Source organism: Lipophrys pholis (genome assembly GCF_963383615.2).
Source record: "Lipophrys pholis genome assembly, chromosome: 2".
NCBI lineage: Eukaryota > Metazoa > Chordata > Actinopteri > Blenniiformes > Blenniidae > Lipophrys > Lipophrys pholis.
The window spans coordinates 11,191,814-11,450,433 of record NC_137636.1 but is presented as its reverse complement, the minus strand read 5'-3'; the positions used below and the strand labels follow the sequence as shown (position 1 = coordinate 11,450,433).

Sequence of the window (258,620 nt, the reverse complement as noted above, 5' to 3'; positions counted from 1 at the left end):
GGAGGACCCCACTGACACCAGTATTTCTGCATCCGGCATACTGATGAGGCCCTGTTTACACAACGTTTGAAGTGACAACACCTAATCCCGCAAAAAAAAAAATTGTGTGTTTACACTGCAGCAGCGAACAGAGACAACGATGTAGTTAGTATGCCGGGCCACTGGAGGGCGCTGTTGCTTAATTTTGTAATGAAAGTACACAGACGTGTGTGCAGCGAACAATACACGATAAACATGAAGAAAATGGAGAGCAACTGACATCCGCATGGACTGATGACGCATCGGATGCTATCAGGGGTGAGTCTCAACTATTAAACTACTGATATGGACGATAAAACTAGAATATGGACCGCGAGTCATACCATTACGGGTCGCCATGTTTGTTTACAACTGGATGAACAGTAGGGAGGGGGAGAGATGCACATGCGCAGTAACAGGCTCTGTAGCCTCCGGCAGTCTTTGCTGGAGAGAATAGCGACCATGAAAGAATCTTTCCACCTTGGGAGCCGGATTAAAAACTTTGCGGATACAGTGCATCCGCAAACTGGTGCCGTGTAAACGGACCCCCCCCCAAAAGTGAAGAAAGTTTTGCGGATACACTCAAATTTGTTGTTGTGTAAACGGGGCCTGAGTCTCATCATCATTATACCAGAAATTTGCATTACCTCAAGCTGTCTGCCTCAGTTGAGAATGCAGCCTAAACAGCGTTGAATGACTTACTGATTATCTGAGTGGTGCCACGTGATGTACACCAACACTGTACACTGCTTTAGTACAGTGCCAACATCCATGTACAAAGTGTTTGTGAAACAGGTAATAGCTACATGAGACTTCTCAGAAACTAATCCTTATATCAAATACCTTTATTTAAAATGTCTGGTCACATAGGAGCCACACTGCTGCAAGAGTGAAAAAGCAACAATAATGGCCAAATAAATCAAAATATGCAGTTGACAAGTTTCTGCAGCAAGTGGATTTATCTTTATCTCTTTGTTGTTTGTTGCTTGTTGCTCTCTGTCTCTGTCCTATCCTTTTCTCCTTTTTCTATCCCCTCACACCAACAGGAACAGCAGAAAGCCACCACCTCTGAGCCTGGTTTTGTAAAGATTTCTTTCTGTTAAAAGGGAGTGCTCGTATGCTTGCTCATGTGGAATTGTTAGGTTTTTCTCTTTGTTTCCTGAAATGACTGTGTTGTATTTTGTGCGTTAGGAATAAAATTGAATTGAATTGAATTTCCTGTACAACAAATGCAAATGTGAACACATTATTTATAGACCTAGTAAAGGAGGATAAAGATGTTTTTACAAAAAGATAAAAATAACAACATGTAAATTTAAAAGCTTTAACCTCCTTATTTAACACATATGAAGCCAGCATGTGTAACTCCAAAACAGCTTCATCGTTCATGTGAAGTCATTATCATTATCTTTTTTGGGGCTTTTTATTTCAGGTAAATACAGTATCTTCTTCTAAGAAAAGGCTTTCGGGCAGCAGCCCGCAGCAAAAACAACCTTGTAGTTAAAGTAATGACTGTTTTTTCCATAAAGCCAAAAGAAGCTTCAGTTACACTTGACAAGGCTTGGAGGGTTCATTACTAAGAATAAGCCCTTTTATATTATTACACTCCTGTTTCCATTGCCTTTCAAAACATTGCACGAGGGATTACACAACTGCAGTTTTCAATGTTGAAAGACTCTTGGTCCACGAATGATTACTTAGATATTGTCTCACAGTGGTTTCAGTTGTTTCATCCCGTTTGTGACTCTGCAGATGTCACACAAATGTATTGTGGTGATCATTTATTCAAAAGAATCCTACTTGCACATAAAGAAATTGAATGAGATATGACGATTGTTATTCTTGACCATTATGTTTGGTGAAATTGGATTATAGGAGAAATGTTCTATTTGTGTTTCTTTTATGTGTTCGACGCTTGATGACTTCTGTGTCGGTGCACTTACAATGAAGCAAGGCCAAGATTGATAAGAGATTTTTTGTCCTAACATTATGAAAGAGTATCCTGAATTTCTCGAGATGAATGGGAAAGAAGAGTAAGACCCTTTGACGTCAGTAGTTGACTTCTTTTCCACTCTTTATAAATGTGTGACATTTTCCTTGACTCCTATTACATAAAGCGGGGCCAGAAAATAAACCATAAAGTAAATCACTAAATTTGACACAATTTTAGACTTAAGTGCCTACAGACAATTTAGCCTTGAATGCATATTTTGTTTTAGTTTGAGGAAATAGAAGGATTCCCCCCCAAAAAACTGCACACCCACATAGGGAGAACATGCCCAACCTGGATTTGAACAGGAGAGGGCTAATCCACTGCGTGGATCCTAAGCAGTTCCATTACATTTAATTTGACTTACGTTCCGACCTGGTGGTAGGGCAAAAAGAAATTTTATTTTGGACGATAAACCTCATTAAGGGGCTTTTTGCCGTTACCTTAAGTGAAGATGACAGGCAGAAGTCTTCCTTGTGGCAAGACCTCAGGCGAAGTGAGACAAGCAGCTGAGAGCAAAGACAGTACACACACACACGTACACACACACACACACACACACACACACACACACACACACACACACACACACACACACACACACACACACACACACACACACACACACACACACACACACACACGCACATTCACACACACACACACACACACACACACACACACACACACACACACACACACACACACACAGACACACACACACACACACACACACACACACACACACGCACATTCACACACACACACACACACACACACACACACACACACACACACACACACACACACACACACACACACACACACACACACACAGACACGCACATTCACACGCACACACACAGCTGTGGGTGAGCTATGTGAGCAACTTCACAGCCAGTTGCCTACAAGCGGAGGAATCTACCTGTGGTTTGAGTGAAGAGGAGAATGTATTTGAACACAGTGCACCATGCTCTACACCTATAATTCTGTTTACATGGTCACTTTTTGTCAGTCTGACTCTGTTAATGTGAATCAGATTGTCCCGTTTATGAACACTGAATAAAAAGATCAGACTGGCTTATGGGTTTAAATCCACCTGGACTATGATCTGATTTAGTCAGCGATCCGATCCCATGAGCCTTTGCACTGTGACTTTGGTCTTTTACGACATGCACAGATGATCTCGCCTACAGCTTCACAAAGAAGTTGAACAGGAAAAGACAATTATATGTTTGAGAGCAACATCATCTTCCAAACTGATGGGTTGTGCTTTGCTGGCATCATTCTCAAAGCAATGTGTGGGAAGTGCCATCTGGTTACATAACAGACCTCTGCAGTAAGGATAATTTAACCCCAACATGGAGTCAACAAGAATGTACATGCACTCAGTTTGGAATAAGGATGGGCATACCCTGCCCTTCTTTTATGTAATGCAATTTCTTTACAAATATACCATATCAGATTGTCATCTGATGTGGAGTATAGTAAGTTGACCACCAATATCTGACACCACAGTGCAATATAAACATGAAAGAGGGGCACACTCAGTCATATTGCTTCTTCAAATAATTAATTTAGGCTACTGGGAAAACAACTCCAGCAATTACTGAAAATCTTTTTCACAGATTATTAAAAGGAAAAAGTGGTCAGTTTGTCCTCCAACATATGAGGGCTGCCAGAGAAGGATTTATTGTTTTATACTGTAGATCTGCATGAAAGAATTGTAGGTTTCTGTACTTTGAATTTCCTTTTGCAGTAAAGTATTAGTTTTTTTTATCCAAATAATAAGTTAGAAGTATGTGCTTGTGTTGGGTAATCAGCTGAAGAACTCAAATATTTACTCCTTGGAAAACAATGCTTTGCTCTCCTCTGCTTCAGAGATTCTTGTGATTGTGAAAACAAGCAGTGTTTAAGTGCTGAGGAGTTGTCTCTGGACAACTTGTGTGATAAGTAAAAAAAAAGACAATGCAATTTAAGCAACGTTTTCCTAACACATTGTGAATCTGTGTGTCTTAAAACAAACGAGTTGAAGTGCTCAGATAAAGTTAAACATAGCTGTTGTATTTAAGGGTTGATTGTATGGGCGCATCAATGAAGCATCAGTGGTCGAAGAAACACAAATCTGTGCATTAATCAGAAATCAGTGAGTGTTTCGTCATTGGCTTGTCCCGTAAACCTTGCAGGCTATAAGGACATTAAGAGCTTATATTAAACACATGTTAAGTAACCATTTTTGATAACATGTATGCAGATATTCAGATTTTAATGCAGCTTGCAGTTGTTGGCTCTCTGAGCACTGCTGGAGCAGCTGCATTTAGTTTGTTCATGCATGCAGTGAATTTCCTTTGACAAGGGTTTGTCCCTGAGTGACAGATTCAGGCATATGTAGGAGGACTGTGGGGGCTTGGCCAGGGCTTTCAGGCCAGGTCACCCGATACACAGAGGGGTCATGTGCAGTAATAACCAACAGGCAGGCTGGGAGCTGCCTGAGGGCCGACTGCCACAGCACATAAGCAGAAAGACAACTTTCTCTTTGCATCTTGGCCTGTCATCCTGTCCGTGTTTGTTTTCATTGTGTTTGTCAGAGAGGCGCACAAACAACACATTCATACACACATGAGAGTAAAGCACAAGTTATTCTTGTTTTGTGCCTCTTAGTTTGTTTTTTGTTTTTTTGTTTGTTAACTGCTCGTTCATTTTTCTTTGTCTGTTTTCTCTGGCAGCATATGTTTCAGCCCCTCAAAAAACCTTCAATTGGAACTATTTATTATTGTTAGAATTATTATTTCAATATATATAAAAACCTAAAAGAGCAAAAATATTAAATATTTTAAAAAGCTGTCAAGAAATTGAGGGGAGATTTTACTTTACCATAAAGCCTAAACCTATTGTAAAATATATTTATGCGTATAATACACAACTATATTCATATGTACACCTTATTCCTCATAAATATTTAATGTGTCTTAACATGATCTCATTGTACTCTTTTAAAATTTCCATCCATGCATCTCTGTCCAAAACAACTTCCTCCATTTCTTCTTGGGGGACCCCGTGTCGCTCTCAGACCAAGCCAGAGCTATATAATCTCCAGCAAGTCCTCGATCAACCTCGAGGTCTCCTCTGAGTTGGATGTGCCTGGTAAACCTCTGAGGAGGTAACCAGGTGCCTGATCCACCAGACCACCTCTATTAAAAGTTTATGTGCGGTTTATAAAAATATCAGATCGTGCCTTGCTTTTAATTAATGTTATTATTGTTGTTTGTATTGATAATTATTATAAAAATTGAAGAACCTGTCACAGTGCACATTTCTGTCTCGTCTGTTTCCTGTTTTATTTTGAAGTATCACACGGTTTTTCGTTTCAGGCTCCTTGACTTCCCCTCCTCATGTCTGATTGCTGAGCCCTGCCATAATGTGCTTTACCTGTGCTTGAGTGTGTGAGTGCCTTCACCTGGTGACTGCACTTTAAATTCAGTTCTCTCTTATTGGCAGTTCGTCGATGTTGTTTCACCAGTCGTTTCAGCTTTCTTCCTGTTCCAAGTATCATGGAGTTTAAAAAAAAAAAAAAATTTCTACCCAATCAAGATTCCAGTCCAGCTGTCCTCTGACTATCAAAATATTTTGATTCTTGCCTGCTCGACCTCGGCTCAGCTTCAGCGTTTTCCACCTTCCTATTTCCCCTTAACATCCAATGAGGAGACACTTATCTTGCGACCTGCCGTGTCCAGCCTTTGAATCCATGCTTCACCTGTGACAGAAACAGTCCAATTTGTGTTCAAACTACCCTATGTCACATAACTGTTCACTATATTTTCATACATTTTCACCTTTTTACCATTCCCAATAATTGTGATTTAAAATATTGGCTGTTGCTGATATGTCGGATGTGTTAGATCATCTTAGAGAAACTTCATCCATCAGATTCAACGTCTCATAAGATGTTTTCGCAGTTTTGCAAGATCACATGGTTGACAGTCTAAAGTTTGTGCAACTAACGGATGTCACATCCACCTCACTTTACTCAGCAGTTAATGACGAGCTAGAACAAAAATGGATGGATGAAACCTTTTTTTTTAATAATTATAACAATCTTTGAATGCATCACAAATCTTTCTCCAAACTCAAATTTTTCATCTTTCTTTTAAAGAGACACCTAAAATAAAAATTAAAAAAAAAGCCATTGAAAGCCTTCAACTAAGACAACCACTTCGAACAACAGTTGCAACAAATTGTATTAAAATTCATCAGGAGAGACACAACCATGTTGACGTGAATTCACATGAATTCAGGTTTGTTCGTTAGCATTAGAGGACACATGACAAAACATCCACCAGTCCATTTTGTTGTCCGAGAGTTCCTCAGAAAAACACATTTATGAGAAAGCATGGCCATTATTTGTCACCTGATTTTGATATTTTAATGGCCAAATTAGCAAAGTTTCTTCAACACATCTGAAATACTCACAAGCCTCGTTTCCTCAACATGCACAGCACTTCAGTTTTTCGATGACACATTTTGTAGATGAGGAAAATTCAAAAGCATTAACAGTTATATCTTAATTTGTTTTTACAATGCAAATTGAATCGACATAGCTGAATACAGATCAGTTTTCATTTAACATTTGAACTGAAGTTTGGAATTTATCTAAGTCAAACAAGCAAATGCAAACACAATCCCCTTTTATATTACCACTAAATCAACTCAAAGCAATCTTACCGACATCGTCACTGTTATGGACCACAGAGCACTTGTGGAGAGCAACAAAGCTGGTAGCAGGAGCTCAGTCCAGTATTGAAACGCTGACTTAGTGGAAGTAAAATCCCGCTAAAAACCTTCCAGCGCAGCCGAAAGTGGAGCAGTGGTCCTCATCATTCATTCTCCTGAGAAACACACATTAAGTACAAAGCCTCTGACACACTCTCCTGTTCCATCTCCCTGTGATTCAGCCTCTCCCTTCACTTCATCTCGCTGTGTTGAGCTCGAAACCACCCAACTCCCCTCGTAACTTCCTCCCCCTCTCTGCTCCCCCTGCCCATGTCTGGCAGTCCTTATCACATGCACATGTTCTTTCCCTGGAGCTTCAAGGTAAAGTCCTCCTCTCTCTCTCTCTCTCTCTCTCTCTCTCTCTCTCTCTCTCTCTCTCTCTTTCCACATTCAGCCTGACTCTCCTCCCTCCCATCTTTGACCCTCCTAACATCAGTCTTGATTTGAGTCTTCAGCACCACTAAATTCTTACACGTTTCTTCAAATTAGTTCGATTTTCTTTGACCTTCATTATAGTAAGCGAGCTCTGCACCTTCACTATTCACACCAACATATCCAGAGTGCTGAGAATGCTCTTAACGTTGACTTATATGCTGCAAATAAGACATTGGTGCTTAGTGAAACAAAGATGGAAATCACACTAAAGAAACTGTAGTGAGGTTTTGAAAAGCATTCCCCCGTTTAAGTACATCCTATAATATCTGGCATGATACCCGTTCTCTTTGTGGCAGCCTCCGGTGAACAAAGACTGCAGCGTTCAAATCCAGATATGACTGCAAACACCAGATAACAGCACCAAGGTCTAAAGATTTATGTCCTTGCCTTGCCACAATCTCTAAGAGAAAATACCCATGAGACAGCAAAGTGTGAAAATTGAAATTGAAAATCGTATTTTCATGCAACAACACCGAGGAAATGTTAATGAGACCCAAGCAGAGGAATAAACAGCAGGGTTGAGCAGTGTTATGTAATTTAATCCTCAAGGGCTTTGTAAATCTGCCACATAAATAATTATTGGACAGACTTATAGTAAAGGTCGCGTGGTATATCTGAGTCTGCGTTAAAGTGTGATGTAAACTGGCTTCTGGTTGATTAGATATTGGGCCTCTGTGGCCTGACTGACTAGTATTGTAATGGTACAGCACAGTTGGACACTCATAGCTACCCTCTTCTGCCAAACAGTATATAGGTATAAGACGTAGTGGATGTCATCTCATGTATACCGCTCCACAGAACAAGCTAAGCTGCTCTGTATGGTTTCTCTTTCGATGACAGTGATAGTTGGGCTTTCATTTTGCATGGAGGGTGTTCAGGTGATCCAGGTTTATATATTATATGTAATAATATATCAACACTGTAATTATATGCCTTTCAAGTAAATGCTCAGAAAATAGCTTGAGGTTATGGTGTGACTAAAGCACCAATGTGCCACCAAGACGGTACAACTGCTTGTGTAATGGAGGCGCGACACAGGAATGTTATGGTGCACACTCTCTCTGTATTCCTCATAGAGAGTCTTAACCCCTGTAATACATGTCAGAGGAACAGACAGGTGTATGTTACAAAATCGTTCACTATTAGTGCTTGAAACTAAGATTTTTGAACCAAACTAAAAATTTGAAATCATTTGGGATTTAAGTAGATTGGTCAGAGTCCATCATTTTGTGTGTAGATTGAAGGGCAGTGAGGTGCTGCCCACCCTGTCAGTTAGAAAAGAAATCCAGTATTTATCTTGCCTTTACACAATACTACCGTCTCACACACACACACACACACACACACACACACACACACACACACACACACACACACACACACACACACACACACACACACACACACACACACACACACACACACACACACACGTTCTAATGTAATGACAAGGTGCTATTTTTTTTTCTTCAGCAAAAGCGCTAAAGCCAGTAATTTCCTCACTTCTTCTCCTCCATTCTAGTCCCAGAGTCCTAATGTTCCATTTTTCTTTTAACAGGCTTGTTGTTTCTTTAGCTGGATGTCAATGTTTCTCATGTACATTGTTTCTGTTTAAAATAGAAAATAGATGTTATGACAAGTTGGAGTTTTATGCCTGCTGAAAATTGTATAACTTTTTTTGAGAGTGTGTACAGCAAAACAATTTCAGGTGAAAATAGCAGACTTTATACAGACGATTTAAAAGAAAATTAATTTCAGAATTTTGTCCTTGACATTTGATTTAGCCTGTACTTTTGTCTGCTGTGGTGCCTGACAACTATTGTGTGATTGGTTCAAAACTCTAAATGGCAGTAGTTAATATGAAAAAACTCTGCATTCATGATTTTGTTCCATGACTCAGTTGGTAGGGCGGTCATCTCCCAATCGGAATGTTGGAGATTCGATTCCCGTCTCCACCTGTCCACATGCCGGGGTGTTCTTGAGCAAGACACTGAACCCCAAATTGCTCCCATGGGAGTGACAGCGCCTTGCATGGCAGCAGTTTCCATTGGTGTGTGAATGGATGAATGTGATTAACGATGTAAAGCGCTTTGGGGCTGCCCACACAGTTGAAAAGCGCTGTATACATGAAGGCCATTTACCATTTACCATGACCTCCCAGGAGCTCTGCGTTTGTCTTTCCTGTGACAAATGTCCTCTTCTTGCTACCTTGAGAAAGAGAGCATATTTCCTTATTCCTGCAGAGTATCCATCCAACTAATTGTTGTTACATTAGACTGATCCGCACAGTGCTCACAGCTCATCTGATGTGTCACATCAATATTGCAAATAAGTTAGACAATTAGAAGTATTAACTAGTTTGTTTTGTTTCGGTCTTAGCTGCTCCTCAGTAGTTTTGTGGCACATTACCTGAACCTTTAGCAGTCTTTAGGAAAAGACTGATACGCTCATAATGTCACTGTGTGCACTGTGAGATTTGTGAAATAATGGCAACGAGAAGAAGAAAGTGATACTCTGATATAAACAGTCAACATATAAACTGCAACAAAGGTAAACTAATGTTTATTTAAGGTACTGTGGATACCTCGCTCACCCCATATCATGTATCATATTTGATACGTGAGGTTTTGATGCCACTGATCATCAGTGTCACATTTTATTTGTGAAAAACCTGGATGGAAGTGTTTCCATTCCCCTGCATTGGATCTGTGACGGGCACAGAGATGAGCACTCTCGCCTCACAGCGGGAAAGTTGTGGGTTCAACTACAGGCAGTTCTACAGTAATGTTCTAATACAATCCCATGTGTCATTTGCGATAACAGTTGCTAATCACTCTCTTTTTGTTTAGGGATGTGGTGATTTAAAATTGTTCATATATTAGCAGATTTTTTTTTTAAAAAAACCTCAATCGGGTGACATTTAGACTACCTAGCATTAAGACGAGTTTTTCCATTTTCATGAGACGTTTAGCACAGAAGTGTTGTGCTTTTTTAAATCATTTCCAAATTCAAAAATATTCTACAAGAGCATCACCAATTTCTATAAGTTGCAGAACTACTTATTCTTGTATTTTAGAAAAGCATCCATATTCTTTTGGGGAAAAAATAGTACTACATTGTCAAACATGCATTAAGAATAGCAAATTTTCAAATGAAATACTGTGCTGTAATCCTGAACCTCTGTAACTTCACTGTGACCTTATTTAAACAAATACCTGGCAGCAATGCTGGACTTTCCTCTGTGCAGCACATCGCTGACTCACTGCGACCGCCAGGGATTCAATAGAAACATTTTGTGTTCTTTTTCTGGGGCAATACACCTTATGTTTATTTTTTTACAAAGATAAAACAAATGGCACGCAGCGTATCAAAACAATAACGCCTCATCCAAATGTTCAATCAGTCGCATCGATGTTGAAATCAGTCAGCGTTGTTTACTTTTGAGGGACGATGATGCAAACGGTGCAAACTGTTCTGTCGTGGTTTCCAAAGTTGCAAAACAGAGATTTACAAAATTGTTTTACATTGCATAACCTGCAGTCTCGTTAGAGCCTCCAGGGGATCCACGGCTGAGCTAAATAACAATATTATTCTGTCGAAATAAGAAAAGTACTTTTTATACTAATCAAAATGTTGTCCTTTGTATTTTAAAGGATGTAAACACAAACACACACACACACACACACACACACACTCACACGACATTTTCTGTCGTCCCATAACTTAATTCAGGTTTCACATTTCTTCAAATGGATATATTTCAGTCATCCTGACTCAAGCCTTTGGCAAACCTTCCAACAGATAAAAGTGAAATTTCACAACAGTTTATTTTAGATTCCTGGAATCAACATTTCATTGCACCAAGTTTCCAGAGTGCAGCCTTCGTCGCTGTATAAAAACCCTCAGCAGCAAAATGCGCAAAACGCTCAAGAGGTGAGATAAACTGAAAGAGCCACTGCTGCAGGAGATAAAACAAAAAACGACTAACAACATGAAGTAAGTAGAAACTACTTCAGTTCACGCTAGTAACAATTTTAATTTGTCTCTGAATATCTAAAAATAGTTATCTAACAAATACATTTTCTGGTATATAGCTACAATCTTGTTTGCAAAATTTCTCTCTACTTTATCGCTTGGATTGATTTTATCAAGGTCAAATGTATCTTCCGCTTTTTAATCATTACACAGAGGTGCTCAGTTCATAAACAACAGTAGTATGACAGGTTATTGAGTAGAAGGTAAGCATTATAAGAGTATTCGTAGTTGAGTTACAAACCTTTGGTGGTATTTGCACCTCTGGTTTTAAACTTCTGGATTTACTTTGGATGATTTTCCCAGTGACCATCAAGTCATATTGCTTGAGCTTTTGTAAATTGAATACTCAAACATATAAATCATTGCTATGTGCATGAGTCATTCTGATATCAAGCCATTTCGATGTGTGATTAAGAATCCTGTTTGTTGGTTGTTTGCCTCGTGTTTTCGTGTGAAGGTTTTCTGTGTCCGTGCTTCTTCTGGCTGTTTGGGCTTGTCTGGCACATGTGGCTCATGTTGGGGCGAACATGAAAAGCTTTGCATCAGGTAACACAAAATCACAAGTATTTCATTGTTTGTTTGTTTATTTATGCCACTGTCATGATAAAGGAAGGTTCTGGAAGATATAGTATTCAAGCTGAAATATTAGAGGAATAAATGAGTCAAGTAAAAACCATTTGACCAGCCCAGATGTCGGAGCACCATTTCTAATAGGTACTGTGATTTGAGGACGACAAAAGAGAGCTGATTAAATTAATTGTTTTCTTTCATTTAACAATCAATTTGAATTAATTTCACATAATTCAACTTTAAATCAATTTAAAAACTGTAACAAAAGACTTTGAGATTTTCAATATTACTTCCTCAAAACCAGAAGAAACACAGGTAACTAAGTTAAGGAACAAATACTCCACTCACTGAATTTAGTGCACGTACTTCAGTGACGCTTCAGAAGATTACCAAACATGGTAAACAAGCCTGAGTGCACAGCCCGCACTGACGAAGCCTTGTTCTGTGTCTACATGAAGGTTTTATACGCCAATGAGCTGAGTGTCTTCAGCTCTGGTCTCACATTAAAGAAGTAGGAGGTGCAGCCGGTGAACAAGGAAGAGAAACAACATACTGCTCTGTCTGTACTGATGCACTGCTTCGGATTAAATGAAGAGAGTTGGCGTGTATAGTGCACAGTATTTGTTTCTTGTGTTTAAAATCCTGCTCTATGAGTCTCAACTGCAGTAGGTTTTTCAAACGAGAACCATTTGAAAATTTGACAATCTATACTTTTTCAGAATAAACCGACAATCCCACGTGAGCACGCATAGTTGGAAATGGAGATTTAAAAAAAAAAACTTTCTCTGCAGAGTCAAAGTACTAGGGGCTCACTGCTGCACCTGTTGGGGGTTTGGGGATAGTAAGAGAGAAAGGGCTTGGACAGAGTCAAGAAGGAACAAACAAAGCTGACATAAGCTATTGAAAACACTGCAGACTCAACGGGGCAGCAATCAGGTCATGAAGTTTCACTTCCCACCATCAGAGATCCTGCAGGAAGGTCCAGAGAGAGGAACCATATAAACCTTTTATAACAGCTTCTCTAGAAAATGCTCCAGGGTGAGCTGAGCCACCGCTAACTGTAAACTTTTCTAAACAGGAAGGTTGATAAATACGATTTGCGATAGACTCAATTCTACTTATTCCACATGAGAGGAGCTTCTGCGACCCATTCTACCTTCAGAAACTCTAGAAACATCCAATAAGAAGCATTATGGGAACCAAGAATTCTGATGGGATCATATGGAACTAAGGGCTCTTTTTAACTGAATTTGTTTATTCTTATTGTTATTCTTATTACCAAATGATATCATAATCGAGCTAAAAACAAAACATCATTACAACAAAATTGTCTTGTGTAATAAATGTGTACAACAAATCTGACTGCAATACATTCAACGGTTATTCAACTGAATCTGAAATAGTGAAGCAGTCGTCACTTGCATTGCGAGGCGTCCACCATGTGATTTTTAAGAAAATCTTTATTTCTTTGAGGGTAAACAGGTTATTGAAGAAATTACAGAAACACGCCCACACAAACAGGATTAGACAGAATTAAGCCGGAAACTAATTTACTGTCAACCCTGTCTTCGTACACAAGGACCATTCCTGCGATCCAGCTGCCCACAGGATCTCATCCTCTGAAGCTACAGTTTCCACCAGTAGCTTCTCGACAGCTGCTGTCCACATAGATAACTCCTGCATGAAATGGCACAAGCTTTCCCCTGGGATCTGAGGGCCAGGCTATTACTGCTCCTTTCAGATATTGTTCTTATTTGGCTCCAAGGCTCTGGAGTCTGAAATGGGAATTGTGCACTTCCAGCTTATGCTCAAAGAGCCCATGAAAAACGACAATAAGCCTAACAGTCCGAGTACAGTGAAAGATGCATTTATAAACTCACTCAAGGCAACGATGCATTCCACTGTGTTCAAAGTAGAAACAATGCTGTCTTCAGTAGAAAGTTAAAGCATAATGTAAATTAACCGTGACATGTAGGAGAACTATTGAATATTCCCTCTTTATGAAACATCAATTAAACAAGTCAATGGAGATCAAACTGTGAATAAAATCTGCTATATTGTAGTTTTACAACAAGATTTATGACTAGGAAGAGCTCATCCTTACTGTGCAGAATGCAGCCTGCTGTGTTTTTGAGACATTGCTGCCCCTTAGAAGAGAGTCTCACTTCATAGAGTTTTTATTATAATCTGAGTCACACAAAGACAAGTGGCTGATGAATTTCTTTGTTTTCTATATGATGAATAAATTATAGAACACTGTTTCTGCAGGATCATCATCAAAGTGTTGCTTTCTGATGGCTCTGTTGAACTGCAAATCATGGCAAGAAATCATGTTCGTTATTGACACACAACAATGATTACATGGTCAAAATGTTTAACATGATGTTATATTTGTAAAGAAAAAATTAAGATGAATGCAAGTGCATTCAACAAAGCCTAACCAATTAAATCATTGGCATGTCTGAAACATCTGCACTCAATACAGAGAATGGAAGGGAATTATGTTGATATCTTCTGGAAGTCATGCAACAATCCTGCAAATAGATTTTATTGCACCAGGTGAGATGATATTATCCAGAACAGATTTCGAAGCTCCAGACGAAACAATAACAAATGACATAAAATAAGATGTGACTGAATCTTTAAAGTGCCAAACAAATTCAAAATGTCTATTATTGAATATCAAATAAATGCATCTTTCTTTCTTTGTGCAGGCGCCAAGGTATCTTCGCTTCGCTCCAGGCGTATGGTTGGTGGGACGCTCGCCCCCAACGTTCCCTGGCAGGCCATGGTCTACCTCAGTGACAACATTCTGGACGGAGGCTTTGCGGGAGGCACCCTCATCTCCGACCGCTGGGTGCTGACAGCCGGAAGAAATCTTTTTGTGAGGAAGAGTCGACAGGACATCCAGGGAAAAGCTCCTCTTGTCCCCAAAGTTTACCTGGGAATCGAACACAAGTCACAAGCCAACGCCTCCAATGAGTATGCTGTAGAAAGGGTGAGTGAAAGAAATACCTGCTGACTTTTTACTTTGTTAACGTTGATGTCATGTGCCATTTTAAAACTTTGTATGATGACTTACGATACAAATCAAAATGCCTGTAGTCCTTTGATGAATGAGGAAATCAGTATTCATTTAATATCATTATAAATTACAGATTAAGCTTTTGACAAGGGGTTGCATACAGATAGAAATTTCAACTCAAGAGTGTAAATAAATACATTTGTGAAGCATTACTTTGAAACTTGAGGAAACATTTGATATTATTACTTTTTGGGATCTTTTTCGAAAGAAACTGTACTTAATCCAGCTCTCAACCATTGTGTGGTACAAAGTAATATTATACAACTGGTCATTGCCACAATATGGGATTTTATCAACAACAATAACAACAACAACAACATATATGCACTTGCTTGCTAACCTTGCTGGATGATCTGCAGCACAATATGGAAATGTCAGGGAGTTACATTATTCTTTACATGCTGTTATTTTCCCAAATGTCAGTGAATGTCCCAGAATACCTCAGTATTATTTCAAAACAATACTTTTCATATTACCTCATACTATATTACCTTAACAGTCGAACATTTGCATTCATATCCTGCAGGTCGTTCTTCATCCACGCTTCCAGAACCAGTCCGATTGGGACAATGACCTGGCTTTGATCCAGCTGAAGGAGCAGGTGGTAATAAGCAGCAGAGTGACCCCGATCCCCCTCCCAGAGCGAGGCCAGGACCTCGCGGACGCCATCAAAGGGTCAGGGGCGATCGCAGGCTGGGGCTTTGGGGCCCTCCTCGCCCCGGCTCCGTCGCTCAAACACCTCGTTCTCTCCATCGCTGATCACTCTGGATGCAAGGCAGAGTATGAAAACAAGCCGCACACACCGAGTGTGGATCACAATATGTTCTGCACCGGACCCTCCGAGTTTCAAGAAAACGTTTGTTTTGGCGATGCTGGAGGTGCTCTGGCAGTCACCGATGCTGAAAGCGGGGCCGTGTACGCTGCAGGCATTCTCTCCTATGACAAATCCTGCAGCAACCACAGACACGCAGTGTATATGAAGCTTTCTTCATATGTGTCGTGGATCCACAGTGTCACCAGAGGAGACACGGAGCAATCGGCCGCTGTGCGCACTGATGCAATGTCTAAGATGTATTCCTGGCAGTCGTAGAGATTTATTCTCTGTTCTCTCGACTTTTTAGAGAAATCAATTTCTTGTTGACTCAGAGAATTTGAATAAATGCTTGTTTAACTCCTGTCATCTCATGTTGTCTCTTTAGTATTTTAATGAAAACAAACAAATAATTAGATATCATAGCTCCACTGATCTATTGTTGTGCCATGACAGTTTGAAATTTCAAAGTGGTTTTTTTTTTTTAAATCTTATTCTAGGTACAAGTTACTAGTTACTTATAACCCTCAAACAGATGATTGACCATGTTTGATAACTTTCATATTTCTTATTTTATTCAACCAAATTATCTCTCGTAAGCTCACGACACCCACAGAATACATATTAAAAGACTTGTGTAAAACATCCAGACGTGGGGAATTAGTCTAAAAACAAGCACACTAATTATTATTACATTGATCTTTACATAAAAGAGTATAAAGGAACACTATGTGTACTTGTTTATTTTGTCTCAATTTAGTTAATCACAAAATAAAGAAGTGTGACGTATCAACCGGTGGTTGGAAACTTCACCAGAACTTCACTTTAATAGTTACAGATCAAAAAACCAGTTTGATGTTCTGCTTCATGTTTGAAAAGTAGCGACAGGCAATGTTATCGTGTCAGTCAAAAGCAAATGTGTCCTTCTGGAGGACATTTCTAAATTACACCGCTGAGGTCCCAAGTGATGGTTCACTGGGAAACGTTTGTCTTTGAATAGAAGATCTGAGCGCTTCCTGTGTTGAGACAACATTTTGTCATCAGCTTGAAACATGAAATAACCAAAAAGCAACAGTGAATGACGGAATAGAAGGATTTAAAGTGTTGCCAGTAGAGGTTTTCCAATTAGTCTCAGATCATTAACTGTGTCAAGAACAAACGCTTTGCAAATATATACAGAGAGACACATACACACACACACACACACTGTGGCAGAAACCCTTTCTTCTGCATCCAAGATTATTTTGTGTTTTCACTTTATTTTTAGGTTATAATAAAAATGTAGTCATTGGAGGAAGTAAAAAGTACTTTTTAGCAGATCTGCAGCAAGGAACAGGAGGTTCTCCTCCACAGCTTCTGAAATATTAATATCCCTGTCAAACACCATTACTCTCTACCAGTCTCAGAGTGTACTCTCTCTGGCTCCATCACTCCTCAAGAGCATCGACGGAGGTCACAACACCAGCTCTTACTGAATGCAGTTCACACCAAAATGGGTTTGCATGTTGCTTGTCATACATTTCTGTGTATCATATGTAAGAATATTGCTCTTTTTCCCCTAAATGCAAGTTTTAGAGTACTTTTCCCCCTTGTACTACATACACAGAAGATCTTGACTGGTTTTTTATTTGATTTTTCTTCATCCTTTTGGTAATACTGATCAAGCATTTTGTTATTTGTCAAATATTACATTTATTTAAACTTGTCAGACAAGTTTGATTTAGAACATCTGGATCAGTCATTTCTAACCTTCTTTCCTTGTCGTTACCAACCCCTTTGTAAGTGAACCTATTGAGTTGTGGGGCTGACAACACCGTGACTACCTCTGGTACAGCGTGAGTGTGTTGTGTACCTTCACACTTTCTCATTACTTGCTGAGACATTGGAACTGAAATTAGGGAATATGTTGGTGTGACATAAAAGAAAAAGGAACATGTGTGTCAAAAAACAAAATTAAATTGTGATAATCTGAGGTTACTTTGGTATATGGTGTACTTCTTACAAGAGTGTAAATTTGGATTCTGTTTTAATGCTGTTTGATGAATCTTCCAAATTCCAATTGTTGGAGCAAGTCAGTTTATTCATTCAATTCTATCTTTTTTTATTTCATGTTTCGTTGAATTTTGGGTGAAACCAATGCGTTCTTTTGGGCTTCTTTTCTTAAGCATTGTTTTGTAAGTTTTCATCTCTAAAGCGGACTGAAGTAATAAGGCCTTACAGTGTGACATGCCATTCTAAGACATTATGAGACATACAAAGACGTACAAGGGACATGCTGGAGATTAACCTTGATATAACGTTACACTCTATCATGTCAAACAAGTTAAGTTATACCTTTGTGGATTTGTGCATCAGATACAAGAATGGATCTCTGAGGTGGATTAATGTTTGTCTTTGCTGGTCTGCTGCTGTTTACCCAGTTGCCCGGATATGTACTCTGTCCTCTTGAGTTGCAGGGAAACTGGAGCTTTTCAGGCTTCATCACCTACTAGTTACTCTGCCTAACACACACACACACACACACACACACACACACACACACACACACACACACACACACACACACACACACACACACACACACACACACACACACACACACACACACACACACACACACACACACACACACACACACACACACACACACACAAAGTGGAGTGCTACACTGTACCATGTGATTCTTTTATTACTTTTATTCATACTAACACTCGTACCCACTACATGCACTATGATAAACCACTTTAATCAGAAATAATTGGTTTGAGATTATAAATAAATAGATTAAACACTGAAATGTAGTTATCTGGACTTTGCCCAATCATATTTTATTTTTACAAGATTTAAAAAGAAAAAAAGTGCTTGAAACTGCTGTTTATTGTGTTAAATGCTTCTCAGACAAAAGTAACTTTCCTTTGAGAGACGGTAAGCAGTCACTGACAGTACAGTACTAATGTTAGGACAAAGTTCATCTGCCGTCCTCACAAGACAAATGCACACACTCAGCTTTCTCTGTTTAAGTATCCAGAGGAGGTCAGATTTAATGAGCCATGTGTCCATACTTAGTGGGAGTCTATACAAACACAGACATGCTACAGACTGAAGGTCTGAATGAATAAATGTGAGCCATTAAATCCATTTTATACAAAATATAACTTAACCTTTTATCAGGCAAGTGAGCATATATGGTACGCACTACATTTAGTTTCTGTTTCTTGCTAATTCATGATGGAAAATTGATGTAAAACAGAATTTATAATTACATTAGTTTGCCAAATAATTCATCATGTTGCTTGTGGGATGTTTCTGGAATTAATAGTAATATGATCATTCATGGCACACTGCAACATCGGCTTTTCATTTTCAGACTCATCCATTTTGGCGAATCGACACATTTTATTATAGAGAAGATTAGTGCTTTTTTTTAATGTATCAGCAAAACTTTACTGACAATATTGTGGGGAAATCCTTCCACTTTTAGAGGATGTGTGAAGTATATCTTGTGAAATATGTACAATTTTGAGTCATTTTATTCTGTTTACGTAGACTGACTTCCGTGACATCTTCAAAATATTCTTCAACACTACCATGTGGACATTTTTTAATTAAATGGGATTCAAATGAGTTCCCTGTGCTACATTACCAACTCACTGTTGGTGATTCAATACTGTACATGTAGCAAACCTGTGAGCCGGGTTTGGACTTCAAATATGTGTTCTGTGGCTATGTATGAGGATGTCACTACTGACACTGTGATATTGAAAAAATAAAACAATGCAAATAAAAGAAGAGTCAAGCATCATCTTTTGGATTTCCCCACCCGTGCTCCACCATGTTTTGTCGTATATCAAAAGCCTTCTATGGGGGGGAGACAAAAATTACAATTTGTGTTTTGGTTTTTTTTAACATCGATTGTTACACCTACACTGTTGGATGGCAATGAATAGTGAAGTGTGAAGAAACATTTCACTGTCACTGATCAGTTGATCAGAGCACCAGTCCGCTTTATCTCTCCTCACGTCTGTGGTTTTCTGCAGCTCCGTCTCATCTGCTGAAGAGGTGCACCTTTAATGCCCATGCATGTGAACTCCTGTGAGATTTACCCTGTCCTCTGCAGCTGTTTGGAGCTGCTCAGGGTTTGACACTTTGGGGATAGATGACGAAGCTGACGGGCATTAAAGGCCATTCAAATGCCACCACTGTCACACCTTCTGTTATCCAGAGCGCCTCCGCCTGCCTCGGCTCCCTTATCAGGAAACAATGTTGGTTGGAAATGGTCACAATTGTTCACCACGTGTCAAGTTTGCATGTTTGCACAAAAATATTAGATTTTTGTCCTCAGAAATTATTTAGATTTAAAGAAAAAACACAGGTTTCATACATTAAAGTCTTTGGCTTTGCTCACGAAGAGGATCTGTACACATTTTTAAAGTATATTTTATTTTGTCACATTATTTTCAACAGGAAATCTTGTAGAATCACTCACTCCTGCGCAAAGACTACAGGAGTGACAGTTTTGCATATTTTTCAGAAGTACCTCCTGATGGGTTTTCACGTTTTTCCCCAGCAGCTGGACATAAAAGGTCAACCTGCCTTTACTCGTAACTCTGTGAAAATAAAGTATTCCTGCAATGAGTGGCTGCAACCACAGGGCTGCTGCACTGCATGTTATTTCACCTCAGACAGAAATGCAGTTTCAATTTGAACTAGTATGAAATTTGAAAAAGAAAAGAAAATCCATAAATTAAAAATTTCCCAAAAGCGCTTTACAGTGTTAGTCACATTCACACACACACACACACACACACACACACACACACACACACACACACACACACACACACACACACACACACACACACACTGAAACACCAGTAGTAATGGCTGCCATACACGGCGCTCACTCCATCTATTGGCGGCAGTTTGTGGTTCAGTGTCTTGTGGCAGGAGGAATCAAACCTGCAACCTTCCGATTCAGAACTGAGCCACGGCTGCCCAAACTATGCGACTTAATGATGAAGGCAACACATTTTTAAGAAGTCAGCAAACTTCAAAATGTATCAACTTAATTACAAACTAAAGATTTAATTCCTCCTCAAAATAGAACGAGAAAGGGCAAAAACCATTATTTAAACCAAATTGTCGTTTCCAGCGAACTGAACTTACTCTGGTTTTGTTTGAACCCTCAAGATCTGAGGCAATTAACAGTGACACCAGCTTTACCCTTCAACCTCCTTCCCCTCAGCATCAGAGTCTGAAAGGAAGTGTGAAGTGGCTTCTCACACGACTGAAATGTGTGAGCGGGCACAGCAAACAGCGACAGTCCCGGCTGCGTGGTGTTTTATTAGAAGCACATCGGAGGCCTTGTCACCCTGATTACTCTGGACACTTTGAACAAAAATCAAACAAATCAGTGACTGAAGGTGAAAGAGGAGCGAAAGACCAACCACTTTTAGAAAATGGAGTGAACTAAATATCCCCCGAGGGATAATCGTATCATGATTTTTAACTTGTTGTTCTTAAAATGTGTTTATCTTACATTTTGAGTCCTGCCAGTTATTCAAGGTCTACTGGACTTTGATGAATCTCTGAGACTCTGAACAAACCCACAGGCAAAAATAATATTTCTTTCTTGAGGCAGTTTTTCGCTCCGTCATTTCAAAAGGCAAGAGACAAAACACTTCAAGGTTTGCATGACCCTGAGTGTGAAAGTTTGTTCTTTTCAAATCAGACCAGATGACATGGGACAAATACACAATCTGTCACTTAAATTCTTGTCCCCAAACTTCAAATACGCACAGAAACACAGACGTCAAATCCAAAAATAAGCTGAATAAGAGGTCATGGGAAGTATGTTGATTAATGAAAAGTTACTATTTGCACATGAATTAAACTCACATTTTACACGCGGACTGTAAAATATATTAACCATTTACATATTTGAATATTTAAGTTGTATGCATTCGATTCTCATGGTCAGAGATGTCTTTCCTTTTGCTCCATTTAATATGAGCCTGTCATCAAATGTCCACTTCTACACCCTCTGATTATTACAATAACACTTCTTCTTCCTCCTTCACACAGCGAGGGTAAACCTAACTGAAGCTATCGTATGACGATAACGACCATAGTGCCACCTGCTGGAAACAGGAAGTGGAGTGTAAAAATCCAGAACATGCTCCAATCGGCCCAAAACTTCCCACATTTCATGTGACTCTGGCCCTGATGACACACGAATGATTGACAGTCTCAGTCACAGTCCCGCAGATGGCAAAGACCCGACCAGTGCTACTTGCAGCTTGTCTTCCTGATTGGTTTTCTCTGGGTTTGTTTGCACCTCTGTGTTCCTCTGTGACGGTCTGCAGATCTGTCCTCAGTGTGCCTCTGTCTATACCCAGCTGGGATCGGATCCCCAAGTTGGATAGAGCTGTACAGAAATGGGATGGATGGGCTGTTTGGAATGATGTTTGCTAAAAGGCATAACAGTGGATTGAGTAATAATTTTGAGCGACGTGAGCCATGTTGATTTAGAAATTAGTTGAAAAAGGTCAGAGTTGATTTGAAGACAAATAGAAAGCCTATTTCATATCGATGTGCTTCATCTCCAACCCTTCAGGTCGCATATCCCGGAGCCCTCGCTACTACAAAGTATTGACTAATCTGGATTAAAACAAAATGCCTTTCCTACATATGGTTTTCATGTTACACAAAGTTATACATTTTGAATTAGGAAAAATACATACTTTTCTTTTATAATGGATTTAAAATTAATTGCAAGACAAAGTAAACATCGAGCAAATATAAATCTATGGATTTGTTTTCATGATTTTTTACAGAATATAAATGAGGGTTTTTTTTCTTAAAAGATGGATTTATCTAATGCACGTAGGCACACTGGAACACACTGTTTTCACAGTGGGATTGAAGGTCATAAACCACTTCTCCTCGATCAGGTGTCCCCGTCTGAGCCTCTGAGGATTGATGTTCACATGAACCGTTACTAGACCAGAGTCTGTCTGCCACCCATCAGAGTTTAAACTCACTGTCACAGAACATATTGTGTTCTTTAGATGACCGCATGTTCACTTACTGTATGTAAAATCTCACGGACACACACAGATATAGTATTATGCCTGGGATCCAACACTTTTCTTTGGGTGTGTGAAATGACATAGGACAGACAAGACCTCAGGACCAGGAGCTCTATATTGAAACCTCTGCCCTGTCCTTCCCCCTCAATGTTTCCATGTGGCCTTTACATAACTGTCATTTTCTCTGCTTGTTTTCAAGGAAGCAGAAGTGTCACCTGTTCAGGTACAAAAATCAAATGATGGATTCAACTGATCTGAGAGTTATCATCTTCGCCAACAGAAGTTGGGGCTAAGGTTATGTTTATGTCCGCGTGTATTTGTATATATGTATGTATGTATGTATGTATCTGTGGTGGCTGGCCAAAAGAGGGCGCCAGAGCGCTGAAAATCTTCAGGTCAGGTTCAGCTTTATCAATTATAGTTATTTTTAAATGCACACAAACATAAATGCGTTTCGAATTTTGCAAATTTTTACTTGTTTGGTAATGTTTATACATGTTTAGATATGCTCATATTTATTAATGAAGGAAAGTCTAAGAGCTTAAAAAAACAATTTTTTCACCCAGACAACCTTAACATATCTAATTTGGCATCGTATCGCGATGGTAATTCCTCTTTGTAGTTGTATGCCATTTTCTATACGCAATGAAAAGTACATGAAGTAAAAGTGCACTCAGAACATTACACACACACACACACACACACACATATATATATATATATATATATATATATATATATATATATATATATATATATATATATAATATTTATTCCCACCAAACCAATATGGCGCCGTCCAGTCACATCATCTGTGATGTATACCCGACTTACCGAATACACTAAATACAACCACTGTCACATGTGACGTGATTTCATTTTCTCTGCTCTATGTTGTTCTGTGGAAGTTTTTCTTTCACGCGTGACTCTTCTTCATTTGGTGTCTCTCCCAAACAAACTCCGGAGAGCACTGCCGCATCTTGGAGCTGAACACTTTGAGAATGAATCATCTTTGTGCAGGGGAGCATGTGTTGCCCCATAACTTAAAAAGGTTTGTCACAGTTCAATGACTCTGCCATGAATAAGTTAGGTTGTAAACCACGGAGCCCCCACACTTTATTATACTTTATTATTCCCCTTGTGGAAATTTCTTCAAATTGACCCATTGGTAGGCATCCGCAAAGCTCAGGAGGGGAGCTGGTTGGGGTGGAGCGTCGAGCTCTTTTGGAGGAAACCAGAGAACCCAGAGAAAAGCCACGCACACACGAGGTGAACTTGCAAAATCCACACAGAAAGGACACGGATGGTAATTGAACCGGGACCTTCTCACTGTGAGGGAATTCAGTGCTAACCACTTCGCCACATCTGTGCAGAAATGTGCACTGTTATTGTTATTTCAATATAGAGCTCCTTGTCCTGAGGTCTGAATTATTATTATTCTCCTCTGCATTTGTTTTGATTTGTTTGGGAATCAGTTTTATAGGAGAGACGCTGCCAAATTAAAGAATAAGCTGGTATCTTATAGGCATAATGTTTATGCATTTTTTTATAGTTATTGACCTCTTCCTCCACCAGAGGGCACTGTAGGAACAAGCTCAGTTTCTTTATGGTGCCATGTTGGTCCTGGTAGCAAGGCAACAAAAAGCAACTCAAAGTCCATGATTAAACGAACTGATCGATAATGTTACAAGTCTGCATCAATACACAGACTATTATGTATGAGCAGCTTCCTTAAAGTGTAAATATCACCTCAGTTGTGAGAATTAAAGAAGTGACTACGGTCAACATTTCCACACAATGAATTTCCATCCTTTGTCACAAACATACAATTGAGGAACAACATAAACAAGTACTCCATAAGACACGGTTTACTTTAGAAATTGCTTTAGTGCAACCAGCGATAAACAATATTTCCACTTTACCAACGAAAACACCTCATAGGTGTCGTGACAAACAACAAACAAACCCACAAATGAATGTATTCACATCCACAGTCTTTGCAATAAAATCGAATTGAATAAATATGGTCAGTAACAGTAATACCCACGTGTGCGCTCCAGGAATCCATCTAAAAATTCTTGAAATGTGAAATATTTTGCTTTATTATTTTGCCGTTCTTGAGGTCTTCAGTCGGGATCACACTGCTCTAAGAAGAAAAGAAGATGCAACACAACATTTAGATGTGAGAAGTGTACCCAGACATCAGGGATGCAGCATTCATCCCTGTTTGTCAACTATAATTGACACAAGTCACAGTGAATTGAGAGATTAAGAATGTGTTTCTTCACGATGCATTATCTCACACGGAACAAAAATCTCAAACTGGGGCAGACCAGCGCCGTGCAGCTTGTAAAAAGATGGGTGACACCTGTCTAACCGAGAACAGACAGTACTTATCTTAACCTCTATCTGGAAGAAGTGGAACTCCTTTAGACTGATTATGCTGAGATAAGCTGCCCAATACCAACTTCACATAAACAGTGAGTATTTAAGTAAGAACGCCTTGCTCGTGTATTTTTATTGTTTCATGGTTCCAGCGACAATATCACTGGGTAGCTGAAACAATTGAGTAATCTGACCTTGGAGTCCTGGACGGCGGTGCGCAGCAGGTGATAAGGCAGGTGTGTGGTGATGACGCGAGGTGCGGTGGACAAGGCCTCCAGCACTGCAGCACGGTAGAAATGCTCCAGCCAAGGAGCTCGGGTCCAAGTCGGGACAGTCTGACTTAAGTGAGGGTCTAATCTGCTGCAGACGAGAGTCACATTTTCCTGCGCCCATGTGGTGCCTGATGAGGAAAATACAAAACATCTCGGTCCGACTTTCCTCAAATCCACTCCAATTCAAAAATGAACCTCAGGTAAATAGCAGATAACAAACACACGGTGTATTATCTTATCTGACTTTGGATAAGAAACAATGACAATGTCTGTGTCCTGTGTGTGTGTGTGTGTGTGTGTGTGTGTGTGTGTGTGTGTGTGTGTGTGTGTGTGTGTGCAGGTGACCATTAAAAGAAATGCCATGAATCTCTGTGACATCCAACCTGGACATATCGAACTCCAAAGTTTGCTCGTCTCCGTCACTCTTTTTTTTTTTTTAACCACCTTATGAAACCTCTACTTTTCTTTCGGTTTGTTTTTAATGTAGCTTTGTCTCCACCTCGCTCTCCCTCTCTGGTCTTTCTCAGCTGCTTCTGTCTCCGTGAGCAGGATGATGTAAAGACTCCATGCAACATGAACCAGAAAGAGGAAATATCCTCTCAGCGATGTGCATATCTCTTCCCCTCTAGTCAGACAGTGGGTGTAACCTGCAACACAAAGAGATGGATGTCTGTTATGGAAAGAACAGATAATGTTTCAATGGAGATGCGCAAGGTTGTCTCCATCATGAAATAAAAAGCCAAACTGGCTGGAAAGTACAGGGGGGAAATGTAATAGGCACCTTGTCTAAACGGCTGCTCTTTAATTACAGCCAGTGTCAATATATGTATGATCAGAGAAAGGATTTGAGGTTATTGGGGGTCAACAATCCAGAGGAGTGGAAAGAGGTGTGAAAGAGAGGTGAAGAGTGGCGTGCAGGCAGGATGGGCTGGAGAGAGCAAAGTGTCCGGAGTAATTAAAGGGTCCCAGCCTGGTTTAAGAAGGTCTACACCACAGCATGATGCCAAAGTGTGGGCTCCAGCCCACTGATGGGCCCCAAAGCTACTGAAGGTAAATTACAATGACTGTTCAAAATTCTATTTTGAGATTGAGTTTGGAATTAATAAGAATTCAGTTTAAAAAAAAATCTTGATGTTGGCTTCCCCTGTGTATGGCCACTCACATTAAAATGATGAACTGTAAAAACACAAATATGAAAGATATGCAAGTCGTTCATGTTCATTTTCTAATGGTGTCAGTCTCTCTGTCCCCGGGCCTACAGGCATGAGCTTTGCTTTAGAGTCCAGTACAGTATCTCCACCATAGAAGTTGTTCCTGCACCATTTAAATGAATGGTTCACTCATTTAAATAAATGGGACATCACTGAGCTTTGGAAATTTTTGACAGAGACAAGGTTGTTCGTTTCATGAATACGATTACAGTGGTCTAACCTAACCGCTTGTGTCCTGCCTTATAAGTTAGGAGTTAGGATGAGTGTTCAAGGTCCCCAAGATATGTCTTTAAAGATCATTTCTAAAGAAACACATTCATTTGTAATGTAAAAATAAAGTCTGTGTAAGAAATACATAGGCTAAATAGAACTAATTCATTATTATGGCATCAGACATGGTACAATGTCTTGCGTTGGTCAAGTCTCTAATGTTACTGAAAGCTGTAACTATATCAAGACATTGTAATTATGCGTGCATTTTTAATGTGGATAACTGTTATTGTCAGATCAAAGAAAAGAAGTACAACAATTGGAAAGTTCATATCAGTGTTCATATGTAGTAGGAAAGGGAAAAAGTCTGCAAAACAACCCTACAAATAGTACTAATTCATTACTTCCCATCAGGCTTGAACTACCTTGTGATTAATAGTGAAACCTGAATTAAAATGAGCTCCTCTCCACAATCCCTGATATGCAGAGCTGCTAACTTTAATGAACTGCAATTCACATTTGATTTGTCAAATATAAACTCTGAACAATGATTTTGATTTCTTTTTACAGAACATGGTAGGTAAACAGTCAATAACGTCTGACGTAAATTTAATGAGCATCTAAAGCATTCACAGACATGGTCCTTTTCTTGCACTTATCATTTTTAATCGTACATTTTATAACTTTTCAACATTTTATAGGCAAGGCAAGCGTATTTGTCTAGTACCATTCAGTCACAAGACATTGCACAGTGCGTTACAAGGCATGCAATTGAAGTATAAAAAAAGGAAAACATCAAAACAAAATGAATAAGAAATGCATAGAAGGAAGAATAAATTTAACTCTAAATGATCTTGTTTATTGAAAAGCCAGAGAAAATAATAATAATGTTTAAGGTCTGATTTAAAAGAAGTGAGTGCGTCCGCAGTTCTCAGGTGTTCAGGGAGTTTATTCCTCATTAAAAGCTGCTGCAGACTCTGAGTAAACCTCTTCCTAAGGACCTGGGGGCTCCGCATGATTTGTATTCTATTTAATAACTAACCGAGCTAAACTGACCAAAACATATAATAGAATTTTTTTTAAACCAGAATTTCTTCTTAAACGGACTATGAACAAAGCAAACAGATGCTTCCTTCTGTTGTCCAATCAACTCTCTCAGAAACCGAAAATGTCCTCATTGGTTGCATCGACTGACGCAGTGACTTTCTCTGTAAACTAAATTCACTTTCCTTAAATAACGGTAGAGCAGCACTTTGGACTCAGAAGGGATTTCAAGTGGCTTCTGATGTAGAAATATGTGAGGGATTGGCCTCGAACGGGCGAGTATGTGATGGTTGTGTTTGTTTGCACGGAGAGGAATGAAGGTTTTGTTTTTGTTTTTGTTTTTTTGTTCAGTGCTGAAGGTGTTGACTTCCAAAGCAGGATAATAAGACCAAACCACAGCATGTGCAGGGTAGGGCTGTTTTGGCATTTCACACCTACAAAATAAAAGAAAAACAGGTTTTAATAGACTTTGATCCAAATGTCACAGCCTTGATTCATCAACACCAATTATCTTTGAACCAATAAAGGGGGATTTAGTTGCTCCACTCTGTGACAGGAATGGACCCTCGCAGATAGAGGAGGTGAGTTAAAGGGATAATAAATAGCTTCTGTAATGAGTAAGAAATGACAACACAGGATGTTATCTGTGGTTCTGTATAGTATCATCAAAACAAATCAGTCATACTGTGTTTATCCTTATGTAAAGTCTTTAGCTCAGAGTTGCTGTCGAGTCATAAAGATTGATGGACTTTGTCAGATCAGGCTTTGATCTGATTACAAGCTCTTTCCTCATTTCAGTCGAAAACACCCCGAGCTTACTAAATGATAACCTCATTCCTCACACTTGCTTATATTTGTTTAAATATAAACTCAAACTGCATTTAAAATGAATGAATTGTTGATACTATATGAATAATAGATTGCATAATTATTCCACAACTCCTTCAGATAATAAATCTTTAGTCATTTAAAGAAAACGTTGGCGGTAGGACGGTGGAGTAGGCTGAGCTGAGTGTGTATTTGACTGAATGCAGTTTGCTAGGATGGGGACAGGTTCTTTACAGCTCTGGAAGTGGAAAGGAGGGTTTTGGAATGGATCCTCTGAGAGATGGGGAGCCAGTGGAGTTTGTGAAAGACAGTGATATGGTCACGCCATGGTTCTAAGAGTATGTGGGAAGTCTAGCGCCAGAGGCCTGGATGTACTGGAGCTTATTGAGAGTTATGGTTGGCGATCACTAAAGGGGAATATTGCAGTAATCAAGATTTGAGGCGATACAGATGTAGCTCTGCAGCTGTGGAGCAAATAGTGTGGGTGGGGGCAAGCAATGAAGATGGTGTCAGGGTGTGTGAGAAGGACGGAGTGGTTGATGGTGACAGGACAGTCTGAATAGCTCCTTCCAGGATTAATTCTTACATTATATTTTTGTGGTTGACACTTTGGTAGATTCGATATAACCTAGTATTACTTTCATAGTTGTCTGAGCAACACAATATTCTCCCATAGAATCAGTTCAAAGTTCTAATGTAATCTCGTGCTACATAACTATTCATGATTATTCATGATAATTACAATTTTATATCTTTTGATATATCTTTGGTGATGTTCATATTTTGAATGTCGAGTACTTACATCAACACAAAGCATGGCAAGAATAGGCTGGCTTTCCACACCTTTGTTTCTAAGTCCAATAATGTTTACATTGACTAAACAAATATTCTGTTCAAGGCGCCAAGAAATAAAATATTCCACTATCAGAATGTTCCTCTCTGGGATCGACTCCCAGGATTATCCGGGAGTTGGATAAAGTGGCTGACTGCTGTGTTACTTCCAACCAAATACAGAGTTTCTCAAGGTCACATAACAGCACATGATCAACATAAGTCTGACCAGAAAAACACGAGATAACATGATCCTGAGTTTAAGTAGTGAACTTTGAGAAAGAAAAAAAAAAAGAACAGTTTGACGGCTCATTATACATTAACTAGGATGAATAGCATAACAACTTTGGAGATAATAAAAACTAATAAGCCACTGTGATGCATTTACTGCGACTGAGGCTGTAATGAGAAACAGACTGAAGGCAGAGGAGGAGCAACCAGTCGAGCAGATATATCGAGGCAGACGCAGGCAGAAAGGTGGCGTGAGAACTGGTGTTGGATTAAAAATAAATAGCATAGTAGTGGATTATATTGTATATAAAAGTTCAAGAAATGTCACCTAAAGTTGTGTTATCTTTGGGTCTGGTGTTGTGGATGAGTAATCATGCAGTCACTTTGACTGAGGACCTAATGGATAGAGCTCTGAGGCTGATGTCTGAGACGCCACTCATTGATGGGTAAGTGAAAAGTTGTCTTTCCTGTTTACTGCTGTTTGCTATGGAGGCCATGTTCTGCTTAATGTGACTCCAAGTATGTTTACTTACAGAAAATGATTGTGTTGACCAAGTTTTTGTGTTATCCACTTTGTTCATTTGTTGACCACATAATAACCCTTTAAAAAATGAGTGAGTTGACCTGTCATCAGGTCAAACCCTTTTTATTAGAATTAATGTATCTTGAATAGTTTTTTATCCAAATCTTCTCAAATTTACCAACAACATCAATGACCACATGGTGAACACATATGAACTCATGGTAAAGCAAAGCTATGAGATAGTAAGTCATAATAGTTTTTTTTATTGATTTTTGAATTTTTTTTATTTTTTATTTTGAACATAAAAAAACAATGAGAAAAACATGTTCAATAAAACAAAAAACCCACTCCAGGATAGCAAGAAATATATATATACCGGGTATATGTGTGTGTGTGTGTGTGTGTGTGTGTGTGTGTGTGTGTGTGTGTGTGTGTGTGTGTGTGTGTGTGTGTGTGTGTGTGTGTGTGTGTGTGTGTGTGTGTGTGTGTGTGTGTGTGTGTTATCTCATAATTTCAATTTATTATCTCATAAATAGGACTTATCATGTTTTGTTTTTTATTAGTCAAGTTTTCGTTTTTCCTAAGAGGAGGAAATGGGCTTGCAAAGTTTTCCCACATGTGCAACAGCAGCTGTTAAAATCTGGTTTGTCTGAAAGCTCATGCATGGAAGCAATTTCTGGTGTAAATTCAACAAAGCCAGTAGTTTTGCTACAGACGGTCAATTCACAGCTGATGACGTCAGTTTGAGGAAATAAGCTCTTTGTAGATGTGACCTTTGATTTATTTTTTCCTCCCTCAGTCATAATGATCTACCATGGCAGTTTCGGAAGCAATTTAATAACGAGCTCAACCAAGTGGATCTTAACATGCTGAACACAACACACACCAACATCCCCAAGATCAAGCAGGGACGGCTCGGGGCTCAGGTACAGACAGAACTGACCACAAGGACATTCAAGAAATATCTCCTTGGACAACATGTTCTTCACTTGTCAGATCTCACATCTATCAAAACAGATTCCCAGAAGCTGGAGAACAACAAGAAATCATTAATTGTCCTCTTTTTCTCGCCCAGTTCTGGTCAGCCTATGTCCCCTGTGACACGCAGTACAAAGATGCCGTTAGACAGACCCTGGAGCAGATCGATGTGGTTCACAGGATGTGCAGGAAATACCCAGAAACTTTCAGGTTTGCCAGAACTGCTGAAGGTGAGAGTCGAAGCTGCACCACTGGCTGTGACCTCCTGTTACCTGCCTCTGTCCCACATCCGCTGTCGTGTCTGCAGAGATCCTGGAAGCGTTCCGCAGCAACAGGACCGCCAGTCTGATCGGGGTGGAGGGGGGTCATTCTCTCGACAGCAGTCTGGGCACTCTGCGCACAATGTATGATCTCGGGGTCCGCTACCTCACCCTCACACACTCCTGCAACACACCCTGGTGAGAAACGGCAACACGACGTTGGCATTAATTAAAGTCGCATGCACCGTGCATTCCAGTGAATTAGTCTCTGTTTTTTTTTTTGTTTTTTTTTATGTGTTTGGGAACGATTCCCCCCTCGTAGAGCTCAATCCACATTGTGCTGCTTGTCCTCATCGCTCTCATGCTACACATGCTTTGTCTTGCTGCAAGCCTAATTCTTCATTGAACGCTGGGCTTTCTCATGTTTTTCACATTATGAGATGTTATTGTTAACAGCTGCCAGGATCTATTGGTAATAAAACATTCTCATGCTACATAGATGCTTTTGATTTTTAAGCCTTTCTGTGTAGTATAAAAGTACAAACATGTACTCAACCATTATTTCACTTTCAATAAATCAGTTGTTTTCATGAAACATATATTAGGTTTTACCCTCCACTATATATATATATATATATATATAGCGAGAAAAAGTCTGTGAACCCTTTGGGATTACTTGGATTCCTGCATAAATTGGTCAAAAAATGGGTTCTGACCTTCATCGAAGTCACAATAGACAAACACAGTATGCTTAAACTAAAAAAGCACAAAACATTATAGGTTTTCATCTTTTTACACAACATGTAAACATTCACAGTGCAGGGTGAAAAAAGTATGTGAACCTTTGGATTAAATAGCTGATTGACCCTCCTTTGGCAGCAATAACCTCAACCAAACCTTTCCCAAACGGTCAGGGGGAATTTTCGACCATTCCTCTTTACAAGACTGCTTCAGTGCAGCAATATTCTTGGGATGTCTGGTGTGAATCGCTCTCTTGAGGTCATGCCACAGCATCTCAATCAGGTTGAGGTCAGGACTCGGACTGGGCCACTCCAGAAGGCGTTTTTTCTTCTGTTGTTGATTTACTTCTATTCTTGGGGTCGTTGTCCTGTTGCAATGCCCATCCTCTGTTGAGCTTCAGTTGGTGGGCAGATGGGTCTTCAGTTTTCCTGCAAAATGATAAACTTGGGAATTTATTTTTCCATCGATGACTGCGATCCGTCCAGGCCCTGTGGCAGCAAAGCAGCCCCAAACCAAGCTGCCACCTCCACCATATTTCACAGTTGGGATGATGTCGGTGTGCCACACATAGCGTTCTGTGTTCCTACCAAACAACCCAATTTTGGTTTCATCTGTCCACAGAATATGTTGCCAGTAGTGTTGTGGAACATCCGGGTGCTCTTTTGCAAACGTCAAATGTGCAGCAATGTTTTTTTTGGGACAGCAGTGGCGTCCTCCGTGGTGTCCTCCCATGTACTCCATTCTTGTTTAGTGTTTTACATATGGTAGATTTGTCAGCAGCAATGTCAGCGTGTGCCAGAGGTTTCTGTAAGTCTTTAGCGGACACTCTAGGATTCTTCTTCACCTCACTGAGCATTCTGCGCTGTGCTCTCACAGTCATCTTCACACAGGGAAACCCTTGAAAACTGATGTTTCTGTATGTGAATGTATATCCACTACTGGCTATATGACCAACAGTGTACACATATTGTGTATTTGAAAGATCAATTTTCAAAGTTGAGTGAAAAAACCTTTCAACCATTTGCTTCATGCTGCAGTGTTTAGGTTTAAAACACAATCCTTAGAAACTCAAAGACGTCCCTTTGACTTTTCCCATTCCAACTTTATCCTATCAGGGCCGACAACTGGCTTGTTGACACAGGATCGGAGCCTTCTGAGCACAATGGTCTCTCTCCATTCGGCAAGGTCAGTGCAGTGGTGTGAGCTGTGACTGATTGTGCGTTTGCCGTGCTGTGTTACAGATTATTGTTTCAACAATCAATCCTCTTTGTCCTCGAGTGGAGTTCACTGAGCTTTACATTGCCACGGCACATCACCTCACCTTACTTTCATGTTTAAAGTCAGTTCACATTAAAAAAAAAAGATATAGAAACATGTCATGTGGGGTTTACCATCTGGCGAGTAATAAAAGAGCCCACATCAAAGGTCCTATTGATGTTTTTAAGTGCAAATTTTGTTCTTCAATGGAAGTACCTCAGCATTATAACACAGTGACGCAGCCTCGAAATCAAGGTGAAAGTCCTGCTTCAGAGTGGGAACAGCCCAGACACACAGCTCTTCAAAGATGTGTTATGTTCAACTTAAAACCTTTAGGAATTTGCTCTTTAGTCAGTAATATGCAAATGTGGCCATTCTCAAAAGTTAATCATTGCACAAAACATATGACCCTTCACTAGGTGTGAAATGCGACTTTCTTTCTATTTAGTATCTGTATAGGAGCACATAGAGTCTATTCTTTTGAATACAAACATTGAAATACACAATCTTTTACTTGCTGCACAGAAAAAAAAAATAATAATAATTATATATATATATATATATATATATATATATATATATAATCCATAAGCAGCAGCCACACAGCAGCACCCAGAGAGAGAGAGAGTTACATTTAAGGACCTTGACAGTAGTGACATGCCTGACATTAAGTACAAACCACAGACCCACTTATTCTTCAAATATCTATTTCAACACTACAATAAGCAAACTTTTTTACACACTTTGTTCGTCTTACAAGAACTAGTTTAAGATTAGTTTAAGAGTCGGCAGCAATAATCAAACCTGCTGCGTCAGTGACCTTCATAATGAAATAATGGCTTAACTTTCATTGTACTTTCACCTTTATTAAGTGATATACTTTTTTATATTTGGAGGTGGGAGGGGTTTTTTTGTTTTTAGTTTTTCAGTCATTTTCATAAATACAGTTTTGCCTTGTTTTCGTCATTTAAATAGTTTCTCTTGTTTAGTTCTTCTCAGGGAATTTTCTCGGTCCTTGTCCTTCCTTGATATGTTGGATTATTCCTCAATTAATCCTCCTCTTAAACATTTTGAACCATTTCATCCTGCAAAAAGATGCACGTTCAGGCTAAAACAAAAAAAAAAACCACTATTATCACACGTAAACTGAGTAAAATGATCAACTTTGTTTTGTCTTTTGTCGATTCCACGATTTACCACAATTTAAATAACTGAGCTCATCATCAATATTTTCTCCGACGACAGCAACTGATTGTGGAAATGAACCGCCTGGGAATGCTGATCGACTTGGCTCATGTGACCGTCGCAGTGATGAACCAGGTGTTGGACATGTCCCAAGCTGCGGTCATCTTCAGCCACTCTTCCGCGTACAGTGTGTGTCCCCACAAGAGGAACGTCCCCGACGCTGTCCTCAAGAGAGTGGTGAGTGTGCAGAGGCAGACGAGCGAGGGAAACCTCCACAATGGCGGCCTGTGTTCAGACAGCACACAATTCATGCAACATGTCGTGCTGTGGATGCAAATCAATTTCATCTCAGTGAAAGTCACAAGTGGATAGCAGATGTACAATACAAGACGCAGAAAAGGAACTGTGGCGTGTCCTTTAAAGGCAGAAGCAGAGAAGAAGCAGAACATTAAAAAATATATATCAAATTACAAGCTGCTATCTTTTGTCCTCACAGCAGTGGAAGCAACAACAACAACAACAAAGAAAGATATTAAGAAAAATATTTTAAAAAGGAGTGAATTCCAATATTGGACAAATTCCAAGCAAAATGGTATTTCAGTAAAAGCACGCAATTTATAAAAATGGCAGAAATAAAAAATCCAGGGACAAAAGTCCTCCCAAATCGTTTTATTTTGTTATTTGAGCTGCATTTGTCATTTGTATCGCGATGAGGCTTAGCGTTTAATATTTTTATATACAGTCAGTGTGTCTTTAGGGTCTCAAACCCTAAACAAAATTAGTCTCATGGCAAACCTTAAACGTTTTTTTTTTATTTGTTGAAAGGTTGGCTCAGATTAGTTTCATTCAAATGAATGAAGTGTGTCTGACAGTGGTGTAGTGGAGTTTGCATGTTTTCCCTTTGTGTGTTTTCTCCAGGAAAATTAAGTCAGTGTTACTTACAATATCAGTAAGTTTTCACACCGGTAATGACAGAAGTGATATGATTATGTAAAAACAGGAAGTGTGAGTTTACAGCCTCTTTCTGGTAAAAAGATTAGCTGCCTGCTGTGAAGCGCTTTTAAAACAACATCCCAGGTTTCATGGCGTCTACATTAGATAAAAAAAACCCATAAACACCCATTAATCACACGGGGCAGCACATTCAAGCAGTCCCAATGAGGCAATCATAATAGTAAATGTCAATAAAGTGAAGCGAGAGTTCTTGTGTTGAACTGTAAAATAATAAACAGATCAAATATACAGAACAGGACGATGTGCGCTCTGTTACGTAGAAGTGGACACAGAGGTCGATACGCCAGTGTGGATTAATGGGAGCTTCGATGCATCACTTTGTTTCCACTGCACTTTCAGTCGGTGCTGAGTCTCCGGTGCAACAAAGCACAAAGGACTCATTTCCTCCCATCCTATAGATCAGACTTTCTAGGTCGCTTAAGTGTTTCACTGTCATGTACCATTTCTGTCTACAGAAGGAAAAAAGAGGAATCGTGATGGTGAACTTCTACAACGACTACGTGACCTGCAGCAAGACCGCTAAACTCTCAGATGTCGCTGGTAAAAGACTCTTGTGACCATGACTATGGGTGTAAACCCGGTTAAATATTACCATTTATCATCCTCTCTAAAACTTTCCAATCCTGAAGTTTATCGCTTTGGTTGTAGATCACTTCGACCATATAAGGAAAGTGGCTGGAGCCGACATCATCGGGTTCGGTGGAGATTACGATGGCGTTACGAGGCGAGTGGAATGTAATCACTGTAAACCCACAAAATAAATTAAATAACTATTTGAACAATGGATTATGAGATCCCATATAAAACACAACATTTGTGACTCTCACACACCTGCTATGCAATGCGCTTACTCACCGGGCTTCACAGCGTTGCACTCGATTGCTGAAAGAAAGGGACACAAACCAATGAGTGAAGACAAAACAACGAAATGGTTGTGAGAAAAAAACAAGTTTTGGTTTTTTGTTCTTGTTTTGATTGTGACAAAAATACACACACACACAAAAAACATACACAAAATATATATTATGATAAAATCAGCCAACAGAAGTCATGGGGAGCCAGCAGAGTAAATGCTTCTCACCACAAAGACAGCGGCGCCTCTGAGCTGTTTTTGTTTTTAACATGTAAAAAACAGACACAATGAAAAACATCTCAAACATTTTTATTAAGTAATAAATCCCACTGGTTAATGATACTCCTCTGAGTATTTGCACGATTTTAGAAGACATACTGATTGTTCATTTTTATGAAGTAAAACGTGCTGAATGGACAGCGCGTATTATTTTAGTTTATTAGCTTCTGCATGTGTGTACGCAATATCACGCTTCAGCTATTCATATTCATGGAAGCATCATGCACATTAAAATAGATTTTAAAGTGGTAAAATTATGAATAAACTTGTGAATATTGTCATCAAAGATAAATAAAAGATGGAAACATGTCTGATGGGTATATTTACTGTTCATATGTGTATCAGGTGAAAACACTCCAAAGCAGAAGGGGCACATTTAAAATTCGATTGACATTTTCAGCATTTATGAAGGTTCTACTGAGAAGTGAGAGCATCTTTCCTGTGTGTGGACTTTCAGACTACCTGAAGGTCTGGAGGACGTGTCCAAGGTGCCCAACCTGGTGGCTGAACTGCTGAAGAGAGGATGGACCGATCAGGAAGTCAAGTTAGCTCTCGGAGAGAACCTGCTCCGGGTCATGAGAGATGTGGAGAGGGTGAGGAGGGAAAAAAAAAAAAAAAACAAGCATTGTGCATTCCTGCAGACTCTGTGTCCTTGAGCTTTGTGAAGCTGGAACACAAACCAGATGAGTCTGTTAATAGAGTGTTACATCACTGACGTAATGTAGTGACAACATTGGTCAGTCAGACTGAACAGAATTAACTAAGGGAGGACAAATGTGTTTGGCCTGTGAGAGTTCATTACTTCATCAGACACAGTCTGTAACATTGAAGCACTTTGTGACAAACAAATTGATTAATGTTGCTTTGAATCTGCAAGCTGTGCGCCGCACGCTGCTGCAGGGGCGGTGAGCTGGGAGCGGCTTCAGCCCCCCGAGGCCTTCAGTATAACAAAGTGGTGTAGAAGATGGACAGATACGTCGATCTGAGTTAAAGACAAACTAGTAATTGTGACTCTGATATGTTCTATATTATATATATGATACAAAGACGTGTTCTGAAATTGCTCTATGAGAAATGTAACAGTCACCATGTTATGAGCTTTCAATGATGTTTGCAACACGGATATTGAATCCTGTCCATCCATTTTTTTTATTCTGCTTTATCCTGTTCAGGGCAGCAGGGCAAACTGCAGACTGTTGTCTGATGCAAATTCAAAGAGGTCTTATTTATATAATTCAAACATTGTAAATGATACTTTTATCCACATGCACTTTGTAATGTAAACATATGTTCTGAAGCACCAGGGGGTATATTTGCTTGTCAATTTGTGACTGAAATTTGTCTCAGCCGGACAAAACAGATGAAGATCATCCATAGATGGTCATTCTGGCTGGTTTGGTGACTCATATTTGCAATAACTGTGTCAACAGACTCTTCTTGCACTTTGCAGGCAGCATTGTGAAATCAAGACAAGTTCACAATGAAAGAAGATCGACTGAACACTGAGCTTTTCTGTCTCCTGCCTCTTTTTGTGCGTCAGGTCCGTAACACTATGAACGCTAAAGACCCTGATGACGTCCCAATCCCATATGAGGAGGTTCAGAACGGCTGCAGGACGAGCCACGGGTACAAGCTGAATAACGCTGGAGCTGTGCATCCACTCAGCACACTGGCTCTTCTGCTCACACTGGCTCTCCAGACTTTCACTACAATCACAGTCTGATGTGTCACTGATGGATGCACACGTATGTGGCTTTGGGTAATCACTGAACATAAATCTAGAAGATTTAGTTTTTTTTCCCGAAAGTGTTTGTATAAAATTGGTGCATTGTGATCTGGGTGACAGTGCTCAGACTGTCACCCCCGCGACCCGGAAAAGGATAAGCGGAAGAAAATGAATGAATGAATGAATGTTTGTATAGAAATTAATCTGTGCTCAGAGAAAATACGTCTAACAGTTTGATTGATTTAGAGAGCAAATAGTTTGGATGTTAACTTTAGAAATCTTTTTTAAAGAGACATCAATTAAATTTATTGTTTGGGATATAATAAAGACAGTTGAATATTAGAGATGACTGGGCTTTTCTGCTTTCTATACTAATCAATGATCTTTTGTCAGAGTTCAGTTTAGTTTATTTAAACCAGAGTCAAACATTTACCTCCTCTGGTTGTTTAATTTCACCAAAACATCTGGACCTGAGCAGATCGATGTGAAAGACAGATTGGTTAAATGAAAAGTACATTTATGTGCAGGAACACAGGAACGTCAGAGACATGGTGACTTCAAGTAGTCCAGATTTGTAAGAGAAGCGCTCCCTCTAGTGTTTAGAGAAGGTAACGCATCTGAGCGGCACAAACTGAAATGCAGTTTAACGACAAACATTTGTCACCGAGTTTGATTCTGTGCAGTAACAGCAGTTAGATTAAGCGGTCGGTGCATATCTAGTAGCCTGCTCACTTTTTATATCGGTCACCACAGTCAGCCATTGCAACTTGCACCTTATACTTGGGTTAGTTTTTACACAGAACCCGGGATTCAAACCCCACACTCGAGATTAAGACTTTACCCAAAAGGCACGCTTCAGATAAAGAGCAAAAAACACAAAAGACTTCTGATATAAAAATGTATTTCCTTTGATGAGCTGTTGTACAAATGCACCTTTGTTCAAAAACAGTGAAGTAACACACAGTGACTTCTATTAAAGGCTGAGAGCAGGTTTGCTCATAAATTTACAAACACCGAACTCGTCCCAGTGGTAGATTTTCTCTCAGTGAGGCCGGAAGAAACATCGAGTCGAGGATGCGACATGCATATGATGTGATTTGATCACATGACGTGACTGTTTTAGACACCAGAGGTACACCTGAACTCACGTCACATCCAGCTGCGAAGAGGGAAACACAAAACTGTCAAAGCCAAAGATGCATGCGGCGACACATTCGAGATGTAGAGAGACCACAACATGGATCTCACTCTCACGGCTTGAAAATAAATATGAAAGTCTCTCATGGCTTTCAGTACAGTCAGTGCCATGAAGCTGTGAAATCACAGCGCGGTCGTTTCAGTAGGTAAACACAAACAAAAAGTGGCTCAATGTTTTCTGTTGAGAAGCCTGTAAATGTTGCAGCTTTCTTCAGCGCTCATTAAAAAGAAAATGTTCGTATCCTCTAGTTGGTATCTGATCTGATCTTCACTCAGTTCACATGGTAACATTCACCTAACACTAGTATGAGACACATTTGCATCATTAGGGCTGGTTAGTGGGAAGAAGAAATATTAAAAGTGCCGTTTAAGAGCCTCTTTTTTTTTCTCCGTCATCATATTCAGTGATGGGTGCATCATTAAGAGGCCTCCTCTAGGAGCTTTATAAGAAGACCTGAATCCAGTCCTGTTGGTCCTGTGATCTCCAGGCTCCTCTCAGCTCACGGCAGACGAATCCGACGGGGTGACGTCATGAAAAGTACGTGTATCACTCATAAATGGACAGAAGGCTGCAGCTCACATGATCGACAACACCAACGTCCATCCCAACAATTTGGTTTGAATGAGCCGCGTGACCTGGGCTGTGCAGGGTGATCGTGTTTAATTGAATGTACCAGACAAACACTAAAACACGAGATTTAACAGTTTTGAGTGAACTTAGTCTGGAGGATGAAAAAAAAAAAAAAAAAAAAAAAACCTGAGCAAGAGAAGGACACTTTTTAAAAAACAATGCATTACCTGAATTCCTGTGAGAACATTTCAACAGCGAGAGACGATATAACGGGGAGTCGAGTGAGGATCAGCTGGAGATTTTACAATGCAGGCTGATGGTAAACTGTCCGATGCAAATGCAGAAGTCTGTATGGAGGAAGGCAGAGGAGGAGGAGGAAGAGCAGGATGAAGGTGTTTGTCCAGTTAGGAGACAACCTCCTTCTTTGTGCCACACTGTTGCTCTAGTGTGTCGCTGTCCGACAGCAGAGGGGAATGAGTCGGCACGGCAATCCTGTAAGGCAAAGTATCTTTCGTCAGCATCTTCCTGGTGGCAGAGACCAGGCGGGAGTAGTTGTCGGGGTTGTACTCCGGCACAGGAGTCCGCGTACGCAGCAGCGGCAGGTTGTCTCTGCCGGGCTGGGACAGGAAGAGAGGTGGCCGTCGCTGGCTCTCGCCCTCTTTTACGGAGTCCGGGAGCGGTTTGCGTTTGCTCTCTGGCAGGAGCATTATGCAGAGGACGGAGAGGACAGCGAAGGAGGCGAAGATGACATGGTGGAGGAAGTAGCCGCCGTTGTTTTGAAGCTCCATGAGGGAGGAGGCAGCCATGCCGACACTGCCCGAGGCCAACACCAGGCCCAGGCAGCCACCTCTGACGGAGGGAGAGAGGAGGCGGAGGAGAAAAACTGATTAAAACCGGGAGGCATCGGGATGGAAAAACCTACACAATGCTAAAAGCACATGTTCGTAATGACCGGTGTCAGAGCAGAAATGCCTTTAGAAAGAAAACAGGATGCCGTTAACAAGAAGTGAGCAAATATCCAATAGGAGATTTTGACCTGCTCTTTATAAAAGTAGATCTCTAGCCATATTAGTCTGAGATAACGACGGTCATTTTTCAATCATTTCACCGATACAGGAGGAAAATGTGCATTAGGGTTTGAATCCAGTGTCAGGAAGTTTCTTGAGGACGGGATTCGTCTCTGCATTAGTTTGGAAATGGTGAAAAATAGAAAATAGATATTAAACTTTCTGCATAAGTTACCAGCAAACACTCACCGAACCACAGTTGGCATCACCTCACTGGCGAAGAAAGCACTGAGCATGGCGAGAGCCTGAGAGAAGAGCAGCCCCACCACCGAGAGCACCAACACCAAGCCGCCCTGCAGGTCTGAACACAGAAACAACAGTCTGAACCAGACCTGCAGCAGGGGTAGGGGGGTTGAGGCTGAACACAGCGTGGATCATAAACCAGTCAAATGAATAAACTCAGATCAGACGGCGAGCATGAGAGTATTTTTTCCGAGCTTTAAAATAAAGTTAGCGTCCAACTGCTTTTGTCCGCATTTATCTGAAAGTGTGATTTAAAATCTATGAAAAATCTTTCTGTCTTGAGTTTTTCTCTAAAAACTAAATAGGTTGATAAATGTATTGTACCGTAATTGTAGGAAAACATTGGTATGTATAATTCTAGTATTGTTAAAGGCGCGATAAATGTTCCAAAAAGTACTGACACACAGTTTCATGGTGAAATACAAGGTCAGGAGCATAATGAACTCCTTCAAATAGACACTGATGCCTCCATCGACTCCTAATACATGTTCAGTTTTTTTGTAGAATGCAACATACCATGTCGTATACTACACCTACATCCCTGCGAATGCTACATTTGACCTTAAAGTTAAGGCAAATGATATTAACCTGAGATGAATCAAAATACTGTATACATGAACAGTTACTACAGAAATAAAAACAACAACACAGGGTTTTAAATGTAAGCTGTAACATACACTGTGTGAGGGCCAGCAGCAGCAGCGAGGACAGGCCCGTGACGATGGCGGAGAGCAGAAGCATACCACGCCGCCCAAAGTGATTCACCGACAGGCAGATGAAGATGCACGCCAGCGCTCCGGTTATCACTCGCAGGGAGTAGCTGAAGTAGAAGTTGGTGGAGTAGTGATGGAGGTTTCTGGTGAAACAGTACTGGATGCCTGTTCCAATAAACCTGCAGGGAAGCAAGAGACCCGGATAATTACGTCACAACAGTAAATTAATACATGATTCATGTGTAGATGCACAACATGAGACAGTGCAGACATTAACACGTTTTTTTTTTTTTTTTATTAGTCTGTGACTACAATGGAAAAAATCATTGAGATTTATTTAATCTAATGGAGGATTTGAAGTTACTATGAGATTTAGTGACATCTAGTGGCGAAGCTGGGAATAACACCCCTCTTTCTTAGCTTCATGCAGAGCTGACAGAAGTACTCGGGATCAGTACTTAAATAGAAATACAGATTAAAAAAAAGACTTTTACTTAATTAAATAAGGTGAATCAGTACTTTAAATGTCAGACTGTTAAATGTACTCAAGTTTTCCTCATACACTGCGCTTTCTTGAAGGAAGGGGGCTTGTGCACATGTGCTGACAGCCATTGTCACTATTATGTTAATACTGGACACACATCAGGATTTTACTTCATTATAGCATTTTTATTCCTAAATAAACAGAATAATGTGGTTGGACTGCACATAAAACAGTAAGTGTCTTCATGCAACCACGAGAGATGTAACTGGATCAATGGATGACTGAATTCATCAACACCTTCAAAAAAGCAGTCAGGATAAAGACACTCAGGTAAAATGCAGGTATGTGGGAAAATTCACTTAACTAGCGGTTTAGTGTCTACAAATACAGAGAGGAACTCACAGAGTGAAGCTGAGTATGAGACAGTTCTTCCAGATGACACGAGTCTGACGAAGCACCAGAGCTGAGTAGAACCTCGGTCGACAATCGTCTCCATACACCGATTCAATTTCTAGTTAAGGAAGAGAAACAGGACTGAACTCAACATTTTATATGAAAGAAGAAACGCAGAAAAAGAAAAGTATCAATCAAGTTTGGAAACATAGTAAGAAAAAAAAGACAGAAAACCCACGGGGTCTTGAGGCTGTCAAAATGAGATTTGTACACATAGAGAAACATAAAAAGATAACATCTATGATCTAGAGCAGCCCTGGAAACCTGCTCATTTCTTTTATTATGGCGGGATTGTCACTGCAATCTTTTGAGAAAGTAAGAGATCAGCAATGGGGTTCACAACCTTTCTGAGGGCGGCTCCAGGGAGAACTTCAGCGTTTTTATCTTATTTGTCACATTTAGGACTTCAAATGGACCAATGGCAGGAGTTACACAACTCTCATAAAGATGGACAAGCAGACTATCAACAGACTAATGAGCAGGACATGTGGTCAGCCACAAAATGATTTATATTTAGCGGGTAGACTGAGGGCAGCAGAAAAACTGCAGCAAATATATCACGATAATTACAGTACAAACTAATTGGTCAATAGACTTTGGATTGAGCAGCAGCTTAAAAAATGAGCATGGAAATCGACTTTAATGGTTCTTTTGTTGAATCTCCATTCATCCTAATTATGATGCAACTTTCTGGTAACAGTGCACTGAATAAAACTGATCAAAGACAAAATTGTGTGGGACGCCAACGCTTTCAAAGACTTCACAAATAATCGGTGGCTTCTGTCAATGTCACTGTGGGAAAACTTTAACTCTCTTGAAAAAACAAGGAAAATTAAAGAAAATGTCCATTCATGATCTGTACATTTCATAGCTTCACGTCAAAGGTGTGTGTGTGTGTGTGTGTGTGTGTGTGTGTGTGTGTGTGTGTGTGTGTGTGTGTGTGTGTGTGTGTGTGTGTGTGTGTGTGTGTGTGTGTGTGTGTGTGTGTGTGTGTGTGTACCTGACAGCAGGATTTCTCCGGGGAAGAGTTCGTCCTGCAGACAGACGCCATTTCTTTTAGAGAACTCCTGGAGGCTCCTCCTCACCTGAGGAATCTGACGTGTGGCCAGCAGCCAGCGAGGAGACTCGGGAAACACCGAGGCACAGCTGCGCAAAACAACAACGCCGTCACCACGTGGAAAGATTTTAAAAACTCAACCCTTCACTCTTACATTTACAGGGAGACAGAAACAGTGGAATGTACACACAAAGTCAGCATGCACATAGGATTTAAAAATGGCTATAATACACGACTGTATCATTCATTTTAGGTTTGTTCCCATTTAAATTCTATTGCTACAAATATGTACAAGTACATTCTAAATTTATTTACATTTAATACACATGAAGTCCTTGTAGACATAAACAAACCTGTGTGCACAGTAAATCCATAATGACAGCTGTATACTTTTTGTTATACACATACAAATATAAGTAGACAAAAACAAATCCCATTTCAGACACACACAAGTCATTTTGCTGCAATAATAAGCACGTCTCGATGTCCAAAACGTAGCTCACTTTCACTGCAGCATCTTGCATCAATCGTCTTTTCAATTTTAGGTTTCAGGAGTTTATGCTGATCCAGAGTCTAAGCGTTTGAAATATGAACTTTGATGGTAATATCTTAGGTTTGTCATTTTGCAGTGACATCTTCTGGTTGTGGCCTGTGGGCTGTATATTCCGGCTCTAGACAATACGAGCTCCAGGCAAAATGAGCCAAAACTTCTCGGAAGCCACGACAATTTACACTGATAACACAAGATTCTTATGGCGATTGTCATTTTAGTTGTTCAAACATGAACAACTCTCATTTCACTTTCTTGGTCTCATAGAAACTATCAAACAGCCAATAATGAATCAAACTCAATGAAGATCAAAACTAAACTATGCACGTCACGTATAGATTAATACAACTAACATGTGTGTCACATTACTCAACAAAGCTCTGGACAAACATCGCCGTGAACGTGGACGCCTGACTCACCACCAATAGGAGAGCAGCAGCAGCAGAGGCAAAGTGGCCACGGCCTGGAGAACGGGCCAATCACGACACAGCACAGCGATGCCTGGCAACAGCAGCTCGGCGAACACGGCGAAGAAGCCACTGATCATGGCAACCATGAGGCGGTGGGGAGGGTCGCACAGCTCCAGCCCTGCGACAGCGAGGAAGCCCAGATAACATCAGAACGTGACGGAAGAACAAAAAATCCATTTAGGAATTTCGTGTCCGGGACACAAACGTCTCTGAACGTGAAACGAACGGCTGGAGCGTCGGGTCGTTAAAAGGTCAAGTCATCACATCGCACCAGTGTTCGTTTCATGTCTGCAGTGTTCAGTGTGCTTCAGAGTTTCTCTCCTACTCAGCTGCTTTACAATGTTCCTCCTTCGTCTTTCTGATTCTTCGGAGAAAAGCCAGAGGAGTCAAAGAATCTTAACATTTGAAAAATAAGATCACCTCAATTCCACAACCAGAAACTTCTCAAGTCTTATACCTTATTACAAACTCGTGATTCAATACATATATGAACTGAACTAGAATTTAACTTCTTCTGCATGATCAGTATTATAACATGCCTCGACTTTGCATACTTTGAAAGATATTATACATAATAAATAAATACATAAAAAAAGCAAGTTGGCTGAAGTGTTGTGTGTGTTACATTAAATAAATCACTTCTGTGCTGGATTTAGTGGTTATCTGGTTTGGTGGTCAATAACTACCAGAGCAACTACAAAATAAATACTATGGAAGTGAACTTGAACTATAAAATAAACATACAATTAAAAGAAAATCAGGGCAAATAAACCTAATCCTTTAAGGATAAATTACTGACAAACACAAGGATTCATGACCTTTCGTACAAAGATATACATACACACAGTAGATAACTATATATATATATATATATACACTCGCTGTGTTAAATATTTACAATGTTATTCAGGAATAAATTGAAGATGTCAGTAGAAAGTAAATAGACCAGTTCCTCTCGTTTCCCCAACATCGTATATTATAAAACTAAAATATTTCAAGCATTTTAATTTTTAATTATCCAGAATATTAGGTGCAAATATAAAAAAAACACATCCCGAACTATTAGAATATGTCATAAGGTTGGATGTTTTTCCTATTTTTCTAATCTGAGGTCATAATCACTGCAACGAACACCTAAACGCTGTGAAACTTTCTATTTTTCATGTTATGAGAGTAAAACAATCAACTTTTCCGTTTAATTCTATTTTTAGATGCACACGTTTTGAAAACATTAATAGTGACAAAAACACTCTTTCACATAAAGTGTGATTGTTGTCTCGTCACTCTGACCTGCACATGCTACAGTCTTCTCACAAGTCCCCCCGCCCCCCCAAAAGAAAAGCCACCAGCGTTTTCCGCTGCATAATTGTCTGACGTCAAAAGAGCTATCAAATCTTTCAATAGTCAGTCAATTTGAGATTAAACCAGAAGGGGAGATACGTACACCTCGAAGAGGGGATGGTCGCCTTCTGACCTTCCCAGCAAACTGCACCCTGCATATATTCACTATGAACATACCAAAAATAATTTGATGACAAAAGCCATCAACACTCTGAACTCACAGATCCACTGAAGTGAATCTTCCAGCATTATGAAATTCCTCCTCACTCAGCGGCCGTCGCCATATAATGAGCTGCTGTCAAATATTCATGTGTTTATGTATCTCATAAGGACAGTGTATTCTTACTTATACTGTATATACACTATCAGAAGAGCAACTCTCTTATCTCCCTGCACGTTGTATTGTTCAATGACAATAAAGGCATTCGGTTTAATCGAATGTGATTCAGTCCAGCAGCTCTGCAATGTGCACAGTGTTGCTCTGTTCTGCGTTATGTTGAAGGATCTTTGGCAGAATCAGCTCTGAATGTAAAGCAGCTGAATATATGACACATGGTCAGGTTATGAGCTCAATAATGAATTAATATTAATTAATTTAAAAAAATAATGAAACGGTTCAATTAAAACCAGTCTTGTGCTAAACCGAAGCGTGTCAGCTTAGTGTGAGGACGCTTTAAGAGAACGTTACATAATGAAGACATCTCTCACTGGAACTCTGGCACATGTCAGCCATAACTCCAAGACTTTTTCACAAACCCTGAGCTAGGGCATCTGAAAACACTTCAATATGAGGTTCGCCAGGCCAGATAAGTCGGCGTCGGAGTCATATGCTGACGTAGATCAGTTTGGGAGAGAACCCGGCTGCATGTTTGTGGTGACCTTTGACCTGGCTCTCCCACCGAGGCGCCGCCCTGCCTAGGTGGGGTGGTCGCACTGTAACGAGAGGCTCACTTCCTGCTCGCTTCGTTGTCTTCAGTCGGGTCCTGTTATTGTTTTCTCCTCTCAGTGGAGGAGGAGCAGCTCCAGCAGTACACTGGGAACCCCCCCCCACCCCCCCACACATCCCACCCTGGAAATCTGACAATCTGGACTCGATCTGGGCCTGACCAGCAGGAATGTGGGAGGTTTTTCTTTACAGACATGAAAAACAGAAAAAGGTGGGTGTGGACTGGAGATAAAACTACTTGGATCACCTCGTCCAGCACAGGAATGTGTATCATCGCTGAAGTGATTACGTTCTCACGCCACCTCACTCCTGTCAGACCACTGAGTATACCAGCTCCTCTCACAGCTTGTATGGAGACAGAAACGAATGAAGTGACCATAAAAAGGACGCCGAGCATTCAGCTCAAAGAGCGCATGCGTCTCAGCTGTCCCCATAAACAAGGACAACTAAGAAGCACGTGGAAAGAAAACCCCGGACCATCTGCCAGCTGTCAGTCAGCGCTCAGGACGCTGCACAGATCCCCAAACAGCTCCTCTGTTTACTATCGGAAACAACCTGCGTACGGGTGTCTCACGGTGGCAGAAGTTCAGTCAAGCGGCCGATTCATGATCGTCCAACGGACAAAAGACTGTAAAGAAAAGCTCAGGAACTCAAGTTTCACTTTTAAAAATTACTGATACCTAATGTCCTCTTTCTTCCTCCAAACACTTCTCAATATATTCATTTGGATTGATGGTGGCAGAGTCCAACACTCACATCTCCTTCTCATGCTCCATCAGTCCTCTGAAAGCAAAGCTTCATGTTCTCTACCCTTTCAGTTTATTCGTGGGAAAATCCTGGAGCCCAGACCAGTGGAAATTATTATGGAGCAATTAAATGAAATTATTAACATATAATTCTAAACATTTAAGCTGGTTTAACTGTCTTCCATCTTATAAAGTACAAAACCCATCAATTGGTCCAGCAGGGTAAAGAGTTAATCTCCACTTTGTAATAATCAATGTATGTAGATATCTATCCAGATTTAAGTAGATTATTTAGTATTATTGCTACGAAGAGATCTAATGTCCCCTTTACCCCGCAGATACGTTCAACATGTTAAATTGAATTGTTGGAATTGAACAGTTCTTAGTAGAAGACTGGCTCAACAACTTTATTGTTTTGTCACAAACCTCAAGTATGATAGAATTTCTTTCTGAGAGATTTTTAATGAGGTTTTATAACAGTTGTTCCTAATGATTAAAAGATATGGTCATTTTTAAGGTCTGGCTTTCTCTGCTGGGATTATCCTTAATCCCACTTGTTTTTAAAGGAGTGTACCAGGAGGGTCAGAGGGTCACAGGTTTGAGTCCGGCTGTGGTTGGGGGGGGGGGTCTCCAGTTTGTGTAACCTGATCGAATCAGCTGTGCTTCAGTAAGATGCAGCTTAAACTTAAGACGACTGGTTGTGAGCGCCAGCTGCAGCTCATTCCTGGTGAACATGTCAGAGTCAAATTTATCTTTTCCTGGGCTCCATCAATACTTCACTGGAGTGCTGCTGCTCCTCGGACATTCCCCAGTGTGAAACACAGAAAAAGATCCTGTTGAACTACTACAGCACTGCACAACTATACAGCGGAGAACAAGACGGACCTGCAGCAGGTGGTAAACAAACCAGAATATAATCCACTTTCTCTTTACTTCTGAAACTATGCAAACTATTTATTTTCTGATTCCATTTCTAATCATGATTTTGGTGTATAAAGTGTCATGAAGTACTTTAAAAAATTAAAACTGAGCAGAGAATATACACATATTTGTAGCACTGCCATGGGAAAAACACATTATTGGCTTATTGCCGTATGAAATCTAATGTTTACAAAGGAAACACGGACGTAAACGCCTGACACATAGAGGTGGCAGATTTCATGAGTCTTGCCTGAATCTGACTTGTAAAAAGAACAGAGACGCCGTTGTGACCCATTAAACTTTTCATCCATACCGTTTTTATCAAACTCAGGATTGGTGAGAGGCGTTTTTAAACCCTGAAGAAAACACAAATACACGCAGAGAACACGTTTCCTCCTCCAGCTGCTAAAGACAACACACATCTGTAGGTCCAATGGCTTTAGCACATGTCATAAAAACATAATTAATATCACTCTTTTCTCAATTAATAATAATAATAAATTTTATTGATAGGCGCCTCACAAAAGTTAAAAACAACATAAAAACCGATACAAGAGACAAGTGAGATTTCTTGAACCAGATTAAAATCAGCTGTTTGCTTTTCCTGAAAATAAGATAAGATTATCGACACTGAGATAAGACGGCTTTTCTCACTTGCTTCTGCGGCTTCTCGGCGGGATTTTCTGATAAGGAGGACGGGCGGGTTTTGGTTGGTTTGTTTAGTAATTACTGCTCAGTCTGAGGGATTCCCGGCCGCCCAGCGGCGAACACAGCACAGTGACAATATTGAGGTTTGATTCCAAGATTGGCGCCTTTTTGTGGAGTTTGCATATTCTCACCTACACTTGGGTTTTTAGGAGAACCGCAGCTTCTTCTCACAATCCGGGATCATGATTTTGGGGGACTCTACCTGTGTGATTGTCTGTCTCTTTAACTTGCCGCTTGTTCAGTGTCACTTGATGGCTTCCAGCTCTCTGAGCCTCACTTGCAGAAGCAGAAGACGACTAGACAGATTCTCAGCCTGGCTGAGTTCTGGTGCTTTCCCCAGAGGAAAACTCAATTTAAAGAGCCTTTGATCGAGTGTTGCACATCACAAGGATGCAATTTGTAACATTAACCTTACATAAGCAACATGAACATTATGCAACCTTCGCAGAACATTGGATTTTCTGGAAGAGGGAGCGTATGTGTCAGAAACGCACCACAGCGAAAGCAGAAAGGGAGAAGTACGTAACAATCAAAGTTATTATATACCCTCACGCTTCTCATTTCAGTTAGTTTTTTTTACTGCAAACTAGCTTTTTCACTTTTCTACTTTATTTTTTCATTTTTGTTCCACTACATTAGGATGCGTTAGGAAACTCTCTTCTGTAACGTAAACCTAACGAGTCTCCTCATGAAGAGGCTGCTGATGTTGGTCTTCTTCCCCTCTGTAGAAACTATACCCGACAGGGCTGCAGGGATCCGCGTGTGGAGGATACTTAAACTTACTGGCAATATAGGAGGACACAAACACCCCGGCGAGCATGGCGCCCTGAGCGAGACGCAGCAGCAGGAAGACCACCACGCTGCTGGACAAGCACACGGCCACCCCCAGCAGACTGGACAGGCTGAGAGAGAGGAGGAAACCTCGCCGGCGACCCAACCTGGAAAACACACACACACACACACACACACACATGCTCAGTTGCATCAGTTCTCAAAAACAATAACTTCATGTACTGTTACTGTTGCTTACCAGTCGCACAGCGTCCCAAGAACGATATATCCCAGAATCCACCCCGTCATGAAGCAGATATGCTGCACTGGGATTTTCCAGTAGTCGTCACAGACCAGGTCCCACTGTGAAGGAAGACGGAGAAGTTCACCGTGACACTTCCTGCAGAGCAAACCGAAGCTCGATTCACTGGACTAGATCTTTTAGTACATTGTGATATATAGTACATTGATATCATCCATCCACCTAACTATCTTCTAGAACAATTTATCCAACTCGTAGTTGAGGAGCCAGAACCAACCGACTAAAGTAGTTTGCACCCTGGACAGTCCATCACAGGAAACATTCAGACTCACTAATGAGGAATAGGAAAACTCTACGCAGACGCCACAACACATCTGAGATCTCAGCCTCAGATGTGTGTTTGTCTTGTGAATTTAAATCTCTGACAAACAATAAAAAGGCTGACATCGACATTTCCTGTATCTGGAACTCAAAATCAAAGTTAGCTCTAGTTTTCCATTTCTTTAATGTGTTGGCATTGTTTGGACGGCATGACGCACTTTAACCAATTTTTAAATCCCAACAGAAGTCTTTATAAAAGCTGAAAGCCAAGAACTAACTAACCCACAAAGTTCTATGTTTGGACAGAATGAAACACACGACCAAAACCTCATTGAGTAACACACAACAATCATAAAGATGCGAGTAACTTTCCTACTTTTTAAAATGAGATCTCGGTCATCAAAAGGTCTTGAAAAAGGCGCGAGAACAAATTGTCTCCAAGGAGCCGAATTAATCGTAATGGGACTGTGCAACATGCGGAGAAGAGCAGGCGTCCAGCGCCGTCACAAACAGAGAGATTTCTGTGAGGAAGCAGGAATGAAGACCACGCTGAACCTAACTGAATTAAGATGCCTGCTGACAGGGTTATTACATTACAAGAAAGTAGTTGCCAGCAGCTCTACATCTGGTTAGTACTGTTTGCTGTCTACACTTTCTCCTTCACTCTACTGAGTTTAGTTTGAACGAGCCAGAATATCAAAACAAAATGAGCGAGAGAGTACAGGTCAACCGATCTGATCAGAGTCGAACACGAGCTGCAAAAGCAGCAGTTACAAGGTGAAAACCTGAAAAACTCTCTGATAGACCACCATGCCAAAACGTAGAGAAATGTGTTTGCGGTGTCCAGACTTGGGTAAAATAACAGACTGTCACATTGAAAAAAAGAGACATTAACTGATTATCATGACAATTGAAGTTTGATGCACAATAAAACAAATAAAGTTTATTTCCCACAAAGGAAACAAGACTAAGTGGAAGCCTGCTCATCAGTGCCGTTTCCAATTCTCTTTACAGGACAGTCATAGTCACATTTAGAAGGGTTTTTTTTTGTTTGTTTTTTTTAAATGACTTTTTCACAGCATGTGATTGGATTCTGATTAGTGTGGTAGAAAACTACTGAAATGTTCCCTAACTTTGTAATGTGACAACATCAAATGAAAGAAGATATATTTAAAAAAAAAAAAAAAAAGTATTTTTTATGAAAGAGGAATAGTTATGAGCGGTGCTGGTTTGATAAATCATGCGACGCTTCAATATACTTGTGCTATTCCAGTTATAAATGAAAACATTTGTGTTGTTTGAGGTCTTCAATTATGTGTCATTTGGTTGCAATGCAGCAATAAATTCCCCTGTCCTCAGATCAGTTTTAGGGATGGGGAAAGCACCAGACCTTCTTCACAATATTTCACTGTGACATGCTGGATACAGTAAAACATTAGGATATAAAAGCAGTTTATCAAACCAGCTTCTCTGGGTATAAGTGTATGAACTGAAGGTTTCAACAGTTTCTTTGTTTTGACCCACTTCCTAATCCGAGCCGGACCTCTGCAGCCCCGTCTCAGGAGAGCTTCAGCAACAACGCCTCACAAATTAGAAGAGCCACCAGTTCTATTGCATCAACAAAACGTTGAGCTTTCACTTTTATCGTCCGTCGATCTTCAGTCTACGCCACTTTACAACACATTTCTGTTCAAATAGATAAAAAAGTATCAGTAAAGTGCAAATCATGCAAGATGATGAGTTGTGTTGTTGAGACATTATTCAGTCTGGAGTTTTGTCGCCTTTTTTGGCTTATATATCTGAAAGAAAAAAAAAACAAACTTGTGTAAGTCAGCGTGTACGGATATTTGAGCCGATGTTGCACCAGGTGATGAACATTAAGACCATGTAATGCAACATGTAGTGTCACCAGTGATGTAGACTCTAAAGTTGTCTTGTTAGTGAGTGTGAGTCACGGTTTCTCTCGGGTGACTTGTTCAGGATTCACTCTGCCGTCGCCCACAGTCCGCTGTGATCTGCTGTTGATCTAGAATATCGGCTACAACTGTCATCAAGCCCACAGAGAGGAAAAGTAAAACACATTTCTCTTGGGCTCATGTTGCGTTGACAGGTTTGACCAACACAGCAACTGTGCTCCGGGACTCTGTTATGTTACCCAACGTCTGCATTATGACTTTTGTATCCGACTCAGTTTTTCCTCTATTCTCAACTTTGCCATTGTCCCTGGGAATGACGTCACGGCCGGAGGAAGCTGCTGTTGTTGGAGGAAGCTTTAGGGTCTCAGGAAGGAACATGGGAGCTTCAGGCTTCCTAACAGCACAGTGTGTCACTGAGGGGAGGAAAAGGCCTCACTGCCCCTATCTTTTTCCTTGAAGTCATGAAAAGCAAACAATAACTGAGGGGAGTAATTACTCATAATGACCCCGTCTTCTTGTCAGGCCACTGCCGTCCCCTTTCATATTTAATATTACATAGAAATGTACCGTGGAAGTAAGAACTATCTCTGTGTTTCATATTGGTAAAACTCCTGTTGAACAAGAAGGATGAAAACAACACTGATGGAGAAAATTGGGTTCCTCAAATACAAGTTATGCAACAAGATCCAATCAGACTGTCAGTAAACAGTCTGCTTCCAGGGAGGGCTTGTCCTGGACAAGAAAACATGCTCTTCAATTGAATGCAAACCACCACTTCTCCCCCATTTCTCTAATGTTGAATGAAGAATCAGTGGTTTGTGCACTACCTGGTGTGTTTCTGCTGCCTTTGACCCTGAGATATAAAAGAATGTAAGACAAGTGACAGAAAGACAGAGCTGCAGCAAAGTTCCTACTGTTGAAGCAGAGTCAATATTGACTGAGAGCTACTTGCAGCCTTCTTCATGGCAGACCAGCTTCCAGCGGAGACAAACTGGAGCCGATCCAGTTCAGCTACACCTTGGAGCGACGCCAGCATCTTTCATTGTGACAAAATTACGCAAACGAAAACAAAAATGCTGCAGATCTTCTGCGGTGAGACCAAAACTATACCCTTAACGAGTTTCTTCCCTAAAGTCAGGGTGGATCCCTCCAGTGTCTCCTACCTCAGTGACGAAGTTGCTCTGCAGCCCCGCAGCAGTGATGTACTCCCACCCCCGGGTGCAGGCCACCTTCTCCCGGGGCGCGCTCTCCGAGAAGTCCGAGCTGTTGTGCGGGTACTTGAAGAGTTGACAGTGGCTGAGCCCGGAGCCCTCCACCCGGGGGATGGTGAGGTTGAGGTAGCCCTGTCCGGAGAAGTTGCTGAGGAGGAAGGAGGCAGGCAGGAGCTCGGGATCCGGCTTGCAGTGGTACGACTCCGGGATCAGCGTGTAGAACACGTCGCTGAGGAGATTCAGCATGACGGCGAAGTTTGGAAACCAGCTGAACACGACCACGATCCGGTTGTAGCGCCCGTAGCCGCCGGTGTGAGGGAAAACCTTGGTCTCATAATCCATGTGGAAGCGAGAGCTGCTGGAAACAGATGGTCTTGGTGCCATTTTACGCAGCGAGTGCGCACAACACAGCCGACCGAGGTGCAACGCAGCCTGCAGGTGGTGGTGAGGAGGAGGAGGAGGAGGAGGAGGAGGAGGAGGGGCGGGGACTAACGATTCCTGGGGATCCACCTCTGACTCACCTGACCCCCTCCGCTGACTCTTTTCAATCTGACTCCAGCACCATGTCCAACTGGTGTGGTTCCACTGATTCCTGAAGGCCACAGTTAACAGTCATCGACCAGGACATTTCAGAGCACTTCATGCTTCCCTCTGCTGACAAGCTTTATGGAGATGCTGGTTTCATTTCCCTGCAGAACTTGGCTCCTGCCCACACTGCCACAAGGTACCAAACGCTAGATCAGTGACCATGGTGTAAGTGAGATTAACTGGCCAGAAAAGTCACCTGATCTGAACCCCAGAGAGAATCTATGGAGGATTGTCAAGAGGAAGGTGAGAGACACCAGACCCAACAATGCAGACGACCTGAAGGCTGCTATCAGAGCAACCTTGGCTTACAGCTGAGGAGTGCCACACCAGTAGTGCCACGGGCCGATCGCCTCCGTGCTACGACACCCTGATAACACTGGAAAATGTTATTTTCTCAAATTGACCTTATGTAAAATTCAAACTTTCTGAAACAGTGAATTTGGGGTTTACATTGTCTGTGAGCAACAATCGACCGAATTTCAAGCAATAGAGACTTGAACTATTAATTCTATGTTTAATAAAACTGTATAATATTTTGGTTTCGCCTCCTGAAATGAGGGTCAAAAAATATTGAATTCTTTCATGACATCCATGACATTCATGAGTGTGTAGGTACTGATCATACAACAGCAGTAAGATACAGAAAGACACGATCAGGTTAGATTTTGAGAGTGTGAGTTCGGGATGGTTGGGGTCAAGAGGAGATTAATTCCACCATTAATCACACAGACGTTGTTGCCTCAGCTTGTCCCAGATACAGATCTGGTTCAGTTTCAGCTCCTGGACTTTGGTATATGTACCTGGCCCCACTGAGCGCCATTCATTCCCCATCTGAACCAGCCTGTTTATTATGGGCTGCCATAAACCGTTTGGACATGAGTGCATAACGTGTTGATTTAAATTAAGTTCTCATATATACGTTTTTAAATGCCATCAGTTGGTTGGTTGATTTTGGTATATATTTTTTGCATTATTTTGTCTTCATGGTCATCTAAATGTTATTTCAATACACATAGGTACCCTATTGTGTGACGTTTTACATTTTATTGGTATGAAGGAGCAGCAAGTGATGTGCAGATTTGCAGCGCTGACAAATGAAAACTCAAATTGCTCTGAACGCCAACAGTCACATCCAGGAACTGCAAGATGAACATCTCACTCGCCTGTTTTGTTTACGTGAGAAATGACAGATCACTAAACTGACAACTTACTGCACAAATGGGCTTTTCGTCCTCGTAACAGAGAAATCCTGACATGTTTGGTATTTACTGTCTTTAATGTCACCGGACTCGGTATTCTCATACATTGTGGTGAAAGAGTGTGTGTCTTTACCAAAGATATGAGACTCGTCCTGGTCATGATGGTTAATTATGATAAGAAATCTGACTAAACCTTGGAACCATGTAACCAACCACTCGGTGCCTGGGCTCTTCCAAACTATTTGTTTACAACAAATTTGGCAGCAACGTGAGATCAGGAATGTCCAACATCTTCCCCTCGTGACAGCAAAGCGGATTTATCATGACGCTATCAATAGATACAACTCATTCAGCCCTGCACAATAACATCACTACGACTTAGTTGATGGTTGTATTGAGGAAAACGTTAATATTATGAAGCTGATTCATCGCGTAAGGAGACATGGGAACGTGCGGGCTATTGTCTGGGTGCATCGGCAAACTTTTGATTCAACAAAGTAGAGGAGAACATCTTGTAATATTTCAAAATTTTATTAACGAACATAATCTCTGAGGAACAACAGCAGTTCTCGCGCTCTCTGTACATGCAACTGTAGAAAATAACAATTTAGAATTTTTACTTTTCAGTTTTAGTCTTTTTTCCCCCTGTCCATACTCATTTTGTTTATGTTTTTTTTTTTTTTTTCTTTTGTGACTTTTTTTTGTTGCTTTTTCTTATTTTTTTTTTTTTGCAGGAAATCAACAACAGCTGGAGGTGAAAGTACTGGATTTCTGTTACAGCACTGACGATAGCATCAACAACCCCCCCCACCCCCCCCAAATAAACCACCAGCCCCAATCCCACCCCCCCCCCAATTAGCTGCTCCAACAATATGTACACAAATAAACTACATTGTACAAATAAAAAAAAAAAAATGTTACATTGTTACATCATAATCACCTGCAGCGAGCGCACACAGCCCGTTGCTGTTAGAACCCCACATTCTACGCAATTTTTCAGACTAGTACAAAGAGGAGGGTGCAAAACGTCCTGGGAGGTTTTATTTACAGAGCTATGTACAGTATGTCTCTTTCACGCATTACAAGGAGGAAAATTTACACAGCGGAGACCAACTTCAACTTAAAACATACCACAGGTGTCAGAAAATAAAAAGGTAATAAATAGGTTATTTCTCACCATTTAAAGAGTAGTTCTCCATGCTTTTTATTAGTCATTTTCCATTCTAAAAAAAAAAAAAAAAAAAAAAAAGGAACAAAGAAACAGCTACAGTCTGGGTTTTAATTAAAAAAAAAAAAAAAAAAGAGGAAAAAAAAAACCAAACAAAAGAAAACTAGAAAATAAAAAGGCTTGAAATCGTGACTTTAGATAATGAAAAAATAGCAATATGTATAATTATGTCCAGTAAGAAAGAAAACCCCAAACATAACAAATCTAAAATAAACATTGTGAATGAATGTGAGGAGAGTAGAGGTAATATGTTGCTGACTGAGGTGGCGTCAGGCTCACATCTGTATCACCGGCCAAGTGCTCTACTGTGCATCTGAGAACTGGGTGTGTGTGTGTGTGTGTGTGTGTGTGTGTGTGTGTGTGTGTGTGTGTGTGTGAGTGTGTGTGTGTGTGGGTTCTTTCAATTTATCACCGGTCAGTCCAATGGTCACACCGAGGGATCAGCGGGTGGGTTTAAGTCTATTGCTTTATGCAGCGGCGTACCGCAGACCGAGGTCAGCCGAGTCCGCATCACCATTTCAAGCCTTTGTGGTTCAAACAAATGACTGATTTCTGACATAAAAACAAAGGCAGGGCTTAAAACCGTCAAAAAACAAACAAACAACCAACCCAAAGCATAACGAGAAGGGTGACACGTGAAACGGAAACGCTCTTGATGTCTTGTAAACAATAGTGAGAGGGCGTCGGTCAGGGCATAGTAACGGTATACATTCTGCTCGATAAGCAATGTGATTGACATGCCACTGGTGTTTATGCTTTGTACAGGAACTAAAAACAAATTCCCCCTAAGATCAACACAACAACATTCAAAACTACACACACTGATAAAAACACACACAGATTCTGTGAACAAAACACACCTTTACCCCCTCTTCCCAAAAAACTGCAAGAAAAAAAAAAAAAAAAAAAGACAAACCGGGGTTTATTAAAAAAAAACAAAAAAACTTTCTGGCTATTGAATCTTGCTTTGTATCTGAATACGTATGTTTACCAACCAGTTTGTGTGTATCTCTTTAAAATATCCATGACTATACATCTAGCCTTGCCACCTTGTCTGCACAGTGTAATAGCAACAACCATTGCACTTTGACTAGACAAACCACACACAGCTATGCTGACTGACAGTGTGTAAAGAACCTAAAAGGATTCAGATTATATTGCCATCAGGATACATGAGCGGCCTCCTGTGTGGTCGGTCAGGAAAGTTTTTCAAAAAAATGTAAATTGTGATTCAACACGAATCATCAAAAATCAACATTTAAACTGTTTTTTTTGTTGTTGTTTTTAAACTGTTGGGAAAATGAAAAAGTCAAATGAAAAGAATCAGTCTGCTCAGCATGCGGCTGTGTCTTTCCCCTCCGCTGTATGTGTTGAAATCTGTTCACTATTTGGTTCATTCTGAGTAAGATTTAAGTCTCGTAACGTCCTGTCTGCTTGGGCCCAACACAAAAACGTAAATTAAAAAAAAAAAGAAAAAAGAAAAAAAAAAGGCAAATGCCACCACACAAGTGAGTAACACGAGGAAGTAAGCGAACATTTAAAATCCCTGACAACACGAGCCAAGCCCCCCTGGAGATTAAACAGTGATCGAATTTAGGACAATGAGGCTGTAGATTATTTGTTTGGAGGCGTTATGATGGAGTCTGATGAGAGAATTCACCTCCCTGGCGGGTTTATGAGGTTTTAAGTTAAAATCATCTGAAGTGGAGGGCTGCAGGTCTGATGCTGAGAAAATTAGGTTCATGAGTTTCTTTACTTTTTGACAGGCTGACGCCACCTGGTGGGTGAAGCTGGAACACCACCTTGGGGATGAGCGTCTCTGCGGCTCTGGATGAGGGGCAGCAGGACTCACCATGTTCAGAGTGGGGAGGGAATGAAAGCTTTTGGTGTGCTTGCTTTTCAATGTGAGGATGAGAGAACAGGACGAGAAGTGACGCGGTGAAAAACCTTTCAGATGACGATGTTTTGTTATGATCAGAAATGATATCCAATTGTTTTTGTGTGTGTCAATAAAAACATGTAAAAGAACTGATCATTTGAACTCATTCTACACAAATACAATGGTTTTGCTTGTGAATGACATCTCACAGTCACTTTCATCCCATCTATATATATATATATTTATATATATTTATGCGACGCTGCCCAACAATGAGTACATTTTTTATTTTTTTTTTCACTGAAAAAGGCATTTTCTTGGTTCGAAATTTTTCAGATATATTTGTGTAGTAAAGCAGTGAATAATAATCCTCTGACTATGTTTTAAATAAATCCTCAACAACTATTCTGCTACATCTGAGGGACTTTATGGTGGTCGGTCGGCCTGGCGAGGCTTTTGAATGCAGACTGTCAGCTATTCGTGTTGAGGCGACTCGTGTCCAGGAGAGTTTTCTTTACTGAACTCCGGACTGAATCTTACAGATGGGATCATGTGACTGTGCACTGGAGTCTTTCAAATACTGACAGAACCGAGTACACATTTTGGCCCATGGATATGAGAGGGGGGGGGGGAAGTGCTGCCCAAAAGTGAACTGTACATAAAAAGATAATTTTTATTTCTTTTACCTTTTTTCTTTACACTTAACTGAGTGATATTACAGTACATAGGTTATTTACAACTGTGCAGTAATGTGTGGCAAAATAAATTATCTAGAAGGCAGCAAGAATACATTGGTTAACGAATATAAAAACTGTACATCATTTACGGAATACAACTTTTTTTCAGTTTTCTTTTGTTTTGTTTTTTTTCCATTAAACTAATATTGGCTCTGTAGTGTTTCAAGTCACTTCCTCAGAAACAATGAAATGCCCAAGTAAAGAAATAGACAAAAACAATATTTCTCTCTTCCTGCCAGACCGCAGTTTCTCCTTAGTCTCTTTGAATCTCGACATTCGTTATGTTTGTTTCGTCTGGTCGTCCTGTGGTGTGTTTGCAGTCCGTAGCGGTCTGATGTGTTTGTGGTGGAGCAAGCAGGGTCGCTGAGGAACACTCCGGTCTGTTCTCAGCGATCCCTGCCCGTCCTGTTCCGTTTCACCAGGCTGAGAGGCTGCAGGGTCAGTCTCCTCCTCTCAGACACTGGGCCCTGACGTGCTCACACACCGTTAAAACCCTCTGCTGTGTCCCAACCTGCTCCAGGCTTTGTTTACGCGACTGTTTAGCGAAACCTGGTGTAGTTTGAATGGAGAGGGAGAGGGAGAGGGCGAGGGCATCCTCTGGGGAAACCATCAGGGGTTGGCTGTCGCTTCCTGGGTCCACTGAAGGTCTGCAAGACGCACCACGGCGCAGCTCGCCTCCTCTGGGTCAGCAATGGACTCAAGATCTCCTCCCCGCACACCAGGAGCCCTGCGTCAACAGAGGAGGCTCTCCTCAGTCCGACTTCCCAACAGGCGCCACGGGAGAGCTCTTCTCGGATGCATCCTCCCGATGGCGGTGGCGGCGGCGGCAGGTACTGAAGCGGGGGCCAAAAAACGAATGCAGAAAATATATCTCTGTCCCCCGTCATACAGTAGCTGAGCACTGAGGAGGCGTGTCCCCTGGCCAAAGCTACAAAGCAAAAACTGTTTCTGCTTCTCGAGCTTCGACCAAACAAAAGCGTAAAAACTTTGAGGATGAAAGTGCAAGTTGTGTTTTTTCTTTTCCCCCAGTAAAAACATGTTTCCTTCGACACGGAAGGGAATCGAGAGCAAGTTATTCACCTTTACTCTTGTTCTAAAGAATATAATTTTTTCTTGCCTGAAGTCCTCTCTCAAACTTGCTAGCCCTTTCCATTCGTTCTGTTCAACGAAGTCTCTTTGAGAAGAAGTGATTCAGTCGAAGTTCGCTCTCTATCTGTGACTCTGGGTGTGTCACGCAGGCAGCAGGACAAAGTCGTCGTTGACATCAACCATTGGCACGTAGAAGGACGGCACTTCGTTGACGCAGAGGGACTTGTGCCCCGCCGGGTCCAGCTCCTGGACCTTCAGCTGCCACTCCATCCTTTGCACGGCGTTGAGCGCTGCTGCCTCGTGCTGCTGTCGCATCAACAAACACGTCTGTGGGAAGGAGAGCCACACATTAAATCACTCGGTAAATACATGGACGAGTGGATCTCGCAATGGGAAAATCCAGATTTAATTTGTAAAGGGTGCCAGTGTTTACCTTCATGCGGTCATATTTATCATCCACATCCTGAATCCAGGAAATGAACTGACGAGCGTTGAAGCGATCTCTCACAGATTTGTTCTCATCACCCTGAGAACAAAGAACAATTACAACCATGGATTAATATTGGCAGCTGAATACACTTAACAATGATATAAGCTTGCTGCTGTCCACGTCACTTCTGTGCCCTGGACGGCATCAGGCTTATATCACTGTGGTGTCTAATCTGCTTTCATTCAGCTCTTGTCTTTTTAAAAAGACTTTACACTCGTAATACATCTCCCTGGACCGATGTGACTCTTTAGTCATCCCAGACCGACTCGCCATGATTCAATGAGGAATTATAAATCGAATGAAAATGAATAGATTTGAATTTCGACGGCAGAAGCTTCACGTTTATGTTTGCTGTTCCTTTGTCACCGTTTAAGCAAGCAGAGCCAACGATTGTTACCCACAGAAAATAAGCTACCTATAAAAACAACAGAAATCAATGACTGGCGGATAATGTGACATTTTTAACAAAACATGTAAATCCATCAACCTAATGATATAATTAAAGATAAAGATGTGTGCAGAACAAATCGCTGCATTCAATGATTTCTTTTTATCAGTATGATGAATACTTAGAGAAATACGAGTAATTGACTGATGCAGATTAGGAACAATAACTTTAAAACTACCTTTAATTAATCAATGTTAAGCAGAAGGAAAATCAATGTATGTTTTTTGTGGAGGCCTGAATGTTGTTTTGCTCTACAGATTGGAAAATTCACTTTATATAACATCATATAACAATATATGACTGCAGCTGATGTGAAAGCTCCATTTATCAGTTAAAAGAGGAGAGTTTCTCAGAGAACAGCCACCTTATGAAAACTGAAGTACAGGAGTTAATGTTTGAATTTATGGTGCAAATAAGATTGTTTTATGTACAAATAAATCAACGGACGATTGCATAAATGCCAGTTAGAATAGTATTTTATAATCTTGATGATCTTCATTTTCAACAAGCATAGCGAGTGTGGTTTAACTAGACTGATAACCATCATGTATCTTTCTATTGTTTCTCAGTGGCAAGTGCAGGTTATTGATTAAAAATCTTTTATATATGGAATGTAATAATAATCATTATCATCATCATCCAACACTCTGATATTGTGAATACTGGCACCTTATAATGACACAACTAACTCATAAGATTCTCACCTGGCTCTCTGATGGCATATTGTACACTTCAGAGTCCAGCAGCATGGTGCAGGCGCTGAATGGCACAGCCTGATTGGCTATTGTCCTGGCCGCTCTGCAGTGGACCCTTAAAACCTCCTGTTCGCATGACACAATCAGCTTCTCCTGTGAACAGCAAAGAAACCACACAAAGACAAATAATATGAGACGTTGAACATCGAGAGGAACATCTGTATGGCTGGCTTGTTTTAAAAAAAATATTTTTTGTTAGGTTAGCTGAAAACGAAGCCGCTCCACACATCACAAAAGATCGCTGCCACTTAATTAAAGGAAAGATGAAATAGATTTGTGTGCGCAATTCACTCTGACTCAGCCTCGGAAGTGGAGGCTATGCAGATTTCACTTGCATTTCTATTTTTAAAAGGAAGGCTTTGATCTCTCATCAAAGAAGTGCTCGTAGCATTCAGAGCACATGTGTGTCGCTGAATGCATGAAAGCAGGAATGGAGTGAGTGAAGACTGAAAGTAGGACATCGCACAAATTAAGTATGTGGAAAAAGAAAATGTCCATATGCAGAGTGTTTCTTTCTTACCCGCTCTATACTGTGCTGCAACCTGAGCTTTCCTCTCACGGCCTCCTGCTGCCTGAAGAGCTCTTTCAGAGGCTCTGACAGTGATGGAGGTGGGGCAATCTGAGGAGAAGAAAACAGGATCATGAACCATCTCATAGACAAGAACAATTAGATATATATAGAACAAAGTAAAGAAACAATCATTTACCACAGGGATGTGAAGTTTGCTGAGAGGCTTGCCATCCAGCAGGTAGGAGCCGGTGTAGGTCACATATTCAGCGTAACACTGTGGAGCTTGAGGGGTGATGTAGCACAAAATCTTCCTTTTCTCCTCAATCTTCTTCCTGATCTGCAGGTACTCAAAGTAAGGGTTGGAGCGGTCACTGTGGTAGGGCTCAATATCATCCAGCTTGATGGCATTGACAACTACAGCCAACGTCTGTTGAATCATTTCTCTGGTCTGCTGCATGGCTGTGTTGACCAGCTGGACCTGGACCTGCTGCCCTGCAGAACGAGGAAACTTCCTCTTACGTGGGTGTTGAGTCTGAGACTCCTCATCTTCCATGGGCAGAGGGCGACCTTTTGTTGTCCTACTGAGAACAACCGATGCAGAAGTTGTTATGGACGTCGGCACAGACACTGCTGGCATTGTGTTACACACCGCTGAGGAGACACTAATTCCAGAGTCTTTGTCTTTCTTTAGAGCTGAGAAGGAGGGAGCTGAAGTGGGTGTTGGGGTTCTCGTAGGAATTGGGTTGATGCTCACGGTTGGACTGGTAGTCACAGGGGTGGCAACAGCAGACGAGGTTACTATGCAGGAGGTAGGAGGGAGAGCGGCAGCAGCAGCAGCAGATGGATTGTTCTTGGCGCGGTTGCGGGTCACCCTTTGAGGGATCTCATCCACCTTCTTCGGGAGATCTACAGTGGTGGACACAGTGGTCAAGGTTACCGGTGTGAGCTTGGAAGTGGGCTCCTGAGTGTCTGCTGGTTCAACTGTAGTGGACAGGGCGAGTGTCACCGGGAGCTGAGGAAGAGGACTGCATGACATTGTCTCAGCAACAGCCTCGCTCATTTCCTCCTGCCTTGCCTCCGTCTTAACAGCAGAAACCGAATCCAGTGGCAACTGCAAAGTCTCGGTCAGGGAGTGGATTGGAAGTTGATGTTGCTGAGAGGCATCAGACTTTACAGGTGAATACAACATACTGGGATCAGACTCATCCAGTCCACCATAAGGTAGCTTTCTCTCCACAATGTTGCCAGGTTGTTGGGTCAGAGCCAGAGAGCTGTTGATGGGCACACTTTGAGGCTCGGGCTCCAGCTCTAACTGGAAGGCAGCATGTGGCGATGGTACAACATCATCTTGTTCATCAGATTCCTCTAAAGCAATATCTCCAGGAGGACAAGACGTCTTAGACAGGCTTGGTAAGTCTACCTCCATTAGGTCTGGGGCATCTGTTTCTGTAATTGTATGTCTGATGTGAACTGGGACAGTCTTGTTGTGGTCAGTTAATTCAGGTTCATGAGATTCAGGCTCTTCTGACTTGTCAGGTAGTGGTAGGTCTGGCAAGGAAAATGGTCCCAGATCATCGATTTCATCTGCATCAGCTGAAAACGGGTCTGCCCAGGGTACCACGGGCTCGGGCTCCACAGCTGGAGCCATGTGTCCCTCTGTGGTAGCACTGAAGTTGTGTCTGCTGTCTTCACAAGCCGACTCGGCATCGATCTGGTGAGTCTCCTCAATGCTTGGCTTGTTGCATTCCTGGAAGAAAGACTCCAATCGATTGGATGATGAGGACGTGTTTAAATAACTTGGTTCCTCATCCAAAGCTGTGTCAGGCCTCTCAGGAGAAGGGATATCGGCTACAGCCTCCTTCTGCTCATCGAAGTCCTCCGGGTCCTCTTTATGCCACCTGTTCCAGGTGGCATAAGGGGGAGTGATGGAGGGATGCCCAGACAAAGGTTCAGTGTCAGAGTGGGAGTAAGGGCTTGTTATTTTGGAGACAGCAGCTTCTATCTCCCCATATGTCCTGTGGGGAGACTTAAGGTCCATATCAGGATTCCATGCCATGCTGTGATCAAAGCAGTTATCTCCATGGTTTGGAGCAGCGTGTGTTGGTGACAGATGGTGAACCTCTGGTTCCTGCTGGTCTGGAGACTCTGCAGACCAGCTCTTCCTCAGTGGGTCCGCCACCTGAGGGGAGAAGGAACAAGGCTCTCTTGTTTCTTCTGGATCATCAACAGCACAATGGTCTTCATTGGGTCTTTCATCCATGTCACCATCTTCCTCATCCTCCTCCTCCTCCTCCTCTTCCTCTTCGTCTTCATCTTCCTGCTCTTGTTCCTCTGTTACAGAGGGAAGATCTGAGAGAACCAGGTTAGGCTCACTGTGGTGAGGCTCAGAGATGTCGTCAATATCCAGTGGCGGCAGAGCTGCGGGAGCTGGAGTTGGTGGGGCAGCAATGTCTAAGCATGGTTCCTGGGGATCTGGCCTGTGCACTGGTGTAGACGGTTTAGGCAGGAAGCTGTTGTATACACTGTCAGGTAGGTGTTCATTCCCCTCAGTACCTAAAAGACCTGGTACTGTCAGATCTGGTGTTGGGTGAGCTGGCTCCCGCCGAGGAGATAGGATTCTGATCGGGGAGAAATACGGCGACGACAGGCACTCCAGGCACTCCAGCCTATCCAGCGTATCCACAACGGCTGATTTGTCCTCGAGAGGTTGGCAGGATGAGGATGGATCAAAGTCCCCTGCCAGATCACCTTGCTGTCGAAGAAATTTGTCAGCCTCGGCCTTAAACTCTTCCTCAAGAGGCCTTCGGACTTCAGAGGATGCAGAACGGCTGACTAGTGGCAGCTGCAGGTTCTTGGCTGGAGTCGGACAAGTTCCCTCTTGAAAACTGTGCGAGTTTGAGTACCTGCTGGGTAGAGAGCAGAAAAACAATCCATCAGACAACACATCAGAGTCAACAGCGTACAAATCACAACAGCATATTGGCAACTTCAAATACCTTTCAAAAAAGGATGGAGAGCAGGCATTCATCGACATCGTCATGGCCGAGGAGTTGTCCAGACCATCCAGCATAATGTCAGGATAATCCTCTGCACTACAAGATGGGGTACGTGGAGTCTGCATCACTTCCTCGAAGCTGGGGCAGGAGATGACAGATGTTGGTGTGGGAACGCCTGTGGGCCTGTTTTGATCTGGCCGAGGAGAAGCAGGGAGATTCTCCTTCATTTGGTGGCCAGCCAGCCATTCCTTTGAGTTCTGACTGTCAGAAGGCTGAAACTTCCTCCCGGGCGACATCATCTGAGCAGGGAGTCCCACATCTTTAAGCTTCTTCTCTTTAAGTCCAGACTCCAGGCTGTTGGATTTCTTAGATGAGAGCTCAGTGCGGTTTTTACGCATTTCCTCGGTAGACTTGGTTTTGTCTTTGAGCTTAGGATCTCCCGTCTTGGATCTGAGTTTCTCCATCTGCTTCATTCTCTCTTTGTGTCTCTTGTGGCGCTCTTCAATCTCCTGGTCTTTTAGACTCAACATCTGACCAAAGCTTGTCATCTGATAATCACCGTCCACCAAAAGTTTCTCACGTGGACGATTATCTTTCCGTACTGTGTCTTTTGACTGAGTGAGCTTATCAATTTCATCCTTAACCTTAGATTTACTGTGGTCCATTCTGCTGTCTTTGTCCAATGTATCTCGATTTCTGTCTCTTTTCAATTCAAATTTAGGACTGTCTTCTTTCGACCTGTCCTTAAGAACAGTGACCTGTGGACTGTCTTTTAACCCAGATTTCACATCCTCCTTGGTGTGTTTGAAAGACCCAAAGCCATCAACATATTTATTCTTCTCATCCTTGATCTTTTCCTTGTGTTTCTCCTTTTTCTTTTTGTCCTTCATTCTGTCACTGATGATGCCACTCGCTTTGTCTTTGTCCTTCTTGGACATCTCTTTTTCAAATTCTAGCGTCTTATCAAAGTCGTCATCGCCGTCTCCCTTTCCTCCATATGGGAATGTGTAAGGATCTGCCTCCAGAGGCATAGGTTCCTTCTCAAAAGGTAGGCTTTCTCTGCGGCTGTAGGACTCTCTGATTTCCTCCGTTTTGTCACGTTTGTCTCCTTTGTCTTTCTTGACCTTTTCTTTATCTTTATCGTGACTTTTCTTGGACGAGGATGAGGAGGAATGCCGGTGCCTCTCTTTCTCTCTGAACTTGTCTTGGGGAGTCGATATGGAAATGGAGTCTCTCCTGTCCTCGGACATATCTGCGAGGCTGATGGAGTCATAGTAACTCGTAAGGATGGGCTCATGGCCCATATCAGTAAAGCTGCCGGAAGAGATTTCACTGTTCTTGTCAATGGAGTCATCCTTGTAGTCATTCATAGCCTCCTCTTCCAGTTTTTCCAAGAGGGACTTCTCATTGTCACCACTGCCTTTTGAGGGCTTCCTTTCCTTTGCGTGATCCTGCTTGTCTTTATATTTGCTCTTTGTTTTTTCCTCACTTGTGTCCCTTTTGTCCAAAAGCTTCTGCTTATTTTTCTTGTCCTGGTTCGACTCCATGGACATCCTATCTTTTCGTTCCTTATGCTTAGCGTCCACAGAATCTTTCTTGTCTTTGTTGTGTTTTTCGAGGGAGCCTTTCCTCTCTTTACCTGTGTCAAAAGTGGTCTTATCTTTCTTCTTTTCTTTGTCCTTTGCTTTTTCTGTGTTATGTTTAGCATCTGCAGATGCCTTTCTAATTTTTTCTACGGGGAAGTGAGAGAGCTCTTCTTGATCTGGTGTCGAGTCTTTTCTGATAGAGTCAGAAACAAGTACTCCGCCATTGTAACTGTCCTCTTCCTCGTCACTTTCATCAGTAAATATATCGGCTATCTTGTACCACGTCTTTTCCCGGATTTTTTCTGGTTTTCTGTCCTCTTTCTTGACCTCCAAGAAGTCTTTCTCTTTATCAGCATGCTTGTCTTGAGAGGCCTTTTCTTTCTTGTCTTTTGTCTGGTCTGAAGACATCTTTCTATCTTTGTCTTTGCCATGAGAGTCTCTGTGTTTGTCTTTGGCTCCCTCCTTCTTGTCTTTGGTGCCCCGGTCTGCATCCTTATCCTTGGCAGTTTTTTCCGTGGAGCTTTTCTCACTTTTGTCCTTGTCCAGATCAGCTCCTCTGTCTTTTGTCTTTTCTTTGTGCTTGTCAGCTTTTGTCTTTTCTCGTTTCTCAATTAACTCACCCTTCTTTTCTTTATCCTTTCCAGAATGGTTTCGCTCTCTGATATCACATGATTTGCTGAGAGTGTCAATGTCTTTGAAGAAGGTATCGTTGCCATACTCGTCTCTTATCGACTCTTGCTTGATTTTTATGTCCTTTCTTTCCTTAATGAACTCGTACGTGTCTTTTCGGTCTCGACTGATGTCCAGAGAATCTTTGTCTTTTTTGTCTTTTGCTGTGTCTGTGGACTCTTTTCGCTTCTTTTCTTTCTCAACTGAATAGCTTGAGTTTATTTTTTGCTTTTCTGACCAGTCCTTTTTCTTTTCATTTGCTTTTTCTGAAGAGTCTTTGTCTTTTTTCTTAGAAGTGACTTCTTTCTCTAATCTTTTCTCAGGGTGGTCTGATTTCTTGTCCTTGACTTTGTTTTCTTTTCTCCTGGTCTCCTCCTTAACAGTCTCAACAATTAGTTTAACAGCATTGTTGGCTTTGTATTCCTTGTACTCTTTGACAGGAGCATCCCAACTGTCATCACCATAAAGGGAGGAGTCAGAGGACATCTCAGATCCCCATCTGTCATGATGGTCATCTGAAGCACTGAGTTTTGTGTCCTCCAGATTGAGGAAATGGTTGTTGACGTCATAGCCTTCATACTCAGACTCTTCCTTCTGAGATTTGTCCTTTTTACATTTCTTCTCCTCTTCCTTGGTGTTTTTCTCCTTGTCTACTTTTAGATGTTTTTCCTCCTTCTGTTCACTTTTCCTGTCTGCTTTTAAAGACTTCTCCTTGGACTTTTTCTTTTTCTCCTCCTTGTGAGCCTTTTGTTTTTCCTCCTTGGGTTTCTCCTTCTCTTTGACATTTCTATCCTTGTCAGATTTTACAGGCTTCTCCCGCTCCTCCTTACTTGTCTTGTCCTTGGTGGAGTCCTTTGTTTTCTTGTTTTTCTCCTCTTTTGTTGTTCTATGCAGGTCTTTGCCAGATGACCAGTCTTTATCCTCAGACTTGGTTTTCGAAAGTCTGTCCTCCTTCTTTGAGTGGTCTTTTTCGTGTTTGGACAATTTGACCTTGGTCTCAGCTGGCGAATCTGACTCAACAATTAAAGACTTCTGTCTCGAATCATCGAAATCAAAGGAATAACTCTTGACAAATTTCTCATTCATATCTTGATTGAGCACTAGACTTGGCGCTTTATCTTTTTCCTTGCTTTTGTGCTTGTGCTTCACTTTATGCTTCTTTATCACTTTGCCGTCGACATCAGCTTTTGAGACACTCTCTGTGGAGTTCTTGTAGAGTTCAGAGTTTTTCTTGTCCACTGTGCTACTGTGCACATTGTTATTCTTCTTTTTGTTCTCTTGCGCTTTTCTCTTCACTTGTTTGACTGACTCAAAACTAGATTCAGCAGAGGAGTAATCAGACTCACTCGACAGTCTCGTTCTGACCGAATCTGAGAGAGAACTGACATCCGACCACGTAGGAGATGACACAGTCTTCCAACCATCTGTCCTCCACTGCTTTGGATGCTGTTCTGCTAAAGACGGTGCTTGTTTTTGAGAGTTTACATGGGATGAGGAGGATGCGTTAAAGCCAGGAGAGTCTTTCAGGTTTGTTGCAGAAGAGTCCTTTAAACTATTTGAGCCCTTATCATCCTCACTCTCCAAATCTCCGCAATCAGAGTCAGATGTACAGAATTTGTCATTGACTTTGCCAAACCTGACTTCTTTACTGACATTATTTTTACTCTCCTTCTTCCGCTTCTTTTTGACTTTATTCTTGTCTTTTTGTTGTTTCGAGCTCAGGCTGCCAGAGTCTCTTGTCTTGGTATTTGTTTGTTGAGTTTGTTGCCGCGGCGTAGGCGCTGGTGTGAAACACAACGTCCTGTCGTCCTCGTCTGAACTGTTACTGTCAGAGATGATCCGCCGGACAGTTTTCTTTGGTGTGAGCGAGTTGCTTTTGGAATAGGTTTTAACCTCCATCTTGGGTATCGAGATGAAGCTGTTGGTCTTGCTAACTGTGTCCTTGCGGAAGTCTTTTTTCAAGAGATGTTTATCGTCCACGGGAGGAACACGCTCCTCCTCATCATCCTCATCAAATTCATATTCGTCTTTGATGGGTGTGACGGCAGATTTAGGAGGGTCTGCGAGTTTCCCTTTTAACTTCAAGCCCTTCTCAAACTCTGAGTCTGTGTTATTGCCATCGACAGAGCTGGATGGGGCAAATGAGGGGGCATCTTCCTCCTCAGAAGATTCTGTGCAAATAAGAAATAAAAAGAATAAACAAACAATATGATTTAATCAATCACCCCATCAACAGTGATAACTTAAGAGAATTTATGTCAAAGATCAAGTCATTGATTCAATATGTGATACCTGATGAACTTTCTTCACTCGAGGTGTAAGTTCCTTTACCCAACAACAAATTGAGCATAGTCGGGGAGTTGGCGACCTTCAGTGGTGTTTCACCTTTCCTGTTACTTTGTCGTGGGTCCCCTCCATAACGTAGTAGTAGTTTCACCACCTGAAGAAGAAAAATGTTTTGTATTAATTGAAGTGAATATCAGATTAATGTGTGTTGTTACCAACACCTCTTGTGGTTCTAAGATTTAAGGATAATTAATACAAAGTTAATCCATTGGTAAGCCTATGGTTGCTATTATTATGTAGTCTCAGGAATGACCCACAAATTAAATTTGGCCTATTCTTACTTGCTCTTGTGATTTTTAAACAATTTCGTGCAGAATTATGAAAATTTTATTTACAGAAGAGAATTTCACATTTTCTTTTCATCGAGCAGCCTTATGCCCTGACATTTGGACATAAGAGTATTATAGCAGAGTATTCTGTTACCTTGAAATGTCCATTATTGGATGCATCATGCAGCGGGGTGTCATCATCCAGACCCTTGGTGTTGACCTCTGCACCGGCTGCCAGCAGCTGCTTGGCCACATCATAATACCCTCGGTTGCACGCCTCATGCAATGCAGTCCAGCCTGCGCACACAAACAAACGACTGTCAGATGTCTGAACCCCACATGGCTGACATTACAGTTATCAGCAATATTTGTAATTAATAAATGAAACAAACAATTGTTTACCTGCAAAGTCTTTTACATTCACATCAGCGCCTTCACTGATGAGCTCCTTGATGCGGCGTACCTCTCCACGGATCGCTGCTCTGTGCAGTCGAGTTTCTCCTCTCTCATTCCGTTTATTCACTTTGTCTTTGGTTTTAGATGCAGAGTTTGGTGTTCCCTTCTGACCCAGACTGGACTGTGACTGATGCTTTGGTGTTGTGTCTGTAAGTAAGAGAAACATGTATGAGACCGGAGCACCCTCTTGAATTTGCTTAGTCTCTGTTTTGTTTATTACTTCTACTATGAACATTAGGGTGTTTCACCTGCTATAACCAGAAGAGGGCAATCAGACTCCAACAATGAGCAGCAGGTTGGTTGGACCTACTTTACTTGAGCTTATTCCATCACATTTACAAGATTAAACCCAAGCCTTAATCACATCTACATTATTGAGTTTGTACAGCTATTGTCCCAAATGATATTTGCAACACACTCACTTAATCTATGTCCATGCCTTCAGGCATCCAACAAAGGAATTAACATATAAATAAAAGTGGCTCTGCACTGGTTTTCACAAACCTAATTTTATTTCAAATGCCAACTGTACAGAAAAAAGTACTGGGTTGCAGCAATAATGCTATTCATGGTGGCTAATGAATCGAGAGTCGAGTCATTCTGTCTGTCAAAAGGAAATGTCCAATTTGACCAGACATGAATAATCGTCTTACCACAGGGGGAATATTGGATATGTTGTATAATATATATGACTATATTATAGTCTTCAGGTTTTTACGTTGGGATATTTGTTGTCTTTTGGCTCAGACGCAGGAATTGCACTATAAGTTGCAGTCTAATGCGACAGAAGAGTTACTTGTGTTTCTGTCCATGCTGCATTTTAAAAGAAGTATCCCATCAGTGCACATGAACTAATTTAAAACTCTGAATACAAAATGACATGAAACACTACAGCAGAGTTTCAAAATGTAAATCCAGCAGGCCATTTGCTCAACATAAACAATAACAAACAATCAACACTATGCACCATTCCCGTGCCGTGCTTATTTCAAGCCCACCTAAACTGCTCTCCCCCTCCTCCTCTTTTCCTTATCCGCAGCCCGTCCACAAAGACGTGGCCTAAATGTTAAGCACGCACCTGGACTGTTGAAGGACTCCTCAGCTGTCATTTGCATGAGCAAGGCCACCTGCTGCCGTTCAGAGAGGGGGTACCCGGCCCGGATCCCTGGCATCCCCATTCCAAACGGCAAACCCGCCTTCCGGGTGTTGGTGGGCTCCTTTTTAATGCGCTTCCGCTCTGGACCTGGTTTCTCTGCAACAAGAGTGAGAGAAGCAAAGTTAATTTTATCGGACTGGATCCATGCACTCACACTCTAACATACAGAACTATATGAGAGAAAAGCAATTGAACTATTATTCCAAAAAAGTACTTATTATTGGGAATGTATTATTTCTCCTATTATTAATACTCATGCCACTTTCACATTTTCATAGCATGGCTCCATACGTTCATTTGTCACACCAGACCACAGAAAATATTTATCTTTTTATAACTGAATTGAGTTCTGATTACCACATGCATTGTGCCCTCTACTCTATTCAGAACTGAAGAACGTTGGCCTCTGACTCACACGTTGCACAATGTATATGAAGCCTAGTATGGCAGAGGTTTGTTATTCGCAGTGAGTGACTTTTGTGTTATTACCCAGCTGCCCCTGAGAAAAGGAGGGGTGATCAGGCGGCGTGTTTATGTCTGTCTGACTCCAGACCAATCAGCCAGGATCGTGAAGAGGGGAAAGAGGGTGTGACTTGGCAGAACCACGGTTATTACAAAATAGCTGGTGTATATTTCAATTCAACATGGCCTTGCCAAGGTCACCACATGCCTGCCTGCCTGCCAGGATTACTGGAGACACGGTGCTACTGGACAAAAGCAGCTGCTCCACAAAGACACACCCAGCAATTATTTTCAGTGGCAGCATACCATCTGATGACCCATGCAGAGGGTAAAGCTACACATGACCGTGATACTTCATCACTGAAGGGTAACAACTCCCACAGCCCACCGAAAACACTAGTAACAAGACCGACTCCGACCACAAAGAGAGGAAAAATAGAAATGGCATACTCAAACATGCATGTAGGGAAACACCAGCAGAGACGTGGATGTCTCTCAGCCTGATTTCTGTGGGTTTTCTCTCATTCCAAGACCGGCTGCATTGCTCAAGGCCACAAACACACAAGTAAATCAGGCAAGAAGGAAGCATGGCAGCTCAAGCTTCCGGTCTAGAAGCTTTCCAGGAAAATATTTTTCCAGTCACAAGCATTGGAGCTGACAAACTTTCACTAACATCTGTGAACACTTACAGCTAATGTGCCCTCCACCCCTCTTTGATACACTCTCACGTTCTCCAAAGCATTTGCCATTTAGACACATTCCTCCAGCAAAGACTTTAACAGTGGGGACCACAGAAGCAGTCCAAACATGTTTTTTTTTTTTAGCAGCAGAACAGAAAAAGTGCTAAGATAGCTTTTCCACACGATGTTTACAAGGCTGGGTGAGCAGGAAGCCAGTTATTACCCTGATGTACCCCGATAGACGACTGCTAATAAACACCACACAATACCAAAGCTTCTAATACAAGATGCATCATCAATGGCAGAAAACTGGCCTTCTTATCACAGATATAGATGAGACACAAAAGTAACTGGTGAGTTTGTTGTTCTGTAAACTAGCAACAATAAACTCGTTGGTGCAATTAGAACAGAAATAATCTCTAACAACTTTGACCAGCCAGTCCAGACATTGTTAATCCAGCTGCTCCTGTAGGAATACATGACAACCAACTTGAGAATATTGAAAGGAAATGAGACACAGCGACATAGAAACTTTGCTGCACATGTTATGAAGAATGGAATTTTGTCTTTCTATGAATTGTGTCAACTGAATTATCGTTTATGTCACCGTGTTAAACGTTTGCCCCCAAATAATTTTTCACATCATGAATCAAAAATATGTGGCACATGTGGGTTACCAAATGGCACAAATGAACAATTACACAGCACAATGTGCTTGCTCCCCGAGTATTGTCTGCCTGCTGGAGGTCTATTTAGGGAACATGGCTTGGCTTTATGTGTCTGAGGAAAATGATATTGCTCAGCTTATAGAGGGAGCTGAAACCTTACTCTCACGACTGCTTGAAACTTGACTAACAAGATAAGAGAAAAGGAGAATAAAAGCAAGCAGGCAAGCTAGGAACTGTCACCAGATGAATAGATGGCCTACCTGAGCCAGGGGGAGGGGACCACATCAAACATAATTGTTTGAATAAAAGAGAGCTAGATTCAGACATGGCAGGTAGACGATACTACAGTGTCAGTTAAGAACAACACAAAGAACCTGTCTGGCGGAATTATGGCCAACAGACACCACAACAAGAAGAACTTCTCTAACCAGCCTGACCAGGTATGTCTGACTGCAGCATGTTTGAGAGAAACAATGTTCTGTTTAGGGACCCGTAAAAATTGCATAAACAGGAAGTTAAGGAAGAAGAGGCAGGAAGTGGCCAACAGGATGTTTTCTCAATGCTTTGTGCTAAGCAACAGAGACTTGTAGACATTCAGCGTGAACATAGCGAGGTGCACAATGCTCCGTCTATCCTCTCCAGCCAACTGGCACATTAGATGTATCATGCTGTAATCAGTGGCATTCAGAGTCACAGAGATAGAAAAACAATCCTGTATGTTACAACTTATCAGCAGCAAAATAGTCAAATCAGCTCATCAACTTTTGGAATGAAAACCACACACAAAAAAAATCCAACCTTATAGGATATTATTAGTAGGGCTGTCACTTCTTCACGGAAAAAAAATCAACTTTGAATAACTTTTATCATACTCATGATTTTACTGGACAGCACTTTGGTCGCCTTGATTGTTGTAAGTTTTATAAATAAATGTTGATTGACTAATTAATTCAGATGAATTTGAACAACAACACTAAAACACATGCTACAATAAACACCACAAAACAACCTCAATAACTGTGATCTGTTAAAATTACAGCCTTATTTCTTCAACAGTTTTAACAACATTAACTGTTTTATGTCTCTCACTTCTAAGTTGCTCTCAATAAAACCAACTTAAAATAAGAAGTAGACACTTTCATTGTGAAAATTTGTCTCAAATTGGTGCAGTACTCAGAACAATAAACACTCAGTCGCTTTCCTGAATAGAAAACGTATAAATGAGGAACTCAGACAGCTTTGAAATAGAACTAGAGGACGGTAAAAGAAATGTAAATAGTCAAGGCGAGTAAATATTGTTAAAGAGTAAGACAGCTGCTTTATCCAAAGTTTCCTAACAACCTTATGCTCGTTTTTGACTTTGCCTTACGGTGATGAACCTATAATTCCTCCAAGATGCTGCTTCTCAGGTGTTTTGAGTCGTGATTGTCTGCTCAGGACAGCTATGTGCACTGTTGTTCTCCATTTTCATATGAAGTAATGCACTAATTTTAGCTTCATTCAGTGATCCCTTAGTAGGTGAGCAGTAAGTCAACATGATAGCGAACTCTTACTGCGTCCTGTGATGGATCACAAGCCAAATTACATTAAGCTTTCAACTTACGTCCACATAAATGTTTGAAACCCCAATGAACAGCCAAAAGTATTTGCTCAGCCAAATCATTGGATTCAGGTTTCCCAATCACTTTCTTGGCTACAGGTATATCAAATCAAGCACTTACACATGCACACTACTTCTACAAACAATTGTGAAAGAATATGTCGCTCTCAGGAGCTTCAGTGAATTCCAGCGTGGTACAGTGATAGGATCCCGCGTGTGTAATAAGTCCAGCCGGGAACTTCCTCACAATGAACTGTTAATAATAATGCATGGGTTTTATTTAACGCTTTTCAGGACACTCAGACACTTTACATTGCACTATCCATACTCGATAGTGGTAAACTACATATGTACATATGCAGAAGCGAGGCTGCCTCAGCAATCGGCCCCTCAGACCACCCTCAGACCACCATCAACCAATCACTCTCACAATACATTCATCCAGTTTGGGGTTTAGTGTCTTGCCCAAGGACACTTTGGCATGTAGGCAGGCAGAGATGGGATTCGAACATGCAACCTTCGGATTGGGAGACGACCTCTCTACCAACGGAACCTAACCCTGCATCAGTAAATGCTGAGGCACAAAGTATGCAGAGACGGACAACTTTTTGCAGAGTCAATAGCAACAGACCTTCAAACTTCCTGTGAGCTTGAGATCAACTCCAAAACAGTGCGTAGAGAGCTTCATGGGATAAGCTTCCATGGCCGAGCAGCTGCCTCTAAGCCTACATCACCCAGTGCAATGCAAAGCCTTTGGATGCAATGGTATAAAGCAGAAAGGGGCGATATATTGAGATTCTTGATATATTAATATTTTTGTCAAATTCAATATTAAAAAATACAATATCGTTTATATGTATATGATAATAGTTAAAATATAAATTGTAAGAGTCGCTATTTCTCTGTATTCCTTGTCTTCTGCCTCACATTCGCCCCTGTAGCCTCTATCATTGCAAGCAAGTTGCATTCACAGCTCCGCCCCTACCTGCACTCACAGCTGCCAAAGTCTCAAGTTTGCGGACAGACACAGCAAAGCAACGGACAAAGACGACATAAAAGTAGCAGGAAAAAAAGCACAAAGGCTCAATAAAAAATAAGATGGTTCGGATTTCACTCATCCGATGTTGAATAACGCAATAAAACATGTTTCAACCAAAACTTTGAGCACGACAATTTCCGACGGGAGGCAGCCTCAGAAAAACACCACTTTGAATGGTTGGGGAGACACATGAACCCAAATGGAGGAATTATATATAAATAAATAATTTTGTACATTTCCATGCATTAATATCTAATCTCACACTGGCTTCTCATTGATTTTTATTACACATAGTGCTGTCTCCAGTGAGTTTATATCATATATCACCATTTGGAGAAAAAAATACTGAGATATGTACTTTTGGCTATATCAGCCAGTCGTCCCACCACTGGACTGAACAGTGGAGTCCTGTTCTCTGGAGTGACGAATCACGCTTTTCCATCTAGTAATCTGATGGACGAGTCGAGTTTGGAGGTTGCCAAGAGAACCGTAATTGTCTGACTGCATTGTACCAAGTGTAAACTTTGTTGGGGTGTATCAGCGTACACAGGCAATTTTGGACACTTTCATGCTCCTAATTTTGTGGGAACAGTTTGACGATGGCTCCTTCCTGTTCCAACATGACTGCACACCAGAGCAAAAAGCAAGGTCCATAAAGACATGGCTGAGCGAGTTTGGTGTCAAAGAACTTGGCTGGAGTCCTGACCTCAACGATATAGAACACCTTTGGGATGAATTAGATCGGAGACTGTGAGCCAGGCTCTCTTGTCCCACATCAGTGTCTGACCTCACAAATGCCCTTCTGGAAGAATGGTGAAAAATTCCCGTACCACACTCCTGAACCTTGTGGAAAGCCTTCGTAGAAAAATGGAAGCTGCTATAGTTGCAAAAGGTGAATCGACATCATATTAAATCCTACAGTTTAAGAATAGCATGTCACGTATCAAGTTCATATGTGTGTGTAAAGGCAGGTGAGCAAATAGAAATGTTATTCTATTGTACACTATATCGCCAAATCTAAGTCAAAACCTAATAATGACTTTTACTTCAATAGACGAAGTTGCAGTAAGAATGCTTTAAATAAGGCATCATGTTGAAGAAACATTGACTTCTTTGTCTTAGTGCTGTTTTTCTAAAGGCAACTCATTGAATTTCTCTCAGCTCTCTCTACAAACATATAGTTTTAAGTTGATTTCTCATAGAAGATTCAGAAATAACTCATATTGAATGGGCCAAGCTTGTACTGACCCTAAACAGCCCCATGTCACATACCAGGGGACACCATGTCTAACTGTATTTGACGTTGAACCGTTTTCAAAAGTGTCCAAAAATACATATTTAACAATGATGGAAATCTAAGATGCTAACTTTGGTTAACTATCACAGTGTTTAGCAGGATACTGGGACTTGGTTTAACTCTAAAGCACAACACTCATTAATCAGCTTACACTCATCAATCTACTGCCAAACTGACCAAATACCTAAGGCATGACGGCTATAAGCAATATCCAAAAAGGCTGCCAACAGGACAAAATGGCCAAGTAAGCTGAAAATCCATCAGACACAATAAGAACCCTATCAACTGCAAACTGGCTACATTAGGTCAACTGAAATTATAGTCCTGTGTATATTTATTGTGTGTATTTTCATAGTCATGAACAGCGCTTTTCCATTGTGCTTATGAAAGTAAAAATGTGAATACAGCAGACCAGATGACCAACGTGAGGTAGCAGATCAAGTATACAAGAAAGGTTTAGCAGGGAGTCCTTATATGCCTTCTGTCAGCTCACTAATGCAATAATTAACTACTACTAATGCTAATAATATGTTGGGAATGATAAAGCTGTTTATTTGACAGCAGTCAAATATACGATAAATAATCACAGCGAGCATGGAGTGACAGAAATGAATTAATGAAGCTGTGCGTGTGTGTTTCACATGCCTTATAAGATGATAATTGTGTAACAACTAAAACAGGAGGGGCAAGGAGAAAGTATATATTTGTCTTCATATTGTAATGCAGCCTCAGTGAGAATAGGGCTTCTGAAAGTGCTGGTTATTTTAACACAGACAATATCTTCAGAATGATCCTTCCTAGAGCGGGCTTAGTTTTAATCGGATAAGCTGGTTCTGTCATCAATCTCCTAAGACCCTGTTTTAAGCGTTTTAAGTGAAAATGCATTGTTTTGCATTTTCGATGCAGAACAGATTCACGTTTACACAGCAACGTTTTAAAAGTGATATTCCTTTATACAGAAATGGCAGAAACAATGAAAACAATGTAGTTTTCACCTTGGGCTAACATGGGTATTGTTTTTTTTTGCAATTAAACCACCCATACAGACAAATATGCAAACAAACAACAAATGCCCTATAAACATTAACAATGATGAGTACATAAACATTCATACAGATGACGGGGTTGGATTGCTATTACCAGTGAGCTATCTATAAAACTACCAAGTTCCAGGAGAATATGGACTGGGAGTCATGCCACTCTGGAGGCAAAGACTGTTCTTACTGTCCATCTGCTTGCACATGTGGAGAACTATTTACTACGGCCATATGCAATAGTACAGTTTCCGCCATCTACACAGAGATGGAGCCTGTGCGTTTCCAGAAAGTTGCGCTTTCGTCCATCTACACCAGGGGTATTCAGGGGTATCAGACCCCTGGTCTAAACGATGATAAAGTCGGAACATTTTTGAAAGGTTCCACTTTGGGAGTGATTCTCAACGCACGGTTTCAGTGGGTCTGGGCACCATTGTTGCATAAAAGGACACCCAGAATCCAATGAAAGTTTTGCGTTTTCACTTGAAATCAATGTCGTGATAAAGGGCCCTAAATGCTGCTCCTGTGAATGGTCGCGATGAGGAGGATGAGGGTAAAAGAAGTATCATGACAATGACCTCAAGAACGATGAATACTGCAATCTAGTACTCATAAGAAAAGAAAGGTTTGGAGAATCAAGAACAGACGGACATGATGAGCACAGCGGTGAGGTCTTCATTAACTCCAATGTTAATGATTTACAGTTTACTGACGCCAAAGAGCAAATATATTCTGTTTGTCCTCAACCACATCTATATTCCTATGTAATATTTAAACCTAAAGCATATAAACCTGATCAGTGGCTGAGATACTGATGAGTCATAAAAAACCTTTCAACTTGTTTATATGGTGGATATGAACAGCTATAAGAAATGCACTATAATCTGATCCTCATGAGAAGATTGATTGTTGGAGGTGGTTTCTCACATTGAGCAATTGTGGCAATATCTCAGGCTTAAAATCTGTGGTCTTGTGTCATACAGTGAGAGGGGCTTGGGAACAACTGTTGTCATGGTTATGCAACAACAGACAGCCTGGGATAATCTTCTGACTTTAAATTTTAAGACAGCTGCCTCACCACAGAGCAGTGTGGCACAGCTAATGCAGAAGAAGATGACAGCGACGATCAAAGTGACAAAAACAGTCTGCAGAGTTCCAAGGACTACATAAACATTCCCCATTTACAAAACGCCACGAGAACAGCTTTGTTTATTCACTTCCTGAAGGCATCAGTGGTCTATCTAGATGGCCAATAGGATAACGCCATTCTTCCGCACTTAAGTACATCATAGCTGTTGTTACCTCTGATTCAACACTGTGCAGTCAAACTGTGGCAACAGGTCTTATTTGTATGTCCATCAAATGAGTGAACTAGGAAACCTCGAGGAGCTGCTTTCACTTCACTAACTAACCACAGTACTGTTCGAATAAAGCATAAAAGTGGCACAGACAAAGGATGTGTAAATGAACATGAACATAGGTGTGACAATCATATGATCTGCCAGGTCTAATGCACATATACCAACAAAGATATGCTGCACAGAGAAATTCAAGTCACTTTTGACCCTTTTAATCCTGGTAAAAACAACTGAGAGCTCTTGCTTGATGAGCACACAACAAAAACCCATTCAAATATCTAGCAGAGCGCAAACATTTTTTTTTTTAAGAAGTTGGAGGTGTTATAACAAATGATTTTGAATAGCCTCCAGTATATTGTTTCACTCTGTTCAATGATTAAAAGCAGCAGTGTAAAGGCAAAGCTAAAGAAACTATCAAATATCTCCACTTTAAACTGCTTTAGTCACACAGCAACACAGCAAATATGAACAAGCCTAAGGTAAACTTAAACACACATTTAAGGAGTAGAACTGAGACATCATAATACTAATGTCACAAGTTGCAGCACAAAACAGTGGATAAACTAAATCTCTGTTTACTTAGCTAGAGCCAAGGACAAAGCAAAACAATATCGCAGTACATGATAACATCCCCTGCAGTCATAAATATTCTGTAGCAGTGAAAGCCACAGAGGAATCGGAGCCTCGGCTGGGGGTGGGGCAGAGAGGGGCGGCGTGGGGGCTGTGACGTGTCCGAGGTGCAACATTTTGCAGAGGGGCTCGACCCAACAGGGTCAGAACCTGAAAGGTCAAACAACAAAGGCCGCCATCACACCTGGCACAAGCATTCGACTGGGTGATCCGATCACAATTGGATAGCTGTAAGTACGCCACGAGGATGCGTCTCGCCACGCATCTCAATGAAGCTTTTGTGATTATATCTCACGACCATGCTCCATATACATAAAAGTAGATAGTTTTTTTTTTTTAAAACTGGTGTTGTCCTTCAGACTGGATTCTACTGCATTTATGGAAACTAGACAGTTCGTTTGGTATGTGCTCTATCAGAATCAGTCTTAACAGATTTTGCAGCTTCTCATCATTGATCTGTACATATATATATAATGTATTTAGCAAACTAAGTGTGTGCAAGTGCAGAGACCATTAAGTGTCAAGGCTGTCTTTCAATGAGGCTTTATACACATTCACATACATTCCGCTTGAAGAATGTGACCCAAGAATGTGGTCTGAAAGAGGAATTAATATGATGCAAAACTGTGAAGAGTATCAAAGTTTGATATAAAAAGCTTTCGTCCACCAAAAATGTATGAATCCATACAAGCAGCATTTCACTGATCTGCTTTTAACCACCAAACTAAATGGTGCCAACAGAAAAATCCTTCATTCTTTAATGAATTACAACATAAACTTGTAGGATTGACATCTCAGTTGACAGCAACTTGCCAGGGAATTGATGCCATGAGCTAATAAACCTTCTCAGGGTCCTGCAGTGTGGAGACGGCAGATTAAACGTTCAAACTGGAACATGTTGGAGATGGGAAGCTCAGTCGTGGGTTAAGAGACAATGCAACCTATTTCCATAACGCTGTTAGCATACTAACAGGACTACGACTCTGCTATATTGTTCCTGTGAGAGACTGTTCCTCCACTCACAGAGAGTGTTTTGGTTGACCTCTTTATTGAGGAAACTCGCAGCATCAGAACTGGTAAATGTGCGCAAAATGAAGCAGGTGAACAAACCTGAACTGAAAGAGCACATGGGGATTAACTTTACCAATGATGCTCAATATGACAATCTTACAACATAAACATGGGAAAGACATGCATGGAGCATTATACACAATCACAACAGAGATTCAGATGATCAATTAAAGAGGCAATGAGGAAATACCTCTCAGATAAATATTGCAATTATTAATAGATGCAGTGAATCGCTGAAATTACATATGACACCACGTGTCAATAAAATGCATGCAGTCTTACCTACACTTAAAGCATAAACAATCTTCTGTTGCAACATTTTTCTCTTTGGTCTGCAGTGGAAAGTTTCTCGCAAGTGTAATCACTGAACAGGAACCAATGCCGCAGCTCAGCCCATGCTGAAGATGAAGGCTGGTTGCAAAGCCTCTGACTTGGACCATCATCAACAAGCTAAACCCTGAACCCTTAAAGTGCAAAGTCAAACAAGCATGAGCAGTAGTCCATCCCTCCCTAATTAAAGAGAACACAGAGCAGTGCCTTACCAACGCAAACCTGGTCAGACTTGCACGTCAGAAATCCCTTATCACTTGGATCAAGATTTTGTGTGGACGTCTTCTCCTTCAAGACTGTAGGTAAGACACAAACACAGCTAACCTAAAGGTGGAGCTGGGAGCACTTTCACTTCCTGTGCCCCAACCCCCGTTTTTACAGAGCACAGCTAACTACTTCTTGCCAGCCAGAAAGGATGTAATGCAGTAACTCCCATTCCCCTTTGATTCCCACTTCAAAGTCTCTTGGAGGTGGAGATGTCAAAACCAACGAGTAAATACTTTCCAACAATCCCTTACCTGAGTCAGAATCTTTCTGGTCTCCATTTGCTCCAGCAGTAAAGGGCAGCTTCCTTTTAGAGGCCTTCTCTTTCATCTCTTTGACCCCATCACTGCGATCCAATTTGGGAGTCTTGTTTGACAACACTTTATCCTGAGAAGGAGAAGAATGAAAACCATGATAAGCCAGAAGAATAGAGGGTAACAGACATTTTAAACACAGCTGAGCAGCAGTATAGTAATGTAAATGTAAGTAGTTTGGATAGAAATTGAGGGAAAAAAAAAAAGAAAGAAAGACATACACATGTAAGCTATCTGTCGAGCCTCCTCCTGCGTTTAAGAGTTATTCGCTGCCTTGATCCCCACAACCATAATGGGCTTGTCAAAGTGAAACTTTTCCATGCCGTTTCTTCCTAGATTCTTGACTCCCTGACCACAGCAAAAGAGCGAGCCACAGGCAGAGGAGTGGAAGCTGACGCCGGCTCGGCTGCGCGGTCTACAGCTGCTGGAAACAATCACAAGTCGAGCCTATCTGCTATCAACAGATGTAAATACTTACGAATCTGTCCGACTTGCTCATTTGTTGTACCCAGATACCATAGTGATATAAACTTGGTTATCAACACAGCCAAGTCTCGCAGGGAGAACTTTGGAAAAGAGAAAACAATAAAAACCAAGTATGGCAAGATGGTAATATTGTATGCTATTTCTTTTTTTTTTTTTTTTAACTCCCGTTAGTATATACTAATATATACAATATATCTACACACAGGTTAATTTTTTTGCCGCATGATTTAATTCAAATGGGGAAACTTAATTTTGGATTTATCACAGATAAACTGAAATATGTATTATACGTCATGAAACTAAGTATCATACAATATTTAACATGCTGTGTTTACGATCACTTTATTGGGACGTCATGATTCTCCCAATACACTGATTTGATAGATTTATAACTAAATCATTTAGTTTATATGGCAGAACCACCTGAAAAAAACAATCAAATTACTTTCAACAGTAATATTTTGAGATGCATCTGTGTACAAACAATACAGCAGTATATTATCAAAAGGCAGCTTTAAGGGAAATAAACCCTTAAATGTGTTGACAAATAATTCCAACATATGGGAATCAGCAGTTAGGTAAGGCTGCGGTCACATCGGTTGGTGCTGATCAGAGTGGATGAAATTATAAATGAGCCGCAGTAGTTTGGCACGGCTGCTTTTACACCAGCTATTCTCCCAAGACCAAATGCTGCACAAACAGGGTGGAGCGTCATGTATCCATGACTACTGAATATGACCACAAAGAAACAGCGTTGCGTTTGACGCGAGGCACAGTCCGCTGCAAATGGTTTCACACAGCATTCGACTGTGGCCGGTTCTACACCTCTTCTACAAGCCGCTCTCAGAGCGGCTGCTTTAGTGTAGCGCAGAGTTGAGGGGCTGTCCACACGAGAACGCCGGTTCACGTAAACGAGCCGTTTTTGGCCGATTATCCGCACAAGGCAGTGTTTTAGAAGCCCAAAAATGTTTTTGTTTTTTTTAACACGGGTCCCAGAGTGGAGAAATTCTAAAACCCCTTGGGAGAAAAAAGATTGTTTTGGCTCGTGTGGATGTGGCCTTAGTTTCACGTTCAAACCAAGAAAGTCAACTAAGGCCCCGTTTCAAGTGAAAATGGAAAACTTTTGTTGCTCGGAGCCACTGAAAATGCTCCTTTTTGCAAACAGCTCCCATGGTGGACTCGTCTCCATGTAAATAGAGGAAAACGCAACTTTTCTGAAACACTGCTACTGCACATGTGCATGACAGCCATAGATTGACAATGACCACAATGGTGACACCCCCAGGGTGGCATGACTCCCAGTACATATTCTCCTGGGACTTGGTAGTTTTATAATTGAGAGTCACTCATAATAACAAACTTGGTCATCTGTCCATACAAATGACCACGTACTTGCCATTGTTAATGTTTATAGCGTATTGTCCTGTGTGCATGTGGTTTCATTACAAAAACAACCAGTAGCGCCAACTCTAACTACATTGTTTTTAGCATTGCCGCAATTTATGTGTAAATGGACATCGCTCTCAAAACGTTGCCATGTGAACACAACACTTCTCTGAAACGAAAACGCAAAGCCGATGCGTTTTCACTTGAAGCGTTGTCATGTAAACAAAACCTGTAAGTCAACCAAAATATAAAGCACCCTAAATGACATAGGAGAAAGAATCTGAAAAATAAAAAATGCATACATAGCCATGTATTAAAAGAAAGACATGGCTACAGAAAACACTATGGGGAGCTATTATTGAAGAAATAGTCAATTTGATCAATATGAGACAAAAAAAATAAAGCTCCAAATATCAAATGTATTTTAGTTTTATTTTGTGTGATAAGAACTAGATAGTGTTTCTTAACAACACAAAAGCTGAATCATTTGGCAGAGACCAATGAATGAAGGACTCAGACTGAATCTGTGCAGAAAACAAACATCCACTCTACATTAACTGATCTCATGACAAGCCACAACTCACCAGGAACAAGCCAATTTCCACACTAGGGTAAAAACCAACAAGCCAGGCTATATCGTGCAAACCAAAGAAGCACTGGTGTCAGAATATCTTACAGTGATAAGACCAGTGACCCCAAGGCCTACATGTAACGGCTCATCATCGCTCTCTCGGCACCACTGGGATCAGATTATTCATCATTTTGATATTCCAACCTAAATGAAAATAAATTTGAGAAATTGGCAAATAACAACATGAGTTTTTTTTTTTTTTCCAATCTATTATGACTAAAAAAAAGTCCTGTTTTTTATAACTGCAATAACTTGTTAGTACATTCTGGCTTAATATCAAGCAAACTAAAGACCTGTATCTTCATAATGGTAGCCAATAATGAAATCTAAAAATTCTGTTGACACCATTAATGGTAAATTATGCAGGAAAAATACATTACAGAATCACATAATAAATAAAAAAGGGATTTAACATCGACGAAATCCCTTTATTGTGGAGATACGTTTTAAAATAGTGCATCTCTTAGTTTGGGATCCAAAGTACTTTTAGACAATACTCCCCAGGTACAATCAACCAAAAGCACCACAATTAAAGATGCAGGAGCAAACCAGATGTGATGCGCGCACACACACACACACACACACACACACACACACACACACACACACACACACACACACACACACACACACACACACACACACACACACACACACACACACACACACACACACACACACACACACACACACACACACACACACACACACACACACACACACACACACACACACACACACACACACACACACACACACACACACACACACACACACACACACACACACACACACACACACACCACTTAATTTCTGTGCTGTACCTTCTGTCCCCTTCTCATCTATCTCTATCCGCGAGGCAGGTTTTCTATTATGTGTCAACTCGCTGAACTCCTCCCCCTGCCCTGCCCCAGTCATAAGACTATGATGTCATGGTACAGTAGAGACAAACAGTGTCAGCTACATTGAGCAGATCTCCCTCTCTCTCTCGCTCTCTCTTTCTCTGTGTCTATGTAGCTCAGCTACATTATAGCTTGAGAAGTATCATTTATGTGATAGCATGATGCACAGCTCTGGGCAGGTGCAAAAGCTTCAGGGAAACCAAAGTTTATGTGGGGAAATGAAAGGAGTAGGTGCAGAGCAACATTGTCCTGGTCAACAAACCAGAATGTGTCTCCAAAGTTAAACTGTTTACAGAATTGAATGTATAGAAAGCTTTGACAACACAAAACTGTATCCAGATCCGCCTTCATAAGACGCCCTGTTTGGTGGTCTCCTAGCAATGCATGCTCTATCCGTCTCTCTGCGTTTTCCACCCACCCCGTGTGCTTCGTTCCCTCCCTCCCTCCATGCCAGAGTCTGATGCAATCCTTTGCAGAGAGCTGTAAATCCATGCCTGCATAAGCTTCACCTCTACTCTCTTCGCTGCTGCTTTTGGTTTAACAGTTGACATACACCGTGACATCATTAAGCTGCGCCAAATACTTTTTTCAGAACTACAAACAACATGACAGCACATGTGCTGGGCACTTTCAAGCAAAAGTTACTCAGTGGACAAATGTTACATCAGTGAAATGGTGCTTCTCACAAACGCAGCCTTCTTCGCCAGGACTTCAAGGACAAAAAAACCCCAACCTGTTATACAACAGTATATGTAAAATATGAAATAACCACAGCTGCGTCTGAATGTTTATAAGTTTCTGGAAAACACAATCCTTTCTACATCTTGCTACATCTACAAAATTTTTATTCTCAGGACAGGACATTTAATGATCAGTTTAAACAACATTTTCAAGAGAAAAAGTTAATCTTTCATTGCTTTTTGGCTGTGTGCATACACACATACGACACTGGCATAACGAGACTCACATTTTACCCAGTCAGTCTTTGCGTGGATGTTCATGTTATTGCATTCCAAAGAAAGAGACCACCAACTAGTGGACACAAGCTTCTGCAATGTTTCTCGCAATCCCATGTGCCTTCTGCAGATGTAACGTTTTGGTAACGAAACTACTAGAGAAACAATTCAGGAATGGTTTGAGAAACACGACAAAGAGTTGATCAGTAAACTCACAATATCTTAATGGGATCAGGCATTTAAGAGAATTGGTAAAAACAAACCCCCTTAAAAATATAAAAAGCATGGTAACATGGTAGGGACAGTAGTATATGTATATCGACTTGTTGTGTGACTCGGCAAAAAAATGGAAGGACTTCATCTTCTAATCACCTGACATCACATACCATGCACAAACAAAATTAACTACTGTGGTGTGACAGCAGTTTGTTTTGAGATTGGTTGTTCCAAACACCTTCCAGAACATTCCTCGCTTCCTTCCAAGATTTATGCCGTCTTAGTGTCTTCTGTTTTCTATGCAATTCAAGACAGACTCTTTAAGTTGTCTAAAAATAAGCCCCGTGGAAAAGTTTGAAGAAGGAAAAACTTTCATAAAGCAAGTCCAAGTTCAGCACAATTCATAGTTAGGCATTATAAACATTAAGACCCATTTGAAAATCTTCAACAGTCTTCAACAACCACATTGGAGTTGAAATCTTGCTAAAATATGAGGTACATTGAGCCACGCAGTATTCTGGATGTTAGCATTTTGTGTGAAGACATGGTAAAGTGAAGCTCAAGGCATTACAGTAACTTCCTAGTGCACGCCAAACTACCCTGAGTAGTAGCGAGAGTAGCCATCACTGCTAGCAGTAGCTGTTTTGCAGGTTAGTCTGAGTTGAAAGTAGTTGCGCATTGCTTCCGTGGAGTGCCCGTATGCGGTCTTTTTTTTCAGGAGAAATTGCACTGGTTTAGCAACACGACAACTCTTTGTTTCCCACAGCTCTGTTTTAAAACTGCTGCCAAGTCAGACTGCAGTCTGGTGGCGCTATAGCCCCAGCTAGTGGCGGGAGGGCACACACCAGTGAAGCAGGGCTTTGTGCATGAATAAAACACTAACTGAACAGTACTTGTGGTGCCGACTATTGAGGAGGCAGATGCATCGCTAATAAGTAAGGACAAATCCAACATCAGCTAGTGATACATCACTACAACATCAAAGACATCCATGAACTCCCAATGTTTTGGTTCTACACAGAAAGTTTCAGACCATGAACGACAGAACAACATCATTAAAACCAGCAGACGTTGCAGCAATCATGCCCAACTAACACTGGGCTGCATAAAAGTCATGACATGAATCTATTGAGATGAAGAAAACAGCAGAACACTAGCAAAGCAAAAACACCAAATAAGACCAATTTCCTCATTCATTTTTGCCAATGTTCCCATTCTGTCTGTAAAGTTTCATACTTATAAATGTGATCACAGGGCTTTCAGGGACACTTGAATATGCAGACTAGATTGAGATGGATGTAGACATGGCCTGTTTATTCAGATTTTTTTTCCCTCCCTGTCTTACCTTTTTCCCACCCTGCTTTTCCACCATGTCGGTGTTGAGTGGGAAGTGGTCCAGCTGGGGGGTTTTAGAACCCCCACCTTTGGGCATCGTTCAGCTCTCCCCACGCCAAGCTTCATTCACGCTGCCATTGCATCGTCATCAACCGTCTGGAACACAAAGAAACAGAAAAAGAAATGGAGGGGGAGGTTAGCACCTGGACAGCATGGTTTATTGAAAACACATTTACACCCTGCCAGACAATGCAGCCATTAGCGGTACATCAAGCACTCTATTTTCAACCATTACACTCCTGCTCTGGAGGAAGCACATTTAAGAGGAAGGAGAGCTGCAGCTGGGGCAGGCTAAAGGCTTATCTGTTCTCAAGACAAAACTCAAAGAGCAACCAAAATCTGCCCAAATGTTTAAAAATAGCTCAGGAGCAAACACTTTATGAAGTAATCTCAAGATTATTTTCTTAAATCTTCCATTAGTTGTCTTGTTTTTGTTTTTTTAAATGCTGAAAAATATTGAAGCGTTGTCCGTTTCAGAGTTTTTAAAAAAATAAAATAAAAGGGGATCACTTGAATTGCATGTCTTCACCACTTAAGCAGTTGCAGAACATTGTGCAGTGTTAACCCACGTTCACCCATTCAAGCACACACTCACACCGATGGTGATGGCTGCCATGCGAGGTGTTTGACGTTCACTGTGAGCAATTTACGTTTCAGTTTCTGGACCAGGACATTTCAACATATGGACAGGCGAAGTGGAAGATTGAACCACAACCTTGGAATTGGAGGACAACCCACTCAATAACTGAGCCACAACTAGCCAAGGGGCCTTGTTTGTCCCAAAGACAAGTACACAAGCAATATACATTCAGTTTATAAATAAACAACAAAAAAAAATGAGAAAACATGAAATCCCTTTTTTTCCTGGGCAAGAATGTGACATTTCACATCTACATTAAAAACAAAACCTATTATCAATTAGGATACACTTAATGTCGATGTAGTAGTTACTGTAATTTTAACAACATTATTTTAGGAAATCTCTATCTGCTGTATGGTTAATCAAAACAGGGACACAATATAAATATGTGTTCAAACAAGAAGCATTATAATATACTGCAGAGCAATATTCTTGAGGGAAAATAAGCACGCACAGAATAAGCTGAGGACTGCCTTCAGAAACATGACTGGCACGTCTCAACAGAATCCTAAACAGTTTCCGCCATAGTTAGCCAACAACAGTAATTGAGGGCTTTACCCGCTGCTAATTTATAGTTTCCCTACCATAGCTGCTAAAAAAGACTGAGTCTTCTTGCAACAACAGTGCTACTAAGTGTGAGTGATTGTTCTATAGGTTCATGATCCAACCGAGACTTACAGGCAGTTTAATGTGCTCGGTGTTCTCAGAGCCTGCTTTGTCCTCTCAGCAAGTAGACAACAACAATATGTGCATTACTATCCACTGCGTCCCTTCATGGCCTGCTGCTTCACAGAGCCATGAATTAATCATAAATTCCATCCCTCAATTCTTTCCTCCATAATGCACTCTCTCTTCTGAGAGCGTCCACGTATGATCATCCCTGTGACTGTATGAGTGAGCAGAGAGATGAGACCATGGCTGCATTATTATTATTATTTTTTCCCCCCCGCTACTGAGACATTGGCACTCCTATCTTCCCTGGCGCCACTTCCATCTCCCTTCCCGGCCTGTCCCCTCCCCCATCCTTCTTCCTTTCCCTCTGCAGTTATCCTATTCAAAGACTGCTATTTATATCCCTCCAGTCAAGTCAGTCAAGTCAAAACAGTCAGCCAGCCAGCCAGCCAACCAGATAGGCACACAGCTCCAGTGGACGCACTGCCCCCTGCTACTGCTGGGAAGAGAGACACAGTAAACCGCAGGCCTCTCCCTCTCTCTCTCTCTCGCCCTCTTAAGGTTCATTGTTACCTCCTCTTTGCTACTGGTAAGCACTCACTGCAACCTCCACTAAACTCCCACCTCTCACCACACCAAACAAAGTGACAGGAAGGTTGACTACTCTCAGAAATAAACAAACCTCGCTGCAACACAGACACTCAAACTAGGTCAGCTGAGCTTCTAGAACAATAATCTGCACTATTTTAGGATTACTATGATGGACGGCGAGAGCAGCGGAGCTTTTTCGCTGTTCAGCAAAATACAAGAAAATTATGTTTGCAAGATAGCAAGTCAAAAATGTATAGACGGAGGAGAAACCTTGTTCAAAACACAGGAATCGTTTCCTGCATGATTCCAGCCTAATCAAAACATACATAATGTCAGCCAACAGTGTGTTTGTTTGTCTTAGTTGTAGCCATTCATCGTTGATTTGTTCCACTTGTGTATCGTGTACATGAACGTAATGGCAAGTCTCACACAAACAATACCCAATAATAACAACAGAAAACACAACATACTATTTTCCCCAGTGCTGACTCTGCAAATGTGGTTGCTAAATTTCATCGATTGTGAAAACAATAGAAAGCCCACTACAATTAACATGTGCAACAAATTATACACGATGCAAACATCTATGAAAATCATTAAAAACAAACAAACAAAAAAACTGTTCCAAGAGAGAATGCTGTTAAGAGTAACGTAATTCACCAAAGTTCATCGTTGAGTGTGAATACAGTATGCATAATGAAACCTAGATTTTGTTGATTAGGTATGCACTGTAAAATGAAGCCCATTTATACATAGATGCAAAAAAAATGGTTTGCTTGTGTTTCTGGATGATTAACAAAAGAGGGGCCCTTCTGAGTTTTAATGATTTATTTATGACGTCAGGCAAGTTAGACAGAGCCGTAGATGATAACTGCAGAAAGGAGTGGTGAGAGGTGAGCCAGAGAAGCAATCTCTTTCATATGAAGGACAGGACCTGCCAGTACCACTTGCCATCCCTTCTCTTTCCCTTGAATGAACACACACACACACACACACACACACACACACACACACACACACACACACACACACACACACACACACACACACACACACACACACACACACACACACACACACACACACACACACACACACACACACACACACACACACACACACACACACACACACACACACACACACACACACACACACACACACACACACACACACACACACACACACACACACACACACACACACACACACACACACACACCTTTCTTTTTACGTCCCTTTCCCTCTTCATCTTCCTGTAGCATCCTCTTAATCCTGTGAGCCACTCCCTCTGCGGTCAGATAGAGGCCAACACTTCAGCATATTGCAGCATACTGTGTGCACACTCACAAATGCACTGAAACACACCACGGGCAAACATTTAGGACTGACACCAAAACTGACAATGAGTACTGACCTAAAAATCTACTAACTAAAAACTGAACCACATTTGAACCCTCTCTTCTTTGTGGATAAGAGCTCAATATCTGCGGAAATCGGAATGCAATAGCCACACAAACCATCAGACCAGTAACAGATATGTTACTAGTTCAGCAAATAGATAATAGTGGATTTCATTTCTTTTAAAGCAGAGCAAGATATCGATAAGTATTTAAAAACAATATAGGACAATGAAGAATTTTGGAATGTTTCTTTCAGCTAATCATGCATTTGTGCAAGTCCAAACCATTGGAAGGCAATACAAGACTAAACACGCTCATTTAGATTTTCATTCTGCAACAAAACTTCACATTACCAAGACTGTGGGCTATTTTCGACAATCTCAATTTTAGGCAAGACATTCTGGATCAACCAACTGAATTGGCTATTAATGACACATACAAATGAAAGCAATGCCTAGCTAAGCAACAATTAGACAAACATGCTTGGAATCACAGCTGAAAAGAAGTGAATTTACACGTGCAAGAGATGAAAGCAGTAGTTTGCTCCAACTCTCAGCCACTCCTAAGTCATGACTCTCATTGTGTTCACAAAAACACACCTCATTTTTTTCACACTGACAGCTGAACAACACAGCAGCTGCATGCAGGGATGGGCATGTTACTCTGGCTATCAGTGCTTGCGGTTGTGCAAGATGTGGTAGGGTTGGCACACATAATCACGTACAAATCAGCCGCACGCTACCTGGCAGTCCGTCAACACGTAGCTTCTTGTAGGTTAACAGATGCACAACCATCCACATATCACAAAAAAAGTATTACGTTATATGCTACACAGGGTAAATGCCTTGGTACAAGATATGTTGGAAGAAGTAGCAAACAACAAAATAGTGCCACATTGTGGAGGACTACGTTGTTGTTGTCATACGTGAAAGAATCACTTAATCTTTTCCACATTCAAGGCCAACATAAGACACTCACTTGTCACTCCTTGGCAACAGTTGAAAGACAAGAGGGTTGATTGTGACTAGGTTACTATGACACTGCACGAACGTGTATTCTCAGATTAAGAAAAAAGAAATAAAAGTTCCTACTTTAATTTGTAATTGCAATAAAAGCTTGTGGTTATGATAATAAAGCTTTACTATATCATCCATTCTGAGATTGTGCATGTGTTTACCCTGCAGTCTATTGACATGCCGTGCAGGAGAATGGAAGAAGACAGCAGCAGCTAGCTAACCAGTTTGGTGTGCAAATAAAGCCAGCCTGGCTCTGCTGCTGTATCCTGGCAACCAAAGCCCAGCTTGGCTGCTCAGTCCCTGACCTGGGCCTATTCACTTCATTATAAACCCGTGTAGAGAAGAAGAGACAGACACACGCACCTACACAAACATGTGCACATGCATACACAAGCACCAAGAGGAGAGATGCAATATACTAGGAGAGAAAATGTGTGTCTACAAAAGAAGCCAAGGTTAAAAAAAATAAAAGGATTTACTTTGTGAAATGTGCTGCATTAAATATCAGCGAACATCTGTACCTCCGTGGGTGTAGACCAAGCTAATACATGAGCTTTTGGTTTTGAATTTAGGATTGTAGCCCACACATGTGAAATATGTCAACAATTTTGCATTGAGCAAAAAAGGTTTCTGTTTAATACCATTAGATCTGAACCTAATATCTCTCTTCCTACATAAACGTTGTCATGATGAACTTTGATATATGCAGCAGGAGTTACACTGGGGCATCAGGAAATGACAAAATATATTTGAAATGTGGGCGAGTGGGAGTGGTCCTATTATCCATGAGGCTCTAGGACTAGAGAGAGCCAGAGAGCAAGAGAGGAGTGAGATGTGGGGAGGAATCCAATCACTTGGTCTGATTTTCTATTCTGAGCACGTTCACTCTCCCTTACACCTCTCTGTTCCATCCAATAACAGCTCAGGGCTTGCTGCCTGCCTGCCAGTCTGGTAAATCATGCTGTCTTTGGCAGTGACCTCACTAAGATAGTGGCCTGTGTGTGTATGCGCGCACACACACACACACACACACACACACACACACACACACACACACACACACACACACACACACACACACACACACACACACACACACACACACACACACACACACACACACACACACACACACACACACACACACACACACACACACACACACACACACACACACACACACACACACACACACACACACACACACACACACACACACACACACACACACACACACACACACACACACACACACACACACACACACACACACAGGCTCCTCCCTCTCCAGTGCCTCAGGTTCATCATTGCTCTGACTCATTCTCATTTCTTCCCTCTCGCCTCTCCAAGTACTTCTCTCTCATCTGCCTTTCTCTCTATTTTCAAAATCTTTCTCCTCTCTCTCACACGCAAAAGCCTGACATTGCCACAGCAACGTGTGAGCGCACACACATGCGCATGCACACACAAAAAGCCTGTTGCCTAGCAACTAAAGGATGAGACAGATGCAGGCCTATCAGAAAAGCTAGTGAAAGGGCTTGTGGAGGGAGCCTATTGATAGATGAGTGCCTTTGCATATCAACCTCAAGCAATTAGGATTCAATCACTTTTTGACCTTTAGATCACATCTGACCCAAGAGAATTGTTTACTTCATTCACAAACTCATATGTATTTGCAAACATCTCTCAAAATAGATGCAACATGGGGTGCACAGTTGTATATTTTCATTTGTGAAGAATGGTAGTGTATTTGAAAATAGGAGAGAGACACGTGGAAAATATACACTCCCAGAAACGGTAAAACTGGGCTGAAAATACAGATTGCATTATCATTTATATAAGCTTCCAGTGCTACCATCAAAATGACAAGCACAACAACAAAAATGGCACATCAAACACTTGCTGCATTAGCTACTCCAATCCCCTGGATAGCTTGGCCTTATTTCACAAGCCCAACCCCCACGAATGAGTGGTTGCAGTGGTGCAGGGTGGTGGAAAGAGCAGCAGTGTGATTGAAAACCCCACAAATGCATCCACAATCATATTCAAATATAGCCAAGCACAAATCCAACAAAATATTCCGTTTTCGAGGTGCCCTGGCTACCACATCACATTGTTTGAATAATGATTTCATGTAAACCCAGTAGGAATTCTTTGGCACAATTGTGTTTGTTACGGTTTTGTGTACAAGAGACTCAATAGTTGTCTTTGCTCGCCCTACACTTGAGCTACACCCATGCTGGGGCGTTCACCTATGCTGAGGCGTTCACCTATTACCTGAAGACCAAATTTGTATTATGCATGCCTTCAACAACCAACTTGAGTCATGTGTTTTAATCATGCAAGCTTGTCCAACTTAAACTGATGTCTGTGTGAAGCAATTACAGAACAGATAATCAGTTGATTTTCATTACTCATCAGACATGCACCAAATAGTGTGTTAACTAATGACAAGATGCCAAATCATGAAAACATAGTCCTTGTGATCATTCAGGAAGTGTCTGCAAAGCAGCGCTTATAAGCTGTATGATTCCTTTGTAAGATACTACCACGCCAACGATAAAGTGTTGCTCTTGTTTGTGTCGTAGTGACTTAAACACCAAATCCATATTTCCATAGTGGGCATAGTATCGAAAGTGAACTTTCACTTACAAACACACAATAGGCAAGATCCAAAGAAGTTGATGAGGACACTGATGTGAGCAGAGTTAAAACAATAACCAGCTCTGCAAATCAGCGATTAAAAAGGACATTAGGGTATGAGATGGCTCTTCATTTCCATTTCTCTATAAATCCAAACGATGTGCCCCTCCAATGATGGCCAACTTTATCTTTTGTTATATTGGTCAACAGAGAAAACCGTGCAATAAGCCAGATTTGTTCTTCAAACCTTAGATCGGAGGGAAAATCAGAAGTTGATGCCATCACTTGTCCACAGAATCATTCATCAATAAATGCACCCTTTTGTATTTGCTTCAAATAAACAGTGCAAAAGCTTGATGGTTACTGTATGCTTTTGCTTTGTTCACGTTAGAGAAATTAGATGCGACACACAGTATGCATGCCATAGTGTTTGTTCTGGTTTCCACACAGTATTGACAAAGAAAATCTACCTTATTCAGATTACCTTGACATAGGTTTTCAACGTATCAGCGCAGAGATTAGCTGACAATGTGATGTTTTTATTATTGTTCTTCTACTTCCCCTTTCGCAAAGCTCGTTTATAGCTGAAAAACAAATCGTAGTAATTGTCATCTGGACTAGTGTGTTGTGTGAACTGTCCGTTAAACACTTAAACGTTCAACCCCTTGCAAGATAACACCAGAACTGTTTGTTTGTGTATTATTCATGTTCGAGTCCTTGCCTAACTGTCATTCAGGTGCCTGATAGTAGTTGGAATGACAACGTAGCCAGACATAGTCAGACAGGACTTCCCTCCACAATGATAATCCTTGAATGTTTGAGTAGATTGTAATTGTAAAACAGTGCAGCAGGAAATGTTGAGGTCCTCTCTCAAAACCAGCACTGAGATTGGACCTCGAGAATGAAAACAAAGTACCATGAAGACTGCACAACCAAATCCTCTCCAAGCATTTGAATTTTGACTTTAACATGGATATTGCTGCCCACAGTGCTCAGAGCAATCTGACACTGTTTAGCCGGAGACAACATTGTGATGCATTTAAAATGCCAGCAAGACAATATTTTCCCGAAGAATGTTTTAAAGACTATAAGTTGTGCTAAAATTTGGTCATTTCTTTAGCAGTTTCTTTTCTTTTTTTAATTTTATTTTATAAGTCTGAATTTTAATAAAAAATTATTTGGGTGACAGGGATTTGTCATGAGGAATAGCCCTATTTTGAACTGCGCAGGAAACACTGTCATTCAAAGCTCAAAGGCTGTTCTGAAATATATGACCTGCTTTGGGATTATAAGGCCAGATGCTTACCTAATACATGTTGCTTACATGGTATACCATTAAGCATAAAGAGGACATTAAATTTGTGTATAATTGTAAAGTGTGCAGTATGTGTGTGTGTGTGTGCGTATTCCAGATAATTTTACTCCTTCAAGATAAGGTCAGTGTGTACTGTGTGCCTGCATGAGAGGACATGAATGAGTGTCTATGTGTACAGTAAGTGTGCGTGGTAGTAGAATGTGAGGCACGGTGACTGGATCTACATTAATTAAGGATTACGTGAGGAGGTAAAAATAAAATCTGAGCTAAGGGAGCAAGCCTGGATAGATAATGAACAGTGAGAGAAAGGCAAGGGAGGAGAGGCACAGAGGGTGAGTGTGACCTTTCTACAGATGAGCATCATTATGTCTTATACACACACCACACATGAACACACATGTAAAAACTGCGATTATCTTAAAAGAGTCCCAATTTTCAGGCACAGTCAATGTCCCAATTCAATTCTGGTGACCAGTTCTGTGTAAAAACCACACTGGTTTCAATTGAAGAGAGACCCCAAAAAAAAACAAGCTCACTTGCTGCTTTTTGTGTCCTGCAACTAAGCCAAGGATACTCTTGTGACGAGCTGAAGCAACTTCACAATTACCTTTAGATGAATAAAGCATAAAGTCAGGTTTGATAGCACTCCTAATTTAAGGAAAGTACAGTGCCAATTAGGAATTAATCAATTCTAACTGGAGCACAGTTGAATGTGATAATCCTGACGTCTTTCCGTTATCAACATTCATCAATGATATGACTATTATGACTCACTGAAATATTTCTAGGAATAGATATTGGCGCACTACTATAAACATATTAGCCTACCTGAAAGGGGTCATTCTGTAAAAACTGTATTAAGCAAATTAAAAACCAATTCTCTTATGCCTCCCAATTAAGAACAATTAACAGAAAGCCAGTACCGACCCAAAGATACCATCACCACTGGTGACAATGACATACATGAATTCCTCATCAGATTGTTTGGCCCACTAATCCCCTTTTAAGAATTGAATATTGGCTGACCCTGATACTTTCCTCATCTGATTCTACTTTCTTTGTACACTGACCTGCAAAGTAGTAAACTGGTGTACAAAATGAGAAATTCGTTCTTATACTGAAATTGTTGACCAAATCCTCGATAGTCTCTTTTACAGGCTCTGTTGTACAAGACCTTTGAAACCATGTATGCAACACAACTCTATTAAAAATAAAAGTGTCAGAACCAATCCAATGTCCTGTGAGCCTCAGCAGTGACATTGGGCAAATGTCTGAGCTCCAGATGTTGTAGTAAAAGTAACAATTGTCCCTTCTTGTGTTAGATATTCTTATATGTTGTGAAATACTTTGGTGGACAGCTCTGGACAGCTCCCCTCAAACTTGTCGCATACGCAAGACTTTTGGTCTGGAGGCTACTGCACGGCGCACACGGGCCACTCTGAGACCACCTTTTCAGGCCACTCTCAGAGCAGCTGTTTTACATTTAAAGCAGGATTTGGTTTAGCTTTCACTCCAGCGCAGCCACACTGCACTCATATCAAAACTTATGCTGCGTGTTTACTTTTCAGATGTATCAAACTAGTTGTATTGAACAAAGCTCTGACACTCCCACATCTTGAAATGCGGGTACATCAGATATTTCCAGGGTCTGTTGGACCGTTTTCACTTTTTACAATGAAATTCTTCAAAACACCTGTGACGGTTATGCTACAACTGTGAGGTCGTTGCATAGCCATTTACAACACGTTGCAAACTTTGCTCAGTTTATGGCAGCTGCGGTTTGAAATAATCAAAAAAATTAAACAAACATTGGTGGAGTTGATTGGTTCAACTTAAGGATCGCTGATCAAATAACAAATGCTAAAGTTGGAACATGATACAATCAGGACATCTCTAATACTTATTCTTGGAATTCTACAAGATACTGTCAACACTAGAAGAACTTGAATCAAAATAATTAATATAATGAGTTAAATCCTTAGTTTGTTTATATGCAAACTGGCAAGATAATAGCAACACAGTAATAGAAATATCCTGTACATATCCATCCATCCATCCATCCATGTGCTATATCGAACAGAGGATCAAATTAATGCTTAACTTATGTACAAGGCCCACCACTAGTTGGCGCAACAGAGCCATCAGCCACCAGTCTTTCTCCCGACAGCAGTGCTAGAGTAGACTACAATTTTAAAACAGTGCAGTTGGAAATAAAGAGATGGCAGCAGCTTCTGGTGGTGCAAGGTAGCCGGAATCAGGCCAGTTTAATACTGTTCACCATTGTGGTGTACTGTAGTAGCATGCCACAATAATGTAGTGGTCCGGTCTGATCTGGAAAGATAAGGAAACCCTTTAGGACGATGACCGTGCAAGACATACTTCAACTTAGCTTTGTCGAAGTCGAAGTCGAGGAAATTCATTGAGCCTGAATACAGTGCAAAATATTGACTGTCGAGTTTCTGTTTATAGACAATTAGTCTGAAACTAAAATGTTCCTTTGATCAAGAAAGAAGTTATTTGCCAGTAGGATCCCTACCCTGGATAGTTTATCACTGGGAAAATACAGAAAGACGGACAAGTCCTGCATAGTAACATCACAACAACTACTGTAATCAACAATGGCAAAATGAGCCAACAGCAGATATTACAGAAGGTATACAAACTGTTGAAAATGCAACCCCCCCGTAATTCACTCGGTAACAATAACACAACCAATTTAATTGTACAACACCACATGACTCTTTCCAGATAGCTAATATGCTAATTTGTTTCAATAATGCCCACTGCTCACATGTGCTGCTTAAGCAGTAAACGGTCAACTACTTTCTTAAGTCTTTTCTGTCCCTTGACAGCAAGAACATGACTTTTCTTTTATATCATGTTAACATAAAGGCCACACAAAAGCTGAAAATAGATATTACAAAGACACGTTTAGTAAAATTAGTCAAATAAAATGCCAACATGTCCATTAAAGGCAATATAAACAACAACGAGCAAGAATTTAGAGCAAGAAATTATACAACTGTTTAACATCTGATGCACTCCAAGTGAGACCGGTTCATCTGAAGTCCTGGTGATGTGTCATAAAACCTGTCTGAAATTCATAATTGATTGGGGCTATTTTAGCCTGGTGGGAATAAGTGTCAGATGTGATAAAGTAAGAGTAAAGTACAGGTGAAAACCCTCTTCGACAGAGAATGGCGTATATATCACAACTGTTCTCTTGAATATTCTGCTGCACTGCTTTCTAATATTACACAGCGTTGAAAAGGTGGAACCAGCAGCTGACTCGGCACACATGCAGGCAGTGGAAAAGAAAGAACTAACAGCAATAACCAGAAGCAGACAGACAGCCAGACAAGCAATCTGATCCCCACAATGACAGAGGGATGGAGGCAGAGCCAGAACCGAACAACAGCTACAATAATAGCCATTCCAAATGGAGCTTTGCCGCCGATGCCTGAGATTCATTCCTCAGACACACAACACACACGTGGGTGCAGTGTAGCTGGGGACCAAACAGAATGTTAATGCTGTCCTGGTGCAGAGGGGTGGAGGGAGGCAGGATCCCAGATGAATTATAAATCACTAGGCAGGGCCGGATGGAGGGATGGAAGGATGGAGGGATGAAAGGCCTGCTACTGCAGAGCGCAGCCAGCTGAGGGGTGGGGCGGTGCCTGCTTAAAGAGGGGGCAGGGAAGTGATGCCACACTAAGGCACTGGAGAGGGCAAGTGCATATAGGAGTGGGCTCATTCTCACAGTTTCCTTATCGTAACATGCACATCTATATTTTTCAATGTGGATTTGTGTATGCATAGAGTAGCATATCAATATGAATACTGAAAAGAGTAGGGCTGCAAACCTTGAGAAAGCGTATGAATTATTTTCCATGCACACGGGTGTCCTATTTGAAAACACATCCCAGCTACATTCTTGATGCCCTGCAGAAAAAAAAGGTTTCTAAATTTCAATTGCTGCAGATTAGATGTGCAAGTGAATGCTGTTATGTTTATGTTTTCATTGTGTGTTCAATGCATATGGGAATACACTACTGTCATAAAACAATTGTAATTTTCCCTTTTTCGCTTGTGTAAGCCAAATAACCCCATACTACAGCAGAGTGAATACTGATGCAGTATAAATACAGCCAACAGGTAAGAAGACAAACCACCAACTACGCAGGTTCTGTGGCCGGCCACAGTCACTCATAATGAGCAAATCAATAAACTGATCAGATTTGACAGACAGACTCCAATTAGTGGTTGGAGCTGTGCTGTTCAGGACACCTTGAATGCTCATGACTTGGACCACAGGACAGCTACAAGTCTACATTCATTCAACAGCATTATGCACTTCACACTAACCACTGCATTTTGTTTTGTTTTTTAAACGGAAAGCTCAGGAAATTCAAATTACTACTCATTCATACCCAAAACATGTATATTTTATGTAATCAGAATAGTTGGGATGGATGTTCGACCATTGCACAGCCAAAAGAGTGTTAAAACCTACTCTGAGAAGGGTCTTCAGTGTAATAAAAGCCAGGCCCACATGTTCAAGTAATTGTTAGTGCTCTCGGTCATAGCAAGAAGTTCTCAAATCTTTGGCCGGTTGGCGGCTTTTTGAACAGAGTTTGCATTTTCTTCTTTTGCGTATATAACTTTCTTCTGGATTCCTCTAAGAATCCTAAAACGTTAGCTGACCTAGATACTAAGTAATGCTTGGCTAGATTGTAAAGATACATTTTCAGATGTAAAATTTCATGAGAATAATCAAATCACTGGCAAACAATACACCACAATAATCAATTGTAATACTTTTGTCTTACACCTCTGGTAAGTACAATACTTTATCAGCAAATAATGCCTTGATCACTGCAGGTTAACAACACCATCATTAAGAGTCAACTTCAATCTGCCAATATTCTATGTTTGGAAATCACAGAGTTTGGTTTACTTCAGGTTATCGTTGTTAATTGTAAATTTATTCTACTTAAGTATACAATTCCAACAGATGCTGAATTATGTCTGAGGTGGGCAAAGGCTCCATGGAAATGGTAATATTACCATGCCTCTCGGTTGTAAGTTTACACAACAATGACACGTTCCAAATCTGTTTTTGGGGTGTAATATGATTGGTATTTAATGTATGAACAGATATTTTTTCTAAAACCTTGAGTACATGCACACACAGGTTACTGTCATTCTGTCTGCAAATGTGTGTGTAGATCAACACATTAAACAATGGCAGAGTCCAGACTGCTGCTTGTGCTGCTGACGCTATTGAATGTGTACATTTACTACACCATCATGAGGATCGGCAGAGATGCATCTCTTACATACTTCAAATACTGAATGGGCCTATATGATAGCTACAAGGCACCAACTACATCAAGTTGTGGGATGGCATGCAAACGACAACATTTATTATTTCTTGCATTCCCATGAGTACGGCTGTTATTGAAATGTTTCTGTTTGCATGTGCAAATTTTCTGAAATGAAAAGCAAAACCAAAAATGTTTTGAGCACATTGTTCTCAACATAACAGATCCAAAGTAAAGTAGTAGCTGTTCCCAACAACTTTGTTTCAGTTTTCTCCTTGTGTGGCCCTTTTTTTTTTATCATAACATACGCAACATATTCAGAGTCAACTGCAGGAAAAGAAAGCTAAAGAAAGGCACAGCGAACACATAATGATCACATGAACTAATCACCTTAAATAACTTCTTTAGATGCAAGGAGAAGCTGCTCGACTGGAGGGGAAGACATCTGTTGGTCATACTGAAGCTCAGTACCTTGCAAACATGCTGATGCTGCAATGTGCCCTTGTGGTAGTGTTTTGTTTGCTTCATTCTGTTAACATTCTTACTAACAATAAAAAAAAAAAAAAAAAATGTTATAGCAAACATTTAGAGAAGTGGTGAAGGTGAATCATAGATATAGGCAACAACTTGAACTGAACAAAAATGTTTGACAAGTTCTTTTGTAGTTCTTTTCCAAAGCAGGAGCTCCATTAACACAACAGAGCACTACTCCAGCTCTACTCTAGTTGAACTTTTCGAAGCAACATAACTTGTGAACACAAAGGAAAGCAATGCGAGTCAGCATACAGTTTTGAATCTGCCTCTGCTTACAGCGTAATAGAAGTGTCTAGGTTCGTGTCAAAGTGTGCATGCGTGCACGTACTAGATCACCATCTTTCTACAAAATGGAAACTGCAATAATTGAAAGAGGCAATACCCTCAGGGAAGTGTTTTTCCGGTGTTCATAAGGTATCACTTCTTTGCATCTGAGCCGGCACGCAGATGTGGACACACATGCACGCACGCACACAAGCCATCAACATGTGCAAGCTATTTAGCCAATTAAAACTTCATCCCATAACCCAGAAGAGCCCTACCGCAGAGGTAACACAAACTGTTGTCATGTGAGAAGACAGACAACAAGAGATAAAATGAACATCCTAAAAGAGAGGGGAAGAAGAGGGGACCTACATATTATTAGAGAGCTGCAGTGGTTTTCTCTTCTTGGCCCATTTCCCTTTTCAATTCCCCATTGCACATGGCCACTATCCAAAACATAACACTGATAGAAATTCAAGCACCAATGCTGTCTTTTAATGATAATGTCATACATGGTCAACATCAAATGGAAGCCTACGATACCCACTTCAATAAAATATATCGCACTCCTGCTGTGAAAGGAGTATATTTATGCATGAGATATTTATGCATTGCTTCTAACACAATGCAACTACGAAATATTTTGTATTACTATTCACACAATTACTACATTTTCTTCCAAGTATAGGGACACAACTTCATCAATACATGTACATTTAAGTAGCTAATCAATTTTATCTGCATCATAAAATAAGATCTTTCTATGGATCACATGCAGCTGCTTTTGGCTAGAACTTCTTTGTCTGATACTACATTTAAAGCCAAGGACTCAATGTATATTTGTTTACTGGTTTGAGACATTTGACAATTGAAATGAGAAGCGTTGGTAACGTTTTACCATGATATACTGAAACAAAATATCAATTATTAACAAGTGATTTTATAGTGTGTGTATAAGCATGAATGTGTATGAGGGAGATTGATTCTACTTTTGATTTGACTGATAACAGAGTGTTCTGGCTTCAGCGCAATGCCAGATTACCTTTCAGATCATACATAAGGATTAAAGAGCAATTCTTAACTTAAATAATTTGTTACATTTTAAAACGTTATCAATTGTTCACGAAGCTTTCCGATGATTTAGTAGGATGCTTAAAATCAACATCCAGAACATTACAAAACTGCCCAGGGGAATCACCCCGAGGGGATGAATAAAGTTATTAGACTTGAAACCTTGATTACTGATAATGTCTAGACCCGATATAAAACATGGAGTTAGAAGCCTTACAGCGGTCGTGAGCACAGAACACGTGTCCTCTTAACAACTATGATGAAGTTGAACAAAGTATGTGGACTTAAATGACACAAGCATATTCATTGGGAAAATAAGTATGGTGGATGGATAGCTTAAGGAAAAATGCAAACCTATGCCAAGGAGAGCAGAGTTTAAATAAACATTCTGGGGGGAAAAGCGGGTTAAAAAGAAAGCCGGTGCTTTCTGCTACTCTCGTACTGTATTTTTGTTTTATGTTTCCCTATTCAAGTGTCCAGAGGGAGTACCTCTGAAGACCAAACCAGTCAGAGACCTTTGGGTGCTCTCATAAAGCTGGCAAACAAACTCCTGATCTTCCTCACTTCGCTCTCAGCCATACCCTACCCCCACACTCCAAGGCTGGAATTTCCTGTTGATGGCCAAGTGCAAACGCCCACTCTCTGACGGAAAACTTACTTTGAAGATGAGCACAAGAGACAGAAGAAGGAGAAAACTACAGAATAAAAATGCATGTCATGATGGTGCCTTCTGGCAAAATCTGGAAAGTTTACACTGCTGGCACACTGTGCTGTTTATCCATGCCAGAGAGACAGAATCCTACTAAAATTAAACATGAACACTAGTGAAAAACACACAAATATAACTCGACCAGGCAATTTTAAAAAAAGGGGACCGATTATAATGATGGAATATATTTGACTGGAATGCATTTCACTGTGCTGCACGGGATTACACAGAATAAAGAGCCAGCAGTTTGTTCACTCTTGTCCTAGACTGATTCATGGACCGAGTTTACTGAAGTAGAGTAACTTGTCAAGGCTGGATTTCTGATCTTACTAATAGAAGAGTGGATAGAAGGGGGTCCACTGTGTCAGAGCACTTTATAAGACAAGGGGTGCATTGAGGTTGGGGGGGAAAGGGACAGATGATCCGTTCGTGTGAATGTACAGCCCCAAAACCCAGCCGACTCAGGTTTCCCCGACAAAGCTTCCATTTTGCCTTGGCACACCCAACCCCCTCCTCATCTTGCAAACAGATGCACATCCCTCCTCAGCTTCTTGCCCTATTGTGCTTTCCTGGCAATTTAAATATGGTCTCAGCATGCCCTTTTATGTTAAGGCATAATGTGACATGTAACAATTGAAGTACTCGATATTATCCTAACCGTCAGTCTTGCATGCGTGTGATGTAATGTTGTAATGTTTTCTGGAACACTGCAGGGGGGACGGGGTTGTAGGGCATTGTATTTCTTTCCCCTTCACCCCTCCTCCTGTTTCAGTTCGGTTCAGTGACTCATCAAAAAAGTCCGTGTGCAATCTATTCTCTCTGTCCAAGGTCTGGCCAATATGAAAGCAGCCCTGGAGATAGGAGGACAAAAGGACATACATGTGACACGCTGAGGCCTTTTGGGATCTGGGTCAGGAGTGTGAGCTGGTCCTCAAAGGCCGCTTTTCCCGTTTAAATGCCTTTGACAGACTGCAGCCTCTGGCAATTTCAACTCACACTCACAAGCTGAAGATGTTGATACAGGTAGCATGGGTTAGCCTGATTTGGCAACAGGTTTCGTATTTCCTCTCAAAGTTATCGTGACCTAAATTACCAAGGTTGTCATTTTATTGCTGGATGTTGAAATGTGCTGTAAATGTTTACAAAGTACTGGTGAATATACTCAGAGAAGGGTCTGCAAACTTTACCTGTAAAAGATCGTCCCCCGCCCCCAACATATTAAAATGTAACCTTCAAAATACTATAAACCTTTATATATAGCTATGCTGTTTACACTTAAAGTGTAATTTATGTTGCAAATATGATATATAAACAATTCTATTTGTTTGATTAGAAAACATTAAATTCTTATGGAGAGAAAAAATGTACAGGATGATATTGATAGATTAAAAAAATACATTGGAAGGTAAAGGCCTACTTTAAAATGAATGAACCGTACATGATTACAGACTTTTTGGAGACCTCAAAACAAATGAAATGGTTCGTCTGATTAGGATAAAGTGTTAGCATTTACTCTTGCGACACTTGTTTTTTGACAGTATTGTAGAATTTCTTTAACAGGGATTTTCTTGCAGCTCATTCTGCAAACAGGTACTCAAATACTGCACTTTCCGTAAATACTTTTCTCAAGACAAAACTAAAACCACATGTAGTACTGAGTCACCATCATAGACAAAAAGAAACCTCCAGAGAAAACTGGAGTTGCATAATACACCCGTACGCTAATTTTGGACGCAGATGGATATTAAATAAATTTTTCAAAGTACTGCAATGACCGTGCTGCCATTCAAAGCTTTGACGTCTCTCCTTTAGCAGTATGACTTGTAAACAGTTTCAAATGAATAACACACGGAAATGCAAACTAATGCAGACATGCTTGTGAACCCGCAATTAAGAAGACTTGTGCTCAACATAGTGGGTTCTTCTGTATCAGCTGAGAAGCAGAAGGCAGCAATCATATGCAGATAATCTGCCATGTGTGCAAAGAGCAGAGAAGAAAAGGCTTCCCTCTGTATCAGAACAGACCCACACAATCGCTCGCCAGAATGAGACACATGAGCTCACAAAAATAGTGAGCCGACCAGTCAACAGGTAGGTGGCTGGAGGACTAGCAAAAGCAAATATCACCAACAGATGTGCGGTGTGCACTGGCCTGGATTTGAACCTGCAGGGTTGTTAGCATGATCACGCAATGGGTGTGGGATTAAAAACGGAGAGCATATGCAATATTTATCGAGTATAAAAATCTCCAAGGTGCACACAGAAGTGAATAATTCTAGAAAAGTTCTCAAGAAGAGGTACCTAAAAAAGATCTATGAATGAAACACAAAACAAGACAATGCAAGCCTGTCATTCTGACGGTTAATTTTAATCTCAGGCAGAAATCTGGAAATGGGCCTAAGCATTATATTTCTGACGCAATACTAAGCCTGCTTGCTGCAGCTGATGGAAGCCGCATCTAGGTCAAACTGAATGCAGAGCGCTGACAAGAAAAGAAGCAAGTGGGGAGAAATGCAATAGAACTTTTTCTGCAAAACAACAGTGCAGGCAACAGCCGAGCTCACTACCAGATGAAGCTCCACAATTAACGGATGAAAACTAATATTCTGAGGTTAAAAACAGAAACAGAATGATTTCTCAAACATAAAGTGGTCATTTGTAGCTGCTGCTTTGTCTGCAAACACACTGTCAAACTCTCTTCTCTTACACAACGATGAACGTGAGAGGGCTCAAGATAGAGCAACCGAGCAGGGATCCGGCTTTTGAAGCATAAAGGCGTGAGTCATGATGACCTACATAGGCTGAGAGGAGAGAGTGCGAGAGAAAGAGAAGGGGTGGGGGTGGGAGAGATTCCTTCCGCATATCAAAGTGTTTACTTGGCTCTGCATGCGCCTTCTCTCTGGGAGGGAAGGGAAGGGAAAAAAGGAAAGCAAGAGGGGGGTAGATAATGCTAGGATGGAAAAGAAAATGAGAGGACAGGAAAGAGGGAGTTAAATAATACAATGGCTGTCACTGTTATTGCGTCCCTTGATCTCTGCACTTCATGATGGCAAGAAAGCCAAGTCAAAACATTTCTTAAAATTTACCATCCAATGAAAATGCTAAGAAACCCGTGGCAGAAAAATGACACAAATATTAAACCAGCACAGGTCATGTGCATGCGAAAATGCAAGCATCGTCTTCCAGGAAATGGAAAAACAAGGCCGTTTAATCGTACGTGGAGAAAGCAGTGTCTCCCAAACAATCTCAGCTAGGATTCACTATAATAGCAAGGAGACCAGCAACATTCCTGTCTGATCAATAAGCACTGCAGAAAGATCCAGTTCCTTTTGAAGCCGAGCCAGGGATCTGGTTTCCTAATCACCTCCACCACTGCACCCTGTTCCTCCTCCTCCTCCTCTTTTGTCCCTCCCACAGATTTTCCAATACAATGGAGTAGTTTTCACACTGCATGTGGGCCTGAGCTGGGTCAGCCGGTATGGGAGAGGAGAGGGGGAGCAGTCGCTACACTGTGAGGCACTGAGGTAAAGCAGAGGAGAACAAGGAAAAGCGGTAACACCGAGGTGAGAGAGCTATCATTCTGGAAACAGGACAATACAAGTGCCTGGCTTTACAAGTCTTTATCAATTGCAGAAGAAATAGCCTGGAGAATGGGGACTAGGAAATTTAGCAGTATTCACTCTCAAATGACATCATAATAAACGTTCCCAAATGAAAATACAAGAACCCAAAGGATTGAAAGCCACAATAATTCTCCAATGAAGAGAGGTTGGTCTCCTCGTGCCTAGTTTCCTTTCTTTCAGTGTTATGCTGCATCACTGCTAAATGCTGCCATGGGAGCTCTGCCAAAGAGCTGTAAGACTGCCATCTACAAGAGGATGGCTGCAACCAAAACAAGCAGCTACGTCATCTCTGAATACTTTTCTGTCCACTAATTTCCTCTCACACACAGACACACAAATTATTTTGGGATATGTTGATATTATAAATACCTGACTGAAACCCTGATAACATAAACTAAAGAAACATCTTCAGAGGACCATTATGGCCCGAGATACAAAAAGAAAAGTGCGGATAGTAGGTTAAAATATGAGGAGGAATGGAGTCGGTAGCTTTGGAGCGTGTACACTGTTGATTGCCAAAAGAGAGATGAGCTTAAGGTATGGAGGGAGGATAGAGGAGGCAGATGGGGGGATGGGATGTAAGTAGGAGGGTAGACGCACTAAAAGGACTGGTGAATTATTGATGAGAGCCCAGCCAGAAGGCTGGCCTTTGGTACTAATGTGCACATGTCCACACTGAAGGTGCACACAGGCATTTACACGGAGCGTGGATATTGTTACACATTACATCAGCTGCAAAGTCCTCGTCCAGCCACTACCAACAATGTTAGCTTCAATTTAGCCAGTTTGTCCTCTTGTCCCTCCACCTCAGCCTGTCTACTGTCCTCTGTCCTCCCATATCCATCAAAACCCTCCGGCTTCCCAAACACACTCCGTGGCTCAGTGCTAGGGACCATAACACACTCCTGTAATCACTTGCTTTTCTGTTATGGAGACTTAACATGACAAACGCCACACAGAATACTTTCTACGAATCCCAAAAAATTAAAAGAAACTTGTGTTGAGCGCTAGGCTTGTCAATTTGGAACAAGCCAACCACAAGATCAGAGTTCACACAGAGGCCAAGAGCCATGCAGAGTCCCTTTTCCAACAAAGTCTGTGTACTGGCCAAGCACACCACAATGTCGCTGGACAAATCCATTCCTCACAAACACAAAGGAGGGACGGAACCAGTCCCAGTGCAACCCCTACTCTCGGCTGTGAGCATATCTTGATGTGTGTATGCGTGAGAATAGAGCGCCTGTGTGTGTATGTGTGTCATGGGCCCTTTGGAAAATGTTTTGTCTGAGAATGAAGAACGAGGAAGAGCTTAAGACTAAGTGCAGACAAAGAGGTATGGAGAAATGACAAAAACGGAAAAAACAGAGTGAGAACAATAATTAGGATGTATTGTTTAGTCTGCTTTGCTTTATGCATGAAATGAAGGAAGGAATTTATTTCTTGAAAACATAATGTAGTTGGAAGATCACACTCAATCCCATAAGAGCCTTAGCAGTCAGCTCAGTCATTCAACAGCCTTCATTCCAGCCAGTGAGGTATGAAACAAGAACATTTTCCCATTTTAACTCTGTTTTGTGGGTAATGTTGTGATGAGCCACTCTCCCATCATCTTTGCATGAAATATGGAAGGAACGGCAAAATGAACAAGCCCATGCCCTGCTTACAGCTTCTGAGCACAATTGTGATTGTGCGAAAACATTACAAATAATCATGTACATGCAAAGATGAAGCCAGCGAGTTGAGAGAAAATAAAACAAACTATCAACACACAGGCAAGTTAAATATTTCTCATAAATACTGCTAATTGTAGAGATACAATTTTTTGGGGTAAATAACACTGTGACTTGTATTTGTGTTGCTTTCTAAGTGTATGTATCTCCACATTAGGATTAGCAATGACATTCAAATGGCTAGTGAGTTTGGAGGTTTCCACACACTGTAAACTGCTGCACACAACACTGGTGCATAAGCATGTATTTTGGGGTTTTGTATGTGAATATACAAGTGGAGCAGTGCTCACTGAAGTGAGGAGAGCAAAGCTGAGCTGCATACAGAGCTGCCGAGCTCTGCCTCAACGTTGTTGTTGCCTGTAAAGCTACAGTCTGCCCTTCCCCCATTCCCTTCTCCCTCTCTCTCTCTCTCCCCCCCTCTCTTTCCCTCTCCCACCCCTCCTCCCCTCCCCTTCCCCTGACTGCGGCAGGCAGGCAAGCAGGGCAGATGGTATCCTAGCAAGCAGAATGACCCTGGTGTTCCTGCCCCTTGTTTTGATCCTGCAGTCCTGATTGTCCAAGCTTAATCCTACACTAGCCAGAGCTGCTGGACCGCTGCCAGCCCTCTTATTAAACACACAAAGGCTTTTCATTCCAGCTAGGGCGCTAGCTAGCTCATCAGCCTACACACACTACCTCTTGTGCCGTCACTCAGCTCCTTTCCCTTCAACCTTTTTTTTTTTTTCATTTTTGCTCCGACTTGCCTCTTCCACTGCTCAGCACTGTGCTCTTTGCTGAGAAAATAGCTTCAGCAACAACCCTGTCTCCACGTTCTCTGCCTCCCTGTATTTATGTTTAGCCCACTTTCTGCTGGTCTGATTTTCTGCTTATCCAGATAACCATTCTGACAATGCCGTACACTGGATGTTATGAGGACTATTACAATCATAGTTAAAAACCAACTATAATGATTGATTTATTTAAACTCTGGGAAAGTTGATCTGAATAACATTAGACATTGAATGTGGTCTAGAACTAAACGCTTCCCATGTATGGAGTGTCAAGCGAAAACTGACAACCAGTGCAAACAAGGCAGAATAATACCATCGATAAAAACTGAGAACAGACATTTCGTGGAATTTCTCAGCTAATCGACATGTGTGACTGGGGCCGACTTGAAATGCGATACACGGCGAGATTGTTAGGGTTCTGCATGAGTGCACTTACTCTAAGCAGGGATTACTGTGGAATAAGTCATATTAGAACAATCAGCATGGTTTATCTATTCTGCTACATATAAAATTACTCCTTCTTCTGCAAATAATGACTTTTATCGTAGGTCCACTGTGACTAAACTCAGAAATAACTGAAAGTAGGTAGGCAAAATGGCTTTGAAATAATATGAGGTAAAGTTTGGTGAAGTTCATGTGACCAAAACAATAAGGATTAGGGCCTGTGCATAAGTAGGATATAAGGTTCATATTCCAGCCGACCTTTGCCATAAATTATGCTGAACATATGACACCCTGCAGAACCACCAACCTTTATATGCTATTCATATTTGCTTTTTATTAAACATTTTAATTAAACAAGAAGTAGTTTACAGATATGATTGCGATGTGGTTTTGACAACACCAAATATTGGTAGTAAATAGTACAGAAGAAGTGATGTTACAACGGTTTAGGCTAACCGGTGCAAGTTAAAGTTACTCTACCAGAATCCACACGGGAAAAATAAAAGATTTAGGACCACGTATTAGTTGTTGATATACATCTCTATAATATGTTGTCAATACCTTTCTGAAGGAAATACGTTATTACACTAATACAAACACGTATTTCCAGCATTTATATTTCGCAGAACATACGTGGGTTTGTTGACATCTTGCGATCACAGAAACTTCCAAAGATTCTTGAGGCATTGTGTCTCAAGATATGGTTTGCACACTCCATCTCACGAGCTCTTGATTCACACTGCAAAAAACGATTACCGATCATTTTCACAACATTTAAGTCTATTCTAGTGGCTTGAATACTCATTTGAGAGAGCCTAGCCTTTTTTCGGGTCAAATCGGTCAAATCAGCTTCCGCAGCGCCGTCTGTGATATCCCAGAAACCAATGTGCACAGGGTACCGAAGGTGACGTCACTTAGCGAAACATACGCAGAGTTTGATGGCTACAAATTCTGGTTTGTTTGTGAACATATCGACTTTAGTGTGATCAATTTAAGCAAGTAAGTAAGTTGGAAATTTGTGGAAATGGTCTTGTTTTTGTATATTGGTTTATTCTCTGTGCAGAAGTTAAACCTTTTATGGGAAGTATATCTTAAAGATTTTTTTCTGGTAGAGTAACTTTAAGCTATATAAATGGAGGTTATTTCAGCGTAGTGCACACTGCTGCAGTCACCCTGATATACGACTTGCTCACACCATATACTGACATCAAGCAAGCTCGAGACTGTCAGTAGAAAAGTGTTCGGACCATTTGTCTTTGGCATCATTTACGCGACAATATTTCAAGTGAAAAGGCATCGTTTTTGTTTCAGAAAAGTTTCACGGTTACACAGTCTATATTCTAAAAATGATGTCCGTTTACACAGCAGTGGCATAAACATTGCAAACGATGTTAGCGTGCCAGGCCGCAAACTGCCATTGTTTTTTGTCTTTAAATGAAAAAGCCTACAAGCAACCATGATTTAATTTTTTAGCTTAACATACTGTCTATTGACACTGGTGTAATGAGAGGACATCTCAGTCTTAAAGTTGTGGTCAATTCAAGCACTTTCACAGGTTGCTGTCTTGATGTAGCTCCAACTAATGGCAGGCGCTATAAAAGACTATCTGACAAATATTCCTTGTGTCGTTTAGCTGACGAGTAACACACATCTCTAATACAGACATATACTAGCTCACAAGTGACTATTACTATGTTTTTTAACGTTGTAGGTCAACCTGAAATGGCCCAATACTGGTAAGATAAAAGGTCATACTGACACTTATGGCGGTGGAAGTGACAACAAATTGGTTACACTCCCATGCATGTATATCCCACCAGGACAATAGTCCAATTAAAGGTCTTACTTGAGCTACAATGAGCTGTGCATTTAAAACGTATGGAGGGAACAATACACCCTGGCACAACCCGGTATGTTTCACTTTGCATGAACCTTTCTGAATACTCCAGTGTTGCAAAAGAGAGGGGTAAAGGCCACAACATGAGACTTAAAGCCGCCTTTTAATGAATAATCCCCCTCCTGATACCACAAAAGTAGAATGACTGGTTTTATTGCATTATATTCAAGTTGCTAAATTCAGCACCATTATGCCGTGTTGTACATTTCACATCCAATCTTGTGTATGAAAAACACACTTCCATAAATGGGATACAAAACTGTTTTCAGCAGAGAAATAAATGAAAGCATGGAAGATTATAAAAGCAACCATTAATTCAGTGCAACCTCCCAGTGACAGGACTGCAGCTTGTTAAGGGGCTGAATGTGTTTTTCGGAGCGCTTAGCTGTGCACTCTGAAACACTTTCTCATTCTTGCTTCCTCCTCCACTCGCTCCTCTCCGTCTCCCCGAGCCCAAATCAAAGATTATGACTGAGAATCCTACGGCATGTTGCCTAGCAACCTGCACAAGAAAGCCACACTACATTAGATCACATGAGGAACATGTGCATACCCATGCACACCCACATAAACATTAATATGGGGTTTAACGCTTCCCTTGATTCAACTCTAAAAATGACTGAAAATCAGATGCATTTCATACAAGGTAAATATCTCTATTTTTCAGAACACAGAAAAAATATATCAATCCAGTATATGTAGGTCAAACGCAAAAAAGATTGGAGCAAATGTGAGAATCTTTCAACCGTTTTTGTACCGTTAGGAGTGACCTCGAATGTTTTCAAGCTTAGCTGTTGCACGTTCTTAGGAGACGGTAATGTTATTTGGCTTCGTTAACTGTGGCACTAAAGCATGTTGCTAAGGTGAGGAGTAACACAGTTGTAAGAACAATAGAAAGAAAAGCACTCTGAGGTAGACACTCCTTAGCAGGAAGATGGGTCATAAAAGGGCAGTTTTACACATTTACAGCTGTGATGTTTACTCACAAAAGCCTCAGTGTGTAGTCCAGTTCAGACCCTCTTCGACCAGACGTCAATTACCTTGAGGTCTTTTCAGTCCTAACTGTACAGTTTGTTTAACCTCTTAGTTGCTGGAATGTTTGTCACTGGCTGTTGGTGGACTTACATTAGGGATTCTCTCAAAGCTTATCAGCATGAGCAGGTTGAGTCAATGTAGATGATGTCAGACAGCTCCATCCAGACTAGCCAACCTTCTGTACTTAAGAATCCATCAGGCTTAGTGATCAATAGGAATAGTCCCTGGCTTTGTGCTGCAGCTGCCGCATTGCAATAAAAGCCTCCCTGAGCCTGACCTGGCAAAAGCTACGACTGATAAAAAGGCTTTGCTGGATGACTAGCGAAACCTTACCCTTTACGCATTGTACTGTAACACACCATAACTTTAATTAACCCATAACTCACTACCTTAAACACATTTCTGTAGCCAGAATCCTTCAAAATGTTCTCCCATGACAAATTATTAAGAGACTTTTTCACATGCAACACAGACAGCCTCCAAGATAAAAGCAGCATATACTGGAGGTGGACAAAAACAAACATTTTACTAGTGTCTACGTATTAACTCACATGCCATGGCCTGCTGTGTAATCTAACTTTCACAAAGCATAGTCTTATTTTGGCAATACAGTCAAAAACCTCCCCAAACCATACAGCAGAATATTTACAACATTTCAACAGTGATGTTCGAGTGACCATTGGTGCTTGTACATAATAGTAGATAGACTTATAAATGACAACTAATACTGCAGTGCAACCATTGAAACCAGGAAGTGACCGCACTTTTTCTATCTAGTCTTATTAAATATCTGAAGTGAAAGACAAATCAAGTCTCAGATCATTGTACATTTTTATTTTTAGTCAATAGTGCAACCAAACCATGCAATTAACCCAAAAGAGAGATTACATTTTCTGTTGATTGAGTAATGTCTAAGCACAGCTTATTGCATGATGCTTTAGGTGAACCTTGTGAAAGCAAGGCCTTGAATATATGACTGCTGCTTCCAAGCCTTGCAGATTTTCATTTTCCTCCTGTTTGCCTCTCCTTGCATCCATGGACCAGTGACATCACCACCACTCCAAAGCACCGCTCTATATTTAGCCGCTCACACCCCTGCTGTGCCTCACTACTCTGTCAATGCCTTGGCCGAGCTCAATCTCGCTCCCCTCTATGCCTCAAATGGTTTATCTCTTCATGTTAGCTGAGGAGGTGGGGTTGTAGGGTGCTTTCTTCTTTCAAAAAAAAAAAAAAAAAAAAAAGCAATAAGGGGGAAGGAACGGAGCAAGAGAATGGATTGTCTAGAAAGGAATTGAAAGGAGATAAAAAGGAAGATGCTCATTGAGAAAGACAGCGAGGACGGCTCAGAGAATCAAGCAGGATGGTGCGAATAGCCATGCTGTAAAGCAGCGTCTCCATAAAGTCTCTGCGAGAAAAGCTCACGTGTTGCCTCGTTACGCCACACTGTCATAATGTGTGTCGGCACGCTCACACACTTAAAAAAACAAAACAAAACAAAAAAAAAAACACAGGAAAATAAGCCCCGCAGAGCCCTGCAATACCAGACTGCACTCTTATACTGCTGCTCAATGGTACATAGTAAAAGACTGTGTGTGTGTGGGAGAGGAATTGGGGGAGGGTGCAATGTGTCTGTGACTGGCATTTCAAACATCCTCCCTGCACAAAATAACATCCTGGGAAGATAATCTGCGAGCGTGTGACAATTTATTCAAGCTCACGTTTCTGCAGAGTGTGAAAGCCAGTGAGCGGTAGAGGGGAAGTGCAGGAGACCAATTGGTGCATTTGTTGCTTACTTCTGCCATGAGATGCCCAACCAACAGTTTAGGCAACCAGACAGAAAGACAACAATGCAAAGCTTTATCGCATTTGCTCCAAAACATTTAGCGACAAATACCATAATTTCAATACTTGTTAATTTTGCTCCATTAGTTTTTACTACATGCGCCGATGCTCAAGCAGTGCAATATAACTTTACCAGATCACCAAGAATCAATGACTGATCACATAATTTTGTTAATCACCATAAAAGCGTGCACTTTATTAGATTGTTGTTATTTATCTTTTACTACGTTTACTTTCTTTGGACATGTTGACAAAATTGCACAAATTATATAAATTAAAACATGTTCACAAAGGTTCTCTGGTAAAATAGTAAAAGGACTTCCCCGTCGAGCTATGCTGCCCTTTGTCCTAAATTATCTTTTATTTTTTTCTGTTGGGGCTATGTTTTACATTAGAAATGGTTTCGTTCAGAAACTTGCACATTAATCTAAAAAAATCAATGTTAAAAAAAAAAAAAAAAAAAGAAGAAAAGAATATTGATCTTGACTTTATTCCAAAATAAAGGAAAGAAAAAAAATCGAGATATGATATTTTTGCCATACTGCCCACCCTCGTCTCTTATTTACCAAACACAAAGACCATATAAATAGCCAAGAAAAGAATTCATAAACTATTCAATGATTGAAATCCAGGAGAGTTGTTAAAAAGCTGAAATAATTTTGGAATCACGTCTGCTCTGCAATATCCTTCATTAGGCTGGACTGTGACAAGCAGCCCAGCAAGAGAAGTCCCCTTAACCCAAAATACTGGTGTTCACACTGACATAAAGGAAAAGCAGCTGGTCAGCAGCCATATTCTTCCCTCAACAGCTGTCAGCCATCGTTACTGGGTACCATGACGATTCATTTATACAACTGCTGGGGGTGTTTAAAACCATGCCAACAGGCGTAAGACCTGCTGGCTGGTTTTCAGAGAATTTCTGTTGGGGAGTGAAAACAGTGGCCGGTTAATTGGCAGCAAGTGGGGTGTAGCTCAGAGGTTTAGCTAGTCTTGTTAATGTCAAGCTGAGCAAAGTACTGGAAAGTTCTTTAGCTATAAGACGACTGCACCTTGTTGTTCACGTCTCTAACGTGAGCTTCTAACCAAAGGAGCCCATTTACTGTATGCACAAATCTCCAAATGCGATCTATTCTCCCACGTCACTGTAAACATTGTACACCAACCAGACCTATTAACTGGCTTCCTACCTCAGTAATGTAGTAGTGATTGAAGTGGGAACTGGGGGCTGTACTAACAGGTGGGCACACATGCTGCTTGGAAAAATCATCAGATTATCCCACCAGCACTCAGGGCAGGCCTGCCTTGATGCACTGCGTGTGTGCGTGTGTGTTACTCCTCTTTACAGGACAGGTGAGGCGCAGATCTGCCTCATCTCATTCCTGATCACGTTCGGATCCAGCTCTATTAAGACACACCACCAAAAGCTTCCTCTATCCACCAAACAGCTCACTCAAACACACAAACAAGACCACACTTCCATCTTTGTGAGGTCATATCACTGAAACAGTTCCATCAGCAAACTATAACAGCTAATATCAACCCCAAACAAGCCGAGTCTTAAAACCAAGTCTTTAGACAAAACATCCCTCGGATGATGCATCAGTTTGAATAGTGCCTAAATGTGTTTATTTCATTTGACGCCCCCACTCTTCTAATACCAATGGATCCGACAAAAAAAACCCAACAACATATACATACACCATAAATGGTTCCAAAGCAAAGCTATCTGCATTGTTTCCCAGCAACAAGGAGGCATGCCACTGCTAAGTGCTCAGTGTCTGTATGAGAGACGGGAATTTGCCGACTTTATCCCGCACTTGATTATGACTTCCTTTCACCTACATTTAATTACATCTTATGATCTCATTATTTAATATTAACCACACAGTACTGTAAAATTATGCACCCATTTTCACCTTTTGCACAATTTAAATTGCGGATTGGATTTCACATTGATAGAACTGCTCCTTTTAGCCGATCAGTGTACTCTGGCTAACACACAGCGATCAAATGAAAAGATGTTTTTACAGATCTTTCGCCTGTAAGCACTTCAAAATGCTGCCATGTGGTCAGGTGGATTCTGTTTACTTCAGTCATTCTTGAGATGTCTGCAGGACCTGATTAGAGTCCACCTGCAGCAAAGTGAATTGACTAGACACTGTTTGCAAAGGTGCACACCCACACACGTTTGTGCATGATGACAAAAAACAAGTCCAACAAAGTCTTTGTCGAGCTCTGTAATAGAGCCGCTTTAAACAGACTTCACCTATTTTGTGTTTTTACGCACTTCAGCACACTGAACAAGCATTCGATTATCAGTCACATTCACCCATTTCCACACATAATCATTCACGCTGCCACGTAGTTTGTTGCACAACACAGAGAAACTTACAACTCCAAGTTTTGCCCAAGGACACCTTAACATATGGAAAGGGCAAGATTGGGAATCAAACCACAAATCTTGGATTAGGACAATGAACCACCCTACCCATTGAAGCACAGCTGTGGCGAGCATTATCCGAAAGCACAGTCGCCTCAATCCATGTTTGGAAGAGGTACAGAACCACAAAAAACTGTACTCTTTGTGTCTATGTAGAATTTTCGACTAAACAGAAGAAGAAGAAAGTCTTTGGTCAGGGAGATGGCCAACATTTCAACGTCTTCAACGAAGGACGTTATCATAGAAAAGATGAGACAAACCAAACAAATATCCATACCAAGTGAAGCATTACAAGCCACAGCTCCTAACATATGACTTTACTACTGACAACAAACCTTCTGCAATAGAACTAGTCTGCCAAGCAGTGGTGTACATCACATAAAACAAGGATGAACACACATTCCCTGAGCAAGCATGCCAATGAATAAATATAGGCCACTAATATGTAGAGTGGAGTGCAGGAAACAGAACAGTTGTAATCTCCTCCTTCACCAAGCCTTTTGGAGATGAACTTGGATGCTGAAATGAGTAAAATCACATCAAATATACTCAGACTACAATATTATCAGGGCTTTAGAGCCTGAATAGCTCGCAACACTGCCAGTCAAGAATGAGGAATGAACCATACTACAGTTCCAGTGTGTAGACCGGATAGTTGTGTCACAATAATAAAGAACCTGTGCAAGTTCTACAGGCTGACTTAGAGATGATATAGAGTTGGAAAGAGAAACATACATAGAAAGGACTGCTGGTATAGCATTGTCCTTTCTGTCCCCCTCAGGCCTCTGTGACAGGTGCTGTGCTTTTTATTCCCCACTGCTATGCAGGACCTCGATTCTCTGCTGCTTCAGCTCTGGCTGCGTGAGGCACAGCACTGGAGAGGTGGAGAATAGAATGCCAACTGTGGCACAGGTGAAGCGAGCATGAGGCAACAGACATTTCTGCGGGAAAATAAAATAAAATAAATGGTCCTCAATGATGAAACTGAAGCTTAAACTGGTCTGAAAGGAAAACAATGAGCTGGTGTAACAGGGTGATACCTGCTCCCCGGCTGAACTCAATGAACTAAATCGTGTGGGAGGAAAAACACAAACACAAGACCGAAGTAAGTGACAAGCTGCTGCTTTAATTCACAACAGCATGGAGGCAAGCACGTTGCTGATGCCAAATTTAGCCTTTAGCAGTCCACCCTGCTCTGAGCAAAACAAACTATGCAGTGGAAATTGCACTTGCCATTGTTTACTTCTTCTAATTCAGAGTCACTCGGAGTAACGGGGACAGTAAAGCGAAATACAATTTCCCAAAACAGTTCTTTTGTTAAAGAAGCTGCAAATGTAATGGTCAAAAAATAAATTCTGGTCTTCTCCTTTCTTGGATATGGAGCATAGTTCCATCCATTTCCATGTCTGTCACGTCTCTATATTTATGTGAGAGCATAAATTCTTTCCTCGACCTTTTACTGTGTGTGACAGGCATAAGCTGAGTAATTTACTGTTTCAATTCTGGCATTCAGCCACATCAGAGGACAGTTTGAAAAACATCTATCGCTACGGGTTTCCGACAAAATAAGAAGAGAAATCCTTACTGCAAGACATAATGTCCATAGAAAATTGGGATTGCAAGTCATTGCAAGCCGGAAATGTGAATCAGATGACTGAAAAAGAAACACAAAGATTTTCTCACCAAACTATAATGGATTTAAAACAAAACTAATGCAAACATTGACCTTATTATGAACGGGGAAAAAATATCTTTGGCACTTTGTTAGAAACACACACATTTTAAAACATCTTTAACACTTAAGCAGTCAATTTGTATAAAACAAAATGCAGTGCATACAATAGTGCTAAATGTCCCTGTATTAAAAAGCTATAATTTCAAGTTAACCTGTATCAACAAAATGATTGCAAAGGTTGCAGGCACGATTTTTACAGAGATCTAATAATCTCCTAAGACCCTCGATGATGTTTGCATGACTCTCCCTGTAGAGCCGAATGTGTGTGTGTGTTTCATCAGTCATCAAAGTCCAGTCAGTGCAACATTACAGATTAGAGATACTGCTGTGTTCTGTAAAACAACTGTCTACAAAGTTGTGCATATATAACACTGGATCACAGTGGCTCTTTCCAGCCGCAGCATTTGACAAAGCTTGAGATGTCATGTAAAAGACAACGCCACACCTCCGTGTGTAAAAGCTGCAAACTTTCTATCACACCCACACACACACACACAAACACAGTCTGTGTTATTCTGTTAAACTGTGACCCTCAACCGAGCTCATTAGCCCACTGTGTTGTGTGTTATTTGAAGCTTATCAGGTAGAATACAACAGTTTGAATCAGCACAGAATTTACTTAATGCATCACATATCACAATTGAACCGAATTGCTGATATTTTCAAGCTTTCCATAGTAAATCTAAAGTGCTATTTTCTCCAGAGGCTCTGCTTTGAGGAACGGACCACCTCAACTCATTTAACAATGCAAAACAGATGTACTTTTAGTTCAGATGTACAATAATTATCTGTGCCGATAAGTACTGGTTTGATTTAAGACAACAAAACAAAAAAAAAAAAGAAGGAAAAAAAATATAAACAGATCAGTCCAACAATAAAAAAACTAGGGCAGATAACTAGAGCCAAACATAATAAGCCAAGATTACTTTGAGTTAGTTTATTTTAAGAATATTTCATTATGGTTGGACTTTTCATTCTTTGGTTCGTTTATTGATATGAGCGATCTTGCTTGTGATTCTAAAAGATATTATTATTGGGTGAAATCAGAGGCAGAGCTGTCACATAGCTATACGTGGGGTGAATGAGCAATACAAAATTCCTCCCCAAGTTTGAGGAATTTATGATGAGTATTTATGTTAAAAAATATAGGTTCCCATCAGACAATTATTTGACCTCCCTTCACCTTTCTGCACACCAACAGTCCCTTCCCCGAATTGTACTAGCAAATATTTCTTCACCAAAATAACTGGTGCCGCTATTGGAAATCAAAATGACATGACTGTATATTCTAGATTAATAACAACAACTTAGAGCTTACTGCAAGAACTTTTTAGTGCTTTATCATTTATTTATTGCGCTATAATCTCGAGGAAATTTCAGGGTCTCATGTGAGAAATTAATGTCGGGGCAGAGTGGAGGTGAGTTGATGCCTGCTGGATCCGGTGGGGGCGGGGTTGTCCTAGCAAATACAGGGCACTCATTTCAACGGAGCATATGGCAGATGCTCACAACAGTCAGGTGAAATGTTACAGGCTTTGTCTAGACAGCCCAACAGCCACCAACAGCTTAGCAAGCGCATGTAACCCCATAAAAAGCTACAGAAATGATGGGACTTTTAATAATCTAGGTAAGCCCCTCGATACCTAGTAAATACCAGCTGCATCAAATAAACACATTTTTCTAAATTAATTTTGCAATGTGCAATTAAATGTGAATTGCGGAATAAATAAATCCCCAAATAAAGAGCTCCTGAAGCACACGTTTCAATTCAGGTAGAAAGAGATTCAAATGAGATGGGACTTGCAATGTTGGTGTTGCACATCGGCTTTAAATGTGGTCTTACATTAACTTTAACATTTTATCTCAACAATTAAGACAGATGAAAAGCAAAACAAGCACCAGAGATTTGAATAATCACCTCTCGATACATAACTGCACGTCATAAGCTTTGTGACGCAGACACTTGCGAGCAAACTGCCCATTCTGCATCGAAAGACAAACTGGTGAATAGGTAACAATATCTGTAGCGTCACATCGACATTTCAAATGTTAAAGAGGACACATAATACAGCTTTCAGTCATTTCTTCAAAACAAACCCTGCAGCATATTCAAATCAAGTCACAATCACCTACACTGCGTAAAGGGTGCTGATAACACATTCAAGCCATCTTGAGGCCTGTTAACAATTCAACACCACCTTCGCAATAACACAGATAAAACAAAAACTCTCAGAGTATTTCTTTGTTTACAGGTACGGCAAATCAGACCAATAGCTGCAATCTCAAGCACCACAGCTTCAGACCACAGTGCACCGATGATGCTATCACATCATCAAGTGTTTGTTCTTTGCGACATTTGCACATTTCCATCTTCATTTAAAATCAGACTGTTTTCGACAAATGCAGTGCAAGTGGTGCATGATAATTTAAAGGATACGAGCATAAAAAAAACACAAAACCAACTACGAGACCAACTAACTGAATAGTAGTTTGATCACCAAAACCACCAACACTGTTGTATTTTAGAAGCACAAATCAGGTTATTGTGCACATAAAAAACAAATCAAAGGGAAAAAAAAAAGAGATAATGTACAACCGAAAATGTTCTGTAGAGGATTCAATTTTGAGAGGCGGCGAGCAGCAGCAGCAGCAGATAGGGATGCAGGACACAAAATAGACTGTAACCACACCTCTGATGTCTTATCTGAACACATCACTGTCACACAAACAAGCCACTAGCTCCTCATAAGCACACAAACTCTCTGAATGTGAGGGCGGCTGAGAATGAGTCACTCTCGCTTCTGGCCATGAGAAAAAAAAAAAAGAAAAAAAAAAAAAAGCAATCTGCGACAGAGACTGGGCTGCTTTTACAAATTTCTTTTAAAACACCTAGTTTTTGAACGTTATCTACTGTATGTTTATGCCCACACTGATAGCCCAACAGATCAAGGCAGATTATAGCAAACCTGTAGGTATGACTAAAACGTAAACAGTAAGGTAAAGTATGACCATGATAAAAGTGCATCATGCGTAGTTAATAATAGGCAGTAGCAGATTCCAGGCAAAATATCCCATTGTGCAGGCTCTGAAAAGCTTGATACAGTCTGACCCAATGTCTCCATTTCACCGACTACTACGTGCAGAGGAAAGATAAAGCAGATGGAAGGTGAAGAGAAACAGACAGAGACAATCTGCTTGCTGAAATCTAATGGAACATCATTGTGAGAGGGGCTGATGTCCATACTACCAGCCGAAAGCTGTGTCCACACTAAGCCTGCTAGAATTTAAAGGGCATATTTTATGGTCTTCCACCTGCACAGAGATAATGCTTTCACAACCGGCCATAGTACCTTTTTTTGTTTTTTTTTAATAATTGAAAAGATGTCAAAATGCCAGTCAGTGTAGTGTGAAAGCTATAAAAAGTACTGTGCAACAATAATATCAGGAAACCAAGTTACTCATGTGTGGTCTTAGTGATGCTTCTTTTAAATTTGCTGAATTAAAAAAAAAAATACGGGGGGGGGGGGGGGGGGGTGCTCAAAGGTATGATTTACTAAAAGTGCAGCAGTGCGGATAATAAACATAAAATGCTAATAAGCATTGACAGATTAAACCTATTCTTACAATGTTTCTTATCCTCATACTTATCTTTCAAACATCACAAAAGACTAAGAATATCATAAGGCAGGCTTATACCACTTTCACACCAAAATCAACCAACCAAGCCGAAGTTGTGATCAAGTCTGAGACTATATAGAGATGGCATTTGGCATGGTTCACGCAGCAGTGGACCCAGGTCCATATCATAAATGAAAGATGACATTCTTTCCCCCTACTTCTGGTGCACAAGTTGTGACGTTTATCATGTTACATCCTAATAACGCTTCCGAGATCTCCAAAAGCCTCGCTTCTCTCGTTTGGCAGGCAATACTGCCTGGCAACATTATCGTCTCAAACTGCATCTCTGAAGGTCCCGCTAAGGCTTCGCTCACTCTGCAGGTCTTGATGCTCTATTCCAATTTTTTGGCTTGATCATTGAAATTACGTTTTTAAATGTGACCTCTATCTGACTGCCGTGTGAACGTGATCGGACCAGACGATTTCGGACCCCTAAGCGCATGCGGAGAAGATGCTGCCGACAGAAGTAAATGAGGATGGCACGCAGGTCAGCACCAGGGTTGCCAGATGTGACAGTTTTTGGCTCAAACAACGTAAAACCCACACACCTTAACAAAAACCAGCCCAAATCTCAGCCTGTGTAGGAATCATGCTAAAATCGTAAGTCTATTATGTGTGTAATACAGAACACGCCATAAACAAAGTTAAAAGGTAAGAGACTTTGTCTCCCCAATTGGGGGATACTCGCCATATCTGGAAACACTGGTCAGTGGATGTAGATCCATCACAAGTGGTTGCTAAATACGAGCCGACAACATCTAGACACCATGACGAGGGAAAGAAGAAAGAATGAAGAAAAAAAAAAAAGAGCACAGCTTTTAACATTTTGGTAGAGCCGCTTTCTTCGGCGCTTTTCCGTGACGTTAGTCACACTTCAATGACGAAAAAATATCGGAATTGGTATCACATACGAACGAGGCCTGGGTCTGGTGTGAAGAAAAATCGGAATTCGAGCTTTCACACAGCCATAAAACAGGTCAGATATGGGTCACTTGTGACACCCCCCCAAAAAAAATCTGAATTAGGTTGCATTTCCCTGCAGTGTGAACGAGGCCCAACTTGCACAGAAATCTCCGTCTTCCCACGAACCAGCAGAAGCTCCCTTGTCTCTGCATCTTGCCAGTTCAGAGCCATTTTTGCAGAACTGTCAACAATCTCCTCGCTCCTTGTGTCAATTGGCAAGAGTTGCAGGATCACTTCCCACATTCTTTGTTCGCTTTGCTGCCCAGCAGAGTTCGAACCACTAGAAACCCCTGGATTGTACCCAGGTTGACTAGCCTTTCTCCCAATGGTGAGTAAACATGTTCCTATTGACCCCACACCCACTAAGAGGAGGGATCAAGATTAGCGAGCTTCCAGGGCAGTGTGAAAACGGCTTTCTATTGTGCTCGGATCAATCCATAAAAACCATCAAAATTACCTTTTCAGTGGCTGCCTCAGTCAAGGAAAATAAACTCCCGTTTCAGCGAATATGTTTGAATGCTATGGGTGAAACGTGGACATATACAGAAACATACTGATGATATTATTCAACGAAAACAAGGGCAAATAAAGCTGTTTTGATGAATAATACATATGCCGCAAGAGATGTGTATGAAAATATGATGAGAAGAGGGAGAATGATAACAAGGGGAAACTGAGACACAAGATGAGAAAAAAGCAAATGCACCAATATAAATGGAGACGGGATCAGCATGCTTTAGAACAAGAGAAGATGTTTATCATGTTTTAGACGCTCTGAGCAGCATTTCATTTAAGCCAGAGGAACGATGCACCGGCAACCTTTGGTACACACTTGGCGCTTTTCCACTAGTACCTACTCAGCCCTACTCGACTCGACTTGCTTTGCCTCGCCTCTCCTGGACTCAGCCTCGGTCGTTTTCCATTACAATATAGTACCACCACAGCATGGGCGGAGTCATCTGAGCTTTTCTCCGTCGTGCACAAGTGATGAGGAGTGAACATGGATTGGATTTTAGCTCAAATAATAAAATAAATAGTATATATCTTTATATGTTTATTAATAATATTACAAAATGTGGATCGTTACGATCGTGCTTTGCTGTCCGGTGTTTCGAATTCACCGGTGCTCCTGTTAACTGATGACTTCCGCCACAAGCTGTTAGCAGCAGCTGATGGTAAAATAAGACAAACAAACGGTATGATACTTTAAATTCTAATGGAAATGCAGTTAAACGGCGTTCACCAGGATAGTTACGGATTGTACTCAGGTTTTTAACATCTGCTGTGACAAGGGGACGTTCGAGGAAGCCAGTCACCAGGTAACAGGGAAACCGGTGTTTCCAAAACACCACAGCTCAGAGACCTCCCGGTACTCGTAGCGGGTCGCTCCGTCGAGTCCCCCTCTGAATTCCCTTGTCGGTCACCAGACAAAGAACTGCCAGCACGCTTGGGGTTTATTTCTGTATCTGTTTGTGAGCGTTCTTCTTGTGATCGGGTTTAAAAAATGGTGGGGTGAATGAGGCGCCCTCCGACTCATCTGTGTCGTCACGCACCGGCCAATCAGCGGCCTGCCGTCTGCCGATGTCACGTTGTCTACTCGCCTCAGTTTATTTGGAACCTCGGCAAAGCAGGTACCATGAATGTACCTGGTACAAGGTAATAACAAGTAGTGGAAAAGCATCAAACTCGAGGTGGGTCAAATCGAGTAGGGCTGAGTACGACACTTTTTCTAACAATCATCACAACTGGAGCAAATGTTGAAAATGAATTGGAAAAGAAAGGCATTGGTGGAAAAATGACAACCAATTTAAACTAAAAATTCCATTAAGACCCTTGGCCAAACATCAAATATGCCTGTTTACCTGGACTCAGGTTTTATTTGTTCAACATTTCTGAAGCATGTCTATCATGTCTTGCAGAGAGGAAAACGGGAAAATGTCACAGGAAATTATTAATAATTTCAACCAGATGTCCTACAAATCCGTCATCTTTGCTTCCAACAGTACTGATACATAAACATGCAGTACATGAGTAAGTCAACTGGAAGGCACAGAGGGCTTTTTCTTACTTTTACAGTTCTTGGATTCCTATTTTACTGGGCCAAAGGAGAGAGGTGATATCTGAGCCGACAAATCCAGTCCAACGGACACAACATGAAACTGGCAAGCACAGTGGGAACAACATGCTTCAACTTCAAATCCTGCAGCACCACCAGACAAACACACCCCTCATAATCCCTTAGACTACTGGCCTCTGATGTGCAATGTGGGAAAACTTGTCTGATGACTAACGTGTGATCTGTTAATAGTTTCTTTGTCTATATGAAAGGAAATACTTCGCACTTGCAGTACTTTTTGACATAGAATGACATACTTCATAAAGATATCACTGAAATTATAATAAGACTCTTGGTAGAAAGAACAGGTGACCACATTTTCAAAGCTTTTTCATGCAAATTGAAAAAAATGACATACATGATGTTTTTTTGTTGTTGTTTCTTTTTGTTTGTTTATGTCTAGCACACTTCCAATAATGATTTTCTTGTCTATAAATACCAACAGGTGACCTAAGCCCCTGTTTGGACAGGAACAACTGACAGGAAATGGGAATGTTTTTGCAATAGCGTCTGAGAAAATTCTGTATTGAGATGGCCATGTTTGGAAAAAAATGAAAAAAAAAATAAAATCACTGGTCACTCACATAAAGTAAACATCCAAACTTGTTAAAACGGTCTCTTTTTCCTATATGTGCAAATATCTGGAGTTTGTAAAGAGAAAAAAAAAGGAAAAAAATTGTTTTTGCATGTGACACAGATGATGGTGTAGTAAATGTACACTTTATTGGAGGAGTGCTGTTAAATCCAAAAGAGTGAGTAACCCAACACTGTGGAATCTGCCATTGTTATTATTTCCCGTTTCTGCAGTGGGTTTGGAAAATGTTGCACTCGGGAAGCCGTTTTCAAACAGTGCCGGTTTCAGTGATTCCAATTGCCCCGATCGAACAGCCAAAACACAGGAATTTGCTTTTATCACTTGAAAATATCGGCTTGAAAGTTCTTGTATACATCTTAGCTCACTTTAAATCTAAGTACTAACATTGTATGAAAAAGCGATTGAATGTCTACTACTGCATGTATACACTGTGTAAAGCTATTTGTGCTTTATTGTAAAACTACCTTGTGAGGGAGACGACTAAAGCTGGAATTTTGTTCTGGAGGATAAATGCTATGCTATCAATTACATAATTTGACACAACCACAATGCGGTGACCCTACATTTTGGCCAAAGGTCACAAGAAAAGACCAACTGTGCAGTCAACTGAAAAAGAGAATTAAAAAAAAAAAAAAAAGTAGAATGGGTAAAGCTCAGTTCCCATGGCTATAACACAAAAACAGAATAGACCGATTAGAAAAACTAAAAGTAAAAGAGAAACCTGAAAACTTAACTTGAGTTGATGCACAAATGCCCTGACATTGATGCATTTCAGATTGGAGGTCAGCTGCTTGAAAACACTTTTCTCGCCCCTTCCCCCCCCATCCACTGCCCCATAAAACACCCGCACTACAGACTTGATACTTCTTCTAAACAAAAGCTGCCCCCTAATGCTCCTCCTCCTTTGCTCCTTTTCTCTCCTTGACTGTGGCGCTCCTGCTCTCCTTCTGTTATGGTTATCTCCATCCCAGAGAACAATAAGGTCGAGGCAGTGGAGCCCAGAGACACGGGAGAGGATCACAGATGTCCATCCTGCCACCCACCCCCATGCCATAGTCACCACTCACTTCCATTAGTAGACGACAAAGGGGTGCAGTGTGTTGGTATTGGTTGTGGTGATGGCAATGGAAGGGAACAGAGAGGGGAACGAAAGCTATTGTTATCAAATAGCAATAGATTATATAATTTCACTGACCCACATCTGCTCTCTGAATAAGAAAAGCTAGTATGTCACATAAGAAGAGCACAACGAAACAAAGCTAAAGTGTAGTATCTGGTCGGACCAAGTGAGAAACACGGGAGAGCTTTTAATTTTAAACAAGAAAAGGAAGTTGCGACATTAAGCCGATTTTTACACGACAAGAATTTCAGGTGAAAATGGCAAACCTCTGTTGTGGTTTGGCTGTTCAGTTCACACGACAGCGTTTTGAGTCTCGGAAAGTGATACAGTTTAAAAGCTGCTTCTCAAGTGTCATATTTTCAAAATGCCCTCATATTTGTCTGCTTAAGGAATACCCAAGCTTTACATACTAGTTTTTGTGCTCAAGCGCAAAGTAAACTCAACAATAACAATGGCTGACTGAACTGTGCTCTTTGTGCTGCTTTCTCTTTAGAATTAAACAAAGCTTTTTGAACAAAGTGCACATTTGGAACAGCAGCATTTGAATTAATGCTGTCTACACGCATGCGCAATGTTGTATTACAAAACACCCCATCGGCTTGTGGCCTGGCATTGAAACAACAGTGGCTTTAACACTCGCAATCCCATCTATACAGTGATCACGATCAAACCGTTGCTGTCTACAGGTGTTACTTTTCCTAAATGAAGACGGAATGAAAAAAATGCATGTTTTTGAGCAACTTTACAACCTGGTGACATACTTTGCTTCAAAGACCAATAAACAGAACCAGACAACTCTGTTTTCTCTAACATGCAACACCATATGAGCATTTAATTCCCAGGGCGAGCTCTCCGTTTCATAGAGAGAATGAGGGTGTATTCCCGAAAGCTGATTTAGACACAATTGGTTTGTGATCACATCAGAGCCCTGCCTTCGGCCACCAAATACCACAAACACATGCCATGTGTAAACAACGTATTTGCATGCATTTTAATATTAACAATATTGAGTAGTTAAATGAGACAAAGACTTGCATGCTAAAATAATATACAAACACATTGGAAAAGTGAAGACAGATGACCAATGCGAATTGTTAGACAAGCAGTGGTTCATGAATGCAAGATTTGGCTAATGAACACGGCTGGTTTCCCATTCCGTGTTCAGTTTGCCATGTTCAGTTTATTTCTCAGTAAATGTCGTGTGGTCATCAGAATAAAAGACCTAAATCAATGTCTTATTTGATTAGCCAGTCTTTACCTCTGAATTTCTCTATATTTCCCATCCTCCATAATACCCTTTATCAAGGTGATCATTAGGGCTGCACAATACATCACAATGTCATCGTTATAGCAATATCAACAAGTGCAGTATAAGTATCGTAAAAGACAGAGCCATGAATTATGTTTCCATGTACTGTGCGTTCACCTAGGGATGCCCATGTCCACATTTTCTCCCTTCCGATCCGATCCCGATACCTGAATTTGGATATCTGCCGATACCAATACTAATCTGAAAATTATGATTATCATTATTGTTAATTTTATATGAGGCTGTAATAAACTCCTCTCTACAGGCAAATATGAAATGTACGAATGTATGCATGTATTCTTTAGGCAACTTGAGGTTAGTATAAGGAGAGAGAAGAATGCAGTACAAAGTATTTTTGTTCCATTTGGACAATGTGGAGGTTTGCGTGACGTTGTCATCTCATAATAAACTTGTTATATCTTTAAAACCGCAGAATCACTTTTTTAATGCCTGGGGAAATTCTTTAGCTAATGCAGCACAAACAGCAGTTTTTCCAGCACTGACACAGCACAAATGATTAGGACTATTTTCACCGAATTTTGCGTGGAGTAGGGCGCAGCTTCATGGAGGTGTGAATCGCCTGCTAAAACGGTGATGCCTGGCTGCAGAGAGGCCTCCTCGCTTTGCAAACATTGCACGTTGCTGTGTTGCATTGTGGCGTTTTGAGCGTAAAATATGTCCAAACAGCGGACATGTCATAAAGATTTGGATAGCCACAGTGCTGCTATGGTTGCCTGCTCGCTGGCTGCAAACTGTGGAATGGATTCCCTGACTCATTACTCCGCGTCTCATTGAGACCCGCCTCCGTTCAGGAAACCCATTCCACAGTTTGCAGCCAGCGAGCAGAGCAGCCTGCAGGGAAACACTTGTGGAGCCATTTCAGCAGACAGTAATGCACAGACGTGCCTCATGGATCGGAACTCTCCGCAGGTTGCATCGCAAATTTCTGAGCTGTGAATTACGTTGGTATCGGAACCTGATACTGATACTGGATTGGATCGTCCCCATCCCTGCATTCACCCTCTGTAAATTTAAAGTGACAATTTTTCTGTCAAACACAAATCTGAATGGACAAAGTCATTACTATCATCTACTGAAAAGTCTGTTTGCTAAGCATATCTTTACAGCAATAGCCAACATTATTGTGTGTTGACCTAATACTGTGCACCCCTAGAGATAACAATGGGACTATACAATACTGGTGGAAAAACTTTTTCCTTTCCTTCTGCGTTTTGTCTCTTTTAATCATGCTACCCCAGAATAACTGAATTTGTATGCATTATAACCTACAACAATGAAATTAACTATTGTTTATGTTTGTGTAACAGCATATATTTAATATATAAATGTACACTTTTGCTCTTATTTTAAAATAGTCGGATATAACAATTTGTAAGGGAAAAAATATTTCTCTCTGATGCAAATCCTATATTGCACATGACCACAGAGTGGTGGTTTGATTGGGACCATGCTCTGTAACCAAGTGTATAGCCTGGTCAGCTTGAGTGCATGAACACTACTTCACATTAGTGTACTGTAAATACTGATAAATGCCTGTCTGTGGCACATTTGCATGCTTGGAGGAAAAATCCCCCCCATTGAAAGACAGCAATAAAGCAGGAGGCTGGTTGGCTAAAAAGAGTTGGCAGACAGCCAATGAATCTAACAAGTTGTGATGGTTCCAGATCCCAGAAAAGGCAAAACATTCCCAGGACAAACAAGCAAAGTGCTAGTTTGGCTGAGAGACCAGACAGCAGAGTGCACCAGAGGGGGAAAGAGCTGCAGCAAAACAGCAGAGGACCAACGCAGACCAGGAGTTCCAACATGGAGGCAAGAGTCATTTACTCGCACAGTTCAGGGCACAAAGGGTCTGCAGGCGAAATTCTGCTGAGGCAAGGTCTCTCACTCGCTCTGGTTTATGTCCAGCTTGCCAGTGTGTAGTACTAGCATAAAGGTACAGCCCATCCCCCAAACTACAGACACACGCACACATAATCACTCTGCAGAGAGGCGTGCAGGTTGGAAGAGGCACAGAGGATGAAGTGGCGTGGGAAGGGTTAACCCCAAACAGATCCATCTGCTCGCTCGTCTGTCCTCTTGGCTGGCTACTGGCCCTGACCCAGCTTTTACACAGCCTGCAGCCTGATGCAAAACATAAACACACAGACACAACTGGACTGTACACATCAAAACCTAAATGTTGACAGGTTTGAATATTTTTGCAAAATGTTTTTTTTTTTTTTTTTTTTTTTTATTAAAAAGAGTGTGAGGTTTTCCAGATGGCCTGCAACAAGTCCCTGACAGCCTGGTACGGAGAATTGGTCAATACCTTTAAGTGTACATCTGACAACGTTTTTACATTCATACAGCTCAAACAATGAACAAACCCGCATACTTGGTTTCCCTTTTTCAAAAACAATCTTAAGAGAAAATGGTAAATATTGAAGTATGACTTCAATGTGTAAGGATATCTCGAGACAGATAAGCCCAACGATTTGCTCAGCATACCCAAATGTCAGGAGTTTAGCCAATAACGTGGAGAATTTTCTTCGGTTACGTCATATCCAAAAAGAAATCCATTTAGAAAATCTGATGAGGGTATCAGATGTTGGTATACCACATCAATAACTGAAATCCCCATGAGTATGACAAAGAGGGATACTGACTTGGAGTCACACAGTATTTACATGATTTCCTTTGTAAATGGGGAAGACATTACCAACAAACATTAAGAGCCATATTGTGTTTTTCCATCTTTCAGAGAAAGCACATCTGGTAATATCTTATTTTCACTTCTTACAACTTACTGATCTAAATATTTGCTTACAACCTAGTATCGTGAAAGTTATGTTAACATAACACCCCTTGTCGGAGGCAGTCAGTAACCACAAGTTAGTTTCCGCTGTGTCGTTGCCGGCTCGGCTGTCAATAATGTACTCAAACTGGTCAATCCAGTCAGAAGCCTTGAAGCCAATCAAGCATTTGGAAAACAGCTCTAATGACAACAAGAAACCTTTCAATCACTCCAGAAAGCACAGCACAGTCAGGGAGGCCTGACAGAAATGGGCAGATGGAACCCAGGCCAGCATGTACATTTGAAAGATTGAGTAGTTGAGGTAACCTGATTGTGATACAGCTGAAAAAATAATGTGCATAACAGGAGCCTGATTGCAATGTTTACATGTCAGCTGCAAAAAAGTTTCTTCCATTTCTGTGATTCCTTGATTCTAACCACATTAAAACTACACGTAAACAAGGAATTGAAAAAACGTTTGTATTTACTTTTCTACTTCTTGCAACTTCATCATGATGAAAGCTTGACAATTACAACAATACTTTGTTTAAACTGAGCCCAACATTTTAGCTTTGGGTCTGCGATGAAATGGATAAACAAGTCTGGACCCATCCATGTTGCTTAGTACAACCGGACAGCTGCAGGACATGAAAGGCCCGGACTTAAAGGGAGGGGACAGCAGTGTACACTGTTGCACACACCCTCGTAAAAAGAGCATGTTGTCCCTGAGACGACAGGTTGCCTGATGAAGGAACACCTGGTTAGGGAGAGGCCCAAACCTGCTGAACACTCACTGCCTATCTGCCTTTGTATTGAAACAACACAACAAAGAGAGCTGCTCACACAACAACTGTACCACCTTTGCGATGGCAAAGTTAACACAGGAGAACTTGTTCAGGCAGCTGATGTTCGAGTGAGGGAGTGAATAAGAGTGGGATAGAGAGGGGCGTGCAGACTTACAGTGTGTCAGACAACAAGGTCAGCCCATCCCCGGAGAGGTGTTGGCTTTCTAGCAGAGTATAGCTACTTGAAACCAAGGTCACTGCTCTGTGGCTGCGAGAGGGGCAGGAGAGTGGGGCCAGACAGGGACAGCTTTGCTACATGTGTTGCGTGGGCTCAATCAGTGTGTGAGGGGGTATTTTGTATACGCTTCTGTCTGCGTGTTTGCCCTAAATTTGATGGATTTCTGATCACTGGCAAAAAATAAATAAATAAAAGAACAAATAACATACCCACACCCCTTCACCCTTCAGGGCTAAATTTCCCGAAACCAGACGCCTTTTGGACATAAACAAATCAGAACAGAGTCCATTACTGCAGCCATTATGCCTAGAAACTGTAGAGTGGGGATCTTTGACGCTCTCTTCTCTCATTCAACAATTAAGAGCCCTTTGCTTGATTTTGACTGCCTTCCTAGAAAAGGAGACCTACTGACATTCCACCGTGTCAGACAGTACAGAAATAGAAGACCTTCGTATAGGAACTCATTGCAGTCAAACATTCGCTTAAGTTTTACAATTTAAACTAACTGCTAATCCAGGATGAGCTGTAAAAGCCTGATCTGGAGGCAAAAATATCCGATATATGACTGTTATTTCGGTCTACTGTTTACATGAGCACATGTGAACATGTGTAAAAATTACAATTAAACTTGTATTTACCCAGAACTTGAGTGACATAAGCCATGATTTCCAGAAGTTGCTCTCTTAGTTTGGCCAACTGCAATTCTGCACAGTCACCTTTTGAAACTTTATATGTCTCATAACATCACAAATACCACTGCTTGAAATACCTGTCTATTCTTGTCAATTATGTTGACAGCTCTGTGAAAGTATGTAGCACTGCTTCTGCAAGTCTTCATGAGATCTGAAACTCTCCGAAGGCTGGAAAACATGAATAAGATTTGTATTTGTCAACAAAATAAGCAACGCCAAAACATTTCTATTGGTGCACAACATCCTCAGGGGATGAACAAGGGTTATTGGACGGACAAACAAAACCAAACCCTGTAAGAAGGGAGGGCTACTTCAATGTTATCCTATCCTCCCCCACCTTGGACAAGGGCCTAGCAGCTCTAAAATTAGCCAACACATCTAAACACAGTCTTTGGTGTAGCAGCTAGTCTTTGATGGGAACTTGGCTCATGGCTGATCCACTGAAAGCACACTCAAGCCCAACTCCAAATGCAGAGATGAAGCCACGATAGTATACAAATGAGAACTAGAGGCATGCAATCCTTGACTAGAGTTTGGAGAAAAGGCTCATTTTGGAGCAAATTCATTGCTATTCAAATATTTAAAAAAAAAAAAGATTAAAAGAACTGCAACAAAGTCACTGCATTTTATCAATAGTTAGACACAATCAAGTGAAAAACAATGCAACATACAATTGTTGTGATTATAAATGATTTACACAATAATCACTAAGGTACACTTACAAAATACAAAATTGATGTTTAACAATAATTAAATTTGAAGAGAGGGAAGCAGGTATGACTCAAGGAGACTATGACATGTCAGGATACTTTTTAAAATACAGGGTTGGAGCTGATTATAGAATAAGCAAAAGGGAGAATATGCAGCAATTCCAAGACCACCAACATTATAAAGCAGCAGCAAGGCTAAGTCAGTCTAACCATCAGGTACAGATCCTGTTTGTGCGTGCGTGCATTAACATGTACTTAAGCTTGTGGAAAACAGTGCCTGGGAAGCAACAGTGACCTCCCAGCAAGAGCAAAAAAAAAAAAGCACTGAAGCACAACAACAGCCTGTGCTCTTGGCTGAGCAGAGAGACTACTATATTTGTTCTAATATATGTCAGTAGTTAGAAAACAGGAAGGGCTTAAGTGGAAATTCAGGTAGATTTCACAAAGGCAAATAACCAACCAACATGGTTCAAACATTGAGGGCCGTTGCAGCAAATGGCACAAGTGGTGGCCTAGAGGTTAGAGAAGCGGACGTGGGATTGGGAGTTCGCAGGTTGGAATCCCACAGCTGACGGGTCTCCAATGTGGGTCCCGGAACAAGACCTTTGACCCGGTGCGCCATATTGTGGCTGCAACCAAGTGTGGAAAAAAGCAATATCCCCAAAGGGATTTAAGTATGACTAATTTTAGTTTGCATATATATATATATATATATATATATATATATGGGCAGTGGCATGAACTTGTATAAACAATGTTCAAAAAATGTTTGAATAGACCTGCACCAGTTAATTTCCTCACAAAACAGAAAGAGTCAATCTAACCCAATAATGATGAAGTTTATACCTTCCATCTCAATCTGTGACACACAAATACTATGAAAGCTTTCTGAGGCTGCTAGTGTGCATCTCAAATGGTACATGGGGTTTATTTATATGATGCATTTTCCATTCAAAGAAAATCAAGGGTACAGTGTCGAGCCTGAGGACACTTACGAGATCAAAACACCAAGCTTGAGAGTGGAAGATGGCTGATCATTTTAAATTAAATTATTAAAAAAGGAATGAAAAGCATATGGTGTGTAAAAGCTTTCATTCAAATGCAAATACAATATAAAGTACATCATTTGTTGCTGCACTGTAAACATGTAAAAGGGAATCCAAAGATAAAAGCTATTCAATTTGAACAGGCATGAATTTGGATTATAAACATGCTACTCAAGTTCCAAAAAGGCAAGGCTTGAGTTAGAATAAATGAAATTGTTCATATATTTAATGTTGAATTTAGTACAGGGGAACAACTGCTTGTATTTTTGACAACAAGTGACTTCTGGTTCCCAGTAGGGCTGGATCCGTATATCCAAATATTCAGTCAATGTGGTGTTATCCAGATCTTAATTTTGAGATTGAATTCTTAACATCCCTCCCCGCCACATGAGCTGAACCTTCAGATATTCGTCATTAATTGGGCCCAAATATCCGGAGCACAAAAATTGCTATTTGGACCAGCACTAATGCAAACACTTTCTTTCAGGCCTGATCCTTTCACCACTGATGTATTTTTTTTGTCACCCATCCCAACTCCAGAGAGGAGAAAAAAATGGAGTAATAAAGAGCAAGCCAAAAACTCAATTCGGCAAGATGTTGTACATAAATCTGCCACCATGCAATACCCTTTATCCTTTTCCTCACGCCTACGTTACTCACTTTTCCTCAGTCATAATGCTAACAGGTCTGAACCTCTGTTACACGAGCGCACTGGCCTCCCACTCTCACTCTACCGACAGTGGCATACTGCCAGGTGGGGAAGAGTGTGTTAGTGTGTGTGGGTGTCAAGACAGTGACACAAAAATACAGAATTAGGAAATATTTACAAGCTATCTCACAGCCGGTCAACCTTGAGAAACGTGAATCAGAAATACAACGCTCTACAGATGAACCCTCACCTTCAGCGTAATCACTGGCCATCCTGATGTGAAGCCCCTGTGCAGGCAGTAAAACGTAGCACTGGGACTCGTTACTTCTCATCTTCCTGAAAACTGAACGACCTACAGCAGACCTCAAATTCCTGTGCCTGAGATGTGAACTCGCTGCCATTCAGCTTGTTATTAGCGTATTTCTCCACACTCCATGCCACAGTGCCTTGCCTGTTCCCCACAAACAGACTCCTTCTATACAGCATCAGTATGCAGTCTGCCTAAGGGGGGAGGTGGAGGAGCGGCATAGGGGAGGAAAAGGGGAAGGTTGGGAAAACAAAGCTTCTATGGTCGTCTCTCTCTAGCCGGGCCAGGCCGAGCTGCAGAAGCGGGGGCGAGTTATGTAATGTGACTGGCAGGACCCACTTCCCTGTTCAGACCTGACGCTCACACTAATCCCCACTGAGGAACAAGCCCTGCTTTGGTGAAAAAGGAGGAGATAGTAGGGGAACTGTGTGAGAACCAGTGGAGGAGGCGTGATTACAAGAATTTTAGCCATTCTATTGCAGCAAATCAAACACACAGACACCTCCCTTATCAGTTGCACAGCTGAAAGATAGGATATCATCTCCTCTCGTGGCTGGCTACAGCATAGAGCCTTTTCACACCAAGTTCGTCGGTCACATGTGACGATGACGCACACGCACAACACTTTCGCCCCGGTTCAAACCAATATAGGTAGATAACTAGTGCTCTTGTTAAGCAACACATCCAATTTTACTTATTTATTTACTTAATCAATTGTCCTATTGTGGCTACCGTACCTTCAGTGTTGATATCACTGGATGAAGAAGCCAGGGCAACAGCTCTGGTCCAACATCATGGAATCATATCAAAATTTTGGGCATCCAAGAGATCCAAGTTAGATAAAGTGGTATAGAAGACGGGAGAAAGTCCATCCATCCAATAGAGAACAGAGAAATCTCAGCGCAGCAACATTGTACTATAGTTTCACTAAGCAGAAACAAACTTGCCTTATGTATTCACCTCTGAGAGACTCGTATATAACCCTCTGTAGACAATATGTCGATTTATTTCTCTCCAAGCACAATAATTCCTCTGGCTTCATGATTATTAGTGATGAAACAGTGTTGACAATTGGTCATAACACAGGCAGTAGATTAATCTCTAATGAAGTAATTTGATTATTATGCCAAAGATTTTGCCTCACATCCATGTTAAAACACAATGAGATGTCTAAGCCACTCACCAGGTGCCATACTGTGGCAGCCCACCGCCACTAGAAACAGGATGGGTTAAATGTGGAGAAATAATTTCCCTATGGGAAATCGCTAGAATAAAACCCCACCCTAATATACTCTCAAAACTAACCCACTCACACCAAAGCAAGTCACAAACAGACTACCCTTAAACTCAGTGAAGAAACATGTACAGTGACACGGCAGTAGCTTCCAATGCCATTGAGGAAGATGAACCAAGACGCAATGAAATCACAGAGAAAAGGATAAGTAATCACAAGGAACATCAATCAGTCAGTTCGGCTAACTGTAGAGTCCAGGTGGAGGATTTAAAGCAGTTAAAAATAAAAGTCTGATTCTGATTTACTGAGCTGCTTGCCTGGAAACCATGTGACTGGCATCACATGAGGTGAGGGAGGAGGAGAGTCTCTCTCTCTCTCTCTCATAATAAGCTTTGTGATCAGTTTCCTTGGTTTCCACTGACAGTAAGCACATATAGGCAGCTCGGAGAGGTAAACACAAGCAGCTCTTGCTGGTGCACAGCCACAGGCACGTACATTTAAGAGGTGCTGGTAGGAGAGAAAGATGGTAAAGAAACAAAGAGTGAGACGAGAGAGAGGAATTTGTGCAATAGAAAAGGGGGCTACACCGATGTTGCAGCTGTTGGTGTCAGGGCCAGCCGCAATCCAGACACTGATCAATCAGCAGCTAACCTTTTCAAAAACATGTGACGGCTTTATGATTCCTGACTAAAACAACCATCACTGTTTATCTTTAAAATGTTCTGTCTTGTGTGTGACTGACAAAAAAGATGATTGACATTTCCAATATCCCTCTATTGATTCAATTTATGTTCCTATTATTAGTCCCTCATATGACTGTCAATGTCCTTGTTGTCAATGCAAACCATGATTCACTGGATTTCATTTCAACATTGCAAAGTCATGTCTTTACTAGGGAGTGTTGCATGTGTAGCAGATGAACCTGATAGCAAGTCCCCCCAAACATGCTTATACGGTTATTAGTCTAAATTTGATACTTGATCAAGATGGTTTTAGCTGCGATCAGATTCACTGGAGTATGTTTTTGTGCATGTGAAGTGCATGTGCAAGCAGAACAGATGCAGGGTAATGGAAGGCTTTTGTTGGACACATGCTAGTTCTGCACTACAGAAGCTGTGACCTACTTTCTCACACACACACACACACACACACACACACACACACACACACACACACACACACACACACACACACACACACACACACACACACACACACACACACACACACACACACACACACACACACACACACACACACACACACACACACACACACACACACACACACACACACACACACACACACACACACACACACACACACACACACACACACACACACACACACACACACACACAAAAGGGCAGGAAAGCAGAGGTTATACATGCACTAAGCCCCATTCTTAATACATGCATTCCAGTGGATAGAGCTCAATGCTGCTGTGCTTTCAGACTGCCTGTTGCTACAAGCATCTCCAGCACACAGTCTCCTGCATGCCTAACATTAAAGAGAGCCTGATAGTTGTATTAGGTTAGCAAATGTGTACACACACACATACACACAAGATATGTACCAGCATCCAACAACAAACGACAGAGACAGTGCTCACAGTGGTACAAGGAACGTGGCCTTAAAAGGACTGAGAATCAAGCTGATGGTTATATTTTTTCCCGAAAAAGTGTTTGTCAACATACCGATTCCATGGCTGTGGGAGAATGTCAGTGGGCTAAAATCCAACTAGAAAAACACCTGCTGCTTCAGAATCCTGGAAAACAAGACACAAACAAAACCAAGCATTAATTACTGGGACAGCACAAGCAGGTTCACATTCTTTGCGATGGTTGCATATTGGGGTGGATGCAGAGGGTCATGTTTCTCCTCCCAGGATCAGTTCTCCCACAGTTCTCTGGGAAACAGAGAAGCCTGTGGAAACTAAACACTGAGTGCTCCAAACCTGGTGTTACTCCAACATATTTAAGCCCTACATCCACTTCATATACCCCCATGTGTTTTTGATGAGTCATAAACTCGCTTTTAGTCTTGTACTGGAGTACTGATACATTTTCAATGATTAAGATGAGACTTTATGCATCCTACTTGGGGAAATGCAGTCATCAAATAAGCTCCACAAAGCTCAGAGGCAAGAGAATAACAAATGGTCAAATATTGTGCACGCTAACGGAAATGGAGACAATAAGAGTATGCAATAGAAGACACACACCAGTATTTACAACAATAAACAAAGAATGGTCAACTCTTCAATATGTAAAATGTACATATTCACAGTATTTACAAAGGATAAATGAGGAAGGTGTCTGATTGTATTGGATCAACATTGTTTAACAGTTTATTGCAGCAGATTACACAATGGTGTCACTGCAGAAAAACACAGAAGCAAGAAGGGAAAAGCAATAATACCTGTTGTCTCCAATAATTTATTTAGCTGATGATTAGAGATAGCTGCAGTGTTGCAATGGTTATCACTCTTATAGCAAAGAAACAAGGTCTGATCCTTGAGTCCAGGTCGGGCTTGGCTGCCTTTCTATGTGGAGTTTGCGTCACATCTGAGTGTGCTTGACTTTTGTCTGGGGGCTCCCGTTTCTTCCCACATTTGAATCATATTCATTTAGACTTCTTAGTCATTTTGAATTGCACTTGGGTATGAATGTAAGTGTGTATGTCTATCGCTCTCTGTTTGCCCCTGTGATGGACTGGCGACCTATCCAAGCTGCACACTGCTGTGTACTCCGTCCACTGGAAAATCAAAGACGTAGCCACAAGCAAGCGGGCTAGTAGTTAAACCATGACTGTCGCAGCGGAGCTTCAATGGACACATTATTTGCAGCAGCTTGCATGGGAAGGATATTGGAAATAGCTGTACTACAGTGATGAAACATACTAGTAAAACCGTTTTTCCCCCTCAAGCATTGATGGCAGCATTGCCGAGAATGCATGTCAAATTGTTGAACTGTGCCACAACAGCCTCGGTATCAACCATGCAATGACTCTTGCTTTTCAATGTCAGTCTCTTTTCAAGCTTTTTCAAGCTTCTCAGCTAACCTGGTAAGTGAGAACGCCTAAATAAATGGGCCGTGCCTATAAAGTGGAGATGCATTTCACATAATTCAAGTGAGAAATCTTTTTCTACAATAAAGAAATGGGCTGCTGATAATCTGTTATGCTTTGTAATTATTCCCAGAGGTATATTTCCTGTCTGCTAGTGACCATCTGGCTATGATCTCAGTTGTGCCCTCAGCTCGAGCATTAAACAGTCTTGTACTTTGTCTCACGGAAATCCGTCTTCATTCATTCAACAATATACTGTACTTACTGTCCAGGTAAGAAATAGAAAATATTCCTAAACTTATTTACTTGTTTATGTTGGGTACGAAAACAGAAGTTTTAGTACTTCCATAGCATAGTAATAGCAAAGTACTTCCATGTGTGAAATCAAACAATTCAACAACATAAAAACATGTTAACAGTTGTGTTCTTGAAACAAACTGTACACAGTAAACAATTATTTGTGCCAATCATAGCACAAGTCAATGCATGATGGCACTTTTAAATCAAAATCTGATGAAATATCGTATAACATGAAAATTATTCAACATGAAAACTACCCCCAAACATCCAAAAATCTAAATGTTTTAGTGCAAATAAAAAGAATCCATGCAAGAAAATGTGATAACTTCAAAATAAGTACAATTTCATCATGCAAATTTTGAACAATATATCCTGGAGTAAATAACAGTGAAAAGTGGTTTTCAATGCTGTTGCAACTAAAAATGTACCACTGACTCGCCTATCTGCATTTGCAGAGCCATCTCACAGGCCCGACTGGACCCGCCGGCGTCCCAGTTTTAGCCCATGGACCATATGTGAGAAGCATTCAAGGAAGTGTAGCAGTCACAACAGTAATGCTTAAGTCAGTGAACCGATGATGGCCCTTCCCCCAGTCCTCTGCCAGCTATACAATGAGGACAAGGGTTTATCAGGATTTAGGCAGCAGGACACGGGGAGGTGTTTTACTGAGGCCCAGCGTTGGGGTAACATTCCAGTGATTATGGGACACAAGCACAAACCCCACCCTGAGCCCACATTTGTATCATAATTCGGCTTTTAAGGCATCACAAAGACACTGAAGGCCAGCAGCAAGTAGCACCTTGTCTTCAGCTTAAGCTCGGGCAGGGTGGCAGGTGGGAACGCAAGGCAGGATTAAGGCCAGACCTCCCCAGGATGGCCTGAGTGGTAAGGAGGATGATGGTTAGTTGCGCATTTGCATTTGTGCTGGAGTGGAACTTGTGGGGCATTCCCAGCGGGAAGCCCAGGATTTGACGGATTGCAATAATCCCACCAGAAAGAACAACACTACCCTCCCAGCAGAGTTTTGGATAGAGCCCACAAACAAACACCTTTTGTGTTCGCCTGAAAAACTGATGAGGTATGGCGGCACTAACCAGCAAAACACTGAAAGCAAATCCAAAAGCTACCTGGTGGCTAGTCTCGCCACACAAAGAAGACAATAATATGCACATTGTTTACAAAAGTGACATATTATGATTCACCATTTCAAAATATTAAGACGAAAGAAAAATATTGGAGGTGAGAGACAAACTAAAGGTCAGGTATGACTACAGTTTGAAAATGGCTGTAGAAAAAAGAAAGTAAGAGGGGCTAGTCGAGGAACAGCCATTGCCTCTGTCATGGACGACATCACAGGTAAATGTACAGTTTTTGAAGTTAACTCATTTTCTTAGTAAAGAAAAGGCTGGTTTTATCTCCCAAGCATAAACAGAAATGGGGCAATGCATGTTTTGGTTTTTTTCCTCCCCTCATTCAACAATCAAATATGACAACGCATTATGCTTCTTGAAATCATACTAAATGAATACAACAGTGACAATAACATTTGTGGGTATGACAGACAGCCTATGCATAATTTATACCACGATTTGCAACCAAATATGGAATCGAGTTAAAATGTCATTGCTGGAGTTACTCAAGTGTTGGATGGTGGTGGAGGGGAATGTGCACTTGCCTCACAACGAGAATATCACCGGTTTGAGGCCTTCCAGCGTGCAGTTTTCATGTTTTTCCCCACATCTCAATAATATCCATTTGAGTCTTAACTGCCTGTAGGTGTTAATGTAAGTGATAAAAACTTGAATTGTTCTAGCCCTCTTTACACTGAACCACAAGTTAGGAGAGAAGGGGAGAACGAGAATGACATATATGAGCAATGCACGCACAAAAAGTCTGCTGATTTGCCACATTTAGACAAGCTAAAAACAACCTTATCCAAAAAAAGCAACTATGAAGACAAATTCATTATTGCATATGTAGAAGCTTGTTGTCAATATAATCAACATATTGCTCTTTCAGAGAACTCGGGAAAGGCTGCAATGAAAACGTGACAGGTAAACATTGAAGTCTCCTTCCTGCCTATGGTTCCATTTCACCACAGCTCCTGTCAAAAGCACAGTATCTACAGCAGGGGTATTCTACTAAAATGTTCAGAGGTCCATTTTGACAAAATTTCTTGACACAAAGGTCCTGAAGATCAGAATGTCTAACCATTTAGTGTGATATATATATACATACATACACACACACTCTGGTTTCCTCCCATCGTCCAAAAACATGCATGTGAGGTTAATTGGTGACCGTAAATTGCCTCTAGGTGTGAATGCAAATGTGTGTGGTTGTCTGTGTCTGTGCGTTTGCTCTGTAAGAGACTGGAAACCTGTCCAGGGTGCATCTTGCCCTCGCACATTGTAAGCTGGCACCGATGGAGGGATGTACATATTTACATCCGCATGTATTTAAAAGCTGGTCGTCAAATCAACTGAATTCAGTGCAATTCAAAACTGTTTGGATAATATTAATCATCATGTAACTGACAATATATGTATGACTGCCGATATAAAATGATCTCACATTTTGATTCTGTTCATTGTGGAGAAAGCTGCCTGGCAGTTGTGTTTTATGTACAGAGCTACTTTCCTCAGACCTGGGAAAGTGTCTCAGGGACCTTTAGAGCCAGAAAGTGGAAGCATCAGTTCTAACAAACTGCTCTTTCAGGGCCACATCTGCTTGAAGATCAACCATTACCACCAATAGAGGCCCATCATTTACCCATTTAAAGTTCTGTGTGACTTCCTGTGAGAATCTCCTGACGTCTGTGATGAGAAATAAACCTGAGTGATGAGCTGCTGTACAAAGGTGAATCTGTCAAAATGACATTTGTTGAGTTTCTCTCAGTTAAAAGTACCTAGAAAGGACTGTGTTGTGTTTGGTGCGATATATATATAGAGTTCAACTGAATTGAATTGAAAACAGTTGCTGAAGTTTACAATCAGCTTATTAATAAAGTAAACAAAAGAAGATACACTCGGATGAATGTGTGTCTTAGGATCCTGGTGGACGGGTCATACTGGACTCTCAGAGAACTGATTTTCTGTGATTGTGCATCTGATTTCAGTGGGTTAGTCTGTTAAACTTTTATGTTTTGTCTCATAAATGCCATTTGACTTGACACCTAATAAGTGTAGTGTTTTCTGAGCAAATGACACTCATGGGTTTATTGCTGCCCGTGAGAAGAATGAACAGAAATTACTTTGTACTTTCACCGTCACTTTTTCTTTCTTTGGAGAGCGACACCTGGTCCTCAACTTTCTCCATCTTTTTCTCTCGCTTTTTTCGTCCCTCATCTTTTTCTCTACCTTCACCGTCTATCTTTTCTTCTTCCCATTCTTCTTATTTACATTAACTCTCATCTCACAGATTTGATCGGCTGTATGTTATTACATGTGACGGCTCAACTCAAATGCAATTGGTTTCTGTGTTTCCTAAAAGCTGAATTGGAGCAGCTCTTACAAAAGCTGCTCCCATTCAAAGAGCAGCCTTCAGGTTTACTATTACCGCAAACACTACAAAAGCTGCGCCTGTTCAAAAAGAAGCACCCTTTTGGTTTGGCTGGAAGTAGGTCCAAGTCTAGATGGGACAGTATCTGGGTCCGGAACCGGACCGACTGGTGGGTCAATTTTGGTTGGAATTTCCCCTCTGGAATACGGTGCTGTAAAATAAAAATGTAAAAAAAATATCCAAATCACCATGACAACATGTTCGCTTATTTAATTTTTCTGCGTTCAGTCTCCCTGTTATCCAACAGCTGACATATCAACGCTGTAGTAGAATACATAACTGTGCTCATCACAGCATAACACGCGTCGCAATATATTGGTGAGGAACAGAACAGTTTGTGAGCTGTGGAGCAGTGATGTGTAGTCGAGGCAGCTGCCCTGCCAGCTCTCCGAGACACTGCTGTAAGTGAGACAGCTAGTGAAAAAAACAAACCCTGGTTTTAAAAGTGACCTTCACTAAAAATTGGGAACCATCGTTGATGCTGTCAAACTACGGATGGAGATGAAGCTGAATCTTTTCACTGGAGCTTATTGTACTAGAGGGACTAAAACATTTGGTTGCAGCAAAGCGGAGCCTATTTCTCGATGACTTTACTTGCCTCACTGTTGCAACAGCTGTATCAACACAGTAAATGTCCTACTGTTTTAACTTAGCATGACTAGATCTCCTGTGTACCTCGGTGTCTCGCATGCAGGGCTAAGGTAACAGCCTTACGAGTTGAAGAGACCCCTAGGATGTTATTAAGCTTGTCGAATATAAATGGTGCAAAATGCTGCCTGGTGCCAGCCAACAGTTAACAAGATATCCTGGTGGGGGACAAAAAAGCAACAGAACCAGTGGTGACAATATAACCAGAAGACAGGACCCTCTTCAGAAAGGAAAGAGAATCTGCCAGTCAGCATTTAATTAAAAGATCTTCTGTCTTGAGCAACTTAAATCATTGATGCTTTTATATGTGAAGTCTGAACCACATAATGCAAACACATCAGAGGCCAGAAGGTCTTTAGTGCACCTCTCAAGTCAGACCTCTGTCTGACTGCCCTATCAGAGAACCAATCAGAGGCAGCTGAAAGGCAACCTGGAAAAACAGCACCAATGCTTATCTGATTTCATAAACCATGTCAGGGGCTTTCAAAACAACGTGCAAGGGCATTCACTTCAGGCAAAACATGGGAACTATCACTTCTGTATGAAGGGAATATTAAAACATGGGAGACATAAGAGGATTAGTTTCTTTGCGGTAGTGCTGGAGGTTCTGAGGATACCAAACAATGACGGCATCATGTCAAGAGGTGGTGATTACCAGGTGCAGCATTAAGTCTGCATGTTAGCGTGGGGAAAATGATTAATGTCCGGTTTTCAGTGACAAGTCAGAGAGAGCCAAAAAGTAGTGTTTTAGGATCAGTATGCAGAATTATGCCATGAGAAGGTTTCATAAACAATTCATGTAATAAGATAAGCATGTTCAAAAAGTCCATAGTCTGCTATTTGGCACCAAGATTGTTTGGGAATTTCACTTAGAGGTGGACTACAAGGCCTACAGATGCAATTCATACACTAGTAGAAAGAATTGGTTAGATGTTACAACCTAAGAAAGATGTAGATGCTGTAAATGGTCCAAACTAACAATACCAACATCAGTGCAGTGTTTGGTATCTTCATAAAACATTTAATTCCATGGACCTTCAGCTGCCCTGTGATGGACTGGTGAACTTTCTGGGGTGGACCCTGTATTCACTAAAAGTCAGCACCAAGTATGATGAGACGGCATGAAAGATGGATGGACTACATGGACGTATTACTCAAATCAAACGTCTTGACTCGGCTAATCAACGTAATCTATTAGGATTAAAAGAGGACAGTCAATGTGGCCAAACATGTTAACAAGATTAAGAGTTTATAGTAGTCACAATAAGTGATTTTCTTGATTTAATGTGAATTATTTTTCAATTTGAGAGTGATTCAAGTTACCAGGGAAAGCTGAAGCAATCAGACATTTATTAGTGACTTTATACTCTGCGATCACACCATAACAAACTCTCGTCAGTATCCAAACTAATTTGGAAATTGTATACCACTCAAAGTCGAGAGCAATACCAACGAAGTAGCATGTCAAACTGAAATACCACACGATCAACATCACACTAATATGAAAAGGATGCCATCACAATACTTTCACATAATGATTTGACAAATACGTTCACAATCAGCCGGTGTTTAACAGGGATGCAATCATTTTAGGTCGGCTTAACAATTCAACACTTCTCGTCAGCACATTAGTTAATTAAACAAATTAGTGTTTCATTTATGCACAACACTATTTAACCGTCATGCAGCCCTCCATCATTAGTCTGGGCTACAGAGCCAGCAGTTCTTCTCCCCATGGCATCATTTAGATGGATAGTAGATTTGAAACACTGCAGTATGAAATTGTAGAAATGTCCTCTCGCAAAAGTGGATTGGTAGTGTTGTCGAGAGAAATTAAATTTTTTTTAAAAAAATGATAGTAGCGTGTATGCCGTGTCACAAAAACAATACTAGTATAAGGTATAAGTATAGTACAAGCATATACTGCATATAGCATAAGGACTCCATTGGAGCAATGTGCAAAAACATTAAAACCAAGCACTAGATGTTTACCAGCACTAAAAGACATGTCCCTGCTGGCTTGACATGCTCAGGCCTAATTGACATCCTTTACATGAGGCCATCCAGCCCAGTCTGAGGAGATAATGCAGCTCATCGCGTGGTATAATGAATCTGCAAAGCTGTGATTCAACCCAACTTAGTCACTGGAAAGATCCCTAGTTTTACCAAATACAATCACAATGAGTTTGTTGATATTATGACTGAATTGATTAAAACCAGCTGAAGTGCTCTGGTACGAGACTCACTGCAATTTCACAACATTCATAATCGTAATCAAAATCAATATCTAGAGGGCCAATAATTGCAACACACAATATAAGAAATCTATGTTGTTAAATATAATATGTATTGGCTTGATGTAGAGGGGGGCAGGACCTACATGCAGTGTACAGAAAGCTGTCACTAGAGAGCTCAGTGAGGGTCAGTGCCGTGATGTCAATGATAAACCCACCTCTATATCAAGTCTGAGCACTAAACCAAATAAACAAAAGGAAGCAGCAGCAGCAGCAGCAGCAGCAGCAGCTCAATATAACAGCCTGGGTTCAGCCTGCAGTATGTCAAAGCATCAGGTAACAGACCTTATTGTAATATCTTCGCTAATTAGATTCAGTCATCTGCCTTTCTATGTGCAAACACTGGAGGGGAAACCTGACACTGGAGGGTGTGGGGGAGACAACTAGGGGGAAGGGGGATGGGCCAGGGGGAGGAGAGAGAAAAAGAGATACACACCACACCTCTCCACTTCAAAAACATCTACATTATTGATAAAGCCTAGTTTCCTCAGCAAGGGACTGGAGCACACCGATCCACCAAATCTCCAGCATGAGCAGGTAGCGCAGCTGGTACACAGGCAGCTCAGTCGGTGTAAGTATCTCTGAGCATCAAATATACCAGCCGAGATAAAGCAGGAGCATGGAAGATGGCGATGACAGAGGTGAAGTCGCAAGAAGAGGGTAAAGGGTGTTAAGGGAAAAAATAATGAATTGGTAAAAATTTTAATTAAAATTAACAAAAGAAAAATGACGAGTCTGTTGGATGGGTGGATACCAGCCCAACAACAAACCAGCTAAATAACAGCCTGATATCAAATGAAAGCAGGGAAGCGAGGGAGGAGGAAGAGGGAGGGGACGAGGGCTGCAATGAGAAGGCAGTAGCAGCACTCGTGACACAGTTAGCGACAGCGCTTGTTTGTTCGGCACAGCCATGCCGCGGCAAGCTCAGCTCACACGCTCCCGCTCGCCTCGCTACGGATCCTCTGCTGTTGTCAAGGTAACAAGCTCTCTGGACTGGGAAAAAGAAAATCTTCACATTCAAAAGATGTCTTTTCAAATTCTGGCCTCAGCCTGAAACGAGCATGTGTTCCTAATATACAACATTTGAAGGTCAGTGTTGAAAAAGGAACCACTTTCTATTTCCCCACAGAATATATACAGTTTCGCAACATGACAACAAGCATTTTCTCTAATGCTGTCGGAAACAAAATGAAGAGCGTCAGCAACAATGTGGTTGTAACAATCATTTTACAATTACATAATTCAACTTAATCATTGGAATAAACCAAAGGCCCAATGGAGACAAGACACAAGCAAAAGAGTCACTTCCATGCAAAGTACAAGCCTATGTGACTGTAGAGCATGAAAGGTACCGTAACTAATTAATCATCACAGAGATCAAAATGAAAGCCATAAACCACACATATATATATATATATATATGGGCTAGGAGAAAATAGTGTAATTCACCAAGACATTCTGCATGGTGATTTCCTTACAACTGGCCAAAGTGGGATTTAATGGAGCAAAATAACCACCATCCAACTGACGTTGGGCGTTTTCAAACCAGCCCCTCTTATGTCGACCTAGTTTAGTTTTGGGATCAGCTACGGTGTGAACATGGTAGATGGGAACCTGGTTTAAAAAGCAGCCAATAAAGTGACGTTAAAAATGCTCCTTGTTGTCTCATGAGCGACTGATTACAACTGCAGACAAACTCGAACCAAATTAAGATTCATAGCTTTGCTGATATTTCGTCCAATAACTTATAACTTATATCCATAAACACACAATGACTCAGAAGAACAGCAATGTTTAATAAGCCCCCAAAAGAAAGAGGCTTCACTCAGCACTACATGGAAACCTTCCAAAATTAGTGAGAGACATAAGAAAAAGCATTATGTACTGAAAACAGACAGCAATGGTACAGAAAATGTAAATATTTGCACAATTGCACCAAGAAGCTAGTGAAAGAAACTCCTTGTTGTAGCCATGTGAGAATTACATTTCCCATGCTGTAAAGATCAATAGGCATGAAAACAAAGCATCGTCAGCAGAAAAAGTGGGTGTGAACATGAATCAAACGAAAACCAATGCATTAGACTAAATTTTGATCTGGCTGAACAGGTGTGAAAGCAACCAGATACCGCACAAGCATTTATTTATTTTTTATTTTTTGCAGACCCATTCTCTTAAAACCACCAGTACTGATAATTTGATCATTTAATCTTTCACTGCTTTGGGAACACTTCCTATGATCTGAAACCAGTCTTCTGTTCAAAGTTATGGCTTATTCTCTGCTCTAGTTATAGTACGGATTACATATCTTATGCATATACAGTGAGAACCTGCAATATTGTCACAGAGCAGCTGCATAAGCAAAATGTGAGGCCAAGCAAGGGGCAACTCTGGGGGTGTTATGTAATTACTGTCCGCAACGTAACAGGCGGATGTTAAAAGAGGACAACAATCAGGTCTGTATTCAGAAAGAGACCATGGCTGCTTGTATATGATCAGCTTAACCGTCACAACTGCTAATACTTTGTATTGATCAGTGTTTAGTCGACAGCATGCACTAGACTGGGTGTCAATCAAATACAGCTGTACCTGTGCTGGTTCTGACATTTTGAGTCTGACAGCAGTTGAACCTGAACAATTCCCCAAACAGTACTTAAAACCTGTAAGGATTTTGGCAGACGATTCAGATGTAAAAATGGATTTCATAAACTTGGTATCTTGGTAATAAGTATGACTGTACACTGTAGCTCTTCACTGTGCGAGGAGACAACTACTACAACATACTTTAGTTCAGGAAATTATATGATGAAGTACATCATCTACCAACACCAGCAATGCCTTCACCAAACAAATGAGCAAACTAAGAATGAAGCGATTCTATTAGCACTCTGTCTTTTTGACTGTCAACTAGAGGATGCGAACGCTGTCCAGCATTTTACTGCCTCAATAACACTATTGTTGTTGTTGCAACGGTTGCTTCGGTTTACCGCTCGTGTCTCATTGATTGTGACATCATTCTCTGCTGCAACTCTGCCGTCAGTAGCTGTAGCTTATAGAAACCGTTCCACTGTGCTGTGTTTCTTATTTTTACGGTCAGAACATTTTCTCCAGCTTTGTGGTAACCGCAATGACAACATACGTGCACCGGTCACTATATGACCCAACACTCTGGATTTTAAGCCAGCTTTTGTCTGCGATGACCAAAATCGCAGTGTTTAACCATCACACAAACACATGCGCCATTATATTAGGATAAACTAGAGGTGTTGTTACGCCTCTGCAACATTATCAAACCAGTCACTAAAATGACCAAGTCTTTGTGCTTGTATAGCTTACATTTCTTCACCAAGCCTGAAGATAGTTACTTTTATCCCTCCACAGCAAAGGTTTTAATCAATAAAGAAATTTGGTTGGTACATTAAGTTTATTCCATCCACGTCGTAAAAACTCCATGATGTCAATTCAAAATGGAGATGACAATATAATCACGCCGCTTCAAAACTCAAATTTAGTGCAACAAAACCACTTAGCATATTGCTTAGCAATACTGTCTGACGCAATGGGTTTAAAGCGTTGCTCTCAGAACTTTGACGGTTACAAAGACACACATTTGAGAAGACACAATTGACTGATATTGCAGGCATAAAAACATAAAACCCCCAAGCTGCCATAAAGCACTGCTTTACAACATTGTCACAATGACACGTCCATTTCACACTGAACTTGCGACACTGCTGACATTAAACATATATTCAAAGACACTTGCCTTTAAAATGAATGTCAAAACAGCCTTTACAGTTATTTTCGACATTATCTTTGTGTCAACAAGGTGTGCGTGGGTGGGACTGAACTTGATGCTCTGGTACCGTCCTATTTTTCATCATAGCTGAGCTGCTGTTGATGCTCCAGAAAAGCAGCAATGCACGTCACACACTCTCTCTTCATCGGAACGGCCTAGCCACGCCATACTGATTCCTCCTATTGTAAGGCGACATGGAAAATAATAGACAGGAGGCAGGTGGAGAAGAGAGCTCTTATTTCCACACACACAAACCACACAAAATACCCATTGGCTGTCATAGCACCTCTCTTCTTTGCTTTTATCCAAGGCTATTTAATACATTCAGGTAAGCACACACGGTACCACCCAAGCTTCCAGTCTTTCTTGTATTAATGCATTATCTCTTTGAAATACAGCAAACAATATCATTTGTGTATTTCATACGCCCTCTTTCCTGAAATACAAAATGATTTTTTTATCATGTCTGAGGTTTACCAAGATCATGCAAGTCAAACATTTCTGCTCGCCTTTTTTATAGAGAATCACTGCAAACCAGCACATGTTGCCACCCATTGCTGAAACCTCCACCTCCAATCTCTTTAGAATAAATTAAACTGCATACTTCCTGCTCGGCACATGACATCGCACACTCCAGCTTCCAGTTCTGAATCGACAAACATGAGCAAGTAATTCAAAATCACAGAGGATACGGTTGATTATATACAAATAGCAATGTTTTGCCTAATCATCTTGCAGCTTAAAGGTCAGTCTTTCAAACAATAGAATTACACAGCAAGCGAAGGCCGATCAATCTTTTCACTGACACTGTAATTTGCCGCCCCCCCCCCCCAATTTTTCATGAAGAGAGCCTGTGCTGTCATTCAGCCTCACACACAACCTGAGCCTTTTCCATAGTTCTGCCATTTGTCATTTTCTGTTGCCATGGTTGCGGTAAAAGACAGAGCTCTATGAATATTGGAAATGGAGGAGTAGCAGCACATGGTACATAAACACCCGCACATGCTCCAACACCACAAAGCAAGCCGACTGTGTTGGTTCTGAGTGCCCGCAGCCTTCCGCTCACCCACACAATACTTAGTGCGTTAAAAAGTAGGCATTTAATAAATATCTCTCGCTGACACACATTGCAGCTGAATACACCGTGTTAGTTTCATTATATGTGTGGAAACAGAGAGAGCATGCCAGTTCCACTCAGATATGCAGGTTGATTTCTGACACAATCTGTGGACTTCAAAATCCAGAAGTTCCTCTCTACAATAAGCAGCAGACATGATTAGAGATTATTAGTGAGTATTGATTGAGCATCAGGGTGCGATGCAGTGTGACACGGGCTGATGCTGATGTCCTTCCCCCACTTTGCTCACAAGGAGACGTGAGCTTGATAATATCTCGGTAAGAGAAACAGCTTGGTACATCAAGCACAGCCTTCTGCGTGTGTGAGGATATCACACATGATGCCACTGTCACCTTCACAAGGGGCCATTTCAGACTTTTCTCATATTCTGCTGGGCTTGACTGTAATTGTCCCTCTGCTCCCTTTTGGCACGCTTCAGCAACACACAAGAACACAGTTCCTCTCAGAGATTTCTCATTTCGTTCTCACTGGAAAGCCGTCTATACACCAGAGGAGGGGGTACATGCGTTAAAGTAGTGTGAAACTACTGAAAAGCACACAGACAACGAGAAATAGCTGCACCAGAGTGTGACTCTGCATGTATATGTAAAGACAATACAATCTTGTGAAGACGTGTCACCGCAAACAAATGTGCAATAAGACAACACTATCTCAGTACACTGGGAATACGATTACAAAGTGATTGCTGATTAAATATATATTGAATGAAAACACACACATACACAAGTGTTGTGTAGGTTCATTATTTTTCTTTGACTCGAAAGAGGGGAGAAGAGAAATCACACCAGGACAGAGGAGTTTGATCCAACAGTCAACTATCTGGTGAAGACTTTCTTTACTCTAATCGAAATGCAGTCATGCGCAAACTACAGAGCCGGGATGCTGGCCATTTATTGCAAACGTCTACTATATCCAGTATATTTATCTAATACTGAAAAAATATAGCCAACATATATTGTTAAAACACAGTATGTAGCTTGTTACACAAAGACATCAGCACGGAATACAGAAAGGTTTTAGCTGCAGTTTTCTAACTTTAACCTGAAGGGACTCAGAAAGGTAATGGTTAAAGGAAAGGCACAAACCTTTTGTGATTGTCTACTGCAAAGAAGGATGCCGGTCAGTGCAGTACATCTCATATAATTAAAAAAAGATATGTTTTATTTACACACTCCATGTTGCTCTACAGCTCACGTTTAGACATGAAGATTTACTAGCAGTAAAGAGATGCTGGCATCTCTGCAATTGGTACAATAAAGAATCCCGGACAACATAAGTGAAAGCAGAAAGCTAAATTCCCTGACTAAAAACAGAAATGCACCAGTGCTGTCAGTGTGTCTGCATAATTTACTATGATTTTTGTCATAGGAGGAAACAAGGCAAACAGTTAGGTCCAACGCCCTTCGCTTCCTGCATGCAGTGCTTCCTGAGGAACCAGGGCTACTGCATAGAGGTAGAGACTGTCAGAGAGAGAGAGACAGAGAGAGAGACAGAGAGAGAGAGAGAGACAGAGAGAGAGACAGAGAGAGAGAGAGAGAGAGAGAGAGAGAGAGACAGAGAGAGAGAGAGACAGAGAGAGAGAGAGGAGATGAGCGTGTGAGGATGCAGCGTGCAAGCATATTTTTGGGCTTTCAAATGTGATGATGAGAAGGAAATGGTGGCAGAGTAAAGTAGAAGCAGAGGAGAAGAGCGAACAGAGGGCTGGGGTGTGGAAAGAAAGAGAATGAGAGAGGACAGGGAGAGAGTTGAGCCAAGTGTGTGAGAGAGCAGCATAACAGAACACTGCGGGGCTGACTTCAGTCGACAATATCATCTATCCAAGAATCTCAGAGGGTGGTATGATGGGAGTTTTACGGGTATGTTGCACATGAGTACATTGTGTATGTTTGTGAGGAAATAGCCATATGGAAGGCATGTTTATTACTACCACAGCCACACCTGCATAAATCCATACAGACATGAATAAAACCATGATGACCTGGCATGGCAAAAGATAAGGCCGCCTGACTATTTAACTGCTCTCTTTTTTGTGTTGGTGGGCCAAGAACCCAGTGGTTTGACCAACCGCTCCAAATTTAGTCTTCTTCAGCTAAATTATTAAACAGAAAAAACATTCATAATTGAACAGCTGTTTCTTTAAATAGACTTCTATTCCGTATCCCTCTGCAAAGGACGGCTCCTTCTAAAATGTTCAAGAAAGGAACATCTTGACCCAAAGATGCACATTAGTTAGAACAATTCTTTGATGTAGGGTTTGTAATCTCAGACATATATAGAATGAAATGTGGCGCTTCTTGTAAAATATGTACACAGTTGACGATTGTAGGATTGACGTCAGGTTTTTTGGGATATATTCCAAACATTTACATTTCACAGTAGAATTTCTGCGCTTTAGGGTCTCTAAATCAATAATTTAGGATCTTTATGTAAAAACAGATAAAGACACAGCCGCTAGTTTGCTGGAAACTGTACTTTGTTGAGGACATTGCTCTGATAACAACCACAACCGGACTGCAAGATATGTCGAAAACACTGTAGTTTCCATGCCAAGTCACGAGTTGGTGGTGTGCCGCATGCAAGAACCAACATGCAGGAAGACGCTACCAATGCTGTTTGTACCACTCACTCTTTTAAATTTCACAACGCTTCTCAAATGAACATTTACATTTAGCACACCATAGTTTGGATCCCATGCAGAGACAAAAGTTTTACCTACACCAGATGAGTGGCCAATACCACAAAAGACAGTGTAAAGGAGCTTACATGTTTACATGTTATCTACGCCCCTGCTTGGCTGGTTGTATTAAAAAAACAAAGCACCGCTGAGTTGCGTGAAAACTACAGCTTTTTCATGTGTTTAACAATGGTGTTCAAACACAACACTGTTCTGAGATTAAAATGCTAAAGTTTCCGTTGAGTGTTGTCGTGTAAATGAGGTCTGAGCAGCCTTGTCCAATCTGGAAATTGTCTTAAAGCAGTGACGTTTTCAGAGACTGACTCTAAATGTTGTTGTCCTGCAGATCAGAAGTTAGGAGTTGTTGCCTTAAAATCATCATTATGGGAACAGGGCTATATGTGAATGACATAGTAAAGCCATGTAGGATCTACAAGAGTTATGCCGAATAAATTTAATCTGACTCGAGTGAGACAGAAAAATGCAAATGAATTTTTAAATCAAACCGTGATCACAAGGCCTGTGCAATGAATGAAGTCTCCACTATACAATGTTGATATTATGGTATTACTGTAGATCAGCAAACTGTTGTGTGGGGAAAAAAACCCAAAACAGCCTAGAAGTACTGTTCTTGTTCACAACAAGGCCTCGGTCATACACACATTCTCATCCAAACCTCATCGTATACACAAAAATATACATCAATTTATCAGAGAATAGGGAGACCTAGCTGGGTCTTCATCTGGAAGCTAAAATGTGAATATGTGAGCAATGAATACAGTGGTTGATTGGTTTGGTTAAATTATGGTTTCAATGTCTAGTATATGTATGGAAAATGCATTTGACTGCATGTAAATAGTATCTAAACATAACTAACTTAATGAAGAACACCTTCATGGGTCTCAACAACTAGTTTTCTAAGCATCTTTGATCGATTATGTGGTCTTCTCCATTTCTCTCTTAGTTTCAAAAGGGTAAGGTGCCAAAGCAGGAATAACAAAGCCCCCCATTAAGTCGCAAGCAGTGCAACTTTCGGGTTTGAACATTTGGGATTAAGATCAGCACGGAACTCATAATGATGATGTAGCAGTTTTAATGTACCGTTGTGCAGCACTTATTGCTAAGACTTGGGACTATGTTTCAATCATGACTCCTCCCATTGTCGATGGCTCTTTCTGACAGCAATGTTTGCTACAAGTCGTCCAGGTGTAAATTTGAGATTTCATGCACTGTGAATGGAACTGTTTTTGGCAGCCAAGTCTCCAGCACAGAGCACAAGTTCACATCACTGTGAAAGGGTTTTAAGGAAACCTGAGATCCGAGTTGTGTGACCACAAAACCATTTTTAGGACAACATGCTAATTTTATGCTGTATAGAAAAGATAATAAACATAAAAAAAAAAGCTCTAAAAATGTATTCAAAATAGAAGACATTGTTCTGCCTCAAGCAGAGAAGTAGCAATAACGTACCCCACACACAAGTTTGTAGTAGGGAACATGTAACTAAGGCTTGAATGATGGAACGACTACCCACCTTTTCTAAGAAAACTGTACATTTGAAAACAGGCAGTGCAGTGATTGGGGGTGAGAACTGGCTTTGCATAAGTAATGAGAAGGAATAAAAGGCTGTCCTACATCCACGCCAGAGATTACACTGCTGGCTGCTGTTTCTATAAAAAGATTCATTGCAGAGAGCAAGAGTGACACAGGCACACACACACACACACATACATACACACATAATCTCACAACACGCAGATGGGTACAAAAACAAGGCAGTGTATTTATAGGGAAGAAGGTTCTACATCAAAAGGACTTTCAAAGATCTGGTTAGCTTTAGTCACCTAATCACAGATCTGCGACTATTCCAGGCCTTGGAAGACAAACACAGTGAATGTGGGAAAGATTAATCGTAGCTCCAGGCCAACTGCAAATGTCTTTTATATTTCCTGTTCTGCTACTTTCCACTTCTCAATTAGACCACTTCCTTTCTGGACAAAACAAACAGCCCAGTGAGGCATCTTCACAGCATGTGACACAGAAAAAACAATGTAGCTGTAGCAGCCTCAATGGCAGGGCAAAATGCACACTACCCTGTAGCTTTAAGAACTGCTCTCCACTGCCACATATTCAAGAGGGAAAGTCCCTATGCAGGCTGACTAAAGATGATGTGATTTTCCATTCCCTGCTGGCTGCTCTGGTTAAACACACTAGCCACCACACGCTCACTGCAATCCCCACACAAAAAAGAGCTAAGGGGTATCTTACTTTTCTCTCTAATTAGGAATGTTTTTACAAAAACTGTGCTATTACATCACTAAGCATATTACACATAAGTACGGTGTCTGTAATTTGGAAATATAATAGTCTTACCTAAAAAAAAAACGTTTTTTGTGCCGTTATTCATATGTCAAGCATATGTATGAAAAGCAAATCAAACTTTATCTGTAAAGAAAGAGCTGAAGTAAAATATGTCAAAGAAAAAAAAATATATATATATATATCCATTTTGCTGCCATTTACTTTTCCATGAGCGTAATTCACACACATCAACATCAATTCTTTGATTGCAGACAAAGTCAGTAAGAGAAATATATCAAAGTCAACTGTTAAAATTTACAGTCATAAACTACCAAGAAAACATTCCCGCTTGCATTTCAAGCCCTAGGCAAACATCCAAGTCTGGCAAATATAGAAGCTGGACGTAAAGATAGTGCAGCAAAGAAAAGAGCCGGGGTCACACTCGGCTCAAACCAGCGTGTCAGACAGCAGCTGCAGGCAAATAGAGAACAATTTTATTTTTTGGGGGGGTCCAATCACACAATGCACTTGTGACGATTGGCTGATGGAAAAGTGAATGCAAGCCGGCCCCTTTAAATTAAAGGAGTAGAGTTGCTTGTGCTGATTAACAGTGACGGCAGACTAAACAATCCACATTTGTGTCTTCCATCATCAATTTGAACACCAGCTGGCACGAGCCTCGATTCCATCAGCAGCATTCAAGTTTATCTAGAGTAAACAACGGCTCCAGAGAACATGTCGCTATCTGAAAAAGTAGCCACACATTACACTGACGTAATGTGGTTTTGAAGAAGTGATTTTAAATATGAAGGTAGGGTAGGCTAATTCCATCTCCAAAGCATATAGATAAATGTAGATAAAAAACAAAAAAACAACACCATCAACATTCAGCAATGTTGTGTTGATATTAAATGGCATCTAATAGTAATCTGCAGAATTTGTCAGATTATTAATTAAATATTAACTTTGTCGCTAGTCAGCTTGTTACATATAAGGCCATGTTTACACGTACCTGAGTTTTACAAAAATTTACACTTCCCTCTCTACGTTAAAAAAATAAATAAATCATAAATGAGACAGACCCACACATACACCTTGTTCAGAGTTACTATGAGCATGCCAAACCTGTAGGGGGCAGTGTAATGAAGCCATGATAGCCAATTAGAATCCTGGAAAAAAAACATGACGTCATGAATTGTGACATAAATATCTGCAAACCTCCCTTTAGATGCAACCGGAGACACAGAGTTTATCAAGATCTCCACTGTGGTCGGAGATTTCAAGAATGCGCTGCGTTTATGTGTAAATGCGACGCCCACACAAAGAGAAATATCACAGTTTCTTCAAATACCTGGGTACGTGTAAATGTGGTCTTCGACCAATTAAGCGTATAGTCAACTAAAAGAGTCTATGTAGTAATAATAGGGTTTACAGCACTCGCAGTGCCACAGTGCAGTATAGCCCGAAAAGATTTTGAAACTACGTGGTTGGAAGTTGAAGAGATGTCCAAATGTAAAATGATGCAGTTTCGAAGACATTGTTTACCCAGAGACGACGCGACCGTGCCTGGTCAGAGAAGACATGACAACTCATAACGGCAATGACCCCTCTAGATCTGCGTCCACTTAAACTTGGCTAAAGGTAGAGGCTATAAAAAGTTAATAGAACATGCTGAGCCCGAAACCATGGGTGTTGCAGATGCAAAGAACCTCATAGTTCAGCAACATTTAAATCCAATATGGTTGGCCAAGTTAGTTATTAAAGCTTCAAATGATCTCTAGACACACAATATGTTTGGGGAGAATGTATAAATTACCTGAATATAAATTGTTCGAAATTTAGATTGACTTACTCCAAAGTCAAGAATATTGTCACCAGAAACGTCACTCGTCTTGAGAGTTCCGGAAACAAATTGTACCACCCGCCTCCAAAAAAACCCTTCCTAATTCTTAATACTAAACTAAAAAAAAATCATTGGATTCTTAATCATAACTTAATCATCAGTGAAAATAAATGCCGCTATTCCCTGACGTAATGTGATCTTCTATTTCATCTGTTATCGCCAACAGCTTCAGAAAGCGAAAGTAAACCAGAATTCAAGTGTTACCAATTAGCCATTTCCAACAACAACAACACTATGCAAATGATTATTGTCATTGTATTTGAGACCGAAGGGCCTCAGGTAAGCAGAGCTTAACAAGCTGTCTTCACAGACCATTTCTGGAGTTTGCTTCTGTGCAGCACTACATTTTTAAATGTTAATTACACAGCATTAATGTGAGACAAGCATCTCTTTGTACAGGGTTTGATTGGATAACAGTCAACATGGCTGCAAACAATTTCATTCACCGAAACAGTGAAATGACTGTGCATACATATTAGGTAAACAAGTATTTCTTTTGCAATTTTCCAGGAATGTTGAACAGTAACACAGTCTCCTCTGTAGCTTACGGAGCTCTTGTGTGGAATACAGTAACAGGTTTGAGCTTGTAAAGGTTCAACTTGATCACGCATGGCTGTTCCTTGAAAAGTAACACACTAACAGGTGTTAGAGAAATAATAAAAACAAGATTAAAAGATGGTGTTCGTGATGGCAAAAGGAAAATCCTTTACACACTAGAAAGACAAGAAGGCAGGGACTAACCAACTCCAAAGTAACGTTAATGGTCAAAGCATGACCGACTGCTCTTCACAAGTTGACTTTCTCTCCCAATCATGCTAAAAACCTGTTTTACCTCAAATGCATGTTGTGCTTTAACAAATGAATGTCTGATTCACATCTCATCTGTGGCCTGATCATTTTACAGAGAAGTGGCCACATTTGTTTTGTAACTGGTCTCCCCTCAGACGTGCAAGCTTTGTGTACCGCCATGGTTATGTTTGTAATCTCTGGGTTATGAAAGCAAGTACACACCAAGAAACTACATAGTTACAGTGGGATAAGAATTTCTTCTCATTGAGGAGCATGTCGTGAAAAACATGATATTGGTACCGTACACATATCAACATTTGCAAGGCACCTCCTGGCTCCGTTATCACCGGTGTTATGTGTCAATACAGAGTTTAAGTGAACATGAACCCGTGGTTCGATTACATATCTAAAGACACCCTTCCATGTCACTGATATGTTGGTGCAGGCAGGGTAATTAATGAGAATTTTGGTTCATTTTACCAATTATCATAAATAAACATAAGACTGTCTACAACAACAGTCTCCCCCCCCCCCCCCTTTTCTTTTTCCTGCTGATTTTCGCTTGTTCATGATGAAAGCATACCTTACGGACATATTAACAATAATAAACCAAAGCGTCAGCAGCAGTCATGCGGTGAATGGAAGATTTTGTAATACTGAAAATCGCAGAAGGTGACAGTAGTTTTATTTATCCTCCTACCCTCACTTCTCAACTGGTCATCACACACACATTTGTTGTTTATCTCACACTATATAACTTAATAAATGATAATTGCCCCTATCATTTAAGATTCCAAAAGGGCAACAACCAATAACACAACACAATGCAGAACTCCTCCTCAGGCCAGCAACATATCCAGATGACTAATTGCCCCATTTAGTCATTGGGTGCAACATCCAAATTGTATTTGAATCATTATTAACCCTTGAGCTGCCAGTGGTGTTTGGGATATCCCTCGAACCTGACCACTCTTGGGGTGTCTTACTGGTTCTTGAATACTGCATGTTTTCACAGGTTGCCTTCCAGTGGGAGTATTTGAACAGTGTCAGGCCATCAAGCACAACAACAAAAGTTTTGCTGCATGTGAAACCGCAACCAAAACATCTTCTCTTTGTTGAGTTGCCTAAAGTTACCATGGTATTCAGATTATTCCAAAAACTTCCAGCCGATAGGTGGGGCTGGTATCGGAAGCTGAGGTGAAAAATCCACAGTATGGCGAAATATAACCTTTAACCTTTCCATTAGTAACAATGTAAGTACCATATGACAACCTGGATAAGACAGCTTTCCCATCTTTATGAAGATATTATTTTTCTTTTTTAAAATGAAGATAAAACCATCAGCTGATCTTGACCACAACTCTCTTGTAAAAGACATTTATTTAAATGTAAAAATAAAGTTTTAATAAAAACAATGCATTGAATCTAACCATTGTCACTTTCATGCCCCGCATCCTCCTGCTCCTTGTGAACCCACGTCTTGGCAGTTATCTAAACCATTTCAGATGCAGAATTTAAAATCCTTCTAACAGCTTGTTAGCAGCGTCAAGCACTTGTAGATGGATTGTTATCTTTTTGTTGTGATCACAAAGTAATTGGATGCAACAATAATTTGACGGGCTCATTCAGGTGTCTTCAGATCACATCACATATGTTCCCCTTCCTTCAGAATGCCCTGTGCTGCTGTCAAACAGAACTCAACAGGCCAAGAGCGCTTACCTTATTATTCCCACCGAGAGCAGTTCAACCCAGTACATTAGGAATGTATGCAAAACAGTAATAGCATCTACTATGCCATCAAGTTACATCTTTCAGTTGAATGTCAAAAACTTAAGTGTGAACATAAAGCAAACTCAGCAGAATTCCACTTGGTCTAAACCGGGGATGGGAAAACCTGGTCCTGGAAAGCTGCAGTCCTGCATTTTTTTTCAATGTTCCTCTGCTCCAAAGGACCAGAATTTGATGGAATGCGTCATGATGAAGCTCGGCAGAAGGTCTGACAATGAGCCAATCATTACGATCAGGTGTGTTGAAGTAAAGGCACATTTAGGAATGTGGCCCGTGAGGACCAGGATTCCCCAGCCCTGGTCTAAACCAAGGAAACAAAGTACCAATACAGCTCAGGTTCTCTCTCTTGTGAGATCAGTTTGATATTTGGATTTAGTTTGAGCTATATCCGATTTTGTTTTCAAAACAACTTTCACCATGAAAAATCGACTCCAGGCACAATTGTTTTCTGTTTTAAGCAGCTGACATATTCAGCAGTGTGTTTGTTTACTTTGTCAATCCTGTTGGCTTATCAGAAACCGTTGTCTTTGATGTGCTTTTTTGACAATCTCTCTGACGAAGTTTGCTACGAGGGTATTTTATACTGTCTGGACAATTGCAAAATGTGTAAAAAAAACTTTTTAAAGCATAAGCTTGAAATTTCAAGTGAATATTCACAAATTCGGCATGTATCCATGTTGAGAAATTGATATTCTTTCCAATTCATTAATTCCAAACTTACTTGTGAACTCATCTGATTTGACAATGCTGTAACCTGCATGATACTTCTTCATGAGCTTCAATAGTTCATTAAGATTTTAGCTTGTTCCCCCCCGACACAACGAGGTGTATGCGCACGGAAGTCTCATGGAAATGAGTGAGGAGAGTATTTGAAGGGATGTTAACGTCTGAACTTCGACACGTTCCCCAAAACGCCTTTCAATCACTGTCACATGTACACCTCCAAGGACACTTAATTTATCCTGGAAAGCCAGATGAACTCAGAAAAATGACACACTGGCCTCATTTGTCTGAAGTGCAGTTTGTGTCTGAAGCCCCTAATGAGTTACAGAACCGGTTTCTTCTACCAATAGCACTGTATGACCTCCATTACGCCAAGCCAGGAAAAAGAGCAAGGAACTCCACAGCCAAAATAGATCCCTAAAGAAACCTGAACAAAATAAGACACAAGAAAAGTGACCGTCTGAAGGGAATTGCCCCCAAAGTATCAAGAAAACAAAGTACAAAAAAACCCACTGACAATAGAGTGCTGCTACAACAGACAGTTGAATGAATCACAACCTCTTTACAGCCACCAGCCTGGCTGTAAAGACAGAAAATAGCTGAGTGGTGAAAATGCATGTACTGGTCAAAAAGGGTGCTTAGATCCTTTGTGTTAAGTATACAGCCCCACAGCATGCTGGGGGGGAAACAAAGTATGGCTGCATGTATTTGTGAGCAGGGGCATGGGCCCCGACAGGCAGACCTCCTCTCTTTGGTATTTAGGTATGCCTTTACTTCTCATTCACATCCCACTCGCACAAGCGCAGAGGCCCATCTCCTCACAGTTGTCCCCTCCCCCCTTCCTGTTGTTGCATTTCAATGTAAATGGGTGGATGAATGGCTGCAGCTGGCCCATCAAAAGGCAAGCCCTGCTGAAGGGCCGCGGTGATTGAGATTCAGTCAGGCCACACCACCTCTACCCTCCCCCGTGCAACATTTTGTCCTCGGACCCTTACCCCGTCTCAGTTTATGGCTTTTTCCCACCATGAAGAGAACAGCAGGGGGGCAAAAGTGACAGAAGCATTGATATAGCTGTGTACACCTGAGTATATCTATGGTCAGCATGAAGTAATTCACTACTAAATCCATAGAATATCTTCTTTCATCTCAGAATTCCAAAGCCTTGTTCTTGACAAAATCTTGTCAAGGCGCTGCAATACACAGACAAAACTACTATCACTTGCACTGTTTATCAAATTGACGACATCCCTCTGTCAGGACGTCATGTAGAAAAGGTTGCCTTTCACTGCAACGGTGAGTAATTTGATCGCACAACAACCACAAAGTTCACTCAGTTCTTTATCAGTAATGTGGACAACAGCGCTGAACATTATTGCAAAGATATATTGAAGGCCGGCCAAACACAGCTCCAGATCTCCAGCAACATTACCTCAGTATTGATGCAGTTTTGAAGTATACACCCTTTAGTACATGGCAGTACTTGGCACTGCAGGAGATTTTTGACCAACCTAAAATAAACAGCTGCAACTCAGCCTGTAACTAGTTCACTCTGCAAGACTGAGGAGATCAACATGTCTAGATGGGCTGCTTACGTCATAACAGTCCAACTTAATCGGTGATTCTCCCTTCAAGAATTTAAAAGGGTACTCTTAAAAAAGACAAAGCTTTAACTGCGAAAAGCAGGTCCAATAAATGTTGAGGTGGCACATTTGAAAAAATTACTTTGGAGCATAGCTTTCAGAGGATTCATAACTTCCTTTAGACATTTAACTCGAGAGAGTTAGAAGTTGGGTTTTTTTTTTATATAAAGCTGAAGCTGGGAAGGTAGTCCAGGCAAGCTGGCCTGTCATTTTCCTTGCATGTCTGCCACAGGATGAAGAGACCAGGACATTGGTGCCCAAAGGGACACATCAGACTCTATCCGACATCCAGAACCTGACCGACTAATCTCAGGACATGTCCAATACCACGATTATATGATAGATCAAAAGAATTGTCAAACAGTGTTACCTACTTGGGTTCATCGACCTTGGAAGCACAAATGAAGCCCTGCTTTATTTTTTTTTGTCCATTATGACTCCTCACCAAGATAAAACTTTGATCCAGCTTTGGAATTTCCAAAGTATATTGAAGACAGAGAGAAATATTAAAAAAAAACATTAAGCATTAAAAAGATTAACTTTCTGCATGTGCATTGCAGGATATCTTTGCATCAAATGTATTGAGATTCACTTCATTTGAAGTTGTCTGGAACAAAACCAAGAGTGGAACTGAACAGTGCCTTGGAGGCCTATCATGGTATCTCTCTGCCAGAAGGCAATTGCAGACCAGTCTGTGTTACATTGAATGCCAGAGTTGCGAAAACATGTCAAATCCCAAGATTAGACTGCAGCGTGATACACATTGGAGATATTTTCAGCATGCTTGAAAAAATAATTAAGCACATCAGTGAGTTTCCCCCAATGAAATAAGAGTGCAAATTGTTCCTTTTCTGAGCTTCGATCAGAGGGATCAAAAGCCAAGTCTGTAAAAAGCACATTTGTGGTGAAGCAGCAGCATGCCAGAGTGGAGAACCTTTGCCTTTGAAGTCTAAGAGACTCTGGGAAGAGAAAATATTATCAGGAGGGGTGCAGCGGAAGACTAGCAAGTAAGCAGAATGTAACATGAGTTAAAGGCACCATCAGCTACCAGGACCTCCCAAACCCTGAAATGAGGCTCTACAGTTCCTGAGGGAAACAGCAGGATTGGAGCCCGCCATTTTGTTCTATTTTGCTTCAAGGATAGAGGAGGGGGCAAAGGACTAGGCTGAATTTCAAAGGGCTTCAGATGCCATTCGAGTATCCGCCGAGATGGTGCTGGTAGAACGGCAGCTATAAAAGATTTACACAACTCGAACAGGGACGAAGACAGATACCTAGTCCCAGTGAAAAGGAAAGGCAGAGACAGACAGAAAAAGGCAAGAAATAGGAGTAGCCATGCTTGTTTACCTAACAGGACCACACTCTCAGTACAAGAGGGGGAGGGGAGAGCTTGCACACATAGAAGACAGGCAGAGAGTGGGTGTAGGAGTTACAGCTAAAAGCTTTTTTTCCCCCCCTCTTACAACTACCTGTTTTATTCCAGCATTTGAAACTCAAAAGATGATTCCACAGAAGCATTCAAGAAATAAACTGCAAATTGTACTGCATACTGTGCCAGCCAGCCACCTACACAATTATACTATTATATAATCCATCTTATAAGGGCAGAAAAGGTGCCACCAGTATTCAACGTAACAACCATCTATACATAGACACAAGTACAGGGTTTTGCTTTAGTGCAATATTATATTTTCTGCTCATCAACACACACACAAAAACTGAGGCTCCACAATAAAACACACATGTGCTATTATGAATAACATACACATGTTAGATGTTGCGCTGTGAAGGAAAGGAGACGTTAACAATTAACTATTTACGGTGATAATGTTATCTTTTCAAAGAGAACCATCCGCTAATCAACCACGCACTTGGATGGGAATGTTTACAATGTCAATAAACCTAAAGCATTTGTAGCTTAAACAGGCAAGATGGTGAGTGACGGAGCCGGGAGATGTAACAAATATCTACAGCCTGTGACAGGCGGTGTCTATCTGCAGTTGCTTCTATGGGAAATATATTTATTTTTTTATTCTAATATTGCTAATTCTGGTAGTTTGCCTGTTCAAAACTTCCACTTGGCAAACAATTAACTTGCTAAGCACCAATCAAAGCATGCATGTGCAAAGAGGAGAATGCTGAGATGGGCCACATTGTTGTTGCTATGTCATTCGCAAATGTTTACTCTATTGGGAAGCTACAATCTGTGGCATCCTTTATTTGTTGGAACCAGCCTCTCCCTTCAGTATTGTCTGACAGGTATCTGTGTTTACTGCTTACTGCTGAGAAAAAAATGCCAATGTGCTTTATTTTGACTTCTGAAGAGCATCCCTTAGACAGACTATTTCCTGAGAAAGCAGCCTTCTGAGCACATCAATCGCACACATCTTTCTAAATATATCGGCAGATTGTTGAGGTGATGCAATAGTTCCTCTAATTCCCAAAAGGTGATAAGATAATGAGATTATAAAGTGATAAAATCCCCTGAATTAATGATGAACTGTTGACACCACTTCTTAAATACGTAATTTTGAATAACAATTGGATTTCAACACTTTTTGCTGGTGCCATGAGCCAGGAACTACCCAAACAAGTCAATGTAGTCACATCCAAAGAGAAAGCCTTGCAGCCCTGCTTTACAGAAGTCCTAAACAACATTAATCCATCTTTTATACTGCAGTATCGAGTCTACGGTCACCATTCCATCAAATGGGAAATTACATTAGTAAAACATCCACACAAAACGACGGCAGTGTAGACAGTGCGTGAAAACGTATGCACTCACAACAAGAACATGAAAACTTCACTGAGAATGACCTGGCTCAGAGTAGATTTGAACCCACAACCTTCTGGCTATGGTGCAAGAGTGTAAAACAACTGGCCCTTTGCCAACATGAAAACCCAAACAATTAATCACAGCAACACAAAAAACTAAATATTTCACTTAAAGCCTACAGTACTACTCAGTACTTCTTCATACTTCACAGTCGAGAGACGAAACTCTATTGTGCTGCTGCTGCAGTGCATTCTGCTTTTTAAAATCGGGCCTCTCTGTTTTTATTTGGGTTCACCAGTCTCACATAGATGTCTGTCCAGAGAAAGTGATTCACTGATCCTGACAGATTGTCATTCAACACCACGGTCATAATAACAATCTTTATGTCCTCTGCAACAGCTACTGTCGAGCTACCCAAACACTGCAACCATGATGGTCTCATTATAGCGTTTTAAATTCAGTTGTGTTTTCGTCATGACGCACAGACCTGGCCTTGCTTCCATCTCAGACATGAGCATATTGAACAGTGCAATAGGACACCTGGCAATCAAACATCTTCAAAATAGGCATAAAAGTGTGAAGCAGAAGCCAAGACCTTGAAGAATATTTGCTATATCGCAACACAACACAACACCCTGACATTCTCAGTACCTCAGAACTTTCCCAAACCTGGGTAAAATAGCTATCAACTGAAACCAAAGAGTTCTGAGACTCAAGACCCACTGTTGAAAGAGAAAATAAAAAATGCTGCCTGCTTCTTTTTCCCGAGCTCATGACCTTTCTAACCCAGCCAAACTCCATTTCCTGTTGCAGACAGAAGACAGATCTTGATTTTCTGGTACCACTTATAGGAACAGGAGGCAAAACGCAGCCATCAATAATGGGAACCGGATGGGATATTTAGGTCACAAGAGTCAAGAAGCAAGATAATTACAAGCTCTTACCACCTGATATATTTAGACTTCGCTCAAATTTCAGCAATAAAAATGTGATTAGAACACATGATAGAGCATTTATGACAACATATCTTTATTCATGGGAGATTTTCACTCCTTATTTGGGTTATATCACAAAGTAAACACAGCATTGCACTTAAGATAAAATGTGTTTACATTTCTCCAAGTCCATAGAATACACCTGAAAAACTCTTGAAGTACAACAGAAGAGGACGTCTGAAACTATTTGATTTGAGGCAAACAAGACCTATGCATGCTCCAGGGAGACGGAGACATGCATCACTGCCTCTGCAGTGTAGTCAACACGAACGCCCCAACAAGCTGAAACACTCTCAGTATCTTGGTGGAAAACACCACCAGCGGCACTGCAGTGTTTTCCTCAGCACTGGTACTGCACCAAAGAGGCAAGGATTTCTCCTCCATATTCCAGTTCACCCACAGATTATCTCAAATCCCACCATGTTGTGCCCCTCCTTCGCATGTTATTAGTATAGAAAGCCACACACTCCACTGAGCCAGCTCAGCCGACTGGGACGGTTATCCATCTGTATGCCCCACTGTTGGGCTGCTAACTACCTACATACACTTACTGATGAGTCTGGGGAGAGCCTGTGGGCTAAATCACTCAACGTATGTATCGCCTTGAATTTGCTGCAATTAATTTAAGTCATTGCTGTCCTTAACAGGCACGTATCTGGCACATCCATTTTGCTTTAGTGCACCAGCAAATAGATACGACACAGTGTTGCATGCTACGAATTGGTGATGCTGTGCACACCTCAACAGGAAAAGCAGGTACACTGGCGATGCTTTGAATCAACTGCCACTGTGTCATTGATAAACAACACAACATGGAGACGTTAATGGTGCACGAGATCAATATCTTGACTACAACGAGGAATATACGAGTATCCCTAATTAACCAGATTAGTGTAGATGGGCAGTGTTGTTTTCACCGTCCACAACACATGCACAACAGTTTGTTCAATTGCAGACTTTAGGGGGTGTGACATCGATGCAACAACTGGTTAAATCATATAGTTCAACCCTAAAACATCAAACACTGTGGCAGTGCCAGCCCCCATATGTTGATTCCCATCACAATCACTTCCACGTTTTTGACCATTTAAGAAAAAAAGAAAACAGATAATATAAAATACAGATAAGGCTGTGTAGTATATATATATTTTTTTTTTTAAATCTGTAAACGTGCGAATTATGCAACTACGAGGCTGCATCGTGTATTTTATGTTTTCGGTGAACCCATAATAACAGTCGACGTTGCTTGCTGACCGTTGTCGCAGGACACAACAGAGCGAGGCAGCAACAGCCCGTTTGTTGTTATTGTTAGCTTCGCAGGATAAAGTGTAAAATCGGTCTTACCTGTTTGAGTTCCCACGGTTTTTCTATATACAACTGAATTATTAACGTTTTAGTCTACGCCGCGGTGGTTTCGGCCGATGCTGGATGGTCCCATTTGTTGCCGTTGGTTCAAAACAGACGGGTCCGGAGACATCCGCATAAACCCGCGACGACCATCGCAGCTCATAAGCAGCTCAGCGGAGTGGAGGCTAGCAGCGTTAGCTTGTGACAACCGTGCACACCAACAAACAGACGTCCAAAGAGAAAACAAATATCCAGGAGAATGTGTTCACAGCCGAGCTGCTTCACCTTCAGCGCGCACTACGAACCGTAAACAGTCCATTGTTGAAATGGCAGAGTCGCTTCCGTAAGCGTAAATCATCAAAAGAGTATTTTGTTGTTTCAGTTTAATCCTCTCTGCCAACCCATTCGAGCGGTTTTCGAGCGGCCTTTGACTTCGCTGTGTGGACGATCGGGACGGAAACGCATCCGGAATGAAACGGCCGTCCTCATTGGCCGCAGAGCTGTGGGCGGAGGCGCTTTCTGTGCAGGCTGAAACTGACGCCATTTTGGATCCACCCCACAGCCTACTTCCGCGTTAGAATCCGCGTTACCAAAGCGCCAACGTGGCGGCTCATATGTCCCAGTTTCACACGCAGGAGACCACACTCCATTATATAGTTGGAGGACCAAGAAAAGGAAATGGAGTACGGGGGATGGACGCGCTCGTTTAGTACGTTGTCGAAGATGTTCCACTTTGTTTATTTCAGCTAAAAGTTTATTGGTTAAGACGTTTCACAATTAATTTTAAAGGTGAATTACAGTGTACAACACGAATCTACACCAAATGTGCGTGAGCATTTCCGAAAGTTGTCAATTACGGAATCCGTGCTGAATAAATAATTCATCTTAGGAGTTGTTACATCTTCGTAAATGTGCGCGGATCGGTGGGCTTTCGTTTTGATCACATGCTTCGACGTTAGCCAACGGATACCGTTTGTGTTTTCAAAGTAGTGGTCAACGCTGATATTCAGGAAATGGCTCAGATTTCACTGCGCAGGGTGGTAAACGGAGCGTGCCGGTGTAGGAAACTGACGCACCCTTGGTCAAAATGAAACGCGAGTGGATGATACGGAGGATTCTATTGGCTGAAAGAAAACGTCTCTATTGCGATTGGCTCGTTTCGTGTGTCATTCATGTTGACCTGTACGCGTCGATTTTTACAATGGCGATCATTGACAACATCCGCGGTGATATGAAGACTGACAGTGTGTTTATTCTGATGAATAAAGGATCAGTCTGCAGATAAACTGCAGTCTGTTGGCCCATGTATGATAGTACCACGACTGTCGGCCTCAGACCAAATAACAACATGTGTGCTCAAGTGTATTATTTGTCAAAACGAAAACAGATCTACTGAGATGAACGCTTACCTCAATAAAGTGAATATATAGCGCCATCTGCTGGAAAAAGATTCCACATATCTAATGCAGTTATCAAAGACTTCAAGATAATTTGGAGTCCCGGTAGATTTAATTGTGTCCTGTATACAAAAACAGATTTAGTTTTTGAAAAAAGACATTTCTGTAAGTAATAGGCTGTCTTTGTGATGTTGCACTTTTCAGCAGTTCTTTATTGTATACAGCAACTAAGTGTAAAATATGTTGCGTTTAGATTGTGCAACGTATGTTCAGTGTGGTTTTGCTATACATCTACACCAGTTTACAATTTTCCATATTCTCTATCAAGACTCACACACCCACACCAAGCCCTGCACACTTATTGGATTCAATCTAATACAAATGACAACAAAGTCATTTAGAACTAGCAAATGCTGTGCGGGAGAGTCTACATTCATTACCACTGGATTTTTATGATTGCTGCTTTCTAACTTCTTTCAGTTTAAATTCAATTTACAAGTGCAGGAAGAAAATTAAGCTGTGTATGCATTTTCCTTTAACTGCATTGCATTAAACACTCACCAACCACTACACAATACACTTCAATTGCGCAGTTAAGTACACCATCTCTGTTGTAAATCCTGCTATCACACAGTTAATAGGGTTTTCTTTTGTTAGTGGCCACCTGAGAGGTGTCCACTTTAAATGAGCGTTCATACATGACTGATGAGCTGGAAGTAAATACAATGACAGGTTTCAAATAAGTTGGAAAACCCATCAGCATGCACATGAAGACGAGCCAAATAGAAGCATTTCACACTGCACATTACTAATTAAATCACATATGCATACAAACTCTGCACAAAAAGTAGAGACATTTGTGTTTGCTGGATTATTTTAGAAATAATGTTACGCCAAATTGTCATATATTTGTGGGATGAACCGCAAATATATATAATGTGGCAGTGGCAGTGACATGTACTTAATTTCTCTTAACTTTTGATTCCTGGTTATTTAATTAAACCCATCTGACAACCTCAAACATAGCCGAGTTACCCCTGCAAAGGCGGATTTTATTGCTGAGCTGTTGTACAGGATCATATTAGACTTGCACGTGTGTCCCTAATAAAGTGGCTGCTATATAATCATTGCCATCACGAGGGCACATATAAAAACACAGAATGGTTTCCTTGCTGCACGTAGGCTGGAGAGAGTGCAGAATTTGAGTTTGTAGTCGGTGCAGCGAGTTCACTGAGTTTAACAGAAACATGATGTCAGAAGGCGTGTGTCTTACGTTGTAGTGCATAAATCCTGCGCAAACTCATACGCAGCTTTCAGGACCTTCAACATCAACACGGAAGTGTGGAGTTCAAAGTTTAACAATAATAATAATAATAATAACAACAACAGCAATAGTAACAATATTATCCGTTTTACAAAACACCCGATGCGTTAAAATAAAAATATCTGATGAATAGAAATAGCCATTGGCTTTAAGATTGAAGAGAGAATAAAATTATATTGCTGCGTGTTACGTGCACAAAAGGTCCTGCAACAAATGAACGCAATGCCGTTTTCGGGCAGACCAACCCGATTGCCAGGTCCGTGGTTTTCCGCGGTTTTGCTTGCTTTTGAAGTGTTAATAGAATATACCCGTGGATAAAGATTCCAACCTGGATCATTTGAAATGCCACAAGCTCTCTGACCCAGACTCTGGATGTCAGATCTCTGACACAGACTGTCACTCATCGAAATGTTGGCGTTCACTAAATAGGCACATTTTATTCAAGCAACAAAGTTCTGAGACAGTAACAGCTGTAATAATAATAATAATAATAACAATAATAATAATAATAATAATAATAATAATAATAATAATAATAATAATAATAATAAAGAACTTCTATACCTCAAAAAAGGTGTGGGAGGTATCTTGGGAAATATTAGGTGTCATCCCATTAACTGTTATAAATGCTTGATGTTGACCCTCTATGTTCATTCTGTCACTACACAGAATACTCTTCCGTAGTGTGGTCTCTTGATCTGTGAAGATTTTAAAAGTCCTGCAGTGTGTGCCAGGCTTTAGTCCGACTTTTTTGGAATGACCATAATCTGTTATTAAACAGAAAAATAGAAACTGAACTCAAGCTCAAAATAAAAATCATTTTATTTGGTGTTTTTGACGATGTGCCTGTGAAGAAAATGTTTGTCACTTATTGGATTTGTCTTTTAGCGAAATTTCATTTACATGCCAGCAAATGTGCAAAAACACTACCCGGGCTCAGTTAAATACTGCACAAACACTCAAATCTGTGAAAATAAACGCCTTAAGTGAAGAATCTGATTTAATTTGATATGTACATTAATTTTTTTTTTGAATTTAAGATATTATATTGATGCTTCTTTGTACTTTTCTTACATTTTTGTTTCTCCCTCACCGCGAGCACGTTTGTGCTTCGGCTTGTTCTTTCAGACATGGCAACCCGGCTGACCGACGAGCTCGCCGCACAGTTGAATAACGCAGCTAGCCTAGCCTAGCCGAGCACCGAGTGTGAGGAGGACAAACACTTTATAAAACCCAGATCCGGGAGGGCTGAGAGCCATGGGGCCGAAGCCGTCTATTTAAGATTGGATTTGAATTCAATCCGGCGCTATGTCTGCGTTGTTACTGTCGCACAGCGGCGGTGTTTGTGGGAAGCGGAGCAGGGGTTTGTTGTGGACACTTTCCCGGAGGAGCTGTCAAGGGTTAGCGGAGAGACACACATCCAAGGTCTGTGTCAGAGATCTGACATCCAGAGTCTGTGTCAGAAAGGTCCACAGCAGGCGTGACGGAGTCCCGCACAAACTCATCGAGGTAAGAATCAAGACTCACGCTTATTCAGAAAATGTACTTGTCAATGAGTACACTGGATTCAGTGTAAAGCAGGCGTAACGTTAACGATGAGCACTGCATGTTAACTTTGATCGCTTCGCACCGAATTATGAAAAAGAAAACGTGTTTTCATCCATCCATCCATCCATCCATCCATCCATCCATCCATCCATCCATCCACACTCTGTGCAGGTCACCAGTCCATCACAGGACAGACAACCAAACAGCCTCATATTAGGTTTGCCAATGATCCTCTCATGCATGTTTTTGGCTTGTGGGAGCCAGGGAAACCAGAGTACCTGGAGCAAACCCACGCACACATGAGAAGAACATGCAAACTCCACACAGAAAAAGCCGGCCGGTATATGAACCCATGACCTTCTGACTGTGAAATGAGAAAGCTTAAAAAAAAAAAAGAAGAAAAAAAAGCTCCACTGTGCAGCCCACATGTTCTTAGTCTATCTTAATGGCATCTCTGCGTGTTTCAAAGTGTTGAATTAACTGCAGAGAACATTAATGGATATGTCATTTCGTTGAAGAGAGAAGAGTAGTGATATTAACGCTATACTTTTGGTGAGTGTCTCTAGTAATAATTGCATTGTTCTTCTTTGCAAATTTTGGGAATGAGTACGATCTCCCAAATGATCCGTGTCTTTTTCATTCAGCACAACATACAACAACTCTTATCGCAATATAGTTACATAAGCAAATAGATTTTTAACTACAGACAAGAATAACACAGAAAGACTGTACTGAAGTCCGACTATTGTTGCATTGCTTGAATTGTACCTACTTAATTACAGCAATGTGAATGATTCTCATCACTTTCTTCCTCACATGGTTTTTACTTACTTGCCAATAACTGCAGATGAAAGATCCACAGCTCTGCAGAAACGCACACGGAAGGAAAGCGAACAGCCGTCTTCATTCTGCTCTCTGTGTTTCAGAGTCTCCTGCACAGACCTTTGAGTCCGGGCCTGCTCGGCCTGAGTAAAGAGTTGATCAGAAGCAACCTGCTGAGGAACCCCGTCGGTTTGGTTAACCTGCTAGGTGAACTCACATTTTTCCTCAGGGTGATTGTATACTTCCACTTGTCTATGCAAATACTTACGTTGAGAAATCCTTTGATTTCAGGGTCAATAAACTTCTTCAGTCCTTCTCAGTCCAAGCAGCAGAAAAATAAAAGTGGTGGACCAAAAGGAAAAACTCCCGAAGAAGATGAAGGTAAATCTTAGGCGGCTTCACATTAACGTCTGCTTTCATTATCTGTCGTGTGTCTCCATCCGTTTGCGTTTTATTTCAACTTTCAGAGGAGAAGAAGCGGCGCGAGCAGGAGGATCAGATTTACCGGGAGCGCCTGCGCATGCTCTTCATCATAGCGGTCGTCGTGAGCCTCTTGAACTCCATCAACACCAGCGGAGGAAACATCTCCTGGGACGACTTTGTCAACGAGATGTTGGCCAAGGGAGAGGTGTCCCGTGTGCAGGTCGTTCCTGAGAGCGACATCGTAGAAATCTACCTGCATCCTGGCGCGGTGATCTTTGGCAGGCTGGTAAGTTGTGCCGGGAGTTTATGAAAAAACTTTGGCTTTTGAATGTTTCGCGCTTTTTAATGGATTTGATCGTCTCCAGGAGAGGCACAACCACCTCCTTGTTGTTTGGTGACAAAAAAAAAAAAAAAACTCAAGAAATTTGTGTTCAGTCAGTCCCAACATGTTCTTTACACATTGTCAAGCAAATAGTTTTTTTGAAACCATATTCGGGACGCTTTGCTTTCTCGCTTCATGATGCATTCGCCGCTCAGTCACGCGTCACTCAGTTGGACGTTCCGGCGCTCGGCAGCAAGTGGAATCCGTCTCCATGTGAACTCCGTGTGTTACGCTTTGTTTTCCAGAGGCTGGCGCTCATGTACAGGATGCAGGTTGCCAACATCGACAAGTTCGAGGAGAAGCTCAGAGCTGCTGAAGAGGAGCTGAATATTGACACGAAGGACAGAATTCCAGTGTCCTACAAACGCACTGGATTCTTTGGAAAGTATGAACGTACATTTAATTCTTAAAAAAAAAAAAAAAAAAAATCCAATTTGTGAAGTGCCTTACGAAGCTTGTTGATGTCCCGTCTCTTCTTACCACAGTGCTGTCTATGCTTTGGGACTGGCTGCCATCGGTGTGGCTATTCTCTGGTACATCTTCCGACTTGCAGGCATGGGAGGCAGAGAAGGCGGCTTCAGTGCTTTTGTGAGTGACGCACAGAAGATACGCACACGACAATGAGCGCGTGTCGGGATTGCATTTCGAAGCTTTAACGCACCATTAAATGTCACAACATCACTCAACAGAATCAGCTGAAGATGGCCAAGTTTACCATCGTGGATGGCAAATCGGGTAAAGGAGTGAGTTTCAAAGATGTAGCAGGCATGCATGAGGCGAAAATGGAAGTGAAGGAGTTTGTTGACTACCTCAAGGTAAGAAAGCAGAGTCTGCTCTTGTGAAATATCTCAGACGTTCGTCTTTCATAACTGGACCAATGATCCCAGCAGAACCACTTTGTTATTTGCCACCATCTGTTGACAGAATCCGGAACGATACCTCCAACTGGGAGCCAAAGTTCCCAAAGGTTCGTTGCTGCTCGGGCCCCCCGGATGTGGGAAGACGCTGTTGGCGAAGGCTGTGGCCACAGAGGCCCAGGTGCCCTTCCTGGCTATGGCTGGCTCGGAGTTTGTGGAGGTCATTGGAGGTACGTACAAGCTTCTGGAGAAGCCGTGGTGGCGTTCAGCAAGTTTCACATGCAGCCTTCATCCCCATTCTTTGCAGCTTGCGAGCTCATTCCTTTTTTTTCCTTTTTTTTTAATCACAAGACTGCACTCAGAGAGCACGCACTAGCGAGAACACAATCTGGAGCTCACAGAAAAAGAAACCATTCCTTCTGTCTTGTGCTATTATCTGACAATTTCTATGAAAATCCATCCACATATTTGTGAGTTAACCAACCAGCAAACTGATAAACAAACCAACTAACAGAGTAACAGCAATGAAAACATAAGCTGTACCCCCTGCCAGAGGTCATTTTAGGGCTTTCGTAGGTTGCGTTTCATTTCAGTTGCAAGTACTTAGCGATTACAGTAATAAGTCAAAATTAGATTACATTTTCCATCATTTCATGAAATTAAAAGCTATACTTCCTTTCGGTCACTATTTGACCATCAGGAGGTGAGGATGGACCTTCTGTGTCCCTCACAATGGTTAAAGTTGCACATCTCTTGTACGAGAAGCTGCTGTCCTGTTGCTCCTCTGGTTTAATGCGACCTGTGTTGCGATGGCGTGCAGGCCTGGGTGCGGCCCGCGTCAGGAGTCTGTTCAAGGAGGCTCGCGCCCGGGCGCCCTGCATCGTCTACATCGATGAGATTGATGCCGTGGGGAAGAAGCGCTCCACAAACATGTCGGGCTTCTCAAACACCGAAGAGGAGCAGACTCTCAACCAGCTGCTGGTGGAAATGGACGGTGAGTAAAGAAACTGTGCTCTCCGAGCCGTTTGTTGAGTCGTCAGACGTCTAGAACTCATTTTTTTCTTTCTTTTGCAGGAATGGGCACAACAGACCATGTTATCGTCTTGGCTTCCACTAACAGAGCAGATATCTTGGACAACGCTCTCATGAGGCCGGGCAGACTGGACAGGCACATCTTTATCGACCTGCCCACACTGCAGGTAGTCCTGAGCACTCACAATACTCTGATGCAGCTGCTGTACTATACTTGGCTTTGATCGCTTTGGTTTTAGGATATGTGAGTGGGTTGAATCACGATGCAAACATACGATTGAATAATATGACGGCGTTTCCATTCCTCCCATATTCATATCTCCTAGACAAGGGGGTGTTCAGCATACGACCCGCCGTCCAAAACTGGAGTAAATATCGCAAGTGGAAGCAAAATAAGTGTGAGATGGTGCAGGCAGGGTCATTTCAGATGTGGCCCGTAATATTTGTTGATATATGGGTAGAGTTATATCAACCTCTTAACTAAAAAAATAATTTATGTTCCTAATTTGTCCACTGGACTGATCCAGGACTAAGCCATAGATGGCAACATTGCTTGTTTGTGGACAATCAGTAATGAAGCTGAGAAACCTCACTAACTAATCACTAACTAATTACTAACTTATTACTCGCTAAGTAAGCATTAGTACCAGAGCTCCATTTTCAGGGTAGCTTTATAAAAACATGCACAATGTCTCCAGGAGCTGTGAGAACTAAAAGGTATTTCTTATCTTTAGCCTGAAAAGAAAGAAAACAGCAGCCTGGATTTATTTGTTTTTGAATATTTCACTATAATTTGCTTTAGAAGTTGAAAATGGGTCGATATTGGAATGTTGCTGTGTGCCCTGTGATTGGCTGGTGGGCTGACTGACTTGTATTTGAACAGGTAGACCTACTGGAAAGGCTGGTGGCTGTACCTTTCATGAGATTTTTAGTATTATACTGTCTTTTACTGGTATATCCATGTTGAGATCAAATTTGGCTGCATGTGGCCCTAGAAGTAAATAGAGTTTGACACCTCTGTACTAAAGCTTTTATGACATTTAAAACTCAAAACACCACTAAAAAGATTTACTAACCTTGTAAAAAGGGCAAATCATAATAAAGTCTGCAAATAGTTATCGTCAGTTAAAACTCCAATTTCTTTATGAGTAAGATCAGCGCTTGCCACAGCTCCTGAACTTCAAACTGGTATATATGTACACCCTCCTGTCACAAGTTCTCAAGTACATTGCAACCCGTGTGTCAGGTTAACGTTGTTTCTTTTCATTTTCAGGAGAGGAAGGAAATCTTTGAGCAGCATCTGAAGATCTTGAAACTGACCCAGCCTGCTAATTTCTACTCTCTGCGTCTGGCTGAGCTCACGCCAGGCTTCAGTGGTACGTCTTGATTTATCGTACTGTCCTCGTGTGTATTGTGGATTTCGGGAACATCTGCAGTTATAACAATGTAATATACATAAACTGTCTAAAGTCCCATGTTGTGACGGGGAACTCTTTGTCTCTGCAGGTGCGGACATTGCAAACATTTGTAATGAAGCTGCTCTCCACGCAGCCAGAGAGGGCTTCAAGTCCATTGATACCTTTAACTTTGAGTATGCAGTGGAAAGAGTGATCGCAGGTACACAGACACAAACACATCTTTTATCTGAGCTGTCCAACCTGGGCACACTTTGATGTGTGTGTGTGTCTGTATGTGTGTCCTCAGGAAGTGTAAAGAAAAGCAAAATCCTGTCTAAAGAGGAGCAGAGGGTGGTTGCCTTTCACGAGTCTGGACACGCCTTGGTGGGGTGGCTCCTGGAGCACACCGAGGCCGTCATGAAGGTAACCCCATGCGCCAATACACAGTCAGGGACCGACTGACTAAGAGCTCAGGGAGAACATGCAAACTCCACACAGAGAGGCGACCGAGCCTGTGTCTTCTTGCTGTGAGTTGGAAGTGCAAGCCACGACACACTATGGATTATGTGTGTGTTTTTAAGGTGTCCATTGCCCCTCGGACAAACGCAGCCCTGGGATTTGCTCAGATTCTACCCCGCGAACAGTTCCTGTTCACAAAGGAGCAGCTGTTTGAGCGGATGTGCATGGCTCTGGGAGGAAGGACTGCAGAGGCCATCACCTTCAACAAGGTCACAACAGGTAACAACCCTGAATATTTACTCTGACCACGCGTTAATGAAAACTCTGCAGCGTAAACTCAGGAGCATAGGACAAACTGTGCTCTAAATGGGCTCCATCATGAAAACACACAAAAAAGTCTTATTTCATCTGCGTCCTCAGGTGCTCAAGATGACTTGCGTAAGGTGACCCGCGTGGCGTACTCCATGGTGAAGCAGTATGGCATGTGCGACAGCGTCGGGCAGGTCTCTTTTCCCGACTCGGAGGAGCGCGGCGCCGTGGGACGTCGTCCTTTTAGCCAGGGCCTGCAGCAGCAGATGGATCATGTGGGTCTTAAAATAGGAGCCGTTCTCTCGGTTCCCGAATTAGCCGACTGTGAATGTTGACATAATGAGTCTTTGAGTATCATTGATTTTTTTTTTTCTTTGGGGTCCTTGCTGCTGTTAAAGTATTCATTTGTCTGCTCTCTCAGGAGGCGAAGATGTTAATAGCCCGGGCGTACAGGCACACAGAGAAGCTATTACTGGACAACAGAGACAAGCTGACATTGGTCAGGAGTTCATTCCTTTCACTCTGAATTTTCACAATTGTTGCTCATCGAGCCGAGCGATTCCTCTATTAAAACCGTTGTTTTTATACTTCCAGCTGGCCAATGCGCTGTTGGATCGTGAAGTGGTGAACTATGATGACATTGAAGCCTTGCTGGGTCCGCCGCCCCATGGTCCCAAGAAGATGATCCCCCCACAGAGCTGGGTGGAGGCCGAGAGAGACAAGCAAGACACGGGGGAGGACGAACCCCAGCCGCCTCCTCGCAAACACTCGGAGGACGACGCCAACCCACAGCTGGCTTAGTTTCATACCGTGTCCGCCTCGACAGCGTTTCGCCAGCCCCCTGCGTACAATGAGGGCCATCTTGAGCCGAGGGAGTGTCTTACGAAGCTGGCACTATTTCCTCAGCTTCAAACCTCATTTAATATTCGCTTGAGGGCTTTTGTGCAGATCAATAAAGGCACTGATTGCTCACGAGGACGTCTGAATCAAGCATAAAGTACAAGTTTTCCAGGGAAGTCAAAACAGTATTTTTACTGTATGGATGAGCAATTTCTCTTCTCAATTCTGTGTAGTAAATATCTGAAACTGTTCAAAGAAGACCTGAATGAAAAGCAATATTGCTTTGAAGACTCGCCAATCCAAATGAGTAAAATCTCAGGTCGCCGTCACAAAAAAAGTAGATTTAAATTATTTCTTGACAGAAATGGTAAAAAAAGTTAGCTACCTTTAAATATGTGGCTCATATTTACCTGTGAGCAGCATTAAGGTGTGCATTATTCTTCAGTGAGCTTCAGGTTTAACAGATTTTACTGCACTGTTGTGAACGTTCAGCCCTCGGGGGTGGGGGGAGTGGTCTGGATTAACTTTTGACAGTACCAAAACCGAGGAGCGGTGAAACTACAATGTGTGTATCATGTGGAGAGGAAGCAGCAGATCTCCTTCGCTCACCTGGTCACACACAGACCGACTAAAAGTAAAAAGACTGAACTTTGGTGTCGGGGGACTTCTATTGGTTTGGTTGCGACAAGTTAATGGTGATGTCCCCAAGATTGGTAGTACCAAATATTTAAATAAAGTTTTATTTCCACATTGTTTTGTATTATTTTTTTGTTTGTTGCTAAATTGATACAAAATGTACAGCATCCAGCATGCATTCGTTCAAAAAATTGTTAATTGTTGACTTTAAGGTGAATATGTGTCTGGTGACCTGTCCAGGGTGGATTGCCATTAAGCTTTTACATCATAATAAACCAAGATGGACTAAAAAATTTAGCATTTATTCTGTAGACTTCAGTCAAATTTAATTCAGTGAACATATATTTAAAAAAAACACACGTCTTCACCCCCAAACGGTTTCATTACAGACAATTGTGTGAGACACTGATCTATGAAATAACTCCTGAGAGGGAACTACATGTTGGAATGGAGGATTGTTTTTTTTTTTAATTCAAGAAAAGGAAACTATTAATATCAAAGCAAATGTTTCTTATAAAATAATCAATTATATAAAAAAGGAATATATCTTTTTTTTTCTTCTTTTTTTTTTATCTCAAGCTTGTTGCATGTATCATTACTGAACAATCCAAGTCTGAGGACAAACAACAACAGCAGACATGGATACAGATTTCAACACACATCCTGCCTTGTAGCATGCGCTTTACATTTCCTCGTGGCCGATCGACACCATGTTTTTTGTTGTTTTTTTTCTCTGTCCCTCCTACTTTGTCCAAGCAAAACAAAACTTTGCTGCGAACCGTTTTTTTTGTCAGTGATGTCCAAACGCTCCTCAAAAACGAAAAGGCACAATATATCGTGTGCCCGTTGGTTTGTTTCTTCAGCACACTTCAAACCATCTCCTGCACTTGAAAACTTCAGTTTTTCCAGACAAAAAAAAAAAAAGGAAAAAAAAAGTACCAAAGCCACGATCAGTGCTTCTGACTGCTGGAGGATGACACAGGCTCTCTGGCTGCGGGCTCCTCTCGGCCCTAACGGGGGTCGTACATGTTGGCCAGTTTCTTAAAACGTGGTCCCCAGTCGTTGAGGTAGTCGTAGTCCTGATCGCCGTCGGAGCTGCCTGAAGCGATGGAGCTGAGGCTGCCTGCCAGCGAGCCGTCCCCCTCGTAGTCGTAGATCAGGGCCGTGTCGTACGGTGGAACATTGGGGTCGTTGTCTGCAGCCTCCAGGCCCTGAGGAAAGTCACACCACCAAACTGAGTCCGGGGAGTTAAAAGAAGAATTTGGCAATACATTTGTAAAAAGCTGCAACATTTATTGTGTCGCGGAAGACGATCCCAGCTGACGGTGAAAGCAGAGCAGTGTCCAACCTGCAGAGGTCACGCCTATGAACTATTTAGAATCTCCAATCATCATCTAATACGTGTTTTGTGACAATACAGGGACTAATGTATGATAATGGAGAAAGCCCACTCACACACGTCAAAACCAGAGGGGAAAAAAAAAGATCTGCTGTTTTTAAAGGAGTGAAGAAAGTCTAATCTGGTCAACAAGTCATTCAGATTACGGAAAAAAATGTATATATATATATATATATTTGATTGTAAATACATCTACATAAATGAGATGTTTCTCTTTAATGAATTGCAAAATAAATATGGTGAGAAACGTATTCTATCAGGTATTTTTCCTTTCTTTTCCTGTCGGTTCAGTTTTGTCTTGACCACTGCGTCCCAGATTATCACTAGAAGCTTCTCACGTCATTGATGTAGTCCTCGATGTCGGTGGGATCTGCCGGAGGCCTCCGAGGGTAGGTCGGCGAGGGGAGGTTATGTGGCGCGTCCTTCCTGAGGGGCTGTTTGCCTCGAGGGACGCCACTTCCTGGGTAAAAAGACCCCGGGGTGGACGGTGCGTCGTGGGGATTCCACAGTAAGTCAACGTTGAAGGCGTTCTGCAAGAAGAGAGGAAGAGGGGACAGTTTGACGCTGCATCTGTGTGATTTTAGACCAAGTGGGAGAAATAAATGAGCAAAACGGGTCGAAATGGAGAACTACTGGGAGTATTTCGTGTTGTATAAGATCACCTCCACATCCCAACTAATTAAACCAATGAGCTTCTGATCAAACACCACCGCAGCCCCACTGAGCAAACTTGCGCCTTCCACCTTCATGGAAAGTCTCCCATGGCATGTGAGCCTCACCTCATCCTCCTCACCACCCCCCTGCTCGTCATAGTTGAAGACATTGTCGCGTATGTCGTCTTCTGATTCCCCAACCAGCAGACCGGTTCCCTTCTTGATGTGGTGGCGACGTCCACAGGTGGTCATGGCCACGGCCAGGAGGAGCAGCACTGCAGACATGAACCCGTCAGTGTTTCTGGGACTTTATAATATTGTTATGACGACGACAAGAAACAAAGTGAAACACTTACACAGCAAGAGAGCAACGCAGGCCATGATGATGACGAGGGCGATGAAGCTGATTCCCACAGTGGAGCCCAGAATCGCCCCTGCTTCTGACTTACAGTCTCCGAAAGAGTCACAGAGACACACGGTGACGTTGACCTGAGCAAAAGCACCTAAAGCCGGGCTGCCGGAGTCCGTCACCACCACAGTGACCACATACTCCCCAACATCCAACTCCACAAGGGGCTGCAGCAGCGTGTGAGTGCCTGGAGCAGGGGGACAGAGAATCAGAAGACTGCTGATGAGTTTGCAAATCCACACCAGCAACTTCTCTGTGAGCCAATGCACTCCCTCCATCCTCCCTCCAGTCCTCACCATTTATCTGAACAACAGTCCAGTTGACTGACAGATCGGCCGGTATTTCGAAGGAGAAGGGTGCAGCTTGCGGAGGCAGATCTTCATCCACAGCCGTCAGAACCAGGCCGGAAGCGGTACTGCCGGCACTCCGGCACACGGAGCCGCTCAGAGGGAGGAGCTGGGGGGCAAAGTCGTTGGTCTCCTTCAGGGTGATCACCAGCAGGGCGGTGGCTGACACACCGTCCGCATCTACACAAGAGCATAGAAACACAAAACAATGTCACAACGGCTCGGACAGTGTTAAAAGTCTCAAAATACACTTAACAGCCATTTCTGTCTAATCCGTCTGAATTTAATATTTCTAATGTGTTTTTGTGTCTAAATTAAACAGAGGAAACAGATTCCCTGGTTCCACTACACTTTGTGGTTAATAATCAATTTCCACTAAAGTCATTAAATGATTGGTTTCACAGGTGACAAGAGGATTAAGGTCATGTTACACTACATGACATTGGTTATATTTACATTATAATTACTGAACATATCTTCACTTGAACAATCTCGAATGCGTGTATATTGATATTAAACTCATAAGTTCAAGATATACAGTCAATTTCTGTTAATAACTTAGTGGCTGGAATCCTTATGCATGTTGTGCCTGGTCACAGATTGGCTCTGTGGGTAAACCTTTTGTGTTTTGTTTTTTTGTGTGTGTGAGATGAAGAGAAAAAGAGAAAATGTAACTTCAATTATATTTCTGAATCAATGAAATTACTTTTTTTTTGCCAAAATGTCCATGAAACAGAAACACTGTCACATTGAGAACAATTCAGTTAAACACAGATTGGTTATCTCCGTCTGTTAAATAACTACTTCAAGATATTTGTGAAACAAAATAAGTGGATGAACTGACCCGTGACTTTGACGGCTGCATTATAGATGTTGTTTTTAACATGTGGAGAACGCATTCTGATGTTTCTCTTTAGTGTGATGTCTCCCGTTAGTCTGTCGATGTCCAGCCACCTCTCAGGATCTCTGCTCATCTCATACCTACCAAACAAAGCAAAAAAAAAAAAAAAGTGATTACTCATAGTTAAATATGTTCAGAAACACATTTTTTCAGATTTTCTTTAGCCTGAGTCATACCATAACTCAGACTGATCAGGGTCAGAGGCGATGTTCCTTTTCAGCAAAGTCCCAGGAGCAACAGACTCGGGGACCACGATCTGTATGGGGTTTTCTCTGAAGTATGGAGCTTCGTTTTCATTCACGACAGTGATCATGACAGTGGCAGTGCTCAGTGGCAGGTTGGGAGCCTTGTTACTCAGGGGATTTACATTCTCCGCAGTCAGAATCAGGATGTGTTCACTCTGGGCTTCATAATCCAGAGGCTGCAATGCAGGAGAAAAGGGAAGTGTCTAATGTCTTAGATACATAACAAAGGCCCTAAACTGTATTTATTGTCAGAGAAAAAGTCCAGAAAATACTGAAATGACAATGGCCTCAGTGACTTGTAGTTCAATTTTAAACCACAAGATGGTGGTGTCGAGTTGTGTTTGGAGGCCTCATTGATATTTACAGGAAATCCCTTCATTCTACATAATTAATTAAAAAGGTCTTTTTATGAATTGATGACAGATTTATGTATCGAATTCAAATTTTAATTAATCAATGGCAAATTCAAGCAATTATGTCTTTTTGTATTTATTTATTAATTGTTTGCATGTTTAATCCATTTTATCTTCACGACAGAAAAAAAACATTCAGTTTTCCTTGTATTGTGATAATAATAATTTCCTTTTTATTTTGTTACTTTGATCTATTTAATCCCAAAATGTTATCACAATATTAATCAAAGTTCCCTAAATTTCCAAAATATCCTTTTATTGCCCAAATCAATATTTTTTCTGTTCCTTACAAGATCCTTAAAGTTTTGTTGGATGAAATAGAAGTGGATTGCGGTTCATTCTACCAAGATATCGGTTCAATATTTAAAGGGAGGTAAAGTTTCTTGAAAATCAATTGAAGTTAAAATGTTTCTACAGCAAATAAACGTTTTACAATTAGTATAAATTGCCTATCTACTTTTAAATGCATATTCAATAAGGTTTTGCCATAGTCACTAGACAAAAGGTGAATCTTAAGTATGAAACACTGAGTTTTTACATAAAGAATTTATTCAAATTAGCAGAAGTGATAAATGTGAGGCTTTGATTTAAAGAAAAAATATTTTTTATCTTCCTAACCAAAGTGTCAGTTTGAGTTTGGGCGCCTTTAAAACAAGCGGATTGTGTACCTTCACCACAGTCAGAATCCCCTGGTTGGATGCAGGGTCTGTACTGATGCCAAAGAAACCCTCAGGGTCCTTGGAAATGGAGAACTTGGCCTCCCAGTTTCTTGTCCCGGGATCGTCTCTGTCTGTCACGTTCACTCGACCAATCTCATAATCGAACCTGTTCTCCGCTGCTATCATGCTGTACTACAAACACCACAGACATCAGTAGAGTCAGAGCAGCGAGACCATGCCCCATAACACAAGATACACTGAGTCAACAGTTTGACATCATTCCGATTGCTAAATAGTTCATGTTTTTTTTTTTTTTTATGACTCTCACCAATGCTGGGTTGAACTGTGGCGCGTAGTTGTTGATGTCAGATACGTGGATGACTGCTTCGCCCTCGCTTGTTAATCCCATGCCTCCCATATCAGCAACCTGCAGCTTCAACCTGAAACTTTTCACCACCTGCAACAGAGGAAACAGAGCACCATGGAGCAGAAGGGACCCACAACGTGACCACCCGCAACACCAATGCATCTTCAGTCACCTCTCGGTCCAGGCCCACGTCCCTGGTGTAGATGGCACCGGTGGAGTTGTTGATACCAAACATGGTCTTAGTAACAGCGTTGGCAGGAACGCTCTCCTGACTGATGATGGAGTAGCTCAGAGCAGCGTTTTCTGTCTCTGGGTCATCTGCGTCTGTGGCTGACACCGTCATGACTGATGTGCCTGCCAGTAACAAAATTGACGGCGTTGGTCAACTTAACAAGATCGGTCACAGTCAATGATTCTCGCTGACATTTGTGCTGAGACCGCATAAGATAAAACAATATGTGCAACTTCACAAAATATCATAATCCTGACCTGGTGTTGTAATGATAACATGGCATTACCAAACCCTGGACATGGACGCAGGCTGCTGTGCATGGCTGTACCTGGGATTGAGAACTCAGCAACAGTGCCAACAAACTGGCGCTGAGCGAAGGCAGGTCTGTTGTCATTCTGATCCAGGACCACTATCTCGATGGTGGTGGGGTTCTCCAGTCGCTCTCCACTCGGGGAAAGTGCGAAGGCTTTAAGCTGCACAGACAGTCACAAGACGCATCAGAGAAAAATCCTTCAGCATGAAACACTACAGTCATGAGATTATTTCTTTTAATAGGTTCTCAAGCTTTTCATCCACACACAGCCTGTCCTGGCAGAAATAAATGAGCAGGATGTTTGGTTCAACATCGTGGATTACATCATCGCTCATCTGGTCTTCAACATTGTGAACTTTCTCCCGTGACGCTCATAAAACGTCTTCAGAAATTGACCTCCAGCTGTTTGCTCCAGGGTTTGAGTCACTGATATATGCTTTCAGACAGAAACGTGACCTCTATACTTAAAAAAAAACAACCAAAACCCACGTGTTATCAGCTCTTACGGCACCATCTTTAACTTTAAAATAATTGTAATATGAAGCACATTCGGGAGATTTAAAATATTACTTCCTCTTACCGTGAACGTGTTGTATTTCTCTCTGTCCAGTGGCCGTTTGCTTCTGATCACTCCGGTCTTGTCGTCAATTTCAAACAGATTCTTGGGATCCTGGTCCACCCCTGGTCCTTCTAACTTGTAAATCACCTCCCCTTTGAATATTTTGTCCGATTTGATCTAAACAGAGAGAACAAATAAAGAGGCTGATCATCAATATCCTGCGTGAAGACGTGGACTGGATTGTAAAACAAACACCTTAACGCCAGATGTGAGCATGTTGACAGTCGTGGACCTTGAGACCTGAACTTAAGGACACCTTTGAGATTCTGAACTAATAGTCTAAAACACTATATTTGCAGCAGCTTGTGTTGACTTCAGGCTGCACAGCGATGGAGTGGTGAGCGATCACAGAGAGGATCTCCCCGGTTCAATCCCAGATTGGGGACCTGTCTTCGTGGAATTTCAATGTTATGCTTTTCTTTCACGGTCCAAAAACACGTGTGTGCAAATTGAACTGGTGCTTCTAAATCACCCATAGATATGAAGTGTGTGTGACTGGAGAGCTCCAACTGGGACACAGCAGTGAAAAAGATGTCTGCTTCCATTTGTTTTTGGGGGAGGACACCTCCTATGGGGGCACCAAAGACTGATGGTGGGGTCACGAAGCCTTCCTGATTGTAAAAACCTTTTTTTTCATGTCTTCAAAATTGGCAATCATTTTAAACATTTACATTAAATGTGTATCTAAATGTGTAATCTTTTCTATGAATAATTGCTGAGTCATCAGACACCAGGCTAAAGAGAAGGAATGAACACAATTCCAGCTGAATGCTTCTTTTGCGGTGAAAAACTGGTGAATGACAGTTTGCCCATCCATGCCATCAAATGGATATTTCCACCAGTATGAATGAGTGAAAGTGCGGATATTCCATATGAGTGATCTGGACAGTTACCTGGACAAGGTTTTCAGGAACCTGCTTGCTATTCTCTGACACTCTGATTGGAGGGATAATCCAGTCCCTCTTCACTCTCAACACCCCCTTGCCTCGACTCCTCCATGGATATAAGGCCTGTAGATGCAGCTCATCGCCCTCAATGTACCGACTTTCTGCAGAGCTCCACACCTGAAAGAGGGAAGAAAGAAGAACATTGACACACGTACAACTGAAACTGCGACTGAAGCCGTAACGAACAGCAGTGAGTCCGATCACATGAATTTTATTTTATTTTTTTTAAGCAAGGGATCTTCACTGGAACCCTACTTTATATCATTATGTAGTGTACGTTTGCAGCTGTGGAAACTCATGTCAGAGATTCACCCGCGGGCTGACATGTCGGCTGCAGGCTCGCTGCATTGTGGAGTCCACAGGATTGTCCGGGGGCCAGAAAGAGACGCCGGGCCGCCACAGTCTCAGGTTTCACTCACTAAGACACGCTTTTGTCAGCTCACTTTGATCCTGGTGCAAATTCATCTCAGGACAAGGAAACACACAAACACACACACACACATTTCACTGACCCTCCTTCACCACATTGCTCCACACCCACGCACACACACACCCACCCACCCCCACACCCACCCACCCACCCCCACACACACACACACACACACACACACACACACACACACACACACACACACACACACACACACACACACACACACACACACACACACACACACACACACACACACACACCACATGTGAGAAACACACTAATGCAACAGCTGTCGACGATGGATTTAGATCCTGTGCTTTCCCACCCGCATTCCCACTCACACTCACAAATTCCCCTTTATGCTCAGTTCTGCACCTGACTGGGAGTTTGGAGTCACCTTACGGATATGCACTGCTGCAGAAATCCCACGACACACTCTTTTGAATCCACGCTTTCTCTCTCTCTCTCTCTCTCTCTCTCTCACACACACACACACACACACACACACACACACACACACACACACACACACACACACACACACACACACACACACACACACACACACACACACACACACACACACACACACACACGGGCTGACACACACGCCTGTACATAAACAAAACCCCCACCCCAGTATCTGCTTATAGACACATTTCCGTAAGTTGCTTCCTGCTTTTCTCTGGGATTTCACTGGATCTAACTTCGACTTCTCATGTGTTCAACAGCTCACAGTCAAAATCCACGCTCAGCCAGAAATAAACATAGACTTATAAACTTTACAAAAAAGCTTAGCAATACACTCTGTTTGTGTTTTAACACAATCTGGATGAATTACTGTGTCATGAAAGTTTTATCTGAAGTGATAAATATAAGTCAAACAATATACATATAAGAATATGTGAATATTTTATGAATGGCCCGTGATCCCCGCCCCGTCTCCGAGGGGGGTGGTGGGGGGGTATACTGATCTAATGGCACGCTGCATGACAGTGAAGGGAGGAATTGCAACCATGGCTGGCATTCGCAGTCCGAGCCAGGGGGCAGGCTAATCTTAGACTGCTCTATATTCTTGACCCCTACTGTACCTATTTAACTTCTTGAAGCCAATCGTCATCTACACATGCCCACCGAGATGTTTACATTCACATTCCAGAGGAGCATGTCGCCTGCACTGAGACAGCAGCGAGGTGTGTTTCACTGTTTATGTTTTCCAAATAAAAGTAAACATAAATGACATCTGATGATTCCAACAGTTATATTTGCTTTACTGTTATTTCGTCTTGAACCAATATGTTGGAAAAAAAAGATTTAGTCTGACTTTACAGGCTGAAGGATCCCCAGTGTTTAGCTTTAGTAATCGTGCGGTAATGATGTATGTATTTACCAATTTGTGTTACAATCAATCAAACAGGTAACTGAAAAAACTAATCTCAAAATCACATGGAGACCTCAAGAGACGCCATCCATCCATCCATCCATCCATCCATCCATGTTATAAAAAAAGCATTGTGTGCTGAATTTGATTCGCAGCTACACGTTACAAGCATATATATATACTATTATCCACAAAACTCAGAGAAGGAAACATCAGCAGGCTGTCAGAACCACTTACAGTAAGACGGCTTGATGCTTTGCACACTTCCTTCTCACACACACTTTATCAGTTAGGATGACACTATGTTTTGGACAGTTTTCTCCACTGTAATATCGGCCCAGTAATAATGCCTTTACCAGACCGAGATGCGGTAACACCAGAGTCTCACGTTACCAATTAGACCCGCGAGTGCCATTTCCGACAGGCTGAGCAACGGCACCACGCAGATTAACTGTTTTAGAGGCTTTTCCCAGATACTTTTTACAGCTTGGCCTTTCACCCCGGACCCTCACTGAGGTACGGACAGCTTGTTTTGGGGATGAAATGTCCTCAACGACAAACACACTGCAAACACTCACACTGCAAAGAAGCTTCAACCAGGTCAGACTCCCTAAGGGGCAGAGGTCTGCAACCTCCCTGACCAAAGGAGCCATTTTTTACCCCACTTTTCCACCTAGTATAATTCATCTGGAGCCACAAAACATAATTTACCTTCCCAATGAGAATGAACACAACTGATAAACTGGTATATAATGTTTTGCTCTATCAAAACGGTGTCTTGATTTAGGAGCATCTAAAAAGTGCAGACATTATTTAGAGTTTTAGCCGTTTTACATGTTGTTTCTAAATATTTTAGCCGTCTCTATACCTTTCTTAGCTGTTTCACCAGTATTAAATATTGGAACTGTTCTTTCTTCTTTTAGCACTTAGGTTGTTTTACTTTCCTTGGCTGTGTTTAGTGGCTTCAACAATTTTATCTTTCAGAGCCGTCAGGCTGGTTTACTTTTCATAGTTGTTTTCAGCTGGTTCAGCTCAGGGCACCACACGCCCCAGTTTTTAGGGAAAGTCCCCGATTTGGGTGACCAACTAAAGCTGACCTGAAAATGAAATAAAATCAGTTCACAGAAAGCTTCCTTGTACCTTTTAAACCTGCATTTATTTAGATTTACAGTATTATGAATCATTTACTGAATATCCATGAAATTATATTATGAAAAAAAAAAATTAAATGAACCTCTCCTCACTGTGATATTTTGTCTTTGTAATATAAAAAAAAAGATTCCATTTTTGCTGACTCCTCATTAATGCGGATTTATAAAAAACTTTCATATAGTTACCTTGTTGATAATGGATGATGTTGATGCCGAGATGGATGAATGAAAGAACTTTACATAATCAAAGTGATTTCAACCATTTGTTTGTTGACTGAGAAGCAGAAACTTCAACTGCACCTTTTCATTAATAAACACTTTCAAAATCCTTCAGATGATTTAAGTCAAAATGATAATGTTTGATCATTGTTCTGAAAATAACTCCTTTTTTTTCATTTTCTAAATTGAAGAGAATTGAAATAACCATATTAATAAATGAATATTTAAAAAAAACTATTCACGAGTCTTTGGTCATTGATTAAAACGTTCTCTTTTCCTCTGAAACATGCTTAAGTTGTATGGATGTTAGATCAGAAACTGAATGTTTGTCAGTAGAAGTGAAGATGTGAAGCATATGTCACAAGTGTCACCTTGAAGTGAAGGGAAGAGCCACTCTGAAAGATTGTCTGCTGCGAAGCAATGTGTGTCTGGTTTTATTGTGAAAACACCACGTCATTTAAAGTTTATCGTTCAATGCAATGACTTGTGTTCACCAATAAATGATCTGAGAATGTGAAACATGAGGTAAACTGCTACAGAACACCTTTAACATGTTTCTCAGTAATGGAGTTTGTAATATGAAACAGCGGGTCACATTTCAAAGCTTGCCAACAATGTAATGTGTGGGTGTCTCATATCAGCTACATTCAAACATATGGTGAAAAGACGGCCGGGAACATAGGACACGTGGCGATAAGGGTAAAACTGGGATCCTAGTTTTGTCACTGACGCAGTAAATATCTCACATTTGCTCAGGAGGCCATCAGAGCTGTCCTCATTCCAAGTATTGTAAGTGATACAGAAGCGTTTCCTTTTGGACATGCATTCATGAGGCATTACTCTCATCGTTCCCAGCATGATTATAAAGTACAGTAACGGGTTGTAATAACTTGGTTGTTGTTCAGAGACTCACTGAATGGAAACAGGGCTGGGAAAGTTTTCCAGCGTGCTGCGATGGACACATGTACAGAGAAGAAAAGTAACATAAACCAGCGCTACAGTGTCTCAGGCTTACAGGGACCTTTTGAGGAAGTAATGCATTTAAGAAAAATGTGCTTCCTCTGAGAGTCCACTGTAGCGGTGCCTCTGGTGGCCAGACTGTGTCTTCTGCAGGAGTGTGCGAGAGCAACAGCCACACGAATAACTCAAGGAAAGACCGAGTGGCCGAGAAGCGCCGCCTGCAGCATGCCAGACAGTCCCTGCGGCCACAGGCGAGAGGTCACACAGGTGTCCCCGCCCCCGGTCACTGCTGTTACTGCTCCTCAGGACGAGACATCTGAGCGGCCAGTCAGCGGCAGAACGCCTCGCAGCCCCCATCACTTTGCTAAGTCACTGCTGCCTGGCATGGGCATGAAGGCCCTATTTATGGTGCCATTCTGAGTGTGTCGCCTCCTTTGAGCAGATGTCTCAGCTTTAGGAATGCTGAGCAAGGTTAAAGCAATAGAATAAAAGTAGAACTCAACATGGAATGTGGAAATATAGTTGCAAAAAACATAAAGCTATACTGTTTAAGCACTTATAAGGGTAAGGTTCGAGAATCTCTTTCTTTTTTTAATATACAGTTCAATCAGTGAAAAAGACCCACCCAGAGTGTTAACAAAGGATATCTCAATACTTTAAAGTCTAAAAGACACTTATGTTACTCATTATTAAATATGTTGAAAAGCATTAGAAGGACTAAAGTCAAACACATTTAACCATTTCAAACTTAAAAAAGGGAGTACTTTGGATACATTTAAGACTGGATTTATTAAAAAATTCTGCTGCGTGCATAGCCGTTATGCACCGTTGTCCAATAATTATTGAACTATTTTTGCTAATAAAGGGCCCTAATATAACTCACTAAAATCACTGGGCATATTTTTAAAAAAGGTGCAGTAGTTTATATGTGTATAATGTTTTACGCAAGCATGCCTTTTTAATATTCAATGTTTAATTATTTTATTTCCCATTAAAATCAAGTCAACTAACTGGGGAAAAATGATGTTTTGATTATGGTTTAATTCACCAGCAGCATCTCAGTTTAGTCCTGTATTACAGGATTTTTGTCTATGTACAGTTTGTAGTTTGAAAGAAACAGGAAGTGAGTGCACAATGTACAATGGGAATGATGTTTTTGATGTAAAAATCCCATATTTATAGCATTGCGCTGAAATTATAGTGTGATAAGCTGTCCCTCTGCACATGTCCATACAGGATAGAAACCTGACAAATGTTTAAGAAAAGAACTATTGTTTATCACTTAAAGTGGAATATGTGAGAGGTAAACATCTTGTTTAAAATGTGGGATAACTGGAAGTGGAGGCATCTTTGTAAAATAATTTTGTCAGAAGAATTGAACCCCAAACCAACACAGATTGAAAGTTTCAACACACATAATCCATATTAACGACAAATACTTGATTTGTACCAAAATATCTATGTTTTCTTCTTCAGTTAGTAGCTCAGCAGGGTGGAGCAGTGGATAGAGCGCTGACCTCTGGAATTTCCGTGAGGAGTTTGCATGTTCTCCCTATGTGTGTGGGTTTCCTCTTATATGCCAAAAACATGCATGTGTGGTTAATTGTTGAGTCTAAATTGCCCCTAGGTGTGAATATGAATATGTGTGGTGGTCTGTCTCTGTGTGTTTGTCCTGTGATGGACTGGTGACGTGTCCAGGATGTATCCTGTCATTGCCCTAGTCACCTAGGATTGACTCCAGCACCCGGTCGCCCTGCACAGGATGAAATGATGTAGAAGAGGGATAAATGGATGGATTTGACTCATTTCGAGTGTCGCACATTTCAACCAAAACACGAGTTAAAGCTTTGGTTTTCAAAGTGAGCATTCAAATCCATGATATGTATTTCTATATATCACAAAACAAAAGACTTTCTGACATGCCCGTCCTTCTAACCACTCACCCATTAAGATATCCCTCATAACATAAATTGCCATATAATCAAACTTGTCTGCAAAAGCTGCTCTTCTTTTTGATATTTTTCAAATAAAAATGAACACAAGCAGACAAAATCCCAGCTGCCAATAATCAGAACAACCTCCGGCCAAGTAAATCCCACAAGTATGAGGTAGCATGTACTCTACACAGTATGGATTTACTGTTGCATGAAGGAATGGAGGAGAAATCCTCTCAAGAGGTTGTTGGAAATTGTCCAAACATCAGCGTCATTTCACACAAAGGCCGATTTGTTTTCACACTGTCAACAAGGCTTTAACGGCAGAAACCTTAGGCCATTGATATCCGGCCTCTGCATTATAAAAGTTTAGGGGTTAATCGATTCATCCACTTGTGATACTTAATGTCAGAAGTGGAAATCCATCACAACGTTAATGCCTACTCTTGGATGTAACCTCTAAACTAGAAGCTGTCAACACTTGGTCGTCTTAGTTTCAATCGAAAAAAAACCAAGCAAACACACGGGAGAGAAAACTTTCTTTTTTTTAAAGACGTGGAAGTCGTCTCTCTACCCTTCGCTCCCTCTGAAACTCTAGTCAGTGTAAAACATCCTGCAGGTATCCGCATCCCAGCAGGAGCTGTGATTCAGGCTCTAAATCCTCTGACTGATTGTTTCCGATGAGTGAGACTTCAGCGTCAGCTGGACGCTGCTACAGACCCTTGATTTGTGCCCGATTTCACGGTCTGGAAGCGACCCACTCCTCCGTCTTCAAGGAGGGGGATTACAGAGCGGGACAAATGGTATCACGCATGCATCTGGGAACAGCTGCCCACTCCACCGCACTACGCACCCCCAACAGGCCTGAACGCCTCCGTTCAAACACCGGCTCACTGCATATTAAAAGAGCACAACTGAGTGCTATCAGGTGACTCCCAGGAAAGTTTTCAGACTGAATTAACAGCTGCTGATTGGTTCAATTCAGTCTGAAAACTTAATAAAAAGGTTTCACCTATGGGACACCTGCCAGAGCAGGTCGCTGTGTCCACCCGTTGGACCGATTGTAGGAAGAACTATGTGTGTTTGGTCGAAAAACATTTCTCCTCAAGGCACATTTACATTTTATTCCAAAAGCACTGAAGGCTTAGCACTTAATTTTCCAAACATTGAGATAAAAATAGACTCCTAAAAGGCCCCAGTTCACGACTGTCGTCAACAAAATCTGCTTTTCACGCATTAGCGGCTTTAAGACTCAAATGTTGCTCTTCAAAGTTTACGGCTTGCTCTTTTATAGAGGATAACAGCTGACCTCAGTGTGGATTCACTGCAATTAAAATCAAATTAGGAGTCAAATTACACCAATGACTTACCCCCAAAGCGCTCACAAACTTTTCAAAGCAATGGCGCAATGCGTGGTAGTACAGTTCTTTGTAGTTGGTGAGGATGTAAAATAGATTTCAAATATTCATAATGTCTTCACAAAAAAACCCAGAACAAACACAATAGATATCTAAAGGGCTATCTTCCTCCCACAATTTACTTATTTATTTAAATTTCCCGGTAATGTATAAATGTACAGGTTCCTGTTGCTGGTTTTTAATCTTATTGGATTGGATTGCTGTCACTCAAGTCACAGATATTTACCTGTTCAGATTTACAAACAAATTGAACATGTTGTGTGATTTGATTGTTGCCCCTATGGGATTTGTAACACCTCTGGCATTTGACGGAGAAATGTAACCCCGTGTCGGCCGCAACACACACGCACACACACGCGCACACACACGAACACACACATACAGTTGATGAAGTGGGAGGCATCAGGCCTGAGGACTGAGATCCTGCACCTTAAAGATCATGTATCGGAGTTTACAGGGCTTAGAAATCATTCACAGGTTTCTTTATTTATGTTTATATTGAACGTCGTAAATGTAATTATCACTGGGGTCCAAAAGGATTTGACCAAACTATCACACATGCTGATCCCTCACTGTGACAAACTCGTGGCTGCGCCAGTGATCTATTGCTTCCAGGTTTAGAAGTGTGGTTGCCTCCATGGTCAATTAGCTACGGAATATGAAAACGTGAACCACACCATAAAGTCACCGCAAAGAATTTTAACCTCACACACACACACACACACACACACACACACACACACACACACACACACACACACACACACACACGCACGCACGCACGCACGCACGCACGCACGCACGCACGCACGCACGCACGCACGCACACACACACACACACACACACACACACACACACACACACACACACACACACACACACACACACAAAAGTGAAAATGTTTTTGTTTTTTTACAGATTAGCAGCTTGGAAAAAGGTGCTTTGGTACATCGATAGTAAAATGTAAAAGAGACCACAGCAAGACTTTCCCTCAGGAATCATTAGAGGCCAACTCACTCACCAGCTCAACCTGGGCTGCATTACCACTCCAAACAGAGCCAAAGACTGATAGCGCTGGAAGTGCTGTTGGTAATAAGTCAGTTCACAATGTCATCCACTCCAGGTTTCATAATGGCATCTGCTGACAGGAGCCACTAATGATGCCCTGAGCCCCCCTGCACACATCTGGACTCTTGTCCATCTCCAAACACTTCATCATCCTCTGTTTAGTTCAGCCCAAAGCTCTGATTGCACAGTGTCCATTGATGAAAAAGAGTGGATGTTTGGTCCAGGACTTCACTCAGGTAAATTGTATATTTGAAGAGCGGGGCAGCTAAAGTTCGTTCGCTGAATACACGCACAATCTGAAGAATCAGTAAGTAAAAAGTCTTTGTCTGAGTGCCCGGGGATTGTGTGAGAGCAGATTCACAGAGCGGGGACACAGCAAGGCAGCAACATGACAAGAGTACAACTCAAGTGCAAATGGATCATCTGTGAAGCAGCCAGTCAAATATATATAGCAAGTCCATCCAACAGCAGGTCAACAACACCTTAATGTAATAAGAAATGAAAGGAGGGAGTGTTAATTCAGTGGTACATGCAAAATACAGCAGGTATAAGGTATAACGACAACCGTGTCAACTGTGGATGAATTTAAAAACGTTTTTTTTTTTAATGTTATTTTCTTACCTGGCAAAGCAGAGAACCCAGCACCAGCACACACACCATCAACATCCGTGCAGCCATCCTCAGTAGGAGCACTCAGGGACTCAGAATGGACAGATCTCTGACCAGTGAAAGACCTAAAAGAATCACACTGACTAACGGAGCTCCTGAGTGGCTCCTGAAAGGCCACACTCTCTCCAACCCTTCAAACCTGCCTCTCTCCTTCTTCCCAGCTTTCCTCTTGCAGTCTCCCTCTCTCTCTCTCTCTCTCTCTCTGCCTCACTGCTGTCCTCTCAGAGCATCTGTCTCTCTCAGCTCCACCCTGTTTATAGCTGGAGTATGTCTCACAGTCGTGGGGTAAGGGGGCTAGAATTTCAGAAGCGGGCCTCCCATGTACCCCAGCACATGTGCTGTCACTCATAAAGCCAATGAGAGAGAGAAAGGCAGAGAGGGCGAGCAAGAGAGAGAGAGCGAGAGAGAGAGAGAGAGAGAGAGAGAGAGAGAGAGAGAGAGAGAGATAAAGAGAGCAGCAGGGCAGCTGTTAGTGGTGTAGACAGAAACACTGTCTACACCAGTGAGTACATAAACTTTTTAAACTGTCTTCAAAGCAGCTCGGTCATTCAGAAAGAGACAAAGGTTAAGGAGAAAAGCAACAGCAAGCCCGATGTGCGAGATGTGAAACAACGTGAAGACAAAAGTGTTTTATGATGTGTTTTTTTTTTTTCTCCTTCTTTTACATGCGCACTGATTTGGCTTCGCAAACACTCCGCTTGAAGCCGAGAAACAATGTCAGCACCGAGAATATCTGCCGTCAGACGCAAGCTCTCCCACAACGAAATCAGCTCATGAAGTCATCTGCGAGGTTGTAAAGCTTTCAGGTTTCACGCAGTTCAACAGCTGAATCTTTTTGTTCAAAGCAGGAGGCGCTCACGTCTCGTATCAGCACCATTTCTTCACTAACTCCCACAAATTCATCATAAAGTGTCTTCAAAGGACAGCTTGATGTTTTGGGAAATAGGGCAATTCAATTTCTTTTGTCTTGACTTACAATAGATATCAGTATCCCCAAAGCCTATTTAATGTTTCTTGTGTTTTTTCTTAAAATGCATAAATCATCAAATACAATGTACAAGTGGCAGAATAACCCAACCCAATGGAGACCATGCAAACTCTGCATACCTCAAACTGGCATGTCAATTCTGAAGCTACAATATGTAACACGATAGTTTAATGTAAATCAGCCTTAGATAATTAGATAATAATAATCCAGAGCACGATAAGAATCAAAAAGAAGAGCCAAGAGCTGAAGTGACACTTACATGTATGTCTGGTCCGGTATTGACACTAATTCACGGCCTGCACAAATTAATAAAGTGTTTGTGTACGGATGCGGGGTGTACAGGTACAGCGATGTTTGGCCAGAGCAGTTTATCTGCACTGGGTCCTCTGGACCAACGCTCTTTTACACGAGGAAATGGTCAATCCCCTTCTTTCTTCTTTTAAGCTCTCCTTGATCCACCTTCATGTTGCCGTGCTCCATCTATAACCTCTCCATCCAGCGAGCAGCGGTGTCGTGCCCTCACACATTGAGAACATTCAGCCCAACTCTTTCATCTCCAGCTATTTTGAACAGTCTGTCACAGCGCATGATGAAGATCTATGGCTGATGTCAAAGCAGAGGTGGACATTTTTCTGATGCTTCAGGTTTGACCGAAATTCTTTCAGGATTAATTTAGTCCAAGTGAGTGTAACAACCACGTCCCCTTGTGTGTCAACCCGATGCTGTTGAAGAGGACAAGTTAGTCTACTTTGTCACTTCAGTATTCTCATGGAAGACTTAAGCAGCAAAGATGTGTTATATGCATTATGGTACGGCTTGGATGGGACGAACGGAGTTCACACCCCTTTAATGTTTCTTTCCAACTCTCTCTCAACACGCTCTCAGCAAGACCGCTCACAGGTCAAAGGTCGATACAGATCGTCAGAACGTAAACACGTTAAGACCACAGTGACCTTTCTTTTGCACAAAGACCTCTGTTCAGATGGAGATGTCAAACACGACACAAATTAATAACCCCGAGTTATGACGGCAGAGAGAGACACCGGAGAGAGAAACACTGTTGATCCCACAGTAATGAAGCTCCATTGGTAGAAAGTAGAGCAGAGCAGTAGCTGAGTGTGTTGGCAGGCTGGCCGGGCGTGCTGAGCTGTTGTCTGCTCATGATTGTGTGTGTATGTGAGACTTCTGGTATAAAAGGGTGATTCTACAGCACCTGTCTCTGTCACTTCAGGCAGAGGCAGTTGGCCGGAGCCCCCCCGATGTTGGACTTCCTTCAGGCCTCCCACACACATATTTACAACAGATCCACACTCATGCAGCCATTGCTCTGAGGGGCAAAACTTCCAGTCAGTCAAAGAGTCCAGGTCAAAGTTTTGTACCAAAGAAGAACAATCATGTTATGATTGCTTCACTAAAATGAACAACTGGAATGATTCAGCTCTGTGATTAAAAAAAAATAAATGAAAAAGATGTGATACATGAGGTGCGGGTTTACTCCTACTACTTTTCCAAACAACACAGGCTACACAATTATAAAGACAAAAGATTTTCTGAAATCCTGACTTGATGATTTAAAGACTGTTTAAAAATCTTCTTTAAAAACAAAACAAAAGCAGTATTAATAGTTGTTGCCACTTGAGGGCGGTGGACCACAACAAGCTGTAAACCACACTGGCCACTGTCTCAACAGTTCCATCCTGCTCTGCACTGTAGATTCATGATATGAGAAAACTACATTACACTCTATTAAAGTCACATCTTGTTCGACTCCATTTAAAACAGAGATTTAGAGAAACAAAAATCTCTAGCCTATTTATATAGCATCTTTCAGGCAATAATATGGAACTCAAAGTGGATCCCTTCACGGCTGTGTCCTCTCTGCCCTTTTATTCATTTTATACACACACCTGTGTCAGAGTAAAAAGAATCATCACAGGCTGCTCTTTTAAAATGGAGATAACACTGACCGCAGCAGCGTAGTGGAATAGTGTGATGTCCTTCCTCAGCACCAATCTATCCACAACAAAAAAGATATGAATATTTTTCAGGGAAAGGCTCTCTGCTCTCCCTCATGTCAGCATCGATAATCAGAATATAGAGGTCATGCAGGAGTTTGGTATGACCATCGCTTTGAGCACTGTGTTGATGTTGCATGCAAAAATGTCAAACTGTGTTTTTAATTGAAAATCTTGATCTCACTTCAATGAGCATGTTTCATTGTTGTTGGCTTAGATCTCTGTTGGCATTTTACTTTTTGTTGGTAAATTTCCTCTCACGTTTAATAACAAAAACACCCTCGACAACCTGAATGATTTGCAGTGGACAAAAACCCTGAAGAAGGTTAAGGCAGTCAGGACTGACCACCGCTACCATCAGGTCGTTGTTTCAGTCTATAAAGACGCAACGCTTCTGTTCTGTGGTGAATAGGTTTGTATATGTGTGCATTGCCTGAATGTTGTCCTTAATAGTCATGTTTTGCTGCTCATTAAAATGTTTGTATTCACCTTGACCTTGACCACGCATGCACACACGCCCCTGTTTTCATGATAGCATCACAAAGTAGCTGCAGATTATTCTGCTGCACATCCATAATCTCTTCCATCTACATCTCAGATAAACTCATTTGGACTTAAATCCGTTGATTGGGGGCCTCTTGGGTCTACTGAATTCATCATAAAGTTCCATTAAAGATGTCTGAGATGATTTTAGCTCTGTGACATGGTGTGTTATCCAGCTGTAAGTCGCCATCAGACGATGGGAACAGTGGTCATGAAGAGATGAACATGCTCTGCAACAATTCACAGGTAGGCTGACTCAACAACATAGGCCATATTAAAATCACTGCCTTTCAAAACAAAATAATCTCCAGAAAAAAAAAGTGGCAGTCACTTATATAGAAAAGAAGATGACATGCAAAAGCAGCATTTTCACGCTGCATGACAATGTCAACTAAAAACCACAGAGGAACATCGTTGTGAGCAGAACATGGAGAAATGAAGTTGTGAGTTTCAAAGACCTGTTCACGCAGGGCCCCGCTGAGCCGCTAATAGTGGAGAAGACCTGTGGAGCCCCTGAAGCCACAGTCAGGTCACGATACAATATTCTTCTGAACACACAGGTGGCTGGGAGCCCCGCTGATCAGGAAATAAGAAGCCCACCCGGTAGCCGTCTGACTCACCAGGCCGACTGTAACACTAATCATAACGAACATTGGAAAGAGGCAGAAGAGACCTGCACTTGGTTTTCACACTCCATCACATACGTCAGTGGCAAGTACAGTGCTGAGACATCTGGAACTCCACTTCTAGTGGATTTGACATTATTTTTAGACAGGGTGTTAGATGTTCATCTTAATAGCATCTGGTGTTAAAATGCATGCAATATTTTTTTTTCACACTGTACGAGGAAATTCTCTTCCCCCAGAAGGGGTGATTGAGTTTAATTCACTGTGTAATATCAGTATTAGTTGATTTTTATGTTTAGAATGATGAAGCTTCCTGGAGTTTTCAAAGAGCTCTCACACTGTGCATGCTTTGTCTGATGCCAACTTCTTCAGGTGTTTTTTTATTATTTTTTTATTGTGAAATATCATTGTTGGGGTCCAAAGGTGATTAAAAAAAGCATAGATCAATATTCTCATAAAAATTTGACGTCTTTATTAAGTTCTTAGTTTGAAGCCGGGCTAAGTTATAAAACATATCCGAGTCTTTGAACATCTCGTGAAGCACCATGCAATCCATCAACTTAAAATGGAAAGAGTCTGGCACAACTGCAAATCTACCGAGACATGGCCGTCCGGATAAACTGACTATCAGTCTGCACTCCATAAATCAGGCTTTTATAAAAGAGTGGCAGGCAGAAAGTCATTGTTGAAACAAAGTCAGAAAAATACCTGTTTGCCATGTTGTGTTAGGAACACATCAAACATGTGGCGGAAGGTGCTCTGGGTTCACCAAAAAATGAACTTCCTGGACTACATGTGAAACGCTAGGACTGTGTGGAAGAAAACCAGCACTGTAAATCACCATGAACACACCATCTCCACCGTGAAATATGGTAGTGGCACCATCATGCTGTGGGGTTGCTTTTCTTCTGGAGGGACAGGGAGGCTGCTCCGCGTTGAAGGGAAGATGGATGGAGTCAAATACAGGGCGCTCTAAGAGAAAAACCTGTTAGAGGGTGGGGTGGAGGTTCACCATTCAACAGGACGATTCGAAACATTCAGTTAGAGCTACAACAGAAAGGTTTAGATTAAAGCATATCCATGTGTTAGAATGGCAGAGTCCAAAGTCCAAAGTCCAGATCTTCATCCAAGTAGAAATCTCTCGCATGACTTGAAAGTTTCTGTTCACAGACTCTCCATCCAATCTGACAGAGATGGAGCTATTGTTAAAAGAATGGTCAAGAATTTCAGTCTCCAGATGTCCAAAGCTGGTAGAAACATAACCCGGAAAGACTTGCCGCTGTGTGAAAAATATTGACTAAGGGGGTTGAATACTTCTGCCTTCCACCCTGTTTTATTTGTAAAAAAAAAAAATCAAAAGCCATGTATCATTTTCTATCCATTTCACGATTATGTGGCACACTGTGTTGGTCTATCACATATTATCTGAATTAAATACATTTACATTTATGATTTTAACCTAACAAAAGTCCAAGGGGTATTAATACTTCTGCATGCCACTGTACATGCTTGGAAAAGGCATGACTTCTGGCCTTAAGACTTCTCCTCCTGCCCCAACCTCTTTTACCTACTTTTATCTCAAGTTGCTCCGTCCAATGTATTCATGTTACCCCATTGTAATTTTCTTCAATCGAAACTAAAATGGGAGAGCCCCCTCTACAAAATAAAAAAGATGATGACACCAGATCTATGCATTCCTCCAATTTTCAGTTTGAGACATAATTAGGATCATTTTAGCCTGCTTGCCTTCTCGACAGGTAGTCAATTCTGAAGCCAGCAGAGTGGAACAGCCTCTAAGTAAGCAGCCAATTAGGCCAAAGCTCTAACACCTTTTTAAGTGCATTGCAAAGCACTAATATTATTCCTGCATCCATAATGTGGAAGTAAAACTGATATTTCAGCGCCAAAGTTGCAATTTTTCAAGAAAGTTGTAAATATATTCAGAAACTGAACTTGGGCGGAGTATATCACAAAATGGTTTGATCATATTTATCTGTCTTTTTGGAAGAAATTTAACTATCCGACCATCATTTTATACAGCTTAGGGTCACGGGACACCAAAGCAACAATGGAAAAGGTCGTGCACGCACGCACGCAGGCACACACACCAGTTGCCATCCCCAAGTTTGCGAGACCACATTATGACCACTAATTTTGTTCTTCTTCGTGGAGCGGATGCTGTAACTGTGTCCACCTGCAGAGGGCAGTGTTAGACCACGTTATCATTAAGAGAGAGCAGCAAGCTGGAGAACTTGAGAGTCTGGAGATCCATTTGGTGAACAAAACAAATAATGACCCTGAGGACGTAAACCAAAATATGAAGTAAAAGAACAGAAACTTCACAATGCAGCAGGCTGACAGGGGAGTGTATTCTACTAATCAAAACAACACACCTTTACACACAAAAGCCTTTTCACATACAATCAAAATGATGTCTGTATTTAAGTCAGCCACTCATTTTTGTGTTGTTGCAAAGCCCTGAAGATGTAGTGGTGTTCAACCCATTTACAGATCTGTAAATTGTTTGTCGGTGTCAGCAACAACAGTGAGTCAAAGATTCGACCGTACAATTGAGCATTTTCAAAGGCAACTGTGAAAGGAGGCGAGTGGAGGAGAGCGGGAGGTGGTTGGGTTACTGCAGCCCTGCCTTTGCCCCAGTCAGCCTCCACCAGGGTGGGTTGCCAATTAGAGGCTACACATATGACACACTTGACTCCCCCGCTTGAACCATGGCTGGAGATAATAGGCCTCTTCCTGCAGCTCAATCGATGACATACTGTCCCAGGGTGGATGTCTGCCTCGCTACACACATACGAGCAACATACATACACACTTTAGCTTCCTTTCTCTGCTCTCTACCTCTTCTCTGTCAGAGAGTAAAATGTCAGCTCTCTGTTTCTCTCTCTCTCTCGCTCTCTCGCACGCACGCACGCACACACACAAACACAAACACAAACACAAACACAAACACAAACACAAACACAAACACAAACACAAACACAAACACATGCATGCACGTACACGCGCGCTATAACAATTTACAGCGACTTCCAGCCAGAAAAATAGACCCTATTCTCCCTGGTCAGATAAGACTCTACAGCCAACAAAAAACCTCCTCAATGCATCGTGAAGTCATACACACATATAGAGCTAATTTATCACCTAAATCAACTAAGTGTGTTCATGTCTTGCTCAGCACAGAGGAGGCACCTGGGCTGTGTGAGGGCATCTGAGTCATGCGGATTAAAGACATTATGGTAATGGCTATATGTTGTATATGGGTAATAAGCAGACGGCTTTCGTGAACTCTCCCGACATTGTTGTTTCTGACTTGCATCTTGATTCGCTTGTTAGACCTTGGCTATTGATATGGTGAGGTCAGGCCTTGCCTGGGAGAGAGCAGACACATTGCATCAGTATGAATTCACAAAGCTCTGCGTGATGCCAACACACCCGTATAACATCATTAACAGGGCCGGAGCTCTGGGGCTCATTCTTCGTGAGTGCAAGGTGTGGGGTGTTCTCAGTGTATTTCTCTGGAGCACTGAAAGAGAGTAAAAAGTGAGAGTTTGAGAGTCGGTGCTGCTCTCTGCATGGCCCCAAGGGATGAGAAGGAGAGGAGGAATGGGGAGAAGTGGTTGAGGGGGTTAGAGAAGGCTTCTGCCTGCCGTTTTTGGATGGGGGCGGCGGAAGTAAAGTAGAGGGGTGCACATGGAGATGGCTGACAGTTGTATGCATGCTACAGCCGAGTCGGCTTCCATCAGCTGTCAGAGTTGTGCATGTCAGGCCTACCCGAGGCTCTTGGTCCTCCCTCTTTCTCCCTCTCTCTGCCCCCCCTTCCCTCTCTTCACTGGCAATGTCATGTTGTCAGCCCACATATGCTTGTCTGCGGTTGGAGTGGAGGAGGGGTGGGGTATATAGCGGGGGGGGGGGGGGGGGGGGGGGGGGGGGTTGGGTGGAGGAGACATAGGCGCATGGGCAGCCTCCGTCTTTTTCCTGTCGCTGTTGACACTTGTCTTCTTTGCTGTGCGCCGCTGTCGTTGTTCCCCTTTTAACCCCTTCAGCACCCCCCCCCCCCCCCCCCGCCCCCGCACAACCCCCACCGCTCCCCTCCTCTCTCTATGATGTATGAATAACATGACTCGAGAATTACACTCCCCAGACTTTTACCTTGAGCCTTATTTTTATGATTTTGTCTTCCTGCTGCTTTCTCTTCTCTCAACATCACAATACTTTTTTGCAGCCCCTTTAATTCAGGCAGCAGGGTGGTGTATTGAGTATGGGGACTTTCTTTCAAAGGACTTGTATCCAGCAGCGATGGTGCTCAGTAGTAGCTTTCTTGAACAAACTTGTGTTTTTTTTGAAAGATAACAAAGCATTTATACTCTGCAGACTATTTATTGCAGCATTCTTTCATAGTAGCTACTGTGACCAAGTTGAAGCTGTCACAAGTAAATTTAATTTCTTTAGAGTTTTCTGACATCTGAACAGAGATACCAGATGGAAGACGCTTACAGTTTGTGCATTTATCACTGTGAACACACCCAGGAAAGTATAAAAGTCAAGCAGCATCACTAGATCGTCTCTTTTCCCTGTGCAATTCTCTCTCTTTATTTTTTATGTATTTCTAAGCCAACCATTTGGCTTGTGTGTCCTCAACAGCGAGCGGGCCTTATGACAACAGCACTCAGGCGTTTAGATCTGTATGGGTAACAGTGCTCTCGCCCCAGTGACCTGCCCCTGGCACCTGCCACACGGGGCTTTGAGACTACCTGTCAATCAAACCCAGCCCCCCCCCCCCGATCCTTTCTTAATGCTCATGATGCAAGTCTTGGCTAACTCAATACAGCCCCCCTCCCCTACACATCTCTGACCCCAGTTTCTACACAAGATGATATCTCTATATGTGCCCACTAGAGCACACTCCATCACCTCTCGGTCTCACCATGCGTGTTGCATGTTAACCATTAATCCCATGTACTGCATGTCGGCATGAATAGATTATTATGCTGTGGCGCGTTTGGCTATACGATGCAATTGTGGCTACGCAGTGAGCTCAGTTACAGCCCTGTCTGGAGATGTCTAGTCTGTAGGATAATAGTACCGAGCAGCTTTAACCACCAGCAGGTCAAGTCTCACATTAGAGCCTCTCTCGGTTGCTTGTTAAGTGTGATTTATATTAAAGAAAGCGAGGGCGCAGCACTCCCTGCAGTGCTTCTTCAGGAGAGGAAAATGTCAGCCTCAGATATATTTCTAATTAATGTTAATATTTCACCTTAGTGATAAAATGCATGATTCAGTAAATGTGATCAATAGCATGAAGCTTTTCATGAGCGACTTCTGTGTTGCTGCATTAAAAAAAATGCCCCCCCCCCCCCCCCACACATACACCTGCATGGAAACAAGAAAAAAGAAAAAAAAAAACACAAATGTGCTCACTGAGAATGCTCTCTGTCAACACTGACACAAACACACACAACTCACGCACTCGCGCACACACACCCCTCCGAGCTATGAGTACCCTTGCCCCGAGTGCTCCCTCGTTGCAGTCTCCATAGCAGGCAGGGAGACTGTCTGAGTGCTTTATGTTTGCTGTAACACAAAGTCATCACCGACAGAGCCATTGATTTGTCAACAACATAGTGATACACTGTGGATGGATAATGGCCCATCTTGTGCACAGTTACTGCATTTCTCTGGACAGCCGAGGAGCATCTGTTGTTGTGATTTTTTTTTTCTTTTTCTTTCTCTCTTTCCTTCCTCCTCCTCTCAAACCTCCCTCTTTCCATTCAGCCACCCACTCACATAGACACATACTTCAAGTTTGGAAACAATAAAAGAAAAGCAATGTGTCTTGTTCAGCTACTAAATAGCTGTCTGGTTTGTGTCTCCTGAGGTGGTTGCACATGAGTGGCTCGCCCATCTATCAGCCCAATGCGCGGCCCTCAAACCTCCCGGTATAAAGATGATAAATACGGCACCTCCTGAAAAGGGCAGGTAAAAAGATGGATGGATATGGAAAGACAAAGACAATCACATGTATCAGGATGGAGTGACTGAGGAAGAACAAGTGGGAGAATTGAAGAAGACAAATGAAGAGAAACTCAAGATAAAAGAAAGTGAAACGCTGGAGATGAAGGAAAAAGTGTTTTAGCTGCATACTTACTAGGTGGAGATCTTCAATCTACTTTGAGTGGAAACACCACAGTTTGTTCTCATCAGTGTTATAGCTATGGATTAGGAGCGTCTACCTCCATCTCTTGCTCAACCCAGTGGGCCACTGAAATACTATATCTGAAGATTGAAGTCAGACATAGCCATACTGACAATATAAGAATTATGCCATGATCCAGAACAAAGATGTCGATGGTTAGATTGTAACCTGTGACAAATAAAACAGGTTGAATCTTTTGATTCCGGAGGAGCAACGTGGCTCATCGGTCCAGGCTGTTACACAGTAAATCAGCTTTCCACCCTTTCACAGATCACATGGATCACCAATCCAGTCTATATGTGCTTTTGTACATTTGGAGAAAATCTGTGTTGACCTGATATATGACCCGTTCTGGAATAAGAGTTGAACTGACATACTTATATGAAGAGATGCTCATTCTACTTAGATTGTGCGAGTGTTAAATCCTGTTTAGGTAGTGCCTTGTTGTTTCTTTACTGTATGAACAGGCTGTCCATGAGGACATCATGTGCAGGATTCCTATGCTCTCTGTGGGCAACGTTGCCTTTTAGGTTCTCCGAGCATGAATGCCCTGGTACGGTTTGTAGTGGAGTTGGAACTTTGCAGATCAGCACTTCTAGATCAGTGTTCAGGATTCTTTCATAGAAAAAGTGGAGGGGCTCAAGTGTCTTGGGTCTAAGATTGGCAACTGGCACGACTGGCCACCGTAGCAGCATACAGTTATAGATTCAAACCTTTGTGGTGGAAATGGGGAGGTAAATGTTCCTGTTTATGGAGTCATAATCATCTATAGTACGCATGATTGTGATTGCATATATACTGAATTGCATTTTCTTTCTTTATACACGGTAGTGGAGCTTTCCCTTTATGTTGGTTCTGATGATTAAACCTGTCAAGGAGAAAGTAACTGCTGCTACATATTTAGAGGAATATGGGCAAGACAAGTTACTGAGATTAAAATTATAATTGCAACCCTATGTTCTTATTCTGAACTCTAAACGTAATTGAGATATGGGATTTCTCATTTTACATTTATTTCTTGTTTCTCTATAATGTCCAAGGTTTGTCCTTTGTACCGTCCTCCAGCTCGACTTTGTTTGTGCCTGACCAGTGAACACAGATGTCTCCTCACACTTACATGACAGCTCAGATGTCGCTAAGTGCAAAACAATTTAGTCAATCACGTGTTTGAAGTTAGAAAGGAGCTGCTATAAAGTTAAGGAAGCCTTTTCACATAAACCTTGAGATATTCTGAATCGCTGGAACAACCCATTTCAGGCTTCCCGTGTGCAATCCACATCCCCTCCACTGTTTGATTAAACAGTCCTTTCCTGCCTTATCTGAGCTGTCGCTGCATGGAGGAGCTATCTGCTGTGTGACTGACAGACTGCTGCCTGCTCCCCCTGATAGCATTCCACTTTGGTTAGGTAAATAGGAACTTAACTGAACTGAGACAATTTAAACAGTCTAAATGTAAGAAGATTAAAACTGGTCAAACAGTGGTTAAGCACAGGGATGCATCGCTGCCAGTAATGCACTGCTGCAGGAATGAGCAAATACACACACACGCACACGCACACGCACTTTTCAAAAAGTCAACGTGAAAGGCACAAGCATCACATACAGTTAAAAGAAAGAAAGAAAGAAAAAAAGGCCCACAAAGCTAAAGGACACAAAGAAGCAGCCTGTGGTTGTTTTTGATGCCTTGGTGCCCTCTGACCTACAAAATCAGTGTCTGGGGTTGCAAAACCTTGCACACAAACAAACACAAATGGCGTGAGGCAGGCAAAGCAGGATGGACCTAGGGACAAGTTTCCGCATGGACGCCCTCATATCTAAGCCAGCCCTGCCCCGCTCTGCCCACGGGCCTTTCCAGACTGGCCAGTCCAGTCAGCGACCTACTCTGACTCTAACAATGTGTGGCAGGGGGACCTAGAGACAGATGTTCCCTGCCACTGGCATGGTGCTGAAGAGGAGATGGTATCCCCATGTGCACACGGTTGTATGTGTCTGTGAAGACAGAGGGGGAAGAAGATGCAGAGAGAAACTGAACGCTTGAATGGCGATATCGGGAGGAAGAAGGAGCAGCGGAGGGTGGGTGGGGAAGGCGTTGGTGGTGGTGGTGGTGGGGGTTGTAAAAGGAGAAATAAATCAAGTCAAAGCAATTCATGGCAATGGTTGCTGCAGTGTCATTAAGAATCCCGTCACGCAGACACTCCTCTGAGCAGACAGCAGACGCAGGTTGACAGCGGGCCAAAGAGGAATTTTAATTTTGCCCCCTGTCTCACACCTCCCATCTCTGACACATTTCCTAACTACGGGCCCACCCTGCCAATAAGCAGGATTCAAACTCTTCCATTATGGCAGAACATCCTGCATGGCACTCACTAAAGAACAACAAAATACTAAATAAGTTGGCTCAAACATAAACAGTTCCTGTTTACATTAACCTGTGTGTTGCACTGTCAAATCAACCTGCCACTGTTTTCCCTGAAAAAAATTCATTGTCAATTCTTAAAAGTAATGGCCATGGCTGATATCGGCAAATGTGGATTTATTTTACACTTGCTTGATCTGGCCTTGTTTATCTCTAAACCAGTGGGTAAAATCACTTGATTTCCACTTTTTCTCTTTCTAAGAGTTTCTAAAATTGTTTCTGACATAATAAAAAAAAAAGAAAAAAAAAAAGATTGCATTCGGTAAGTTGGCCAAATGATCGAACAGCCACCCCTTTGCCAGGTAGCCTCAGAAATATATATTGTTTTATTTGTGTACCCTTCCTACAAAGAGCCATTGTGGAAAATGAACCAATGTCTTCTTGCAAAACCTTCACAGTATGTCAGTACTTTCAACTCAAAAAAGAAAACAAGTTAGCATGTGGGCTGTGTCAGAGAAAAAAAACGTTTTAAGTGACAACACTTAATCCTTTAAAAAAAAAAAAAAGGGGGGGGGGGGGTGTTAAGACTTACAGCAGCGGACACAAAGAGAAAGATGTAGTGAGTCTGCCGGGCCACGGGAAGGCGCTGTTGCTTGTTGTTGTAATGAAGCCACGCAGACATGTGTGCAGAGAACAATACGCTATAAACATGGACAAAATGGAGGGAACCCGACATTCGTATGGACTGATGACGAATCAGATGCTATCAGGGGTGAGTCTAAACGTTAAAAAGTACTGATATGGACTATAAAACTAGAATACTGACTGGAGTCATACCACTACAGGTCCGCCATGTTTGTTTACCGGCGTATGAGCAGAAGGAACGATTTTCGACGGGGGAGGAGAGCTGCGCAGGAATCGAGACCTTGAAAGAATCGTTCCACCTTGGGAGCCGGTACAGTGGATCTGCACACCGGTGTTGTGTAAACGGACCCCACAGAAGTCAAGGAAGTTTTGTGGCTACATTCATATTAGTTGTCGTGTAAACGGGGCCTGAGTTGAACGAAAAGCTTTCAGGTTGTAATGAAATACCTTAAGTATGAATACTACAGTTAATGGTAATAAAGCAGGATTTTAAATCTAATGTGCTTATTGCAAATACAATGTTTTCTACTTTTAAATATTCCTCTATACATTTGACTTCTTTTCAGAGTATTTTCAAACTAGTTTATAGACTTCAACAGAAAAAAATAGTTGCCGGGAGCATCTCTAGTCAACATATGTTAAGTGGCAAGTTTGTTTAATTCAACAAATGTGTAAACAACATTGTTAATGTCTTTTCACTATGCATAATCTCATAAAGATTGTTTGTGGCATACTCATAGGAAAAAAATAAATGTTTCTTAAGTGTTGCACCAGACAAAAGTAAAACACATAAATTAGTGATATGAAAACCAGCAGCCACAAATCACTGTTACAGGAGGATAAGTAACACAAACACACAAAGTGTTGTTTCGTTGTTGTGAGGGTGGGAGTGTGGTAATAATGCTGGCGGAGCAGAGCGAGGCAGAGTAATGCTGCACATTTCTCCTCTCAGCTGCCACTTTAATGAGCAGACAAAATGGCCACTGCTGAATAATTAATATGTGGGTCCATTAACACGACATTAGAATGCATTCTATCTCTTATCGATTTTTTCCTGTCCTCTTTTTTTTTTTTTTCCCCCCTTTGGTTGAAAACTTTTACTCCATCCGAAGACCACTCTGCGTCCAGCGCAGGCGAGAGTGAAATATGGCTGCTGGTGTTTAAATGTCAGCTTTGTAATTACACATGGAGCCATGAGCTGGGCAATCCCACGGCCCGAGGCCCTCTGATTTATGGTCAGGCACTGATGGCAACAGCACAGACACACACAGACAAAATGCATTCACATTTGCTCCACAAATAAAACCCAACCCACATTACACGCCTTTTTATTTAATGTACAGGCGCTTAACTATGAAACATACACTTTATGTATTCACAGTGAACACAAAGGCTTGAGGGATAAAATCTCTGGATTATTTACGTTCAGAAAAATATTTTGGCCAACATTTTTGCATTGGGCCTATGCAGGTAGCACATGGGCTGAAACTATGTGGGTTTGTCGGGTTCCATAACGGCCCCATGACAAATGGTCATTTCCCATCATTGACTAAAGCTCACATAAGTGAACCTATGGGGCAGTTCATTGTTAGCCCATGGCTATTTGGTACCCATGTACCCCAGACATAAACTCTGTGGGTACCACAGACACATTTTTCTGGGATCACCTATAACATTAATATTGCAAAATTAAAGATGTGAGGGTGATCATTGCATCCATATGAGGGTCTGTATTTTTGACCAATTTTCACCATTAATGAAATAACATTATAAAGAATAAAATGACTTATTTGTAATTGGAGTTTTCAAAAGATACACAAGGATGTTTCACAATTTCAATTAAATTACGTGAAAAAGCAACTTTTCAATCCATTTTCTATAAAACTGGAAAAAACCTGGACAGATCACCAGTCCACCGCAGGGCAAATAATCAAACACATTCACAACCATGCATTTAAAGTCACCATTTACCATCTGCATGTTTTGGGACCGTGATAGGACACCTGAGTAACTTGACAAAACCCACACATGTCCAGTGAGAACATTTAAACTCCACACAGAGAAGCGCCAAAGCCGAGACTGTTATCAACTACACCTACATGTGTGGCCACCAACTTTTCCATTACATTAATTAATCTTAAGTGCATCTCTTTTAATTGTTGTATCCACATGCAGAGGTGATACAGTAGATTATACAAAAGCACAAAATCAGTATTTAGTAAGAAAAAGATACAACTTAAGTAATTTATTTTTGAATTATAAAGACATTGTTTTTGAAGCCATTACATTTGGGAATGATGACAAAATCATCAAGTGCCACAAAAAAAAAGAAAAAAAAAAAGGTAATTATTGTAAATGTGTTTCACTAATGTAGAGAGAGGTCCTAAAGCGCTTTGCATCGGTAGTCACATTCACCCATTCACATACCAATGCAAGGCGCCTAATCCGTCCATTGGGAACAGTTTGGGGTTCAGTGTCGTGCTCAAGGACACTTCGATATGTGGACATTCCAATTTGAAATTGGAATCTGCATAAAACAATGTGATGATGTTGGTCCGTGCCGAGAATTTGGACTAGTTTCTTACACTTTTTCCTGAATCCATCAATGAATCTCAATGTGGTCACCAGTTCAATTGATGATAAAAAATAATCTTTGCAGCCCTGCACACTTTAATCTTTGCTGCTGTATCGATTCCCAAAGTGATAAGATTGTGGCCTCCCTGCACCATGCCTGACTCTGGGAGTCAGCGTCTCCTCCCAAGGCTTTTTGCTCAGCGGTCTAACGCACACTGGTGGCATGTGGGACACCCTGGTTCAATACCCCCCCCCCTTATGCTCTGCGCCCATCAGTCAGATTCTCGGTACAGATACCTGCTGGGAAAACCAATCTATATCTGGATGAATGGAAGAGGAGAGGCGAGGGCAGATCAATGTACAGATATTGATACACGCAGCCATGCAAGGAGACTACACTCCTTCTGAACTCATTCTCTCTCTCCCAGAAAAGATTAGGAATCGAGATGAACTGCTGAGTAAGGTGCGCGAGTGTATTTGTGTGTGTAGATGACAAAAGAGACACAGTAATATGCTGGCAGACGCCACAGATAGAGCAGGGAGAGAAGAAGGGAATGGAGATACGACGAACAGACACAGATTACCACCACAGAGCTCAGTAATGGTGTGAGGGGAGCGCGTCAATAATAAATACCTCCCATTACACCACAGTGGACTGCTGCAGCAGCCTGTACAGCACAACTCCCGCTGACTCCCTGATCTACCTGAAATTACACTGATGCTCTCACACTGAGCTTCTGTGGACCACAACACACACAAGCTGCATCAAACACAGACGAATACACAATGTGGCTACGCACGGGTACATGCATAAAACCCCACATGCGGCGGCAACGCTGAATTTATTTTCCAGCACAGTACAGAGGTTGAGCGTCAGGGTTTGATCCCCTACGACGACTCCCTGTTGGGATGTGGCTATTTAATATATATATATATATATATATATATATATATATATATATATATATATTTTTTTTTAAGACTCCCTCCCCTCCCTCTTCCCAAAGAGACGAGGCTTGACATCCAGGTGTTTTATAGTATTTGTGGCTCTGATCATCCATCAAGCCGATCGATCACTCTCCCAGCAGCTTTTATTAATGATCTTGTCAGGCGGCCCGCTCTCGGGTGCAGCCGCTTGTCCAGAATGATAGATCATTAGCTAGTCTGCTTGCTATTTATTCTCTCATGACCTTGTCTCTCTCCATTGTTGAGTGGGCCGAGTTATGAGTGCTAGAACATGATAATTCACTATTGATTTAGTTTTTGTTCCCCTCCCCAAAAAGTTTTTTTTTTTTTTTTGAAAGTTTAAACTCCGTTAACTAAAATTCTTCCCAAATACAAATGAACTTGCATGTTAAGCAGGTATTTGATTGAACTGATAGTACACTACTTTTAATTATTTCATTATTAGATTCAGCTTTTTTGATCCCAAAACAAAATATTAGACATTTAAAATGTCAGTGGTACACTCTCCGCTCCGAAGTTCTGAGTTCAAATCTGAGCGGGGCCGTTCCTTGTGGAGTTTGCATGTTCTCAGAAGAAGCATGAGTCGGAGGAAGTTGTGGCGAACAGGGATGTCTTGGGTTCTTTGAAATTCGAATATCTATATGTGGACTAAATTGTAAAGAAGATGGACAGATGGAATAAAAGTAAATCAGTTGATGCAGTGGTTTCTGAGACTTTAAGGAACATGAACGTGTGTCCATAGTACCTGGAGGTGAAATCTGAAACAATGAGGTTCAATAAACGTTTAAATCATTCTGAAAGACAAAAAGCTTCAGCTCCTTATTAAAAATAGGTATTTTTTTTACAAAAGATCATTTTAGAAGGCATTCAATAAAAGTGCAATAAGCTGATGGTAATTATGGGGCCACTCGAAACCCGAAGGTCGCGAGTTCGACTTCTCACCTTTCACCTGCGTTGTGTCGTTGAGCAAGGCACTCTGCCCGACTTTGCTCCAGTCAACTCAGCTGTATGAATGAGTATGCCGAGGACTAACCTGGACCAGTGTCCCATCCAGGGGGAGTTAAAAACTCTTGCCCGCCTGGCACTACGGAAACCGGAGATAAGCGCCAGCCCAAAGGTTTTAGTTTTTAAAAAAGGTAAATCGTTGGTTTGACTTCAGTATAAGATACACATGAGAAAATGTCTAATATTTGACGACAAACTGGACAAATATACTGCTGAGGGTTGTGACTTTTGCAGGAGTGAGCAGATTTCTTTGAATGGTCACCATTTCTGGGCACTTCTAGGAAATTGAAGCACTTAGCAATACAATCATGCTGGTGTCCAATTACAAACATTTGGGCTCTCAGGTGTTTGGTCAATCAGATGATTCTAATTCTAAGATGGATGGTGAACTAAATGTCCAGGATTAGGTAAAATGTTATTTTACGCATAAAAAAATAAGACATTTTTGTCTTGCCGCTGGTATTCCAGGAAAAGTCAGAGAAAGACAAGTTTTATCCTGTGGGGAGACAGTGCCTGTACTGAAGTTCATTGCAATCCACCAGATTGTTGTTGGGATATTTCATTCTGTGCTAAAGTGTTAGGCGGACCATCAGCCTGACCAGTGCCAAACCTGGGGTCATGCTACTGCCGCGGCTGAAAACATGTTGTGGATCATCACAATGAGACAAACATAATTAACTGATCGTAACGAGAGCGAGGGAGGAAACGGGAGGAGACGACAACAGAATAAGAACGAGCAAAAAAAAAAATGTCAACCGAGAAAAAAGGCAAAGAGAGAGAGAGCAGAGAGCGAGTCAGCAGGAGCTTCACAGGAACGAAGCCCGAGGCCGAGCCAATGAGGTGTAAGTAGCTTTAGAATAAACATGAGCTCCATGTAAACAACAACCTGCCAGTACAAGCATCGGTTACACACCCACATAGGCCTGGTGGGGTTCTGGATGCACTGATGTGTGTTTGTATGTGTGTGTGTGTGTGTGTACTGGGCGTCCCTGGGGCTGGAGAGCCTCGCCTGTCATCGTCCCATCACTCGTCTCTCTACCCACTTACATCCATAAAGCCTGTCACGTTGATCAAGTAGCCCGAGGCCCGCCGCCTTTTGTGATTGTCAAAAGTGAGCATGTGAATATTTGTATAATTATAGATCTGCTTTCTGTTGGTGTCTGCAATGTACAACAGAGCAGCGCGTGTGTAAATGTTCTGCCACACACTCAGAGCCCTTTGTGTTTCAGTGACTTCAGTCTGACCCGTTTGTCATGCAGTCAGAGTTCAGAGAGAGGAGGGAGGAACTTCTTTCTCCTGCAGAATCATTCATGATGGATGGCTTTCATGCTCGCAGCAGAATGACAGGCCGAGACTTCCGTGGAGTCGCAATGACAGAGGACGAGTGTCAGAGTAACACACTGTATGCAACAGACCAAATGTAAATCCTCCCAAGTACAGGAGACACAACATCAGCGTGGGTCTGTCTTGAATTGGCTTTATTGTGAAGAACACCTGTTTGTTGGATTATAGGCAGTGGGTGGTGAAGATGATGCGATGATGTGGGATCCTCATACTACAACTGAACACCGTCAACTGGCTGGTGAGCGATGAAGAAGCCTGAAGCCAGGGCTTAGTTTAAGTTAAGATACACATTTGCCTATGTTGCCACTGAACTCTTCAATGATTACCAAGAAAAGATCATCTCACTCAGATAAAAGAGAAAATATTAAGTGATAATTATCTCTCCGCTTCTCAAAACGGATACTATACTTTTTGAAATAGAAAACAAGTGGCTTAATATGGACAGCTCCGGCTGTAATAGCACATAAAAAATGATAGGCATAGTTCTATTTGGATAAGTAAGAAAAACACCTCATCAAACCATCATATTTTTACACACTATATATTTTCAAATTTTAGGACTTAATGGGACATATCAAAGTTTTATTAAATTAATTATTATTAAATTATTGGAAAAAATTACTTTTCCAAAAATTTTTTTTTTTTAGCTATTCTAAATGCACTTGTATTACTGTGTTTTTACTACAAATTAAGTAAGTACATTTTATTTGTATAGCACTTTTCACAGAAAAATCTAAAAACTAAAAAAATGATTTATGACGGCCAATACTACGTCAATAAAAAAAGAGAGTTAGCTTTCAACAAAATCTGTAAATGAGTTTTATTGCTAGTCAAGAAATGTGGTATTAAAAGTTAAAATGTTGCCTGGTTGGTAAAAAAATTTAAATAAAAAATTCTCAAGCGTGAACAAAACAAACTGGGGTTATACAGGCCATCATCAATCCAGACCACTTCCTCTGGTTCAAGGTCGCAGGCCGCTAGAGTCACACACACACACACACACACACACACACACACACACACACACACACACACACACACACACACACACACACACACACACACACACACACACACACACACACACACACACACACACACACACACACACACACACACACACACACACACACACACACACGTCTGGCCAGGAATTGAACTCCCGACATTCTCACTCGGAGACAAAAGGCCTAACCACAATGCCGCTGTGCAGTTAGGAAGGACAATATCTGGTAATTTTCTGAGACGCCATCAACTTTGAGTCAAACTGTGAGCACCTGTCTTCAATCCCGACGCTACAGCAGCTGGCTGGATTGCAGCTGCCTGAAGCTAAAAACGAAATAATGTATTTTGGTGGCATTTCTTATATTTATTGTACGTCTCTTTCCAACAATACAAAAAAAAACCAAACGGTTCTTGCTGTGTCAGTTGGAGGCTTCTATTTGTGAAATCACTTTATTCTTGCAGTCCTGGAAACATTCTGGGGCTGCACAGTGGCGTCGTGGTTCGCCCTCTTGTTGCGGGCGAACTTTGATGTCAAGGTGACGACACCAGAAACGCAAAGAGATTAAACAGCAACATCACGATCGCTGTTATTCCAAGTCTGGTCTTTCAGCAGGATTAATGTAGCAACAGCACATCATCAATAGGGTAAAACTAACCTGTCCAGCCTTCGCTCCATTGCTCTGGATGGTTGACCCCCGATACTTCAACTCCTGAGTGTAGGTTCTCCTCTCGCTGTACTCTACTCAGATCTACTACAGATCATCTGCAAACATCTCGATCCACAGAGTTTCCTATCTGACACCTCCTCTATCACCTTCATCACCACTGAAAACAAGAAACGGTTCAGTTATTCTCCAATTGTCACTCCTACTGCACACCTCATCACCGTCTCACTTTCCTCATTCATGCCCAAGACAACCCTCACAGTCCTAACTTCCTCATACACGATCATAATTCTTATCGAATGCTTTCTCTTTATCCACAACAGCACAGTGAGCTCCCTCTCACCTCGTCTTACTCAAGTTGAATCATGTATTCTTTCTGATGCATATACTGATAAACCATACACACTGACTATCTCTTAATCATGGAATATGTTAACGTAGGATATTAAGTTATGTACTGAAATCATTAAATATGGCAAAGCTTGAGGATTTGACAGGTGAAGAGCTGAACCCTAACCCCGAACAACTAAAGTGTTCGAAGGAAGGAGAAGTGATGGAATAGTGACAGGATGAAGAGAGGCCTGAACCTTGTGTGACCGGACCCAACAGAGGAGCGACTGCAGTTCAAACTGCTGGAGATTTAGTTAATGTTGGGGAAGAAAAGGTGTCAGAATACACCCGGCATTGCTTTGTTCTGTTGTTTTTTTTTGTAAGTGGGGCAGCACAAGGGGAGAACTTACACAATATTGGGCAGGTGGTCATACATTTCAATGGAGGCGTGTACAATCATTCTCCTAAAGTAATAAATGTCTGCACTATTGCTCGTCCTCTCATAAAACCCAGTTTTAGATGGTTTTGTTAACAGAAATTAGTTACCAGGCACATCCATTCTATCTGTGTGTCTTTGTGATTTCCCTGCGGTTCTCGGTCTACTCTGTGACCAAGCTGCCAACCGCCTCTACTTAACCAGCTGATTCTAAATCCCTGTTGTACACCGTGTGTTATAATGAAAGTAAATTCCTCTGCACATATGATAGTTTCAATTCCTTGTTTGCTTCTCGTGCCGCCTGGTTCCTGATGTATCGTGGTGTCAGCCATCTTAACAGGAAGCGAACTTCCCTTTGGGAAAAAAAAGCGCCGACAGGCGGATTTCGATAAAAAGTAAAACTATTTCTAAGGACAGGACTACAACCTTTTGCAAGATCAGTTGCCTTTTCTTTTTTTTTTAGACCTTTGCCACTCTACCCAAACTCTTAACACATAAACAACCTCACCAGTGTCCCCCATAACCCGCCCTCCAGGACCCTGGGGCCCAATAAGCAGCCATCTGCAGACAACCTCTTCCACCACGCTCCAGCAAACAGCCACTGTGTGTTTGGATGTGTGCGTGTGTGAGAGTGAGAGAGACAAAAAGGGGAGGCGCAGACAGTTCGAGGGTACGGGTACTCCATCAAGCCAGAGTCCAGGGAATTTGCCCCGGCATCAAATCCCACTTGCATGCACCAGGTGAGCGCTGAAACTCATGCCTCCCCCAAACACACACCCACTTACAGTACAGGGCATGTACCTATTACAGCGCACTTCAGTTCAGATCTTGACCCCCTGCTGAAGGCTGGAGCCTCAGTGTGGCAGCTCCAGACTTTTGCCCGTGGCCCTTGCCGGCTCGCGGCTCTGGCGTGGGTGGTTGGGTGGGGTGTCGAGGGGATTTGGGGGCACCGGAGCTGTCCTCTAGTGCTCTTGCAGCCTTGCCTGCTCATCCATCCTAGCCTGCCAGCCCACAGATCGATAGCTCTGCTCTCTTAATCAGGTCTCTGGTGACTGTGGGCGGACCAGCGTGTGTGTGTGTGTGTGTGTGTGTGTAGACAGGGGTTGTATCGAGTGGGGGTTGCACTTTCATTCCTCCCCCCCCCCCCCCCCCCCCCGTCTTCAGTTCTCAAGTTGTTCATCTTGACTGTTTATCTCAACCCTACTTTAAAGGCCCCTTCTCTCTTTTCCCTTCTGCTTTATCACCAAGTCCATCACATATTGCTTATTAAAAAAATCCTTTCGGACTTTTGGTTTTGCATCTTCATTTCTTTCATCCTCCCGTCCTCTCTCAACTTTCTCTAGCCAGCTCTTGTTAAGACTCCAATCTCTCAAACTGTCCTTTTATATTTTATTTTCTCTCCACTCTGTGCCTTTTCTTTCATCTCTTCATCCAACCTTTTCCTATTCTGGCAGGACGCCGAGGCTCATTCAAATAAAGTCTCACAGTCAAGTCGGCCCCGGTGCCGCTGCAATCGGCCGTGATTTGCGATGAAGACAGAAGAGGCCAAGTATTGGAGAGATGGAGATGAGAAAGGATGAGAGGTGAGAAGAGCGAGCGGTGTGAGAGGGTTAGTCAGACGGAGTGCGGGGCACCCAGCTGTGGTGTTGTGCTTTGCTGGAGAATCCACCCTCAGGCTCTCATCACACCTGTGTAACCACAGCTGCACAGGCAGAACAAGCGGAGCGGCGCTGCTTCACAAAAAACGTAGCAACCGGGAAGAGTCCTCCAAAACACTGTTTAATTTAAATTTTCAGAAAACATTTGGGATTTTCAGGCAAACACTCCGACATGTGTACAGTGCTAAAAACTACCATTACTCCATAATGTTTTTAAAGTTTATTCTTCAGTGATACCACCAGCACATTACCGATTACCTGTTCATCTTTAACTGTGATCACAAACCTCCCATCAAAACTGCCTATGAGTAAACATCATTAAAACCTTAGATTAGAAAAATAATAATACTCATTACAGTTGAATTCCTGATTGTTTGCTCTCATTTGGCCTGGCTATGGCTCAGTTGGTCGAACTCGTTGCCTCTTAATCCGCAAAATACTGAACCCCGAACTGCATGAATGTGATCTGATCATTTAAAGTGTTTTAAAAATCATAAAATGCACTATTCTTATTAGTTCTACACTCCCAGTATATAATAATTATAAACATGTAACTCAAAATATATATATATATTTTATTTTGTGTACTTTATGTGCTTACTGCAGAATTATTTCAGTGATATCCAATAATTGCATTGCTTTTCTAAGTATTTTATGTCTAGAAAGACTTTTTGTTCACTATTTCTAATACCACTTATGGCTTTAGGGTCCAGTCGGCAGATTAGGCTGCACTTGAATAAACTTGGCTGTGACTGTGTTGTCTTTGCAGTCCTTCTGTGGGAGTTTGAGCTCTGCCACCCAAACCCTGGTGCTCACTAAACAAGCGGACCTTAACTAGCAGGTGTTAATGAACCTTCAATACAACGTGGCAGGTGGCAGGATCGCCTCCCTGTTGCAGAACGTCCTTGTTCGTGTCTGTGAAAGTGGCAGTTCTACAGTTGCTTTGATTTCTTTAAACATTTTATAAACTCTTAGGAGTTTGAATCACGTTGTAAATACCATCATAACAATCCCACAAGCACAATTAGCCCAGCACGCAGCACTGTTGTGCAATTTATGAAAGGTCTTTTGTGTAACACAAGCGAGAAACACCACACCATGCTGTCTGTTTAGAAATTATGTTTAAAATGCCACTTTAAATGTAAAAAATAAATAAATAGCTGATTGAAGTGATGAGATCCAGACCAGGGAACTGAACCTCCAATGAAAAGTTGCGACAAGTGACTCACTCATGTTCTATTCTCTTTTTGAAGCTCAGCTTCACACACCTTTAACCAAATTACAAATTAAAGTGATGACATCCAGACGAACTGACGAAGCAATGTTTGTGATAATTGGTGTTCAGCATAACAGAATTACCTTCACTGCATTGTTTACTGGAGTTATTAAGTCACCTCTGAGATCGGGTTGCTGGAGGTGTTTATCCATCCCATTGCCTTCCCTCTGTGGACTCGGTGGTGTTTGTCTGAGGCACTGGAAGAGCCAAACAGGGACAGAGCCGGAGCGCTGCACGCCTGCAGATCTTCCAGCACGAGTGTTCTTGCTGCTGTCTGTATAAAATCTGTCCACTCATGGAAAGAAGTGTCGCAGAAGCTCCTTCTTATTGACTTTCCCCATCTGATTCCTTGGCATCTCCTCCACCAGCACCAGGCCAGTAGGAATGATGTACGGGGCCATGTGCTCCCTGAAATGAACAGTAATGTTAAAACACAGACAAGCACAAGGACATACATAACACTGATGGATGCACTAGTATGGCTGGAAACATGCACACACACACACACACCCACACACACACACACCCACACACACACACACCCACACACACACGTGCCACAAAAGCAACAACGAAAAAAAACAAACAAAAGCAAACCGAAAACAATTGTGAAACAAAGGCTAGCCCTGTGGCGGAGTAGTCGAGATAAGGAAAGAAATGTCCTTCATACACTTTGCACCCCTCCTGCCTAATATCTCCAATTCCCCTTCCAGACACAGACAATTCCCTCCCTACAAAACAATATAATCACTGAGAAATGGGGAGAAAAAAAAAAATTAAAAAAGAATAATAATAAAGGGAAAAACAGAAGGCTGGGATAATTAAAAGTGTTTTATTTTTTCTGTGTTGAGTGCTTGGTTGTTACGTCAAATCTTAAAGCCTGGAGCTCTTTTATTATCTTTTAACCTAGTTTGTTTGTTTGTGCTGAAGTGTGTGTGTGTGTGTGTGTGTGTGCGCGTGTGTGTGCGCATTCCCAATGTGCGAGTGAGCATAATGACTCATACGGTTGCCATCAAACACTCCTTTCAGCAGATGTCTCCGTCTCTGTGACTCAGTGAGTGAAGTGTGAGCGAGTATATGTGCATACACGCACGTTTCAGTAATGGGGCTCGCTCATGTCACCAATTTCTCTGGGGCAGTGTGTTGGTGTGTGAGTGCGTGCGTCCGTGCGTGTGTGTTCGAGACAGTGAGGGGGAACTGAGGGTGTGATAGAAATTCAGACTGACAGCTGAAGCCAGGGCACTGAAGAGTGAGCATCCATCTACTTGTTTCTGTCTCATTTTATCTCCCTGGCTCTGCCCCTACACCCCGGCCTCAGCAGAGGGCTGTTTGCTGGCACTGCCTGTCCGCTGGCTCTCCCCTCTGGCCCAAAACTCTGTGTGTGTGTGTGTGTGTGTGTGTGTGTGTGTGTGTGTGTGTGGGTATACACACACTAGTTCAGGCTGATTTGTCTCCATTTCGAGGAACATCACACTGACTTTCTGCACACCACAAATAACCTCAACAAATAAATAATTTTTTTAAATTTGGGCCAAAATTATCCAAAATCTGCCACATTTTTCAAAATGGCCGACTTCCTGTTGAGTTTTTAATATGTCTGTAAGAGACGTTTTTGCGCGTCTTGGTGTGTTACGTATGTCTACTGAATTTCGTAGCTGTAGGTGAAATGTGCTGCAGGGGCTTAATGCTCTTAAATATTGCAGGTGGCGCTGTTGAGCCATTTTGCCACTCACGTGTATTTTCTCCTAAATATCAGATTTTTCCACCAGGTTCGATGTGTGTGCAAAGGGTCGGGGACTTGTCGAGTATGTTAAGGGCCTCGGAAATACATTTGTTTATGACGATGAAATAACATTATTATTATTATTATTAATATTAAAAATGTCACCTATAAATATAATTTGTCTTATCAGATTTTTTTTGGGTGTAAACAGATTTAGATGCCCTCCGCAGCAATAAGTAGTCATACAAACAGAGTTGTACATTTCAGAAATGTGAAAAACTGACAGATGTGGGTTTTTAAATGAATGTTGTGGAAGACAGAGACGGATGGCGAGAGTTGACGAAAAGGTTGGAAAAATGTGCGGGACTTATTTTTCCAAATAATGGAGAGAAGACGGAAATAGAAGACGGTTTTTAAACTTTGCAACGTGGAAGACGGCATGCCACCGGTAACCGTCTGCAGTACACAAAATAAACTCTCCTGACATTTGGAAAGGGAGAGGAAAAACACTGTCAGCTGGACAAAGCCCTTCATAGCAATCATTTGTTTGCTTCCTTCACGTCTTCCTCTCTCCCATCTTTCGCTCTGCTCCCCTCATTAGTCCATCCCTGGCCTCGCTTTCTCTCACACCCTTCCCCATTGATCCGAGGACTTCAGGGCCGGCCACTGGGGAGATTCTGCTGAACTCTCTCAGCGCTGCACCGTCTGAATTAGGAGCCTTCATTTGTTTACCATAGATTGACAAAGAGCTGTGTGGGTTGTGTTCTCCAATCAGAAAAACCAAGACAGGGTCAGAACTCCTTTGCAGTAATGGGACGGTCCTATTTTTTTTATTTTTGGTGGTGCGAATAAGGATGATAGATGGCTGGAAAGTTATTCAGGTCACAGTCTCCACCGGTGGCACAGGTTTAGATCCTACCTGTGGGTGTGCAGCGCTTTGAATGGCGGCAGGTGGTCTAGTGGTTAGTGGTGTTACACTTTCTGGCAAGTCAATGGACAAAATGCGTTTTATATATTCATAATAAGATTAAACTAAATTGTACAAATGGGAATTTAGTGTTTTATATACTGTATGTGGCCTTTTTTCTTTCTTTTTAGAGAGCAAACACTCATGGCAGTTATTTGGTGCTCGGAGAGACAAAAATAGAAACCAATAAAACTTTGACGAATGCAAATTAAAAGTATAACGATTTCATGATACGGACGTCAGTAATTTCAAGTTATGAGGACTTTAGCTTGTACCCGGGAAAAGGATTAAATGCAATATTTGATAGAAAGCCACCCATATAAATTTACCCAAACTTTCTTTTGAAGCATTTTAGGGCAACATTCCTGAAATGGGGTCAGAGTGTAACACACTGGTTCAACAAACTTGCAGGCTTTACCTTTTTTCTCTCACAAACAAGCCAGCAGAAGTGCAAAAGAAGATATACTTTCAGGAATAAGACTTGGCAAAACCTAGAATTACAGATCCATGGGTAGGGACATTAGGCCATTACGCAGAGCACAGACGGGTTTGTGTTTTCAGTCTTAATCGTGTTTATACTCAAGATTCGCCACTAAATTTGTTCATCATAGATTTATCTGTCTTTTCATGCTAATTTCAATGTTATGCTGAAGGGAGGAGATTTGTAGAATATGGGTTTTTTTTTGTGTGTTATTTTCATATCTTTTTACCTTTGGCAAATATCAGACAATTAAGTGTTCAGTTCACAAATTCATATTCTGAAAAAAAGAAAGTAAAGAAATTGACTTTTTAGTCAATAAAGTGAAAGTGAATCAGGATGGTGGTAACCTCCAGGTTGATCTACAGAAAAATGCAGCACTGTGTGTGTAGCTGAAAGTGCACAGCAGTAAAACATGTGGGGAGTTTCAGTGTTTTTTAGGCGCTCTACTCGATTTGAAATGGAAAGGATTGATCTCTATTGCTGCTCTACATACAAAACATCCTCAACTTAACTTTTAATGTGTGAGAGCATCCTCTTAAAAAAAGAAGAAGAAAAACAAACAAACAGGCTCCTATCAACAGCTGCTCATCTATTGCTAAACCTGAAGCCTATAAGACGACATAGTAAACTGTGGTATAACTTTACATAATTAGGCAGTAGTGAGTCACAGTACCTTGCCCAGATCTTCAGCTCTGGTAAGGTCATACTCTGGCCGTTCTTCAGCTGCACAACAGCAGTGACTTTCTGGCCCCACGTGGCATCTGGAGCCCCGATCACAGCCACATCTGACGGATTAAACATCACACAGCTCACACACTTTCCCATCCGATCCTCAACATTCGACTAAGACTCTTTCAGCTTCTGTTATTTTCTGAGACTTGTTTTGGAAATGATGGGCAACAAAATGGTTCAAGGTTCTGACTGCTACATTCAAAACGACGGTGTTTGAATGGACATGGATTGTATTTGATAATACAGTTGTGTGAAAAGGTTTGAGCACCTCTCTGAGGCTGCACGACAATCTACTCTGTCCCCACAGAAAATAATTACAGTGGCATGTCATTCATTTTCTAACAAAAGCTGAGTACTGGGGTATTTTCGAGACAAAACCCTTTAAGTGTGGCTATATTGAGTGGAATGAAAAATGAATCAGATGTTAAAAATAGGCTCTGCAAACATTTGGGAACCCTTGTCATTTTGTTGACTTGAATACATGCAGCTACTTAACGCTGATTAATTGGAACACAAAATTGGTTTGATGTGTTCATTAAGCATTGACCTTCATAGGCAGGCACATCCAATCAAGACAAAATGCAATAAAAGTGGACAATTTAAAGTTATATTGAGGCAAATTGCACATTTTCCGTTACTCCAATAAACCTCATGTCACTACTGACATCGTACTGTGTTAATCTGGTATTTGATATATCAGAATGAAGCGTCTGATAAAAATAAACAATGACCATTCTCAGGGGTGCCCAAACTATTTCGTGTATAACGGTTTCCTTCTGATTTCACTTATTATAACAGAAATGGGTCAAAAATAGCAAAGCACATTGTGACCCACTCCTGAAATAAGAGCAGAGTCCTCTTACCTATGATGTCTGGATGAGCCAGGAGGTGACGCTCCACCTCGAGTGCACTGATTTTGTAACCTCCACTCTTGATGATGTCGACACTACTGCGACCCATGATCCAGTACACGCCGTCCTTAAAGACGGCTGTATCCCCTGGGCGGGACAGAAAACAAGGGAACGATACAAACTGCTCATTACTTTTGTTTATGGGGAAGATGGAGAAGTATATGGAGCACTGTAGAAATAAAGAGAACTACCTATTAATGTTTTAGTGTAAAATCAGCTGATTTGCATATGGTTTGCATGTCATTAGACAATGTCAACGGAATTCTCTCACCATAGCAACTCACAAGCAAAGATGAGCAAAATGAAACCATACAAACAAGAAATGAAAAGTCAAAGACGCGGAACAAACTATGGTCTAAAAAATGGTTAGGATTTGTATTTTACACAAAGATGCAATTAACTTTAAAAAAAGGATTTCAAAGTGTCTCATCTGCCTACTCTATAAGAGGTTGTATACCATTATTTCACAACAAACCAGATTTTTCTAATTCCTCGTAAATAACATGCATGCGGCAACAGAAAAGGAGAGGTTTTAATTTGTAAATGCATCAAATAATAAACAATTTTAGTGGCGTAAACTACTACTGTAATAGTTTAATAAAGTTGAACGAAGAAGAGATTATTTTGAAGTTTCAAGATTCCGAGTTAAAAAAACAAAACAATCTAAGAGAAAATAATAAAAAAAAATATGAAAATAACAACAATCACATAAGTAAAACCCAGCGTGCACAGTATAACACACTTTTTAAAGTAGGGTAGGTAAACTTTGTTATTGACGACGTACAAGCATGTGTGTGTTTGAGACAGAGTCAGAGGCCAGTGGATGAATGAGTGTTTTTACGATCCCACTGAAACTGCAACACCCCCCCCCACACACACACACACACATACACACACACACACACACGCACCCACACAAATGTATACATACATACAGTAGGTGTCTAGGCGACAGGTGAGGGGGAGGGGGAGTACAGTATGTGGGGTAAGGGACGCAGCTGGGCCTGGCGATGACGATCTGAGGAAATGGGTCACTATGGATGAGCGGAGAGAGACGGAGGGGGAGAAAAATGGTGGGAGGAGGAAGAAAAGAAGGAAGAGGAAGATGTCCTTTTGGATTATTGCAGGTGGTGCATCCACAGCTGGTACCAGGAGGATAGGGGAGAGTGTGTGTGTGTGTGTGTGTGTGTGTGTGTGTGTGTGTGTGTGTGTGTGTGTGTGTGTGTGAGATGACGTTAAGGCGGGTGTTGTAGTTTGAAGTTGGAGGGCTGGACTCGGTAAGGGTCAGCGCCGGGGGACTCAGCTGTAGGTAGAGGACTATCCATCTGTGATTTCAGGGTTTAGTTTATTGTTGTGAGCAGTGGATTTTTTCTTTTTTTTCTTTAAACAACCTACCAGTGCGCACAGCAAGGCTGTAAACATTAGACCTCATGATGCCAACTGAAAAGAAAATACTGTAAAACAAAACAAAAAAAAAAGAGGATTGTTTTTGCATTTTCTTTGACACGTTTATTATTATTAATCTTCCCACTCTTCATGCCTGCATGTATTTTTTCCCGCTGCAGGTAGCTGGGCGGGTGGGGAGGCTTGTTTGTTTGCTCGAACCTTCAACATCTGGGCTGAGCAGAATGCAAAGTGTATGAAGAAGAGCCATCTGGACCACCCCCACCTCTCTGGCCTCCTTCTCAGGTTATCCCACTCCACACTAAACACACCACAGCACCATTGTTGCATTTAGCCACATATAAAAACACAACACTAACCACTGCATGAATTATACTCCCCGTGATTTAGTGTTTATGCTCTAATTAATGAATTTGGTTATTTAGTTGAGTTGATTTTTCTTTGAATCATAATTCTAGTTTCTGGCCTTCATTTAAATTAATGTTATGTTTACTAGAAACAGTGTATTCAAAAGAACAATAGGAAAATCTACTATTTGTTATTAGCTGGCCTCAAGGCCATAGCAATTATGGTGAAATGTTTGTTAAATGAATAAAACAACTTCCATGAATATTCAAATATTTCCATTGTGAGGAAGTAGCAAAACTTCCTATTCTGATATATTCCATATATGTGCCGCCCTGTGTAAAAAATAACTTTATTTTAAACGGTTTGTCCAAATGGTGATCAAATGGGGCATTATGTCACCCCTGACCTAAAGGGAGTTGTACACGGGATAAGCAAGTACAAAAAAAAGCATCCATTCATCATTAGTTTACATATAAAACATATATTAAAAACAAAAATAGTCTAGTACGTTTTGTTTTTGTTGTATAAAACAGCAATAATCTTGAATGTGTTGTGGGGAAAACCCAAAGAGACTCCAGGAATTATTATTAAAAGATGTTTCAGATAGATAGATGAGCCCCTTAGAAACAAACTGTAGTATCAATTTCTGTTATAATAATATAATATTGAGAAGTTAATTATTGACCTTCTCATCCAATTCTCAACTAAAATATTATTTACCAACACAATCCAAATATTTCCCAGTGTGTGTGGCTGCGCAGTCTCTTGCCCAGTTGGAAGTGCGGCTTTGTTAGAAACATTTAAAGTTAAGCTGTGTGTATCAGCAAAACACCTCCACAGAAAAAAAACCTCAGTGTGAAATATTGAGTCAATAAAACAAAACAACTGCGCCTGCCTTACGAGGAATCAACACAATAAAGCATCGTAGGAGAGGGATTATATGTTGATGGCGGCCTGTTTTTACTGCCATCTTCCGTTTGTCCTCTATTCCATCATTTAATCTCATTTGTTCTCTACTCTAACCCTGCCTCCATCCATCCATCTTACCTTTATGTCCACTTTTTCCCACCTTCTACTGCCTCTGTGTCAGCCAAAACACAAACAACCGGGGTTTTCTTTTCCCGGCTACGGCCGCACTCCTTATTTTTAACTCACAACCTCTCAAACATCTCTCATCACATCTCCTGCTTCCTTCTCTCCACCTATCTTCCTGTCTCCTCTTCCCCCGCTTGCCTCTCCACCTCTGCATCAATAGAGGGCCCATCTGTTCCCATACATCATGCACTTCATTTCAGTTTATTAGCTGGGATAAATCATAAATATTTCATTATACATCACGGGCGGCTGTCGCCTGCACACCGACAATTTATCACCGCTGCCCTCTCTGCTGGCTTGCCACGGCGGCTATAAGCTTTCCAGTCTATTAAACAAGATTGATACAGTGTGTAAATTTAGATATTGGGAATTTCTTCACAGACCACTGCTCCTCACTGATAGGCCAGAGTAACAGGAGAGAAGAGTGAGAATGGAGGGCACTGGGGGAGCAGACAGAGGGGGAGTGGAGAAGCTTGGTTGGGTGTTAACACCACTATCAGGGTAGTTGCAGTTTTCCCTCGCTGCCTCCTCTTTTGCATGAGAGGGGAAAATAATTTTTGTAAAAAATACAGGGATAATTTGGTTACGCACATGGCTGTAGCTCTTTCATCTTATGCAAATAAATATGGAGAAAAGAGCAGTTTACATGCCCATTGATAAGCTGTCGGTGTGTCTTGTGTGGATATGCACACGCTTGAAATGGGTAAAAAAAAAAAAAAATACCATAAAATCCATCCATCTGGCTGGAAGTGTTTAAGCGGAAAGAACGGAAACAGCAATAATGAAGCAATCTTTGACAAAAGCGTTGAAAAGAAACAGTCATGTAACATTGTCAAATAGAGTTTGAAGTACTTATACAGGACTCTTTGACCTTGCCTCTTTGAGGAGAGGGAAATAACGAGGGATAGAACAGCATGTTTGGAGAGACGTACGAGTGGGAATAGTGATTGGAGAACACAGACTGATAAAGGAGGAAAGAAGGGCGGGAGAGAGATTGTTGGGAACTGTGTTACTAGGACACACACACACACACACACACACACACACACACACACACACACACACACACACACACACACACACACACACACACACACACACACACACACACACACACACACACACACACACACACACACACACACACACACACACACACACACACACACACACACACACACACACACACACACACACACACACACACACACACACACACACACACACACACACAACTTCAGGCATCAGAGACTCTCTGCCATTATGTGTTATGGCGTCTGAGGCAGATATGGCCGAATGGCTTTCTTAATTAAAACGATAAGAAGCCTAATTGCACTGGGCTTTCATCTCATTCTGAGGCATTAAAGAAAGTGAAGGCACAGAGTGTGGAAAAAAAAAAAAAAAGAGAAATAAAAACAGATCAAGAATTTAACTGAGGATGGAGGGCAGAGAAAACTTCATGATGTCTTTCTGACAACAAGAACATGACATTAGTTGCCTCTGTGGAACTCTTCCTTGGTTACAGTTAAATTAAAAACATGGGAGAAAGAAAATCAATACAAAGTAAATTAAAACCATCAATTATAATGTTGTTAACCGGGTGCAGAATAGGGTGTTATCAGCAGCTGTAATGATACTGCCTGCAGCAATCATCAAACATTACAGTATCAAAAATAAATGAATGAAAAAAAAAAAGCCTCTGAAGCAGACCTGAGCATTGTATGGCCTGCAGGCCATAAACAGCTCTCTTAACCTGACTGGCCCACATGAGCTGAATGAGAAATTATTAATCAAATAATGATTAGACTACAGGACGCCTACAATACACCTGTTTTGTTTTACATTTGAACGCAGTTGTTTTATTTCATTTCAGTTTTGCATTTTCTGGTGGACCCTTTCCCACCATTTAATTATCAATTTGAACAAGTATACAAATTAAAGATGGGAAGAGAACAAAGAATTCTTGTGTACTCTGTTTGTAAAAGTAGTAATATTTATTTATATTCATAAACACTATATCACTATACAGTCCATTACAACACCAGTTGATATCTCTATGAAAAGTTGGCTCATGATAAGAACAGAAAAACTAATGCAGAAGTTTGACCAAGATGTGGATATTTCAGTGTGGAGTAGAGTCCGACCTATGGCCCAGCCCACCATAGTAGTCCTGGTTTTACATGTGGCTCTCTCGGGAAAATAAATGTCTCAATCCTTTTTTATTTTCCTTTCCAAACAGAAAACTGTGACTTAATTTATGCTGTAATTTTCTTTTAAATCTTGTGTAAGTAGCTTTTTCGACAGGTTGCATAAGAAACCTGAGAAATGTGGAAAAAACCCCACAATCTGAAATAACACCTTGTTTTGCTTTATAGTCAGTGGATGTTAATGGAAATATGTCATGTTTACATGAATGAACATTGAAAAACTTTTTCACATTTGGGTGTAAGAATAGAAGTCATATTCTCAGGTAAGCTGAACCAGGAAGGGGGCTCTTTACCCTGCAGATAAATATTTTGTATTTTTTTTGTTTTTGTTTCAGAGGTTAGTCTTTGTCCACAAAATAAATCAGGGAAGCAGGAGACGTGTCTCTATATTTAAAACTGCTTCAGACTGGAACAACTTGCCAATATCTATCAGGTGGAGTGCCTCTTTACATTACTTTAGGTCTTCATTAACATTCTTGTTAAAGACAACATACTGTTGTTTTTAATTGTTATAGTGATTTGTTCGTGTCCCTTGATGTATACTTAACACTTGTAATGCCTTTAAACATTAAACATCCATAAATTCCATGAGATCCATAAGAGTTGTGATGAACTTTGGTTAGTAGTGAGGGGATAGTAAATGAGAGTGCTTGCGAGCATTGTATGCTATATGTTATCACTCTTTTACATTCTGGATTTGTATTTTGGACACATTGACAACAGGATAATTCAGCAAATAAGTACATTACAAAAAGTCCATGTTGCTTGAGGACATTTTTGTAAGTACTTGACTCACCTCTGGTATTACCAACTGAGAAGTAATGTCATTCATTTGAATGAATACATGTTTTCTGAACAGCTGTCTGAAATATACAATTTGCCAACTTCTTATTTTTTCAGATATTTGCAGGTGCGGCACTTTATTTTAGGTTCCATCCCAACAAACCTCCCAATGATGCAATGGATGATGTGATCACCTTTAATTCAACCAAGAATAAAGCCATTTCTGTGATGATTGGGTTGATTTCACATTTGGATTCCCCTTCTATGTCTGCCACTAAAAGGTCCTGGGAGCAGGATCTCCAGATGAGCATCAGTGAGCCGGACTGTGATGACGTTTTGAGTAAAATTCATTCATCTTCTATGTGTGCAAAGCATTGTCTCATCCAGTTCAAAGTTCTACATAGAGTACTCCTGCATAAATCCAAACTGGCCGAGATTTATCCTCAAATCGATCCCACTTGTGATAGGTGTAAATCTGCAGAGGCCACCTTAATTCACATGTTCTGGTCTTGTCCCAAAATACAACGATTTTGGGGAGATATCTGTGAAGCATTTATCTGTATATTTGGGATCAGAAGAGCTTTAAACCCAGTCATGTTTCATTTTGGGGTCAATGCTGAGGGTTTAACATTACCTACTGCTTTTTCGACTTTGTTGGCACGACGCCTGATCCTTTTGAAGTGGAAGGATGCTGCTCCACCGACAGTGTCACATTGGATTAAAGATGTGCCATTCCATCTCAAACTGGAGAAAAATAGATTCAGCTTGAGAGGTTTAGAAAAGACATCTTACCAGGCGTGGAGGCCTTTCCGGAACTTTTTTGATCAACCATTAACTCGGGTGCGAGAATGATTGTGTTATGCACTATATCCTGGTTGACTAAAGGTCTATTTTGTCTGTATTTATAACTTCCTTTTATTCCTGTAATTGACAGTGGTTATAAGGGTTGTTTTCTGTGTATGGGTGTGGAGGGCTTTAAGTTTGTTTGTTTATCATTTTTTTGGGTAACTTTGTTCAGTCAAAACTTCAAAAAATAATACATGTTTCTCTAAAATTAAGGAATGAAAGAAAGTATTTAGGCCATAAACATGCAGCCCCGTTTAACACACAACATAAAGAGCCATTTGATGCCTCATAGTAACTGTCGGTTGGCGCGTTTTATACATGTATTTCTTATGACTGAACATGTATAACCTACCTAATATTTAGTTGTGAGATTTTGTGCAATCATTTTGAAGTTCAGTCCAGGTGAAACAGCTCTCAAGTTCTCCTGGTTGTACAAAACTGTGACTCTTTACCCCGCAAACAAAGTGTTTTCCTCTCTCCCAGAGTACCTACTCAACAAACACTCTGCAGGCAGGGAGGCAGACGGTCTCCACACTCAGGGTGCCATTTTGTTGCCTCAAAAAACATGTTAGGACAATGTTAGTTCTGGGAGTATTAAAAAAAAAAAAAAAAAAAAAAAAAAAAAGTTTCATGATGCAAATAAATTGTTCCTAATAATTTCACCTGAGTCGGGAAAAAACGGAACCGTGTGGAGGCCCCATTTGACTCCTATTAAAAACTACACACGGACAGAGTCTGGGCATGTTGTTTTCTTAGACAAAAAGCTTGTGAACGTAAAGGGCAGAGTGTGACATATGACAAAGGCCAACATCACAAAAAATATTTCCGCCTGCCGCCACAAGCGTCACTGCAAGAGGTGTCGAGGAGAGAGAGAAGAGTCAAAATTCACAGAAACCGTTTCTGTGGAGGTGAAGGGAGTCGTTTATTAGATTTCCGGGACCTTCAAGCCCCATTAACAGGTTTCTGCTGTTCTGAATATAGACAGAAATAAGTCTTTGTAATTCAATGTGACGCGAGTGCGACCTTGAGCTAAGCACCACATACTTGTTTTTGTGTACACACCCCACTCAACCCTGGAGATGCGGCTGGCATTTAGCTTCCTTTAAAGAGCAGACTTTGACAGATGAAATAAAAACGTGTCCGGCGATTTATCCTTCAATAGTTTGGCCTTTCTCATACCAGTTTGGTTAGGAAGACACAAACATTTATCAAAAAAGACAATGTAATGCAATGAGGGATTAAAATTTAAACTTTTACAGAATCAGAAGAGTCTCTGATTTGCAATTCAAGCTTTAAAATGGAAACTTGTGCAGCTGACGAGTCTCAATAAAGACACAAGTGCGGTCAGGTCAGCAGAGGTGGCAAAAGTTCAGGTAAAAGTACAGATACACACTCAACTTCATTACTAAACAGGTTGGTTTTTTTTTTCTAAGGTATTTTTGCACCATTTTCTGGTGGTGCAACGAGTCACATGCACATACATGTATGCATGTTAGCACAAACACATAACTGTTACGTTATTGTAATGCATGATATTTTCTCTGCGCATACATGAGACATTGACCGAATACAAGTTGAATCATAGCTTTGAGTCAGAAACAAAATATCTAAAGATAAACTAACTTTCCACCTCTGCGGGTTACGGTGTAGTTTACAACTCCGGATACAACTTTCTTAAACCAAAACGCTAAAGTGATTTTCCTCCTGCAATATCGACACTTTACAGGTGCTGCCTGACGGACGCGCAGCGTTAATGCATGTCTCCACACAAGCGTCACTCGAGGGTTGTGTGTGAGGCCGATGGTGTGACGCTTCTCCACTGTGGGAAGGTACAAGTGGAGTCAGAGTGTTTCATCACATTCAGCACAACTTAAACTCTCACACCGTGGGTTAGAGCTGAGCGCCCTCCATTACTGCAGAGAGGAGAGCCTTATCGGCACAAAGATGAGAGAGGTCTAAATGTGAGTCATGCCTCTCAGAGTGACTGTAAACACTTAGCATATATGAATATTAATGTTCCACATTAAAGCCCCGATGCCGAGATGGAAGTGTTAATGAGGATAAATAACAGACAGCCAAGCAGTGAAATCTCAGCTCTGACATTATTTATCATCCTTAACTTTTGTCACAGCTCCTTTTTTAGTAATTAATATCGAACAAGAAAGCACTTTGCACTTGGATGAGTGATCTAATTTGTTTAATATAATGCAATTAAAAGAGCTTGAATTGCTCTATGTTAATGCATCTGATTATAGTCCTTGCTGGTTTTCTATTCCTACAGCAGATAACAGGCTGAACTTGAGGATTGATGTCTGTTTCAGATCAGCCATGTTCATCAAGGAGACTATTAAACCGCTGTTTACATGCACCTACACTGCACTGAATCACCAGATCTGATCTCGAAAAAGGCGCATGGCGACAATGATTACGACGTCTGGCTGCCAAACAAAGCAGACCTCGAATCTGAGATTAGTTTGGCGTTTGGTCTTTTTTGAAATACAGCAACTTTTATCTGTTTTGGCAGAAGACAAGTGTGACAGTAGTGTTCTGCAGAAGAGTTGATGGAAAATACCAGATATTTTTCTAGTCCCCCCCCCAAAAAAAACCAAACCAAACTAAACAAACATTAAAGGGCATTTGACTAGATTTACCTGCAACCAGTGTTTATAAACAAGGACCCCCATGTGTTGTCACTTCGGCTGTCAGTGTTACGGTGACGGCTGATTTGAACAAACTGCTGGGGGGAGGCAGGGTGTTGAATGAATCCCACAGGGAGCGCTGACATTGGAGTTAGGAGGACACAGTGTAACTTGGGGTGAAATATGACATTGGGAACCCGGAGAGGGATGGAGGCAGGGAAGGGGAGAGCACAGCTGGGAGCAAAGGAACGATGCACAAATGACTAGTGATGGCTCTGCAGGATACGAGCCACACTTCTGTCAGTCTGCTGAAAACTTACCCCGCAGGACCTGATGCTCACCTTTACAGCTGGGGTTACATTTCTCTCAGGCGCACAGACACACAGACACACAGACACACAGACACACACACACACACACACACACACACACACACACACACACACACACACACACACACACACACACACACACACACACACACACACACACACACACACACACACACACACACACACACACACACACACACACACACACACACACACACACACACACACACACACACACGCTCAAAGACATGAGCTTTAACACAATAATGTTTGGTACAGAAATTTCTCAAACACGAACCTTCAGCATCGATATGCATCATTTGTCTAATTTGATAGAAGCAACCTGATCAAAATATATTGTGTCACATTTATTCCTAATTCTAGCTCATATAATATTAATTAACTAACCCTAACCCATTAATAGGTTCTGTGGGAATTAGCCATTGGGAGTGTGAAACCGAGGTAAAATGCCGTAAAAAGATTGAACCCCCTTGTTAACATCTCTGCCCCTGAGCGGTTAATGAAATAAATAATTAATACTTAGATAAGGCAGGGCTAATAGTTAGCCCTCGAGCACAACTTCCTCCACACGGCCTCCAACAAGCAGAAACTCTTTACTTATCGCAGAAATACAAGCCGCTAATGCCAAAGTGGTCCCCGTCTTCTCGCAAGTTGTTACTAATTTATGCGCTCACAAACTTCAGAAATCTTCAGAATATCATTATCCGTTCTGGGAGGAGTGCGCAGCTCTCATGACACCGGCTTAGCACAAATCTCTGCACCACTGGTGGTTTACGGCCTGCTCTTTTCTCACCTGCGCTGCTGCCAGGCGCGAAGCATTTACATGTGTGCATCGAACTTGACAACAAAGGCTTTTACAATCTCGTCAACTGGAGCTGAACTCTCATTTCTTGGACGGCAGACGGACTGCTTTGCAAAAGCACAAAAGGAGGGTTAAAAAAGCGAGAGGGGATCAATGTGCTCGGAGATGTTTGTGAAGATAAGTGGAAAGAGAGAACGCTCGGATGACAGCTTCCCTATAGAGCTGCCAATCATGCCAAACAGCACCTGCTCACGCTGGAGAAGGCACCTTTAGCCAGCTGAGACCTTATCGATCTAAACTATCACACATTTTCAAACTTCACTTTTCTTTGGTCATCCCTCCGTTGCCTTCTCTTCCTATCGACCTGTCAGTTTCCCCGATTAGCTTTACTTTCTTTTCTGACTATGTTTTCCACCCTGTGGCAGCCGCACAATACAAACTGCAGATGTAAACATCTTCACATGTGTGCAGTCTATTTCAAATATATTACCACATCAGAGCATTTCTGCCGTCTCAGCCGACAAATACATAGGTTGAAAATGAAGTCGACTGATTTAGTTTGTTCAATTTGGCTGCAGAACAGGAAGAAGTTGTTCTGCTAAATATACATGTTTTCCAGTGATAAATGCATCAAAGTGATATGGAATGATTAAGAAACTTAGCTTAAAGACTTATGAAATCAATACAGTACAGGAAACATACATGAACATTTCTATCATTTTCTCTGCATATTTTTAGGTTTTTTTCTGTGTTCAGCAAGGTAACATTTAATTAGATATTCTCATTCAGGTTTCATTTCCAATTACTTAGTGGCACCCAACCAAAGAACCGGTGAAACCCCAAATATTTCCGTACACATGATATACAGCGTGCTGTTCATCAGAGACTTGCATTGTGCCCTTTTTTTTTTTTTAACTCTTTTTTTTTGTTTACTCTGACAGGCCCTGAATAAACACAACAGGAATTCTTAAGCAAAATCAGGAAACCACACAAAGGGCCACCACAAAGTCCCAACAAGACTTCCGCTAAAAGGTCTTGAATTCCATCCATCCATCCATCCATGTGAGACACAGAACTGAAATGTTAAACCTCAGGTTGTTTTTCAGTAGGTGAATAGTATTGGTAGAGTCACTTTGAAACCCCCTTTACAGTTCTGCTCAGGGCTTGTGGTGTTATTGGTCAGAAAAAATTAATTAAAAATCAGTCTGTCATAAAAGAAGAAATAATTCTGCTGGCTAAAGTCAGTGTTGCGCATATTTTACAGAGTTTTAAGACTAAAAAATGAAATACAGTTTAAATCACACATCTTGATTTTGCCAGTAAATGTGTAAACATAAAAAACTAATCCATCTATTGAAAGAGCATCCTCTTCTTTACACCTGACTGAGTGGTTAGATTCTGAAAAAAGCAGAAGAAGTGAGATTCACACAGGTACAGGTGACAAGAGATCAGCAAAGAGTTACAAAGTTAAAGATGGAGGGTGAAAGACAGTGTGAAACAGGGAGCAGGTGTGAGGGTAAAAAGGGTAAAAAGAATAAGTGTGAGAGAGGAGATAGGAAGCTGTAAAGAGGGTTCGCTGCTGGGAGTGTCGAGTCACCTTGTATTATTATTATAATAATAATAATAATAATAATAATAATAATAATAATAATAATAATAATAATAATAATAATGCCCAGACCTCCCTCAGCTTCACAGCCCTGTGTATGTATGTGCATGTTGAAGTGGACATCAAGGAACACAGGCAGCTGGGTGGGCAAGGAACAAGTTTGATACCTTCCTATAAATGCTACACAGTGTGTCAGTGAGCATGTGTGTGCGTGCGTGTGCATGTGGCTTGAGGGACTGGTCTGTGGGGAGCTGATTGCACAGGCTCTCATTATGTGGCCAGTGGCTGTAATGGAGTGTGACAGCAACGTGCTGTGCTCTGGATCTCTGTCCTTCCAGCCTGCAAAGCCAATTAAACACACTATGCCCTGCTCTCCCACTGCCTTGCCCTGCTCCACTCTCCATCACTCACTCCTTCCTTACTGCTCCCACCACCAGCTTCCCATCCCTACCTTGTCCATCCCCACTTTTTTCTTTGTGGCTGACTGTTTCTAACCCCTCCAGCACCACATCTCCAAGCTCAATACTTTCAGCTTCTTTTCTCACTCTTTCGCTTCAGGCTCTTATTTCATGTCGTCTACATGACAATTCAAAGCTCGAATTGCTTCTGCCCTCCATCTTGCGCCCGTCAGCCTCTTCCCTCACCAATGTAATGCCTGTCTCCCAGTCATACACCCCCCCGGTTAAGGGAAAGGGGGAGTAAAGGCAGAAGTGCTGGGCTGCAGGGAAAGAAAGTCACAGATGACAGCTTCCCTATGTGCTACCACACACACACTAAGGCGAAAGAGAGAGAGAGAGAGAGACGAGGAGAGGAGAGGAAGAGCAAGAGCAAGAGCAAAACTTGGTTCCTCAAGACCCAAAGCAGTCACAACCACTTAGGAGGAAAAATGCCCTGCAGCACCAAAAAACACACATAGTCCATTTATCACTCCTCATAGACCCTGAAAATGTGCACACACATACACCAACACTCCACACATACTCGGGTGTGTGAGTATGTGTAGACTGTGTATTTTTCAGGAATGGACTCTTGTTTTTTCCATCTTGTCCTAAAAGTGAAGCCTGCAACCGTTACAGCATCCTCCCTCCTTCTGCGAGTCTCTCTGACAGTTTCCACCATGTAGCTGCAATTAGTGGCAGAATTTGCTCTCTGTGCATTTGCACTTCTGAGGTGTGAGTGAAGTGTAAGAAAAGAGGAAAACAGGGGAGGTTTAGTACCTGTTTTGAACCAGCCATCCTCAGTGAAAGACTCTCTCGTCTCCTGAGGTTTGTTCCAGTACTCTTTAAAGACCGATGGACCTCGTACCAGAAGTTCCCCCTCTTTGCCCTCCAGACCTTGACATACCTGTGTTACATTCAGAGAGAGAAAGTAAGTAGGAAACAAGATGAATAGAGCAGACAGTTTCGATTTAAGTGCTCTTTAAATCTGCCTTTGATGGACATGGTTGATTTCTGGATAAAGGATGCACTCGGAAGAACATAAATATTGGAATAGCTGTAGCTTGTGTACAATTCAACTAGTTTGATGTATTTATGGAACATTCGTCCATGGAGATTCCATCTGTGTGATGGCAAGTGGGTTTTGTGGAATTTGAAAATACTAAAGGTTAAAACAATCTGATTAAATGAGAAATAAGTTACTGAGTAAATTTGCAGATACACATCTACGGTAGGTTCCTCCAAACATGTACATCTGAGCTCTTTCTGTTGCATCTGTTTCTTGTTAAACTGCATCGCTGTTATTCACAGATTGCTGAAAAAGAAATGTGCTTAGAACAATGTATCTGTTGATTACCTGTGTGTCTCTGTGAGTCCCCTCAGCAATCGTGGTGTTGGTTGTGTTATTCATGACGATCCGGACATTTACACTCGGGAGTGGCATCCCCACCGCTCCTGTCAACATTTAAACACAAAAATAAAAAATACAAAGATACAGATTATTAAAGTATGATCAGATTAAAATTTTTTGTTCCGCATGCTGTATTGAACCAATAAATGAACATGGTGGAATCCTGACGCGACTTTCATCTTCAAGATGGCATTAACGTCCGGCTGCGTGACATAAGTGGTCACTAAACTGTCTGAGATGAATGGCTTTTACTTTAGCTCAGCAGTCACCGCAACAAATAACTTAAAGTGTAATGGGGATATTTGAGTGTGTCTGATTCAACTCTTGTCCCTTACATCACGTATTCATGTAATAAAGCGGCTTTTGGACGTTTGTCTTGATCGGCACAGTGGTTCCTGCGGTTTCTGAAAGAAATGGAAAGGTACTGGCTGTACAGAAGCAGTCCCTCAGTGTTAACTACTGCTGAGTGCTTGACAAGCTTTTTCACTAAAACGTAGTTGCACATAAATGTTACAAGTGAGCTGACAAGTTATGAAATCCAATAAGAACTCTGTGTCAAAAATGAGGCGCTTATAACAAAGAGTTACACTCATGTTTAAGTAAAACTATTAACAAGGACTGTGTAAAAACGGCTTGCAAATTGAAAAATCTCACTTTGACTGACATCACCTGCAATCTCTTGCTTTGTAACTGACCTCTGGAGTTAAATAATTAGAGCAAAGTGTGCACAGCGAATGCACAAAGAAAGTCTTGCTGGTTGTGTGTGTGTGTGTGTGTGTGTGTGTGTGTGTGTGTGTGTGTGTGTGTGTGTGTGTGTGTGTGTGTGTGTGTGTGTGTGTGTGTGTGTGTGTGTGTGTGTGTGCGTGCACCCTAAGGTTATCATGCTACTTCATAGACGACTGCTTTCCCCAATAAAGAGCAGTTCAGGTTCTGATTAAAGAATGATTCTCTCACTTTATATTGATCTAATCAACTCTGGTCCTGATTGAAGTACTAGAGTTCATGAGATCAATATTAAAACCAACTGACCACAAAAGTAGCTGGTCTGTTTCTCTGTGGACAAGCATGGTGAAGCAAGTTTGGGTAATAAGTTCAGAAAAACCGAATCTCGCCAAGTTATAAAGACATTCGCATCCCCAACTGCTGTAAGTGATGTGAACAAGTTCAAGAGACTTCAAGCATGATGTGACACATTTGGCAGGATTGGCTCCATTACGATAAACTGGAGTTTGGGAGTGATGTCGGAGCAGTTCATTTGTGGATGTTTAGACCCTGATGAGCTGAAAACAAGCAGACTGAGACCAAACGTTTGTGCACTTTCAAAGGATGTGAATGCGACATGGATTAAAGATGCCTAAGTTAACTCGACCAAGGATGTAAAAAAAAAAGAGTCACAGCTGCCGTGTCCAGCTGCATATCTTCTACAATACACCTTTAAATCTTAGCCATTGGATATTGACCTTTTTATAAATCTTATAAGATCAAAATTATACTTAGTTCCACTAAGTGAAAGACAAGAAAGATTGGCCTCATATGGTATGCCATAAAAGCACCCAACTTGCGACGTGCAATATCAAAAATACCAGCATGAAAACGTAAAAGCCTCTTTTCTTGGAGACAAAAACAGCTTTAAGGCGAGCAAATTTGGGATCCACCACTACAACTAAACTGTATCAATTGTTGATGGCAGAACGGATGTATTAAATAATATTTCAAAGTATCCATCTATCCATCTATCTATCGATCATCCATCCATCCATCCATCCATCCAACAGCAGATCTCAACCGACCTGTGTAAAGACATTGTACAGTCAGTCCATCAAACAATCAGTGGTACAATTTAATCTGACTGACCAGAAGTGGACATTGTTACGTCAGGTGGTCTGGGTCTCTCAGGCACACCTAAAATGTTGGCAATAATAACCAAACCCAGGTCAATAATTCTATTATACTCTGATCGCCTTAAAGTTTCTAATTAAAAATACTGCATCATTTCCATATCTCAGATAATAGAAGTGTGAAATTAAATGTATTAATGATTCAAGTACACGAGCCAAGACAATGACTATAAGAAGGCCCATTTACCCCAAAACTTTAAATTATACTTTAGGATGAACTTGTTAAATAAAACATGATGAAATTATAACAAAAAAAAAAAAGATCAATCCTTGAGTCTCCCTTTCCAATTTCTTTAATTGGGGTGAGGAGGTGTAGACTGGGTAATTTTCCAAGAGTTCTTCAATCTATTGAGTGAAAAACAGCCATCTGCAAAATGAAGGGGAAAAAAACCAAAACAGGCTCCTCTCACTAAATGACAAAGTCTCTCAAATCCATTTCCAGTCAAACTCCTGGAAACTGTTTGTCCTTCTGTGCCCTCCTCTCACATCTCTTTTTTTTTTTTCCTTTTCACACATCAGTCAGTGAGAAATTTTGAAGACTTGCACGATTCTAGTCTCGATGATTCAACGAGATTGAGTGCCATTTTGAGGAGAGCGGGCGGGTTATAAGTGCCACATGCTGTCTGGGAAAAGGTCTGCGAGCAGTGGAGGAGGAATGAGGTCCAAAAAAGGTTTGTACTTCAGTTGTTCTGCCAAGAAGTTAATGAAAGACTGATGGGACATTGTGACTGTCTGTGGATAGAAGCTGAAAAGTAGGACAAAAAAAAAAAGAATCAAAAAGATGAAAGGGGCAGCAGGGTAAGATAGTAATGAGATGGAAAGAACTAGGATGAACTCATCTCATATGTTTACATCTTAGCCACACTCCTGAATACTACACAATAAAATCAGGCCACTCTGATGCCCTAAATACAGTTGGAAGTTATTATTGTAAATTGCTGTCAATATGGTGTATTGCGGGTGCAGTCGTCTTCTAATTGGCTTGTGGGGAGGAGAAAAAAAGAAGTGTGTGTAAGAGACAAAGCGAGAGAGTGACACCACTTCACCACTCTTCTGAAAGGTGTTTCCTGCGGTTGCTATTGATCCATTTTAACCTACTTAAAAACAAGACAGGAACACACGGTCTCAAACAGGCATAAGCTCATGCCTGCGCACGCTCGCACAAAACTACACAAATGTACACCTCTTCCGCGAGTGCGGCAGACTAAACATCAATAGAACCACAGCCTTCTTGAAGCCATTCTTAATAATCACCTGAGAGGAATCAAACACCGCCTGCTCGGTATATGCCAAACATTCACTGACAAAACAAACAAAACAAAACCCCAACAAAGCACCAGACTGAGGATTACCCAATCCACTTGCAAGCTAATTAGCTTTACCTGTAAGAGGAAGTGTTGGCTGGGGAACGGGAAAGGAAGGAGAGATGAAGAGGGGAGGACGGGAGAAGACGGGAAAAGAAAGCAACAACCACAAGTCTGACCTAATTTCTAGGCCTTGCTTTTGTTTCTGCATGTATGAGGGAGGTGCAGCTGGGATCATGGGGTTTCACCCAACATCACACCAGAGAGTCGTCGTCTATGATCAGCCCGGCGTGTCAGGCTGAGGCACTCAATCAAAATAGAAGGTGGTAGAATAACGTCAACAAAACTTGTAAGAGACATTATGAATAGAAAGAAAGTGAATGAGTGTGTTGTCACACGAGCAATTTCTTTCATCCTTAAATGGTGTCTAATAAACTAGGAAAGTTGGCTCCATCGAACAAGGTGTCAATACAGCAGTGGCGCCTCGTTTGCTTCTTATCTTAACAATAGTGAAGATTTTACTTTCTCCACCACATCTGCTGAGAAATATGTCAAAAAATATCTTAGAATCAGCATCAGTTTCAAACAGTGTTATCAAATTTAATTTGAAACACTGATTAAATAGTCCAGATGAACAGATAAATGTGTATAAGCGCCAAGCTGTCCCAGTTTGAGCAGCTACCTAGCCGATTTCACAAACAAATCAGCAGAATCACGCTTAATGAGATGTGCCATTATCGGCTGCACTACAATAAACTTCGGGTTTTGGAATAAAATGGAAAACAAAGACCTCAATACTTTGCATGATTAATTCATTTTCATTCCAATTCATCTTCACAGCCAACTCACCACACAACATTTCAACTCAGTGGAAGAAACTACTGATTACAAGTTTGTTGATTGATAATCGCAAGCCATAGACCACCAAACACCAACCACATGGAAGACTTAATTACTAGACAGCGTCAACAGAGAGAATAAAGTAATATTGTGGTTGTTTGTTATTTTGTACTGCAGACTTATACATGACAGTCATTTTGAAGAGCAGAAGACCCACAGTTGCACAGGCTAGTTTATCCATCAGAGGAGCTGACTATCGACCAATCCAAAAGCTTCACCAATGGTGAACCGGTGATTGTTACAGAGTAATGTCATGTAAGTTTTACACCAGTTCCACAAATATTTTCCTGGGTTTGCTTTGTCATGAACAAATTAAAAACCAATCGAGGTAGAAAGATATCAGTCTTTTAAAAACATTTATTTCTGACTCTCTACATCTTTTTCTTCTAACAAAACCTTGGCTCACCTTATTGTCTAATTTTCTTGGTTGAAAGTATTTGTATGAAAAGCAGCATCTACTTTGTTAATACGACTTACCTGGGATACGTGGGCCCTTCAGAGGGTTGGACAGCGCCATACCGATCTCCGTCATGCCATAGCGTTCCAGTAGTGTGTGTCCTGCGATCTCCTCCCAACGCAGCAGTGTGGGAAGAGGAAGAGCAGCCGAGCCTGAAACCATCACCCTGAAGAGAGAGGGACTCGTCTCAATGAAATACAACAGGATTCTGTACAAAAGAATTATCTGAAACATGACAAAATTCTCTTGTAATTTTTGTTCATCTTCTAACATTCAAAAAAGACTTTTCTGTCGTCACATGTGAGGTACACAACAAGTGAGAGTCAAACGGCCTGAGAGTGTGTGTGTGGGTGTGTGTGTGTGTGTGTGTGTGTGTGTGTGTGTGTGTGTGTGTGTGTGTAGTGCTACTCAAAAACATTGATCCCTTCAGAGAAATATGGCAATATAAAGAATGCATTACGGTCTTAAAGAAACTGTTGGTAGCGCAAAGTCAACAATCGTAAAAAAATACTGCCGACACCTCACACACCGAAGAGGGAAACAAAAAGTGAAAACATACCGAGAAGAATACTGTTGAAAACGTGTTGTGATAAAATATACACAGTTTAGGAGAAAGTGTAAACAATAACAAAAGCTGTGACCAATGATGCTCAATCACAGTAATGATATGCCAGTACCACAGATAGGAGACACATTAGTGTCGAACCCTGGGCCGAGAGCAGCTTGTGCAGCTTCTTTGCACTCTTTCTAGTGGATGCCCTTCATTGTTTTCATTACAATCACTGTATAACACTTGCTGCAACTTAATCCCCCCATATTGCTCATTTGGATTCTGATCTTGAAAAGACATTTAGCATGTCAGCAGTAAATATTTCATACTCAATAAAAAACTAGTGTAGGAGATCTGCTGTGTGGGTGTTGAGAGAGCAGTTCAAAGATACTGCATGAAGTGGTGGGAGGCATGTTCGAACTGGTGTTTGCACAGCAAATAGGAAGTTGGTGATGGTAGTTTGTTCCATTGATGAAACAAACATTGTGGAAATAGAGTTTATGGCAATCTGCAAAATGTTTTTTTAGAGAATTGAAGATAATGCTCACTGAAGTAAATTATTAAAAGCATTAATACTAACTTTCATCATTTAGCAATTTGTTTAGGCTCAAAACATCCTCCTGAATACTCCTGCATCAAATTAATCAGTGTTTAGGTTCACTTTTGTTTTGTGAGGGAGACACTCAATTACATTTGTGAGAGTATTTTACAGAAATGGCTCACTGGTGAGTACATATACAACACAGGCACAAATCCGCAGGCCCGTGAGTGAGCCGCTTGCCACCAATCGCGCCACCAGTACCTGATCCTCTCTTTGCAGACTGCTTTGACGAAGTCTTTCACGTGAGGCTGAGTGAAGTGCTGATCATAGTACTGGATCAGCTTAGAGTAAATCGTTGGCACAGCCATGAAGACATTAACCATGGGAGCCTTGGAGCTCAGCAGCGTCTCCCACACCTGGATGAATGGAAGAGAGGAGGTGGAGAGATAAGCACAACATATGACTAAATAGAGAAGAAAGGGGGGATGATAAGGAGAGGCAGAAAACGCTGGATATTGAATGGAGGGGCTGTGTAAACTAAAAATAATAACTCCAGATTCCTTACATTAGTGTATGCAACAGAAAAAAGTTTATTTTTTTCTCCTTTTATATGAGAGGCAGAGTATAGCAAATGGCAGAGTAAAGTCAAGACGGCAGCCTCATATTTAACCCGTCAACACAACACCCCCCCAAAAGAAAAAAAAAAGGACAGAAAAAAAGTGGAGACTTGTAAAGGTCAGGAGGAGGAAAATAGCCAACTGCTGTGGGGCAGAGCAGCAAACCCAGCCAGTTAAAAGGACTTCAGTACAGTTTTTTTTTTGACAAATGTGCTTTTTGACTCTCGCAGAAGGCGCTGCCCGTGTCCTCTGCTGCATGATGCTTAGAGCACCCACAGCCAGTGACGGACATAAACGTGCATCGTGAACTACATCCACATGTAAAAATCCCATTTAAATATCACATAAACTCACTCGTTCAAGGACAAAGACATTTCCACACCCCGCCCCACCCACTCTACCTCCTTCCTCACACGAGGAAGCACACACACGCGCGCACACACAGCCTGGGTACGTTGCAGGAGACGATGGGAGGATGGGACGACAGCATGAATTAAGTGAAGGTGAACGACAGCTTCTCTAAGTCCTGTCCTTCTCCCCCCAAGGGAGACAAAATGCTCCTCCCCAGCTGTCGCCCCTCTCAGTCTACTTATCCTGACTTCTTCTTCTTTCATTCTACCTCCATCTTCCAAGTGCTTCTTTTTATTCTCCACTTTCATCTCTGACCTCACATCTTCCTTCATCTTTCTTTTTCCTCCCTCTACCTTCTCTCCCTATCTCACATTCACTTACCTTCTCTCTCCATTTCATAATTTCCTGCTTCACTGCCTCTGCAGTCTCTCTCTCTCTCTCTCTCTCTCTCTCTCTCTCTCTCTGTGTGTGCGTGTATGTGTGCGTGTGTGTGTGCGTGTGTGACATATCCTCACACACAGAAAAATGCATTCTCTCCCCTCATCGCTCTCACCTATAGTAGCACAACATCCTTCTTAATGTGGTAGCAATTTCTAAACTCTTCCTTCCACTTCTCCTTCGTGTGACCTCCTCACAGATTCAACTGATCTATTATCTACTAAATTATCTTCCACCCACCTCCTCCGGCTCTAATAAACAAACAAAACTGAAATCCACAGACAAATAAAGCCGAGATGCTCATGATGTGCAAACAGTCTAATCAGTTTCCAATCTCATTTCTCACAATATCATTACAAGTTGATGTGAAAACGGCGAGCAATGGCCGCTCACCTGTGCACGTACAGAATAAAACTTTGTGCAGAGAGGCGAATTATTAACGGAGGGTGCCCTGACCATTCTGGGTGATGTCTATCAAGTGCACTGAAGCGCTTCCGCCAAGTCCACTCGAGAGGGAAGAGGAAGGCAATTTATGTCTGTCAAAGAGCTGGCCTCCACCTAGGGGACAGGATGTGGTGAAAGCCCAGAGCCATGGCCGGCATCCTAAACAACTTTAGGAGCTGCTCAACCCTCCGCTCAACACGGGACTCCAACACGACTGCCGATTCTTCAGAAGAGCCGGATGTTAACTGTCAACATGTCAGCCACCTTGATTACTCAAAACTGTCAGGTATCAAAGGCTGACTTTTGACACTGAATCACACTTTCTGTGCAGTTCAGCTGTTCTTGGCGAATTGTTTGTGAAGTTTTTGAACTGTGTCATAAACATGGATGCATTTTGTCTGTCAGGAGTCTCAATCATTCAGAGAGCGACACAGCAACGGACACATTCAAACCTCCAGGCAGTTTTCACTAATCAAACGAAAGTGCAGTTTTGGGATTATGGGAGAAACACCCCTGAGAAAAGGCTCTACTTTTAAATATATAACATATTATATTAAAAAAAAAAAACATGGAAATAAATGTTTAAAATATTAATTCATGAACCTCAATATTGTTCCATCACTTCTATCGAAACAAAACTGCAAGTATATATACAGTACCACATTCAATAATAATACATACTTTCAGGTGTTTCTTTTCCATTTTAGATCAGTATGTCGCAAACATCTACTATAGTGCTAATGCTGAACAGTCATGAGTGACAACAATAAAATCTGAGGTGGAGCTTGAGCAGCAATACTACAAAGAATTCAATAATAATAATTTTGACTTTTTGTTCCATTGCACAATAAACACCATCCAGTGTCTCTTTTTCTAAAGTAATATTGCATCTATTTGGTAAATCCCAAGGGGAAAATAATTTAAATGCATTTTAATCACCACTTTCAAGAAACTCAAGATGGATCTTCATTCTTGGAAAAGAGAAAGGTTTGTTGCTTATGCAAGTTGATTGGGGTGTAACTTCTATGCAGCACAAATTACTCTATCAACTTTAAGCCAGAAAATCAAGTATGACTTGAATAATTTTCTGAGATAAATACAAAGCGTGACCTGCTGGTGGGACTAAAGGAAAAAGGAAAAGTGATGTGATCTGAAAGTGTGTGTGCTTTACCCTTGTGGAACCAGGATTTGTGCAATAGTCCAAAACAAATCCATTCAATAGTTTCTAAAAATAAATATATATGAATATGGATAGAGTATATAAGGTAGGTTACTGTAAGTTCTATCACTGACTGACAGTGATACTTTTGGAGATAAAAACTGTCAGCATTTATAATTTCTCGAATGTCCAAAGTCCTGTCAAACCAAAATGTATGAAATATTACTTAAAAGATATCAATATGGCTTTGGATCCTATAACAAGCACTTGAAAGTGTTTCCAAATAGCACATCCATCAATCAGACCACTTAATAAAATGCCTTTGCTTCAACACGATAAACCGAATGCGCGAGCCCTCCCTCTTGAGGAATACCACAACAGTGACTGTGGTATTACGTTCAAGTGCTTGCTGTGATGAAGTAGTCAATAGGGATTCAAATAAATAGATAAACAAATAAAGTCTGACCAGAGCTGTGTGAACCCAAGGAGGAGTATCTGCTCCCATCAGCCTGCAACAGCACACTTGAAACAGACTTATCTGTGATTTACTGGATCACAATCCCTGCACCGAAAATTTCTGTCGCTATCTCCAGGCAAAATCGGACAAAAATCAATGACGGCCTCTGCTGCCTAGGCTACCCTTCAAAGATCTTAGGGGATAGAAGAGACAGACTATCGATCACTTCATCAATGTACTGTAACTTCAGGAGGAGGAGAATAAAGGCTTTTTTCCGAGGATGAGAGAGAGGGTTTTGTGGGGTGGTACACAAGGTCAGGGATAACAGCTGAATACCGATATCGTTAACAGCGTTGCGATGCCCATGTTTACAGATATATACAGTCATTTTCTTTTGTCAGCAATAACAGATATTCATTTGTGGAGTTCGCCGCTTATGAATAGAAAGTGGACATTCATTCAGAAATGTGCGCTTCCTCTCCTAAAGAAGCTACACCAACGCAAACACTTAGCACCCCGTCTTCCCCTCCAGTATCAGGGCCAAACAAGCACTATCATTCTTCAATGTCAGCTCATCGATTGATTTGCTGCTTAAGCCCCTGCCGTGAGTCGGCATTGGTCAGATACAAAGCCACACAGGGCAATTCATCACTGAGCCCCAAACACTTAGTTTGACAGTCAGAGAGGGAGGAGGAGAAGGTGAAAAAGATGGAGGAGAGTCTGATAGGAGGAGAAGGAGATGGAGCGAGGAGAGGAAGAGGAAGAAAAGAGAAAGAGCGAATGAGAACCATGAATAGAAAAAGAAGAATTGATGTGGAAGGAGAGTCTTTTAAAAGCTGTCAGCTTAACCATCTGGTATCATCCTCTCAATACCTCAAACTCTGAAATACTTGTTAAGTCATTCTGAAGATATCTGGGCACCTACAACTGTAAACGACCTCTTTGTGTTGATGAAAAGTGTACTGCAGTGACTGTAACAGAGGAAGACAAAGAGCAAATCGTCCACCTTCTGGGGCTGAAATTCTGGAAGCATGACACAGGTGGCGCCCACCCAGAGTGGGCACAGCAGCTTGTTAACAATGCCGTGCACGTGGTGAAGCGGCAAGGTGTGGAGGATCACGTCATCTTTGGACCACGCCCACTCGGAAACCAGACACTGAACCTGGGGAGGGAGGATGGCAGGGAAAGGACGGGGGAAGGGGAGAGGGAGGGAGATGTCAGCATATCATTTAGTCTGGAAAATAAATCACCTCAATCAGCTTCCACTGTGGCAGCCATTTGTTACGATGATCTCCGTTAAGCTGTGGTTTGGTGCACTTCCAGATCGCAAATTGATTTTTTTTTCCTTCTGTGACTTACTTGTTCGCTCTGCAAGTAAAAGAGAACGACATCAGCAACACAAGGCTTTAAATTAAAGCCTTCTCACTGCACTTCCTTTAGAGTAATACTATTTTTATATTTGCAATGAAACATGACAATGTCTATTCTATGTTTTTACAGCTTAATGGAATAAGCTCTGCTGATCACTCAAAAATGGATTTTGTTTACTTATTAGTTTAAGGTGCTAATTCTATTTGTGGTTGTGCAGTTTCCTCATCTCAGTATAAGGTCGGACAACAGCCAGAAACGCACAATACCTCAAACTCTTTATAATCTATATAAGATAAGATATCCCTTTATTTATCTTGCATGTGGAGAAATTTGCAGTGGTACAACAGGATAGTAAAGAGAAAGAAGCACACATAGCAGGAACTAAAAAAAAAGCAGATAAAAATACAATATAATAGAAAAATATGCACACGGTGCCTATAAGTGTGGACATGTACAGAATATGGGGGTGGATGTATTGCACAAAAAAGCAGGTAAAAATACAATATAATAAAAGAATATGCACACGGTGCTTATAAGTGTGGACAAATATGCATTGCTTTCTGCTGAGGTTCGAGTTTGTGAAAAAGAAATTCTCAAGCCTTTTCAAGGGATCTCTTCCCACATTATGTTCCACAGAGATAATATTCAGCGTCGAATGAACCCACTGTTAAAAACTTTGTTTTGCGTTTATCAAGAATGCGGGTGTACTTTAGTGAGGTCATAACGTCATCTGCTTTTAAAGTTACTCCATCTTCTACACTGCTTTAGAGTCACAGGCTGAAGCTGATCCCTTTGACTAGAGAAACAGGGTACACCATGGACAGGTGACCGGACCATCACAGCATAACAGTCATCCTGGAATTCCTATAACAGTTTAATGATCTAAATAAAGGCAAAACTGCTAACAGACTGAAAGCACTGTGGATGGCAAAACCTTGTATTTGTCTAAAAACAATTTGTATAGAATTATAAAATGTTGGCACAATGGACAGGTTGTATATCAGAGGAGAGGGAACACAGTGAAATGAAGTCTACAGTTTATTTAGCAAAAGCACCTTTAGCTGAAAATTGCAGATTTCAGAATGCAAAATTCTTTTTTTCTTCTGCACATCTAATCTTTTGAGATGGCGAAGCGCCTGCAGGGTGTAGTGGTTAACACTCGTGCCTCCATGTTTGGGGTTCTTTACAATGCTTTGGGACCTTTCTATGTGCAGTTTGAATGCTGTCCTGGTGTGTTTGGAGGTTTTCTCTGGAAACTACTACAGACCAACGACAAGCATAATGGCTATCTGTCTCTCTGTGTTTGCCCAGTCAAGGATTGACAACCTGCTCAGGGTGTATCCTGAATTAATCCACAACTGGGATCAGCGTTAACTGTGTGACATTGAACAATGCATTATGGATGATTGGATAATGGATGGCTAAACAAACGGATCACCAGGAATGCACTGGATATCATATCATTACTTATATGAATTGATAATATTATTTGGCAGGGAATTGCCGTCTGTTCAGATTTTTTTTAGTTATGGCTGTCGATGTCACTGTAGTTCAATCAATATAAGGCTTAAGGGGTCATGTGTAACTTTCAGTTGTCCTGAATTACAGAATTTTGTTATTGTTTTTATGTTCTACGCATCATTTGGGATGTCAGTGTGCTGACACAATGACAACATGTAAGCACACAGATTAATACAGAGATTAAACATCTGCATAAAGTTCACAGATGTTGGTATTTGTACATCGTTCATGGTGCTGTCATGTAAAACTAACATTCTGTTCAGTAATATGGAAAACGTGCACCTCAATAATAAGGTATGAGAAATGATAAAGTGACTTGAAAGCTCATAATATTCACAACAAAATCAAAAATTCATCATTCATATTAAACTGACAGTGGCACTTTCCAGGAACTCTGACAAACTGATGTTGCTGCCTTCCAGGAAGACAGACAGACTCACTTAATCACTCACTCACTCACTTCCCTGGACCAACCGGGGGCAAATGAACCTCTGCCTCCTATTAGAGTGATTTTATTTTCCACACTGTTGGACATCTAGGTTAATTTCCCTTAAAAGAAAAACGGAGAAATCTTAAGCAGACCTTTAATGGCATAAATTAGTGGCTTTTCAAAACAAGAAAGAGAGCAGACTGATGCTAATCAGAGAATCAAATATGCATGTGTAGTTGTCGCAACACATTTTGCCTTAAAAACATGTGGGACTCTATTTGGGGAGCTCTGGATCGTTTGCAATGCACCTGTGAATCTTGTACAAATGAATAAGTCTTTATTGTTATTGTTTTAACAGGCTAATTGTAACTCCGCTAAATAGATATTTATCATGATCTCAGGCACTGATCACATTCCTAGCAGAGATTGGCAAATTTTTTATTTGAATATAACTTCTCATATTAAAAAAATTGTTTTAAAATTAACCAACATTTGACGTGAAGAGAACTTTAGGCACAAAGTGCATGTATATATATATATATATATATATATATATATATATATATATATATATATATATAAAATCCAAAATATATGGTGTGAACGTGTTCATATGACTTTTTTTTTTACCAACACCTCACTAATAAGCCGCTCCCTCATCTCCCGACACTTTCAAAACCCCTGCACCAGAGGACTGAAACTACAAGGACAAAATTAAATTTGCCTTGTCTTCATATAATTACAAATTAGAAGGCATTTTTTACCATGGCTTGAATGCTGCTGTGTGTATGCAGAACTCCTTTGGGACGGCCCGTGGTGCCACTGGTGTAGATTATCATGGCCGGTTGGTCAGCCCAGTCTGTGATGGTCATCTCCTTCTCTTGTGTGTCTGTCTCATATAAAGCGCTCAAGTTAGAAGTAGGGGGCATCGTCAAGCACGGCAGCCCGAGCCTGTCTGCCAGAGGCTCAAGGATTTCAGCGCAAGGATGCGCCGCCACCAGCAGTGAACTCAGGGAATCAGAGATTATGTACTCTTGTTCAGAAGTTGGATGTTTTTGATAGAGTGGCACTGCTGTCCCACCACTCATCCAAGCTGCCCACTGTGCCACTGTATAGGAGGCATCATTAGTACACAGGAAGGAGATCCGTTTTCCTCCCAGGCCCCCAAAGTCAGTGTTGAGAGCGATGTTAATTCTACTAGCAAGTGCTAAACTGCTGGAATACAGCTGCTTGTAGGTGTGGCTGCCACTACTGTCTATGATTGCTACCTTGTCTCCAAATGTTGGCGCTCTGGTAAATACTGGTTTCTGGCATTTCCTTGATGATGGTGCAGTTGTCCATTTATGAGTCCTTCTTAGATGGATCGGCCCAAGTGGCTGCTGTTGCGACGCCAATGGACAGTAAGTTCTGCAAAGTGAGGCTTTCCAGTGAGGCAGGGTCCACTTTAGGGAGTGGTGAGCAGCAGCAGAAATTCCCAAGAGCATTTTTGTGAATACGCCGTTCATACACAACAGATTTGCAGGCTCAAAATGGCGTTGTTCTCCTTTTCTTGTATCTCATCATAGATGGTATCTGCGAGTTGATAAGAAAATGCAAAGTAAGTTTGCTTTCTGACACAGGAGAAAAATTTTGCAATCAAAATGCTAATTCTATTATCCTCATGACCTCTGATCAGACTCGATTTAACCAAATGACAATCTCACAGTAACATTGCAGCTGCCACAATACTGTGAGGATTTATGAAACATAAAGTGAATACACAGAAACATCTAAGAAGCACTTCTTTAAACACAAAATACCTTTTAAAAACAAACATTGAACTGAAAACAACTTCCTTTTCTTTCTGGTTGTCCATGCTGTTGTATTATTTTCTCGTGTTACAGTTAGCCAATGACTCTTATATTTATTCCTGATATACCTGCATCTGTTCTGTATAATCTTACATTGATTTGTTTGCTGATGTGTAATACAAGGTGGCACAGTGGTACTGTGGTTTCAATAGGGCCTGTTCAGACCTGGCACTTTTTGTTCCATGATCACTTGGTAAGCTTGTCAGTTTAATGTTTGACTTCAAATTGTTTACTGGTGAATAATTGTCTCTTTGTGTTATCCATCCAGGACAACCACAACTACCCCATGACCCTTGCCTGAATAACGATTGTGCAAAAGATTATTGACATGTAATACTTCTACCTATCTTGTACTGTTATTGTCAACTGATGCTGAAACATTTCCACTAAGAGGAATATAGTCCTGTGTGTTTTATTTATTTTTATCCGGATAATTAAAGTTCAGACAAAATTCCCATGCCATGACATCAATACATTGGTCAGCTTTTGCTGATGCCTGAGTGAAAATGAGGTGTGTGTTATGTCACACATTGGTATGCTCCGTCCCTGCACTGTCCACATATTTCTGTTGCAACTCACCTCCAACATCTGTGTGAAATCTCAATAATAAGTCTTTAAATTCGTCTGCTGCTTGTGCCAAGTTGGTAATAAAAGATCTTATTGTATATTAGTAAAACAGGAGTGACAAACGACCACTGCTACTGCTTAGGAAAATTCCTAGTAGGATACTCAAGCAACCTGCTTTTCAGAAACTTCTGTAAGCATAAAAAAAGATACTGACGTATTTTCACGAAGCACACAAACAAAAGTGATAGGAGGGATGTTTTGCTTTGTTTTATTTTTATAATATGAGGGTGTATCTCTATTTCACAGTGTACACGCTCACAAGTTCAATAGAGGCAATAATTATGACCGTGTTACCCGAACATTCGCCTTTATTTCGCTCAATGAAAGATTTAAAACGAAGTGCAGACAGTACACCGTATTTACAGCAATAAACACGTAAACATTCTACCTGTAAAAGCAGTTTTCTGCCAGTTTCCTGCAGTGTACAGACCGGCTGGACCATACTCACCTTACCTACAACCACGGCCGGTGTTGTTGTGAAAGACGGTGCAGCAGCAGTAAGCGTCCGGCGGGAAACAACGGAGGGTTCCTACCCGGTGAGTACACGTTTCTAGATCGACACAAACCGGGAAAAAAATCACTTTTAATTCAGCGACATTGATGGCTTTTCTAATTTTAACTATATAGTTTGATTTTTTTTCACTGAATTACATTATTTTAAATTAGCGAAATATCAGTTTCATGGTAGATTGCAAAAGAAAAGAAAAGCACAATGTGTTCAATTGAAAGGAGTACATGACAAAATATTTAGTTCAAGAAATATGTGAAT

General features: G+C 41.4%; 7 protein-coding genes across 9 annotated transcripts; 3 read left to right on the top strand and 4 right to left on the bottom strand.

Annotated features, from left to right (window-relative positions):
* The first annotated feature begins 11,070 nt into the window (after positions 1-11,070).
* On the top strand, positions 11,071-16,087 carry hp (haptoglobin). Its single transcript, XM_080489559.1, has 4 exons — positions 11,071-11,209; positions 11,706-11,794; positions 14,533-14,816; positions 15,430-16,087. The coding sequence occupies exons 1-4, from the start codon at positions 11,205-11,207 to the stop codon at positions 15,991-15,993; spliced, it is 942 nt and encodes a 313-aa protein (XP_080345685.1). The 5' UTR covers positions 11,071-11,204; the 3' UTR covers positions 15,994-16,087.
* A 13,871-nt stretch (positions 16,088-29,958) lies between these two features.
* Positions 29,959-39,807, top strand: dpep1 (dipeptidase 1). The gene is made up of 10 exons (XM_080490371.1): positions 29,959-30,263; positions 31,140-31,266; positions 31,416-31,548; positions 31,626-31,776; positions 33,435-33,504; positions 34,822-34,998; positions 36,231-36,315; positions 36,424-36,499; positions 37,365-37,500; positions 38,448-39,807. The coding sequence occupies exons 1-10, from the start codon at positions 30,139-30,141 to the stop codon at positions 38,628-38,630; spliced, it is 1,263 nt and encodes a 420-aa protein (XP_080346497.1). The 5' UTR covers positions 29,959-30,138; the 3' UTR covers positions 38,631-39,807.
* slc22a31 (solute carrier family 22 member 31) lies at positions 39,522-55,126 on the bottom strand. The gene is made up of 9 exons (XM_080490359.1): positions 54,534-55,126; positions 51,131-51,234; positions 50,884-51,038; positions 45,388-45,556; positions 44,362-44,507; positions 43,311-43,419; positions 42,389-42,603; positions 41,658-41,769; positions 39,522-41,250 (listed from the first exon to the last, which is right to left on the bottom strand). Exons 1-9 carry the CDS (start codon positions 54,963-54,965, stop codon positions 40,806-40,808), a joined length of 1,887 nt encoding a protein of 628 aa, XP_080346485.1. The 5' UTR covers positions 54,966-55,126; the 3' UTR covers positions 39,522-40,805.
* Positions 55,127-59,773: 4,647 nt separating this feature from the next.
* Positions 59,774-171,839, bottom strand: ankrd11 (ankyrin repeat domain 11). Of its 3 annotated transcripts, none has more exons than XM_080493448.1 (14): positions 171,376-171,839; positions 141,334-141,404; positions 89,653-89,798; positions 83,671-83,803; positions 72,906-73,079; positions 71,774-71,974; positions 71,526-71,668; positions 71,049-71,196; positions 66,502-70,927; positions 63,702-66,411; positions 63,515-63,613; positions 62,944-63,087; positions 61,735-61,827; positions 59,774-61,628 (listed from the first exon to the last, which is right to left on the bottom strand). In XM_080493448.1, exons 3-14 carry the CDS (start codon positions 89,737-89,739, stop codon positions 61,443-61,445), a joined length of 8,544 nt encoding a protein of 2,847 aa, XP_080349574.1. In that variant the 5' UTR covers positions 89,740-89,798; positions 141,334-141,404; positions 171,376-171,839; the 3' UTR covers positions 59,774-61,442. The 3 variants fall into 3 exon arrangements, with proteins under 3 accessions (XP_080349574.1, XP_080349576.1, XP_080349575.1); XM_080493450.1 differs by having other exon boundaries at positions 63,702-66,408; XM_080493449.1 differs by lacking the exon at positions 141,334-141,404 and having other exon boundaries at positions 171,684-171,696.
* Positions 171,840-175,247: 3,408 nt separating this feature from the next.
* spg7 (SPG7 matrix AAA peptidase subunit, paraplegin) lies at positions 175,248-183,086 on the top strand. Its single transcript, XM_080458696.1, has 17 exons — positions 175,248-175,608; positions 176,574-176,676; positions 176,761-176,850; positions 176,937-177,178; positions 177,520-177,659; positions 177,760-177,862; positions 177,964-178,089; positions 178,199-178,361; positions 178,952-179,125; positions 179,206-179,330; positions 180,437-180,539; positions 180,670-180,780; positions 180,868-180,983; positions 181,142-181,298; positions 181,440-181,603; positions 181,750-181,827; positions 181,923-183,086. The coding sequence occupies exons 1-17, from the start codon at positions 175,408-175,410 to the stop codon at positions 182,127-182,129; spliced, it is 2,403 nt and encodes an 800-aa protein (XP_080314822.1). The 5' UTR covers positions 175,248-175,407; the 3' UTR covers positions 182,130-183,086.
* An 11-nt stretch (positions 183,087-183,097) lies between these two features.
* On the bottom strand, positions 183,098-199,804 carry cdh15 (cadherin 15, type 1, M-cadherin (myotubule)). Its single transcript, XM_080458695.1, has 14 exons — positions 199,495-199,804; positions 190,255-190,425; positions 189,323-189,478; positions 188,758-188,902; positions 188,370-188,551; positions 188,159-188,287; positions 187,840-188,022; positions 186,690-186,934; positions 186,457-186,593; positions 185,562-185,792; positions 185,213-185,452; positions 184,983-185,131; positions 184,542-184,733; positions 183,098-184,015 (listed from the first exon to the last, which is right to left on the bottom strand). Exons 1-14 carry the CDS (start codon positions 199,549-199,551, stop codon positions 183,815-183,817), a joined length of 2,418 nt encoding a protein of 805 aa, XP_080314821.1. The 5' UTR covers positions 199,552-199,804; the 3' UTR covers positions 183,098-183,814.
* Positions 199,805-223,012: 23,208 nt separating this feature from the next.
* acsf3 (acyl-CoA synthetase family member 3) lies at positions 223,013-258,329 on the bottom strand. Its single transcript, XM_080458673.1, has 10 exons — positions 258,240-258,329; positions 256,139-256,946; positions 253,059-253,214; positions 248,848-249,002; positions 247,516-247,661; positions 242,883-242,980; positions 242,306-242,432; positions 228,955-229,089; positions 228,033-228,144; positions 223,013-224,596 (listed from the first exon to the last, which is right to left on the bottom strand). Exons 2-10 carry the CDS (start codon positions 256,877-256,879, stop codon positions 224,482-224,484), a joined length of 1,785 nt encoding a protein of 594 aa, XP_080314799.1. The 5' UTR covers positions 256,880-256,946; positions 258,240-258,329; the 3' UTR covers positions 223,013-224,481.
* Between the last annotated feature and the right edge of the window lie 291 nt (positions 258,330-258,620).

Excerpts from the sequence above, each read along its gene's own strand:
- ankrd11 (XM_080493448.1), bottom strand. The coding sequence starts at position 89,739 with ATGCCCAAAGGTGGGGGTTCTAAAACCCCCCAGCTGGACCACTTCCCA. Across the intron at positions 71,975-72,905 it reads GGAGTCCTTCAACAGTCCAG|ACACAACACCAAAGCATCAG; the intron begins GTGCGTGCTTAA and ends TCTTACTTACAG. Across the intron at positions 63,614-63,701 it reads GCAAACTTCACATCCCTGTG|ATTGCCCCACCTCCATCACT; the intron begins GTAAATGATTGT and ends TCTTCTCCTCAG.
- spg7 (XM_080458696.1), top strand. The coding sequence starts at position 175,408 with ATGTCTGCGTTGTTACTGTCGCACAGCGGCGGTGTTTGTGGGAAGCGG. Across the intron at positions 179,126-179,205 it reads GCTGCTGGTGGAAATGGACG|GAATGGGCACAACAGACCAT; the intron begins GTGAGTAAAGAA and ends TTTCTTTTGCAG. Across the intron at positions 181,604-181,749 it reads TGCAGCAGCAGATGGATCAT|GAGGCGAAGATGTTAATAGC; the intron begins GTGGGTCTTAAA and ends CTGCTCTCTCAG.
- dpep1 (XM_080490371.1), top strand. The coding sequence starts at position 30,139 with ATGTCACCTAAAGTTGTGTTATCTTTGGGTCTGGTGTTGTGGATGAGT. Across the intron at positions 33,505-34,821 it reads GTCTCTCTCCATTCGGCAAG|CAACTGATTGTGGAAATGAA; the intron begins GTCAGTGCAGTG and ends CTCCGACGACAG. Across the intron at positions 37,501-38,447 it reads TCATGAGAGATGTGGAGAGG|GTCCGTAACACTATGAACGC; the intron begins GTGAGGAGGGAA and ends TTTGTGCGTCAG.
- hp (XM_080489559.1), top strand. Across the intron at positions 11,795-14,532 it reads CATGAAAAGCTTTGCATCAG|GCGCCAAGGTATCTTCGCTT; the intron begins GTAACACAAAAT and ends TTCTTTGTGCAG. Across the intron at positions 14,817-15,429 it reads ATGAGTATGCTGTAGAAAGG|GTCGTTCTTCATCCACGCTT; the intron begins GTGAGTGAAAGA and ends CATATCCTGCAG.
- cdh15 (XM_080458695.1), bottom strand. The coding sequence starts at position 199,551 with ATGGCTGCACGGATGTTGATGGTGTGTGTGCTGGTGCTGGGTTCTCTG. Across the intron at positions 188,288-188,369 it reads ACGTGGGCCTGGACCGAGAG|GTGGTGAAAAGTTTCAGGTT; the intron begins GTGACTGAAGAT and ends CCTCTGTTGCAG. Across the intron at positions 184,734-184,982 it reads GGGGTGGTGAGGAGGATGAG|AACGCCTTCAACGTTGACTT; the intron begins GTGAGGCTCACA and ends CTCTTCTTGCAG.
- acsf3 (XM_080458673.1), bottom strand. The coding sequence starts at position 256,879 with ATGAACGGCGTATTCACAAAAATGCTCTTGGGAATTTCTGCTGCTGCT. Across the intron at positions 247,662-248,847 it reads GTCTGCAAAGAGAGGATCAG|GGTGATGGTTTCAGGCTCGG; the intron begins GTACTGGTGGCG and ends CTCTCTCTTCAG. Across the intron at positions 242,981-247,515 it reads GAAGGGCCCACGTATCCCAG|GAGCGGTGGGGATGCCACTC; the intron begins GTAAGTCGTATT and ends AAATGTTGACAG.
- slc22a31 (XM_080490359.1), bottom strand. The coding sequence starts at position 54,965 with ATGGCACCAAGACCATCTGTTTCCAGCAGCTCTCGCTTCCACATGGAT. Across the intron at positions 51,039-51,130 it reads CTTGGGACGCTGTGCGACTG|GTTGGGTCGCCGGCGAGGTT; the intron begins GTAAGCAACAGT and ends TGTGTTTTCCAG. Across the intron at positions 45,557-50,883 it reads TGTGTCCTCCTATATTGCCA|GGCTGGAGCTGTGCGACCCT; the intron begins GTAAGTTTAAGT and ends TCGCTGTCGCAG.